The sequence below is a fragment of the Rhinolophus ferrumequinum genome, chromosome 2 (assembly GCF_004115265.2).
Source record: "Rhinolophus ferrumequinum isolate MPI-CBG mRhiFer1 chromosome 2, mRhiFer1_v1.p, whole genome shotgun sequence".
Classification (NCBI taxonomy): Eukaryota; Metazoa; Chordata; class Mammalia; order Chiroptera; family Rhinolophidae; genus Rhinolophus; species Rhinolophus ferrumequinum.
The window spans coordinates 55615119-55903476 of NC_046285.1; the positions used below are offsets into that span (position 1 = coordinate 55615119).

Genomic DNA, 288358 nt, shown 5'->3' on the forward strand with positions numbered 1-288358 from the left:
GGGAGTAGGTTGTGATGGCTAAATCTCACAGTAGTCACCTCCATGCAATATCACTTCTGACATGGCAGGGCACTTGAAACACTGGGTTTTCCAAGGACAAAGCATTTAAAAATTATACTGCATTAATTTGTAGAATAGAAAGGTTAATGCTCAACAGTAACTGAGGATGGCTTGCTCATTATTTCAAAATGGCTTATAAAGTGCCTACCATGTATGAGACTTCGGAGAGTATGGAGAAACTAAGCAACGACAATAATCATTTTGTCAAGGAACGGTTAATGGAGCACTATAAAACATGTAAACACATTACTATATACAGGGAAGGAAGGAAAGAGCCTGGTTCTTATTCTCACACTTCCATCAATATGGGTCAAGAGAGAGCCCCAGAATTGTTTATATTCCTGGAGAGACTTCTGAATCTCTCTAAACCCAGCATTCATAACCTCACCACCTTTTTCTTCCTATAGAATATTGGGACAAATCTCATTATGCTCTCTGACCCTGTTTGCATCAGTTATGACCACAAAATGCCTACGACTCTCTGGTCATCTCAACAAAATTAAACTCTCCTCCTCAGAGGTCTCTTTATATTCCCTCTCCCCAGCTGGATACAATCTCCCAATCATTTCTCTGCTGGAATCCATCAGACTAATTTCATCATAGGTTACACATGAACCCAAGCCTCCCGGAACACCTTCATCTCCTACATTAGAATCCAAACATCGTTTGGTTCCTCCCCATTAATGACCTCACTCCCTTCCCCTCTCCAAGCACTACACCAATTTCACCAAGCACTCTGGAACTCCTGGTCCGTCATCAGCAGAATTTCTGACATTATCTATCTCTTGTATGTCAATCACCTTCTCTTCTTACTCTAATAAAAGCTGGTTTGCCCTGAAGATACTTTTCCTCCTCCAGCATTCCCAAATAGTGACTGTTTTCTTCCCATATCCCATACAAAGCCAGCCTGTGAGTAAAATAATGTTCTCCTTTTTTCTTGTTGCTGCTTCTGGACCATTGTCCTTACTTCCTTTATAAAATCCTCCAGCTTTAAATTTCATGTATATCACCCAGATTGCCTCCTGATGCAATCATATACCAACCTCTGATCTCTCCACCTCATTTAGTGATTTTGGCACCTGGCTTACTGTCATTCCCTCAACAGCACTGCCTTAATTCTTGACTAAAATATGCACATAGAATATATTTCCAATACTTGAGCTACTCAGGTTCATGATGTCCTTCCCTCCAATTGGCCTAACTTCAATCTACCTCACTTCCTCACTGTTATTATCTTACCTTTAATGTTATGAGACTAAATAATTTCAAGTTCTTCATAATCTCAATTTCAAGAAAAAATGCTCAACATCACTAATAATCAGAGAAATGCAAATAAGAACCACAATGAGATACCTCACCCCAGTTAGAATGGCTATCATCAACAAGACAAATAAGAACAGGTGTTGGAGAGACTGGAGAAAAAGGAACCCTCATCCACTGTTGGTGGGAATGCAGACTGGTGCAGCTGCTATGGAAGGCAGTGTAGAGGTTCCTCTAAAAATTAAGAATAGAATTACCATATGACCCAAAAATCCCTCTCCTGGGTATCTACCCCAAAATTTTGAAAACATTTATCCATAAAGATATATGTGCTCTGATGTTCACTGCAGCTTTATTTACAGTGGCCGAAACATGGAAACAACCAAAGTGTCCTTCAATAGATAATTAGATAAAGAAGATGTGGTACATATATACAATGGAATACTATTTGCCATAAGAAAAAATGAAATAGTGCCATTTGGGACATCATGGATGGATCTTGAGATTATTATGCTAAGCAAAATAAGTCAGACAGAAAAAGTCAAGAACCATATGATTTCACTGATATGTGGTATACAAAACTGTAAAAAAGAACGAGATAAACAAATGAAGAAACAAAAACTCATAGACACAGACAATAGTTTAGTGGTTACCAGAGGGTAAGGGCAAAGGGGGTGGTAGACAAGGATAAAAGGGATCAAATATATGATGATGAAAAGAGAACTGACTCTGTGTGGTGAACACACAATGTGATATATAGATGATGTATTACAGAATTGTACACCTGAAACCTATGTAACTTTATTAACAATTGTCACCCCAATAAACTTTATTTTTAAAAAAAAAAAAAGAAAAGAAAAAGAAAGAAAAAAAAGATTTCACTTTCTGTCATCTCCTACCTTTCTAGTCTAGTTGAACTAGTACCCTTATTTCAACCACATTTTGATCTTACAAAGACCTCCAAACTATTGATCTTACAACTTTCACTATTTCTAAAATACCTCATGTCCTCACTTCACTCTATATGTGACTTAAATTCCACAGTCAATCAATATACGCAGTCCTTTGCAGGCATTCTCAATCCCCACCCTAGTTAAACCCATCTTTCCACCTACTTACGATCTGCACATGTGTAGCCAAATGTGGTAGAGACAAACACATAAACATGCTGACTGATTTCACATCAATTTCATGACTGCCATCCTCAAGCAGACTCTTCTTGCTCCCCAGAAATAATACCACTTTTCCCAGGACCATTTACTTTCTTCCTAGATGAGTGTTTCATATCATGCCCTTTTGTCTCAAATATCCAATACCCAACACCTCTTTACCCTTTCTCACTCTAGACTTATTATCTTGATAATATTTTTTCATTTAGAAAGCAATAGAAGAGAACCAGAAAATGTAGTTCTCAAATCCCAGCACTACATCTCACCTATCAGCTTCACTCCCCTACCAGCTTCACTCCTGTTGCTCTGAACTTTGCTCTATTTAAGGAAACCGTTCCACCTGTGCACAGGAATCAATTCGCTCAGGGTCATTCTTCCAGTAATTTTCTTTTCTCTGTCTTGCATCTCTAATTTTTGTTCTCTACCTATCTATCTGTCCACATGCAGCTAAATATGGGTGATGAAAAACACACAAATCTGCTAACTTAAAAATCTAAATCTCTACTTTATCCCCCTGTATCAAAATTGCCACTCCGTTTTATTAGTTTCTTGAGCCAAAACTGTGAATTGATCCTTTACGCCACTCATACTTTTATATCCCTCATCTAATATGTCAGAAAATCCTGTCAGCTCAACTTTTAAAAAAATGTGTGCTCTGTACCCCACTTCTTACCACTCTTTTGCTAACATGCTGATTCACATCTCCATCATCTCTCACTTAGTTTACTGCAGTAGCCTCTCACCTCCATTCTTGTTCCCTCAGAGCTTATCCTTCCCAAAACAGGCAGAGTGCCCAGGTAAAATATAAGGAATATCAAGTCACTCTTTTGCATAGAACCCTCTGATAGATCCCAGATCTAGATATCTCCTGTTAGGTCCCTCTCTGTTTTTATCTACCCTGTTCTATGCCCTAAGAGGCTGGGCTTTTGGGATTGAGTCTACCAGATTCCTTGATCTCTGGTTTCTGGTTGGATTTAGTAATGACAGCATTAGCCAGAGATTGGTGGACAGAAGGAGAAGGAGGTCTAGGTCTTCCTTCTGCATCTATATGGTCAACAAATGTTGGATGTTTACTGAAAGCCACAACTGCTGTCCAGCATCCCAGTCTATACAGATACCCCTGGTTTCTTATTCCCCTGGCCACCTCAGACCTAGGATACGAATGCTGCCCACTGTTACTAGTACTGGATACTATACCATCTCATTTTAGGTTTCTTAAACCTGTGTACATATTTGTGAATAGAAATTTATTAAACTATACTTAAATTTCCTAGTTTATGTATACCATCTGTTTCCTGCTGGTACTATGGATGATAGATTTGCCATTTCACTTGGAATAAATGAAGGTTCTCACAATGGTACAAGGACATACATTATTGTCACTTTGTTTCAGTGCCTCTGACTTCATTTTCTATTCTCCCACATGCTCCCTGTACTCCAACCACAGAAATCCTTGTGTTTTTTTTTTTTTTTTTTTTTTGTATTTTTTTTTTTTTTTTTTTTTTTTACATCTTAGGACTTTTATACTTTGCTATTAAATCTGCTCACCCCTCTACTATCTTGTTTAGATCTTCACTCAAAAGCTATCTTCTCTTTGGAGCTTATTATGAACGCTATTTAAAATTGAAAGTCTCCTCTCAATATTCTTAATCCCATGTCTCTGCTTTATCTAAATGTGTTGAACCTATCACCATATAATATGTTCTATATTTTACTTATTTATTTAATTTATTTTCTGTCTCCTAACTACTAGAATTTAAGCTTGAGGAAAGAAAGGGATTTGGTCTGTTTCCTTCACTGATGTGTTTTGAGTTTTTATAGTGGTGCTGGGTAGAGTAGATGATCAATAGATGGAAAAACAGGAGAAATGTTATGAGAGATTTGATAGGAAAGAAAATATTTTCTGTTGGCAGTATCAGAAAAATGGTATTTAAACTGCATGTTGAGAGTGGACATGTGAGATGAGTAGGAGTGTTTTCCCAGGAAGTAACAACAGGAATGAAGTCACATGGATGGAAAACATTCAAGAAACAATCTTTGAGTTGGATTGGAGTGTTGAGTGCATAGATGGAAGCAGAAGAAAAGTAAGTTGCTGAAGATAGGGTCAGGCCAGAAAATAGGGTGCCCCAAATATAGAGCAAAACAAACCAAAACAAATTTTATGTTGTGAGAAGTGAGATAGATGCCACAGAGTCTCTGAGACTTGAAGTGTCATGGTCAGAGTTGTATCCTAGAAGGATCCTAGTTGTATCCTTGATTTGGTGATGGTGTACACAAGAGTTTGGAGAGGAGAGAATGGAGTCACTGAGGGAAACAAAAGCTATTATAAGAAGTGATAAGTCCTGACCACAGCACTGGTGATACCATGGAGAGGAGGGCTGTAAAATATATAGTCTAGTAAGAGTTTATTGACCCATAGAGAGGGATATATTATATATATATATATATATATATATATATATATATATATATATATATATATATATATATATATATATAATGCAGGGCATTTGGAGGAACTGAACTCTTAATTACCAACTGAGCCTGAATCAACACAGTACTTAATTTTATTTTTCAATATCATCTGGATTTTGAAACAATAACTAGGCTTAATTTTTTTTTTCTGCTTGGCTTCATTAGCCAGAAATACTCTATGATACACTGTAGGTAGAGAGTGTTTATCACAGCTTAGTGTCCTGTCATTTTGAGTCTATTTAATGGCAAGCTAACAAACAAAACATCTGTCGGTGAGCATGCTGCTAATTCCAACATCAGCTGTTACTGCAGATAGAGTGGAGCAGGGATGGGAGTCCTTAATGCGAGGGTGGTGACCAGGACAGGCATGGCACAGCTGGGGCTCTTTCCACTCTTACTTGGTCATGGATCATCTGTTCTCAAGCAATGCCAAGAGCTGAATTTAGTGGTGCTGGGTGTGGTATTGGAAGCCCCAGGATTCAATATTGGAATTCATTTTATATAATGGTGAGCAAACGCCTAAAGTGGTATCTTCTAAAAAAAAAAACACACTGCATCTATAACAGAGGAGAGATGGAAGAAAAAGACAAGGCTCTATTACTTTGTCCATAGTAATAGTGGTCATGATAGTTAATTTATTTAAGGAAACATTAATAAAAAAAAAACTGTTATGTACTAGCCATTGTGATAAATGCTCAACTTAGGGATTCAATATATATTTATCTGACCATGGACGCTTACAGAATATCAGGTATAAGAGATCTATAGAAATGTATAATTCAATAACAAGTATAATATGACAGATACAAGTACAGAGGAAAGAACATCTGACTCTGGGGAAGTTTGATAGGCTTGAAAACATTTGAGCTGAACTTGAAGCATTGAAAGAGCTCTTAGGTGGAGATGGGGAAGAGTGGTCACTCCAAGCAGAACTACCGTAATATCAGCAAAGGCATATAGGGCACAAAAGTACATGGCATGTTCAAAAAACAAAGGTTAGTGTGTATATAGCTTACATTCTTAGAATTCTTGAGAAGAAAAGGAAAGAAGGATTTTGAAAGAATTTTTGGAAGTAGGATCCACAACAGTTGGCAATCAATTGACTCAAGATGAGTGGGAGGAGAGTTCTCAGATTTGTTTTTACTTTGTGCAACTCAACCAGCATTGTATGCACTTATGAAGAATCATAAGCCCCTAGACATCTAACTTTGGATTACTTGGAAGGAATCATGGATTCCTTTATGAAAAACATGGGAAAATCTTGCTTTATTTTTATTACAACAACTCTTAGAATATCAGAACAGCACGTAGTGATTCTTGAATTGTATTGATGGGGAAACTATGGCACAGTTAGTGATTTACTCAAGATGTCATAGTAAAAGAATTGTGGTTTGGATTAGAACTCAGATATCCTAACTGCAGAGATGTTGCTGTTTACACACTATGTAATTTCCAAATCTTTCTCTCTCTCTCTCTCTCTCTCTCTCTCTCCCTCTCTCTCTCTCTCTCTCTCTCTCTCTCTCTCTCTTTTTCTTTCTTCCTTTGGGCGTGATGAAATATGTGGACATGTATCACAATAGGAACCCGCTTGAGGTTTGTATGGGTAAATGACAAGGGCAAAAATCTTTTAAGAAGATAAAAGGTAATTATTTTTTTTCAATCTAGTTTACAAAACAGTGACCTTGAAACTTGAGATTAAAATTGGTTTAGAGAATTTGAAGGCATCAGAGTCGAACAATGAACAGGCTCCATGTAAACTTAATGTATCTCCTCACAGCCACTGGCCCCAGAGAGTGAGAGAAAATAGATATGGGAGAACAGAACTTTGCTGTTAGCTTTATAAGTGAAAAAATGCACGTTACAGGAACTAGGTCTAAACACACAAAACCATTGTTTAGACCTAGTTCTATTGAGTAGAAGCCTTGCATATTTTAAATGTTCTTCCAAATATCACTAGACCATGGGTGCTGGTGTGTATATATGTGAGGAAGAGAGAGGCTTATTTAAGCATTATCGAGCGAGCCAAAGAGGCATAGAATTATAATATCCTACAGAATTTCTAATCAAACTCCATCCATTTGAGGGTCTCAGAAGTTTGAGATACACAGGAGAAACAACTTGATTATTAATATATAACCATTTCAGTTCAAAGCTAAGACGAAAACCTGGGTGACTCCAGGATGAAGCAATTACTTGCTCATCCTTCTTCTTGCAGTGGCTACTTTTTGGAATAAACAGTCATTTCTAATATCTTTAGAGGAGAGCCTAGAATAAAAGTGTTATTTCAACACTAAAACCCCAGACCAAGAATGTGGTTAACCAGCTCCATTTATCTCATCTATCTGCAGCTTTCAGAGTCTACTGCCTTTTTGTCCCGTAGAACAGAATGAAGAGAGGGGGAAAGGAGGGAGTCAAAAGGGAGAGAAACAGACAGAGATACCAGGACAGCAAATGATGTAATTCTTCCCCAACGCTATAATCTTTCACCAAGCAGAAGACATGTTCTAGCTAGAACAAGACAGTGAGCTCTCATTTGAGTTGCAATACCACTACAGTGAGTTAGCTTACCAGGTTAGGGATGAATTTAGGAAGGCTAAGGACAAATCACTTTCCTTTTCTGGACCTCAATTTATTCACCTGAAAAATACAGTCGTCCCTCCATATTCCAGGGGTGTTTGTTCAGGACCCCTGCAGATAACAAAATCTGCAGATGCTCAAGTCCCTTATATAAAAGTGTAGTATTTGCTCATAACCTTTGCACATCTTCCCTTTAAATTAAATTATTTTAATTTAAATTAAATTAAATTATTTTAATTTAAATTAAATTAAATTATTAGTTAGTAAATGCTAACTAAGTAGCTCTTATACTGTATTGTTCAGGGAATAATGACAAGAAGGAAAGGCCTGCATACGTTCAATATAGACAATCATCATATGCCTGACTACGTAGTACACATCAGCAATGCAGTTTTTTTCCCCTGAATATTTTTGACCACAGTTGGTTGCATCCATGGATGAGGAACCTGTAGATATGGATGGCCAACTTTAAATGGTTGACTATGTTACAGTGCTGCCTTTAAAATATGTCCAAAAATTGTTTGATACCCCTCTGTTTGAGAGGTAGAGCTGAATTTCCCTTCTCTTGTGTTTGGGCTGGACTTAGGGACTCATTTCTAACCAATAGAATATTGCAGAAGTAATGCTATGTCACTTTGGAGATTGGGTTATAGAGAGCATTGAGGCTTCCTTCTCTCTCTCTCTCTCTCTCTCTCTCTCTCTCTCACTCTCTCTCTCTCTCTCTCTCTCGGATCTCTTGCTCTGTGGTAAGCCAGCCGATGTGCCATGAGGATACTCAAGCAGCCCTATGGAGAGGTACATATGGCAAGGGACCAAGACTTCCTCCCAACACCCAGGTGCCTGCATGTGGCGGTGGATCCTATAGGCCCAGTCAAACCTTCAGATGACTGTAGCGCTGGCTAACAGTTTGATAACAACCTTATGAGTAACTAAGCAAGAACCACTCAGGTAAGTCTTCCAAATTTCTGACCCACAGAAAATGTGAAATAATAAATATTTGTTGTTTTAAGTTATTATGGGAGTAATTTGTTAATGGTAATACAAAAAAATAGTTATTTTTTTTACTTCTTACTCTTTCAGAGACTATGATTCTGTGTTTTTTTTTAAACTTCAACCTTTAGAACCATTTGAAATTGTATTGTTTATTCTTTAATTTTTAGGTTATGAAAGATTACAGTTAGACCAAATGATCTGGAAAGTACCACAATATTTAGAAGGTTAAGGAATTTCTCTTGGACCTCATCTTTTTCTGCAGCGTTCTTTTATAAAATGATAATAATAATAATACCACTATCAAACATGCAATTTACAGATCTTAGAAGTTCACATTTATTATATAATTTTATCTTTACAACAATCCAATGAGGTAGATATTATATTATTTCCATTTTATATTTGAGGAAATTGAGAACTTGAGAGCAAAAATGTCCGATTAAAAGCCACATAGTAAGTAAAATAACTGGTACTCTAATTCAGGCCTTCTGACTCCAACTTAATATTTTTCCACTATTTTAAGAGCCCTTATAATAGAAATGATCATTTAATTTCATTCCCCAAACCCTGATACCCACTCCACGATTTAGCTGTCCAATCTGATATTTGAGAATTTTTATATATCTTTTTTCTTTTATATTACTGAGGTTTGTAAATGAGTCTCCTTAAAAATCATCTAATTGACTTTGCCTACAAACAAAATGTTATACATTTTACCACATGGATATAATACTAGCGTTCTAGCTTACTTTGGCTAACCAATGAGTAACTACATTGATTATCTCAATAACTTTATTATCTGCATTTTGTTTTTCTCATATATTATGTAATTTCATAATAAGATATGAAAATAAAGCCCTCAAATCCCAGTATTTGGCAATGAGTTATAAGTTTTGCACTTTAAAAAAAATATGTTGATTATAATATCAGGTTTTGTGGGTTTTTTTTTTTTTTTACCTTTTTCCCTCCAAATTTACAATATGTCATCTTTGATTTTTCATTGAAATAGTTGCAAATATTATAAGGATACTTAAAGCAGTTATCATTTACAAGAGTACATATCTGAATTATTTTGGGAGATTTAGTATTCTGGAGTAGGCCTCAAATATGTGCAGTTTTTTAAAAGATGGTGTTCAATATTGGTTAAGAACCACTTGCTCAAAGTGTTTTAAAACATGGTATTAAATTATAAATTAATTGCAAGCATGTGGCACAGTTTTTGACAATAGAAATATAGTACGTTGTTATGTAGGCCTCTGTGTCTGAAATAAAAAAGAAATACATATCAGATTAGATTTTATTTTGTGTTTTTCTTCCAATAAAGCAATGGAGTATTCAAATCCCCATCACTTAGGAGTAGGATAACATAGCTCATGATCTGAGTTCAGAATGTATTTGGAATTTTCCATGAGCCTGTTTCAAAGAGCCATTCTTTCCATTTAAATATTTTAAGAGTTTTGAGTTGTTCAAGAAAAAAATTTTGTAAATTATTCTCTAAAGCATTTTGAATGTATCAATTATCTACTCGCTTCACTAGGAAGTAAAGTTTTTTCTTTATTCAGTATTATAACTTATTAGCATAGATCATGGCTTCTTAAGCATTGATCTTCATCAATACAAAGAGAGTGTTTCCTCATGATTGAATGATACTGCACACGTTAGAAAAGTCATATAAAATTCAAATCTTTAATACAAACAGAGAGTCCAAATCACAGAGAGAGCAGATGCGTAGATAGCAGCAGACTTCATAATACCCACTTTTTGTCAGCTTTTGTCTCTTCCTTCGTCTGAGCTTTAGCACGTTCAGTTTGAATTCCCTATTTAGCTCTTCGGATAAATGAATCAAGTGATGATTTCTAATGACCATGTTACATGCTCTGTTGTGTTCTAAATATCTTCAATTCTTCTGAGGCTCCCTGGATATTAAAAAATGAAATGGCTCATTGGCAGATAGTTTGAGCAAAGCCACTGAATGGAAATTAACCAAATACAAGAACTTTCCAACTTTTAAGAATGCTACCTCTTAAACAGGAACTGTAATTATTATTGTGTATTCCTTCAACAGCTTTTCTTTGGGGAACATTTATATACAAGATCTGGCCAACTCTTTTCTATACATTTTTTTGTTGTTTTGTTTTGTTTGTTTTGTTTGTTTTTGTTTACAGATACTAACTTGACACATCGGCAAGGTGAGGTGAGATGTTGGCCACAAAGTCCTTCTCTTCCTTCATTATCAAATCATTTGACAAATCTGTTTGAATGTCTCTTGCCTCTTCAGATGATCTTAAATCTCATTCTTAGACAAAAGCAGCAGTGTTCATCAAGTTCTATTTCATTTATCTCTTCCTAGGAACACAATAAAAGTGCATTTTCCAGCTGTCTCTATGACTATGGTAGTACTCATTGGTAATTTTGGTCAATAAATTGCAAGTGAGAGCAGGAAGTGTAATATTTAGGCTGAAACAGAACAGCAGGAAGCCACACATTTCAGATGGCAAAGCTACAAAAAAGTAATCCCCTATGCTGGGCATATAGCATAAACAAGAAAAGTGTCTTGTTAATAGGAAGCTACTGAGATATTGGCGTTATTTATTAGCACAGAATAGCTTATCTGATTCTGATTAATACACATGATGATCACAGCAATCCTACCAGATTCCAGATGTCAGTGCTTGATGTTTCATGTATTAGAAATACACTCTACTAACCACTCTTCTATTCAATTGTCTCCTTGTGCCAAGGCAACTCCAGGGGCTAAACATGCCCTACATTTTCATCTATTGCCTGTAAACACCTTGTTAAAAGGATGATTCGTAGTCCTCCTTGGCTGGAGAAAATCAGAGCCTATAAGGGTAAAAGAGGAGTTAAAGAGAGATAAAAATTACTGGTTCTTAAACTTTTTGTGCATCAAAATCACCTGGGATGTTGATTCCTAGTGCAAATCTGCCCCACTCTAGAGAATCTATTTAGTTAGTCTTGCATGGGGTCAATAAATATGCATTTTAATATAAACCCAAAATGGATCTGATGTGGATGCATAATGATCTGAAGCCTTGGACTTAAGAAACCTTGGACCAGACTCTAATAAAACTCTCTCCTTTTATAACTTGAATAATAATATACAAAATATGGGAAGAATTTGAAAGAATTCTCAAAAGTAATAGTTTGACCCATGGGAAACCTTACTGAACTCTCAAGGGTACAGTATTAAAATGCAGACTCCTAGACAATACTCAGTACCTAATAAATCAGCCCCTCTGGGGGAGGAGCTTCTCTGGGATCCTCATTGTAAGATGAACCCCCAAATGATTCTTAGACACACAAAAGTTTGAAACCATTGCCAAAGGGACTCTGTCCTTCTGTGCATACCTTTACGATTAGTTTATTATTTGTGGCTTTTTAAATGAACATTAGTTCAGGAACATTATTTTTATCAACCACTTCAACTCTTCACACTGGAAGTGAATATATTATTAATATTGCTATAGTTTTTACTAGTTATAAGAGGATGTAATAGAAACTCACAATGTAAATCACAGCTGCTGAAATATTAAATTTCTTTTGCAAAGTAAATAGTGAACATATTTTTATTTTTTCTTAAGACAAATACAAATTCTTTATTTCGGGATTAAAAATTATAGCATGATCATAGAATATAGAGGACACAAAAAATGACTCTACTTTTTAAATGCTAAAATGAATTTTATAATATTCAAAATTGAAATCATATAAAATCATAATATGACAAGGCCAAATGATACATCAGACAATTGATATGACATTTAATTAGCTGTGTATGGGTTTGCATTAACTGCCGTTTTTGATTTGAATGCATAATAGTTCAGATGAAATTGTTGCAATTATGTGAGAAGGGAAAGAGAGGGGTAAAAAAAAATAGGTGGCTTTGTAATAGAAATACTTCCTCTTGAATCTTACAGGAATAGTTCTAGAATTGGCACTGGTTAGGTGTAATAAGCCTAGGTTAGAAGCCCAACCCTATTGCTAATTGGCTGAGTGTCATTAGAAAAATCATTTAACCTAGATAATATGTTCCCATTCTATACTGCTTTTGTGCATTTTGTTAGAGTAAAAAAAAAAAGAAAAAAGTGATGAATATGAAATCAATTTGTAGGCCATAAATCATTATGGAAATGTAAGTTTTTGGAACCATGAAAATGATTTTATTATAGGTATACTACTGGCCAATACTTATTGAGCAATTATAATGTGCCAGACACTGTTCTATGCACTTGCATGCATTATATATTTTAATGCCCACAAAACCCAATGAGGTTAATCAAATTATCCCCATTTTAGTTAGCAGGAGATTGAGGTCCAGATATCCCGTGGTCAAACAGTTAGAAGAGAAGCAGGACTCATATTCATCTCTACTTGACTTAAAACTTGTAATCCTGAATAGGCTATATTCCTATGTAAATAATATCCATTTCACCTATAACCATATCATTTCAATTATGAATATTCATGACCCATGAGGAAATTTTCTTTCTTATTATCATTTGTCTTACTGAAATATGGCACTAGATATTACATGCAATTGCAGAATGTTGGGTCATAGCCTAATAACATAACCTCCCAGCCTTTCTCCATATAGGAAAAGTATGGTCTATTATCTTTCTGACCCCTGAATAGCTAATTTAAAAATTCATGACTTTATACTGCTTACACTGAACTTATATTGTAAGTGGAAATTGATACTGACCAAAATTTAGCTTTTGAGAACACCATGATTATCTTGCTACTCATTCATGATAAGAGCTTTTGTTTCATTTTCATTCCTTTGCCAGTAGTCTTTTCATTTATTTTTCTTCACTAAAAAATAATTCATAAATGACAAAAGTAATTTATCAGCTTTTACAAAAATATTTAATTGGGTGGGACACTGCTAATAAGGAACAAGACTGATTATGGGGAAAAAACACTATCTTCCTTCTTAGGATATGGAGTGACTTTTATTACCCACAATTAACAGATTTGAAGAGAGTCTGCTATCTATCTTCCATATGAAGATCCTTGAACATACATCAAGGATCAATTAATCTTTTTCAGAAGTAATGCAACATAGAACATGGGCTGTGCTCAATAATTTTCTGCTGGACATTCAGGTAGGGTGGCCTGTCATTTCCTCATTAGAAGTTCCATGATGAGTTGCATTTACTCTGTGGGGTCCTTATTTTTCATCTTTTTGTTTCAACAGGTAAAAGATCTAATAATTTCTTGTTTCAACAGAGAAGGTATCTTCTGCTTTTCTCTGCAAGCGGAGTAGTGTGATAAAACTTCTGGTTTATTTCTCCACCCCTCATTCACCATAAGTGACTAAGAGAGGCTGGCACTTATTGGGCCATAGTATAGTAGCAGCCCTGACTGATATATTGACTGCCAATGTCTGGTATGGCCTTTTGCTCTTTTTATTCTGCTCCTGTTCAAGGGTAGTAGATTGTGCTTCTATTTTCTTACAGTCAACCCACAGAGTAGATAGAAGGCCCATTATCGTCCATCTTTTTCTCCTCTGATGGAGTATTAGGTCGATCAGCCCTATTCTGAGAATTGAGATATTTTCAGTTCAGGGAGGGAATAAACATCTCCCATTATGTCCTTAGGCTAGCCTGTCTTCTCCAGTCTCAATATTGGTAGGGACACTTGATTACCTCTGTGTACTTATTTTTTGGGATGTGAATATCTTAGTTCTGAAACTGCAAACTAGTGGCCCACAGACTGAATGTGTACTCATGTATTTTGATTGGTTCTTTGATTTTTTTCCTTTTTTCTTTTTCTTTTAAGTTTACACCATCTCATAATTGAGAGATTACATAAAACTCTGAATTTTTTTGATTCTCCTTAAAAACTGAACAATCTGCCAACAGTGAGAGTTAATGCCGGGGCTAAATCAGGGACAACAATCCAGATGGAGCTTAAGTAGAGGTTGCTCCCTTTTGAAGAAATAAATTACTGTTCAATTACCTACAAATCCAGTAATCTCCATTAACTCCCTGATAGGGTGACCAAATGTTGCATACCTCTTATGATTATGTTTAAATATTTAAAGAAGCACGTATCTGAACCTATGTCCCTATACACATGGGTCCTAAATGGAGAACCTTATATCTGGCCCTTTTTTTTAATTTTTCTTTCTTTCTTTTTTTTAACCTCCTAATCCCTGTAGGCACTTGAATTCACTATCCCTTCTCAGAATACTGAATAGGAAGAAGGGATTCATGCACCAAACTCTACACTAAACCCCTAACAATACTAAACTTTTCAGCTGTCAGTTCTAAAAAATATAGATTTTTGCGTAAACTTCTACTTCATTTGAAACATTTTCTCACTCTCTTTTGGTCCTTTCCCTGATCTCTCCTAATATGCATTAGAAAGGAACTGAAGATGCATCTCAGCTTTCCTCGTACCTAAACCCAATCTTGATTTCCTAAAATGGAATACCCTTCAGATATAAATCTGAAAGCCATAAAAGTAGAGAGAGGAGAGAGAGGGGTAAACATTCGTTAGTACAAATGAAATCACATAAAAATATAACTTTATTGATGCTAACGACTTTCGGCAGTTTAGAGAACACTAGTTTACAGTGAGACTGAGAACACCATGTATCCCTGTGTGGGTGTGTTTGGTTCTTCCAGGGAAAATATGCTGTAGGTTTTCTGTTGAGCTTAGTCCTACAGCTTTTCACTAGAACCAACTCCTTTCCATAATGTTCCCTTGAGATATATACATACCCTGGAAGTCTCATAGCCTAACTACACCTGACTAACTCATAACTTGTGGTTTATCAACAAACTCAAAGGAAACACATTTAAATTCTTTGTTCAGTTTTAAACCATTGGGCGAGATAGAGGATCAGACTTTAGGCAACTTTCACATACTGACCTTCTAGGGGCCAAGAAGAGTGTGCTCTTCTGAGGCCATTAGAGGCAATAATTCTGGATGCAGGTCCTTCGGATCTTTTGTCTCCTAGAAATAAATAGTTTTTAAAAATCAATAAAGGAGACACAATATGCTAGTCCATTAGATGATAAAAATGTCAGTTATTCCCATAGGTTCGTGACACAAAGAGGGCTGGTAGAGATAGCAGTCACCACCCACCACACAGCAATTATAGGATATAAAAGTCATTGTTATTGGATAAATCCGTGAAATGGTGAAGAGCAAGGGCTGAGATCTGGGGAGCAGGGGTTTCCAATCTGGTGCCATTTTGTATCCATTGAGTTTCTGACTCTTGGGGAACAAGCTTACAGAGGTGTGTCTCCCACTGGGGCTGTGTATGGATCTCTGCCCGGCTCTTGCTCCTAAGGTGACTCTCTCCTTCACAGTAGGTGACACAACAGCGACAGGCTGCAGAGGGCTTCCCTCTGTGCTTGGAAATCGTGCCTGGACCTGGAGAGGCACCTGCAGCCCTCCCCGAACTCTGGAGTTCTGGGGGCTCTTTCAAGCGACTTCTCCTCCTTTGAACATGGTCCAGACTGATGTCAGACTGGGAAGAACAGCTCTCATTCCAGCCAGAGCTGGCACTCAGACTTCTCAGGGGAAGAGCCAACCGCAAGGCTTTCCAGAATTTAGAGCCAGAATGTTTGGACTTTTCTCCCTTCCAGCTCACAAATGACACAGACTCCTTTAGCTGCAGGATGCCTGGGTGTGGATTCTCAAGGGGACGATACTCAACCACAATGAGCTTGGTAGCAATGGAGTTCTGGCACATGACACCCAGTTTAAATTCCAGCATGCTGATGCTCTTTTCTGTCACATAGTCTGGGCTCAGGACAACAATCATCCTTCGGCTCCTCTGAATGAAGTCAAACACCGCTTCCACTGTATCTACAGGAAAATGGAAAGATAGGACAATGCCTAGTGAAAACTTATATAAGTTCCAGCTTATCATTGTGCTTCCTACAAAGGACAGGCAATGAGTAAACACTTGAGAATATGGGATCTCATTGTCAAATAATCTACCCAGTTAAGGAATCTCTTCTATGCCACTAGTACCAATGGTTGCTAAGTATCTGCTACTATCAAGGATGAGAAATTAACCATCTTTAAAAGCACCTAATTTAGTTCTGCTGGTAAATTATTTCTTGGTTTGAAATATTCTTCCTTACTACTTTTTATAGTGATCCTAGATCTGATATCCTCAAATATTTGAAATATTTTGCAACCATTGTGATCTCACTGTGTTTTTTTTCTCATCCCTAGATTAAATAACTTTTATTCCCCATATGACATAGTATCAAATCTCTTCCCCACTTTTATTATTTTCTTCTGAATAATATTCAGTTTATGTAAGTGTTTCTTAAGAGTAGTATCTTGAACAGGGCTGAACACAATGCACCAGACATAGTCTGATCAGCAAATACCAATATGGAATTACCATCTTCTAAGATCCATATAACTACATGTCTTTGTACTTAAAAAAGTTTTTGGATACATCAGACAATTCATAGTATTGACCAAAATTCCTTTTTGTGTGTGTGTGAATATATGGTCTAAAAATCAATTAAAGGGGCAACAGCATTGACAATGGATAAGAATCAATTAGTTAAGACTTCTGGCAAAGCATTCAATTCTAATAATTAACTGAAGTGGATTTGGACTGATCTGAATGGGAAAGATCTTGAGTTAAATGCAGTGCGTAACTCACTGTTCACTCTAAGAGCTTAATGACCAATGTTATTTTCTGAAGGAAAAGACTTCCAAATATATGAACCACAGCCCTTGATAGCAATGAAAACAGGTGCTGCAGACATATCACGAAATTGAGTACCAATGCTTTGAGGGTCGGGGGTGAAATAATGGCCTAGAGACATTTCAGCCTGTGAAGACAAGCTGAAAGTCTGCAGGGAAATTGATCATTACAAATTTGACAGGGAATGAAGGAGCTGTGGACCAGATTAGTTCTTTCCAATTAGTGAATTTAACATGAATTTGAAGGAAAATTAGACGAGACATGTGCTCAATTTTTAAGAACCTGTGAAGGGTTTTATCAAATGTGCAGAGTGTTTTAGAGAATTGTCTCAATCTTAAAAGGTAAATCTAAATCTTCACTTATTATTAAAGCCTGTGTGTGTGTGCATGCATGTATGTTTTATAAATTGCTGTGTTCTGTCTAGTACTGCCCAAAATCTTATGTAGCTGCCTTTCATAAACCTGAGAATGTGAGAGTAGGAAGCCTACTGCTTTTCCTGTCTCATGATACAGATGATAAACCCTTAAAATAACATGGATAGTTTTTCATCAAAAGGAACTTGTGCACTCAGGTTGTGTGTGTGTGTGTGTATTTTACTTCAAAATAGCCACATTAGGAAAATGCACATCCTGTTCAATGGGGGTACCACTGTTAAAAATAAAGTATTATCCTAGATCATCTAACAAAGAGCCTATGGCTTTTTAAATTTTCACTTACTAGTACCCCATCCAGAAAGTGTGGGATTTGCATTTGAAAGAGGGCAATGCTAAAGAAACAGATATGAATGGTGAAATTCTCTGATGGGGGATGGTCTATTTATACTTAGAGATCTTCACAGAATACTTTGAAAGAAGCTGTGCTCTTTATGGCATATATATTAATATCTTACATATTGTCAAAACTTCATATCTGAGGATGCAAATTGTTGTGATTTTAATGCTAAAGATTATTTGAAGAGGGTCCTTTATTCTGTCTGGCTCAAATGAGGTGTGGCTATATAGTGATGACGCTAGTTTCCTTGTGTGGTACTAACTTTGTTTTGAAGTCACAATTTCTGGTCTAGAACTCCTCAATATTCCAGAATACTCCTGCCTTTGTAAACCATAATTCTCTGAAATTCACCTAGGAAAAACAAAACAAAACAACTAGGGCTTTGATTTTGTTCTTTGGCTAGGTTATTGGCGTGTGAAAGAGCAGCACACCTCTCTCTCTTTCTTAAAACTTGAAGTGTAGTTAAAAAAAAAAAGGGGGTAGGAGGCTGTCATCCCATTTGAAAGATGGATCTGAATTCGTTTATCTGTCTTTTTCTCTTAACATCTTTAAGTATGAGTTCACCTATCTATAAAACACATATGATAGCAAACACGGAGTGTTGTTAGACAAACTAGAGATACCTAAATGTAAATGTCTACCAAAACCAATATTAAAATAAAGTGTGCTGCAAACACACTAATGTTGATTGAATATGAATCAATTCTTGATGATGATTTTAGAGAATCACCTTAATATGTAGATTTATGAGAATCATAAGTTTTAAAAGTTCTGTCTGTTCAGTTTAAAATAGACGTTGATTTTAAAAAAAATACTACTGAAACACTTAATCTCCTAGTCCATTGCTAAAGATACTTCATATTCCTTGATAGAAACAGAGAAACAAGACAGACTAGTTGCTGAATATGTCTCTCCTATCATACTGTGAATTTACTTGTGTGAAAGACCTAGTGACATCAGTAAATGACTGAAGAAAATATCTTGAGAGTTTTAACAAGGTCAGTAATATCCAGTTAGCTGTGATGACCAAACTACTGACACTGAAACTGCTATTATTGAAAGTAAGTAGTCACCACTATTTTCTAGGAGGTCATTTAATATGTTCAGGGTTGGAAGCAACTTTAGACTCATCACCACTCATCCAATGCACTGCACCCATATACAAAATCTCAGTAAAATTCATCAAATCTGTTTGTACATCTCTAGTAAAGGGGGCCTAGTATCTCCAGAAAACAATGAAATACATTATTGCTCAACTCTGCTTTAAAGTAGTTTCCAGATTGAGTAGAAATCTGTTTCCTTCTAATGTCCATCCATAGATCTCAGTTTACCTTTTGGAGATGGCTTTCAAAGAGAAAAAATCTTCAGTAGGAAAATTTTTATTAATCTAACCAGTTCAGTTATGGGGACTCAATAAATATTTTTAGTGTAAGTGAATAGAAAAGAAAAAATTAAGCATAAGGCTTCCTGTCACTGTGAATGTAATATTAAAGTATGGACTAACTCAAAAGAAAATGTATTTCCAAATATTTATCACTGATTTATTTGTGACAGAAATGCATCTTTGATTCATTCATTCATATTACCATCTATTAACTAAAAGCAAGGCATTAATTAATTGATCTCATTCTAAAGCAACTGCATTGGGGTTGCATTAAATCCTGTAAAAGGTAAGAGATTCCCACAAGCTACCCAAGTTCCAAGTTGAACAAAAAGGAACAGTCTGTGTCTTTGTTTTAAAAAAATCTCTCTCTCTCGTTCTCTCTTTCTTCTTCCCTCTTCCTCCCATCTCTGCCTCTCTATTATTATCTCCCTGTCTCTCTGGATTTCTGCAAACACACAAACACACACACACACACACACACACACACACACACACGGTATACTAGAGCAAATCGTTTTACTTAAGTAACTCTTTTACTCACATGTAAAGAAAATGTTCTTGAGATGAAGTTCCCATTTTTCTCAGATTTCTCTCAGAAAGAGAAACTTAACTAGCGTAAGTTATAACATTTTCATATGTATCATTCTTTTTATTCTCATTACTTATGCCCAAACATGAAAATAAAGACATGTAACACATGCACAAAATAAAATTCAAAGCTGAAAATAAGGTTTATTTTTAAAATAAACAAATTTACAAATCAAATGGAAAATGGAAAATACAAAAATTTATGAATAAAATAAAAAAGGTAATCTTAAAATATTAAAACCTATGGAAAGAAAATGGATAATTAACAAGTGGAGTGATGCTTTTATTTCCCAATACAATGGTGTGCTTGTTTATAAGAACACTAGGGACCCATCTAAGTTATAATACAGAAGAGAATTAAATAAATTTCATATGATTGTGTAATTAGACATTCTATATATCATGATTCTTTGTTAACTTGTGTGCAGAAGATCCTTATATATCTTAAACCATTAAGGTTCTTTTTTAAACTTTTGGGGCATTTCTTTCTAACATTAGAGAGCAATTTCTTCCTGATTTCTAAATTATGTTTCCCCATCTCCCTCAAATATTCTATATGTGGCATCTTCCAGGACATAAAACAAAGAAAAAAATCTTGAAACAAAGTTCTCTTAGAATGAGCCATATCATGTAAATTTGAGATGCTTTAGATTTTAGCATTTGGAAGAGAACAGTTCCAAAGACAAGAATATAAATAGGAAAAAAAAATCAGGAAGTTTCTAGGGGCACCCCACTGCATTTGGGATAAATATGGAATCCAAAAGTGCAAAAAGAATGCAGTAGTGGCATAAAAATGGCCCCTTAGTGATGGGACTCTCCCCCAGTTACCTAAAGCTAATGCAAGAATTGATATACAACACTTATTTGGAGTCATGTCTCCTCTGGACTTGTGAGTGAAGGATTATTAGGAGTTATTGTGGTTTGTAACAAGGAACATCATTAACAAGGCCAAAAAAAAAAAAAATAACATCCAAGAATGACTCCCTAGCACAGTTTTATGGTCAAGAATTCACATTTTTCTTCAATTTAAAATAATCAGTAACTCCTTGATAGAGAAATGTTTTATTGTGGTCTTTAATACTGCTGAAGGACTTAAATGTAAGAGATAGTTTTAGAATTGTTTAACAGCATTCACACTACTGGATAAGAGCTTCCTTAAATTATGAATTATGGTGTTTCATATGATACTTAGGCTCATTTAGAGGTATTTTATTTTCCTTTCCTTTATGACTCAACAGTCCAAATAGAGATTAATTCCCCAACAGTTGAGCACTGAGATTAACATAGCTTAATCTTTAAGTGTGTGCTCAAAGTACAGTAGATGATAAATTATGCCAGAGGACTGGCTGGCTACTGCTTAGCAGTGACCTTGGAAGCTTTGTGAACAACATGTTCCACTGCACCCAGATCAACTGTAGCAGTAGTTATTTATACTAATTTAGGGAAGGCAAGTACTAACAACAGCTACTATCTATGATCTGTGAATTCTCAAATAATATTAATGTGTAGAAAACACTGACACAAAAGCATTACAGTAAAAACAAAATTTAAAGACTGGATAAGTGTTCCAGTGGCTTGCGCCAATGACTATTTAACGTCATATGCATATATATATATATATATATGCGTATATGTATACATTATGCAATGTATATATATATATGTGTGTGTGTATGTGTGTGTATGTGTATATATACACACATATACATAAATTAATTATGCATATATGTGTATATACACATATATAATTCATGTGTATCTAATATGTAATATATTACATATTAGATACACATATATATAATTTGTGTGTGTGTGTGTGTGTGTACACACACACACACAAATATATATATATAAGTAAGACAGATATTCATCACTCTGTAAACTCTGGATTTAGTTTTCACTTTTTCAAATCTTAAGAACAGTAACATTTTATTTAAAACACACTAAAACAAATTACATTGACAGTGACATTTCAGATGACTTGTTTGGAGTGAGTTCATTAACTGTACCAGTGAATAAAACAGGGAAAACACTAGGGGTCCAGTTAATTCTCTTCAAATATTAATGCTAAAAGTAGCTCTCATGGTCACTGAATCTAACTTCCACACTTTACAATGGAGGAAACAGAAACAAGCAAGGAGAAATCTCTTTCCTAATATTCACATTAGCAAGGCTGAGATTAAAAGACAAATTGACAAACACCCTGTTCTGTGCTTTTCTCACAAGCCAGAAAATGCCCTAAAAGCACTCTGCTGTTATTTCACTCTCTATTAGCACCATTAGGAGAAGTTTCCTATCAGACTGAATCAAGTGTGGAGCCACCTGTAAACTCTGAATTACTGATACAAACAAGGTACAGTAGATAGAACATGGAGTGATAAATGTGAGTTGACCTATAGATACTCAGAAGTTTACTATAATAAAAACATTATGATACATTTTTCAAGTTGACAAATATGACATCAATTACCTGAGATAAAGGGTAGAAGGGGTATAGTAGGAGAAAACATAGGCAAGTCCTTTAAATCAATTAGAAGAAACACTTTCAGTAATACTGCTCTGTATCATCCTAAGTGGGTGTCCGTCTTGCTGTGATGGTGTGTCATACAGCAGAATGAGTAAAATAACTCATTATCCTCAGCTAATATAAATTTAGACCCTGATTATATTTTTAAGGATGAATAATGATGAAAGAAAAAGAAAACTATACCTGGAAACTCATAATGACCCTGTTAATGTATGACATATCTTTAAGGGGTCTTTCAATCCACAGCAAAGGTCTTCCCCGTAATGTTAAAATTATTAGAGATAAAGAGAGAGAGAGAGAGAGAGAGAGAGAGAGAGGGAGAGAGAGAGAGAGAGAATAGAGACATGTAGGAACAAGGACAGAGGATGAAGGTGGCAAAATTCACGTCAACCAAGTCTTTGCCTGCAAAAAACAGTGACATCAGAGACCGGTGACAAACTGGCGGCACTATCATTCTAAATCTTAGTATTGCCTGAAGAAGCAGAACAGCCAGTCATACAGTCACCCTGAATTTATCTCTATGGCGAGGCTACCATAGAACGTTTTTTCTGCCCATGAAACAATAAATTGGGTATAAAGAAGGGGGAACTCTTCCTTCCTGGAGTACCCCTAGATCTTTTTACCCCTTTCATACATTTTTCAAGGATGAATAGGAGAGACCCTGCTCGTCACTTCTAGACCACCTGGAACTTTTCTTCACTGGCATGGCCACCTGCAGCTGCTTCCAGAACCTGCCCTGCGGATACTTGGATTTCTCCCCTTTCCATTTAATGACCGTGAGCACCGTCTTAGCCCTCTTCAGCTCTTTCACCTTCGTCTGCTTCACAGCTTTGTACTGTACTAAAATGACGTTGATGTTTCCCCGAGAGGCCATGTTTTCTAGGCCAGCCTTGAGCTCCAGGAGGGCTTGGGTTCCCTGGAGCACGTAGTTGGGGCTTAGAACAACCAGGAGGCGTCTGCTTTTCTGAATGAAGCTCAAGGTCTCATCTGTGACAACTGGGAAAGAAAACACCATGGGGATTAGTGTTGGCCAAGAACTCCCCAAAAGTATGGGGCCTGAGGAGCAAGCATAGGGAACTTAGGGGAACAAGCTGAGAATTGAGAGGAAACTTTTTACCAAGAACACTTTGAACAACTTAATCCTTAGACCCGTTCACACTGTTCACTAAACAACAGTCTCCTTAGGAAGAATAGAAACTATATGTATACAGTCCAACCCAAAGAGAATTCCAAACAGGCCAGAGGCCAAAACATACTTCTGTAACCTTGGTCTTCAAAAGCATTAGTTGGGACATCAAGGAATAAATGAGTTGTACTGAAATAAATTTCTTCATACTGGGTCGCATGTTGTGGCCCAGCCAAAGCAACTCCTGAGTCTTTTCTCCCCATACATACCCATGTATCAACTCTCTAGTGTCAGTGAGCATTCAAAAAGATATACATTATAGAGTCAAAATCATAGAAGTTCATTTTTTTGCGATCGTAGGACAAGAAGAACAGGAAACTTCATTTTTGAAAGTCCCTTTCTGTTGCCACACACCTCCCGACTAGAATGGTATGACTATGTCATTGAAATAGGAACTTAAAAACAAAACAAAACAAAAAAACATTTAGCCAACTGAATGGCATTTTGGCTGGCATCACATTCTCAGATCAGCTTTCTATTCTGCTCTCTGCTCTGGAGGCTAGATTAATCCCTGGGTCTTTCTCCTTAAACTCCTATCGTTACAATGAAGTCATGTGTTTTGGCAGCTGCTGGCTGATGTGTCTGCCTTTACTACCAGGCAAATGCTTTCTTCAGATCAGAAAAGAAGAGCAAGTAAAATGGAAATGCACTGTAATTTTATTCTGCTGTCAAGGGCTTTGACTAGTTCCTGTCACTAAATTCTTGGGAATAATCCATCTCCTCAAGGTTTCTTATCAAAGACCATATAATTCTTTCCCAGGGATTCAGAAAGGAGCCAACTCCAGGGAATGCACTACTGTTGTGGAAAGCTATTTCATGGCTTACTATACTTTCCTAAGCAGTCATTTTGCCCCTTAATCTTCATAGGTACAGAGGCAGTGAGTGTGTGCGTGTGTGTGTGCACGCACGTGTGTGTGTGCGTGCGTGTGTGTCTGCAATTAAAATAGTATGTGCAGCCTGGAGAAGAATCCAGGAGAAAGTAATTGTGTACTCCAAGCAGAGTTGCTGGAGGCTGACCATGTGTAAGCATGGCAAGAGACCCAGAGGCAAAGAGGACCCAGTGAAAGCAGCAGGGAAAATGAGAAAGATGACGAGGATCAACCATCAAAGCAGATGTAGTAGGGTATTATGTAGAATTCAAATTCTTCAAAGAACTATCAACCCCTATTGGAGAGTCTTGCATTGTTGTTATACTGTGTATCTTTATATACTTGCCACAAAGTAGATAAATATTTGTTGAATGGCTGTATAAATGAACAAATGACTGAATAAACCATTTCGGATTTTAAGTCTTAAAAGGAGTGGGATTTATTCTTTAACTATAGAATCAAGTCATCATTTCCTGGCAAAATTACACTGAAGGAGATATTCACTGTAGAACACAAGCACGATGGACTTTTGGGTGATGACTGGGGAGATAAAAGAAGGGATCCAGTTACTACAAAATGAGAATAAACATTTTGGTCTATTCTGTATTAGAGTTAAACTGAGATATTTTCCATTATCTCTATAACATATAAAAAACAAAACATGTGAAGTGATTAATATAAACAGGATTTTAAGGAAAGAAAATTAGTTTGTTGTGCTGAAGAGTAGAGACATCACATGCATTTCAACAGTACAAAGATTAACAGTGGGTTTCGGAACGCTATTATGTATTTATAAGACAAACTCTAGTGGGCCATCACTTTATGTATTACTGTGTTGACTGGAACACTAGAGACATACTTTTATTTTAAAACGTTCGACAACTCAAATTTCTCTTTTTAACCTACTAGAATATACTGGACTTTGTAAAATTTTAAACATTATCTCAAACATGTAAGCTGATAGAAATGAAGAAAAAGACCCAAGGGAAAGGAGAATTTGAGCGGTGTTGGTTTGCTAGAAAACAAAAGTGAGGGAAAGGGAATTAGCAAATGCCAAAGTGAAATATTCTAATTATTATCAGTGAGTAATAGAAATAAAAATTCCATGTGCTCTATCCTGTAATTCATTTTTAGTAAAATTGAGTAAACCTCAGTCTTTGTAAAAATGTTTTGTTTAAACTCAGCCTTTGTAAAACAAATTTAAGGCAAATTAATGTAGATTAGCTAAACCTTCTAAAAATCTAAATGTGGTTACACATTTATATCATTTATGCAGTGATCCCCTGACTAGTCTAGTACCCACCTGGCACTATACATAGTTGCTGCAACATTATTGACTATGTTCTCTATGCTGTACTTTACATCCCTGTGACTGTCTGCTGTACACCTGAAACTAATATAAAATAATATTGAATGTCAACTGTAACTGAAAATATAATTAATTTTAAAAAATGTGAGTAAACAGGACATTTAAAGCTATATCATTTAATAGAGCTCTAATCTATGCTGCAACTACACTTTTTTGAAATCGAGTTTTTAAAGCTTACCAGGGAAAATATTTTATACCATAAACTGCATTTGAATAGTCTATACCTTACAAAGTAGTTTTATTCCTAGAGAGTCTCTGCCTCTTACATCAATGAATTGGACATTAAATGCCCAAAGATGCTACCATAGAGTTGTGCCATGAGTCTCATCCATGATCCAAAGCATACAATCCCTTTTGTCTTTCAGAGTAGTATCACTTGTACCCATCTGAAATACCTACTTCCCCCAGGCAGACTGTCGCGGTCAAAGATGCACAGCTTGTATCCGAATTCATTCTCCAAAACTCCACGGAGGGTCAGTAATACAAATTCTTCTTCTTCAGCATTCCTTGCATAGGATACATAAATATCATATTCCTTCCCATCTAGCAAAAGAAACACAGATCCAATATACATTAAGAAAGTTTCTCAATAGTATTGCCTATTTTTCTTAAATCAAACTTCTGCAAATTAAACATTCTCATTGTTTATGTGTATGAAGTATCTGACAGATTTTAGTGTGATTTTCTACTTATGACAGGTTTCCAGGCAAAATGATCATTTTTATGGTGTAATTGCAAATTTTATCTGATGTGTTTTCTATGCTCATCTCACTGAGTTCAATTTCTATGGTGGAGAATAAGTGAAGATTGATTCATTCAACTATGAATTAACAGAATCAGGAAGCAAATAGTTAATCATAGGTGCTGGCAATTAATACTACACAGAAAACTTCTAGTTCCTGTCTTAGTAAGTCACTCACTAATACATTAGAATTATACATTGAGCAAAACTTTTAGAAATGGTTTAATTTATACTTCAAAATAACTATAATTAAAAACATATTTAGATTCAATAAGCCAATCTTTTACAAAGTTGCCTAATTATAAAAACTACCTCTCTTTAAAAATATAGGTTCTGTCTTTCTTCTCAGCTTACTGAATGAACCTCTTTATGGGATGGGTTTAAGAATCTGTACGTTTAATTGTTTCATTCTTGTCACCAGGAAATTACATAATAGAACAACGCTTCTTAAACTTTAATGAGCCCATGAATAACTCAGGAATACTGTAAAAATGTAGATTCTGATTCAGAATAAGGGTTTGGCTTAAGATTCTCCTTTTAATAAGCTCCCATGGGATTCTGATGCTTTTGGTACCTGGATCAGCCCTGAGTACAAAGAATATGGACCTGCACTGTCCAGTACAGCAGCTATAAGTCACAAGTGGCTATTAAGCACTGGAAATGCAGCTGGTCTGAACTGAGATATGCTATAAGTATAGAATACAATACATACTGAGCTTTGAATATTGCTAGTACCAAAAATAAGACTAAAATATCTCTATTAACTTAATATTAATTACAAGCGAAAATGATAGTATTTTGAACATTTTGAGTTAAGTAAGATCTATTACTATTAAAATTATTTTCGCTTCTCCTAATGTGACTACTAGAAAAAATTTAATTACATTGTGGTTTGCATTATATTTCTATTTGGACAGAGCCAATATAGACTAAATGCCATATTGAGCCAAGAAAGGAGAAAGATAAGCATTAGACAGACTTTCAATAGTAAGGGTTGAAACAAAAGATAGTCTTGATTACACATTCCAGTTAATTTAGATTTTATTAAGCCAACATCTTTCTAAAGATGACAGTAGAACAGATTCATATCAAATTTCCATAACTCACCCAAAATGGTTTCATCTGTTCCAAAATGAGCCCGGTAAAATAGGACCATCTCCAGCCAGTAAACATGGTAAATGACAATGAGAATCACCACCAGCAGGACTGTGACCCCAAAACCACATGCCAGTTCCACTGTGTATCTTGGAGCTACCACTGGAGTGAACAAAAAAGAAACAATCGATTTCTACGTGGTGATCAGAGCCACCATCATCCTGCAGACAGCTGGATAAGCCAAGCAACTGAGCTTATCCACCTGCTCTATGTGTGTGAACAAGCAGAGGTAACATGGTAGGAGTCAGGCACTATATTTTAATACTAACGTGTGTAATAGTTAGCTTTTTGTTTCCAGGAACTGGCATAGAAGGCATTTTTAACTATTAGATGATTTGATAGACTTTGATGATATACAAATTAAAACAGAATCTTAGCATCGGGAAGGATTTAGAAGGTCATCTAATTCAATTTACTATCTGATACCTGAATATAATGAAAAATATTTTTGGAAAGTGTATTTCCATCTTCTCTTTGTCCATCTCTTGGGATAGAATCCTTACTACGACCTGGATCGGCCCACAGTATTGTAGAGTTTTCATATTAGAGCAGTTAAATGAAGCAAAAATCTCAATGTGTTTCCTTCCATTACTCTTAATTTCATCCTCTTGTCCAGAACCACATGGAAGAAATTGAATTCCTTTTCCTCTATATTTGGAAATAGGCCTCAAAAATCTTATTTTCATCAAGCAGAAACAGAGGGCATTCACCAAATGCTGAGTGTGCTTGGCTCTGAAAGGATCTTTTAGGTCTACAGTTCTAGGATATACATTCCAAAGACTGACTTGCGATATCCAGGTATGGACAGATTTTATTATATAGTAATATGTCTACAAGCTTGCTTCTCCACTCTCTCACATTTCCCACTAAAAAACATATTTACAGTCTTTTAGGTAGAGACTATGTCATCTGCCTCCATCTTACCCATAGAACACCTAGGATCTAAATGAGCATCTCCAAATATAATATCGTATGCTTCTGGGGTATTAAAATATATATATATATATATATTTTATATATAACTACACTATGTATGAGCAACTTCATATGGCTGCTTTACTAGCTTGTGATAATAAAGCTTAAGAATTTGAAAAATGAACAGAATATTTACCAGACCTAAAGCAGGCCTGGCTTAAATTATGTATTAATTGATTTGACAATTACCTCTCAACATCTACTATTTGCCAGAAGCTGCTGGGGTTACAATGGTCGATAAGACAAAAAGAGTCTCTATCCTCTTAGGGCTACTATTCTAATGCAGGAACATAAATAAAGAAATAAATAAGATTCTAAATAAGATACATACAAATAAAACCACACAAAAGGACATCATAATAATAATTTTCAGAGAATGATCAGTACTATAAAGGAAATAAACCCAGGTAATGTGATGGGAGTGATTGAGGGATGGAGTTGGGGTAGGAGAGGTATTTTAGTAGGATCGTGAGAAAAGGCTTCTTTGAGCACTTGAGCATTGTAGGTGGTTGAGTGTTAGCTGAGACAAGGCACAGGAGACTTGTTCAAAGCTCGGATTATTGAGGCTCCCTGACTCCAAAGTCCAGATCTTTGCACAACACTACCATGAAGTTCAATTATTGATCATAACTGGTGGAAACACCCCTTTTAAAATGGGGATCTATCTTAAGGGGAAAATGGTAAGCAGCCTGGAGCTGAGCTTGAAGGTCTCTAATTAAGGGCAAATCATAGAGTTTCGAGTTCATTATCCTAAACTCAGGATACGAATCCTGTTACAAATATAGCCTGAGACTCACCAGTGCAGAATTATTATCAGGTAGTTTTGAACTCGTTCCATGAGTAATGGTGCTGCAAGAAAACTCCATTGTAAAATGCTATAAGCTATGTCTGCAATTTGTTGAGAATGTACTAAGTTCAGTTTGGGTAGTTAGCATGAAAATTTCTGTTTCTTTGTTTATTTTGAGTACAGTTAACAGTCCACTGGGATAATTCCCACTGTCTTCTTCATTATTTGCTCAGTTATTTTGGCTCCCTCTGGGTAGATTTTGTAATAGGGAGGAAAAAAGAGAGGTCAGTGGACCCACTTACCTGAAATGGATTTTTAAAAATATCAATAGATACCTTGCTTAATGATCAAGACATCAATGACTCTCATAAATTTTCCTCTGTCACGTTCATTTCATTACTGCCTATTTTATTTCTAGTGGGGCTTTTAAATTTTGTTTTGTGTCTCATACAATTACATGTGTTATATTTACAGATTGTATTTTGTGGGGCCATCTTGATGATATCAAGAAGTTCTTAATGTTTTTTAACTAACTGAACAGTTAAGATAAATCATCTACAAGCCTAAATTTCTAAGTGGCTTAAATCACATGCAGGGCATGCTCTAAAAAAGCTTTCATATAAAGCTTTGCTGGCTTACAAGTTATATGTATGTATATATATATATATATATAACTTACCTGCCCCCACATTTTGTTCTTCATTCAGCCCACATTTTCTGTCTGCCCCAGCTGGGATGTCTCATGTTTTGGCAGAAAGATTTTACTCTGATGCAATCTCAGGCCAAAGGGTTTCCAATCAGAAAGGGGTGATGCAATTTGATCAGATTGGACTCCTAAACTGCTTCTCTCTTTGATCTCACTGATAATCGGTTTCAGGATGGAGCCAAATTTAACCATTTGCTCTGCTCCCTGAATCAGAATCCCCTCCATCCCTGTTATGATCCTATAGTGATAAATAGCTCTAAAGCCTATATTTCCAGCTAACTACCCTTGGTGAAACCAGTCCAATACCTTAGCTCTACCTAGGCTTTTTCCCTGTTTCAAGTTATTGGTCTACCCGCATGTTTCTCCTCGGAAACCTAAGTTATTCTCTTCATCTTCATTACTGTAGCTGGGGCCTTGCTATTCGTTGATTCTCTCAACCAAAACACTAGTTGCTTGGACTTCCAAGTATTCCCTGCCTATCCTTTGCTAATTTGCTGGGACTTCTTGATGATTTTTGCAACTGTGGTGATGACCATTTTCCTGAACTGCAAAGAGACTACTTTTTTAAAAATGATAATAACCCAGAAACCTATGACTGAATTGCCCTACAGACCTGATTTGTGTGGCTATCATAGTGGGTTAAACCTTGTGCATTTTTGGACCTCAGCTTCTTGCCCTAGAGGAGAAATGCATACTGGAGTAGCCTTCCCTCCATGATATCTAAAACAACAGTTTTTCAGAGTTGGGCAACTGATAGTGCAGGAGTATGATCTGCACAAAAAAGGTGAGCCCCACTATCACACAGGCTTATTGCCTGAAGGCACCTTGGAGATTGCTACAGAGAAAGGGGAAAACTGTAAGTTCCATAGTCACACTGAGCTAAGGAGACAGTATTCAGAGTTGAGAACTGCAGAACTTACAGGCTTGGGTACTGAAGAAAAGAAAAATGTGTAGAAAAGGATCTCTATAAATATGCAAGTTTGGAAAAATACAAAGCTTTGCATGTTAAGGATGACACTTCACAAGATCAGGCAAAGAATATCTAGCTAGCAGTGGAAAAAACAAATGACCAGGGAGGAAACAACTACAAGAGAGCTGGAAACTGAACAATTCTTGGAGTACATGCAGGGTTGGGAAACACTTGAGTTAAGATCACTCAGAGTGAAGAAATTTAGCTCTTCAAGTATTAAGTAGAAACCCCAGTTGGGCTATGTCTTAAAAATAGGTCCAATCTGGCCTTAGAGGAAAAGCTATTTTAGACCTACTCTAGCAAGGATAAGTAAGATGCTTCAAAACAAAAAAAGCAAGCTATTGTGTAAGTAAATTAACTACCTGCCAGAACAAAACTTAACACGCACAAAATTCAGACACTCAATGATGTAACATCCATGATGTCCAACATAAAATTAAAAATCTAGATAGATGAAAAAGCAAAAAAAAAAAGACCCATAATCAGAAGAAAAGTTAGCCAATAAAAACAGGATTAGAATTAAAGGTTTAAATCTCATTGCAAAATGTGACAGTTATGAATTAACTTTTTTTTATTTTTTATTTTTTTTACTGTTGGTATAAATATTATAGGCTCCATCTAACACAAGGATCCAGGATAATTCTGAATGACTTGACTGCATGTGTGATAAATCATCATTATCTTTCTCCAGATGATTGAAAAACATTCTTGAAGGGATTAGCTGTCTGGGGTTCTGTGCTCAGTGAGAGAACCAAATAGAATTTTAGACACAGTGTGTTTCAGGAGCCACAGCTCACACAAGAAAGCTTTGTAATTTTTATTTATTGTAGAAAAATATAGTAATATCAACATAGAAATCATTGTATATCATTTTAAGTCATAGTTTAAATAATTTTTGTTTCAGCAACTATGGCTAGTAGTATATTATAAACCTGCTTAAATATTGATACACAGTGTTGAACGTGAGCATTTTAAAATTATATTTTTTGAGAATTAATATTTTATATATTACTGTTTGCATACAATTAGATGGTTGCTAATTTATAATGTTTCATTCTTATAGATAATGTTTCTAAGAATATTTATCCATAATTCCCTTTCTGTTAATAATTCTGTACATAATTCTCTTCTGTTAAGTTATTTATTCAGGAAAAATTCTGAAAATATTGTCATATGGTATGAACATTTTTATGACTCTTGAACCCTGCCAACAATGATTACTAAAAGGGTCTTTACAATTCACCAACAATACGTGTGACTCTACCTGTTTTATTATATCTTTGGTAGCTTTAAATATTGTCTCCATTTTTCACGACAGTGTAAATATGAAATTATGCTTCATTATCATAATCACATATTTTTTTAGCCACATTTAGGCACTAAGTTACTAAAACTATTTTGACTATCTTTACATAGATGGAAAGTTTCTCTCCAGATTTTTCATGCAACTTTGATTCATGACTATGTGGTGGATGTGCTAAGTGCGGGAGCTCTTGTCTCAATCTCTCCTTTTGTCCTTAGTCATCACAGCGTTACACTGGCGTTCACAGATTCATCCGCTGAGTGCATCCGTTACCTTTCTGTTTCACCTTGGCTGGCTTCTCAACCTCCCCTTTGGCATTTCTAGCATGACAGACATAGTTGCGCTTGAGATCCTCTGCAGTAACTTTCTTGATGCTCAGAATCTGAATTCTTGTTTCATCTTCTGTTTTAGTCTGTCTGACACTAGAAACAGGGGAAAGAAAATCAGAGCATTAGGGAGACTCAAGGACCATGTGCTATGTGCGAATCGGGAAGCAGACAACCAGAGTGCCCCTAGGTGAGGGCAGAGGCAATGCCCATAGTGTCAATTGCCTTGTGATCCAATGGTTACATAAGGAGAATAGCTGCTAGATTCCAATATTATTCTTTACCATCTATACTATACACAATGACGACACCTAGATCAAATCTCAGTGTTGGCATCATACTATAGATATAGATCTCTCTTCAAAGCAAAATGTCTCCTTCCCTCAAACTTCTGAGGCAGGATGCTCTGTTGGTTTAGAGAAAAGTTTCTGCTACCAGATGCATTTGGGTTTTGATTCAGGCTTTGCCACTTACAGGCTATATATTCTTTGGGCACAGTAACTAACCTTTCCATGTCTTCAGATACTCCTTTGATAAAGAGGAAAGTAGCAATGCCTGCACAGTGCATTACATGTATTAAGTTACTCAAGAATTCTGAAAATAGAGTATGTTAATGCATAAGTATTAGAACAATGCTTAATAAATATTTATACTGGCTATTATAATTATCTCACAGTAATAGTTGATGCATTTCAGGGATTCCCAAAGATTGGATTTTGAACACAGGTATATTATTGTAGTCATAATGCTGAAACCTCACAGTTAAATCCTAAGGTAAAGAAGAAACTTCTCAGAGCAAGTCAACTTTGTGAAAGTAAATATACGTAAATTTCAGCAAGTCAGAGATAAAGTTCTTTGGATCCAAGATCCAGATTTAAAATCCCTTCAAACTATTTTGCTAAAAAGGGGGAAAAAAACATATATCTCCTACAGCAGACTGATCCAGTTTCTCCATGTGATAAGGCTTACTGTCTATCAGTCATGAGAACTTGGTTAAGGGCTGCGATGGGTGTAGCCTAAGCCTAACTGTACTGCTCAACTGTGAACAGTGAGTTGTGTTTCAATAGCTGCAAGGAGAAACACCATGACTTTTCATTATTATCCTTCATTATTACTATGACAATAGGAAGCACAGTCTTCAGAATTCCTGAAATGATCAATAACTTCCTCTGTGTCTCCAGCCATATCGTTCAACAATTTCTTCTGTAAAAAGGCGCCAATTTCAGGAAGCTCCTTCTGTACCTTTAAATATGTTCTGCTTCTCAAATCTCCAGGCCTTTGCACATGATGTTCTTTTACCAGGAACATTCTTTCGATTTTTCCTTTCCTTCCTTTCTCTCTCTCTCTCTCTCTCTCTCTCTCTCTCTCTCTCTCTCTCTCTCTCTCTCTCTCTCTCTCCCTCCCCTCCCCCCCCTCCCCTCCCCTCCCCTCCCCTCCCTCCCCTCCCCTCCCCTCCCCTCCCCTCCCCTCCCCTCCCCTCCTCTTCTTTCTTTCTTTCTTTCTTTCCTTTCTTTCTTTCTTTCTTTCTTTCTTTCTTTCTTTCTTCTTTCTTTCTTTCTTTCTTTTAATTATTAATAGTTTCAGGTGTACAAAACAATGTAATAATTAGATATGTACACGCCTCACAGGGTGATAACCTCCCTCCCCCAATCTACCACCCCCCTGACATTGAATGTAGCTGTTACAATTCCTATGACTCTATTCCCTGTGCTGTACTCCACTTCCTGTGACTATATACATACACACACACACACACACATATATATATGTACATATATATAAATATATATATTTGATTATAGTTGACATTCAGTATTATTCAGCTTCAGCTTCAGGTATACATTGCAGTGATCAGGCATCTATACAGTCCATGCAGTGGTCTCCCTAATAAGACAAGTGTCCATCGGAGGACACCCTACAAAATCTTTACATTATTGATTATATTCCCCAAACTGTCTTTCATATCCCCATGGCAAAATTTTGACTACTAATTTGGATTTTCTAATCTCTTTACATTCTCCCCCCTCCCCGTTCGACTTCCATCTAGCAACCATCAGGTTTTTCTCAATATCTCTGAATCTATTTCTGTTTGATTTCTTCACCTAATCTATTTCTACTCATCTTTCAAAGTTTTATTTGGGTGCTGTATGATCTCAGAAGTATTACCTAATCCCTGGAAACTGACTGGAATCCCCAACGAAATCTTCCCATAACATGTAATACTTCCTAGCCACTGCATTTATCCCATTACAGTATTGAGATTTCTGCTCTATCATTGTTACGCCTATGAAATTCAATCAGGGACTAAGTATCTGGCGCAGTACACTTGAGACAAAACAGATATTTTATAATATCTGCACAAAATCTGAGTTTACTACTGGGAAAGAAATATCTTTTGAATTCTAGAAGTTTTAGTAGCCTAAGCTCTATTTACACTTTGGGGATAAGGCTTAAGGTCTTAAAAATACTTTATCATGCAGTTAGTCACCTGCTAATTTTTATTAATTGTTGCAGTGAACCAATTGCTCCCTTGCATTTGTATGCTTCATTCATTTACAGGAACTCTTTTGTCTTCAAAGACCCGTATTTTCCTCCTTGCCAACCGAACCTCCTTCAAAAAAATTCATGTTTATTTAGAAATAAAATGACCCAGCTTGTTATTTTAAGAGTGAGCTAGATTACCACCCCATCCACTTTAAAAATAAAATTTAAAGAACATGAATGGTCATTATTTAAAAAGTGACTATCAATTCTAAATGTGACACATATGTATGTGAATCAAGAAAGACAAAAACGACAACAGAAAATACATGCTTACTGCAAGACAAGAAACTAACACAATTATCTAAAGCACAAATACTTATAGGCCCAAGCTCCAGACTTGAGAAAGAGAAAAACAGGGCCACACCGACAGGATTTCATCTCTCTATAACCCTATATTGCGGCCTTTTCATTCACGTAAAATACGCATTCCACCTCCTTTCAAGTAGGTGTCATAAATGCATGATCATAAAATGGCCTCTGGGCCTCATATTGCAAGTCTAGCCATCCTACTTTGGGATGCAACCATTAAGAACTTCAAAATCTTGCTGATTTTTTGAATGATAGGAAAAAAAAATAAATTTTTGATTTTTGTAGGTTAGTATCCACCAGAAAGCATTAGATTGAGGGACAAGTGTGAATCATCCCCTTGACTGCAGCAATGATACCTTTCATTAATGGTTATGTCAATAGTGGTGTCCTCCGGCTTTTTTCCATCAATGGTCCACCAAACCTCGTTGCGAGAGTCCTTCAGGAAAGTAAAAAAGACCTCACAGGGAATGAGTAGCTCCTCTCCTAGAAAAATGAGTTAATCCATTAGTCTGTCATCTTCACAGGGCTATGTATATTGGTTTTACTCTGTGACTAATTGGAAGCGATAAATGTTACGTGTACCTAACATCCTATTCGGACTAATTTTCTCGTGGGCTCCATAAGGTAACATACTATTCTGCACTGCAAAACAAACCAACAAAAGAAGCACATGAGCTGTATATAAAATTAGTAGTATGACCATCTTTTAATAAAATCTATACATGTTCTAAAATAACAGCGTTTGTTCAAAAAGCTCTGAAATCATCCTTTTTAGCCCTGAACCTCCATAGACTACTTTTTTTGGTTATTTCCCTCACAAACAAAGAATGACTAAAGAAAGGTTCTCCAAATCTTTGGTCCTTGTGCAGAGAAGATGGGACAATGCCATTGCTGAGAGGACCTGCCGTAGGCCACATCTTGAAATGCTCCAGTTATCAGGGTGCAGTCCATCGGTGTAAAGACAATTTACCAATAGAATTTCTATATTACCCTTTTGAGATACAATAGATTGGGGACTATCTAGGCAGAAAATGCGAGTGATAACAATAGTAACAGCAGCACACTCACTGAGACTTTTGTCTAATTTACTGTGCTGAATATTTATAGTTATCAGTGTTCTAATTTAACTTTAACAAAATAGTATTAGGTTTTCAAATTCAAGTTTTACACATATGAAAACTGAAACTTAAAGATGCTAAATGCCAGTTGTAGATCAAAGTGTTGCTAAGCGGCAGACCAGGATTTGACCTAGACTGCCCTTCTGTTCCAGGTTGCCCAGGACAGTTCTGTTTTATTTACATTTGCCTTCCCATTTAGCTGTTAATATTGACGGCTTTAACTCTCAAAAAGCATCCAGGTTGAGATGGTAAATTATATTGTCCTCCTAATTTGAACTCAGGTTTGCCTCACTTAGCGGTCATACTCCATCCTCTCTTCTAATACATGGTTCTTATGCCTTCACCTCCAGTTTTCTATATCAGTGTGTAGGAACATAAAGTGCATAGCATGCTTTTGTAATAATAACACGATAAGTAGAGGAAACATATCTAGATGACTAGCAGCATTTACCCTGATAGTAGGAAGATTGTTGATATTACTATAGAAAGCCACAACTAATTTGAGGAAATTTGGTTCATTTGAGGTTGGCAAACCCCTTGGTGTGTTCTTGGTATTTTTATAAGGCAGATCACTATTTGAAACCTTATCTGAATTGGGGGGAGGGTATGCTTGTTCTCCATCTATGGTGATCACTGCCTCTATTACCGTTAGTGCATTTTAAACAAATATTCTTTTATCTCTCTCATTGGGATTGCAGTGAATTTATTATAAAAGATACAGTATAGAAAATGTTAACATTTCCTATAGTTTTCAACTTAACTGTGGGAGGCTTAAAGTCAGAAGATTTATAAACAATACATTACCTCGTCAGTTACAAGTGATTTTTGTGTAGAATGAAAAATTATGAAAACTAAAAAGAGACCCAGACAGCCATAGCGGATATTTGACAGTGATCTGAATCAGGGTGTATTGGTTCTATCAGTTGTCACCTGTTACATTCACAGGCCTGACTCTAAGCTCCAACCCTGCCCCTTTATAGTGGAATAGAATCTTAAAGGATGCCTTGTGCTCATGTTGCAGCCTTGGAAATCCAAAGCTCTGTGCAACCTAAAGTTTGCATCCAACAGAAATCACTAATCAGGATAGGAAACCCTCTTGCAGAGGAAGAAGGGAGAAGCTGCTGAGAGAGAAGTAGAGAATCCCTGAGCTCCCCATGAGATCGATGAGCTAGCTAATATCCAGAAATGCCTTGGTTTCTGACATCAGTTTCAATTCATGCGTGTTTTTACAAGAGCCCTCTATTCTCTTGTGTTAGCTTATGTGACATTCTATTCCTTGTAATTAAGAGAATCTAACTGAAATTCAGAGGCACAGCTATAATTACCTGGTTCTTTCTCATAGACCACAAGATCATTGGGTGAATGGATCTGGGGGGGCAATGCATCTTTTGGAGCGCCTGTGAGAGAGCAAACAACAAAGGGGGGATGATGTGAAGTCATGTAGTCTTTATCCCTTGTAACCCATTTCAAAAATCTTCTCTTCTGTGAATTGTTGCCCAACTTCCTGGCATAGTTTGTCAATTGTTCTTGAGAGGGGGCCACAGTCCAATATATAGTCAATTACAACATTTCAGTCATTTGAAACAAGCAAAGAAACAAATGTAACATACTGATTATCCTCCACATTTCAGGATAGAATGTTAAACCAGTGTTTTTGCTTTCTAAAGCTTTTATGAGATAGACTCATACTACATCATAATTGTTCTCATGTCTTGCTCAATTGTTTCTTTTCTACATTTTCCTCCTCAACAAATCCAGAGTATCTAGTATGGGACCTGGTTAAATAAGTAGTATTAAAGGAATAAGTAAATGGAAAATTCAAAATCACAACCGTGAGGCCAGTACATACATCTACCTGATATCTATTTATGAGTTGAAGGTATATTCATAGGAGTGCTGCTCTTTATAACATTCTGTATTCCTAAATTTAAAGAAAAATATCCTGAAGGAGCTTTACATTGTGTTTAAGAGTAAAGTACAGCATAGGGAATATAGTCAATGGTATTGTAATAGCTATATATGGTGTCAGATGGGTAGTAGACTTTTTGGGGTTATCACTTTGTGAGGGGTGTAAATGTCTAATCATTGTGTTGTTTTATATACCTGACTCTAATGAAAACAAACAAAACAATACTGTGATGGAAAAAAAAAAAGAGTAGAGGCTTCAAAGATTTAATGACCAGGGTGTTTTAATCCAAACTTGGTCATATATTAACCATATGACTCTGTTTTTTACTAAATCTTTGAAAAGCTAATTTTGCTCAACTCTAAAATGAAGGTGATTAAACTCATCTCACAGGTTCATTATACAGATTAAATTAAGTAGTGCATATTAAAGCATCCACTACATTTAAATATATATATTAGAAACACCTGCCAAGATGGATGTAAGTCTAGATTATTCACTTGACTTTTAAAGTCCATTCATGTTAGGCTCTAAATGTAGTCTGATTTTTCTTCTGAATTAGTCCCCAACTCACCACTGTGCAGAAAGTAAACAGAGAAACAGGAAAAGTGATTATAAAAGCGCTTGATTTGAATTTTATTTGCATTATGTTAAAGCCCTTTTTAAAGAAATACATATGCTGAATCTGGTGTCAGACTGGTTGAAAAATCCTTGAACAAAAAATCAGAAACCTGGGATTTAGAATCACTTCTACTAACTCATGGAATATTTCTAAATAGGTTACTTTTTGTTGTTTGGACTCAATATTTCCATCTATTAAAAGATGGGGTTCGACAAAATCTCCCTCTTTTTTTCTGTTTGCTTAAAATTAAACTTTTTTATTAGTTTCAGGTGTACAAAACAATGTAATAAATAGACATTTATTATTTATACCCCTTACAAAGTGGTAACCCCCTCCCCCATCCACTACCCCTCTGACATCGCACACAGCCATTCCATTTCCACTGTCTCTGTTCCTTATGCTGTACTCCACTACTTGTGAATATATATATAATTATAGTTGACATTCATTAGTATTCAGCTTCTGCTTCAGGTGTACAGCGCAGTTATCAGGCATCTACACCGTCCCTGAAGTGGTCTCTCTAATAAGACAAGTGTCCACCGGAAAAATCTTAGTCTTGATTCGCTCTCATTTTAAATGCAGGGGACACAGTGGTATTTAGGGCTCTTCTGTGAATACTACCTATCCTGACATTGGTTCTCTTGGTTTTGGGTTTGATAGGAGTCTGTCATCTCTGCCTAGACACTGTCCTTTCCCTATTTTCCTATTTTCTCATCCCCTCTTATCTTAGTGCAAAGCAATGTTTGAACACTAACGGCAAATACCTTCAGCATTAACTACAACAATTCCAGTACATAGAAATAATACAGAGTTTACTTAATTCGAGTAAATCACTTTTTTGATAACATTAACTACCATTCACTGAGTCTCTACCGCTTGCCTGGAACTGCATTAGTGGAATATGTATTTTTCTAATCTAATATTCTCAGCTATCCTGAATGTTAAGTAGTCTAAGTCTCATAGCATAGATAAGGAGACTGAGATTTTGACCAAAATCATATTGCAAATATATGGTAGTGGTTCAAATACAGACTGACCACAGATATGACAGACACTCCTTTTACTGCTCAGACTACTTTGCTTCATTTAGTCACACATCCATTCAATAGACCAATAGTTATTGAATGTCTACTATGTACATGGAATTGCAGAAGGCTCTGCGGATAGTTCAGCAAACAAAAAAGATAAGTCTCTTTTCTTATAGACTTTACACACGTGTTTGTAATAAACCATTAAGAGCCAAAACAAGATTATTACATTTTTGTTGTATGCACTTAATGCAAACCATGCTTACCTACCACCTTTACCGTCAGAGTCCTGGTGAGATGGAATGTACGCCCATTTTCTGGATATGTAACAACACATGTATAATTTCCATTATTTGAAACCAAGGCTATGAAAAAACTCAAGTTCATGCCTTCAGGTATCACATTATTAAAGTTCTGTATTTTGTAACAGCCCTAGAAGTAAAAGATGTTTACTATTTAGATACATGCATAGAAAATATACAAGCACATGCACACATCTAATTTTGCATAGAATATACAAATGTCTATGCTGCCCACACCTTTCACAAAACTATTTTGCTCAAGTATTTGATGATGCTTCTGTAAAGGGTGAACGCAATAAGTTTCATTATCTTTTCTGCAAAAGAAAATTAAAGTTCTGAATTGAGATATAAATTCAAATGTACTAGCTTCTTGTCTCAGGATCCAGTATTTGAATTCTGGGAATCTCATGTGAAGCAAGGTTAAAGTTTTGGAAAAACAACTAAGCCAATTAAAAATAAATAAATAAATAAAATAAAAATTGCTTGCTCTGCTATTTCAAAAAACATACATATTTTTCATTTTTCTACATTTCTTCACTGTTTATATTAATTCAGGAATCCAGTCACTCTTCTTGACAAACTAGGCCTTGATTTAGATGTCTGATTCTGGCATTCTTAATCATGCTGTTGAATCACTATATCATTATATCTTATGTTGATATCTTATGTTGATGATATATGTTGAATCACTATATCTCCAAACTTTTTGTGTTTTTCTTCTAAATATGCTGTTTGTTGAAATTGGATATCATAGACTCCAGAATCTAAAAAATAAAATACATTTTATGAGTCTTACCAAGAGTTGAGTTATTTCTACTCCATATAACTCTGCTGATTTAAAAAGAAAAAATGAGATTGAAATATCTCATTCAATATCATTAGAATCCTGTTTGAATCTCTCAGCCCCACTAACTGGTCATATTGTTTTATTTATTGGTTGATTTATTTGTTTGTTTGTTTTCTTTTAGAGAAAACAACTGATGTAATCATCTGTGTCCAAAACATACATTGAACATGTTCTTTTGGGAAAATTTTGTGTTTGTTTTCCTTTTAAAAATCAATAATTCCTCTATGTCAAAAATATTAGGTATCTCTAAGCTCCTTTAGATCTTTAAAATTCTGGGAGTCTATTACTTGCTTGTATTGTCATATGTAACTTTAATTCTTACATACTTAAAGTTTTCTTACTTCAATTCCTGGAGCATGTTTTGAAATATGACAGTTACACTAAGTGGCACATTTTGTAATTCTTTGTAACAGGAAATGCGTTTTTTAAGAATAACACTAAACATTTGATTCATGGAGATGATCATCATAAGGAAGATGATACATGCTCAGGTAAGCTATCTTCTAAATGCAATTTATCCTGTTTTGAAAAAGTGCTTTTAGGCACCTGTCAAATCAGCAAAAGATTTCAATACTCTTAGGTTATCACAAAATGTAAGACCACAAAGTCTTATACTCTTGCAATGAATTTATGTCAGATTCTGTTTAAATTGAGTTTAGACTATCTATAGAATTCTGTTTGATTTTTGTGACACCTTCCATTTAAACAGTTCAAAGTTATTTCTGTCTTTCATTTGTTAGTGTAGCTGTTCTTAAAGATAAAGAGATATTCGAGATAACACAGAGCAGAGTTAAAACTCAGTTTTCTATACAGCTGAATAAAGGTCTTCTACTAGCTTCTTAACCAAGAACAAACACTTCTCCTCGGCAGTTAGTTGAGGCTGTTTGGAATGCTGTTATGCCCATTTTATAGATGAGAATACAAAGGCCCGGAAAGGTTAAGGAATTGCCATTGTCAAAGAGCTAGGCGGTGAGTGTCAGCAGGAATCTGAACCTATATCTATCTGTTTTGAGACCCTTGTTTTTAATCCCACCTGGCATTGTCTCCTTACCCAATACTGTGGTCCTGCATGAATGTCACACCTGGACCAGCTCCAGTATTAACAGTGTGTTGTGGATCTATCAGTTATCTGAGGCTGACATCTGCAGTTGGTGGTAAACTTCTCATGCTTTTCAGGATGAGAAGTTAGCTATTAGTACTGAACTTGTAAACAGTCCTGATTAAGAATAATTGAAAGAAACTCTTTTTGACTTGCCAAGTATAATTTATGCAAAAAAACCCTATTTAAAACACATCACTTTAGGATTCATAATAGGTGCTACAAATATAAAAAGAAAAATGGTTCTGACACAAAATGTTTTCATTCATTCATTCACTCACTCATTCATTCTCTCATCCTTGAGTATTAATCAATAAACCATATTGCAGGCACTGTTTGAGGTTCTGAGAATACAGCATAGAATAAAACAATGTGTCCTCATGGACATATCATGAATAGAAATAGAATCAGACACATATCAATAGCAGGGAAAATGGTACAAACTAGGTGTGTGCCAACCTCTTGCTAGCCCCCTACTTTCTCTTCATCTTATTCCAAACCCATGAGGATGAATTTGAAATTTGGTCTGGATATGCTTAAGTCTATTCATTGGGCATGCATGTCAGTGGCATGAGTCTGCTTTCTTTGCGGATTTTCTCTTCTTTCCATAAGGTTGGATAAAGATGTAGGCCAGGTACAGGTTTGTCTTGGAGCTCCTTTATTTAGAAAAATATTTCAAATTGAGGAATTGTTCACAAAAGCAAAGGTCAAGTGTGGTGTTTAACCTGCTATTAAGAGAAGGCTGACCATTCAAAATTGTTCAATTATATAGTTTTAAGCAAAAGAAATAAAAAGAAAATAAAAAAATATATTTCAAAGCTACCAGACCTATAACATGCAAGAAAAGGAAATGAAGGAACTGTTTTACATTTGAAGTATGCCTGTGTGTGGTGGACGTGGCTTCAGGGCATCACTGAATTATAAATAACCACTAACTTTGACCTGTAGTGTGTGATGAACCTATGTATCTCTAGACTCTTCAGTACATGTACCTCAGTCACATAGGATTATTTTAAACATAATACACTATTCCTGAAAATAAAGTCTGCACATTTTCAGGTGATTTCAAAATCATTCATTTGGAATCCAGAAAAGAAAAAAAAAAAGATAGAAACAAAAATCTAGATACCCACAGAATTAAAAAAAAACAAAAACTAAAACAAACATGTTTCCAAACACAAGAAATAACAGTAAGTGGATTTCCACTATGAAGCAAACACTTGTATGACTAGAAGACAAATCATCCATTTAGTTGATCCATCAGTTCCTTATTCTGAACTCAAAACAGAGAAGTTAAACAGGAGGGCAACTTTTCAACCACATAATGGCAACCTTCCATAATATATAGGTTAAGAACAAAATGACTGAGATCCTTGAGAGGAAATACATCATGTGGGCGGGCGGATGTCATGACTAAGGGCAAATATTCCCATTCAATACACCATTCAAGAACTATGTGAGGGCACGAGAAAATGGAAAGGACACAATTCCTAACGTATAGGTATGCACAGTCTAGTGGAGGATGGCAACACATACTATAAAAAGCATATCGAGGTGGGGGGAAGAAGACCAAACATAAAGTCTTTAGAAAAACTTCACGGGGAAGGAAGATTTGAGCTGGATCTTAAAGGATAAGTAGAACATTAACAGGTATTAACTAGGAGAGGGCACATGAGGCAGCGACACTCCAGGCATGGGAAAGTGTTGTGAAAAACTCCCCTGAACTGTCATAGTGTTTTCGCCTCCACATTAGTACTTAACTGACTTTATTATAATAATCTCTTTTCATGTTTACATGGCATATGGTAAACGCTCAGCAAAATTGTGTTGCATGATAAAAAATATGAATGAGAGAAGCAAAGGCACAAGAATGGAGTTGAAAGCTCATGTAGTATGATAATAAGAAGATAACTATATAAAATATAAGATGTGGGATGGGTGAGTTGTAGGAAGGGTGGGGAAAGTGGGAGTAAGTACATGAAGAGTTTAACTGTGATATAAGGTTAGAACAACTAGGGATATCTTTTTCATTTTTGCACCAAAGATTAAGTTGGCATAAAAAAAATCATACTTGTTGACAAAGTCTCATAAGAATTCTATACATCACTCACGGTCAGTGAACAAAACTAAAGTCACCCAATGTTTAAGCAACAAACATTCATAAAAATCCCTCCTATGTGGCAGGCACTGTGTTAAGAGCTGGGCATAAAGTAGCCAGTAAAAACAAAAAGGGTCTTTATTCCCATGGAATTCTCCAGTCCAATCTATCTCCTTCAATTATTTAATCATTTTCTACATACAAAGTGTATATTGGCTCAGTTTTGTGCTGTGTGCTTGGTATTCAAGGGAAAGAAAAAGAGAGGTCACCATCTAGTACAGAAGAGAGAAATACAATCACTATAGTAACAAATTATGAGATATAAATTAAGTGCTCTCAAAATAGAGAGAGGTGATTCATTCAGCCTAATTCAGTCTCAAGGCTTCACAGGTATTTGAACTGGGTTTAAGTTTAGAGGTTGAATCTTTGGTCCTCAGAAGCCCTGAAACTATATGTAAAATGCTGTGTACACATGCATAGTTTGGAAAGAAAACATATATATTTCCTTCATACCAAAGATTAAAAATCACTATATAAGGAAACTGGAGGGAAAGAAAAGAGATAAAAGAACAAACCAAACTAAATAGTCAGATCAAACTGAGACAAGCACTTTAAAAATAACGTCTATTAAATAGACTTTCAACTTCTCAACAATACGTGCTATGCCAATAGTAAGAAGGCCAAACTTGGCACTTTTTCAGAAATGTGCTTTCCTGGTGGCACTTTGTTAGAAAAAGCAAAGATTTTCCTATTTTCTGAGAGAGCTGTATAAATAGTATCTGACCAATCCTGATTAATTTCACACTGAAAATTAAAGGTGGAGGTAATACACCAATTTTAATGATTACACTAAGTACAACGACAACCAGTTTTTTGCAAACTGATCTCTGCCAGACACCGATTCTCCTAAACAGTAGTGAACAGCTCTTCCCCAACTGCTATAAATGTAATAACTAAAATAGCTAATAAAGTAGTTCCTGTGATTCTCAGTAAAAAAGGGAAATTTTCCTTTGTTTTTATTATGAGGAAGAGAAATAATCCAGTAATATGAATATTAGGATGGCCTGTCATATTTTAAAGCTCAGGTCTCTGAGTAAATCTAATAATAATTCTAAAAACAACAAGATCCCACTTACCTGTGTCTTTACTGCTATTTATTCATATAGTGCCTATGTGCATAAACAGACAATCTCCAATTTATACACATGTCGTGTTCCAGAAGTTCTTTTATAAGCTGGCTATTTGAAATTCAGTAAATCACTTACAAACCATGGTCTGCTTTCCAGGCTAGTTACAAAACCTGGCTCATTCAACAAACATTTATTGAACATCAATTTAACTCACAGGATTGTTGAATTAGAGCACTATGAATTCTGGGCTCTGAATAAGGAAAACCCTGCCATGCATAAGAGAGGAGGAAAGAACAAAAGACATGCCAAGGAGGAAAATTCAATCCTGCCCCATTTCCCCTGGAATTCTGAAATACAAAATTTTCATTTTCTGCTCCCTCCAATCTCAGTTTTTCTGAGCTGCTTCTGGTTTCTGAGGGCTCTCTCCACAGGTTTCCTTATGTCCCACAATTAGCCTACAACTCAATGCATGTTCAAAGACTACCCCACCCTTCAAAGCACCTTAAGGTCTAAAAGTAAAGATTGGACCACCCTCTCTGATTTCTGGACAGTACAGGTTTTCAACCAAACAGAACTGGCTTGAAATGCCACATTCTCCCCTGACAAGCTAGGTTGTTTTTGAGTAAACAATATACAATAACGGATACAGATTGCATAGGGCTGAATCTTGGCTTCTCTCTCTGTGACCTTGGGCAAATCTCTCAACCACTCTATCCTTTGGTTTTCTTAACTACAAAGAAAAGAAAACAAGATAACCTATCATGCTGAGATAATTAAGTAAAATAATTAAAGCATTTGAAAGAATTCCTGTGCTTAATAAACTTTAGCTTTACTGTTTACCTCTCTGAGTTTCTGCTTCCTAATCTGTAAAAGGATGATATCTACCTTGAAGGATTCTGATGAGTATTACATATAAAGTACCTAGCACAGTGTATTTTACTAGTTAAATGCAAAAATTTTTAGTTTCCCCATTTCATCAGTTTTCATTTTTCTACTAACAGGAAGCAAATTACTGAAACTGATTAATGTCTTTTAACTCTCATAGAGTTATTTGTGTTACTAAAACAGACTATTTTTGCCATGTCAAGGTGGGGAATTCAGTGAATAACAATCGAAAGAGAACTACTCTAGGAAGGTCAGGACATCCAGGTGGACACAGGGAGTCGCGGTAGAGGGTAGAAAATAGAAAGCAATGTTAGCATTGCTAACAGTGACACGGTAGGGGAATGCAGTTACCAAGAACACTGGCTTTGTCCCAAGATGGCAGAACTCTTAGGATAAAAGTTGTCATAAAGACATAAAAGCAGTATATCACATATCAATAGTTACCTTTTATAATCATAGAATAGAAAGGCTGGCTCGTTGTCAGTTTCTATTTAGACAACCTGAACACTGATGACGGTTTGACCAGTATGACTTTTTTTCTCGGTCTTCTTTGCAGGTTTTCTCCTTTCATTCACCCCATAAACATTCTCTCCAGATTTTAACCTTAGCCCTTCTCTCTTCTCACTTTATTTTGTCTTCTTAAGGGCTCCAACTATCATAGAGATGCATCCAATTCTCTGTCTCCACTTTGATTTTTCTTCTGAGCTCCAGACCCATATACACATAGTCACTACTTACCTGGTCACTGCCACCTACATGTTTCACAGACATCTCTCACTCAATGTGACATTTTCTAAATATTTTACTTGCTTCCTAAACCTGATCCTCCTGTGCTATTTCATATCTTGGTTAATAGCACCAACATCATCCAACCAGAAAAAACAGAAATCTAGGAATCATTGGAGATACAGAGATGGGAATAACAACTTTAGTATCAAGAAATAGTCAATCTCATAGAGTACATATATGTAAATTTCTCCCTCCTATTAAAATCAACAATAAGTTCTCTTTGGAACTCAGTGTGGAACTTAGAATTCTGCTTTTTGATGAGAATAGGAATTATTCTTATTTATAAACTTGTCAATTAAATTGTGAAATCCTTTGGAACTATGTAGGGTGGGACATATACATATATCTCATTCATTACTGTATTCCCACAAGACCCTGGTATGGAATACAGTTGATTTTCAACAAATATGTGTTGAACGTATACATGAATGAATGACAATGAAACAATAAAGGAAGTGACAAGTGACATGGAAAGAGGAATACATAAATAGCTATGGGATTATAAGAGGGAAAAATTTTTTTCAGCTGGGAAGAACCGGAAACATTTCATAAGGCAGAATTTGATCTGTCTAAAGGAAAAGGAGGGGGCATTCCAGGGAGAGGGAATACATGAAATAAAAAGGAGAGGAGAGAATGATAGAATATGTAAGAAAATAAAGTTAATTTTTTCAGACTATTGAGTTTTCAAATTATAGAAAAAGTGAATAGAACTAGACACAAGAGACTTTGATAAATAGATGAACACTTTTTTAAAACTAGAAGATATATTACACTTTCTCATATAAAACTGTTAATATTATTCTTTAGATCACTTTTTATGCTTTTTACCATGGAAAATTACAGTCATAGAATATACAAGGATCCCTTGCACCCATACCTGGCCTCAAAAGTACCAATTCAGGCTATGTGTTATTTCATCTGTACCCACTCACTACACCCCAAGATTATTTTGAAGCAAATCACAGATAATATATACTTTCATTTGTAAATATTTTTGTGTATCTTTAAAGGACAAGACCCCTTCTGCAAGCATAACTACAGTACCATTATCACAATTTAAAAAGTAATAATAATTCATTGATATCATTAATATTCTGTGTTCAGAGTTCCCTGATTTTCTCATAACTTGTTTTACAGTTTGTTTGAAAAAAACATGATCCAAGTAAGGTATGTATTTTGCAATTGGTTGTTATATATCTTAAATCTCTCTCTCTCTCTCATTTTCTCTCTTCCCTCTCCTTCCTTCCCTCTTTCCCTTTTTCTTAACCATTTCATTACAAAACATAACATGTAGAATGCAAACGCTCAAAGCATATGCATGAGTTAATGAGTTATACAGCAAACACCTTTGTAACCACCATTTAGATTCAGGAATAGAACGTTGCCACTCACCTTTGAAAGCCATCCACATGCTCTGCGTTAATCCCAGCTCTTCTACTACCCCCTAAAGAAGCCACTGTCTATACTTTCATAGTAAAATCACTTCTTTGTTTTCATTTAAATTTTATCACCTATATGTGCAGCCTTAGACCCTATAGTCACATCCATTTTTAAATTTATTTTTTATGTTTCTTTTAATCTCTACATTCCTACACCATGTCTTTATTTTTCTTACAATTTATCTGTTGAATAACCCAAGACAGCATTTGGTATATAGAGTTTTCCACAGTCTGGATTTTGCTTATTGCAAACTCATGGTGCAAATCAATACATTCCTCTGTTCTCTATATTTCCTGCAAAATAGCAGCAGGATCCAAAGGTCAATCAAACTCAGGTTTATTCCACTTGACACAATTATAAGTAATACAGTGTTCTTTCATCAGAAGGAATATATCTGGCTGATACTCTTGTAATGTTTGCTGTCATTGATGCTTAATGCTTAGACTTATTAAGTCATTGGGGTTGCAAAGTGATTATATACTTTTATAAAAATACACTTCTTTACACTATTTCATAATTCAGTGTACATTTCTGATAAGAAATGCAGAATACTTAAGATAACAAATTCATTCCTATCATCAATTAAATGTGACCGATTAAATATTTTGAAATAGCATTATGAACATATGGGCTTAAATTTAATTAATGAGATTTGACCCATCGCAACTAATTACCTTACTGAAATTCAGATTGTTCCATTTTTGGCAAAAAGAAAACTCTTAAAGTTGGCTCCTAAGTCATTTCATTAATGACATAAACAGAGAAGGAAGCTAAAATTTTCAACTATGCTTATGAAATTGTCTATTTCTTCATTTAATTCTGTCAACTTTTGCTTCATGCATCTTGAAACACTGTTATTAGGCACATATACTTTTACTATTTTTAAACATTCCTGATAAATTAGCATGTTTACTATTCTGAAAAGTCCTCTTTATCTCTAAAAATACTCATTCTCTCAAAATCTACTTTATATGATTTTGGTATATCCATTCTACCCTTCTTATTTTTATTCATCATTTATTCTTGATTTAACTTTTTTCACCCTCCCACTTTCTATTAACCTTAAAGAATTATTTATTGTATTCATTAGCTGTTCTGTTCCTCTTAGTTTAGCTTCATTTCTAAAATGACTTACTTTCCTTTTTCTAAGTTTTTACTGAGTTTTATAATTTCTGGACTTTTCTAATTCTTATTTATTTATATTATTCTGTCTCATCTTGTATCATTTCTTAATATTGTATGGCTCATTTTTGAAATGGACAATATGCTCTTCTAGCATCTTTTTTTTTTCCTTATAGAATCTTATTCTCCTTTTTCTTATAATTTTGAATGGGATTTTATCTTGATTATTTTTGCTGCCCATTTTTATATGAAACTTTTTTTCTTTTTTTCTGAGCTTTACAATCTGGCAAGATTTTCAAATTTCACAAAGATTCCTCTTCAAAACTATGGTCTTGAGATTTCCTAATTCTCTTCCTAGCCTTCTCTGTTCTGCTCTTCTGGTCCTTCTCTTCCTTTCCTCTACATTGTCCTGATCTTGTTTACTTTCGATTCCACTCCCAGACATTTCTCCTCAGTGTACGTGGTTATTTTTCAGAGTTCTGAGGCATTAGAACTATTCCAACCCCTTTAGAATTTCTTAAGATCCATCCATGTTGTCGCAAATGGCAGTATTTTATCTTTTCTTACGGACGAGTAATATTCCATTGTATATATGCGCCACATCTTTTTTATCCAATCATCTATTAAAGGACACTTTAGTTGTTCCCATGTCTTGGCCACCGTGAATAAAGCTGCAATGAACACAGGGGTACATATATCTTTACAGATAAATGTTTTCAGATTTTGGGGGTAGATACCCAGAAGAGGCATTGCTGGGTCGTATGGCAATTCTAGTCTTAATATTTTTGACGAAATTCCATACCATTTTCCACTGTGGCTGTACTAATTTACATTCCTACCAGCAATGTATAAGGGTTCCTGTTTCTCCACAACATCTCCGAACTTGTTATTATTTGTCTTGTTGATAATAGCCATTCTAATGGCCTTGATTTGCATTTCCCTAATAGCAGGTGAAGTTGAGTATCTTCATATATCTCTTGGCTGTCTGTATGTGTTCTACGGAGAAGTGTCTGTTCAGGTCCTCTGCCCATTTTTATTTCACTCATATGTGGGATATAAAATTGAAAGCAACAAATGAACAAGACAAACAGACACACAAAAACTCATAGAAATAGACAACAGTTTACTGGTTATCAGTGAGTAAAGAGGGAGGGGAAGAGGCAGAAGAGGGAAAAGGGGATCAAACGTAGTAACGGAAGGATTTTTGACTTTGGATGGTGAACATACAATTCAATGTACAGATGATGTTTGTAGAATTGCACATTTGAAACCTATATAATTTTATTAACCAATGTCACCCCAATAAATTTAATTAAAAAAAATTATTGGACTCATCCTCTATTAGAGAGCAAAACCCTTCCCGAATTCAGCTGCTATTTTCAAATTGGCCCACCATAATTTCCAGTGAGTACCCATTGGCTATTTTTGGGTTCTGTTTTCAAGTCTGCCAGATACCACACTACTTCTATCTACATACTCCCTTCCCTATTGACACTGATTTTATATGGATTGTGTTTATGGTTTGTCTTAATTGTTTAATTGAAAGTGATTCTTGTGGATAACTTGCAACTGACTTTTATTTTAAATGTTGTGTAGTTTTGGGCTTTGGCTTATGTGAATATTTGAAGATGTTAAAAACAAAACAAAACAAAACAAAACAAAACAAAACAAAACAAAACAAAAAACTATGCTGCTGCCACATGTGTCACACTCCAATACTTTTTTTTTGATTGAACACTTCCCAAATCCCTCAGATGTAGACGATACTACAGATGGATTATGACCACAAATGAGGGTAAACATGAAAACATATATAAGTAATAAAATATAGTACTGAGTAGTCAAGGAGTTAAAATTCACCAGATGAATTAGCAGCTTCTGATTTCACTGAACAGTAAGTAGAAGTGGGCAAAATTTCCGAAAATGTATGTCATGAGAAGTTAATAGAAATAAGGTAGTTCTAGTAGTCCAGTGAATGTAATTTAAGACGTGGTAGGCTGAGGCAAAGAGTTCTCTACCACTTCCTTTAAAATGTTACAAGGTGAGGAAGAAGTAAAAGATTTGTATAAAGACACTAAAGAAGACATTAAAAAATCTGATGAGAAAAATCTCAGATTCTACATTAATTCAACAAATAACTATTGCCATGTGAAGGAGGGTAAAATTCCCTCTAGTTTGCTTACCATATACCAAGTGATGGTTGGTTTGACACTGGAAGGAAAAAATCCATCTACATTTGGACAAGTGATCTTCTGAACACCATATTCGAGATACAGTCTATGCACTGGCAGTTTCATGGGAGAATTGAAGCAGCTATCTTTTTGAACAACTTCCAGAGGAAATGCAACTTTGCTGCAATATGTGGTGTTCCTGAAAAAAAGAAATAAGCAATGAATGGGCAGTCTCATTTGTATTTGTTTTAATGCCATAAACACATTAAAATGAACTAAGTGAAGTAATGCTATGTGTTGAGACTTTATTTATATGCATAGGTCTATGTAAGAATTAAATGTATTATAGAGGTATTTCCTATACCAAATGACATCACCGAATAAAAATAGATGCAATTAACTTCTGTTGATATATGAAAATATTTATATTTTTAGAAATGCTCTTAAACTTGTGTATGTGTTTGTGTGTGTGTGTATACATATATATATATATACATACGTGTGTGTGTATTTGTGTGTGTGTGTGTGTGTACACATACATACACTGGGGGTACCAAAACAATATATACACATGACTTGTATTCATCTTTTGTTATCGGTGTATACTGAATATTATTACAATTTTAATACAATTTTTTCCTTTCTTAAAATGTGTATACATTTTTTTGATACCGTGTGTGTGTGTGTGTGTGTGCGTGTGTGTATGAAACCTTACCCATAAAACATTCTCAATAATACTCAGAATTGGTAAGGGAAAGGTGAAAATAGTAAATTAACTCACAGTTGATAATGGTATAAACAACCTTTGGAAAATAAGTATGTTTCTCAAAACCATTTTTTAAAGAAGCCTTAGGTTTTGCCCTAGTGATCTTATCTCTGGAAATTTTTTCACCCAATAGAATTATAGAAAATTGGGAATAGAGAGAGCATATGATCAAAATGCTCATCCAGGGCTACATCAGCAAGGAAAACGTTGGAATCAATGGGAAAATAGAAAAAGAAAAAGTAGTCTGTGAATAAAATTATGATAAGCTGTTCAATGTTGTTGTATGCTTCTATAAAAACAATCGAGCATGAAAGAAAAAAAAACACTAATAAACACATAAAACTTGTTAGGATGGCTGGAGAATTGTATTTATGTTTTTAATGTTCGTAGAGGTCATTACATCTGCCTAGAAGGCTCTTCTTCCATTATCACACCTTGCACAAGGCAGTCTTCCATGCCATCCCGTATGGATCCCATATCTAAATTAGGTCTCTCATTCTCTGAGCATCTTGGACATTTCCTTGATTAAATTTATCATAGTTCAAACTAAGGCATTACCATGTGTGTTTTCTTTTATTCTTTGCATCTAGTACAGTGTCTAAACTCTCAGTAGGTGATGAATAAATATTTGAAACTTGTTTATACATACAGGAAAACAATAAAGGAAACATAAATAAAAACAATTGATTTTTTAGGGTGATGGATAAATGTGTTCACCTTTTTTATAATTTTATTTAAGGGACCAAACCACATAGATACTCAATGACTCATGAATTAAGTCTAAATACAATGGAAGGTGTGGGGGAATGCATCCCCCTTCCCAAAATGGGAAGACAGGGCTTTAAAAATGACTTATGACAATGGCAATAAGGGGGAAGGGATAGAGGCAGATTTGATCTCTACCAACAAATAACAAAAGGTGAAAGTTAAAGAAGGTAAATTTCAGCTTAATAAGACACCTGATCTGATTTTTTTCAAAAAAGGTGATATACAGTGGTTGGGCTGACTTCTAATACCAAAAGTCAAATCTGTATGTTATCTTAATTGATAGGAGTATTGAAGCAAAAATACAAGCTGGCAAATCATGGAAGATGATTTAGAACTAGATGGACTTAAAGATATCAGGCTTATGATTTCTCGTGGTTCAGTTTAAGGCCATTGTCAGTTTAGGAATCACCTCAGGATCTTGAGAAGCTTCTGGTGCCCCCACCAGACAAGTTCAATTCTATATTTTCTTTAGAGACATAGATGGACAGACAGGTAAATTGAAGCAGCCATCTGGAAATTGATAAATAACATTAAAGATATACTTAGGCCTTAACAGCCATGCAACCCTGCTCTTGTAATGTCAAAGAAGGCTAGAAAAGTAGTGGGTTGCTGAAGAAAAGGAACTAGAGATGCTGAAGTACTAGAATGCATAGTAGAGACCCAGGTCATTCACAAAGCTACTGATGACCCCTTCCCAGATGTTGCTGATGTCCATGTAGAAATATTAATGGATTAATAATTGTCACAGATGAAAAAGAGCTTAAAGAGCATTTAAGCTGACTTTCTCATTGTGCGGATATAGACATGAAAGCTCTCAGACATGGACTGACTTGACAACTGTCACCAGCTAAGTAGTGACAGAGCTGGGATGATAGCCTAGGTTTTCTGTCTTCTCATCCACTGCTCTTTCCACTGTAATTTTTTCTAACTTCTCCTACAAAGCAGTACTAGAATATAAATAAAGGACACATGGATATTTCAGCTTTCTTCGAAACCCACACACCAGTCCAATTTAATAAAATTAAAGAGTCATGTGAAAGCTTCAGAAGGACATTCAGAGGTTACAAGGGACTCCCAAGACCACAGTGATCAAAATGCATTTCTGTGATAGAGAAGAGGTCCTTCTTCACTTAAGCATTACACAGTTTGAATTTATCAAAGCATAGCCATCCTTCTCCATCAGAGAACAGTTAACACCCACAAGTGACATGGGGTATGCTGAAGGTCTGGGATTACCTATCGTTATGTTATGTTAATCTAAACTGTTGCATTGCTGTATTATCCAGCCCTATTGTTGGGGACTGAACTGTATCCTCTCCAAATTCATACGTTAAAGACCTGACCCCCAGCACCTCAGAATGTAACAGTATTTGGAGATAGGCCTTATAGGAGGTAATTAAGGAAAAATAAGGTCGGATGGGTAGGCCCTAATCCAATACTACTGATTTCTTATAAAAAGAGGAGGTTAGGACACAGAAGACATAGAGGGGAGACCATGTGAAGAAATGGAGAGAATACGACCATCTGTAAACCAAGAAGAGATTAATTAAACCAACCCTGCCAACACCTTGATCTTGGAATTCTAGCCTCCAGAATTGTGAGAAAACAACATTTTGTTGTTTAAGCCACCCAGTCTGTGGTATTTTGTTATGGCAGCCCTAGAAAACCAATGCATTTATTAAATAGCAGGGAACTATGTAAAAAACAAACCAACAGAAAAAAAACCACAAAAAAAACCAAGTCTATAATACAGTTGGGAAATTAAAAAACAAAGGAAAGCCTGGAAACTAAAAAGGAACCTTGGGAGAAAAGATAGCAAAAAAAAAAGAAAGAAAGAAAGAAAAAATTCAGAGCAAAAACAACATTAACTGGTAGTAAAAGAAAAATAGATTGTGGAATAAAATGCAAAATCTACACGAACTTTCAAGAAAAAAAGTGGATTTGAAAGAAATTTTGCAGTAATAGGGTGCTTTGAATTATACTCTTAGATCCCTCAGGATATTTTATCTACCGTGTTTCCCCAAAATAAGACCTAGCCTGACCATCAGCTCTAATGCGTCTTTTGGAGCAAAAATTAACATAAGACCAGGCATTATATTATATTAGACCCAGTCTTATATTAAAATAAGACCCAGCATTATATTATATTATATTATATTATATTATATTATATTATAGCCGGTCTTATATTAAAATAAGACTAGGTCTTATATTAGTTTTTGCTCCAAAAGACGCATTAGAGCTGATGGTCGACCTAGGTCTTATTTTTGGGGAAACACGGTATTTGCTTCCTAAGGGAATTTTGGAAAAAAAGTTTGGTAAAAAAGGTTGAAAAGCATTGTTCTACGTACGTTTGATGCCTCCAAATATTCTTTCTCCTATAACAGGCACCTCGCGGTTTTATTCTGTGTCAAGCACTTTCCAATATAAGACTAACAGATAGGAATGGGTTCTACTTCCTGCTCTGCTTATTGTCTTGGGAACGGTATGCCTCCAGGTGGGGCAGAAGTGTAGGTAGGCAGTTTCCTTTGTCAGGGAAAGGGGCCAAACAAACAGGGCTCTACCTTTAGACAACCTTGATGTAGGTCAGGGTTTGAAAAGGAACTACCTATGGAGAATGTTCTTAGGACCGCAATCATTTTCTCCTCACCCATTTTCCAATCAAATTCAGTTAAGCCACCGAGATGAAGTGTATGTAGCTCTTTCTAGAGGCTTCTTTCCCCTCCCCAGTTTCATTGCACATACATCATCTGGATAAAAGCCCAGGGACTAAAGGGAAAAGAGAGAGTTGCCATCAAAAGCCAGGCTACCTTAACATGCAGGTATAGTTGCCAGTGTCATTAAGGAGGGTGGGCCGGAACCAGAGCACATCTTTCTCCTTACTAATGCGGTTCTCAGGGAGGCGGAAGTTAATTGGTTCCTCAAGGTCCCGGTCCTGCCTAGTCCAATACCAGATCAGAGTAAGGCCAGCTGAATGGGCTGTACTGTAGTTATATTTCAAGAAGTGTTCAAAGAGTGGGCACTTGATGCGAGCTGGCTCATCTTCAAACACTTGGATCTGTCTCATGGTATCTAGTCCCCAGTCATCGCAGCGTTCTGGAACAATTAAAAAGGAAAAAAAAAAAAGGTATATGAGTCACCTGATGTTAAAGGCCTCCAGAGAACACACTTTCTCTGCATGACACCAATCTTTCTCAGGACCACCCTTCTCTGGTCATCTTCAATAGCTTTTCTTTAATATTTGCATATAATAGGGACCTGTGGTGTAAAGAAATGACTTCTTATTCTTTACCATTTTCTGACTATCTCTTGAATAACAATGTGATTTGACAGCTTGATCCTGTTGAACCCTACAAGGTGTGGGGGAAGATCTCACCTGAAAAAGATGTCAGATGCTCTTTGAGTCCTCTGGGGACAGAGGAAGTTCTAAGGAGAAAACTGTAACTGCAAAGATAACCCTCCAGAACTCCCAGTTCTCCTCAGAGCTCCTGATTTGGGCACTAGATCTGAGCTGTCTAATAGCAATATGATTTGAGCCATGTATGTAATTTTATATGTCCTAGTCACCACATTAAAAAAAGTATTAAAAAGCAAATAAAATTAATTTGCATATTTAGTTAAACTTGATATATCCAAAAACATCCCAAATATATTAACAAGCTATTTTGCATTACATTCTTTTTTTGTACTAAATCTTCAAAACTCAATGTGTTTTATACTTAGAGCACATCTCAGTTGGGGCTAGTGGTGTGTCTACTAGATATCACATAGACAGTAGAAGAATAACCCTCGAGAAGTCAAGAGGGTTCAGTGATACTCATTGGGGGAACAAAGGTGCTATAGTTTCAATGACTCAGAGTTGAATAAAATTCGTAATGACTTTTATAATTTATTTTTTATAATGAAAAGTAATCACTATCCATATAGGAAAAAAATGATAATAAATATATATATTTTTAAGAATGACATATGATTGGAAGATGCTAGATGTCACCATAGGGAGGTCAGTGGTAATGGAGTACTGTAAGGACAAAAACAATAATCTTAAAATAGTTTTCTTTTTAATTTGTAACCCTAACATACATACATACATACATATGCATATGTTTGTGTGTGTATATTACATATTTTTTTAACTATGTAATAGACCCTACATTTCAGCTTGAAACCAGAGGGCAACTGAGTCTGGGGCTTGTGCTGCCTGCGCAGCTCAGCCAATAGACCAACAGATGAGTTGGGCTATAGGAAAAGCATTTATTGTCAGAGCACCAGTGATCTGAGAAGGCAGCAGGTTAACACCTTCAAAAATTGCCTTAACATTCTCAGACTGGCTTAGAGTACTTAAGGGAAAATCTGGGCATTCCTCTAGCGGCTACGTGACAGTTCTGGGGGGATCTGCATGGAGCCTTCCCTCCAGGAACAATGATGGGAGTAACAGCATGGAAAGAATGCTTGACCATAGAAATTGTGATCAATAAGCCTAAGGGTATTAATCATAAATTTAAGGGTAATTTTCTAAACAGGGAACTGGGACAGGGGACATTCCTAGCTCAAGCCGCAGGGGGATGATCTATTGGTAAGGTACAGGTAGGTCAAGGAAAGGGGAGGCTGGTATCGCTGTGAGGCCTCTCCTACAGGAGTCTCAACCAGGACCTGCTGCAAGCTGGCATTTAAAACTTTTCACCCTCCATAGATCAGTTGGAAAGGATATACTTCATGTCATATTGTAAATAATAACATTTTAAAATAAAATCGTTATACTCATTCAATTATATCCAATGGACTAGTGATTTGCCATACACCAATATCCACCTAAAAATATGTAAACAAGCATTCTTTTAATCATTGATAATTGTATACTGTTCTTTTTTTCTCCTTGAACTTGTATTAATTTCACTATCTCCAGACATAATTTTACTTTAATGAAATATATTTTTGTTTTATAGTTTTTTAAAAATTTTTCATCATTTTATTTTTCTGTGCAATATATAATACTCTAAGTGTTGAAAAATTTTTTCTTCTGAAATGAATTTTATTATGATTATAGTATACACAATTTAAATAACATATATTTTCAACTTTATAATTATTACATATAAAATGTAAAATTATATTGGAAATTATCTCTTGATAATAATCTGGATGAGATATTTTTTATTTATTTATTTATTTAATTTTTTTTTATTAGTTTCCAGTGCACAAAACAATGTAATAGTTAGACATTTATCATTTATATCCCTTACAATGTGTCAACCCCCCTCCCCCCATCCACTATCTGGATGGGATATTTTTGAATGAGAAGGATTGGGCATTAGTTCAAAATTTTTATTTATATGCAAGCACTAGGGAAATTTGTTCACAGCCAAGAAAAACAGGAGTTTAATTCTGTCAAGGTTATTCAATTTTTTAAAATTCCTTTGGAGGTATATGTACCATTTATATTTTTAACATCAAAAATTATTTTAATGACCTCTCACTGACATCTCTGAAAGACAGAGTTTGCAAAACCAGACCTAATTCTCACTCCTCCATTATATCCACATTCTTTGCAATTTGATGCTATGAATCTTCTAATCAAGAAGAAGGGTCTGTTATCCCACGTGTTGGATTTGAGCTGTCCTTGTGACTTACTTTGACCAACAAATTGCAGCGAAAAGTGATTACCTGTCAATTCCAAGCCCAGGACCTACAAGCTTTTGGTTTTTCTCTTATAATTCTGTTAACACCATGAGAACAAGCCCAGTGTAATGGACTGAATGTTTGTGTGTCCCCAAAATTCATATGTTGAAACCCTAATGTGATGGTTTTGGGAGGTCAGGCATTTGGGAAGTAATTAGGTCATAAAGGTGGAGACCCTATGATAGGATTGCAGTCCTTAGATAAAGAGCTCTCTCTCTCTCTCTCTCTCTCTCTCTCTCTCTCTCTCTCTCTCTCTCTCTCTCTCTGTCCTATGTGAGGACACAGCAAGAAGGCAGCCCTCTGCAAACTAGAAAAAGGGCTCTCACCAGATACCTAATCAGCTGACACCTTGATCTTGGACATCTCACTCTCCTCAACTTTTTGTTGTCCAGTCCACCTAATATATGGTATTCTGTCGCAGCAGCCAGAACTGACTAAGATACCCAGGAAAGCTTACTAGTAAATAAGAGACCGCATGGAGTAGAGCTGAGACACCCCAGCTGGCAGCTAGCTCACTTCCACAAGTACTGCTGTCTGAAAGGAAGGAAAGAAGGAAGGAAAAATCCACTATGTAATACTATTCTCAGTGTCAAACTAGAATATTCTCAGTGTCAAACTAGTGGCAAAGCTATTCTCAGTGTCAAACCATCCTAACCATACCTACTTTCTGTTAGAAAACAGTATCCATTTCATTGTAATCCCCAAAATTGTATTCATATACAATGCCATGACAGTCATTCATTTCTGAATTATAAAATCTAGCTTAAACGAGAGAGAGAGAGGGACAAACAATTAGACGGCTGATGGAGTCTGGAACTTCACCATATTAAGTTTGTTGTCTGGATGAAAAAAGATGATACTGCCTTCTGTATTTCATAAAAAAAAAATTCTTTATGCTGTTTCTAAAGGCATCACTCTCAAGAGCGCTAAAGGATTTGTTCAAATTTGGATGATGGTAGAAGCAAGACTATTAAATGAAAATTATCATCCTTCCTGCAACCCTACTCTGCAATATGTCTCAACTCAGATCACCCCAACTTGAGCCAGTAGACCAAAGTTCTAATGTTAAGACTCACTCTGGTAAATAGGAAAGAAAAAGGAAGCCCTTCTGGAAGTTAGTGGTATTTTGATTAAAGGAGACTGTCTGACATTAATATTACAAACTGTCATTTTGTTTGGCCTTGGAGGTCTTTATAGCAGTGGACAATGATTAATAGTAAGATAGATGATAAGTGACAGATATCTATATCTACATCTATATATCTATAGATATCTATATTATATTATAATATATTATATTATATTATATCTATATTATATTATATGTATATAATGACTATCTTACTACTAAAAAACATATGTGTGTGTATATATATATATATATTTTGTGTGTGTGTGTGTGTGTGTGTGTGTGAAGTAGGAAAATGCCGATTGTACAATGGGAGATAGGAAAGGAGTGTTAATATGACATCTGAACCACAAGCCTGTACTCAAATGGACCAATTTAGGAAGAAGTTTGAAATGGAACTTTCATAGGGCAGACTGTAGCAGAGGCTGGCCATACGTTCCCTAATCCTGTTTTCTCTTCCTTGGCCTATATGAAATCTACACTTCCTTAGTAATTGGGTTGAAGCCATGTGATTTGGTTCTGGCCAATGGATGTAGTCAGAAAGGCTGTACAACCTCTAACTCCCAGCAAAATCTTTAGTGCTTTCTTTTTTCCTTACATGGACACCTAGAGGGCCAGACATTTTTGAAAAGGGTACCATCCAAAGATGGAAGGAGCCTGGCTCCCTGCCATAGCTCAGAGCGGAGAGTCTCAGGAATGCCATCTCAGACTCAAGGGGTTGTAAATGAGCGAAAAATAAACCTCTGTTGTGCTAAGCCACTGTGATTTGGGGGATATTTGTTATAGAAACTAGTATTGCCTATCTTGACTAATAAAAGAACACAGAACTTTTTTTTCATAAAATAACTTAATAAATCAAGAGCAGACACTTTAAAAAAAATAGCATTTATTAAAGGCCCTTGCATACTAAAATTTAAGAACAGATCAATAACCAAGATTTTTGGTTGACACCACAGGTTTAATACCTTTTCAACCAAACTAAACAATATAGTTTAAAGGGGAAAATAAATTACTATACTTGCTATGTATCTCCGTTACAGAATGTTTCATGGGACAAATTAATTTATCTGTAAAATGAATCAGAAACCTTTACAATAGGGACTGAAGCACACATATTAGTATTCATAAACATTAGCAAAAATGGTATTATTATTGAGATTTTTCTTCAGGGTGTTTGCCCATTTGAAATTAGGTCTGTGAGTTTTCAAGTTTCCCTAGCTAGCCACTGGACCGTATTTTGTCAGTGCTTTTTAAATTATTCAATGAACAAATAAAAATAAAATCTATGGCAACAGGCTGGAGTGTCATGTAATACCAAATTAATTATATGATTCATTGCAAGCACAGGCCGAAAAAAAGATTGGAGAAAGGCTGTTATGCAAATATATTTGTCTCTAATCACAGCAAAGAGGTAATGAATTATTGGCACAGTGAATTACTTTTTTGTTTAATATGTCCCTTCTTATCCAGTTTACTGCCCTCTCTAAATAAGCCCCTCAACATGGGGGGACCACAAAGTCATCACTCCCTCAGCCAAAGGATTTCTTAAGGCTGAGGCTGGGTGGCACAGAGGACTAATGGAAATGTGCAAAGCCTTGCAAAGCCAAGTCACTGGAAAATCCAACCCACGCTCCTGACAGCAATTAGCATTTATATAACAGGGTATACATTTTAACTAATTAATCTCACAACACCCTCTTGCGCTTTCATGCCCATTCCCACATTACATGCCAGGAAACAGAGACAGAGAGATTAATTGACTTACTTGTGCCTGAGTGGTAGCACAAATAAAAGCTGCCTGAACATAAATCTGGGATGCTTGTCCCACATCTCTGCTCACACATTCAAAGCAAGCTATTTCCCACAGAAAAGCTATTCATATATTTGTATTTATTAAATATTTACCGAGAACCTGCTGTGAGCAGGGCACTGTGCTATGTGCTGGGGCTGAGAGATATGTAGATATAAAAACTCAGGAAGCTCAGGTATAAAAACAAAAAGAAGAAATGGTTTAAATAATGGGGAGACCCAATGTGGAATTAATTTCTATATGTGATTATTTGCCCTGTGCTACTTACTTGCCGTATCATCTTGGACAGAATGCTTTCCACTCTCAGACTCAATTTCTGCATATAAGCCTACGATATAAAGTACCATAGAAACTGTGAAGTTCTATGCATGTATTAGTTACATGCATATCTTATCATATTGTATGAGAATTAAAGGGTCTGGCACATGAAAGGAGCTCAGTATATTTTAGGTGAATCTGCATAACTCTCAATGGGTCCTTGCCCATAAAGAAGTTAACAACCTTGGAAAGACAGAGACAAATTAACTAAATAAAAACTGTCTCATCAGCACATTCTAGTGGTCCTATCTAAGCCTGAGGACAGATACTAAATCTAATGGAAGGGCTTGTGTTACATCCATCCTGGTGGTTTTGATTAATTTTGTTTTTCTAGTGTCACACATGGCTCCTCAGGAAATATTATCATGGGGCTGTGCACATTCTCTCCAGAGAGAATCCAAGATGTGAGCAAACTGGTTAGGCTGGCTAGCAACTTTGAGTGAGTAACATGAAGACAAAGAGTAAATCAACAGGTTAAGGGATAGTTTCTGAGGCAAAATATAGGAGTGCCAGACACTAAAGCATTAGCAGGAGCCCTAAAAGAAGAGCACAGAACATTGGGGTTAGAGATAACAGACATGATTCAAACCGTTGACACCCACTGGCTTTATTAATTCATTTTAAAACTATGTGCTGAGCATCCTGTCGTGTGCCAAGTCCGAAAGTAGGTATTCAGGATGCATTTGTGAACAAAACACAGGCCTCATGGAGCTCACGTTCTAATACAGGGAGACTGACAATAAACAGTCAACAAGCTAAATAAGAAAAGTATAGAGCCTGTTGGAAGATTATTAGTCAATGGGACAAAGAAAAACACAGAACCTGTTAGCAGGGATCAAGAATGAGAGAATGGGGGACAAGGGAGAGTCAGGAGTATGCAATTTTAAAGAAGGTATTTAGGGTGAGTCCCTCAACCATTATAAACCTCAGTTTCCACATTTAAAAAAAATGAAGCTTGTAATAATAGTATAGAGCAGTTATAAAAACTGAATGAGCCTAGGATATAAAGTACCATAGAAACTGTGAAGTTCTATTTACATTATTAGTTACAATTAATCTGTGAACTTCTATTTTCTGTGTGACACTTGAAACACCATTTCCTCTCCCCAGGTCTATGGCAGATACTGCTAGACATGTCCCATTTACCATATCCCCATACCCCCCTCTTATAGAGTACGGGAAGTTTTAGCAGGGCCCATAGCCATTCAGGATAAAGGCTACATTTCCCAGCTTTCCTCTCATTTGTATGTGGTCAGGTGACTAAGTTCTGGCCAACTGAATATGTTTGAAATGGTCATGTGACAGATTCCAGGAACTTTCCAGGAGACACTGGCATGTTCCTATGTTTTCTATGCTCTTGCTACTACCCCATTTCTTCCATCTTGCTACTGAGAACATGGATATGACAGTTGAAGTTACATCATGGACCATAAGAATGAAGACCAAACCCTAAAGATGGTGGAATGTGAAAGTGAAAGGAGGTGGGAGCTTGGATAACATATGGAGCTATGTCACCAGTCCTGCCTTTCCTACCTCTAGATTTTATGAGATAAAACATATTTTATATCTTTTCTAGTCAATGTCTGATCTACGACCCATTATCATCAGCAGCATACTTTGGGCGCTTGTCAGAACTGCAGATTTTCAGGCCTCACCCACACTTCCTGAATCAGAATTTAACAAGATCCCCAGGTGATTCCTATGCACGTTCATATTGGAGAAATACTAGTTTGAACCTCTGCTATTTTGAGTCTTCTTATTCATAGTTGATCACCATCCTATCTAATACATGTCTCATTTCATCTAAGTGGGTTGTTGAATTATTTCTGAGGTTTCTACCCATCCCATGAGTGTATATCTCTTTGATTAATATTTACATTTAAAAACATATTGTTTTTTTTCCTTCAGTTTCTTCTTCTTCTTAAAAGATCTGGATATTTTTCTAGCATTGTCTGATTGATACACCACCAGTTTTCAAAAGCATCTACAAACTACTTTTCCCCGAGTATGATTTAAGTGGGAAAATATTAAAACTTAGATTTTTTTATTTATAAGAAAGCTACTTCAACAAAGGTTTAGAAACTCGTGCTGAAATTTGATAGTTGCCAACTAAGCCATGAAAAGGAGAGAGAGAACTTCAGGTGGGGGAGGAAAGCTGGCGTGGTGGTGAGTGTCCCTCAAACACCCTCATGTTGCCGGTACTGTTCAACAATACTGAGCTCCTAACTGGGCAGATGGGTCTCCTGGACCAGATCATTAGACATACCTTACTCCCACCAAAAAAGGGAGTTTTCTTGATTGAATAATTTGAAGAAAATATAAAATAGCGCTGAGTGCTTGATAGGATTGCCAGATAAGGAAAGAATGCCAGTGTCAGAAAGCCTGTTGGGGGAGGGGTGGAATCCACAAGCTATAGCTTCAGTTTTGCAGGGGTTGTTAGACTTTGTTCCTAGAACAAGTTTCATTCCCAACAGTGTTCTACTCCTCCCCTCAACACTGGGCATATATCTTTATACCACCCGACAGACTGCCATTTTATATCAATTAGAAGTGGTAGGCATGGCGAGTTAACACAAGAAATAAAAACGTGAAAGCAAAGAAAAAGGAAGAGGTGAAAAGGAAAATAAATTCTTATGGATGAAAACAACCAAACCTATGAAGTTTAAATTCAGAACATATCCCATAATAGGTGACATTTAAAGTTACAAACTCCAGTTACGTAAAGGATAAATTGTGTTGGGGTCTTTCAGACTCTAATTATTATTACAGGACCAGCACTCTAGGATCTCTGAACAGTTTGGTTTTCATTCAACACCTGCCATGTGGAGCCTCCTGGCTTAGTTTGTGGACATGAGTGTCTCTTTCTAAAAAGTTTCACTTGTGGCAAAGGATTTGAAGAAAAACCCTGGGTTTTCTAGAGAATTTTAGTTCCCGGGTCTAGAGGGGTTGCTGAAGGACTTCAGCCTCTTTCTTAGGTGCCATCAAGTCATTTCACAACTGGTCTTTGGCGTTCCAACAAAAAGACCCGTAATCATCATGTGTTAATGTCCAAGGAGGGTCCAGCAGTCACCCTTCCTGCTGCTGTGCATAATAAGGAAGAACATGGAATAGCATCATCTAATAGCCACCTATAAAAGGCTCTGATTCTTTCACCATAGTGGCAGCAGGGCTTAGCAGGCTAAAGAATGGATTCTGGGTGTGCTGCCTCTGTACCACGGTTCCATTATTTTTTTTAAAAGAAAATCACTGTAATGAGCATTCTCATGTGGCTGAAGGGAATGATTTTTCTTTGCAGGGCTGTTGTGACAATAAATAAACTGGCTTATGTCAAGTAAGTGGCACAGTATACTGGGAAACTCTAAGCAGTCATTAGCTGGTTTTAGGTTGTTTTTTGTTTTCTTCCCCTAAGCAATCTTTTCTAATCCATGATTAAGATGTAAAGACCCCAATTGCTATTCTCATAATAACCAAGAAGACTTTGCTCTTTTTATTCTCATTATTACATAATATTTATTTAGGTTCCTAAGAGTGCTAGGGGCTATAAACAACATGCAGAAAAAAAAAACCAAAAAAACTGTACTCTGCCTTTGAATTTCCATTGAAACAGATTATCAGCATTGCAAGTAAAGATATTTCGCACATTGTCATACAATCCCAGAACATATGGGTCTTAGATCTGGCTGTAGCCTCCAGTTCCAGTAGGATAGCTGGTAATATCCTTGTTCCACATATGAGGGGAATGAAACTAAGAAAGGATAAAAGGAAGGTCTGAGCGATGGCCAACAATATATGATGGGGATCAGAAGGGGGGGGGTGGACAAAGAAGCAAACCAAGTCTCTTATATCCTGAAATCCCTTTCCTTAATGAGTGTACAATAGCTAGTCTCTGGAGTCTGACAATCCCAGTTCAAACCCTTATTCTGACACTTCTAAACCATGTGAGTATGTGCAAATAAATTAAATATTCTATGTGTCAAAAAAGGCTGGTTTGAGGGTTAATGAGACGATGCTTTTAGTGCTTATCAGAGAGCTGTTTAGTAGTTCTCACTATTATTAATATCACATTCCTTTCTTTCTTTATTCTAAACTAAGTATGGTCAATTTCAAACTAAATATGGTCCAACAAGGGTTGATAACATTTAACCTATGGGTGCTCACCTCAAACAAAGTGTCTGAGGATGCTAGACAACAAGGGAGTTTTTAAAACACTTAGAATAACCCTCTCATTTTACAAATGAGGTAACTAAGCCCAGAGAGCTAACTTAATGAATAACACAGAGCTCACAAGGGGCAAGAATATAAGCACTTCTTTTCAATCCAAATATCATCCCAGTAAAACATATATTCCAAATACATATCTGCACAAACATCCCCACTGGGTATTGGGAATGTAAATACTGCAATAGTATATTCCCCTTTAAAACGGGTTAGAAATAGGCCAAAAAAAACCAAAAAACAAAAACAAACAAACCCAGAGAAGAAGATTAGAACAGACAGCACTGATACATTGATAGCAGAGCACAGAAGACAACTTTGCATGCATTCTATGTGATCAAACCACATAATTATTCTTCTCTTCTCTGTCATTTTACAGGTGAAGAAGCTGATATATGGGTCTTGTCCTTTAGGCTGGCAGCAAGGTGGTAGAAATGCTGCTGATAGATGTGGCATTTGGAAAGAAGGATCCCATACCTTAATTTTCTCATATGTAATAGTACATAAAGCAAAATACACAGCTAATAAAAGTACCTGTATCTCAGAACTATCGACAGGGATAAAAACAATTACACATGAAAATATCACATGCTCAGATCAAGTAAGAACTTAATACATTTTAGCTACAATTATTATGCTGATTTTTAGAGAAGGAACCTAGAAAGAAAGCAGGGAAGGTAAGTTACTGGGTGCATTTGTTTTTGAGTTTTTATTGCATTTTACTAGAGCCAGGGACAGAAAATCCAAAATTAAGATTTGAGTCCTAAAACGTAGAAAGCAGGCTAACCATGCTTTTATTAATCAGCAAAGATAGCTCAAGCAATCACTTTTCCACTCAACAGCATGATGGACATTTAAAGACCTCCAGGTACTCAATGGGTCTCTGTATCCTCCACCCCCACAACTCATGTCCTAATTGGAGGGTGAAGGAGGCTAAATCAGTGAAAGCACATCAGAGGCCTTCAATTTTCAGTTAGGAGCTACATGATTCCCACAGCTCAAAATGTTCAGCCATATTCTATGCACAACAACAAAGTAAAGAAAAGACAGCCTTGCCAGTAACCTCCCCAGTAATTCTCAGGGAATTGCCTGGAGTAAAAGGGGGCTTGAGATCTTCATTACCTGCCAGAGGAAGAGATGCGGGCTACATTCCTGCCACTGCATTTAAGAGAGGCATCACCTGTGAAATGCCAGTGCAGTCTCATTCAGTTTTAATAATGTGTCAAGCATGTAGATTTTTCTTGAAGGCTAGTAGTGACAAGCAGAAAACAAAAAAAAATCTGAGAGAAAATTGGATGAAGCAAGCATCAAAAGCTGAGAGCATGAGGAATGGGCTTTAGGGAGATGTCTGGCAGTGAATGATGACGGGGTGATAGGGAGAATTCATGAGGTAGGGCTTTGGATGGGCGGTGTTTTCAGTGTTCCCTCATTAAGAGAACAGTGTCAGATCCAAGAGGTAGAGCAGGGTCCAAATTTCTGAATATTTCAGGCACCTATAACAACAACTGTGCATGAAAAACACTACATGTTGGAGCTGCAAGGGGCCTTACAAATCATCCAGCTCCATGACACATTATATGGATTAGGCTCTAAGACCAGAGGAGTGAAGGAATGCCTGAGCGAAAGACTGGGACAGTAGCAGAGGCAGGAAGAAGCCTTCCAGATGCTCAGTTATTTGCTCTGTATCACACATGACTGCTGCCTTTAAAACAAACTACAAAAGGAGTTGACACCACACTTACATCAGGCTTTGGTTTTCTCTTCTCCTGGTATGTCAGAGGTTGAGTTTTTATACCTATATTAACATTCAGCTTTTTGACTCACTATAGTCGTCAAGTTGAGGAAAATTGCCTCCTCTATATTAATTGTTGAAGAGAAAGCAGAAACTACAAACCAATTTTTCTGAACTCCAGAGCTCCAAAACAGAAGAAGGAACTTTTCATATATGAAGCAAAAGCAAACACTAAAGAAATCAAATGTAGAATCTCTTATACTCTTATATAATATCGCTATTACTGTTAGCCCTTTTTTTATTGGTACACATAGTCCCTCTCCATTTACACTTGCCATGAGGCTATACACCAATGTTCTGCCACAGAAGAAAAAAAAAAAAGCAAAAACAATTACCACAAAGTAGAAAATAGAAAATAAAAGAAATAGGTGCTAGCTTAGGAAAAGGGTCCGCAGGCATGCCCAGGAAAAGGGGGACTTTTAGGAGTTTTCCGGTACAACTATAACTGTCCAGGTAGATATCTCTTGGTGTGTGTGTGTGTGTGTGTGTGTGTGTGTGTGCCAACCACACTAATCTCTGTCTACTTTCAGCATCCCAATGCTATGGTTCTCTGCCTTGTAGGGAAATTGATAATGAAGGTGGTTGATTAGAAACACAGCTTTTTATGTCTATAGTCTTTGAGGAAAAAATATGTCCCAATTCATCACTTAGGAATCATTGCCTTCTCCCCCTGACCACAAACCACCAAAGATTACAAAACCATAACTGTTAAAATAATCTGCAATAATTTACATTTCACATGGTAGTTTCACACATTATATTCTTGGATCACAGAGGTAGGGGTGTTGCCCCATTTTGGGGTTTGGAAACAGAGGCTCAGCAAGTGACTTGAAAAGCTCACGGTGCTATTAGGCAACAGAGCCTTTGTGATTCCCAAACCAGCCCCCTCTCCACTGATTCTCTCAGGCTCTCTGGTGTCATACTCAGTCTTTTCTGGTTCGGAGACTTTATGTATAATGCAATCCCTTCCCTCAAAGAGTCCACTCACATTGATTCTTTATGTTAACAAACACATCAAACTATGTTCTTTCCTTCTGTTTTATAGCAAACTAGTTACTGAAACTTTCTTGAATATATGAATTCATTTCCAGACAGATACCTTTAAGCTTCCTTGCAACTAAATATAGTTCCTGAGATATGCCTTCTAGTATTCTCTGTGGAGAGTAACAACACAGGGTCGGAAACTCTGATTTCTTGTCCTAACTCTGCCAGTGTGATCACCATTATTATTACTATGACTACCACCACCACCACCACCACCACCACCACCACCACCTAATATTGAATGTTCTCCATATGCCAGGCATTGTTTTACTTTATTGTCTTCTTGAATTCTCAGAACAACTCTTTCAGGTGGTTTTATCATTGTCCTCATTTAACAAATGAGGAGCATGAGCCATAGGTAAGTTAAAGAGTATCTGCACGGTTAAAGAGCATTAAATTAATTGAACAAGGAGGCCATTAGCCTGAGGTGCACCTAATAATTAAGCAACCTACCTAAGCATACAAAAACCTAAGCCCCTAATGCTTCAAGGTCAAGAAATGGAAACCTAATGAAATCATCACAAACAGCCACCTAGTCTTTCTCAACTAATGCAACCATTTAAGCTGTCTATCTCCAATCAAATAATTTCCTTGCTTTGCTTCCCTCTTTTCTCTACAAAAGTCTTGCCCTTAACTCCTATTGGTGGAGCACTCCAAACCACATGCAGTTTGGTGCTACCCAATTCAAATAGATTTTTGCTAAAATAAACTCTAAAAAAAAGTAACATGCCTCAGTTTATCTTTTAACAACAACAAATGACAGAGAAGCCTTCTAATACAGATCTGTCTCATTCCAGAGTCTAAAATTTAACACTGACTGTGGCCAAGTAACTTCCCTTTTCTTGGGACCAGTTTTCTCATGTATAATATAAAAAGATAAAACCAGATGATCTCTAACCCTTTCCGTCTCTATAATATATGGGTTTAGAATCAGTGCTAACTTCAAGAGCATTTGTTTTTCTCAGCTTGAATCTTAAAATGTAAATGCAAGCCAGTTTTTCAGGAAAAACAGTGGGCGGTGGTTTGGGTGGGCACTAGTTAATAGAAAATAGAACAAACTGAGTGAGTCTCTTTAATGAGGATCCGTGATTAGAAGTTCCCAGCATCAGAAGGCACATGTCACAGCTAAGAGTCAGTGTGGCAGAACACATCTGTCTGAATTAGGGAGTGTCATTATGTAGACCTGTTTCCAGTGGAGACTCCAAAGCTATCTTCATGCTCAACTTTCCCCATAACACCCACTTTTAAAAAGCAGAGGAGTCAGAAATGTCAGCTTGTCCTCAAAGGCAGATCCCTCGGGCTTTAGCTGCCTCTGTCTTATTAAGTATAGTCAGGCATGACTCAGCTCCTCCATCAACTGTCTGGGAAGGAGAATATTTCAGGCTGGTAGAAAAGCACCTTAAGAAGAACAGTGGAAGGAATTTAAGGTAGACAATTAAAGCTGGGTTGCTTACTCAAAATCAAATCACCCTTTCCTTGTCCTAGACAGAAGAGAATAATATCCCAGTCAATAGGGAAACGAGACCGCATACGCTTAGAACACATCAGATCACCCTGTCACCACCAGCTACAACTATCAGCCGCTCAGACACCTCTTCTGTCTGGGTCACAAAGAAAGGTGAACTGTGGGTTATGGCATGTCCTTCAATCAATAAGCTTCCAGCGAGAACTACTACATGCAACAGTTTATAACAGGCTCCAGTGCGGGGATAAAGATACAAGGAAGGCATCGTCTCAGCTCTCAAACACCTCACTATCTAGAGAGGGTAGACAGACAGGAAGACAATCACAATGCGAAGCAAAGTAAGTGCTAAAAAGTAAAAGCCTGTAAAAAAGAGCAGAGGAGCTCTTAATTCTGCGAGGGGTATGTATGTCTGTGTGTGGGGGAGGATGTTCAATGAAGCCTTCACAGAAGAGATGGTATCTGATTTAAGACTGAAAAATGAATAGAGTGTGTACTGACAGATAAAAGGGAAGGAATCCAGGCTGATGGAACACTGGAACTAAAGGCAAAGAGACGAGGGAAACATGACCAGTCCATCAATCAGTTGAGGCTGGATTACTGGGTGCGGGATGACAGTAGAGCATGAGAATGGGAGACTAGGTTTATACAGGCAAAGAAATTCATACTTTATCTTGGTAGCAACTGAGAGTCACTGATGGTACTTGAAGAATGAAATGATGCACCGCAGTGACAACTGTGGCAGAGATAAAGACCCAACTGGGAAATGTGATTGTGCTCCGAGGCTGTCTGAGCGGTCTCACACACACACCTCCAACTTCACGCTGTCAAGAATGCCTTTGTGTGTTTTTTTTTTAAATCCATTTGTCAACTCTGCTTTTACTTATATAAACCCCAATTACAGCAACCTGAGACGGGGCTGGGGGGAGAAGCCATGAAGCTTATGGCTTCTGAGGTGGCCCTTTTGCTCTAGTTGGAGTGCAGGACTGTGGTTTATCAAGATGAGAAAGACACTGCCCAGTGCCTGTGCTTTCTCCATCCCTCAACCCCCATCACCATGCCTGATAATACACAGGGTCGTAGACGGGGAAGCCACTTTATCCCAGTTTCTGGAACCTAATTATCTGGACCTTTATTGATTCTCTCTTGTGAAGGCTGCCCTCAAAATATTTTAATAACCAGAAACCTCAATGAATAAGAAAAATTTGGGGTAATGGAATTTTTTAGCATTTTAACTGTAGTGATCGTTACATGGCCTGCAGTTGCCAACAGTCATAGACTTCATATAAAAAAATGAATTTCACTACATGTAAATAAAAGAGTGGATAAAACACTAAATTTTAAAAGGTCAATGGTTGTATAGAGTAAAATTCAATCCGAATAATTCTAGCCTCTTAATTAGCGATTTGGCTCTACTTCTAACAGCTGGCAGGGAGCAAGCATTCAGTTGTGGACCCAGTCTGCAATGCCTTTCCCTACCCATCTCCAAGCGGTCAACTCACATGAATCCTCTCAGACCGACCTTGCACTAGCCCTTTAGATACAGCTGGCTGCTCTCAGTTTACAACAATTTCCTTCACTTCTAAACCACAATAGCAGTTTCTCTGGACCTCCCTCGTGACACTAACCACTTTCCTTGCATAATTGTTATTTGAGGTTATAACTGATCCTCTGCTAGATTCTGAGCTTAGAGACAGGGCTTGCGTCCTGGTCACCATGCACAGTGCCCAGCACAGTTCGGTGAATATTAGTTTCTATGGGGTAGAATGAGGAAGCTCACTGTAAAAACAGAGATCAATAACTACATGGAGATCAAAGCTGTTGCTTCCTCAGAAGCCCCTGACATGCTCGCTACGCTCTTTCATACAGAATAACCTCATAGTGTATGGAAAGAATGACATTTTAATCATGTATCATATCCATTCATTCAATCACTGAATATTCACTGAGCACCTAGTAAGTACAACACCTTTTGCTAGACATCAAAGATACAGAGGAGTGCCTGTCCCATGGAGCTTTCATTCCAGAAAAAAATTACAGATACTAAATAGCTAATTAACTAGGTAATTAAATAAGTAATTACACAATTAATAACTAAGTTGCTATTGGAAGGGGTACCATGAAAAAGAAGTACAGGATAATATGAATATATAACATATGAATATATGAGTTTATAGCAGGGAGCATATTGAGCCTGAGTTCCTGCAGGGATGGGGACGACATTCCCTGAAGAACTGACTTTTGAGCTGAGTACTATAGAATGAAGGTGTGAGGGGCAAAGTTGCGAGGAGAGTGTGTGAAGGCCTTAGAGTACAGTGGGAACACTCTATATGCATGTCTGAAAGATCTCGGGGAGCTTCATTGCCACAGCGAAGAAAGAGGAATACAGAGAGGTTGAGTCAATAGGTAGAAACCTGAACATGTAAGGCTATATAGGCCACTGAAAGGAATTGGAATTTTATTCTAAGAAGAATGAGATATACTTCCAAGATTTTCATCAAAGAAGGTACACGATTTAACTTACCCTTTTTAAATAGGTTGCCATGTGAAGAATGGATCAGAGAGAGTAAGAGTGGGGGAGGAACAGCCAGTTATTAAGCTACTGCAGAAGAGTCCAAGAGTGAGATGGTGTGGCTTGGAAGGGTGATCGTCAGTATGGAAAGAAGTTGACAGAGCCACATGAAAAAAGACCTAAGATGGACTAGCGAAAAGTGCAAAGACAAAGAAAAGCAACTTGTTTCAGAGGCTCTTAAATCTGAAGTTAATGACTTCAATTATGGAATCCTAGAGGGCTGGAATCAGAAGGAACTAAAAACAATTTTACAGGTAAGGAAACACAGATTCAGAAAGGTTAAGTAACTTGCCCAAGGTCGCCCAGCAAATTAGCAACCCATAGTGTCAAGATCTTTTATGTTCCTTGTGTTATTTTTCATTTATACTTTTGAGAGCCTAAATTCGACCTCTACTTTATTCTTCATTTTTAAAGCAAACTCAGTAATGGTTCCATCCATAGGTCATGGTGAGTAACAGGGACCCCAAGATATTTAGACAATAAGCACAAAAGATTGTAAGTAGCATAAAGAAAGAGGACCTATTTTGTTCACCACTATATCCTAAAGCCTGGCTCATCGAAATACCTCAAAGAATTACTGTTCAATGAATGAATAAATTTTATTTTCCAATTATATTGAAAAATAATATAAATCTCAACTTGCTTAGAGTCATCAAAGCCAAAGGAGGTAGCAGAGAATCATGAGACTATAGACTGATTTTCAATCGACTGGTTTTGAAGAATATGTGATATTGGCCTTTGAATTCATAGAAAATTGATCAGTAAGTAAACATCTGGAGAAAATGAAAACCCTTCTGCACAAGGGTTAAATTACATCTGGAAATGTGGATTCTTGTCGACTAACACACACCCTCAAATGAAAAAATCTCAATCCTAATCTCTTAATACAGAGAACCAGTTAGTGTTTACCCATATGCCAAGTGTGTGGTGTCCATTTTCGGCTCCTTTGACAGAGCTTGTGTTTCCTTACTTGCCTTTGCTGGTTACAGAAAACTTTGATATATATTATCTCATTAGATCTCCATAACAACTGTGTGAGGTATGTAGGGCCGATGTTATCATCTTCATTTTATAGATAAGGACAGAGTCACATGGAGCCAAGTTTTGACTTGAGTCCTGGATTTTTTTTTCCCTCAACATTATATACTGTGAATTATTGAGGGCATTTTCTGACCCAGGACCTTTTCTGAGCTCCCATACCACTGAGATTTAAATTTGTTACACTAACGAAAAGGAAATGTTCAAATGCTCCTCTCCTGGGCCAGAGAGTAAGGGGCTAAGTACTGGGAAGACCTCTGAATTTACCATGATCTCTTGTTTGACGCAATGTGTTTTGCCTTAAGGAACCATTTGGGGAAAGTGGCTGTGTTATCGCACCTAACCTCACACTCATCTGCTATTCAGTACTCAGAAAGACATTTACAATGGTTCCGTCACTTCAAAAGAAAGATAGTTTGGCAGTTCATCCAAATGTTAAACATATACCATATGACTCAGAAATTCCACTTCTAGGTATTTACCTAAGAGAAAGGAAAACATATGTCTACACAAAAGCTTGTACACAAGTGTTCACAGCGCCATTATTAAAGGTAGACAAAAAGTGAAAACCATCTAAATGCCCATCAATGATGAATGGATGAACAATGGAATATTATTCAGCAATAAAAGGTAATGAAGTATGGATACAGGCTATGACATGGATGTACCTTAAAAAACATTATGTGAAAACATGCTAAGCCAGTTACAAAATCAATGATGAATGGATGAACAATGGAATATTATTCAGCAATAAAAGGTAATGAAGTATGGATACAGGCTACGACATGGATGTACCTTAAAAAACATTATGTGAAAACATGCTAAGCCAGTTACAAAAAGTCATACATATTATAATTCCATTTCAATGAAATGATCAGAATAGGTAAATATAGAGACAACAAGTAGATTGTGGTTGCCGAGGGCTGAGGAAAGTTGCGGGGGGAATGGATGTGTATTGGCAGATAATGAACACAGAGTTTTTTTCTTTTTCTTTCTTTTCTTTTTTTTTCAGGTGATGAATATGTTCTCAACTTAGATCGTAGTAATGGCTACAAGGCTAACATGACTGGTTTCTATTATTTTCAACACACAGTCTTTAGAAAAAATATAAAATGAATGATACTTTTAGTAGTAAAAGGGTTGGGAATCCCCTGGGTCTGCCAAAAAGAAGAATAATGGTCTTGGGACTAGACGATAAGGGTTTGAGTCCTAGTTCTTCTGTTTATTACATTTTACGTAATACATTTATGATTATGGATGAGTCACCTAACCTCCAAGTCTCTACTTCCTGATCTGTGAAATGAGAATAATGATATACTTTGCTGTTATACTATACTATACTTTACTGAATAATGACATACTGTACTTTACTGTTATTCTAATGATCAAATAATGTGAGCATTTTTAAATTAAAAGGAAACACAGGTACTTTTGGGGCTGAGTATCCAATATTGGCAAACTTTGAAGCAGAGAAGTAGGGACTCACTGGTTTCAACTTTCAAAAATATTGGTGGCTAATGTTTATTTTCTTAACATTGCATATCTAACAAATATGTAAGTATCAGCCACAGTTATAATTCAGGAAGTTCAACAGTTACATCTCTTCTCTCACAAATCTCCAAATTTATTAAGTCTATTAAGGTCGTTCATGAAAACTGAAATTATTCCTGTATTATGGGAGTTATTAACATCTCAGTTTAAGAGATGTTAGATAGAAACAAGGAGCGGGCTTAAACAACAGCATATTTCACCATTGCCCCTTACCTTACCATCTCAAGCACTCCAACTGTACAGGTCTTCATTCTTTCTTATTTCCAAAACTTAATTTGCTGTTTATGTCTAATGGTAAATATAATCAGACTGTAATATACTCAAATGATACATAAAATTATTTTAAATGGGGATAGGTACATTCAAACATAATTCCGCTTTCTAAAGATAATCACTGTTAAGATTTGGGCATATTCGACCAAAGGTTTTCTACATATACTATGCACACAGTGCTGTGTGATAAACCAGCCAGCTTCTGGAGGTAAGAAACTGACTTGTAGTATGTGTTTATCAATTTCCTTGGGGTAAATGCTCTTATGGTCTGTTTCAAACTACCAATGATTTAACAACTGGCTTGCAAAATTCCTGAAAATTAAACAACTAGCTTTCATAAGCCAATGTGATTTACCTTCAGCAAATGCTGCCACAATTTTTAAAGGTTTCAGACTATTCCGGCTATGCAGTACTTGAGTTTAAACAGAAATATCTATCATATACTCATTTCCATATCAACAAATATAAATGTATATTATACTTTTAATGGCTCAGTAGGATTTCATTTTATTGATATAACAAATTATTTAAGCATCCTCTATAAAGAGATATTTATATTGTTTCTATTTTAAAGCAGTTATAAGAAAAATATAGTTGTGAACACATTTCGATCCATTTCTCTTAGGACCTATGTGTGGAAGTTTCATTACGAGGTCAAAGGAAAGCATTTGGTGTCTTTAAAACCAATAGCCAAGGTGCCCTCCACAAAGTCTATTCCAGGTACACTCTCACCCACAAGGTGTGAGAATACCACACCTGGTCATTACATCAGTGAGTCCTGACCAATGGTAGGCAGGATTGTTCTCTTAAATTGTTGCTAATCTAATGGGATGAGAGATGCCACTTCATTGTTGGCTTAATTTGCATTTATCTTCTTACCCATAAATTTGAGATTCTTTTTAGTATGATCAATCAATTTTTTACATTTTTTGAACTGCCTTATCTGCTCATTTTTCCACAGAATACTTTATATTGAAAGGATTTATTTTGTGTGCAAGAGCTCCTTGCGTTCTAATGACATCAACCTTATGCCATATACCGATATTTTTTCCTATTTTTATTTGTCTATTAACATATAATATTTTGATGTTATGCTAATTTTGTCAGTCTTTATAATAGTCACCTATATCAATGATATCTACCTTTGATGATATATCTAGAAAGGCCTTCTCAATCCGCATATTATGTAAATGCCTATATTTTCTTCCAGTACTTTCAGAGTTTAATTTATTTTTTACATTTAAATATTAAATTCAACAGAGATTTGTTTGATATAAGGCATAAGGTAAGAATGTAATTTTATTTGTAAAGAAATTATCCAAATATCCTGCACTGAAGTACATCTTTTCCCACTAACTCTAGAGGCTAACTTGGGTAGCCGCCAGTTGCAGAGCTTGCAGAACTGGCTTCCGTTCTTTTCTGGATCCCTGTTTTCACTTCAGTCTTGTTCTCTAAGGGTTTCTTACCAATTCAGCAATTCATTTTAAAAGACACTTATTTTTAAATGTATCACTTCTAGCTGTTTTACAGCAAAAGGGTCATTTAGGGGACCTTGTCCAACATACTGACAGAAACTAAAATCTTCTCCATCTATTTCCCACATGGCAGCTAGTAGGAACATTTAATAAAGAGATAATGTCAGGGACCTGCTCAAATCCTTTCAAAGACTTTTTGTTGCAATGCAGGTAAATATCACAATACTCTTCGTATGCACTAGTCCCTGCATACCTCTTCCTCCTTATCTCACACGCTCTTACCCCAAGTACTTGCAGGTCCCGCAGCCTTGGCAGCATGGTCCTCATAGCTCAGGGCCTTCACATACGTTTTCCCACTGCCTTCTGTCTACTTTGCATAGAGGTGGCTGTTTTGCATCCTTCAATTGCATGTATCGTCCAGTTACTTTCCATCAATAGAATGCCCTATAGATTGCCTTCACAAAATTTTTTTAATGTGATTATTTACCTATTTAATGCTGTCCTAAAACGTTCCTAAGACTATAAGCTCCATAAGGGTGGAGATCGTTTCTGTCTTGTTGACCAATAAATATGGGCAAGCACAGTGCCTAGCACACAACCTTATGTGCTAGGCACACACACATACCCTTATGTGCTAGGCACTGTGCTTGCTCATATTTATACACTACAAATGAATGAATGCAAAGTGGCTCCCTGTGGTACAAAGCTGTGCATATAGCAGGTGCCCAGAAAACATCTACTCAGCTGGGTTTCACGTCTAATCAAAAAGAAACAGCCTCCCTAAATGTGGAGGTTATACAGGTCTTTGACCTGTTTCTTCTCAATCACAAAGTGCATTCTGAAAATAAAGGGGAAATACTTGTCATCCTCGTGCGATAAAAGTACCACATGCTTTAAAATGGATAACTAGCCTATGAAAACACAGATTTCCTTGGGACTAAAAAGGTCTTGTGCATTAATCCTGAACACATTTTCAGGTTTTCAATCTGGGAGAGTCCACAATGAGTGAAATTATATACCTATGCATGGAGTGGTGATAATGCCCCCGGTCTCGTCTTTTGTGCACTTGCTGAATTCAGGTGACATTTATTTTAGCTGTTTTGTTGCCACACGCATACACAACAATGACAGCTTCTGAGAAAGATAAAACATTCCAGCTCCATCCGGAATAAAATGGAACTTGGAGTGAAACCACCATCAAATTTCAAAATGCACACCAATCACTGCCAAAGTCTAGCAGCGAGAGAGAGAAAAAAAAAAACAAACTGGTATTTTCAGATTGAAAATAATTTTCTAGAGCTATACACTACTGGATACCAAAAAAAAATCTCTGAGCCGCATGTAAACATCATTTACTAAGTGCCTTAACACCTAAGGGGAGGGACAGAGCCTACTGTAGCTGGACAGAGCCTACAGCAAGTTACAGTTAGTATCTAAGATAGCCACATGGGAAACCAAATGAATAATGCCAACGCAACCCTGCCTCCTACTAAAGTTACCAGCTTTGCAAGCCTCTCCAACACACGGCATCTGTACTGAACCCCCTTTCCTTCAGCCATCTCTCACCTTGTTTAGAACTGATTTCCTCTGGGAAATTTTCTATAACCTTGGAAAAATGTATATAACCTGACTAGATGCAAATGGAATGCACTGTATATGTTTCAGGAAGCTTGGAGCAAATCAACTTGGCATAGTGTCGGCAACATAAAAAATCACATTTCATGTTCTACTTTTTAAATTAGTTGAATGTTTCTTTGGAAATGTGTATTCAATTTCATCAACTATTGACAGACAGCATTGGTTGACATTTAGAAAGTGAACTTTTAATTATAAAGAATTCAGTGGCAACATGATATAGTGTAAACAGCACACATTTTAAAGTCAAACAGGTATGTAAGTTTCACTACTTAATAGCTATAGTAAGTTATTAGGTTAATTTAACTTTTCATTCACTTTTCTGAATCTGGAATTCCTCACTGGTAAAGACAGATTATAACACCTATTTCTACCTTATGGGGCTGTTCAGAAATGTATGTCACATTTATATAGATAGATATAGATATAGATATAGATAGATATGATGTATCTATATATCGATATATCTATATTGAGATATAGATACATCGATATAGATATGATATCTATATCCATATCTCCTGGTTCAATTAATATCATTTCCCTCACATTCCTTCTTTTCTATCATACACACACACACTCCACTATATAGTTGTTACCAATTTACAGAGAATTAGAGTAAAAGAGATTTAAAGCCATGCTTAGCTTAGCATGATCTTCCTTTAGTAATTTAAATAAATTCAATATTGCATAATGCTTCATGGCTATTATTGCAGTCATCGATTATCACTGCATTGTAAATGAGAGGAAGGACTTTTTTAATAACAGGATATTTAGAGCAATAAAGGTGAGATAGCTAAGAGTTTGCTTTACCAAAGCAACCAGGAACAAAGACCTTCTTCCTGAAACCCCCCTTTTGTGTCTCACTAAGAATATTGCATGCAATGGGAGGGAGCCTCTAACTCTTCCATTTACTAATTGTTCTATTCATAATCTCCATGATTTCAATTTTTCTCCAGACAAAGCTACACCCTCCTCCTAAGTCTGAATACAAGCTGGGTTTCTACTGAGCCTCAAGCAATACATTGCTACTACAAAGATATTTTACAGCTCAGTGTCAAGTGCAAACAACAGCCAATTGCTTCTGCCTCAGACCTTTTGCATTGCATGACTGTAAGGCGCAAAGGCCACACACAACCTCTACCATCTCTGCCTTACTTCAGAATGCAAGTATCCTGGTTGACAAAGCAGATCCCAGGAGATGCTGATGGTTCTCACGGCTGGAAGTGCACTAGATGTAAAGAAACCTCTATAATAGTTAAGGCTTCAATTTGCTCTCATCATTTTAATACACTAGGGAGGAAGGAAACAGTCAAAATGTCAAAAAAAAAAAAAAAAAACAACTAGAATACAGTGAATTGTTCAAAAAGGATACCATCCAATGCAAAGCTCAGGAAAAAGGGCAGGGGGAGTATTTAAGTGTGGTACTAAAAAATGTTCTTTTATAATCTGAAACAGAATATACCTGGGTTTGCATCAAATTCAGCAAGTCCCTCTGTGAAAAGCCTCTATGTCTTTTTTCTTTTTGTATCTCTATCTCTATTTCTATCTCCATCTCTTTTCTCTTCCTCTCTCCCTTTCCTGTCCTCTTCTCTCCTCCTCTGCTCCTTCTCTTCATTTTCCTTTACCGTAAATGGACAGTAAAAAAGGATGAAGAGGCACTTAGAATCAAGCCGTGGATGTTAAAATGTCTTGCATAAGGGACAGGCAATATTCCCTAGGGTACCAGATAGATCAAAAGGTCTAAAGCAAATTAGAAAAGATGAGGATAAAATTAACACTTTCTCCCTGAAAAGCAAAACTTAGTTCATTAAGCAACCTGTGGGGCAGTCTGAACTCCCAAAGGATCTAAAGAGAAACGGAGTTATCTCAGGTGCATCATTTAAGCTCTTAGGTGTAATGTGTTTAAACAACAAACAAGTCATGGTGAACAATTAAAGGTTTGTCCCCAAAGGGAAAAAAAAAAAAGTCAAACAAAGCTATAGTAAATAATGGTTAATAATGGTTGAGATCCACCTGGGAACAACAATTTGTATATCTGCGTTTACTTTAACAATAATTGAGTTCTGTATTTTAACCATAGTACTAGTGCAGGTTTATGTGATAATTAGAAATCAAATAAAATGCACAATATTATATTAATAAAGAGCTATGTTTATGTAGAAAAACTACTACTGACTAATGGATGTGCTCTCTTTCTGTTTTGTCCCTCTTCAGTATCTATACTTAGGGATTAGGTCCCAGAGGTCCCACTGAGGAAGCACTAGTTGGCAACTACTCTTCACTTGGTCCCTCCCACTGGTATGGCAAGCCCCAGATTTAAAGGGAACACAATGTTCTGTTATACAAGTTAAAGTAAAAATGAAACATCAGTACCTCAGCATACACATAAAAATGCAATCTCCTGCGTACTTCAAGAAGCACTTCAGAAAATACAAAAGTATACCGGAAGGAGAAAAAAACCCAACAACAATGGGCTGATAGGCAAAGAGCCTTAAACTATTATTACAGACCCAACAAAGACGGTATGAAAGTGATATCTATTTCCCAATAATGTACAGCTACACCAAGAGTTTTGATTCTGGTGGCAGAAGGAAAAATGAAATTCATGAAAACAACAGAACTCAGCCAAGTCTAGATTACTGAGGGTATGAGTATTTTATCTTTTTCTCTCATTTTCTCAGCCATCCTGCATTTTCATTGTTTCTAATGCCTCTAAAACAGGAAAAGACAAAAGAAGGCAATTCTGTATATCAGATTTTATAGGGATGGATGGCAGGTACTTGAAGTTATTGGTTCAGGTCCCCAGATTATTTTTAAAATGTATCCATTTTCTCTTTGTCCCTCAAAAATAAATAAGCAGCAACACCCAGTGGATTTTAAAATAAAACAATCACTGCATTGTTATGTTGAGAGTGGATATATATTTTATTTTCCAAAGAAGCCAATCCCTAAATAGAAAAAAATAAATAAAAACAGCGGAATAAAAATGGTTGACAACTGGCTTGAAGTCAGTCACTGACAATCAAGGTAGGGTTCTGGTTCCATAAAACTCCTCTCAATAAGGCAAAAACAAATGTTTCGGGGAAAAACTAAGGAGGCAAAAGTGATTTAAAGGGCAGAATAAATTCCGATAAGCCAGATATTGTCACCTATAACTATATACATTCATGTATTCCCTGTAAAAATATTGGGTTCTCTTAACTAACACAGCCATGTGAAGAATGAATCAGGTCATTTTTCTAAACATAGAATTATCACTGTGATAACAAGAAGCTGTTCTGGAGAATTTACGTTTACAAAGTCAGCATCAGGCCAATAAACTGCGGTGCTCCGATCTCTTTTCAATCAGGCTACAGAATACCCATCCTTCGGAAGTATAAGTAACTTAACAGTAAACATCAATGTGTTTCAAAATATAAACGCAGCTCAAAAAAAGAAAACAAAAAATAGTGAAGATATTTGTTCCCGGGAGACAGCATTTAAAGGATAACAGGGTGCAATGTCACAATTTCAATGACATTTAGGTCTAAGGGTAAACTGAAACTGTATTATTCAGACATTCTCCAAATGTTTGGACTAAATTGCATAGAAACGAAGGGTATTCAAGATGACCTGCCATGAGCAACAGACACAAGGCTGAATGTTATAAGTACATCCAAGTATGGAGTTTTCCAAAAAGCACATTCAAGTCACCTGAGGCCACTGGGACTGGCAACAAACTGAATCCCATGAAAAGCTGAAAGTACCATTAATAGCATTAAATATATTACATGTCCTTACAAGAGTAAGACAAAACTTAAAAAGAAGAAGTAGCCAACTATATCTAAAATTTATCAAACACAAATATTTTCTTTCTCTTCTACAGTCTGTTCCCAACCTCCCTTTCCAGCTTGGTTTCTAAATTGCCGTCACATTATCCCTTCAATTGCACCACACTATTCTGTTCCCAAATTAAAGACATATTTTCTCCTCCAAAGAGCTGGTACCATCTCCAAAGAGATGGTACTTTGATTGAGAAGTCGTCCCCAATACCTCCCTACAGGAGAAAACTTCTCGGCTCTCAGGGCATTCTGTTTGATATTTATTTTCTCTTCTTTCTCCCAGACTTTACCATATAATAAGAACCTTCCCTTATTTGCCCTGGACTCTATAATATAAAACGGTCAAGCATATGATCTTTAGAATGAAGTGAAATCACTGTATGATAAACACTTGTCATTAGAAATCACTTAAGTACTAGGAAGAGCATATGCTCTGTATGCCTATGAAGTATAATAATATCCACAATCCTCTTTAATAAAAAAAGCAACAAGGCAGAATTGGTTGGGGCTTTGCTGCTGTCGGTTGGTTGTTTGGTTTGGTTTATAGGTAAGGACACGGTGACAGAATGATTAGCCATCTTCTTTAACATCATTCAACAACTCACAAAGTGACAGTCATAACTTAAACCAATGTCTCTTGATTCCTGGTAAACCACTATGTTTTTACTTATTTATTTTGCAAAGTGTAATTCATTCTCAATTATCCAAAAGAATAATTCCACCCTCTGCAAATGTCTTATAAAGAATGGAAAAGAAATCGGGATTTTTACCTTCATTAGCAGAATAAAGTCTTGCAGGAAGGCAATGTGGTATAAAGGAAAGAGCTCTGCTTTTGGAGCCAAGGCAGCCTTGGAATCCCAGCTCTGTCAGGCATGCCAACACGAGCACTGTTAACTCAGCGCATCTCCCTGGCTCTTTATTTCCTACCACAAAACAGGTGTAAGAATCTAAGAATCTCTAGCTTCCTCCCCTCCCCCTCCACACAGTGTTTTCTGTGAAGTAAATGATAACATGTGAAACCTAGCCCTACACCTGGCAGACAGTCAACTGTTTGTTGACTTTTAAATAAAAAACTATATTCAAAGACCTGTATGTATGTGCACACTTGGAGAAGAAAATGCATTGCTATCATTTTTATGTGGTCTGTGTACTAAATAATTTTGATATGGCAATATTTTTTAAATTCACCATATAATATGTGGTACCATTCTCACTCTCTCTCCAACTTAGAATCACAAGTTCCTAATATTTATTTCTACTCTAAAGGCAGCTTTAATGGTTTGACTTTCTAACATGCTGCCAACGAAACACCACAAGAGAAGTATGTCAGTTTGCTTTTGGAATTCTTGCAAAGGAGAACTTCTTCGGGTTTAGTATGGGAAATGTTTCATACTATAACAAGCAAAAGTAGAAACACTGAGTTTTGACCTTACATTACAGAGATTTTACTCTTTAAAAAGGAATATCTTAAGGGGGGCTGAGGGGTGAAAATACTCCTTATCTGAAAAGCACAGAAACCTATTACTGAGTTGTTCTTTAACAGTTAGCAAAAACTATTATCCCTCTGCACCTTAATCTTCTTTCTGAATTGTTTATACACTAGTAGACTCCAAGGGGGAGTCTATTTAGTAAAAATAGCATGCAACTTGGGAACTGAGGAAATAGTCGAAGTCACAGTTATGCTAAATATTAGCTGTGGGACTTTGGCTAATTCATTTAACTGCTTTGATCTTTTTTTTTTTTTTTAATCTTATTCAAAAAAGGGGGTTATGATAGCCTGATTACTCCAGGGTCTGGATGTGAGAGTCAAATGACATAGAAGGCGTAAAATGCAAAGTGTTTTCTTAGCAAAGGGAGCTTTATTATTACCACTATAACTATCACATTATAATTATATTATCACTATTATAATTATCCAAGCTTTAGTTCCTTAAAAGAAAGTAAATGCTTGCTTTTAATTATTTGCCTTTATCACCACCTGAGATGAAAATGATGCTCCCATGTTCCCGAGCAAATAAGGAAATCATAGTGCCGCTACCAGAAAGGCTGTATTTGGAAGTCAGAGTTGCGTGGTTTGAAGTCCAATTCACTGCACTTGAAACACACTGCATGGAACTAAAGTTCTTATGTTGTTATGGTTCCTTTCTTAAATTTGGGGTTTCCCTTAAGAGGAAGTGCCACACCCAAGGGCCCAGAACAAGACGAAGCTCTTACTATTATCATGTACATTTACAGTGCTCTAGGGTTTTCAGGCTATTTCTCCTTTATTCTTCACATTAATCTTGTGATTCCATTAAAATGGGTACCTGAAGCACAGGAAGAGCTTCATGAAAGACCAAGAGTCTGCTGGCATCAACATCACTGTAAGAGGCAATACCTTGATCCAGGAGAGGCTGGTTGATCCCCTAGCACATGCAATGATCCCTTTTTTCCTAGTAGCCCAGAGCCAGTAGTCCCTTTTATTTTTGTCAGGAACACTTCCTTTTTTGTTCCTCTCCCTCCAACTAGGAAGTACATCACTGACACAGACACAATACACCTTTTCATAAGGAAGCAAATGAATATGTGCCAGATGGGCTGGGGGGATTACAGCATGTTTCCTGCTCCCATGGTGACTCAATGGGGCTGGTATGAGAACTTATCTTATTCATGAAGTCAGCTTCCCCAGCAGAATTATGAGTCACAGTTTCCGGGTAGAAAGATCACTTTCCAACAGAATTTGGAATGGGGGGCTGTTCCTTGGATGGATTACAGTAAAGGTCATTAAGATAAGCAACACTGCTGGGACTTCTGGGGAGGCACCAGCACCCACTAACTTCTAAGACTTCACTGTTCCTTCAAAGAGTAATACGATCACTTCCTTTTCCAGGATGAGGCAGCACATAAAACTACACTGACAAATTACTGGTATAAATCCAAACAAGTTCCATTACAATATTGGCCAATTTGGCCAAAATGGATGTGAAGGGTGAGATATATCTATATCATCTATATCTATATCTATATCCATATCTATATCTATATATCTATATTATCTATATCTATCTAGATATCAACATCTATACATAGATATTGTATAGCCATAGATAGATGAGAGAGAGAGAGAGAGAGAGAGAGAGAGAGAGAGAGAGAGAGAGAGAGAGGAGAGAGAAAATAAGGAGAAGGAAGGAAGGAAAGAAGAAAGGAAGAAAGGAAGGAAGGAAGGAAGGAAAGAAGAGAAGAGGAAGTCAGAGGGTTGGGGGAAGAAAAAAGAGAAGAAAAAAGGAGAAGCAGGGGGAAGGGGAGACAGAAAGAGTTAATATCAAGAAACAATAAGTGTTAAAAAAGAAATTATAAGTGTTATGAAGAAAACTAAAGCAGGATAGAGGGATAAACACTGATTGGCAGAGCAATTTTAATTAAGATGGTTAAGGATGGTTATCTCTAAGCAGATAACATTCAGGCATAGAATTAAATAAGAACAAATTATAATCAGGGGTTATATTCAGCATATTTAAAAATCAGGACATCATGGCACTGACCAGTCAAATGGGACACTCAGTGGAGGAGGACAGATGCTTGTCTAAACAGGCAGTAGAGCTATAGACTACTGCATCCCAGCTGAATATCAGCCTTGGTTATAATATATGTTTTCCTCTGTGAAGACCCCAGGAGCCAACAAGATTGGAAGTTATCTCTACTTCTCTCAGCTTTGAGCTCCACTCTGCCCTAGTTATACCTCGCCTTTAGTACTATGTTTGGTTTCCAATAAAATGCTTTAAGTGACATAGCAAAACTAAAGCAAACCCACCCAGAAAAGATAATCAGGATGACACAAATCCATGCCATGTGACGGACAGATGAAGGCATATATTAGAGAACGTGGTCATGGTTATACAATCATTGTTTTCACATTTCTGAAGGCTTCTCAAATAGAAGAAGAAATAAAATAATGAGAATCAAAGTATGGCCCATGGTCTTCAGGGGAATTATACATGGAAAGCTTTTTAAAATTAGAATACCTAGGTTCCTTGTATTAAAATTAGAAAACCACTGGATTACGTATTTTCTATTTAAATCAAGCAGTCGAACCAAAGAGATGTAGGGAAATGACAAAAAGCCAAATTTCAGTTATATGTACTAAAATCTTTCAAAGAATTTGATCAGTCCAAAGACAAAATGGGCTGCAGTTAGATAATTACTAGTTAGAGGTACTATAAAATGGTTCTGAACAGTAATTCTGGAGATGAGAGGAGACCTGAATAGATGGAATTTTAAGTTCCTTGTAACTGTGATTTCATATAATCCAGGTCCATGATGATTAAGTTTGGCTATTCAAATTCCATAAAGGCTTTGGCTGGCTCCCCTTATGAAGCAACACCCAAAGAAAGAACAAACTTAATGGCAGGTCTTTTCTTTCCTACATACGCAGTGTGACAGAAACCCATCATTTGTTTGTTTTTATAAGGTCTCAAATCACCAAGGCCTCTCCACCACTGGCTCAAGTTTAGAAAACAGAGTGTGTTACCATCACTATCTTTTTCTTTTCCCATAGGACCTGAGGTAGGGAAAAGAAGTAGTATTCTAGTTGGCTTGGCTGTGAAGGTGATGGAAAATTCCTATATTTAATTATACACCACAACACTGCTCTAAGTGCACTGTGTCCCATGAAGACTAGAGATGTCAGTGGTTCCTGCCATTATCAGAATTCTATGATTCTGTCAAATCAATGATTCTGTGCTACCACAGAAGACAATGGAAATAAATATTATGTTCTCTTAGCTCATTTTCAGAAAACAACTTGAGACATTACCCTATGCATGATTTGTATTTCACTAGATTGTCCAAAGCCATTCACTTACCTGAGGCATCACTTTGTAGGATCCCATAGAAGTAGAGACTCATTACACACCATAGAAGTCCCATCTTGTCAACCTAAATACAAAGGTAAGGGAGAGTACTTATTACTTTCAAGAACTTAAATGATATTTATTGCATATGCACGCTGACTACTGACTAGGAACTTTTCTAAGAAATTTACAATATTAACAAATTTAACTATCAGAACCAACCAATAAGGTAGGCTTTTTGTTAAATAAATAAATAAATATATATATATACACATATATGTATACATATATGTGTATATATATGTATTATTTAAAAATACATATGTGTGTGTATATATATGTGTGTATATATATATACATATATATACACACATATATACATGTATGTACAGATAAGGAAATTGAGACAAGTTTAAATAACATAACCAAGATCCTTTGGGTAGAAAGTGGTAGAGTAATGATCAAACTCCAGCAGCCTGGTTTTAGAATTGTTCCTTAATCACTGGACTATAACTGCCTACTTAAAAAATACTCTCCGGGGGGAAAAAAATACTCTCCGGATTTTTTTCATGACAGTCACATTTCTGGCAGATAAGTTCAATCTTCTTAACATTCTTCACATTCCATTGGTTTATTCCCAATTGAAAATATTTTATAATCCAGGCACTTTTCCTACTTCATGATGAATAGAAAGTCTAGAAATCCTGAATTCAAATGTGGTTGGCAACCTATCACATTCTGAATCTATAGTAAAGGGAAATATATAAACGTCGCGCCCTGCTGTGCCCACTCTCCTCTTCTCACTGGAAAAGACAAATGATGAGGCTGGAATCCAATTTCTGTGATCTTTGGCCTTTCTGCTGATAACCAGCTGAAAGAGCCCATGAGAAAGAACCATGGCTTTACATTTGGTTGTGTGATCTTTAATGCAGAAGGCCTGGCGATTTAACAACTCTGTGAAATATTTCTTTCCCTGCTACTCTAGACATATCTGGCCCCTGATAAAACCTCTCTAGGGTTATAAACACTGAAACCTGGACATTATTGAGAAATTCTATACTCAAGATCTCTGCTGCCTGTTTTGAATGCAACAGCCATCTATAAAGATGCTTACAGAGGTCTTGGAAACTTATCCAGACCATATTTCTAGTAAATGACAGAGATAGAATTTATATCCACATATGCCTAACTACAAGTCTATTACCCTAAACATTAGTCTGTGCCACGAATTTCACAACCAGAGGGGCCTACCAGTCTAAAATGGTCAAAGAGCTATTTCTTAAATAGGGTGACTATATAACAGAATTTAACATGGGGCACTTTTAAGAGTGTCACGCTGAAACAAAAGGTATAACCTGGGACTGTCCAAACAAACCAGAGCATGTGGTCACTTTAAAGAACAACACAAGTAAGTTTCCAACACCTGTTACCTCTCTCGACTACACATCATCAAAAATCTCTGGTTCATATTGATCTTCCTTCTTTAGCACTACTGTGCTAAAAGAAGTTGATTACACAAATCATGGGTGAATTTATTCTACCTTAAATAACTGATTTATCTCAGCGGTTAAATGTCTCTTTCTTATCACTACCATTTCTTTCCAATTCTTATACCATTACCTTGGGGACCTCTTCTCCCCATCAGTCATTCATGTATTCAGTAAAACACGTACTGAACAATTTCTGTTTATTAGTCACTATGATATGTTGCAGGGGACTCTGGTAAGTTACGTATAGGGCCTCCTCTGAAGGTACTTCTCCCTCATAGAGGAGTTAAACCACATGCAAACCACTTCAGCATCATCAACGATGAACAATACGCATGCAGAGACACTATCGGATATGCAAAGATTTATCAGACAGAAGTTCTAGCACTAGGCAGAGTCTAGCAGAAATTTAAAATGTGTACAAAAAGATAACTGAAATACAAAGTAACAATGATAAAAGAGTCAGAGAGAAACAGATAAGTGTTGAAGATTAGCAAAAGAAAAAGATGACTCCAGCTAACACGGTGACTAATCAGAAGAGGTATTTTTTGAACTGAGCAAGAACTGGTTTGGCAATTTAGAAGTGAGGCGGAAGGAAATTGTGTGGGGAAGGAAGCTCAGTGGAGAATAATGCTCAAAAATAGGGAAAACATGGACCATAAGTAGGAAATAGTCTATAAATAATTCAGTTTGGCTCAAGTACAGGGTATTAGGAAAAGAACTATAGAAGATTTTGTTGGAAAGCAGAGAGTGTTAGGATCACAATATAACAAGGCCGTGAATAGCAGGCTAGGAAGAACTTGGGATTTAATTTAAACAGCAAATAGGGAATCACTAAGGTTCTGATTAGAGGAGGGATATGATCATCAACTTCTGCCTGATGGAGATCATTCTTCCAGGCACAAATTGGATGGATCGTCAGCAAATTCTGTCTTGAAATCATTTTTTGCTCCTGAGTCTATCAACACAATAATTGTTATCCTCCTAGCTTCGTGTCATCCATAACCTTGCTCAGTATGCCACTTATGTCCTCATCCACATCATTAATAAAAGCAATTAATAATTCTGCATTAAACCTTGTCGGTAGAGAACAACTAGATATTTCATTGCTAATTCAGGGCACAGTACTTTTAGGCCCAATACTATTCCTAAAGCAACACTTAGAAGACATTCTAATTAGTGTGATTGAGGACCATAATTGATATTCTCATGAGTAACTGGATTATGCCAGAGGCAGCAAAGAGTCAGGTCACCAAGGTAAAGCTAATCTAAAGATAACCTGTGTGCAAACACAAATCCTGCCCTGTGATGAATGAGAAATAAGCATGAAAAAAAAATTTGTATGTGTAGACTGGTTTACACAGACTAACCAAGGTTAGTGGGAGGCAGCTGGCTAGCCTGTGACCTCTCCAAGAAGGCAGGTTCATTTAACATCGACTTGCATTCTGCCTCGGAATTTTATTCTTGGGACTAGTAATACACTTCCGTTCTTGTTTCTTGAGGGGAGGGAGCATTGAGTACTTTCAGAGATGGAGAAACTGTCAGAAAGCAAAGGAACCTACCTGCTTAATAACGCATGGCTTCTCATAGTCTGAATTACAACCTAGCTTTTAGATTACTGTGATGGGGTTTAACAGACTCCGCCCTTGCTTCAGAGGATTGGAACCTACATATAATAAATTTCCAGTCAGCCTTCCCTGCATTATCCATTTTATTTACTATATGATCATTTTCGTACTTTCCCTCTGAGGTATTGATAGTTCTCCCATACTTCATACATTGTTTCCTGGTATATCAACTTGGATGCTTATATCACCTGGCAAGAACTTTCAAATCTGTACTTAGTTCTATGTAATCGACAACAATGTTAATGATGATTGTTAACATGTGCTCAGCACTTTAATATTGAACCCTGCATATGAATCTTTCTTTTGTCTGCGTTCTCTAGGCTTAATAAATGTCAGGATCTCCTTATGCCTGAGTTAGCCCTGACCATGGAGTCTCTCACTGGGCTAGCGGGTAATAAGGTAGAACTACATTTGTAGCCCTACATACTGTCATTTTTCTGATTTACCATTTGTTTAGCCTTCCTTCCACCCAGCAGCATTTCACCAGGCCACAGGACTAGATTTCTTCCTCAGTTTCCTGATTTCACATATAGCTCCATACTCAGATCACAGCTACTCTTTGAAGCCCATTAGCCTGGTTGGGTCTCGGGCTTTCAACCTGGTGTTTGTCAGCACTCTTTCCCAGGAGACTGCATCTTGTACCCTGTAAGTCTTGCTCCAGGCTGGATAAGCCTCCTGTAACCATGAAGCTGCTATCACCTGCTTCATTCTTGGTCAACAGATGTCCTTTGCTGTGACCTGCCCACTGAAAACGCGGTCATTAACACCAAGACACCACATGGTCATCCCCAGGTGAGGTCGGCCCTGCAGCCACATCACATCCTTGAGTACTGATCCCATCCACAGCCTTCTTTTTCCCTTCTCTAACTTACTGATGAAGTTTGAGCAGGTCTTGTACACCTACGACAAACAAGCCTTTGAATGACATACGACCAATTACTAATTATCCCATTAGAAAAGGAAATAGTATTTACTAAGATATTAATTTCATCACCAATTCTTATCTAGTTTTTTGAACCAAAAATAGTATCCTTGTGCAGAATATTTCAGAATCCAATATTTATCCGTAAACAAAAGTTTTGGCAAAGTGACATGACAGGATCTGATTCTGGGTAAAATGAAGTAAACATCCTGTCTTTCTCAAAAAAATGCAGCTATAAAACTGGGCAGAATGTATGGCACAACTATTTGAGGATTCTAAAAAGCATATAATTGCACATTATTTTCAAGTGCACATAGAACATTCACCAAGATAAGCAATATCATGCACCATACATGACACCTCAACACATTTAAAAGAATTAAAAGTGTATTCTCTAACTATAGAATTAAACTAGAAATCAATAAAGGAAAAATAACAGGAAAATCTCCAAACATTTAGAAATTAAGCAATATACTACTAAATAATCCATGGGTCAAAAAGAAAGTGTCAAGGGAAATTAGAAAATATTTTGAACTAAACAATAATGAAAACACACCATACTAAAATATTTGGGATACACAAGATAATTTGTAGCATTAAAGACTTATGCTAGAAAAGGAGACCTTAAGTCTATAATCTAATCTTCATCCTTAAGAATTTAGAAAAAGACAAAGAAACAAGCAAACCAAGCAAAATGAAGAAAATAATGAAGGGTAGAAATAAAAAATTTTAAAACAGACAAAATCTAAAGGAAAAAAAAAATGAAAAGTTGGTACTTTGGAAAGGAACGATAAAATTGCTAAACCTCTAGCCAGGTGAACGAAGAAGGAAAAAAAATGCACATATCAATAATATCATGAATGAAAGAGGGTACATCACCTCTGATCACACAGGTATTAAAATGGTAATAAGGCAATACTAAAAATTTTAGGCACATAAATTCCACAATTTAGGTGAAATGAACCAACATTTTAAAAACTAGAAGCTACCAAAGCTCAACCAAAATAAGATGGACAATTTGATTGGTCTTATTATTCTTGAAAAAAAAATTAAATTTGCAGTTAGAAACTTCCCAAAAAAGAAATTCCCAAGCTCCAGATAGTTCCACTGGTGAATTCTATCAAACATTTTAAAAATAAAAACATCAATTCTACATACTCTCTTCCAGAAAATAGAAGAGGACAAAACAATTACCAATTCATTTTATGAGACAACATTACTCTGATTCTAAAAACTGCCATAGACAGCACACACACACACACACACACACACACACACACACACACACACACACACAAGCTAGAGACATCCCAAGCAGAGGTTATCCCAGAAAGCAAGGCTGATTTCACTATTTGAAAACTTTAAGGAAGAGAAACCATATGATCATATCAATTGACCCAGGAAGAGCATTTGACAAAATTCAACATCCATTCATAATAAAAACTCTCAGCAAACTAAAAATAGAAGGGAATTTCCTCAAACCAATAAAGAGCATCTACAAAAAACCTAACAGCTAACATCGTATCATACGATGAAAGGCTGAATGCTTTTCCACTAAGGTCAGTAGCAAGGCAAGGGTATTCATTCTTAGTACTATTCAACAGCATACTGGAAGCCTTAATCAGGGCAATAAAGCTATTCATAGATCACATAATTTTGAACATAAAAAATTCTAAGGAAGCTATTAAAAATAGGACTAAATAAGTAAGGTCATCAAATATGTAGTCAACACACAAAAAAATTAAACATATTGTTGTACACTAGCAATGAAAAATGGGAAACTTTTTTTTTTAAGATTGGTTACAATAACTAAAAGAAAAAATGAAATGCTTTTAGCTAAAAATCTAACCAAACATGTATAAGATTTGTATGCTGAAATTTGTAAAATGTTGATGAAAGAAATCAAAGAAGACCTAAATAAATGGAAGTATGTGGTTGGCTGAGTGGCCCTATGCCCTAAATCCCTGGAACCTGTTATGTTACCTTACTTAGCAAAAGGAACTTGACAAATATAATTCAAGTTATGAACCTTAAAAAAGGGAGATTATACTAGATTACTCAGGCGAGCCCAATCTGTCACGTGAGCCCTTAAAAGCAGATAACTTTCTCTGGTTAAAGTCAGAGAGATGCAGCATAAGAATAAATCAGAAATGCAGGGCAAGAACTCAACAGGCCTTTGACATTTAAAGACAAATGTAGCAGTATGTCAATGAATGTAGGTGGCTTTGGAGAGCTGAGAGAGACTTCCGTCCGACAGCCAGTGAGGAAATGGGAACCTCAGGCCTAGCCAAAGGAAATGAAATTCTGCCAATAACTTTGAGGTGTATTCTTCTCCAGCGCTTCCAAAAGGAACACAGCCTTACTGACACTTTAATTTTAGCCTGTAAGACCCAAAGCAGAGAACCAGATATGCCACACTGTATCTGGTCTTCTGACTCACAGAAACTGTGACATAATAAATATTGTTTTAAGCTACTAAGTGTCTGGTAATTTATTACAGTAATAATAAAAAATAATACAAAAGACATACCATATTCATGGACTGAAAGACTCCATGTAGAAAAGATGTCAATTCTCTTCCAAATTAACTGACAGATTTAATGAAATTCCAATCGAAAATCCTACCAAGATTTGTTTATAAATTTAGACAAACTGATCATAAAATTTATATGGAAAGAAAATGCCTTAAATATTGAAAACCATTTTGAAAAAGAACAATGAATTTGTAGGAATCACACGACAAACAACCCAATTTTAAAATGTCAAAAATCTTAGAGATACTTTACCAAATAGGATACAGTAGTTCCCCCTCACCTGTGGTTTTACTTCCATGGTTTTAGTCACCCGAAGTCAAGAGTGGTTCAAAAATATTAAATGGGAAATTCCAGAAATAAACAATTCATAAGTTTTAAATTGTATACCATTCTGAGTAGCATAATGAAATCTCTCACAGTCCCACTCCATCCGGCCTGTGACGTGAATCGTCCCTTTGTCCAGAGTATCCACACTGTATATGCTACCTGCCCATCTGTCACTGAGTAGCCATCTTGGTTATCAGATCGACTGTCATGGTATCTCAGTGCTTGTGTTCAGATAACCCTTGTTTTATTTACTAATGGCCTCAAAGCACAAGAGTAGTGATGCTGGCAATTCAGATATGCCAAAGAGAAGCCTAAAGTGCTTCTTTTAAATGAAAATGTATGTACATATAGGAAAAAAAATATATGTAGGGTTCAGTACTATCCATGATTTTGGGTATCTTCTGGGGGTCTTGGAACATATCCTCTTGCAGATAAGGGGGCACTGACTGTATTCAGAAAGTAAATTAACACATGAAATGATGTTCAACATTATTAGCCATAGGGAAACAAAGATTAAAACCACAAAATTAGATACTACTACACACCTTTCAGGATAACTAAAGTAAGAAACATTGACAATACCACGTGCTAAAGAGAATACAGAACAACTGCTGGGACTACAAAATGGTACACGGCCTCTTTGGAAAACAACTTAGCAGTTTCTTATCAAGTTAAACATATTCTTCTTTTAGGATCTAGCAATCCCACTCCTAGGTATTTACCCAAAAGAAGTGGAAACTTATGTTCACACAAAAACCTATGTATAAATGTTTACAGCAGCTGTGTTATTAATTGCCCCAAACTGGAAACAACTCAAATGCTCTTCAACAGGCAAATGGATAAACAAACTCTGGGACATCCAAAAAATAGACTACTTTTCAGCAATACAAAGCAATGAGCTGTTGATAACAACTTGGATGAATCTCAAAAGCATTATGCTAAGTGAAAAAAGCCCATCTCAGTAGGTTAATAACTGTCCAGTTCCATTTAAATGACATTCCCAAAAGACAAAATTAGAGTGACAGAGAATAGATCAGGGGCTAGAGATATTAGGTTGGTGCAAATGTGATTGTGGGTTTTGCATTGTTGAAATTTGCCTTTGACATTGGAACACATTCTTAAATAAATGTGGTTATGTTATACATCATTTTAATGCACATTTCTCATTTTCTGTCTTTTTGCTAAAGACTTATTACTTGCTGTTAATTTTATATGTATTTTAGACTATGGAAATTATGTTAGACAAAAAGCAAATTTGAGCTCTTTTCTTATTTGAGCTCAGAATGGGTAATAAAGCAGTGGAGACAACTCGCAACATCAACAACGCATTTGGCCCAGGAACTGCTAAGGAACGTATAGAGCAGTGGTAGTTCAAGAGGTTTTGCAAAGGAGATGAGAGCCTTGAAGATGAGAAGCATAGTGTCCGGCCATCAGAAGTTGACAATGACCAATTGAGGGCAATTATCAAAGCTGATCCTCTTACAACTACAGGTGGAGTTGCCGAAAAACTCAATGTCGACCATTCTATGGTTGTTCAGCATTTGAAGCAAATTCGAAAAGTGAAAAAGCTCGATAAGTGGGTGTCTCATGAGCTGAGTGAAACTCAAAAAAAATCATCGTTTTGAAGTCTCGTCTTCTCTTATTCTACTCAACAGCAACGAACCATTTCTTGTTCGGTTTGTGATGTGCGATAAAAAGTGGATTTTATAGGACAACCGGCGATGACCAGCTCAGTGGTTGGACCGAGAAGAAGCTCCAAAGCACTTCTCAAAGCCAAATTTGCACCAAAAAAAAGGGTCATGGTCACTGTTTGGTGGTCTGCTGCCAGTCTGATCCACTACAGCTTTCTGAATCCTGGCAAAACCATTACATCTGAGAAGTATGTTTAGCAAATCGATAAGATGCACCAAAAACTGCAACACCTACAGCCAGCTTTGGACAACAGAAAGGGCCCAATTCTTCTGCACGACAACACCTGACTGTACATCGCACAACCAATGCTTCAAAAGTTAAACGAATTGTGCTACAAAGTTTTGCTTCATCCACCATATTCACCTGACTTCTCTCCAACTGACTATCATTTCTTCAAGCATCTCAACAACTTTTTGCAGGGAAAACACTTCCACAACCAGCAGGATGCAGAATATACTTTTCAAGAGCTCATCGAATCCTGAAGCACAGATTTTTATGCTACAGGAATAAACTTATTTCTCATTGGCAAAGATGTGTTGATTGTAATGGTTCATATTTTGATTAATAAAGATGTGTTTGAGCCTCGTTATAATGATTAAAAATTCACGGTCCAAAAACCACATTTACTTCTGCACCAACCTAATAGTAGGAGGGTATACTCTAAAGATATAACACTAGGGAGTCATTTGGGGGACAGGACAGTTCTGTATCTTAATTGGGGCAGTGACTAAATGAGTCTATATAAGAGTTACTACTCATAAAGCTGGATTTCAAAAATAAAGCCCATTTTATTGTATGTTAATTAAAAATATTTTTAAAGTGGTATAATTTTTCTTTTTTAAAAAGCTCCACAAATGATTTGTGAGCCCTTTTACACAGTCTAAATAAATGAAAGCTGTTTTAACCAAAATAGGGTTTCTATTTTCAACATTTACTTTGAAAATAACATAGCCCTGTTGTTAAGTACTGAATGTTCCAGAAAAGTCTAGCAGTACAGACACATAGAGAGATCAATGAACTGTCCCAACTTTCAGCCTATCAAGCCAGTGTTGCTAATCTTGATAAAACAGCAGAGTCAAAGTTCATACCAAAAAACATTAGCACACTCCTCTTAGATACCTCTTCCCCTTTCTTACTAAATAGCTTCAAAGTGTTTGGAACTCTGAGAAGACATATATAACATAATATACCACCTGCCCTCTTTAGGAGCTTGGAATAGGATGTGAGCAGATTGATTTACTTTCATCCCTTAATATCCTGAATAGGAACATGCTCTGTGAGGTGAGGGAAGAAATAACATTAAGCCTCCTCTTTCACAAGAGAGAACTAGAACTAGGTATTCAGTGGGATGAAGGCGAAAGAAAACTGAACTTGGAGTTTTAAGCTTGACTGTTTGATCTCAGACAGCCTCAGAGATGAGGAGAAGAATATTCACAGCAACCAGTTAGCTCAAGTTATAACCTGGTCAATATGTTAATGCCTAATTTAAGATTAACATGCTAGGCATTCATGGACACTTCTCAGTGAGAACAAGAGTGTCTCACTGTACCCTTTCCTTAGTGGGTGGACAATTTGATGATTAAGTATTCTGTACTTAGGGACTTCAAGGGAGGGGTTTTTCATGGGGTTGATAGGAACTAATACCCACTTCATCAGTTATTTGGGAGGACTGTCCTTGATAGTTCCTATAGACTGATTAGCACTACTGTCCAGGAACATAAGCATCCCTCAATAAATACTTGTTATCATTAGCTCTTATTAAATGAGATAATATATGTGAATCACCTGAGAAACTGTGGAGCAGCAGACAAATGTGAGCTACAATGAATTTATTGACAAAAAAGAGCCCAAGTTATTTGGTTCAAGTTGACCACTGACCATTGGGCAAAACTTGCCATGTCCTACACTTTGCACATACTAGTTCCAACTTTATTGCTCTGCTCCCCAAATATTTCAGAGAAGACGGTCACAGTTGCACGTCTTGCCTCTGTAATGTACAAAAAAGACAAGATTGTTATGATGTGCTCTACAGTGAAAATTTTTAAAAATTTATTTTTCAATTACAGTTGATATACAATATTATATCAGTTTCAGGTGTACAACATAGTGATTAGACATTTATATACGTTATGAAGTCCTCACCCTGATAAGTCTAGTACCCATTTGAGACAATGAAATTTGAACTTAGAAAAATTATGGTCCAGAAGGTTTTCCTTCCAGAATTCTCAAATACCTCAGCTTTTAGTGGAAGTAAAAACCTCTGTCCTAACTATCCCATCGGGTGGTTGTCGGATATCAAATGATGTGACACATAGAAGGAAACTTTGTAATTATAAAGTGTTATACTAATATAAAGTGTTATCACATTGGTTTCATTATGGAATAAGGGGGGTTTTTGTTTGTTTGTTTAAATTTGAAAGAATCTGAAGGGGTGCTTGATTTACAACTTAATTTAATTTCTGGCTTACCTTTGGCAATACTGACAGCGAGGCGCAAGAGTGAGGCTTCTAAGTTCTATTTCTTAGTCAGATGACGATTACATCATGATGTATTTACAAAAATCAATCAATCTGTACAGTTACCATTGATGTACTTTACTGTTAATATGTTATGCTTGTGTAAAAAAAATATGGAAAAACTTTTGCTTAATTGAAGTTAAAGGGTAGTTTAAAACAACAGGGAAGGGTTAGAAAAAGGCACAGGATAACATTATGTACAACCTTTTAAATCAAAAAAGCAGCTTCAAATCCAACACGAATGTGACAAGGTGTCATGTCAGGGAACTTCAAGGCTGAGGAGAGGGGTAACAATATTTGTGATGAATACTCGTATACTTCGCATTTCTTCTCATTCACACAACACATATGTATCAAGCTCTGGACAACATCGAAGAGAAAAGGAGGGAAGGAAAGTGTCCATGTCCTCATGGAGCCGGCAGTCCAGATGCAAGAGCAGTGCTGCCGCAGAGGTGTGTGAGAGTATAGAAGAGGGAGAAGTAGCTCACTGGGGAAATGGGATGTCATACGAGGTTCAGGTAGGAAATTGGGTGGTATTATAACCAGCAAAGACAGAAAACAGTCCTATCACCTTGTAGACTAAGATGTAGTCACCTCCAGGTTAGGAAATTCATTACTTTCCCCAGCATAGAAAAGCTTCTTAGCCATCCGAGGTTTTCTCCTCTTAAATTTCATATAATGACATTGACACTAATAACCTCTCTAATTCAAAGGGATGGTCTGAAGATCACGATCCTGGCTGTGAGGCTCCCAAGAGAAAGACACTATCAGCACACTGTTAGAGAGGCCACAGGCAACAAAACTGCGGCCAAGTTTTCATAGATTTCTCCGTAAGGACGGTAGACTCTCACTCCTGCATCTACAGAATTGAATTTTGTTCAAATCAAGTATTTATTGAGCCCCTCTTTCATATACTTTAATAGAAACTGCAGTGTAGAGAAATAAACACAACGTTTCTTATAATCATAGATCACACAGTTTGGGAGCATAATCAGACTTACAAACACAAAAGAAAAAAATTTTTTAAAAAAGTAGTGAAGAGAACAAATAAATGATCAAGTACAACACAATCACGCCAAAGTACGTGATGAAAACTATCATATTGCATAGTAAGCACTCTGTCAAAGGACTAAGTGGCCAAATTGATTTTGAAAAATAACATGTCCCATATCTTTCTTGGAGAGTCACAGTACACATTAGCATTATAAAAGCTCCGGTAATCTACCAAGTAAATGTTGTGGTTCGTTTGTTTTAACACCACATTAACCATAGTTATTTGACCACGAACTCCTTTTTTTATGCATTAAACCTCTTAGGGTTTCAATGGAAATACTGATATTGATAGTGAAAGCTCTAATTAGAGGAGAAGGAACCCAAACCCTAATTCCCAGATCAATCCTCAATCCAGAAGATACAGATGCTTTTCAAAATCACCCGATTCCACTTAAGACTAAACTGGCTTTCCTGCAGTGTCAACACCCCTCTGCAGCCTTTCCTGGTTCTCTCTTACCCTGCTGCTGGCTGGAAGTAAAACATGCCTTTTCTAAAAACTCTGGGCAGCTATCTTCATCTCCCTTAAAGTGCTAAGAAATGTCTGTCCTGATCTGTGTTATTTAGGTTTTCCTCTTTTCATCTCGCTTTTTGGACGAGGACTCCAAGTTTGTGTCTACAGTACATAGCCCAATGCGTTTATACAATAAGCACAAATACTTATAGGGCAAGTGCTGGGTGGCAGAAAGAACATCCTCCGAGGACACAGTCCACTTCTGTTTAGTTTGCTGTTGGTCACTCTTTAACTGTGTGCCCTTAGATAATTTACTCAACCCCTGTGGATCCTGGTATCCTCACCAATAAAATAGGATAACAAATATCAACTTCATGAACTGCTTTAAAGATCAAATTGGATAATATTTATGAAAAAGCCTTCATAAATGGTGAAGAGTGATGCAAATATAAGATGCCGACACTTTATTTTACACAGGTTTTCGCACGTACACTAGATTCTTCAGCAGGGCTACAGTCCACCCAAAGGATGCAGTGGCCTCCAGGGATGGGTTTGAACAGATGTCACGGTGAGCTCTGTGCCTTCTCAAGATGCCTAAAAAGCGAACCTGTCTTCAGAAATTAGACTGGAATGGATCTAAGGCACCCCTGGTCTCACAACACAGTCAGCTATCTTTTCACAAGATCACATCCCAATGTCAGCCCCCCCGACTTCTGTCAGGTAAAATGATTGGCTTGCTAGGGAACATCCATCAGACTAGATTTCACCTGCCCTCCTGTTCAGGGACTTGGAAGCTTCAGTAGCTTCAGCTACTCAGACCGTGCAGCACCCAGAGGTTCCTCTTTCTCAATTACACAGAGAAACGGGGCTGAGTCGGGGTCCTATACTGACTCTCGCCTTAACTGGCTGTGTGACTTTGCCCAAGCACTTCATTGCCTTGGTGCCTCTGTTTGCACAACTAGCTTTATTTATTTAAGAAGAGTTAAAGTTGAACTTTCACAGAAGTCTTACCATGTACCGGACTGACACGGTGCCAATTATGAGAAAGCGCAGGGGCTTCAGGACAGCCTCCAACTTCAGTCATTTTGTCTGCTGGAGAACATGGCCCATGAGGCTTCCTCCTCATCCCCATCCGCAACCCCAATCTTGTCCCCAAAATGCAAAGATAATCTTCTAAGTCTTCCTGGGAACCACGTAAGCCCAAACTAGAGAGCTTTAAAGGAAATATCATCTCTCTGTATCTAAAGTGTTAAAGAAAATCCCCTTATGAACTAACACTGAGGAGGTCTGTGTGGGTCTGTGTTCCTGTTGAGAAAATTCTATGGCTTCTTTCACTGATTTTTGGACACCATGATCATCCTGACAGATGGCAGTGTGCACCCACCAGTCCCATAGTCTGGGATGTGACCTCAGTCCGCCAGATCATTCTGGATGGAGGGAGAGGGTGGGGGTTTCTGGCCACAGCTCTTTACATATGCATTTGACTTTTGGTGACTTTACTGCAAATAAAGTAAAAGCATGCAATCAATCGGCTTTTCACCAGAATGAGAATAAGCTGGAATTCTATAGTGCTATTATCTAGTGATCCATAAACTAAAGACTGAAGTGACCCTCTTTCAGCAAGTGTGTTTTAGCTTCACCATACAACTACTTAGATAATAAGAGTACCCTCACAGAGAGGTTCTCAAGCTGTGCTTAATAATGAGGTTTTAAAATGCTTTGAAAAATTAAGCAGGGGGGCAAAACATATACTAAATATTTATATATACACCGGAGGTGCCAAAGAAAGGTATACACATGACTTGTATTCATCTTTTGTTATCGGTCTATATTGAGTATTACAATTTTAATACAGTTTTTTTTCCTTTCTTAAAATGTGTATACAGGGGCTGGCCCAGTGGCTCAGACAGTTAAAGCTCCATGCTCCTAACTCCAAAAGGCTGCCAGTTTGATTCCCACATGGGCCAGTGGGCTCTCAACCACAAGGTTGCCGGTTCAACTCCTCAAGTCCCGCAAGGGATGGTGGGCTCCGCCCCCTGCATCTAAGATTGAACACAGCACTTTCAGCTGAGCTGCCTCCCGATTGGCTCAGTTGGTTGGGGCGTGGGCTCTCAACCACAAGGTTGCCAGTTCGATTCCTCGAGTCCCGCAAGGGATGGTGGGTAGCGCCCCCTGCAACTAAGATTGAACACGGCACCTTGAGCTGAGCTGCCGCTGAGCTCCCAGATGGCTCAGTTGGTTGGAGCGCGTCCTCTCAACCACAAGGTTGCCAGTTCGACTCCCACAAGGGATGGTGGGCTGTGCCCCCTGCAACTAGAAAACGGCAACTGGACCTGGAGCTGAGCTGCGCCCTCCACAATTAAGATTGAAAGGACAACAACTTGAAGCTGAACGGCACCCTCCACAACTAAGATTGAAAGGACAACTTGACTTGGAAAAAAGTCCTGGAAGTACACACTATTCCCCAATAAAGTCCTGTTCCCCTTCCCCAATTAAAAAAAAACATGTGTATACATTTTTTTTGTCACTGTGTGTGTGTAGTTAAAAGCTTCTTCTTTTATTGGGGTGACAATTGTTAGTAAAGTTACATAGGTTTCAGGTGTGCAATTCTGTAATACATCATCTATATATCACATTGTGTGTTCACCACCCAGAGTCAGTTCTCTTTCCATCACCATATATTTGATCCCTTTTACTCTCATCTACCACTCCCCTCCCCCCTTACCCTCTGGTAACTACTAAACTATATCTTAAAAAAAAAATCAAAAAAAAAAAAAAGCCCCTTCTTTTAGTTCAATGTTCCTGTCCCTGACTCTGCCACTTAGTATTTGTGGAACATTGGGCACACATAATCTGTCTGCAGTTTAGTTTCCTCAACTGTAAAATGGGGAGACTAATAGTACCTACTTCGTAGGTTTGTTGACAGAATTATGAGTTAACATATATAAAATGCCTAAAGGAATATTTGCTACTGTTATTTCTCTAACTGTACAAGTCAGTTTAGCTGGGCTTGCTCCTGCTATTAAGTAAACAAATTAGTCAAAGCGACATGCCCTGAGGAATGAAATACTTGCATTTTATTGGGGGGGGGTTGGGGCCAGGTTGGCATCACTGCTGGACTCGTGAAGACAGGTAACACAATGAAATGCAGCCGTGCATAAGGAAAAAAGACATTTAGGGCAAGACTAAAATAAAACAAGTCTTACTTTTCACCACTGAACTGAAACTTGTTAGAAAATACTAATTAGATGAATATCATCTTAGTTATGAAGTCCCTAAAACCATGGACTAGGAACAGCAATTAGAAATAGGAATTGTATTCTGCACATCATTTTAAGGGCATACACTCCTTGAAACCGTTAATCATGTCAATGCCTGGTGACCACATTCTGCCCTAGGTAGCAGTACTAGTGATTACTGGAGTCAATAGGACATTACCCAAGCAATTCAGCCACAGAAAGCATGTTTGATTATGCTGACACTGCTAGTTCAAGAATGGAAGGCTTTCTCATTAGCAAAAAATATCCATATTTAAAACACTTTGCCATTCATAAAGTTATTTTTTTTTCACACCCATATTCATTGAAACCTATAAAGACTGTCAGGAGTTTGGTATTTAATATCAATCATATTTTACGGAAAGAGGAATGATTTCTTCAAAGTGGCACAGATAATAAATAATACAAGCGTTCAAACTCAGATTATCTTGACACCACATCTCATGATATTTCTACTATAGTGCCCTTTCTATTCTTGTTGTCCTTACTTTATAGGTTTGTATTGGAGACACGGGGCCACAGAAACACTATTTTCTGCTGGAGTCTGAATGTCTATCTCCTGCTTAGCAAACAATTTCAATATCCATTCTGTCCTAAAGAAAATCTCATGTTGCTTCAAAGCATTGATCTGTAACTGTCCCCAACAACAGGACCGGAATGCCTCCCGTGGCCCTGGGAATTTTAAATAAGAAGTCAATGAGAGATGCTGGTAAGTGGTTCTATAATTGTCTAGGGGCGGCTAAAACCTCGGTGGAATAATAATTATATCAATATGCCGGCTACATGAATGATCCCGCACTGAAGTACAACAGGGCACTTCAACTCCAAAGCCTTAGGTGGCACATCTGCATAATTAATCTCACTCTGCAATAACCCTGCAGGGTCAGCAAGATCGGCATTCTGTAGCCGAAATTAATGTCTATTTATTTCAGTCCCCTTTGGTGTTTCTTCAGCTTCAGGAAAATAATAGAAGACATAGCAGCTCTGTTGATATAGACAGGGTTTTAAAAGATCACCAAGTTACAAAAATATCCTCACATAAATCTTGGTAGATAGACAGGTGATGAATTGAATACATAGTTCTAACACAACCTACTAAATGCAAGGCTCCTGATATACCTGTATTTTTAATTTTATTCTTGGATTAAATTAGACACTCTGAAGGCCACATAGTGATCAACATTGTCCAGGTTGGGCTTCTACAGAACAATTTTAAAAAACATATATATTTTGGTATTGTGCCTTCATTTTAGAGAAACATTAGGTTATTAATATTAGGTGAAAATTAGGTTAAAGTTATCTTTTGCTACAGGATTGCTCAGGGTCTTTAGAATGCTTATGTCCACTGCAAGACTAACTTACTTAGGAATCATTTACAGTGCTCGTCAAACTTAATTGACTTTATGAATTCTTGTTTAAAATATCTCTAAGCACTAGGATTCTTGGCAGAGTTTAGAAATGCTGACTGAAGTTCTTTCAGAAAAATAAGGTGTGGGGGGGGAAGGTTTCTTCTGTATAAGGTACCGACAATAGACCAAGCTGTAAGAAATTCCTGTAAATTCTCTCATGGGGAATATTAGAAAAAACTCTTGGTGAGGTAAGGGTCATGAATTCTTAATTGGGGAAAAAAGTGGGAAATTCAAATCAATTTTCTAATTTACTAAGCCATCCTTGTGGCAAGCTGTTGGAGAAACAATAGCATAATAACTAGCTAAAATGAGACATAAGACATGCTGCTGGATGTAAGTATGGTAATGCTATGCTTGGTCAGTATAGCTAATTGGAGTTGATTATGATTTCACTTCTAGTGTTTTGGATGCTTAAAGACCGCTTCCACATCAGTACATTGGACGCCATAGAGAAAGAGTAGGAAAACAGAGGGGAGCTATTATTTCTCTGATTATAAAAGCAGTCAGCACAGATGAGGAGATCAGCAAAGAACCCGTTCACCTCTGCGACCTTCATATATGCTAGAAAAAAATAAAAATGCTATTATTTTTAATTGGTATGCCCTTCTCTGTAAAAGAGGAAGATGTAGAAAAGGCTGACCTAAAAACCTCATGTTTTTTTGCATGTAAATATTCTTTCTATCCATTGATGCTTGAAAAGCAGACCAAAATCTTGTTCTCAAAAGCCAAAAATAAAATAAAATAAAATAAAATGTTTACCACATCACAAACAAAAAGGTTGTAAAAGCCTTAGAAATGTTTTGGGGGCCATAAGGCACCTGTAAAGGCTGACTGATAACAAGGACCAAATCAATTTTCCCACACAGCACATCATAATTGTATTTCCCTGATGTCCTTCATACGACATTCTGGATCCTCCAGGATTTGGCGGCAAAACTCCTCTATCCAACCCTTTCCTGCACCACTCCTCATATAACCTGGACTCCAGCCACAGGCACACATACAGATGGTGCCATAAATCACTTCCGTGTCTCCTTTCCCTTTTAATTATCCCTCTGCCCGGAATGCCCTGTGTGCCCGTCTTTACATGTACAAACACTGCCCATCCTTCAAGATCAGTTTCCAAAACCATTTCCTTCATGAAACCTCCCTGATTCTCTTGGCCAGATGTAATGTATCCCTTCTTCCTGCAGCTTTCTCTATGTTCTCAGTAATGTACTTCTTTACTCTATACTACAATTAACTGTGTGTGTCTTCTTGAGACCCTTGAGAACAGGGTCTACCTTGGATGAATGTTTGTCTCGCAGGTCCCAGCATGAAGCCTGGCACACTGAAAGTGCTTAGTACTGTGGACTGAATGAATGACTGTGGTCTTCTGAAGAGTCAGCCGGTCATCTGCCCTGATTCTACAGGCTGTTCCTCAGTCTAGAAAAATACCATCACTCTTTCAATTGTTTTCCACACCTCTGTTCTCTCAACACTCGTTTCTTATTCCAGATCATCTCCAGGGAGGGGTTTTCTCAGTAAAATCTGTCAGACAATTTACAAGTAAACCCTGAGATTATCATCTACTTTATCAGTGTAAGACTTGATCATGCCTTATTCTCCATACATTTGCATTTATCCTGTGCATGGTGACACTGAAGAAGACCCCCCAGTGAGCTCTTGCCCAAGTGTCCACAACAGAAATGCCTGGGAATAGCCCCGGATTATTGTTTAATTTGGATTCACAGTGTCTGATTCAACATTATTGCAACTCATTATTTTTTTGGTCAGGGCGAAATCTTCTGTGCATGCTGCTGCTGGGGAAAAAAAAAATTCTCTTCTTAATGTATATGTTCCAGTGGATGACTATATTTCTAACTGCCAACTCTAGAAGCTCTGGGGAAGCATCTAGACTTAGAAAGGAAGAGCCAGTGAAAGGATGTAACAGACATTCCTTTGGCCCATTCCTAACCCTCCCCAAACTCTGAACTCTAGAGTTTTTAAACTGGAAGCATGATTTGGGTCAGGAGAGAGGGATGTGATCAGAAACTAGAGGAAAGTAGAGAGTGGAGAGGTCGTAAACCAGGCCAGGAGTACGTGTGGTGAAGACAGAATCTTCCCAAATGTAAGTTTCAGAAAAATATCTGTTCGTTTATTCAACAAATATTTTCCAAATCCCTACTATATGCTACCGTGTTTCCCCAAAAATAAGACCTAGCCGAAACATCAGCTCTAAAGCGTTTCAGGGAAACAGGGCAGGTACCTTCTTCAACTGAAATAATTCATGCTTTGCATGAAATAATTCTTTGCATGTTTTAGTTTATTTGATATTCACAACACTTGTTCAGAAAGGAATATAATTTTCCCGTTTTACAAGATGAAGAAATTAGGTGCAAAAAAGGTGAAGTATCTTACTCAAGCTATCACAGCAATCAAACAGGAGAGCTTGGTTTTAAATAATGTTCTCTGATTGCAGCAGATCACCGGCCCCAATTCTTTTACATCATTCTCCCCAGCGCCTGTAGCAGGCTATATGCAAAACATATGAAGGGAGTGGTCGATACTTAGTTTGCTGTTTTTCACAAAATAACCCAAAAGCTCAATTAAAAAAGATAAAGATTCAGTGGAGCAAAGGTCATAGAAAATGTCAACCTAAGCAAGTAAAATTTTTGAATTATAAGCAAAAAATATTTCACTCAAAAAACAGTTCTTATTACTCGGAAAGTAATGTGGTGGCACCAATGAGATGTGTCTGGGAACTGCACAAACTTAGGTTTTTTGTAATTAGGGTACCATTACTTGAATAAGTGGGGGCACCACATTCAAAGGTTTTGAAGTTGTTTTTCCCAGTCAGTTTCCCAAGAAAACACCCTTATGTTTCAAATCCTAGTCAAACAGAACTCTATTTACTGCTATAGGTAGGATATTGAAATTTCACGGGCAGTTTTTGATAGGTAGGTTATGAAGTTAATGACGGCAGTTGCCAGGGGCTGGAGGGAATAGAGAGATAGTGCTTAAAGGGTACAATTACTGTAGAAACCTGGGAATATGAAAAAGTTCTGCAGACAAATGGCAGTGACAATTGAACAACAATGTGAATGCACTTAATGCCACATATCTGTACACTTAAAAATGACTAAAATGCTAAATTTCATGTATATTTTAGTACAATAAACTTTTTAATGCTAATGAATTTTCAAATCAGATTCCAACATGAAGGTATATAATTTGCTACACGTGGCCATCCTCAGCTGAATCTCAACTCAGTGAAAACTAAGACTTTAATTCTGACCTACATTAGTTAAACATACTAAAATATGTCCTAGCCTCTGTATAAACAAATACAAATTAAAAATAAGAGGCTTACTTCTCCTTGTTGAAACTGAAAGGAAGAAATTTCCTTCTCCTCCTTTTTGTTAGAGCACTGATTTTAGAAAAATAGTAATTGTTAGGTATTTTCTCATCTCTTTATATAAACCCGTTTGAAGCCTAGGTAGGTCTCGTCAGCTTTGTGACCTGGGAACGTCTTTCTCTAAGCATCTTTCTGAAATGTAAACATCGAGATAGGGATGGTAGGTATCTCCCAGTTTCTGTGGGATGGCAAGAGCCCAACTTCAGTGGGGCACCTTCCTCTGAGTTGCAAAATTACTTCCTGTCAGATCCTGCAATTCCACTACTGGGTATGCATCTGGAAGACATATCTTTACTCCATATTCATTGAAGCACTATTCACAAGAGCCAAGATGTAGAGAAAACCTAAATGTCTACCACTCGTAAATGGATAAAGCAAATGTTGTATATACATACAATGTAATATTATACAGCCATAGAAATAAAGGAAATTCTGCAATATGTGACAACATGGACAAACTTTGAGGACATTGTATTAAGTGGAATAACCCAGTCACAGAAAGACAAATATTGCATGCTTCCACTTATATGAGTTATATAAAATAGTCAAATTCATTGAATCAAAGAGTTGAATGGTGGTTGCCCAGGGCTGGGGCGAAGAGAAGTGAAGTTAGGAACCAATGGGCATAAAGTTTCAGTTAAGAAAGATAAATAAGCTCTACAGATCTGTCTTATAACATTGTACCTATAGTCAACTGCAATGTATTATAGACTTAAAAATCTGTTGAGTGTAGACCTGTCATGCAGGGACTCTGGTCCTGCTCCCCGCACAAGAATGCAGGATATGGTGAGGCCAAAAAGGAACAACAACAGAGCCATAGATAGGGGAGTCATACCACTATATTCTCGCTGGTGGCTGGTCGAGACACAAAAGCAAACATCAGCCAGTACCCCAGTGAGGGGTCTTCCTGCACCCCTGTCTCGCTGGCAGCCAGGCGAGACACAGGAAGTAGGATCCACATAATCTGCAATCTGCCATCAGCTTCTCCGCCAACCAACCAACCAACCAACCAACCAACCAACCAACCAACTCCCTAGCGTAGCCATGGCAGTTATATTAGTGGCTAATAGCTAACTGGTTACAGCTGACGGCCTCCCAGCCATAGTGGATGGCCATCTAATTACAGGTGATGGCCATCTAATAACCAAGCCGACACCTTTTCACGTGAGGCTGAGAGCCTGGAAACTGCTCTCTGGGACTCTGTCCCTGCAAGACCTTATTGTTAAGTATTCTTACCACAATAAAATACAATTAAAACAAAGATATGAGATGTTTTCCCTTTGGATAAAGCCAATTAACTAAACCAGAGAGTTATCCTTATTACCATGTAATGTCAGGATGAACTAGGTGTGACAAATAATGCTACAAATTCCTCTTACTTGAGGACAAGCTATTGTTATCTTGAAAACCTATGCAATGGGCCGCATGGCTGTATAAAAGGGTGGGCTTTCTCTGTTTTTGCAATCTCAGTGGACTGCTTGTGATGCACATCACATTCTGGTTTAATGCTTATTGAGTAATAAAAGTGTTTCCTTTCTTACCTTTGTGGAGAGGATTTCTCTGAGTTGAGCGATTTTGTTTGTAATTATATTTCCCCAACACCTCCTAAACCTATAACAACTATAATTTTCACTATAATAAATTTTAGGGAAAAGTAACCTAAAATCCAGACACACACAAGAGAGAAAAGACTAATTCTCATTATTATAAATTAGCAGGAAAACCAAAAGAAAGGGGCAAATGAACTTCTAGAAGAAAAGGAGGAACAAATTTTAAAATAGTGAGTATTGGTATCTATGAAAACAAATAAATGGTTAATTGTACATCCAAGACAGGAAGAAACTTCCCTACAGACAAGCTCATGAAAAGGCTTTGTAAAATGACTTCCTAACAGAGAATTTTGTGCTTTTTGAGGCTTTCAGCTTCAGAATGAACATCATACAAACATTAGTCCATCAAAGACAAAAACTGGATGGATAAAAAGGTAGACAGATAAAAAGAGACCTTGGGAAGGAGGAAGGAAGGGAGTGAGAGAGGGAGGGAGAGAGAAAAAGGGAAGGAGAGAGAGAGAAGGAGAGGGGGGAGAGGGAGGAAGAGGGAGAGAGAGAGAGAGAGAGAGAGAGAGAGAGAGAGAGAGAGAGAGAATATGAATGTGAATAACAGTAACCAGAATCCATAGAAACTAGTCCCTCAATGCTCTAATACACTTCCTGCCATTTCTGCATATCCAATACCTCCTGGATTTCTCTAAACAAAACCTATGACAATTCTGTTACATGATTGTTAGTATTTATCACCTTCTATCTTCTATTCTGGTGACTCCTGTCCATCTCATCTGTTCTATTTTATTGTGAGCACCTTCAAGTCTTGAAGGCCAAACAAGTTGTGTTTTGTTGTTTTATAATTCATTTTGTATCCATTACAATGTCACAAGGAGAGAGCACAGAACTAGCAAATATCTTCTAAATAAATTAATGAATATAAGTAGAAATAAGTATACAATTTCATAATCTTAATAATCTAAGAGAAATGATGAAATACGTATTACATCTACCAAATTTGTTTTTAATAACAGTAAAAACATAGCAAGTGTCCACTAGGCTTGTTGTTATACAGGTAGAATTATCATTTATGTGGTTATTTATTTTATTTATAATTATATTATTTATATTTATTTTATTTTACTTATTTTATTATTATGCTATTTATTATTATTTTATGTACTTATTTTATTTTACACATTTATTTCTATATTTATTTTATATATTATATGTATTTAATTTTACTAATTACACTCAGCATTTTTGTGAAGAAGCAAGGACATCACCAGGGTTGTACAACATGAAAGTATTAATTATGGGATTAATCAGTGGAATAAGTAAGAAAACTACAAAACGAAGTTGTAGAGACTAGAAGAGAAGACGGAAGTGACAGACAATAAGAAAAACAATAATCCAGGGAAAGTGGCAAAGATAGAGATGCTGGGGGAAAGAATCTGAAGAGAATCTATAAGGGGAGATGGAAAAATCCCTTTGGAAATTATGAAGCTTCTCTAAAACAATGTTTATTTCCTGAGATCAGATATACCCAAATCTGATTCTTACTCTGACTTTGTGATTAATTAGGCTTCCAATTCTTGAAACAAATACACAATGATGCCAGTTGTCCAGCTGGAACCTTATTAATAAAATGTCAACACAACATTTCCCTGTGCCTTAAATTGAATCCCCTGGACAGCGAATTCACATGAGCTTCTGAAAGCTCAAATACCCCATATCATTGTGGCACTTCTCAAAGAAGTGAGAGGAAGAAACAGATTTGATAATGGGGTGAGCCCTTTTGTACGAAGGTCTGTAAAACCCAATCACAGCAATGACAGAAATGAGACAATCTGAAAGCTATCTTGCTGACAGGACTCATGAACATATCCTGCATACATATATTTCCCTCACTTACCCACCTCATTGAAAGCACAGGCTTTCATTCAAAAACACACACTGAAGGTCCTCTACTGTGTGCCAAGCCATCCACTGTGCCCTGCCGATGAAAGATGAGGAAGACACCATTCCTGATCCACTGACACAAAGCAGTCAAGAGAGAGGTAAAGTTGGAAGCCTGTTCTAAGACAGCATTTCTCAAATAGCAATGTAAATCAGGATGATCTTGAGGTCTTGGTAAAATCGAGGTTGTGACTCAGTAAGACTAGGACGGGACACAAGAGCCTGCATTTCCAGTCAGCCTCCAGAGGCTGCATTTGCTGCTGCTCCGCAGACCATAGATTGAGAAGCAACCCTCTAAGTGATATAGTAAATGGAAATGCTAAGTAAGGAGTGATTCCTTCCAGCTGATAGGTTTACATAGAGAAGACCCTGCATTGAAACAGGTAGAGATGTGTGTGCCTCTGAGGGTAGGTGGGGACCAGAGAGACCACAGAGGACAGTGGGGGAATGAAAAAGAAAGGAGGGAAGGAAAGAGGAGGAAGAATTGCAAAAAGAGAAAATACTTTGAACAAAGTTCTGAAAGCAGAAAAGTACAACAGGTATTTAGAGGAAAGCAAGATATCCGGTAAGACTGGAGTATAATCTGCTGGGGAATAGACAAGGAATTATGGGAACTAGACCTAGAGTGCTAAACCAGGGGGGGAATGATGGAGATCTTATATAGATTTGACCCTTTTGGTGGGCAAGGAGGGACATCTGATCACCAAAAAGGGAGGCAAATTCCAGCTGTTAAAATAAATTATGCAGAATACGGCATCCTAGCATTTAGGTCAGGCCTAATGTTATTCATAGTCCATATTTTCATATTTATAACTAAGTACCCAAAACCGTTATTGATCTTCAATATAATTGCCTCTCTGCAAATCATAGAACATCCTCAACTGACTAGCTTTTCTTCAAAGGAGACTATGTAGGCCCAAAACAAAATATGGTCTGTGCCATGCTCCTTAAAGTATCTGACATTCAGAACCCTAAAATCAGGTAGAGGCTCAGTAGAATCACAAATCATTTCTATTTATTCTCAAAACCTGATAATTTCCAGAAACATTTCATAATGCAGTATCCTAGAAAAGGAAACTAACTGAGGTTCTAAGAGTATACAGGGTTTACAAAAGTGCCTACATAGAAAAGCATAGTACAGTATCAGTGTATGGTGGCAGGGGGCAGGGGACCCACAGGATGCCTAGGAAATTCAAGGACAAGTTCATTGCTGTCTGCCAACATTATTAATAGTAAAAAAGAAAAGTTATCTATGGTACCTAAGGTAAAGTATTTGTCTCTATCAGTATTTGTTTCTGTGTCTGAAAATTAGTAAAATCTGTAAATATGGTGTTATGGCCCTTTGGGATAGGCTAGGAGTCTCATTTAGCAAGAGGCTGAAGGCCAATTCCTTTAATAAGTCTGAAAATACTGGGGAAAAAATGCAAATAGCACACATAGACACATAAATGGATATGTGATAAAGCAAGTCTTTTATAATGCTAATCATAGAAGCTAGGTGGTGATACATTGGTATTCATTGTAACATGTTTTCAAATTTGCTGTATGTTCTTAAATTTTTATAATAAAATGATAGGGGGAAATACCTATAATCCTACTAGCCCTCATTTTAAAAAAATTATATTAGGAAGGAAAAACATTGGGACGGCTGGTTAGCTCAATTGGTTAGAGTGCGGTGCTCTTAACAACAAGGTTGCCGGTTCGATCCCCACGTGGGCCACTGTGATTTGCATCCTCCACAACTAGATTGAAATTAACTACTTGACTTGGAACTGATGGGTCCTGGAAAAACACACTTAAAATAAATAAAAGTTAAAAAACAAACAAAACATTATTTCCCCTTCTCTCTTTTCAGCATTCATCAATTTCACTCCTAACATAATCATACATTGACTACTAGATTCAGATTTTTCCATCTTTTCATATACTCGTATAACATTTTCTTTTTTTTTTTTTACAAAAGTCTAATAATATGTGGGTCTACAAGTTTCTTCTGTTATTTAACAATATATCATTCATGTTTTTCCAGATCTGTTCATGTAAGTACACACCATTCTTTTTAATGGCTAAATATAATTCCATTATCCATAGTATATTGAACCATTTCCCTATTGATGATATTTTGATTTTTTTTTTTTTTTTTAGTTTGCTGTTTTCATACTTACAGATTTTGGTGATTTTCCTTTAGCATTAATAAAAATCCATAGAATTCCTAGCATCTACCCAGAAGACCACAGTAATAACCTAAAATGATTCTACTGTCTAAGAAGCTTAACAGTGAAAGGAAGTGGAAAGTGCAACCCATAGAATAAAAGTCATATAGTTCTACCTCAGCAGTTAGTGACTCAATTACTAGACAACGTATCAATTTTCAAGCAAATACCCAGTAGCCAACAATGAGGCAAACTAGTGCTCTAAATAAAACCAGGATTTCTGCCTTAAAATCCAAAAAAAAAAAAAAAAAAAATATAAAAGAAATAATCAACTTCACTTATAGTACAGATCCTCAGATCTTCATTCTAACAACTTGGCTATCTGAGCCCTATGCCAAAGCAAGAAAGAGCAGCCAATTTGGATGGAAGGCAAAAGGTTTTTATAAGAAGGTCTGTTGATGGCAGTGAGAAAGTTGAGCTACTACAAAAGTGAAAAAGAAAACAAAATAAAACAAAACGACTGTAATCTCAGAATCTGGGGCCATTTAGTGTTAGAGTCTCACATATTTCATTATATCCTGGGGACATCAATCATTGCCATGAATTACTAATTAAAAGTATAATTTCTCAGGATACCTCAGGACACTCGTATAAAACAGCTGTGTAGTATGGAATACACTTCAGAAACACATGCGATTTTAAAACAGTTACAACAAGATCCTTGGTTATAGAAACCTCAAGAAGCTCTTGGGCCAACCACCTCACTTAACAGACAGAAAAATAAAAGCACAGAGATAGCATGATATCCAAGGTCAGTTAGTTGTTTGGAATAAATTATAATCCAGGATAAATTAATCTTATACTATTGTATTTGTGGCTACCCCATGATTATAAAATTAGTAATTAGGAACTGAAATCAACTTTTCATAATGCTCTGTGACCTAAAATGCACCTATCATTGAGTATTTTCACAGAGCCAAGGTTTTACATTTAGGGAAGACTGTGATCAGAAATGTGAAGGTTAGTGTTCCTAGTGGGGACTCAAGAGTGAGTTATAAGGCACAGTTTTTCTCGGAGAAGGTAGACATTCTAAAACCTACAAGAAAGAATGGCACTATTGGCCAGGAACAGAGCTGCACAAAAGGGAACTCATGTCTAATACATATACCATGGGGAAAATAAATCATATATATATTATACATGACAAATCTCCTTGCTAGTATGTTTTTCTGGTCACCAAATTCTATTTTTGAATATCCAGCCTGATTCTTTTCGCTAAAGACTCACCATTGCTAAATAAATCGAACAGGCAATATATTTAAAAGCCAATCACACAAGAACTCAGGAGACTTAAGTTCAAGGGTCTTAAGTCTCTTAAGATTCCCTGTGTAATTGGCAGCATATGTTTTTGAGACACTTTCTGATATGCTGCCAACTACGGAGGGAATCTTTTTCAGGGAATGTAACTCTGGAGAAGGGCCTTGGGGTGGTTATGTGGAAAATTAGCAAATTGTACCTGATGATCTCTAAGCTTCCTCATGGATATGATTCATCTTAACAAATAGAAGTGAGACAAATAGGGGAACTCCAAATATTACCCTGTAATACAGACAGTTTCATATATTTGTCACAGAGTCTTATTGCAACAAGGCTTTTTAAGTCCTATTTAAAATAGAGGACACATTTTCCCTAAGCAATATCCTCTACTTAGCTGTTTTTTAATTCTCTTCCCCTTTATCTAGCTGCTTATCAAGATGACCTCTAGTAAACCAGAAAGGGCCTCAGAAGTCAAATCATGTTATTTGGGACACTATTTGGGAAACAGGAGCCAAGGAAGAAGAGGTTACTTTCATGAGGCCAACGGTGTTTTGATTCCCATTTCAAGCCTTTCTCTGAAGAAGCCATGCTGCCTCCCATCTCTGAGAAACTACTAAAAATTATAACTGTCCCCTAAAAAGAACACACCATTTATATCCCTGCTAAGAGTCATGTCTAAACAGGCAATGGTCCTGTGTCAAAAGAAGACAGCTACTTGGGCCCAGGAGCAATGAGCAGGCTGCTAGAGAAGCTGAAGTTTCTGTTCTTTTCCCACGACTTTGTGAAGATTTATGGCGTACATGGGAAATCTTGGCCAAACTACCTCCAGACAATGTTAGACAGATCCCTATGGATTCCTTGCAGCTATGAAGTTTTATCACGTTTATTTCCTGGGGACAGTGGGGCTGACCTGACTTCAGATAGCTGTGAGTTCCTGAAGCTTCCCTGTAAACGATAAGACTTCATAGATTTGAGCAAAGCATACTTAGCTATAATATTTCATTATATACACAGACACACACACACACACAGACACACACAAGGCGCCAAAAAAAAAAAATGTATACACATTTTAAGAAAGGCAAAAACTGTGTTAAAATTATAATAATATATACTGATAACAAAAGATGAATACAAGTCATGTGTATACATGATTGTATATATTTAACTGGGTTGGATATTGGTAAAGTCTTCGTAAATCCTAAAGGGAAAGATCACTGTGTTTAATTGAAAAGCATTGTCCGTTCTTAATTGCAGCACTGGTTGGCATGACTGGTTGCCAGTTTGGGTATCTCTCCTTTTATTCTTTCAAATCAAAGCTGTTAATCAACTACCGGATATTTTCTATTAGTGTAATACTCCTTCCTTCAAGAACTGAGAAATTGTCTCAGTTCTGACATTAAATCAAAGGATTATCATTTTTGAACAGCACAGCTTTCAGATTAGTAGTAAGCCAATTTAATAAAGAAAATAGGGAGAGAAAAAAAAGCAGCCTTGCATTCCTGACATCCTGGCCAGCAAGCAGCTCTCTTTTGAAATGGCGCGGCGAAACTGCTCTCAAAGACACTTTCTCATATGCTGCCAACTACGGAGGGAATCTTTTTCAGGAGATGCTTGTCTGGTCTGACTCGGACTTGTTTCAGGGTGTGTCTTCATTCCTACAAGACGTCTGCCCTGGGCAAGACTGCATTCATTAGTAATTAAAACAAAACAAAACGAAAATCCCGAGCTAGCAGCCAGTGGGAGGTTTTCCTACACGGATGTGCACCTCCCACGTGCTCTGGTCACAGACACGACTGGGCTGGTAAAATGGCCTGACGGATCTGTGCCAGGCCCAGCACAAGTCTTCCATTCTGACACGGAGTGCTGCCAAGGGGGAAGGAACCACATCCTTCCTCATCCTAAGTCCCCTTCTTAAATCGAGTAGTTGTTCAGATGGGGGAAGCACGGGGGGAGGGAGGGGGCGACATCACTCGTTGGTGTTAATTATAACAAGGGGAAACCTTTATTCCCAATATGAACTTTCTAAGTGAATTCAAGACCGAATCTCAAGGCCGGAAAGGCCCTCAAATGTCATTTTGACGCAAACTTATTTTTCCAATGTTCACATCTCGCTGTAACATCCTTGCCAAGTGGATGTCGAGGCCCTCTTTACATATCTCTAGTGATGGTGAATGCATGACCAATTTAGTTTTCATATGGCCCGTACTGTAATAAATGTCTCTTTAAGTTGAGCTGGATGCTGATTCCCTGGAATTTCTACCTACTTGTCCTGGTTGAGGACTCTGGTGCCATGTCAGAAAAGTGCCTCTCTCTTTTACACATCTTTGGGCATTTAACCCATTGGTCCTGGTATTTGAAGGAAACACTTCCATATCTCCATAGACCTCATTTCAAAAATAGGACAGTAGGGCTTCTGGAAATCATTTGTTCCCCTACTCACCTAGCCAAACCTCAAAGTCAGAAAAGCATATACTAAGGAAATAAAAATGCCATTAAAAGAGGGAGAACAGGCATTGGTTCCTTACTGCCTGGGCTTAAAAAGAAATTGAACAAAGGAGAAAAGGAGGTAATAAGAGGCCAGAAACTCCAATGACCAGTCGGCTAGCTCACCCAAGCTGGATTTCTAGGGAATTGCTGAACAGATCAGTGCAGTAACCAAACATCTGTTACGAGGTGCTCATGTATGAGTATGTGTCAGCTAACTGGACAGGGCCAAAAGAAGACACGCCTCACCAAAGCCAAGGTTTTAGCCTGGCTTTGGAATCACACACAATTGGACTCAGCTCCTCTGTAGCTGTGCAAGCTTCTTAACTATGAGGGTGCTAAGTCTTAGTTTCCTTTTTGGTGGAGACGTCAGCAACGTACCTCATGGAACTGGGTATGAGGATTACATGAGATAATCTTATAAAGCACATAGTAAGCACTCAAATTTGTTAGCAATTCTGTTTTTGTTTGTTTGTTTTTCTTGCTTGTTACTAGAAGACTAGCCTTTGCTTCACCCAAACTTTTCTCTATGTACAAATATAAGGAAGCAGAAAACCTATATATCTGGTAAGGAAAAATGAGGCCCGTTCTCAGATGGGAGAACCAAGGCAGGACAGGCAGCACACTACAGTAGAAAGTTCACTGTCCCAGAACTCAGGAGGCCAGTTATAGACAGGTTGGCTGGCTCTAAACAAGGCACATCCCTCTCTGATCTCTTTGCGGTCAGGGGGTTAGCCTTTTGACCTTAATGATCTAGTAGTCTCAGAGAACCATTAAAGTACTGTTTAGTGGCAGCTGGAGAAGCGTGATTTCTATAAGCCTCCTGCTCCCCTTAGCCATCTCTCTACGTGAATAACTGCAATAATCCCAGATGCCCCAAAGCACAGAACCTGGGGTTGTCACCCCAATTTCAAATGCCATAGGCATCCCTCTAGGAAGACAGAGAACTGCAGGGGTACATTGAATGGAGGTTATAGCTTTTGTATTCTCTTGTCATTGGCCGCTGAACTCTCAGGTAATATAGCACAGGGTGTAAGTGTGTGTTTTAAATAAGTCAAGACAAATGAATGAGTTCTGCTGTGTTTTGACAGGTAGGAAGCCAGAGATATGTTTTTTAAACATTTAGGAGTATGTGCTTGAAAGCGCTGACAGGAAAGACTTATGGAATGACCTAATTTTAGGATGTGTGGATCTCCTGGGAATGTTAAGGTACCCGCTCAGGTCTGCTTTTGTAAAGGCTCTCCTCCTTACCCTGTGTTTGGTGTTCTGTACTTTAAAGCAAGGCAGTAAAAAATCCTGCAAGGAAATGAGGAATTGAACAATAACACGTGGATTGTGAGGAGTTTGCTCTCTGGGTGGAAAGAGACATTAAATGTAATGAAATCCAAAACGTAGGGACAGATTTAGAACAGGACACCGCATAACCAGATATGTGTTCCAAGAATATTATCAGTAGGTACAGAGTGAAATGGAGGGACAAGTGAGAGAAAGGTGTCCATTGAATCTATGGAGCTGTAGTGAGCACTCTTGACTCATCAAAGGCTAAGTGGCCACTTGATGGTTATCACAACCCCTGAGCTTCAGTTTTCTCACTTACATTAATTCAAGTTCAGACCAAACTGACCTTGCAGAGTCAATGTCAAATCAAACGAGATAACGGACATGTAAATAATTTGCAAATTGACAGTCACTTGGACAAACATAAGGGAATACTACTGTTACCATTCAATAAAGATAAAAGCCATTAGTATTTTACTAAGTGAAATAAGTAATATTTATTTTTCCCTCAAAATGATATTGACATGGTTGCATAAGCCAATTTCATTTCAGTTGACGTTCCAAGTGATCATACACTTTCTCTTCTCTTCACATACTGGAGGCATAATCATCAGGGGATTTTAAAGAACAGATATCTAGATATGCCACAATAACATTATCGTTGACAATAATAACCATAGGTCAAATCACCGTGGCTGGCAATGTACACTAATTTAATTCCCAGGATAATCCTGAACAACCTCTTAGGAAGACTCGGAGTCACCTCCTTTGGTGAGAACAGAACAGAGCTCTGGGGATGCAAATTTTCTTGCCTGGATGATTATAACAAGATCATCACTAATTGTTCCACCTATTTTCTTTCTAAGTTCCAATGTTTTGACTCCCAATGCAAGATCTGTCTAATACACATATCCGATAATGTCCCTTCCTTGCTCAAGAATATGCAGTGCTTCTCCTTGCGTTAAAGGATTAAGTGCAAATTCCTCAGCAGGGTATCTAAGGTCCTCTATAACAGAACCTCACTCATCTTTTTAAAGTCTGATCTTCAATGACTCTGTTGCTCACATACCATCTCCCTGACAAACGGGGCTCTTACCGAGCAAGGCACAGACCTCCCTCCTTCACTTTATGTTTTCATCCTCTTCCCTTTATTTGGGATATCATCTGCGGTTTTTAACTATATCAACTTCCAATGGAATTATGTTTTCCAGAATTCCCTTTCCTATATGGGTCCTAGTTAGCACTGCCTACAGGAAAATCTGCATGAGTTGAACGCAATAAGTGAAGCAGTGGCCATAGCTTTGGGAAGGTCCTTTTGGTCATCTGTGGACTACTGCAGCTCACACCCATTATTGCTGAGCTGGAGGCTCAGCTCCTAGAGCGGGGCAGCAGTCACACCCATAGTGCTTCAGCTCCATTCAACTTCTCCAAGTCTGAAGCCCGGCATGGGTGATACTGCACGGCTAAGTGCACCAGCTCCTTCTGCAGGCCACCCTCATAGTAGGGGGTAGATACAGGGAGAGACAGTAAGGGTTGAGGTTTGCCCTCATGAGTTCCACATTACTTTCTTCCACTTCACATCCAGCTTTTCTTCCTGACTGACTGCCTGCCTGCCCACCATAGGGAGAGGAAACAGTCTTCCACAGATTTCTTCACCGGCTCCCCGTCAGGATCCTTGGTTAGTGACTTTTATCTGCTCTCCCAACTGTCCCCTTTTGGGGCTTTAATTGTCCCCTAAAAGCTCCCACAATTATACATCTATTCCCTATGATATGTCCCATTCCATATCATTGATCCATATAATTTCTACTCTTCTGGTCAGACCCTAACTCATATACCACTGCTCCTCACCAATTTCTCTCTGTGTAAAACCAGTCCATCATTCAGGCTTACTTCATATACCACTCCCTCATAAACCCCCTCCGGAGTGACACAAGCAGTCTTCTCCTTGGAAAAACCAAAATATTTTACTGTATATCTTTTTAAAGTTATGCCATACACTCTTACACTATTCCAAATATTATCCAGACTGTAATATCTTTCATTATAATTTATAAATCTTTATTCTTCAAGGACTGTGTTTATGGGATTATGTTTTAATCTCCATATCTCACCACTGTCTCGCCTACAGGAAATCCTCAGAAACGGCTTGTTGTCCAAACGAGTAAACGAATTCGCCATACCACTACTTCCTTTTTAACAACACAGGTAACTGAAACCCAATGCCACTGTGTAAGTATGCGTGGTATAGTCTCACTCATAAGAGACTATTTCCATAGTCACTTTAATTTTCCATTCCCTTCTCTCAAAAAAAAAAAAAAAAGCCTCTTTAGTCCAAATTCAACACCGTTTATTCTTATCATATACATAGTTCTAACACAACTCGTTACCTGGCTCCCTAGTCAGTACTAAAGCAGAAACACCTAATTGAATGGGGAATGGAGAGAATGCTGCTAGCACAAGACAGATTGAAAGCAGGAAGAAATAGCAGACGATAAGACAGAGAGAAGACTGAAAATAAACAAAAATCAGACTATACAAATTTAAAAGTATATGGTCTGGGACCATTTAGTATATGAGGTAAATGATCTCACCTCAATAAATTCGGAAGGAATTACAGTCCACTCCAATAAACTGTCCTGCATCACCAAGATTAAGTAATGCCACATATTTCAGAATAATCTCTTCATGTTATTTTAAAATAAAATTCAGTTACATATGAAATTTTACCATTTAAAAAAAATCTCACAGCAGCTCTTATTCTCAGAAAGAGGAGATTAAAAAAGAATTTGTCATGCATTCTTTCAACAAATATAGTGTCACCTATAACTCACACGCTGCTCTCGTGTGTGTGTGTGTGTGTGTGTGTGTGTGTGTGAGTGTGTTGTGTAGATCTTTCCTCAAAGCAAATCATCGAACTTGGGAGATGCAGGAGGATAGAACTGAAACCTTTTAAATACCCTAAAGGAAAAAAAAGGTCATTGCAAATCAGCACCATATTAGTTTATTACAAAGAAGCAAATGCATGCAACCAACAAATTGGACTATTTCATTGTTATAGCTTCTTCTAGGGTAAAAACAAAACAAAACAAACAAACAAACAAAAACCTGTTAACTAGAATGAAGCTTCTTGCCTTCCCTATACAACCTTTACCTTATTTCTCTGCCAAACATCTCTTCACTGCAGGGAAATTCCCTGGAGATTCCAAAGGTGTTGCAACCCTGCAAACTTGGTTTGGAAGAAAAATGTGGCAAAACACTGGTGAGGAATATTTGATTTTATCATCATAATCCCTCAGTATACAGAGGGAGGCAACTGTGGCACTTTTTGATTTTGTTTACTACTAAAATTTAAAATTCATACAGGGTTGCAATAAGGATTGAATGAGATCATGAGAATAAAACACTCAACACAACTCCTGACACACGTGAAGAACTGGATCAATATTAGTAATTATGATTAGCAAGAGGTCCTAAACTTCAGGCAGGCTCTGTAAATTAGCCTCATTAAGCATTATCCAGGGCAAAATTTGGGTGTTCTGCTGTGTTTCCCTTGTCATCCAGAATGCTCTGAGGTTATCATTGGAATGTAAAATAACTTGCCAGCAATCTAAGCCCTGCTGGGGAAAAGGATGCGCAGTTTGAAGTATTGACATACCAGATGTTAGATGTTTGGAAGAGAGAGACAGGGCTGTCCTACAGCACCTTTGCTCCCACGTAGTTCCAAAAGATTGGCCCTTCAACCTACAGGAGTGCCCTGCTGAGGGCAAGGTACCAGAATGGCTCCTGGAACAAAATGAACATCACTGCTGATGTGATTCGATCTTTGGTTTTGATTTTTGAAGTTAATAAAACAAGCACAACTGAGAAACTGCCTGAGTATATAAGTGTAAGCATATTTGAGGAGATTATTTTAGTTCAAAAAATAATAATAATTTTTTAAAAAGCTCAAATGTACTGAGCACTAATTATGTTGTAGGCACTTTATGTACATAATTAATCCTAACGACAGTTCTATCCTTGTGCCAACAACACAGATGAGGAAACAGGCCTAAAGATGTTGAGTACTTTTACCACATCCCAGAGGTTATAAGCCCCATTACCCTACCCAGGTTGTCTCAGTCTAAAACCCAGGATTTTATTACTCTATGCTCCTGAAACGATACAATCTGAAAGAATAGGCCGTGCATTCACTCACTGATTCCATACATTTATTGAACTATTCCTTCATATGAGGCACCGTGAAATGGGAGAAATAGACATGAATAAAATATTAGTGTCACTTCTTACAATCAAAGGGTAGAATGGTACAGTGGTTCAAATTGCCCAAGTTCAAATATTGACTCTACCACTGACTAACTCTGTGACCTTGGGCCTCAGTTTTCTCTTCTGTAACACAATGATTATAATAGTACCTGCCTCATAATGTCATTCTGAGATTTCAATAAGCTAATATCTGTAAATGCCTAGCACATATTATGAAGCTACTTTTAGCTCATATTAAGAGCTACGTACGAGACTATATATGCATGTGTCAGTGAAGACTTCTAGGAGTTCTACTTCTTGAAGAGTTAGGCACCAGTTAGATTTGTACAGCCAGAAAGAAGAAATTGATTTGATGCGAAATTAAATTTGCCTTTCACATGCTCACTCTTCAGTACAGCAGATTTCAGACACTGGGACCTAAAATCTTATAAGGAAATAGCTCTAGGTCTAATGTTTTGAGGCACTGATTACAGAAAACACCTACACAAGAGCTGTAAAGTTTCCAGCTGAACTGAATTGAGCCACAGTGAATGCATACAGTTCCATCCATTACTTAGTGCATTTGGAAATAAGAATGATATCATTTGGGAAAAGGCGAAAAGGTTTTAGCTATTTTACCTGTATTTTTTTTTTTTGAGACATTCTAACGGGAAAGAAAATTATGAATAACATCATAAAAATGACTTTACATGTGTATGTGCATGATGCTTCCTGTTTTTTTCTACTTATAAGAGTAATGCTGCCCTGTATTACCAACTATCAGCGGCCAGCTGAGCCCAGGCGTCAGCTGTTCCAGGTATGTTCCTGTCACCTACATCTGGTTCCTGTAGGCACTTGAATTTTGCAACCTGTTTTAAACAGTAAGTTTTCTTAGGACATCTACCATTTCATTTTCAGAAGTTGTATCTACATGTAATTTACCAGAAAAGGAAAACATAAGGCAGGCAAGTCTTGTTAAATAATCAAATGTGTAATATGAGATCAGAGTAGTTCATTGCATCATCTGATAAATAAATTCTTCTATTTTTTACCTTCACTCTTTATTCAAGGCTCCAAACATGTCAAACGTGATCCCCATCCTACTTCGGTCCTTGCAGTGACTTTCTGCTGCTTTTTCCATAAAGTTTGCTCTCCCTACTATGGCCTGCAAGGCCAGTCTAATCTAGCCCCCATTTACCTTAGGACCTTATTTCCAGCCCTTTTCTCCCTCTCACCTGGCTCCTGCCACCTCAACCATGACCTCAGACGTATCCTGGCACCTTTTCAGGCAAAAGTCACCTTTCCAGAGGTGCCATCCCTGAGCACCCTATTTAAAATTGTCAGTCTCCACATCCTTCCTACCTTGCTGTTGTTATTGTTATACTTGCAGCCCCTTATTTCTCATCCTGAAATCACTTGTAGTTCTTCGGTTTACTTGTCTGTTGTCTGTTTACTCATATTTTCCTTTTAGTCTGTCTCTCAAAATATCCTTACAGCAATGCTAACAGTAAGGAATCACTTCAACACCTTTGCTTCCCAAGGCAATTTCAGATAATTTATAAATACACACACACATTTTTATTTCAATATTCTAAATGTATATTAAATATTCTAAATATAGATACACACATATATGTATATCTGTATAAGTGTGTATGTGTGTGTATGTGTAAGACACATTTGTATTTCAATATTATATATATAATTTGTTTCTTTGTCCAGTTCCATCTACTTCATTCTACTCCTAGGAAGCAAATAATACTAACAGCCATCTATACATCTATGTATGCATCATTTACTCATGATTAGGCAGCTGCAATTGTCAAGGCACTATGCTAGGCACCTGGCACAGCGGGATGAACAAAACCAAGATCCCTGCCCTTGTGGATTGTACATTCTAATGGGATGAACCAAACAGTAAACAATAAACAATAGATGGGCTAAATAAGTTAATTACGTAGTATGTGGAAGATAATAAGGTGACAGCTGCTATGGAGAAAAGACAAAGTAAGGCAGGGGAAGTGAGATCAGGAATGGCGGGAGTGGAGATAGGAAGCAGGATGTGAGGCAGTTTTATATGAAGCAATCAAAATAGCCCTCAGTGGAAGACACTGAGCAAAGCCTTCAAGGAGATGAAGGGGTTAGCCATGTACTTATCAGGGAATTGGGACACAAGAAACAGAATGCATCATAAAAGGCCTTCAAAAGTACTTTAAAGATTGACGTATGCACGGAGTGAAATAAAGTGTGCTTACCTGTACCAGTCATATGTATTATCTTATTTCGTTCTCACAACAGCATCCAACAACCAATGAGTTACGCATCCTGTTTATCTCATTTTACACAGAGAAGTTAAATAACTTGCCTAGGATTACACAGATGGAGCCAGAATTTGAACCTTTGTAAAAAGACTCTAGACCCCCTACTATAGACTACCTTTCAGTATAGAACATTCTAATCCAGTGCTTCTCAAACTGCAGTGCAGATACCTGCTTCTTTAACAAAATATCCAGGTGATTCCGATGCAGATGGTCCATTCACCACAATTCATCACTGGTCTAATTCCTCTCCACATGAAAGCTTTCTAGATATTTTAAGATAAATATCACATTCATTCACTCCCTATCCGTTGACATGCACATTGTTTGTCAAACTGGAGAAGATATTTTTAGACCAGCCAAGGCATCTAATTCATATACTCCCCCTCTCCATCTGAGTTGCATCAAATGGGTGAGGCTTTGGCGTAAACAGCAATGCTGAATGAATGCATACTTATGGTGTGCCTTTTAGGAGCCAGGTATTAAGTGCTAGGTACTTAATATATTTTATCTTACTTTAACCTCTCTAAGATAAATATAGATAGACAGATAGTGGTATAGGTATAAGTACAGATATATATATATATATATATATATATATATATATATATGAAGATATAGATGACTATTTATCCAGAGCATGCTTATTACGATTTCACAGAAGAGGCGACTAAGTCTGGACCGGCTAAGCAAGCCATATCTATTATAGTATTGAAAACCAACTCTGACCCCAAAGCCAGCCAACTTTGCACTACCCATACTATCTATTCAATCCCCAAATCCCCACCATTATCTCACTCTGTAATTGAAAAATTGAAGTCTAATATTCCAGAAAAGTTCTATTTAGTGTGTGTTACCACTCTCAAGTGTTCATCATTTCTATAAGTTGAAAAAACTCCTATATTTATTCCAATAAGAGCCAAACTTCTTCTATGGGCACTAAATTAGCTCTAAAGAAGAAAACAGAAAATATGCACCCATAATGCTAAAATTGAAATAAAAGCCAAAGGAGTTCCAGTCAAGATGGAAGAGTAGGTCAATGCTGTGCTTACTTTCTCTCATGACCACATAAAAATTACAACTTAACTACGTAACAACCATCATTGAGAATTGCCTGAAATCTTGCTAAACCGAAGCGCTACAAGTAAAGACAAACAGAAGAAGCCACCTCGAGACAGGTAGGAGGGGCAAAGATGCGGAACAGGCTAGTCCCACAGCCGCACATGAACATTAAAAATTGGGAGGGATGTCTCAGGGGCAGATACTCCACACAAAGTGCATGGGGTCCCAGTGACAGACCAGGCTACCCAGCCCAGGGTTCCAGTGCCAGAGAGAGAAGTCCCCGTAATTTCTAGCTGTGAAAACCAGTAGAGATTGTGGCTGAATGAGATGAAGGGCTGCTGGAGTCCCAGGTACTCCTCTTAAAGAAACAACACATGAATATGCCGATGGAACTGCTGGCTCTGAGCTCCAGCACTGGGGCAGTAGCTGGAGAGGCGACAGGAACATATGGTGGTGGCGTTGGGGGGGTGAGGGGGGTTCAGGGAACTGAGTTGTCTGGCTTCAAGACAAGGGCTGGAGGGCCAGCTTTCTCCCAGACAGAGGGGCTGGCAGAAACCACTGCTTCTGTGTTCAGGCTTCCCCTATCCCAGCATGCAGACACATGTGGCCACCCTATCTGTGTCCATGTCAAGCTGACTGACACCATTCATTTGCCCTGCCTGGTGATTCTGAGTCTCTGCCCACCCAAGCTGTTTCCAGTGGGTTTTTCATAAAAACCTGCCTTGGCTCATGCTGCAGGCTTTCCTAGAGTCTCTCAAAGGTTTTCAGAACCCAGACAAGCAATATCTGGCGTAACTGTGTCCTGTACCTCTGGCTGAGCAGCCTTAAGCCTAGCACTAGTAGCAGCTGGCCTTGGTTTGCAGCTTGGCCTCTCCAGGCGCTTACAAGCATGGCACGGGAGGCAGCTATCTGTGGCTTGCTTTGTAGATCTTGCAGGGTAGCCCTGGGTGGGGCACAAGCTATGGCTGAACTTGACCTGTAGTGGGTCCCCTCCCAGTTGGCCCTTGGGCTGGTGCCCCCAGTGACCAGCTTTGAAAAGAGCTGGAATATCATCCAGCCACCTCCAAGAACAAGACACCCAGAGGACAGATTGGGCAGGCACCAGAGAACTGCTGAGGCAGATCCTGCTCTGTAGGGTCAGCCCCTGCACCAAAATTCCTCCACTGTAGTCAAGACAGTTCTCACAATGAGTTTGAGGGTCAATCTTTCTTATTGATGTACAAACAGCAACCAAGGCTCAACTAAAACAGGAGGGCACACACAACTCAAATAAGGGACCCACCTCGAGTCCATTGCTCAGGTGACCAGGAAGACTACACCACTGAGTCCCACAGCACACTTTCTACATAAGGCCACTCTACTAAGACTGGAAGACACAGCAACCTTATTATACACAGAGGCAAACACTGGGAGGCACCCAACATGTGGACACAAAGAAACATGTCCCACATAAAAGGACAGAACAAAGCTCTAGAAAGAGAACTAAACAAAATAGAAAAGTTCCAAACACTGGTTATAAGGATGCTTAATGATTTCAGTGAAAACTTCAACAAAGAGATAGGAAACATAAAAATGGAGATAGAAAACATAAAAAAGAACCATTCAGAAATAAAGAATACAATAATGGAAATGAAGAATACAGTACAGGGAATTACCCGTAGATTAGATGAAGCAGAGCATAGAACCAGTAATTTTGAAGATAACGTAGTGGAAAATACCCAATCAGAGCAGCAAAAAGAAAACAGAATCCAAAAAAATTAGGAGAGTTTAAGGGGCTTCTGGGACAACATCAAGCATACCAACATTCACATCATAGGGGTACAAGAAAGAAAAGAGAGAGAGCAAGGATTGAAAAACTATTTGAAGAAATGACAGAAAATTTCCCTCACTTTGTATACAAGCCCAGGAAGCTCAGTGAGTCCCAAACAAGATGAATCCAAAGAGGGCAACACCAAGACACATCATAATTAAAATGCCAAAGGTTAAATACAACAAGAGAATCTTAAAAACAGCAAGAGAAAAGCCATTAGTTACCCACAAGGGAGCTCTCATAAGACTGTCGGCTGACTTCTCAACAGAAACTTTGCAGGCCAGAAGGGACTGGCACAAAATACTGAACGTGATGAAAAGTCAGGACCTTTACCGAGGAGGCTATCCCCAGCAAAACTATATCTTATAATTGAAGGACAGGTGAAGAGCTTCCCAGACAAGAAAAAGCTAAAGAATTTATCACCACCAAACCAGTATTACAAGGAATCTCAGAGGGACTTCTTTCAGATGGAAAAAAAAAAAAATCAAAACTATGAATAATAAAATGGCAATAACTACATATCTATCAACAATTACTTTCAAAGTAAATGGATTAAATGTTCCAATCAAAAGATAGGGGGTGCTGAATTGATAAGACAACAAGACCCTTGTATATGCTGCCTACCAGAGACTCACTTCAGATCAAAAGAACGCAGGCTGAAAGTAAAGAAATGGAAGTTATTTCATGAAAATGGGAAGAAAAAAAAAATGCTGGGTAGCAATACTTATACCAAACAAAATAGACTTTAAAACAAAGACTATAGTGAGAGACAAAGAAGGACCTAATAATCCCACGTCTGGGTATTTATTCAACGTAACACAAAATGCTACTTTGAGGGGATGTGCTGATCCATATGTTCATTGCAGCATTATTTCCAACAGCCAAGATATTAAGGCAACCTGGGTGTCCCTGAATGGATGAATGGATAAGGAAGAGGGATACATATAGATATAGATATATAGATATATATAGATATAGATATAAATATAGATAAAGGAACATTTATATATATATATAAAGGAATATTACTCAGCCATAAAAAAGAATGAAGTCTTGCTATCTGTGACAACATGGATGGACCTAGAGAGTATTGTGCTGAGTGTACCGTGTTTCCCTGAAAATAAGACCTAACCGGAAAATAAGCCCTAGCATGATTTTTCAGCATGACATCCCCTGAACATAGGCCCTAGTGCATCTTTTGGAGCAAAAAATAATATAAGACCTGGTCTTATTTTCGGGGAAACACAGTAGTAAGTAAGACAGCAAAAGACAAGTGTCATATGATTTCACTTATAAATGGAATCTGAAGAACAAAATAAACAAACAAATGAAATAGAAACAAACTCATAGATAAAGAGAACATTTTGATGGTTACTAGATGGGAGAGGAGTTGGGGGTAAGTGAAAAGGGGGAAGGGATTAAAAAGTACAAATTAGTTGTTACAAAATAGTCACAGGGACGTAAAGTACAGCATAGGGCATATAGTCAATAATATTGTAATAACTAAGTATAGCGTCTGATGGGTACTAGATGTCTCAGGGTAATAGATTGGAGAGGGGTTAGGGGCAGAGTGAAAAAGGTGAAGGAATTAAGAAATACAACTTGGTAGTTATAAAGCAGTCACGGGGATGTAAAGCATAGGGAATATAATCAATAATATGATAATGACTATGTACAGTGCCAGGTGGGTACTAGTCAGGGGTATCACTTTGTAAAGTACATAAATGTCTAAGCACTACGCTGTACACCTAAAATTAATATAAAATAATATTGAATGTCAACTGTAATTGAAAAATTAAAAGGGGGGAAGATAAAGAGGTATAAGACAAATTTCCAGGTATAAAACAAATAAGTTCTGGGGATGTAATGTACAGCATGAGGAATATAGTCAATAATATTGTGATAGCGTGGGACGGTGTCAGATGGTTGCCAGACTTAACATAGTGGTCACTTTTTTTAGCATAGGCAATATAATCAATAATATGGCAATAACTATGTATAGTGCCAGGTGAGTACAGTTGAATAATTATTATGTATATCTAAAACTAATATATTGTATGCTAGTTATATTTGCACTTAAAAACATAAATCACTCAATCAATCAAATACATTTCAAGATGGCAAAAAAAAATTAAAGAAATAAAAGCCAAATATTTTATCCCTTTATTTCTTTATAGAAGATTATGGTGATTAACGGTGATACAGAGCTTGCTTCATAGTAAAAGACTCTTTTCACTTTCCAAACAATAAATGTCAATGTGCCTCATGCCGCCGTCTGTTTTCTCTCCCCACCCCCAAACCTGGATCCTAATGGGGCACATAGCTTGTAGGTGATAGAAATGTGACAGAATCACATCCTTAAGGACACAAGAGGTGTCTGTATGCATCTGACTCCTACTGCCATCTGTTGTGATTCCCCCTGAGGCCAACGAGGCTGCCGGGTAGGGGCCTTACAATGCTCCCCAGGCCACGCCAGGTGGATGCCTCTGTGGAAAGAAGAGCGTAGTTCTGCTCTTCGCTTTTCATGTCATCTCCTAAGTCGTTACTCTACAAGCACAGATTCATAGCACACTGTACTTCAGAGAGCGCCTTGTCCAAATTCCTCATTTCAGAGGTGACAGAGTAGTCTTGTAGAGAAGGAAAGGAACCAGTACTAGGGCTGATGGACTGAATGACTACAGGGAAAAAAACATAATCTTGGAGTTAGAAAGCTAGGGTCCAAGTCTCAGCTCTACTCTTTACTGGCTGTGTGGCCATAGCAAATATTTAGCCTCTCAGATTCAGAATATAAAATGTTGTTGGCAGCATTTATCTTACCTCATATATATATATATATATATATATATATATATATATATATATATATATATATATATATATCTTACCATATATATATATATATATATATGGCTCTGAGGTAAGATAAATTTGGACAATTGGTCTATTTCTGGTTTATTTTATATATATATTCCTATGTGTGTTCATAATAACAAGTATGTTGAGGATTTAAAGTTCTATATAAACAAAAACTGTTATTGTTTTAACCTAGGTCTTCTACTTTCTAAGCCAATGTTGTTTTGGGCACACAGCTGAATATCATTGCAGTTGTGAACCATAATCAACTTTAAAATCCCCATGCCCCAGGCATATGATCAACACCTACCAAAATGTTATGATATATGATTGACATCTACCAAAAGCATGATAAAATGTGTTTTATTATCTACTTTTCACAGAGAGTAAAAATAAACCAGAGATAGACCAATTGTCCAAATCAAACAAGGCAGGTTTAGTCTGATGCCAAAGCCCACGATTGGTACACAGCCACAATTTTAAGTCACCATACCATCTAACCATTACTGGCTTAAGAAACTGTTACCTATGCAAATAACGTTTTCAGGTATCAGAGATGACGTGTATAACATGACTGATCCTCTTTTCCGTTGCCTTTAGTATTGATTAGGAAAGAAGGAAGCCGGTGTAATCATAAGGACTTATGTACCAGACAGGTAGAAACCACAGGCATCTCCTGGATCTAAACTAGACATAAAAGGTCACCTGTCCCTATGTCCAATTATGTCAAATAATAGCCAGATTGATGTGAATTCTTTACTGCTTTTAGAATTATTGAAATTGGAGCTCATTGTAACTTCCTACTTCCCTGAAAAGTTCCTTCTTTCTTTCAGGTGATTTATTTATGACACTGGCCTTGCTGTCAATATATGCAAGTATGCACTTCAGTGTCATCCCTCACTGTGTTTGCTGCAAATCTCCCTTTATAATTGGGATAGAAATGTCTTTTTCCACCACTGAGCCAGGGATGTCCAACCTTGTTCGAGTCTGTGATTCATTATCATTTGTCTGATTTTGTGACCACAAAATTAAAGGAAATTGAAGTTACATTATTAGTCTGTAGAGATAGCCTGTGAGATGATTAATGATATGAGAAAACATGAGAAAACTGGGAAGCCAGTGCTGGGCCTACCTAACATAGTATGAGTCCATCATCCATTCCACCTTGTACCTTTTAGGTACGGGGCACTGTGTTAGGCACAGGGAAATTAAATGAAATGACAGAAGTACATGCACGAACGAATGCTGATTTCCCTTGCCCTCCTCTTTTTGATGGGAAAAATGATTTCTTGGCATAAAATGATAAAGATAATTTCTTTTTATTCCTCTTCTCCCCTTTTAGCCTTGACTTATATAAAGAGATATGGTGATAGAATTTCAGAGTTGAAAAGAATCTGAAAGAAAAATAACAATGTATTATAGCAGAAGACCCTTATAGATCTTCTAGTGTAGCTGCCTCACATCTTAGACCCAAAGGTAAAGAGACTTCATAGTCTCAGGCAAGGTGATACCAGGATCACAATGGCAGGATGAAGATGGGGTAGGTTGTCAGTCCTCATCCAGGTCCTCAGTTCTACGTCAGAGGCTGCACCATTTCAGGTCTTTCCTAATTCTAAAATGAAATGCATGGGTGAGTCTCAGCATTGGTATTTGTTTTGTGCTGTGTGACACAGGGTCCCGATACCTAACTGCACTGACCCTCAGTTGTCTGAAAAAATTCACAAGATTATTGCAAGGAATGAATAAGATGATATATGTAAAACAGTTCAAACCATGATGGAGTTCTTTAAAGTGTAGCTATTAAACTTTGATTTTCACAATTTGACAGACTAATAAATTGAAAGAGTTGATAACAGAAGAAAGAAGCCATGTTTATTAAACACTTCCTATGAATTAGGTGCTGATAGGACTCTAGATTCTAAGCAAGCATCAGTGTTCCAGTTTCCTAGCTGAGGAGACTAAGGCTCATCTCAACATAATAACTTGCCTCAGGAACATTCTAGACTCTAAAACTCCACACTGCCACAGCTGCTAGAGCTAGTCAGAATAAAGTCAGGCTAGAACAAGGTCTCTTAACAACCCCTTCAGGGTAAACCATGCATTCTCATTTCAAAAAAGAAAAAGAAAAAAAAAAGAACTTAGCAACAGTAGCTAACCTGAATTAATCCCCCAAAATATCAGATACCAAATGTTCTGTAACCTTCCTGTTTGTTGGGGTTTTTATTTCTCCTACAGAACAATTTCCAAAATGGGCAAAGAGCACAGTAGGTGGCTCTCTAATATTTCACTGGCAAGGCGACAGTGACTCACCAGAACCTACATCTGCGTCACCAGCAAGACTCAGAAAGTTGAGCAACAAATGAAACTGTGTGTTATGTTGGAGATAACCTTTTTTATTATTATTATTATTATTATTATTATTATTATTTCTGCCTTCTCCTCTGACTTCCTCCAGCCACATTCTGCTGTTCTAACTGTGCCAGGTAAGATGACGCTAACTGCCTACCTTTTAGCAAAAGCAAACATATGTTCCCAAATGCCAAAAGCAAGGAGCAAAATGTTTCTCCCAGAACAGGATTTGCAAGCCTGTCTGTTTCCTGCAAAGCAGAAAAACTTGATGGCCTATAGGGAGTCTCGATGGATAAATGGCCCCACTTCCTGGGCTGGAAACAGATCTGTTCATTTGCTACATAAGCCTGCAGCCATCAATTTCCACAGGGAGGACGGGAACTCCTGACCAGTGATCGGTGCCACCAGCAAGCACTGGACTTTTCTGCTAATGCTGCCTCTGCATGCTGCTGTCTATATTCTAACTTTTACCCACAGAATTGGCGAAAGAAATGAAAAATGCTATGGTCACTCATGACATTTGTTCCTCAATCTTTTTACCACCTTGTGAATTAGCACAAGGATAGTAGAGGGAAGAAATTACTCAAAACAGGAAGAAAAACGTGACATAATTCTGAACTTTATGTCTTCATAGTACCCTATCTACTAGGAATTGAAGGTGCATTACATCAAACACAGGAGAGTGGGAAGGCTGCCTTAGAGATCATGGCTTTGAAACTTCCTCTCCTGAGAGTTGGCTCTGCTAAACTTAACAGGGTATGTTCAAGGATTGTTCCCTTAGCAAGGAAATATCCTCTTTGGGACAAAAACGATATTCTGCAATGGCTAGCCAAATAAGGTCAACCTAACAATAAATTGCTAAAATCTCACTGGAGAGGCTACAGGATGTGACAGTAAAAGCCTTAAACTAGAAATCAAAATGTGTGAACTGTATTCCCAGGGCTGAAGTTTAATAACCACATTACTCTTGGCAACATCTCATTTTTCTGTATCTCATTCAGTTTCCTTCTCAACAAACTGAGATTCGCTAAGAAGGGATATCATTTAATGAGCATCTACTCACTACATGCACTTTATATGTATTATTTCATTTAATTTAATCCTCACACAAACCCATGGAGGTGAGTTGTTTTTCTTTCCATTTTTGAATTTATTCCACTCTAAATGGTGGAATAAACTGCTCAGTATTACCTACCTACAAAGGAAGGACTAAAGTTTGAATTTGACCACAAAACCAGGGCTCCGACCACTATTGATATGCCTGCCATATCCTTCCCTCTCTCAGGGCTATTGTAAGTAAGAAGGAAGGTAATATATATGGAACACATTTTGGAAATGTTAAAATGTATGTATGACTTTGGTAAAGAATAATCTGGATAAGGAAGACAGGTATAACTGGGAATCCTTTCTTTAAAGAACCAGAACCAAAAGGAGTTAGCTTTCAATCTCCCTTCCATCCCCTTGCTGACCTTACTTTGAACATTTTCCTTTTCCCCCAAAGTCCCCAGTCTTTCAGGAACACATTCAGATGTATCCTGGCCAGCTCATCACAATGCATGCACACGGACAGGCTGACAGAAGCAAGTGATCCCATCCTCTACAAATGCATGCAGCGGTAGGTATCTGTACAGGGGCACCACCAAGCTCTTCCCATCCCTCAATATGTATCTCACTCCCTCCCATGTACTCATCAATGCCACATACAAAGGCAAGGGATTGTGAAGCAGGCAGCCAGCTTGCTGGACACTCAATTCAGGGACTTATCATATAGCCAAGAAATAGAAGTAAATAATTGTATGAAGTCGGTCAGAATGAAATCAATTGTCATGAACAGGGTGGAGACACTATTTCACTTTAAAATATCATAAAGAAAGACGAGTGTGGGCAAGTGTAGGTATTTGCATTTAAATAAGTAAGTTTGTGTCCAGAAGGGACTGAATTTAGCAGAATCACTAAGTGATCCAAAAGATATTCATGGGAATTTTGTTGTTGTTTTCCTATACCAATAAAAAATAAAGTTGCTTGTTTCACTTAAGACAGAAGGAATACAAAGCTTACAACAGTCTGTCACATGGATGAAACTTTCAATGTCTCCTCTTGTCTTCCTAACTCTCATCAAATTCAAGACTCCTTTGCCAATAAAGGATGCCTCAGATCAGAGCTTCACCGATCTGAGGCTTGGCCTAAAAATGAGTAGGGATTGGCATAACTGAGAAAAATTCTATATTCCAATTCAAGCATTCACGATCAGAGTCACAGGCGGACAGCATTCAGAAAGCATGTATTACTGTTCAAACTCCAAAGAAGAAACCACAGCATTTGAGATTAAAAAAAAAAAGTCACTATAACGTAGTAAGAAATCACCTTTATGAAAACCCACTGTCTCCAAGGTTACTATACAACAATATTTACAATAGTGTCCATCAATCTCAACCTGACCAGGTGCCAGGCCAGGCACTGTGCCAAACATGTTATTTGAATGATCCCATTTCATCCTCCCAGTTACCCTAAGAGCTCACAGTCAGCATTATGATCTCCATTTTGCATCTGGAAAAAACCTGAGTATCGGAAAGATTGAATAACTTGCCCAACTTCACCCAGTTAACAGCGGCAGAGCTGGAGCCAAAACCAGGTACATTCTCCTCACCGGTAGCTTACCGGAAGATCTGTGGAGCAGAGCAGCAAAATGCTTTGAGAGGCGATGTGGTTCACAATTTCACAACCAGGGGGTGGAGGGAAGACAGGCTGGAGGCTGGCTCTTAAAGGAAACAGCAGAAGTTTGCTTTTATGTTTGTGATGTTTTTCTCTTTAACTCGCTTCCTTGTTCTGTCCCAGTATTCAGAAGTGAGAGGAGCTATGGCTCCATGAAGTCAGCTGTTCCTAAATGAGGGGCACCCTATGCCCCACAGGACCACCAGCTCTGCTTCCTCCCCCCAGGGCTGGAGAGAGAACTGTAAGAACCATAGTAAGTCACCAGAGCCGGGGCATCCCTCACCTCTCCACCTATTCCACGAAGAACCTCACAGGCACCCTTGGAAGGGACATTTCTCTGAGAAAGCAGGTCAGGGGAGGAGGCAGCAAAGCTGCAAGCAGCCTGTACCCAGGCTGTAACAGCTCCAGGCTGGGAGCGACGTGGTACATACAGGCTGGGACCCACTGCCCTCTTCTATCCTCACCGCTCACAGCAGAGCTCTGGAGAAACCAAGGCGAAGTATATATACCGTGTTTCCCCGAAAATAAGACCTAGCCGGACAATCAGCTCTAATGCGTCTTTTGGAGCAAAAATTAACATAAGACCCGGTATATTACATTATATTATACCCAGTCTTATATAAGACCGGGTCTTGTAGTAAAATAAGACCCGGTCTTAAATTAATTTTTGCTCCAAAAGACGCATTAGAGCTGATTGTCCGGCTAGGTCTTATTTTCGGGGAAACACGGTACCAGGGAAGATCCCTTAAAGGGCTGGAAGAGGGGTGCGGCAACGCGCAGCGGTCCTGCAACTGCATTACTTAAATCCCTACAAAGCAAAGATGGGGCTCTGGACAGTTGAGTTCGAGTCCTGGCCACAGCTGTGTGATCTATCCCAGCCATTGCCTCTCTCTGTGCCTCAGTTTGCCCTCCTGGAAACAAAAGAGGGTTGGCCGAGAGGATTTGTACAAATCCTTCTACCCTGAGATTCTGTGGATCTGTGCTTCTTTCGAGCCCTTATCGACAGAGCGAGACTCACCTTTCTGGCAAAGGCAGAGCCCAGTGCAGCGAAAGCGGCGAGGAAGGAAGCAGGATTTCCCAGCACTGCTTCTTTGCGTGCGTCTGGCCAAAGCGGAGCCCTGGGGACCCTGATCCGGCCAGTCTTCCCCCAATGAGCCTCTTACTTTCCGCCGCACTTTCTTTTTTCCCCCTTTGGGGCTCCTCCCCCGCCGTGGCGCGATTGGCTGCCACTGCGCGGCTTTGGCTCCACCCTCTGCCTGGGCTCACCAGCCACCGGCTCTCTGGACTTCCCGGAGCTGCAGCCGGGGCGTCACCCAGGGCCGCCCCTCCAGCGGTGAGGAGGAGTAGCACGGGGCGGGACTGCGGGGGGACGCGAGGCTGCACTCCGTCTAGTCCCTTTGGTGCCCAGCTACTGCCTCTGCTGGCTTGAGCGGGCAAGGAAAAAGGAGGGTTGGTCCTGCAGCTTGGAACGCTTCCAGGCACTCTGGGCAGGTACGCCTTCCACTATACCCATAGACGCACACATGCGCTTGTTGCAAGCTTCTGGTCTCACGGGCGAGATAGATGCCACCCTGCCTTTTCTTTCCGGCTCTGTGTATTTAGTTATCATGCTGCATTAAGGCTGTGTATCAATCCAGGCTACAGAATTTGCGCGCTCACCATGTGCAAAGCACAGAACCAGGCAGGAAGTAACAGACTTTCATCTCAGTGGTACAGTGCTCTTACTCTGCTATAAGTGACAGTCGTGGGAACAAACAACTGGTCATAACAGCAAAATTGAATCTGTATTCTCCACTAGTGTATACCCAGGGCCTGGCACAGAATAGACACTCAGTACATATTGGTTGATTGAATGAATTAATGAATTAATGAACGAACGAACAAAATAATAATTGTAGAAGGAAATAATCTCAAAAGAATTATTTCCCTTTTTTTCATTCCCATTGCTCCAAGTTTCTGCAAGAGCCCTCAGATGCCCTCTCCCACTCTAGATGGTAGTCTGTATAATCATCCTGAAAAGGTTTACCCTGGTTTTGAAAGTCAGCTCCTTCCTTTAAGGACCTTCTGTTGTTTCCTGTTGGTAGCCCATCACAATGTCTTTCTGACTGACAAGGCCCTTTATCACCTGTCCCCATGTCTGAAAGTCCCTAACAAAGGCAATCTACCAAATTGACTTGTCTCTTTACACATGCCGTGCCCAAAACCACCTCCTTGATTTTTTTTTCTGCTCTTAGAGTTACCTAATCGAACCTTATTAATTTATTAGGCCAAGAAATGGAGATCCACAGAAAGCAATGAAGAAGGATAAAACAGGCATGAAAGAAGAAAAGGGCCTGGGTGAATTAGCAGGTGGAAAGAGCAGGTAGCAGTCTCGGCGCACTTGCTGACAATGGACAGCAGGGCAAAAGTCAGACACTGCCCCTGCCCTCAAGCAGTTTAACTTCCCAAGGGAAAATAACAATAAAATCAAAGTTATAGAAATGTTCATTTTATACCATTTATCGATATGTATCACTTATGAAAATTAATTTTGAGAAATTATCATATGTCTCTGGATACCTGGCATGTAACACGTGCTTACGATATTGTTACTGAACCCAGTCCCATGCAGCCTTGGAAGAAGAGAGGCAAGAAGGGGAACTCTTGGATCCCATCCAGAACTCTCTTTGCATAGGGGTAGAGGTGAACCCCATGAATGAGAGTTTCTCCCACATAGAGGAATAAAAGATATATACAGTCGGACATAAGTTAAAATTCATTAACGTGGTGAAAACAGATTGTATTCAGTAACTACTGACAGTAGGTGAAAGAGCTGAGCTCTATTCCAATCTGTGTGGAGGAGATTTGGATGTTTTAAAGGGAGAATAAGAGAGGGGGTGGTAGGGGCTTAGTGGCATCATGAAGTGAAAAACAGAAATGGGCTGGTCAATGTAAATATAATTAGGCCAGCTGTAGACACAGCTGATCGACAGTTACTGAAGTTAGGACTATCCTCCCACAGAAGCTGGGAGACTAGGCCCTACCCTTTCTAACAATTACATCTCAAGGGAATCACTCTGAGGTCCTTGAGAAAGATACTTCTGAATTGTAAGGGATACATGTTCACAACTGGAACCATTTTTTAGTAAATGCTCTAAGAAAGGGAGGTCAGAGGTCTGCCATGAGGTGTTGGCTAGAACAAACTGTACATTTTCCTGGTAGCCTTGGGCTTTTTCAGGCAAGCATTTTAATGGGGGGGGGAGGGTTGAGGTCCTCACAGGCAGCCTCTGCTGCTAGACGCCATGCTAGAGTTTGGACAAGTCTCTTAGAGCAGGAGTTTAGACAGCGTTGTTATGTCTTGAGAGTTCTACAGTTCTCAGAGGTCTGCAGATTCTCCCACAGGATACCCATAGTGGGAGAATCAGCACCCCAGTCACCCTGTTGCTTCTTCTTTATAACCGGCTTCTCTTCCCTTGGAATGCTTGTCAGCATGGTGATGTCCTCTAGCACCACTGTAGGAGCTCATGCACGGGTGTGACTGGGCTGATGGGCCAAGAAGACATGTTTTCCAAAAGACAGAGTCTTCTTGGCCTATGGCCTAGAGCTTCTGGAGACTGTTAGAAAAAAGACCTGATTTTCTTTCCTTGCCATTCTCCTTCCAAACAGAAGCTTTGAAGCAAAGGTCAGGATTTTAATAAAGTCTTGGAGGATGATTATTATGCAATATTGACACTTCACTACAGCAGGAAATTTAAAGACAAGAACTTGGCATGCAAAAAGGGGAAACTTACCTTTGTGGTTCTAACTTGGCCTTGCAAGCAGTTAACAACACACCAGCTTCCAGCCTCCAAAATCTAAGTTGAAGGCATGCCCTTCATATAGATACCATCACCTGTATTATCCCATAAGCCAAAACACTGCAATAGATCAGGGCAGACTCAATCTAAATTGCTCACCATCTGGTGAATGACAACCAGTCAGTGACAGTTAAAATCATGCTAACATTTGCTTGTTCATCCAGCGATATGAGAGGGCTGTGCCATTCAGCTTTTGTTGCTTTTCTTTTCTTTTTTTTTAATGGGCAGCAACAGGAAGGCCAAATGACCCCGTAGCAGACAGGCACTTGTGATATTATTTCTCTCCAGGGAAGGATTTTCAAATAGTCATCTGGGGTTCAGAGACCTTGTATAGATTCTTTCTCTTCCACCAGCAATGAAAACTTTGTTTTACTCATTCATTTATTCAACTAGATGTTGAAAATTTGCTCTACACAGGCTCTGTGAAATATGCTGAAATAGGATAGACGTGGCTTTTTCATTACTGAAGAAGATGCAATGTCTACATAGATTATAAAACATAAGGTTGAAATAATATCTCCTCTTCAGTGAGCAACTATTATGTGACATGCCCTTTAAAAACACATTATTTCTTAACCTTACAATAGCTTTAAAAGGTAGACATAGCTTTCTCTACATTTAGTGGTGAGGAAATAGAGTCGGAAAGGCTTATTTGGCTAAGGCTACACAGCTACTTAATGTTGAACCCAACAGCAAACCCCAGATTTAACAGATTCTAAAGGCCACACTTTCTCATGTTACACTGAGGTCTATAAAAAAATTTCAAATAAAGTACTCTTGGAATATTGAAGAAGGAAAATTGCTTCAGTTTGGAGGAGAGCAAGGGAAGAAACAGAGAGGGTGTCACTAGCAGGGACTAGAAGGAGAGACAGAATTAAGATTTATGGTGACAGAGGCAAGGAATGAGACACCACAAGATAAGGGGAGAGCATCCATCCATCCATCCATCCATCCATCCATCCATCCAAACATTATTCGATATATAGACAAAATAACTGCAACATTATGTAGTAAGTACTTTTGGAAAGACAGCAGGGTACTCCACGTAAGCCCAGAGGATGGTGTTTGCACATGACACTGAGAGGTAGGAAAGGGGAACACAGTGAATTTAAATTCTCTGACTAGAGAGGAACATGTAGGAGGTAGTAGGAGAAAAGGCTGGAAACTATATTTAATCACATATTTGGAGAAAAGGGGGGGAAATATTGTTGCAATTACACATTAGAGAGCAAGAACTATAACTTATTGGCTTTTACGTCCCAGAACAGTGCTTGAGATGAAAAATGTTTGAACAAATGAATGAGTTACTGACACCTACTGAGGGCCAGGTGCTCTCTAAGCCTGGTACGTTTAACAAATATTACATTATATTACCATCACAGCATGTCTATGAGTTAGGCATTTATTTTTCCTATTTAAGAGATAGGGAAAATTCTGAAACTCAAAGAGGTAATATGGCTTGCCTAACATCACAGAGCTCAGAAGATATAAAGCTGAGTTTTAAAGTTTGACTCTAGAATTTGTAATTTTTTCCTCCCTCTCTGCCCTGCTCTAAATGCCAGACTAGGGCAGTGCTGTTTTGTTAGTATTTTTGTTAACAGTTTAAATAAACATTTTAGGGGCGCATAACAGGAATACATGAAATCGCACTAATCATGTGTGTACAGCATGATAAATTTCAATAAACACAACGATATAACTAGCATCCAGAAAATCATATTATTACAGGTGACAGTGTTTGACATCATATGATAGTCAATATCTTTATTTCTGTCAGGGCAAAATATTCCACCTATGGTTTGTATTCATGCATACACTGTTCATAGGAACGCATGAGCTACTGAGTCATAACCTGCCTGGAAAATGAGTTAATTGACAAATGACAGCTTCCCTTTGGGGAGCTTTGCGTCCTCTCAAGTCAGAGGTTATCTCTATTAAGCAACAGCACTACAAGTATACCTTGGGATTATTGGACCTGGGCAAATCTGGCTACCTCTGAATCCCAAGCAGCGAAAAGAAAAGCAGCAGTGAGACTTTTGCATCTAATTTTAAAAATTATCTATACATAATAGGCTGGTTTGTTATATTTCTACAGTTGCAACCTGCAAAAGTTAAAGCACTCAGAGAGTTAACCCAGATGTAAAAAAAACCCTGAAAAAGATAAGCAAGAGTGGAGTTATCAGAGAGTAAAGAGGCAGAATGATGTACTTAACTGATATAGGTGACCTGGGGTCCATTCTAGTTTAGCTGTTCATTCTCTGTGTCATCTGGACACAGCCACTTCTGCTTTCTGAGCTTCTGGTTCCTTACTTTGAATGTGGTCATCAACTTGCAGTATTGAACAGTGACCCTATATAGCCCTTACTAAGCATCTAAATCACCTGTGGCTTTTTAATTTTGTTTTATTGTTTTTTGCGGTTTTTTGTTTGTTTGTTTGTGTTTGTTTGTCTTTTTTTTTTTTTGCATGGTTTATTTTGTATTTAATAATTAGAGATGCCCAGTCCTATGCTAACTTGTGGGTTGTGGGATTTGTGTGAGATTAATCATCTCACTCCAGAAGTGATTCTAAAATTGGAATTTTATATACAGAACAACTAGACTTGCCAATTCCTTAGTTATATTCAAGGTCTACATTCCTGAGATCTTATATTAGTTCAAACATACATTTGTATAAGTTCACAAATGATAACTTAACCTGACTCCAAAAGAAACTGCATAAAAATCTATATATTTAAAATGGATTTATCTGAGAGAATGACTCCATAATTTCTATCACAAGAGACAATTCAATTTAAAATACATTTGGTAAAGTTTGCATACTTTTAGTGGTTGAATATCACATAAAGTCCACAGGAAGGAAGAACAATTAAGGGATTATTTGACGGTGTGTATGCTAATTAACCTCAAATGATCTGTAATATAATTTGTTTGTTTCACATCTGTTTTGTTATTTAGAAACATTATCACCTGAAAATAAAGAATAAAACAATTCAGAGATTTAAATAATTAGTAAATGTAAAATCTGGAATTGTGTTCCATGGAAAATGTGCAGTAAATTTAAAAAGATAAATTTCTAGTATAAAAGCTATGACAACCATACACATTCACATCCACACTATGGAATACATGATGACTTCCAGCTGGGAAATCAGTGAAGGTTTTATGGAGATGGTTTTTGAGATCAATCTTGAAAGATGGATAGGATTTGTCAAGACGAGAGGGCACCAGGAGACACTTAGGCAGTAGAAACAGCAGGGACAGAGGCGTAGCAGCAAGAAGTTGCATAGCAAGAAGACAGGAAATGGACTGTAATATCTATCCCTGAGAGTAGGTAGAGATAAGGTGGGAAAGGCTAGTTAGAGACTAGTCTTGATAGGCCTGGCTGTGTGCTCAGGCATCATTTTCTGAAATCATGGGAAGCCCTTGAACGCTAATGAGTAAGGGAGTGAATTGCTTAAGGTCACGCAGGCAATAAGAGTTAGAGGAGTTGGACTGGAATTCAGATTGTCTGATTAGATCTTTTCTACTGTCCCCAACTACAGAAATGGGGGTCAGTAGGGTTATGGGAGAATACCCCTGCCAAATACAGACTTTTCTATCACAGCCTAAGTGTTTGGAAGTAGGATTCTTTAGAAATGAAAGACAGGGATGACATTTACAATGACTTTTGCCCTGGTGGCTTCAAGGTCTTCTCCAGGGTGGAGGGCATCAGTTACTTACCAATGCAGCACAGCAGCTTGTGGTATGTTAGCCTTCGGAAGCACAGAAGGGCATTGCATTAGAAACTGCAGCAGGAATTTAAAATGGACTGAATGCAATTACCCAACTTGGAACTTGGCCAAGGTCTCAAGACTTAATATCACCACTCATCCTAGGTCTTTGTCAAGACCCCCTGTGGTCAGAAACCTTAATTTTATTGTTCCTGTGAAATTCATGGGACAGCAGTTCTCAACCTTCCCCCCCATAAGGACTCTATTTTCTTGGCCATGATGCTTCCAATGTGGCTTTGATTGCTGTTGCTGAAACCAAGACACTCATTGCCCCTGAAGGCTGTTTTATTTATTGGTGCTGTTTCCAAAAGATGCATTTCTTTCCACTAATATGTTTAGCTGGCCACGTAATAGCATAGGCTGACATTTTGGTCACTATTTGGGAGAATAGCAGATTAAGTAAATTCTACAGCTTTACATGTTCATTGTGAGGTACCTTGAAAAAAATTGTACAGGTTGATCTTGCTTTAAAAAAATAATAGAAAATATGCAATCATAGGAAATATAGTAGGTAATTGAATTTAATATCACATTTCAAAAGTCAAAATGATTTAACTAACTATTCTGCATGCACACACATAACTTTCTACAATGAAAACTGAAGCATAAATAAAAGAAAAATATGTATAGAGACAATATTGCAGAATAATTGAAAAGTCATGAGACAAATATCTAAATTCCAATAGTTAAGTAGGCAAATATGTGAACAAACTATTAATAAATGAGGGACTGCTATTATGCCAAAAACATGTATTCAAATTCACTAGTAATCAAAGAAATTCAAAGACAGAAAATAATAAAAATTTTTACATTTATTATTGAAAAAATCTTGAAACTAATTTTTTTAAATGAAATTTGGAGATGACTGGTTCACTGCTACATTTCCATGATGCTAGAGCAAATAGACATAACTCTTTGAGGAAACAATTTGGAAATTAAAGTCAAGATTGTAAAAATGTTATATTCAATAAGCCAAAAATTTCAACACTGGAAATTTATCTAAAGAAATAATTCAAACAAAAAGGAAACTGTATCCTCTTAGATACTTGCAAAATACAATGGTAACCTGAGGTTAATATTTAGAATATATAAAGAGCTCCTACAATTCAACAACAAAAAACAAATAATCTGACTAAAAAGTGGGTGAAGAACTTGAATATACATTTCTCCAAAGAAGGTATACAAATGGCCAATAAGCACATGAAAAGATGTTCCACATTGCTAATCATTAGAGAAATGCAAATTAAAACTACAATAACATACCACCTCACACCCATTACAATGGCTACTATAAAAACAAAACAAACAAACAAAAACCCAGAAATTGACAGATGTTGGTTGACAAGGATGCGGAGAAAGTAGAACCCTTGTGCACTGTTGGTAGAGTACAAAATGGTGCAGCCTCTATTGTAAAACAGATTTTTGGTTCCTAAGAAAAGGTAAAAAAATAAAAATAGAATTACGATATGATCGAGTAATTACACTTTTGGGTATATATACACAAAAGAATTGAAAGCAGTGTCTTGAAGAGAAATTTCTATATCCATGTTCATAGCAGCATTATTCACCATAGTCAAAAGATGAAAGAGAACCAAATAGTCATTGATTAACAAAATGTGGTATATACATAAGTGGAATATTATTTATTATTTAGCCTTAAAAAGGAAAGACGTTCTGACACATGCTACATTGTGGATTAATACTGAAAACACTTTGCTAAATGACATAAGCCTGTCACAAAAAGAAAAATACTGTGTGATTCCACTTACATGAGGCATCTAGACTAGCCAAATTCATAGAGACAGAAAGCAGATGGTGGTTACCAGGAGCCGGGGGGACAGGAAATGGGGAGTTATTGTTTAATTGGTATAGAATTTAAGTTTTGCAAGAGAGAGAAGAGTTCTGGAGATTGGTTGCATAAGAACATGAATATACTTAACACAACCAAACTGTACACTTAATAATGGTTAAGATGGTAAATTTTATGCTATGCATATTTTACCACAATTTTTTAAAAAATGGCAAACATTTTCTTAGAAAGTAGAAAAATAATTTAATCAATTTTGAAAAGTCATGCGCTAGAGTATGACAGCGATTAGATATTATAATTATACATAGTATAAAATTTCTTATATTTAAAAATTTGTAAACAGAATTAAAAACTCATTTATAGACATACAGTCAAAAATAAAAATGAAAATAAATGAAATATTAAGATGGTAGGACTACATGTATATAAAATTTGTATTATTTAATTTATATGAGTCTATAAGGTTATTTGTAAAAGAAATAAAATTGGTACTACACCTCCAAAAAGAAGGTTTCAATATTTCTTATCTGTGGGAAAAGATTGACAATAAGTGTTCTTCCTTGCCACAGAAAAGTGAATAAGAAATTTGTACATAGAGAAGTCACTTTAGAAAGGGAAAACCAAAATACGATATTTAATTTGGGATAAAAACAACAAAATAAATTGGAATTTAAACCATAAACTATAGAAAATCACAAAGATATAAAGAAACAGAGTATTACTTAACATTTTATGTTTTCGCATATCTAATTTGTGGTTCATTTTTTGATAATAATATTGTTTTACAGATTTTTTTTTCTTTTAGATGTATGGATTTATGTGGTTAGTAATCTTTCTTTGTATTTGTTCATACCTAATTCTTCAAAACAATTTTCTATGGGAATATATCTCCAATTTTTTAATGGACATCAACAGAAAAATACGATTTGGTACGTATTCTTTGTATAAGTGGTTTTTAGAAGATACCAATGCTAGCTTTAACTGTTTATTCAATAAATGTACATTTGTTTTTTCTTCTCTAAGTAATTTATGATAACTGATATAAAATTTACAAACCTGTCAGATGTTCCTGAGATGTTATTTAACATGCCACAATTTGTCTAACTGCAAATATGAGGTTAATAACCCTTATCCCCTTTGTGATAATCAAATATTCTGTGAGGATAAATAAAATCATATAAAATAACCATATATGAAATTAGGTTTAAAAGAAGAGTTCATTGTGAAGTAGGCTACTGGTGAGAGAGAAAGAGAGAGAGAGAGAGAGAGAGAGAGACAGGGGGGTGGGGAGGGAGTGAGGGAGGGAAACAATAGATAGATGATAGATAGATGATTGATAGATAGATAGATAGATAGATAGATAGATAGATAGATAGATAGATAAAGAGAGAGAGCAGATTGTGTTTCCCCAAAATGTTGCTCTGTGTACACATGAAAATGGAACCACAGCCAGCAAGATAGGAAGGGACCCTCCCGTCAATCCCCACCATTCTTGAACAGCTTTTCCCATTATTTGCCCAAGACCTAGCTTGGGTTAGATTTCCAAATTCCTGACTGATTGGTAGTGAATTCTTGAATAACTTATTTGACTTTTCTACACATCTGTGATTACACATGATAAACGGAGATTTTAAAAAGCCTCCATCTCAAGAGGTAAGTTACTGTGTGCATTAAATAGGATAATGCATTTAAATTGCCTACCTTGGTGTGTGGTGCATTATATGTGAACAGAAAATGGAAATTCCTGCCCTTACTCCTGACTTAAAAATGTATTTCTAATTTGTATCCTGCCACCAAGGAACCTTAACGGAACCATAGCTGATATTAATGCTTATTCTCTGCAAAGACTAACACAATTCCTCACATATGACAAGTACTTGATAGATATTTATTGATTAACACAAGCATTCAATAAACACTTCTTGCTTGATCAACATTGTAGCAGGAGATACCGTGTTTCCCCCAAAATAAGACCTAACTGGAAAATAAGCCCTAGCATGATTTTTCAGGATGACATCCCCTGAACATAAGCCCTAATGCGTCTTTTGGAGGAAAAATTAATATAAGACCCGGTCTTATTTTCGGGAAAACACGGTATACGGTTTTAAAATGCTTTCCTCATTTATTGTGAGACATCTGAGATACCAAATGGAGAGTGGCTGAGGAGTCAGCTCTTACGTTACTATTTACGAAAAGGAAAACGGTCCTTCCTGGAATCCTTGTAATAATTATAATTCATTATGTTTTGCACTTTGATGTATCTTGCAAAGAATTATCACCTATAACTTGATCCTCAAAATAATTATGTAAGAAAGCTAAGAATCAGGAATTATTCCCATTTTAACTTGAGGCTCAAATTGGGTGATGTGACTTTCAAATATATAGTAAATGCCAGTCAAGGGACCTGAATCCAGGGCGGCCACACCATATTCTCTTTATGATGCTGCTTTAGGGTAAGTTGTTCTGCCACAAGCCCTCACACAGCCTTATAGTCCTGGCTTTATTATTTGCCTCAATCCATGAAACACAGAGCTAGTCAGTTTCTTCACCACTAGGCTTCAGAGTGTTTAGCTCTGAGTCTCCACCTAACATTGCATTCAATTGAAGTTACATGACTTAACTTGACTTCCCCTAAAGAAAAGCACAAAGAGACAATTTTATTAAAATTACTGTAATAATCATTATTTCATATGGCCTACTCTACTAATGCTTTTCATACTCTATTCACTTTAAATAATCATGACTTTCTGAAGTTCCTTATCTTTAAACACCCACAACTCAGAGCTGAGGTTTTGAAAAGAACTTCCGTGTAAAACGAGTGAGTGAAATTTGTCTAGTCTGCAAACTAATTAAATGAAGTTGGCATCTCCAGAGGGAGATTTCCAGCATCTTTCCCAGGCATCGCTGACAGCAGCAGTCTGACATGAGAGCAAATACCATGTGACTTGGTTTCACCAAGCTAGCCCTGCTGATATAACACCTAAGAAGCCCTGCTGTATTAGGCAATATTAAATCACATGGCTGCCTTTCTTATCCCATTGAAACATCTGACACTACGGTATAGGGAGCAAAAATGGTTCTCTGAAACTGACTGAAAACACAATGCAGGGATATAGAAACCACACACTATAATCCACATGCCCTTAATATTAGCCCTGTAGCCCTTCTCATGCCTGCAGACAATGAATCAGTTTACTATGCATCTGCTATGTACAAAGTACTGTGCAAGGAATTATGGAGAAGGCTGTTCCGAATCAGACCTAGCTTCTTCTCTCAACAAATTTTGGAAGCTCAGAGGAGGTAAGAGTACACAAATAGGTATCACAAAAGATGATGGGATGAGAGCTATAGACAGTTAGTTATAGAGTACAAAGGAGGTCAGCGAAGTTAAAAAAAAAAAAATCACTCCAGTTGGTTCCATCTGGCAAACTGTCTCCTCCATGTATATTTGTTGGTTTTAAACAATTCTGTTAAAACCTAACACCCCACACTCTCACTTAGTATCCTATGTTAGTTCTTCCTGAATTAATTACCATCAAAAAATAAAGTTCTCTTTTTGCCTCTCCTGTTCCTACTCTTTCTTGGATTTAGAAAGAAAAGGGTTAGTTCTGCTCCTTAAATGGTTTTCAATATTATCTTTTATTTTCTGCTAATGAAAATGTTGGCATCCATATAGTCAAATTTTCAAAGGAGACAGAAAAAGGGGGATTTGTCCAGTTGTCTGAACTCCAGCTCATGTCTTCTGATTTAGTACCATCTCTTACAAAGGGCAATGGAGGAGACAACATCTGACAGCAAAACATGCATCCCATTACTGAGAGTTTTAAAGGTTAGACAGCTAGTGACCTGCTCTTATATGTGAATTTCACAATGACTAAGAACAAATGTTCCGAAGAGATTCGCTGGATCAAATGACTATTATAAACTCACCATTTATGTATGTCAGGACAAATGGAGCAGCATAAAAGCATTTCTTCTTAATTTCTTTGAGGTATGACAGAGAAAATTAATTTGAGACTAGAGAATAGGAAGGGAGAGTTATAAATTTGGAATTTGACAAATAAGGCATGCTTATACAATGTGCCAAGTGTGAAATAAAAAATGAACTTATTAGAAAATTTCCAGTCCTCGTGAAGAAGTCTCTTTTGGCCAGGCAGGAGTTTTCTATTTTTTGCTGTTTTGTTGTTATTATCATGTTTACTATGTTTCTATTATCATCACCACTATCATCATCACAGAAAAAATACATAAGAAGTGGGTGTAAATTTTTTCTGAGTTATGTGCAAGTTAGCACATAAACACTTTAAATTTCACTTTAAGCTTTAAGACCTGGCAGAAAATATAAAGAGCCTACTAAAATTAAACAATAGCATTAATATACATCTATTTACATATATATGATATGTATATAGGGCAAGCATAAATTTATGGTGCTGATTTTTCATATGCACATATACATGAATACACACATACACACACATCCTACACACACCAGACAATACTCTTACTATATATGTGCATGTGTAGACACAAATGCACATGTAGAACACTTTATATAACATTCTGCCCATCTGTTTAAGAAGTTTACATATATTCCCTTCAATTAGAGTTAAATATGAACATGTGTTTCCTATCTAGGATCCAGTGAATCCATCTCTTTATTTCTGCCCTGAATATGGTATATTGTGCCAAAACACAGTAGGCACTTAGTAAATATTGTTTGAACTAAATAGGGTTGAGTGGTGAACACTATAAAAATGAATTAAATCAATATACCACTGATATGCTATATAACATAGGCTCAGCAATACTTGGTCTAAATCTATAATCAGAATAGTTCACGTCCTGGAGTTTGGAAGTATTATGGTGTAGTAAAAAGGGCATATCCAGACATGGAAGTCACACAACCTGGGTGTGAATTTCAGCTCTGCTACTAAATATCTGTGTGACTGAGGGTGATTTGTTTAACATCTCACAAAAGTACTTTGTTGTCTGTACATGCTATTTAGTTTGAAGTACGAAACATCAAACTAAATAGCATGTACAGGCAACATCTACATGGTAAGTACTTGATATATGTTGTTTTCTTTCTCCTTTTCTGTTCTGACCAAATTTTAGCTGTTTAATATTTGGAAATAATAGCTTTGCTTTTTGCGGATTTTAAATCCTTCTCCTACTTACAAGAATATTAAATGCTTACAAATATTAGACCTTTGAATTCTTTCAGTTATACTATCCATTATTTTATTCAGCAAACGTGTGTTTTCCAGTGTAATAGGTAACTGTGAGGTATCCACTTATATACCAGGGTAGTAATATTGATGGAGACCTTCTGGTAGAACAATTAGGCTGGCATGTCAGTTAGGAGACTGAGGTCTAGTCTTCTGGCTCCTGTGACCATAGAAAAATCATTTCTCCAGTCTCTGGACCACATTCCTCTCTCTTTAAAATGGAGTTACAGCATATCTAAGAGTTATCTTAAGAGTTTTGTGATTCTGCAGGAAGAAAAATATTCTAGTTTACTAGAATTTATGGGTCTAACCAGAGATGGGAGGGGGGAAAAAACAATTATTTAGCCTAGCCAAAGCATGAATTCATTCTTTCGTCTGTCCCATAAGTATGTAAAATTGAAGTGCATCCTGTTTCAGACAATTGTCCCACAGCTAAATAGTATAGATCTTTGATAATCCTTGCCTTGGAATTTGAATTATCATTGCCTCAAACAAGGACAGTTCATCTTAGTCTCATATTGTCTCTTTGTGTAGTCCATCCACTTTCACCACTTGCTGAGAGTTTCCTGTGTGCCAGCTGCCTGGGTCTGTGGGCATTGCACAAAATAAGACATTGTCTCTGTTGTCAAGCCTAGTGAGAGACAGAAAGAGGGACAAGACAACTTATGAAGAAAAAAAGAAATTTGATAATTAGGGCATGAGGAGGTAGGGGAGAATGATTAATTCTGACTGAAGGAGGCAATGCTTAGTAATCTAAAATAAATGAAATGTAAATTTTCCATACACCTTTCTCAAGACGACCGTTTTCTTAAAAAATAATAACATTCGAGAATGAAGCAAATTTAGGTCCTGCAGGACTGCCCACAGAAGGTTTTATAACAAAATGCTGGATCCCACTTGCCTTAACGAGCGGAGAGTCAGATACCAGGAGAGGATTCTGACACAAACTGCCCTATTTCTCAATCTTGCTTCCAATTCATTCACTCATTCATTCAACAAATATTTATGGAGCAACTCCTCTGTGCCACGTACTGTTCTAGGTGCTAGAGATACAGAAATAATTGAACTGACAAAGATTTACCTCTGTTCCTTGGAAAAGTGGCTTAATTTAGGAGTAGGGCAGGAAATATACAAAATAAGCCTGGAGCACCCTGTAATATCAGAAAGTAAGAAAGTACTAACAAAAAGAATTGATGGAAATATGTCAAATGGGTACAGGATCAACTGAAAGGGCTCCCAATGACCAAAGCTGAAACAATTTGAGCAACAGAATAAAGGAGCATTGGAATATAACCCAAAGTATAAAATAAAATGTCCTTGAGTTTACAGTTATAAAAGTGATTGAATAAATTAATAAATGGGTGAAAAGAGACAAATACCCTATGTAAAAGAATTTCAAATAATTTGTATAGATACTATGCCCTCAAGAAGTTGGAGCATAACTCCCCCCTGCTTAAGTACCGACTATGTGTACTGACTTCCTTCTAAAGATTACAATATGGATTGGGGAAAAGTAACAGTAGAGTGGAGAAATGTGTCAAACACCATATCAGGTAGGTGATCAAGGTCAAAATCATCAGTCTAATAATTCATGTTGATAGTATGCATTCAGTATGATGTGTTGAAAAGGACATTTTACCTCTGTGGTCTTCTTCTCCAAAAACCCATAACCTCAGTCTAATCATGAGAGTATCATCAGAAAATTTCCAATAGAGGGACATCCTATAAAATACCAGACCAGTACTCTTCAAAACTGTCAAGATCGTCAAAAACAAGGTAAGTCTGAGAAACTGTCCATTTGGCTAAAATGGAGCCTAAAGAGACACGACAAGTTATTATAATATAGTATCCTGGATGGGATCCTGAATTAGAAAAAGAACATTACCGAAATCAAAGGCAATCTGAACAAACTAAGGTCTTTAGTTAATAATAATAATGTTTTAATATCAGTTCATTAATTATGACAAATGTAGCATACTAAAGTAAGATGTCAATAATAAGAGAAACTGGGTACCAGGTATAAGGGAACTCTCTGTACTATCTTCTCAATTTTTCTGAAACTATAAAGCTATTTAAAAAATTAAAGTCTATTTTGAAAATGTCACCACTTTGTAGGGCTTAATAACAGAAATAAAATAAATTGTAATATACATAGCATGTCAGATAAATTAATTCTATGGAAAAGAATAAAGCAAAACAAGAGTAGGGAGTAGTCTAATTCTATCTAGAGCCATCAGAGAAGGTATACCTGAGAAGGTACATTTGAACAAAGGCTTAAAAAGTGAGGCAGTGAATCACAGATAACAGGAGAAAGAGATTCCAAGAAAATGGAATAGCAAGTGGAAAGGCTCGGAGGTAGGAATAAACTTGTCATGCTTGAGAAATAGCTCGGCACCAGTGTGGCTGTAATACAGAAGAAGATGAAGGAAGACGTATAATAGTTGGTCAAGCTAGGTAGGGCCTTTAAACCATTGTAAGGTATTTATCTCTTACTCAACATCAGATTCAAAGCTGTGATGGACTTGGGTCAGCAGATTAGCATGATCTAATCTGTTTCGAACAGGATCTTTCTGAATGTTGTGCACAGACTGCAGGAGGAAAGGCCCAAGCAGGCAAGGCTTTTGTAATAATCAAGGTGAGAGATTATGGTGGCTTGCGCTAGGGATTTAGTAGAACTGATGAAAAGTGGCTGATTCTGGATACATTCTGAAAGCAGAGCTGAAAGATTGCTGAGTGTTCAAAGGAAAGGTGTGAGGGAAAGACTCCAGGGAATAACAAGCATGGAGTGGCCATTAAATAAATCTGGGAAAGTTGTGAAAAAAAAAGCAGGTTTGTGAGAGAAGACCAGATGTTCACCACCAGGTTTCTTTTCTTCTACCTCCTTAATATATATTTCAGATTTGCATTTTTGTTTTTTCCACTGCCATCCCTCTCATCAAATATCTACCATTCTTTCTCCTGGACATTTATATTCTTTTCCTCCTACTACCAGTTCCTCTCCTGAAAATAAATGTGATTTTTTTAAATGTGAGTGAATTAAATCATTTACTGAATAAAGCCCTCTCAAGGATTCCATTCACTCACTGTAACTAAAATCAAAATCGCTGTCTGCAACTGCAACATCATCTCCTTACTCACTCACCTCCCACCACATTGGTCTTTTCTCAGTTCCTCTCCATCTCTCCACTTCTTTTCCCACCTCCCACCCTGACTCTGACACTCCCACCAGGGCATTTTCACAAGCTGCGCCTTCTGCTTGAGATACTGTTTACATGGTTGGTTGCCTTCTTGGTCTTTGTACCTTGGTCTCAGAGAGCCCTTCCTCTTTATTCTCTATTTAAAACAAACTGCTTCTCTCCTTATTATTTTGTTTCTGCAACATTTTATTTCTTAATACATTTTGTCATTTAGGTGTTTTTATTTGTCTCTTTCCCCATCTAATCTATAAACTATATGAAATTGGGGCCAAATCCATTTAGCTCAATAATATATTCCAAATGCCTGATACAGAGCCATAAACCATATTAGGAGCTCAATAAATACTTGATGAATTAATATATTTATGAGTTTTTCCTATTATTATTCTTTCAATACATTTCTTGAGTAAGTCCCTGGCCTCAGTTTGACACCCTCGTCCCGAACGCTAAACTGTGGAGTCCTTAGTGTTCACGGAGAAACACCAATAAATGCTTAACCTGCAAAGGCTGCTTGGTAACTAGCCTCAGTGATAAAATCTTCTCGAGTGGGCCTCTATTCAGCTCAAGTGGAGTAAAAATAGGCACTGCTTAGCAACCAGCATTGTGTACTGAGCTCCTCCTCTGAGAAAGGCAGAGCAATGTTAGGGCTAAAACAGTGAGGGGATTTAGGAACTGGTAAGTATATTAAACAATCAAGGAAAAGTGCCTTTCAGAAAAGGCTCCAAACAGTTGCTCCAGAGAAAGCGTGAACATGACATGTTAATAATGAAATGACCCCTTTTTACAGGAAACCTTTGCATCTCCTAAATTAGGGAATATACTCAGGTCAGATTACAGAAAATTCCTCACAGAAACCAAAATAAACTCATTGCACACAAATCTTCCCTATCCTTTCTTTTTAACTTGATTCATTCCTTTTATTGTCATACTCACCAAACATAGGAATAAAGTTTAAACCAGATTAAAAACTGGGTTTTGTTTGTTACTTTGGGGCTTTGGTTTTGGTTTTGATTTTCCTTGTTAATTCTATTACCTGCCAGTTGGCATATATAAGTCTCAATTTTATTTTTGCCATTCCATGTTTGTACAAATTTGGGCACGTTACTGTGAGACCCATTTTCTTCAATGGTCAAGGGAGGTGATTTGGGGGTGAACTCCGAAGCCTCTTTTACACCTAAAACTAAATGATGGAATTATTTTATTTTTGTCAACAATCTAGGTTCCAGAAGCATTAGCATCCAATTTATTAAAAAAGAAATGCAATGATTTCAAAAGATATAGACTACATGTTTCAGTACCAGGCACTCTCACTTACATATCTCATTTAGTCCTCCCAAAAATCTTCTGAGGAAGGCCATATGCATATTTTACAGAACTAAAGCTCAGCAAAGCAAAGTGTATAGCCCCAAATCACATAGATGTAAGCAACAAATATTAGTTAAATAACACAGTATTTTAATCCTGATTGTCTAATTAAGTATAGAGAACTTATCCCCATATCACAAGTGAGTTTCAATAAATTTATAAAAGAAAGTTAGCAATTTATTGTTTTTCTGCTGCAAATGCATCCTTCAATACATGCTCTGTGATCATTAACAGAATTTCTGTAATTTCATTTTAAACGTGAGCACCAAGCTTCTTCAGTAGAGGGCGCTGGAGGGACACTGGAGAAGGAAGAGGCTTCCTCTGAGGACAGATGGTCCGCAATATGGATTGCAGAACATCTGGTGGAGCCTGCTCCAGCCATGGTCCCAGAACGCAGTCTCAAGGATCTTGCATCCTCTGCCTTGTGACAAACTTTCCGCCAGCTGTCCAGGCCCTCTGGGTAAGCCCTAACTGACCCATGGCCCAGAGGGTAACACACCCATCCGCGGTTTCATCTGAGGCATCTCCTACCCCCCAGGATGGCCTGCCTCACTCTGAAGCCCTCTGCTCTTTCAGGGCCAAGACTCCCACTGCACTCCTACACCACAGATTGCTGACTCCCTGCAGTTCACTTGCAATCAGAGGATTACCTACTGTTTGTTCTAAAACTCCAGACCATTTCCACTATCTCTGCTGTCCTGTGGCTAAACCACACCTCTTCAATGAGGTCAGAACCCCTTCTAAGTTTGTACTTTCTTGAGCACTCCATCAGCCTCAGGGTACCATATAGATTATTCTTATATTTTACAGTTACTCTATTATCATCATTAATGATTATTTATATTCTTCTTCCAAAGTTTAATCTAAGTGGTTTCTATTTATCTCTTGTTTACGCCCAGACAGCTTGTGGGGACAGAGCCAGGAGTGCAGTTTCCAGACTCTTGGCCTCACTTGGCAAGGTGCTGGCTCAGGTAGTAAATGGCCATCAATTGTGATTGGATGGCCATCAGCTGTGGCTAGTTGGCCGTCAGCTATAACCAGTGAGCCACTGGCCACTAATATAACTGCCGCAGCTACATTGGGGAGTGGAGTCGAGGAGAGTCGGTCAGTTGGCAGAAAAGCAGACAGCAGGTCGCACGTCATGTGAATCCAGCCTCCAGTGAGACTATAGTGGTATGACTCCCCTACCTATGGCTCTGTGGGTGTTCCTTTTTGGCCTCACCATATCATGCGTTTTTATGTGGGGAGCGGGAGCAGAGACCCCGCAGGCCGCCCTGCATGGCACTGCTACATCAATGGGATTAAATTTATGATACATTTCAACAGAGTATTATGTTTATTAGAGGGAGGGTAAAGCTCTTAATCATTAAAAAAATATCTTAGGGAATATCATATTTTGGAGAAGATAATTCGATTTCAGTATCATCCTAATTGACTTCATGAAGCGAGGAGGGAAGACTGTCAATGGCAGGTCCAGCAACCAACCCTCAGGAAGGACTGAGGCACAATTTGGGTCATTGAAAAATGCATATTCAATTAAAAAAATGCATATTCAGTTTTGCTTTCTCCCCATATTTTTAAAATTGTGAAATCATTTTGGAATTAAAAGAGAACGGTAGGAAATATCAATACACCTGAGAGTGAAACGACGTCTCAGGATCCTTCGGAAGTTTTTGACTGGACAGTTCTATCTGTTAGGAACATGTAGAGTATCCACCTCTGGTTGAAAGGAAGATTTTAGTGGAGTGACAGGAACCCACCTTGTGTCTAATTTGGTTCTATGCTTATGCTACTGGACAAAAGCAAGGGGAGAGATTCACTGAACTTTCTATTCACTGAATAGAAACTTTCTATTCACATCTATTCACTGAATAGATGTGGAGGAATAACAAATGTATAGGTATAGAATAAAGGACCACAAAAATCCATATAGACTTGAAGCTAAAAGCTCTATAATTTAACAAGCTAAATGAAAGCTGAGTCTTCAGCAGATTTATATTTTAAGACAAGTTCCTGAATTTTACAACACTCCCCAAAAGAGAAAATGTTTACTATTTTCTCAGTAAGAAATTATGTGCATTGCCTGTCTCTGCTGATTTCTCTTGATGAAAGTGGAGCCCTTGATGAATTTTCAGAAAGATTCATCAATATATAAAGAATTCACTCTCTTCATCTTGTTTTTTCTTAATAGTGCCTAAGGATCAGACATGGATTGTGCCTACACAAAACCGTAAATCTGATCAATTTACTTTGAAAAGAAAAGCAAGTCCAATGAGTGAGAAACAATTCAAGGAAATGTCAGCTACAAAACAAATCCTTGCATGATTCTGTTTTTCAGTTTCCATGACCACATGAGTTTCTCATGCAGTATACATAGCCACAGACATTTAGAGGTGAGCTTATGGAAGCTATAAGTGGACATTATCATGCCATAACTGAAAAGGAGCTACCTACCGCATATATGTGCCTTAGGTAAAGCCACTTTACTGAATTTATAATGATCAAGAATAATATAATAATAAAAATATTTCTTATAATTATTGAGAGTATCCTATTTTCCAGGAACTATGGCAAGCACTTTACTGGTCTCAGACATTCACTAACTTGCTAAATTTGTACAGCTGGAAAATTAAACATGTTGGGTTTGAATTCTGCTGTGTCTGACTACCAGGCCACTTTTTTGCACTGCCAGAGTTGAAAGGAACCTGGAGATCATTTAGCCCACACTGTGTTTTGTGAGAGAAAGAGGCTGGAGAGGAGAAATTATATGTGTAATATGGACTTTACAGACTCAGAACTCAAACCTAAGTCTTCTGATCCCTTGTCTGTTATGTTTCCATCATATATCGTGTTTCCCCGAAAATAAGATTTAAGAAGAAAATAATCCCTAGCATGATTTTTTCAGAAGGACATTCCCTGAACATAAGGCCTAATGCATCTTTTGGAGCAAAACTTAATATAAGACCTGGTTTTATTTTCGGGGAAACACAGTAAAGCTCATAAGGGATATTTGGTTCTCCTTGGTACTGCAGAATGTGTATTTCTGAATCTGTCATATAAAGAGAGGGTAAGGTATGGCAAAGCAGGCGAAGGAAAAGAGACAATATTTAAATGAATTCAACTCAGTATGTGGAGTTTGAAATTGTCAGATATGTATCGTAAATTAAATACATATTTTTTGATGCTTGCTATGGGACAGTTACTGTGCCAGGTACTATAGGAGAACAATAAATTAATCAGATATGATTCTTCCATTCAAAAGACTGATAGTAGAGCAAAAATATAAGTCTGTAAACTAATTGAATACAAGGCAGCCCTGCTTAAGTCCAAAAGAATTTTTTTTTTAGAAAAGTATTGGCTTGGGTAAATTAGGTGATATCTTCACTATATTGTTTAGTTCCATGGTATAATGTTTAAGAGCTCAGTTTTGGATTATGCTACCTCCTGAGTTTGAATCCCCTATATTAAACTAGTCAGAGGAAGGCAGGCAGGAAGAAAGAAGGGAGAGAGGGAGAGAATGAGGAAGAGGGCTGGGGAAAGAGGAAGGAGAAGAAAGAGGGAGGCAAAATGTTACCAGGTACAGAGGAGAAACCCATTGATTTCATTTGGCAAAGCAATCCTTGTTGTCTCCAGGAAAGTCATGGAAGGTATCTGAGCTAAGCTTCGAAGACTTTATAGAGTTTCAAAATACGGAGTAGGATAATATCTTTAACTTCAAATACGTCTTATTCTCAGAGTTGTAACAAATGTATACACATAAAAAGCCAATTTATTTATTTTTCTTTTTTCTCTATTCTAGGTGGATAGGTAAGACTTTGTACCCTAAAGTCTAGGACAAAAATCACCAAGTTGCAGCCTGCGGGCCAAATTTGGCCACAAATTTCTTTTGACAGGTCCATGGATGTTTTTTAGACATTTAAAATTTGCTAACCTCTAAAAATCAAAACATAAATTAATAAAAATGGCATTTTCCTGCTTCCTTAGCCCTGGTAGAAACAGCCATGAATGACAAAGGTACAGAAACGATTTTCAAAGTTTTCTGGATTCCATAAGCCTTCCAGGTTCTTATAGGATCCTGAGGAAGGGAAGAGAACTCTCTGGTCCTCTAAGAACAATGACTGAGATAAATTTTCCTGCCAATCCTATTGGGTAGAGATAAATCCAGATATATTTGATTTAGGATAATAAAGAAATAGGAGTATGGGGGCATACAAACAAAAAATTCTTTTCATAAGCATAGACAGAAGTAGAAAGGAACATTCTATGTTGAGAGAAAAGGCAACAACTCAAAGTGTGTTCAGGGAAAGTATTAGGTTGGTGAAAAGGTAATTGCGGTTTTTGCAATTATTTTTAACCTTATAAATTGCAATTACCTTTGCACCAACCTAATAAAAAAGTGGAAGAATAAATCTGTGGGGTGGATGAGGTGGTGGTGAAAGGAGGAACAAAGTCAGAAATGTGGAAAAGTGGGTATGTTACGATTACATCATAGAAGTTCTTCAATGCCAAACTAAGGAGTGTCTATTAAACACTTTTCCCATTTTTATTCTTTCTTGAGGAAAAGTTTCAAAAGTTTATTGAACACAAAGAGCAATCTAAACAAAAATTAAAAGTAAAAATATTCGATAATATTAAGAGGATGGCTTCATTTTTCCCCATTTTCCCCTTGAGTTTTTATCCATTATCGTAATCACCCATTGCCATCCATTATATTATATGATTTAAATGATCACAAATATTTTATAAAATATGTCTGTAATAGGGATTCAGTGTGAAAAGTAATTTGATCCCATATTCACCTCTCAGGAAAATAGTGTTTTAGTGCTTAGCTTTACTAAGTGTTTCCATACACATTATTATTCAAATCCCACAACAACCCAGATATAGGTGAAATTACATTTACTATTAGATGAAGCAAAATCCCATGTTTTGTGCCTTCAGGCCCATGCTCTTCACAATATTCCCCAATCAGCACCGTGGTCCTTTTATTCTTTATGCCCTGGGTCCTGTGGGTACAGAAGGTTATACCCTATAATGCAGGGCTCATTAGGACAGGCTGACCTAGAACCAGGTGTGTTAACCAAGATGAAGCACGTGTTGAGCAGGGTAGTGTGTGGCCAGCCTGCAAGTGCAAGCCCTGTATTCTAGGAGTGGAAAATGGAACATGAGTGAGAGACGCTCAGAGTGCCAGCAAGCAGATGAGAGAAACAACTCTGTGGTGGGTACCAGGTTACTGAGCAGAACTATAGTCTACGTAGGAAGACTCTGCAAAGAGTAAGGAAAGGTCTATATCCACAGGCCCTGAACACATTAGGAACCCAGGGATTTAGGAATTGAAATGAAGATTCCAGGAAACTGCTATAGTCATAGTAGTATAAATGACAATACTTCTCAAACTTTCAAGTGCATTTAAATCACCTGGGGATTTTTTCAAGTGCAGATTCTGATTGAGTAGGTCTCGGGTAGCACCTGGGGTTCTGCATCTCTAACAAGCTTTGAGGTGTTGCAGATGCTGATGGTCCTTTACTGAGTAGCAAAGCTCTAAAGAGATACAGAAAGTCAGGACAGATTAGCTGCCAGGGGTCCTAGAGCTACCTTAGATGAGGACATATCCTCACCTGAATTAGCCAGTGTGGATCACTCAACCTCTGTTATGTTAAATGGAAGGCTGAAAGACCTCAACACCAAGGCTAAGCTTGACACACATCCCCAGGCCCTGTTTGACGGTGGTTGTGATGGATGAGACTTCTAATTCAGCAAGCAAGAACTCCTCCAAAACCTATAAGCCATGCAAGGTCATTCTGAAGTAATAATTTGATGTATGAAAACTTTTTAAACTGGCTTTCCAATCCTTGCAGAAAAATTGGAGTCAAACATTTTAGACACTGCCCTCGGTCAGTAGGAAATAATAAGTACTAGATGCTTATTTATTTATTTTTTTAACTGACAATAAATTTGGGAGCATGGCTTCTGTAGCTCACCCAAGAGGGCTGAAAATAGGACTCACTGGCTGTGGATATCATCTGGTGTGTTTGAGATTAAAACAAAACCCAGATGGGCCCCCAGGACAGAAGAAGAGGTGGGACAGACGGGAAATGCCCACCATCGGCTACATAAAATGCAGGATGAGAAACTTGCTTGCATTTCACCCTTTTGAATGGAAAGGATATTAGGGAAGTATTCACCTTGAAATGAGGAGGGCAGCTGTCTAATGTCAAAGATAAAGCTGGATCCTAGTTAAAGTGGGGAGGACAGATTTTAATCAGCAATATACTATTGCAGTAGGGAAAATAGTACAGCATGAATTGAATTCAACTTTGATTTGTACAGAGGTGACTGGTCATTTAAAGGGAGAATGAGGGAATAAGGAAGAGAATGAGCAAGGGCTTAGCAGAGTCAGGGAAGTGAACAATTACAAAAAGCAGCAAAGGGGAAGAGTTGGTCCGTGTGAAATTCATCTGAGTTTGTTAACTGACACTTATGGTAATTACGTTCCTGGTCTCCCACAGTGGTTAGGAGACAGGCACCCCATCTTCAGCTGTGGGCTGGAACAAACAGTAAATTCTTTTGGAAGCCTTGAGATTCTCAGGCAAGTTCTGACAAGGGGCTAAGAGCATCCTAGGGATGCAGCCTTAAGCTGTTAGAAACTATGCTAGTGTTTTGTTCAAGCCTTTATGGGACAAGGATAAGGCCTAGGCGAGAAGAGGGCTCAGCGGAGAAAATCTTTGTCACTAAGTAGTGTGATATTGAGGATGCTGGAAAGTTCTTAGATGGCTCCACCTTTAGGAAATTCTGGAGGCTGGCAAATATGCCCAGAGATTCAGCCCTTTGATAAGATGGAACCACGGCACTAAGGACATCATTTTTAAAATCATCAGCTATATTTAATAATCAGCAAAGCAAATCCATAAAAAATTAGTGTGAAAAGGATGTAAAGAGTTCATGCAGACAGCCCCATCCTCACCATCCTCAGCTCTGATCCATTTCACAAATATGGACAAAGTGATTCACGAAAAGATGTCTTTCCCACGATCATGCTTAGATAGAGAGAGAGTCAGACATGTTTTAGGCAAGCAAAAAAAAAAGAAGAAGAAGAAAAAAGAAAGAAAGAATTACTGAAGCAATGTGGGAGGAACTGGATTTCATAGATATTGGGTCTTCCCTCCTAAATGGAGTTTGCAATGCTTTCCCAACTCTCCCCACACCCACATCCATGCCCTTCCTCCAGCAGCAGCCACAGCTTCAGGTGTAGTGGGAGGCAGTGAGCCCTGATGCCATCTGTGCTGCTATTATGCCCTGGTATTTCCACCCTCCGCCCCCTCCATCTCATCTCCACTCTTACATTTTTTTTCTGTAGAAAAATCTGCACTAGCAGCAGAGAACTGTTTGATCGCATCACTCCTTCCTCAACACACATAAATACACATTTCTCCCTTGAGTCAGTTTCTCAAATCTTTTGTTATTTTCCCTTCAGCGTCACAAATAAGTCTGGTCTTGCCAACATTACCCACATTGAACTATTATTTCAATAGAAGCAATTGCTTCCTGCATCTGTGATTCTAACCTAGGGGGAAGAACTAGAGCACTGCCTGGTCTTTCAAATATTTCCTTTCTGCTTAAGTCATTCATGTTTCAACATTTGGTGCAGGTTTTCTTCCATGGCTTTTAGCCACAAAACGAATATTACATTAAATGATAAATGATGCTATAAAATGAGGGACCCCAGCTGAGGGATTAATGTGAGGTGGCCTTTAAAAAGGATTTAGATTGCCTATGTTGAATATGTTTGTTATGAGATTCCTTGAGAAGTTTAGTAATACACCAGCTTTAAACCCTTACACTCTGATGTTGTCTGTTTGAACAATGTCAGAGCAATTCTCTCTTCATAGACACCAAAGAGAAATCTTCTCATTAAATAAATCCCTTTTGGTTCTATCCAGATAGAAGCCCATGGCAGGCAAATGATGGAGAGACTCCTCTGAACTATCATTCATTTGGCCCGTTGTCTTCCTCTTCCTAAATTCTTCCTTTCCCCTTCCCTCCACAAAAGCCACCCAGCTTTTGCACACCAAATGGGTGTAGCCCTGCTCTGTATCCTCCCATGCACAGATGGTTTGGCAAAGGATAAAATTTTCATTGCTAAGAACTCTGCAATTCAGTCTTCTCCCTAATAAAGAGATGTTTTATGTTTTCAGTCAGTTCTTCCAGGCCACTTAGGGGTTAGTCAATGAAAAGTTCAAACATTTTCCCGCTTTTATCATAGGGAGAGTTATTTAATTTTAGTTTTTACATTTGTGAGAAACTTTTATAATATAACTCTCTCGACCAGTCTCCTAAGTACCAGCTCTTAAAGTCATTGCAATATAAGACACATGTGCTAATATTTGCTATGAAGATAATTAAATTCCCATTAACCAGAATACTGACACTAAATTATTCCTTAATGTCACCTTTAGTGAGTAGATCTTTGTTCCCTGTGTCTTTAATCTTATGTCACTATCCTATCTTCTTTTACTATTACTCAAAAACACCTATGATAATGGATGACATAGGTATAAGAGGCATCATAGCAACCAGAAGAAACTGTAATTATTCTTCAGTGCTCTCAATTTGGCTTTGCAGGATGTTATGGTCGAGAGAGAGAGAGAGAGAGAGAGAGAGAGAGAGAGAGAGAGAGAGAGAGAGAGAGAGACAGAGAGAGAGCTTCCTTTTCAACTTAAGGGAATTAGAAGTCTGTGCAGATTGACTATTACATGGAATCTTCAAAAGCACATTTGAGGGAGATCCAAGATGGCCAAGTAGATAAACACTGCACCTGCTTTCTTCCATGAGCACATTAAAATTACAACTAAATTATAGAACAATTAACCTGGAAAATCACCTGAAGTCTAGCTGAACGGAAGTTTTATAATTAAGGATATAAACAAGAAGCCATGAGAGACTGGTAGGAGGGCAGAGATACGAACCGGGCTGGCCCCAAACCTCTGTGTGGTGGTTGAGAACCATGAGGGATATCTCAGACCCGTAGGTTCCCCCAGAAGAACTGAGGGACCTCAGCTGCAAACCAGTCTCCCCAATCTGGAGTACTGGTGACAGGAAGAGGAGTCCCCACAACATCTAACTGTGAAAAACAGTAGGGATTCTGACTATTCAGGTGGGGAAACCCAGGTGTCCTCTAAAACGGCCTGCACAGAGACTCTCTCACTCGCAGGCACTCACCTTGAGCTCCCGCGGAGGGACGGTAACTTGGGGGATGTCAGAAACACACAAGGGTAGACTGAGGTGTGTGGCTTTGTAGAGCGGTCTCAAAGACAGTTACCATTTTCCTTGTCTAGGGTCCTTCATCCATGCAGCCGGCAGGCAGATGCCATCTTTCCTGTATTGAGCCCTCCCTCACAAGTCAAATCTGTATCTGATTGACCTGATGAGCTCTGCTCGCTTCACCCTACTGACTCAGCTGGGACCCTGCCCCACCCAATTTGCTCAACACCAGAGACACTTTCTCCACAAGCAGCCAATCCCTCCAACATTGCACTCTTTTTTGGAAAACTATCGAAGAGCATGGGTCCCACGCAGGGGGTGATTGGCCTTGGTATGTTCTGACACTTTTGCTGGGGAAGGGGGAGGTCCAGGCTCAGTACTTCCACTAAACCAGCATCTATATTTACATGTGGCCTGCACTCTTCCCACTCTAGCGACTCCCTGAGATCCCCATCTCACCCAACTTACACAGTACATGAGGGTGTATCAGTGGCTGAACCTTAAGGGAACCAGCAGGTGGTAGTAGTCCTCGGGGTGTCCTGGCATTTTGCAGAGCTACCCCAGGCCTGGTACTGGAGGCAGATGTCCTATAGGAGAAAACTCCAGAAAAAGAACTAAATGAAATGGAGGCAAGCAACCTATCGTAGACAGAGTTCAAAACAATGGTTATAAGGATGCTCAAGGAACTCAGTGACAACTTCAACAGATAGATGGCAAGCATAAAAGGACATAGAAACCATAAAAAAAAAAGCAATCAGAAATGAAGAATACTATACTGAAATGAAGAATACACTAGAAGGAATCACCAGCAGACTGGATGAAGCAGAGGATTGAATCAGTGATTTGGAAAACAAGGTAACAGGAAACACCCAATCGGAACAGCAAAGAGAAAAAAGAATCCAAAAAATGAGGATAGTTTAAGAGACCTCTGGGACAACATGAAGCGTAAGCACATTCGCATCATAGAAGTACCAGAAGCAGAAGAGAGAAAGCAAGGGACTGAAAACCTATTTGAAGAAATAATTTCCGAAAATTTTCCTAACTTGGTAGACATACAAGTCCAGGAAGTGCAGAGTCCCAAACAAGATGAACCCAAACAGGCTCACACCAAGAAATATTATAATTAGAATGGCACAGGTTAAAGACAGAGAGTTCTAAAAGTGGCAAGAGAAAGGAAACTAATAACTTATAAGGAAGGGAGCTCCCATAACATTGTCTGCTAATTTCTCAAAAGAAACTTTGCAGGTCAGAAGGGATTGGCACAAAATATTGAACATGATGAAAAATAAGGGCCTACAATCAAGATCACTCTACCCAGCAAAGCTATCATTTAGAATCAAAGGACAAATAAAGAGCTTCCCAGATAACAAAAAGCTAAAAGACTTCATCGCCACCAAACCAGTATTACAAGGAATGCTAGAGGGACTTCTTTAAGATGGAAAAAATAAAATAAAAATTATGAATAATAAAATGACAATAGCTACATCTCTATCAAGAATTACTTTCAATGTAAATGGATTAAATGCTCCACTCAAAAGACATAGGAGGGCTGAGTGGATAAGAAAACAAAACCCCTTACATATGCTGCCTATAAAAGACTCACTTCAGATTGAAAGACACACACAGGTGGAAAGTAAAGGGATGGGAAAAAGGTATTTCATGAAAAAAAAAAAAAAGCTGGAGTAACAATACTTATACCAGACAAAATACTTTAAAACAGGGCTATATCAAGCGACAAAGAAAGACCCAGTGATCTCACTTCAGGTTATTTATCTGAAGAAACCCAAACACTACTTCTAGGGGACATGTGCATCCATATGTTCATTGCATCATTGATTACAATGGCCAAGATGTGGAGGCAGCCTTGGTGTCTGTTAATAGAAGAATGGATAAAGAGGAGGTGGTACATATATTTAATACAATGAAATATTGCTCAGTTGTGGAAGAGAATGAGTTCTTGCCATCTGCAGCAGCATGGCTGGAGCTGGAGGGTACTGTGCTGAGTGAAGTGTAAGGCAGAAAAAGAGATATAATGTGATTTTGCTTATATGTGGAATCTAAAGAACAAACAAACAAAAAAAACAAACAAACCAGAAACAAACTGTTAGATACAGAGAACATATTAATGGTTGCCAGACGGAAGGGGGGTTGGGGGTAAGTGAAAAAGGAAAAGGGATTAAGAAGTACAAATTTGTTGTTACCCAGTAATAACAGGGGTGTAGGAGATAGCATAAGGAATATAGTCAACAGTATTATAATAACTATGTGTGGTGTCAGATGGGTATTAGATTTATTGGGGTGATGGATGATGTTGGGGGCAGGGTGAAAAAGGTGAAGGGATTGAGAAGTACAAACTGATAGTTACAAAATAGTCATGGGGCTGTAAAGTACAGGGAACATAGTCAATATGGTAATAACTATGTATAATGCCAGGTGGGTACTAGACTAGTCAGGGGGATGGTTTCTTAAATTATACAAATGTCTAGCCACTATGCTATACACTTGAAACTAATATAAAATAATGCTGAATGTCAACTGTAATTGAAAAATTTAAAGATGGCGAAAAGGTGAAGGGGAATAAGAGGCCCAAATTTCCAGGTATAAAACAAATAATCATGGGGATGTAATGCACAACATAGGGAATATAGTTAATAATATTGTGATAGCGTGGTACAGAGGGTTGCTGGATTTATCATGGTGATCACTTCTTTAGGTATACAAATGTTGAAAAAGTATGGTATACACCTCAAAATAATGTAATGTTGTATGCTAGCGATATTTTAATAAAAATCTTTTTTTTAAAGTAAGTATAATATAAAGAAAAAAACTAATCGAAAAGTAGAGGGGGGATTTTTATCACAAACCTTCTAATTGTACATTAAAAGTTTAACATAAAACATAAAAATAATTTAAAAAGCACACCTGAGCCCAGTTACTCAGTTTCTTATTTGCAACACAGATAATGTAGGCTGGTAGAAAGAAAAGTGTTAAACTCAGGGAATTATAGAGCTAATTCAAGCCAAAAATGCTTTGGGGGGTTTACTCTGTCTTTTATTTTATCATCAAAGTCCTAATTGAAGAACTAAAAGTCTTCTCAAACTTATCAAGTCTTATTTCTCTAATCCCCTTCCTTCCCTTTTGCATTAAAATTGATTTACAACTTGATAGATGTTTTGTCTTTGGCCCAGTCAGAGACACGGGGGAAATGTTTGGGTTCTTAAAAATCAAAGCCGAAAATCACATCACAGTGATCATTCAAAGATCACTTCCTGTGGATGACTAGTTAGTAAAATCAGTCCCGTGTATTAAAAACCCAAACTTGAGAACCCATTTAAAAAGTAGGAATACAACAGAAATTAGTCTGAGCTTGGATCTATATGGATGACCATTTTCAATTCCCCATTACTCATCAACTATCAATATGTTTTTGTTTATTACTATCTAAAACCAAAAAGTTCTCTAAGTAAAGCTTTATTACACAATTACATGTGCCTCGTTTTTACCTTTTGTATTTTTAAAAATATTTTTTATAAGTATCTCCATTTCCGTCTCCTTTCCATTCCCTATCTTAAAAATGATGATTTCTCAGCATGAAGATACAGCACTTTATATTATCAGATCTTCTTTATACGGACTGAACCTATTTATTGTCTTTTAGGAATTTTTTTTTAGCAATCTGCTAAGATATTAGCAGATCATTAGATCACTGGATCCAGAGGTCAGCTGTACTAACTCTCACATCCATTTATAGAGCTATGCTCAATTCCCCTGGAACAGATTAAGAGATAGAAAATAATGGAGGGGAGGTAAAGGGAACATAGATGAAAAACTTAAATGGTATATGTATTCTAAATTATAATAAGGGAATCTTATAAAAGATTACTTGTTCTATCATACCCAACTTTTTTCTCACCATTAGTTATCTCTTATCTAGAATAGTCTAATAGCTTACTTCCTGATCTCATTCCTCCTTTGCATATGTCTCACAACATAAAATAAAATATTATTATGGTAATTCCCTACTTAAAAAATCTATGTCAAAGTTTTTAAAGGTGTGGTCCACAAACACTTTTATTTTGAATCCTTAGGGAAACCTACAAAAAGGGTAGATTACTAGGCTCCTCCCCAATCCAGTGAATCAGAACCTCTGTGCTCTTTTAACAAGACCCCTTGGTAATATTTAAGCCATCAGCTATTAATCTATACAGTGCAGTCTAAAATACACAGCTTACCACAAAGGGTACTCTAAAATGTGGATTAATTACTCATTAGCTTTCTCAGTCTCTGGATTAGCCAGGTTCTTTTGGTTTGAGAACCAGAGACTACCTCTAGATTGGTCAGGACGGTTTACAAGACACAAGGACTGAGGGAACTCTGGGGACAAACCAGGTAACTCTCTGACTCTTATAAGAACACCATAGTTGCTCTACATGGAGTTTTTTTCCCCTTAAGATTTCATTTTGCCATGTCTTGGATTCTATTTTACAGCTTCTTTCTTTCTCTTTATCTTCTCTTCCAGCTGTATCTTCCACTGAAACTTTTGTGTTTCTAAATCTAAACAATCAAGAGAGGGTATGTTGTTGGACTCATTCATCTTTTTGGCCAAGCCAATGCATGTGTTGTTGTTGTTGTTGTTGTTTTTACTGAGCCTGTGGAGTAGGTGACCTCTAAACCAATAGCATTTAGAGAGAAGGTCACATGGGAATGTCATGGCTCCCTAAGACAGAGTCCTGAGTGGTGTCTGGATACATGGATGGCCGCAGAGTAGAGGCTGAGTATGGGTAAGCATTGTAATCAATAAGCCAATTGCAATCTCTCTTCCCACCCTAAATACACAGAACCAGTATACTGTACTTGTTTTCCCTGAAACATAGTCCAGACTTTCCCACCTCTCTGCCATTGTTTGTATATTCCTTTCAATCTAAACTGACCTACTTTCCCAATCTATGTCCACTGAAATCTTAGTATTCCTTCAAGGTCCTTTCTCAGTTTAATTTCATAAAGTTTTCCCAAACTGTCCAAACAGAATTAAACTCTCCATAACCTAGTCTCTCAATGCTCCTTTAAGATGCCTTTTTTTATTTCCCTGTAATTGATCTCAGTTGGATAATTAAACCACAGGAGTTCAGGAAGCATATTGAATTCACTTAGGGTTCCTCTGCAGAGTTAAACACAGTGCCTATAAGCATTAAGCCTCAAAACAGGGTTTTTGAATTTTATTTAATATAGTGGCTAATCCAAAATTATAAAGTTCAAATCGTTATTTGGGGCTTTGGTTGTGACGTGGTGTGGTATCACATCCACTGTTGTGTATCAATTATATAATACTAAAATATTTAAATATTGTTATGCAAAAAAGAAAGAGTAACAAAACAATACCTATAATATGTGTTCTTTTAAAAAATCATGGAGATTCCAAGAGGCATTATGTGTTTTATAGTTTGTGTGATAAATAAATTAAGAACATTATGAACATCAAGTCTTATTACCTTAACTACTCTGAGCCTTTTTTCCCCATTTATAAAATAAAGGGATTGGTCTGGATGGTCTGGATAGTCCCTAAAATCTTTTCCAGTTCTGATATCCTGTAATCTTAGGGGCTTATGAATCACTATCAGTATCACTCACACTCCCCTTCATTTCTCTTCTCCTTTTATTTCTGCATCCATTAAGAGGTTTTTGTTTGTTTGTTTTCACACTATTTATTTTTTCTCATCTCTTAAGATATAATTTAAGTCTTCTAATTCATTACCTGTGTATTAGTCAGACTCGACTCGCTCTCCGCCTTTCTTATTTATAACGGGACTTTCACATTGACCCTATTACCTTCCATTTCAAGCTACCTTGAAAGAAGTGCTCTACACCTCAGATCTGTTTTAGTTTAATTTTCTTCAATCTAATTTAATTAAGATGTTTAGAATTTTTGAGTAAGTACATAGTCTAATTGTTATGACAAAATGCACAGGGACTTCCAGAAAGTTTGCTGGAGCACTGGGGATTCTCTCCCGCCTGCCTCTCCTCAGGGAGCCCCAGCTGGTGAGTCACGGCTGTGCTGGCAGAAACCTTGAAAGATTCTGGAAAATAAAATTCTTGAGAAGGGCAGATTATTCTTCTCTGTGAAAAATACAAGGTTGTAAAAACAGAGGTTGGATGACTGAATTTACAGCAGTAATTATCTCAGAATGATAATTAACTATTTTCTTCAAGTTTTCAGAGATTGAAATGCCTCCTCCTTTGCTGTACCTGTATCTGTTTTGATATGAGTATGCTTGGATATTCAGTTTGGATTCCTGAGAATGACTGAAAACTTGTTTTTCTTTTCCTTACCAGGATTTTTGCAATCATTCCCCGCTTGGTCTCATAGTCTATGATGGAATTACTTTTGTGTAACTAGATTTTTTTTGTTTGTTTGATTGTTTAATTTAAATGACCATGAGTGAATGTGTCCAGTTTTAGACCTTACCATTAACATAATTTTTTAACAAACTGTGACAATTAAGAACTCAAGGTTTGGGGCATCAGATGGATTTGAGTCTACAGTGTTTCCCCGAAAATATGACCTAGCCAGACAATCAGCTTTAATGTGTCTTTTGGAGCAAAAATTAATATAAGATCAGGTATTATGTTATATTATGTTATATTATGTTATATTATATTATATTATATTATATTATATTATATTATATTATATTATATTATATTATATTAATATGCCCGTCTTATATTATAGTAAAATAAGACCGGGTCTTATATTAATTTTTGCTCCAAAAGACGCATTAGAGCTGATTTTCCAGCTAGGTCTTATTTTCAGGGAAATACGGTAGTTTGGTCTCTGCTGCACGGAGGTGTGCAAATGGTGGGGTGGCAAGAGTGGTCTACCCCAGGTGCAGGCAATAATAGGGTGTATTGTTGGTAGAGAATTTATAAACAATAACAAAACTCACTAAAAGTCAGTCTGATTTTTATTATCAACATGTCAGTCACATCTAAGAAATGTCAGTAATAAAATACTCCTTGAGAATGTTCCTTTTTTGGTCCTAGATCTAAAGCAATGTTTCTCAAAGTATGCTTTGTCCCCAAAACCGCTGGGGGGTACTAGAGATGCTTTCTGGGGGGACTGTGAGGTAACAACTAATTTTTGTAATAATATTAAAATGTCATTTGCCTTTTCCTCTCATATTCTCTCAAATGTACATTGAAGTTTTCAGAAACTATAATGTGATATAATAGTACAACATGTTGAATGATGAAGCAAATAGGAGTGTTTTACATTAGCTAAAATGTAAAGCAATGTAATTTCATGTTAATTTTAATGTATTTTTATTCAAATATGTCAACATGTAATGTATTTATTATTATTTTAAATGAGTTATAAAGACACATTTCAATTTTTTCCATTCTAATTTCTAGTATGGTAAATATATAACCCACAAAAATAAAAGATGTTTGATTTTTAATAATTTAAGGGATGCTGTGACCAAAAAGTTTGAAAATCACTGTTGTAAACAATTGCTGAATTTAATTTTCTTTTTGATAGCTGCAGAGTATTCCTCTAATAGTACAAACTATATATTTAATATGTAATATAAGTATGCAATTTATGGACATACTTTCTAATCTTTACTATTATGAACAGATCCACAATTAATATGCTTATGTATAATTACTTTTACCCTCACCTATAAAGTGCCTGTATAATCATCCAACAAGGACATCGTTGAGACTAAGAGAGCAGGGGTATTAGTAATTATGCTGGGATAGGGCAGGTGCAAACCAGGGCTATATCCTAGGCAAACTGAGACGAATGATCATTCTACTTACATAGCGCCTATTATGTTTCAAGCATTTTACATATATGACCATATTCAATAATCATGGCAACTCTATGAGGCACGTACTATTATTATTGCCACTTTATCAATTAGGAAACTCTGACTTGGTATATATTCAATAATTTGCCCAAGGCTACACAATTAGAAAATTCAAAACCAGGATTGAAATCCAAATAGTATGGCTCCAGCATCTATTCTGTTGACCCTCACATTATACTATCTCTCTTTGAGATATGAGGGAGATTACTACAGGATACATTTCTGGAATTATAATTGAGAGTAAAAGAGTATGTGAATTTTTATGTTGATAAATAGTTTTTCTTAAGGTTGAACTAATACTCTCTAACAAAGAATGCACAAGATCATCTATTTCCTCATATTTTCATCAATGTTATATATTATTAATCTTTATATAAAAAAATTGCCATTCTGATAAATGAAAAATTGTATTTCAGTATATTTGCATTGCTCCTTTTCTAATGGTAGTTGAGCTTATTTTCATGTATTTAGAGTCATATGTTGTGATGGTTTATTTTATGTGTCAACTTGACTGAGCTAAGGGATTCCCGGAAATTAGTAAAACACTATTATTGGGTGTGTCCGTAAGAGTGTCTCTGGAAGAGATTAGCATTTGAGTCAATAGACTGAGTAACAAAGCTTGCCCTCACCAATGCGATTGGCATTATCCAATCCACTGAATAGAACAAAAAGTGGAAGAAAGGTGAATTTGTTTTCGATTTGAGCTAAGACATTTATCTTCTGCCCTCAGAATACTCCTGGTTCTTAGACTTTCAGACTGGGAATTAGACCAGTGGCCCACCAATTCTCAGGGCTTCAGGCTCAGACTAAATTATACCATCTGCTTTTCTGGTTCTCCAGCTGGCAGGCAGCAAACGATACAACTTTTTGGCCTCCATAAAACTATGTAGGTAAATTCCTATAATAAATATCCTCTTATCTATATCTGTCTTATTCATTCTGTTTCTCTGCCAGAACCCTGACTAATGCATATGTACTTCCATTTCTGTTTATAATTATTGCACTTTTTAAGTTACTGTTCACCTTTTGCTTGCTGATTTGTGGGAGCACTGCAGATTTAAAAAAATTATGTAATTAAATTCAACAATCTTTTCTTTCATGGCTTTTAAATTTTCTTTCACACTCAGACAGGACAGCCTCACTCCATTTTGTGGTGTGTGTGTGTGTATTTGTACACATGTGCATGTATAACACTCAGGCTTTCTTTTAGGTTCTTTTATGGCTTAATTTTCACGTTTCCATCTGTGAATTATTTTTCATTTATTCTAGTGTAGAAAGTGAGGTAGGTAACTACCTTTGTTTTTATTTTCTAATATACATTTTAGATCATTATGTTGTGATAATTCACTTCATATGTGGTAGTGTTAGTCACCTCTCATTTCTCTACTTTACAAAAATATCCTGAATATTTTACTTGTCCTGAAAATATTTAATGTTTCATATGAACATTAGAAACAGCTAATAAAATTATAAAACTAAAATTCCATTCTACTGTTAATTAATTTCTATATTATATTAATTTATATAGACTTAAAGTTTGTAATAGTTCCCTTGGAGAAACTCACGTTCTTTTTCACTTTCAAGCTTGTTTGCGTTGCTCAATAGGTCTAAACTTGTATTTCCATAGATTTTTTTTTTTAATATAGGAGGAATATTTATTTTTATATAATACTTTTGTAAGAACCTCACTGAATTCTAATGTTGCAGTCTTAAATATGAATACACAAATAAAGATCAAACATAAAATAAATCATTTGACAGAAAGAGTAGAGCAAAAATAATAAGCAGAGAAAATAGATAACAGAATTAACAGAGATAAGTAAAAAAAAATGTGAAAAAAATCTTCATGTGAAATCAACATTCTAATCAGAGGCCTCAAGAGATTAGAGAAACATATTACATAAATAAAACAAACCAGAATGCCATGGAAAAGGTACAAATGAGTACAAGGAAGAGTTCGTAGAATCTAAAACAATTGCACAGATAAACAATTCAAGAGAACTACGGAAAAATGAATTCAAGGAAATCACCCACTTTTATGCAAATCTAATAAAAATTCCCTATTTTGGAAGGAGATGATTTTGTTAGTGTTATATCTCTTTATCTTGCATTTTATTTTTTAATTCTAGTTTACCTGGTCAAAATAGTCAAAGCAACTTTCCAGTGTAATTGTAGATGAGATAGGTTCTGGTTTATTTTGATTTTGGAAGGAAATACTTTTATTAGTGTTATATCTCTATATCTTGCATTTTATTTTTTAATTTTAATTTATCTAGTCAAAATGGTCAAAGCAACTTTCCAGTGTGATTGTAGATGAGATAGGTTCTGGTTTATTTTTATTTATTATATAAAATCTTTTTTAGTTCTTCCAAACCAAATAAAACTTGGTCCTCCAAAGCACTTTGTGCAGAAAAAGGGCATTGGTTTGTTGTTTGTTAATCACTGTAATGGTTAATTTTATATATTAACTGGACCACAGGATGTCCTGACATTTGGTAAAACATTCTGGGTGAGTCTGTGAGAATAGAAGGTTCTGGATGAAATTAACCTCTGCATCCATAGACTGAGTAAAGCAGATTGCCCTCCAAAATGAAAGAAGGCCTCATCGATCAATTGAAGACTTGAATAGAACAAAAAGGCTGAGTAAAAGAGAATTCCTCTACAAGGCTGCATGAGCTGGGACATCACTTCTTTGGTTCTTTTCCTGCCTTCAGACTCAAAATGACACATCTGCTCTTTCTGGGTATCGAGACTGCCAACTTTAGGACTGAAAATATACTATCAGCTCTTCTGGGTCTCCTACTTGCCAACTGCAGATCTTGGATATTGTCAGCTTCCATAATTGTGTGAGTGGATTTCTGTGTGTGTGTGTGTGTGTGTGTGTGTGTGCATGTGTGTGTGTTCTGTGTGTAAAACAGGACCTTCTTAGTCCTGCATCTCTGTAGAACCCTGACTAATACATTGACTGAATTACAAAGAGTGCAAAATAGCCGTACCATGTCTCCATAATTTGTTGAAAATATGCTGCTCCTTGAACATTAGGTGAAGTAGGGCAATGGGTAATAATAGAAAAACTGAGTAGACAGAAATAAGAAGACCTGGGTTTTAGGTCAGTCTCTGCCAGGACCTCTCTGGGACACTGTCAATCATTTCACCTATGTAAACAAAAAGATAAACAACCCAATTAAAAATGGGCAGAAGACATGAACAGAAACTTCTCCAAAGAAGATATACAAATGGCCAACAAATATGTGAAAAAATGCTCAACTTCACTAGCTATTAGGAAAATGCAAATCAAAAACACAATGAGATATCACCTCACACCTGTTAGAATGGCTATCATCAACAAGAAAAATAATAACAAGTGTTGGCAGGGCTGTGGAGAAAAAGGAACGCTCATACACTGTTGGTGCGAATGTAAATTGGTACAGCCGCTATGGAAAACAGGATGGAGGTTCTTAAAAAAATTAAGAATAGACCATATTCTATTAAGAATTAAGAATTCTTAATCTTAAAAAAAATTAAGAATTAAGAAATTAAAAATTAAAATTAAAAATTAAGAAAAATTAAGAATTACCATATGACCCAGCAATCCCTCTCCTGGGTATATACCCAAAAAATATGAAAACATTTATCCATAAAGATATATGTGCTCCGATGTTCATTGCAGCTTTATTTACAGTGGAAGACATGGAAACAACCAAAGTGTCCTTCAATAGATGATTGGATTAAGAAGATATGGTATATATACACAATGGAATACTACTCTGCCATAAGAAAAGATGAAATACTGCCATTTGCAACAACATGGATGGATCTTGATTGAGATCATTATGCTAAGTGAGATAAATCAGACAGAAAAAGTTGAGAACTGTATGACTTCATGCATATGTGGGATATAAAACTGAAGGCAACAAAGGAAGAAGACAAGCAAATAAAGAAACAAAAACTCAGATACAGACAATAGTTTAGTGGTTACCAGAAGGTAAGGGGAATGGAGGATGGTAGAAGAGGGTAAAGGGGGTCAAATATATGGTGATGGAAGGAGAACTGACTCTGGGTGGTGAACACATAATGCAATATGTAGATGATGTATTATAGAATTGTGCACTTGAAACCTATGTAGTTTTGTTGACCACTGTCATTCCAATAAACTAAAAACAACAAAACAGAAAAACAGAACAAAAAACAAAACAAAACAAAACAAAAACCTCAGTTGCCAATATCTATAAAATATGGGGTTTGAGTAGATGAACTCTAAGATCATTTCCTGATTTGCAATTCTGTGTTTTTATAAACAATTACTTAAATCACGGCTTTTATTGGATTTGTTGTCAAAGTGCTAGAATAGAATCATGTATTCATTTATGTGTCACAATTTGTATCATTATGCAATTCATTCTTTTAATTCTATAATTCACTCTTAACTTCTTACTAACTTTCTGTAAACCATTTTTATCATTTTAACAGGTTTTCTTCTCTGAGATTTTCTTGTGATCCTGGACTGTGGAATGTCTCTTTAGACGACTGATTTGATATTTACCTATGTTAAGCACACATTGCTTTCGAACATGTATTTATCTTAATTATTGAGATGGAGGTTTCGTTTGCAATTTAGACTCTAATGTTAAAAAAATCTTGGGTCCAGGTTTACAAATCATTTTTTGTTTGTTTGTTTTTCCCATCCAGAGTCAAGGCAGAGAGAAGCTTCATTAATCCTTGTGTGCTTCCTAAGTCAGTATATAGGTTTATTCCAGCTTACCGTTTCACTGAGGTTTCAGTTCTCTTAGGGCTCCAGCTATATGTATCAATCTCTTTTCCAGTTTCTTACTAAAGTAAAATTATTAAGATCCAAGGACTGAACATATTGAGTCTGATATTCAATACTTCTATTTACTATGCCTTATTGTTTCCAGAGATTGAGCCCATGAATTTACCACTTTTAACTTCCTTCACCTGGGGATTCTCATCAGTTCTCATTAGTTCAGCCACACATTTTATATATTGTACTACATATAACAACTCTAGTTGTTCATAGTAGGAGGGATATTATATCATTTTAGTCGACCATTTTACTAGAGTCAGGTGGGCTAACACTGTGTATAAATATCAATACTTTGTATCTGGAAAGCTCACCATATAAAAGACATCAGAGGAGACTAAGACAACACTTTTCAAAAAACTTTAAATTCAAACTTCTGTTATGGTAATGACAATAGAATTTCTCCATTTACAAGTGGTAGGGAACCAGAGTGTTACTTGGTTTGTTGACAACCATTTAGCAAAACTTAGAATAGACACACATCAGAAGAATAGAACATTTTTCTGGCTTCACATCTAAGATCTTCCTATGTATTATACAAGTTCAAAGAGCAGAAATTAATATTCAAGTCATAAAAATACAACAAACCATGCATTGTGGTTCTAGAGATGTTACAAAAAATTATGAGTAAAAAATAAAGATGATACAATTATATAATAAAGTGAGAATTATGGACAAGTTCTTTGAAAATTGAAATAAAGAAGAAGATAAGTTATTCACAGCCATTACAATTCAGAGGTTCTCAACAACGATTTTTGGTATTTACCTTGCTGCCTTCATGTATACTCAAATGTGAAATTTCAAATTCAGTGTGCATGAACTAGGTGAGAAAATACCTTAATGTAGAACATATTTCAGTAGTCATTACTAAAGGAATGAAGCATTATCAAGGAAATTGGTTTGATAATGCTTTATGAAAAGTATCAGCTATTACCATGTAATTTCAAAGTCCAGTCTAAAACTATACCAGAATTTCAAAAATGGAATGAAAAAAATGTAACTTTTAAATTTTTAAGTCATTTGCTCCCTTTCTGTTCTTTCCTTCCCAGGATTAAGTGAAACTGAAGGCTGAAAATCCCAAATAAATTATTTTTGTCATAGTCTTTTTTTTTTAACCTATGTGCTAGTTATAAGTCATCTGGATACAAATTTTTATGAACAACTGGGTAAGTTGTGAGGAGACAGAAATAAAATTAACTGCATGAAGGATCAAATACAACTTTAAAATTACTTCTCATTCATTTACTGAAGAGCAAAAATCTTATGAAAATCAAAAAATTATAGTCACAGTATTTTCAGTCTGAAATCTATTAATTTCAGATATTTTTTTTGCATGTTATTTTCCTAAGTGATAAGAACCATAAAGAACTTTCAGACAGCCTCTCTTACTGTAGGCTCATAATCATCATCATCATCATCATCATCATCATCATATTATTATTATTATTAATTATTATTATTATTATTATTATTATTATTATTATTATCATCATCATCATCTTAAGGAGGGCAGAGCTCAAGTGGCCCGTGCGGGGATGGAACAGGCAACCTTGGTGTCATTAGCACCATTGGTGTTATTAGCACCATGCTGTAACCAACTCAGCTAACCGGCCACCCCAGGTCATCATATTTTCAGTTGCTTTCTCTAAAAAATGAAACTAGGGGTGGCCTATAAACTCTGTTGGTTAGAGCATGGTGCTGGTAGCACCAAGGTTGCTGGTTTGATTCCTGTTTCATGGGCCATTATGAGCAGCGCCCTCCTTAAAGAAATAAATCAATAAAAAAATACATAAATAACAAAAATAAAAAATGAAACTAACCTATAAGTTAATAAGCAGATAGGGTAATTTCTAATTTAGATCCCTAATTCTAGGCAAAGAAAACTATGCTTAGGGGCATATGATATGATGGATCAGCAAACAATGATTGCCTCAGCCTCAACTAAGGGAGTGGCAACAATGTAGCTAAATTACAAATCAAAACCCAATCTCTGTATGCCGAAGTTTCTCTTTTACTTTGGCAAAATGGGTGTGTTAACGTTAAAATGCTTCTTAACGACCAAACATACTAAACAAAATTATCTACCTAAGATAGCTGTGTCAGGATGCTGAGTACAACCCCTTATTTTGAAATTTCACATTTGAGTATAGAAATATTGAGTGTAGAAATATGGAGCTTATAAAAAATGTCTACAAAGAGGTCTGGTAATGTGTCCCTAAGTAAATTGATGCTCTGAAAAGCAAAGTGACTTTCTTAAGCACAAACAACTAATTAATTCCAAACAGGAATAAAACTCAGACTTTCTTTCCTCTGTAGCCTGAGCCTCATCATACACTGGAGGTGTAGGATAAACAATGAAATAACCCCTCTTAAGTCACAGCCCTCTTTCCTTCACTATAATCTAAATATAATTTCTTCTGGAATGTATGACCAAAAAAATGACAGAACAATTTACAAAGAAAGCACTATGAGTTCCAATTCTACTATGGTTATGTGAGCCCCCAATAACCCAACCCTTCTGCTGATAACAACTATAAACTCTAAATAAAATACAAGAAAAGACAGCTACCTTTTGTTTACTAGGTATCTAAATAGATTATGAAAAGTATAGAGAAGCAACAATATGGGTGGAATTTTCAAGTTGTATTTTTTCTTCTTTGGCAGTATTTGAACACGAAGCACAGCTTCAGAGTGACACAGTTTGAGCAACTAAATTCCAACAACTCCACCTCTTCTCTGGCCATAGAGGGCAAGGAAAGGAATGTGGGTGAGCTGGAGGTGAGGACAGATGGCAGAGAGCTAGGGAAAGAACCTTTAATTGTGGGAATGAAATCACACAAATCTCAACCTAAATGCATGTACAGGACTCACGCAAACAATGGAGTGATGTTTTAAGAAATTAAACTGAGACTTGAGCCACCATTCTCAGATGGTAAGATAGAACTTATAATTTAAATATAACAGGACTGATTGACTGCTAAAAGAAAAAGAAAAATGTTTTCCACAGAATTATAGCAGAATCTACAGTTAAGGATTAAAACATTCACAATACCATGGCATGATCCAAAATTAACTGACATATGACACACAATTAAAAACAGTGAGCCATTTTAAAGGAAAAGAAAATCAACAGATGCCAACCCAAGGTGGTGTAGATGTTGAAATGATCAGACAAGACTTTTAAGCAGTTATTATAATATACTCCATAGTGTAAAATGAAATACATTAGAAAAACACAGGAAATCTCAGCGAAGAAACAGAGAACAACAAGGAAATCTTAGAACTAAAAAATACAATACCTGAAATTTAAAAATGCACTAATGGACTCAGTAGCAGAATGGAGACGATAAAGAAAAATGTCAGTGAACCTGAATATAGATCAATACAAATCACCAATCTGAAGAACAGCAAAACATAATAAGGTTAAAAAAATGAATAGAGCCTTAGAGAGCTTTGGAGCAACATGAAAATATTTAACATATGTGTAATTGTTGCCCTAGAAGAAAGAAAGAGAGGTAAGGACAGAAAAAAAAAAAAAAAAGAAGAAAGAAAGAAGGAAGGAAGGAAGGAAGGAAGGAAGGAAGTAAGGAAGGAAGGAAGGAAGGAAGGAAGGAAGAAAGAAAGAAAGGATGCTTAAATATTTAAATAAAGGTATACATTTACAGATTTAAATAGGTCACCAACTCAAGGAGAATAAATCCAGAGAAATTTATGTTTATACAAATGGTAATCAGACTATTGAAAATCAAAGATAAAGAGAATATCTTTGAAACCAAGAGAAATGACACTTTAGAGAAAAGAGAACAATTTAAAAGTCTACAGATTTCTTGGTACCATACACAAATTAGCTCAAAATGGATTGAAGACCAAACTATAAGAGATTAAAACTATAAAATTGTTAGAAAAAAATACATAAGTGTAACTCTTCAGATACTTGGATTCGGCTATGCTTTTTTAGGGATGACAACTAAAACATAACCAAAAGGAAAATATAAATTAGACTTCATCATAGTAAAAAATTATTGTGCTTTAAAAGAGACTATCAAGAAACTGAAAAAACAACTATCACAATGGGAGGATATGCTAGCAAATCATATATATCCCAAGAGGCTAGTATCTAGAATATATAAAGGACTCTTATAACTCAATGGTAAAGATATTGCCAAATTTTTAAAATAGGCAAAGGATTTGAATGGACATTTTTCCCAAGAAGATATACAAATGGACAAGCATAAGAAAAGATGCTAAACATCATTAGTCATTAGGAAAATGTTCATCAAAACCAAAATGTGATACCACTTCACATCCACTAGGATGGCTAGAATCAAAAAGTGAGATAATAACACAAGTTAGCAAGTATATGGAGAAGTCAGAACCTTCATACACTGCTGGTGGGTATATAAAATTGTACAGCCACTTTGGAGAGCAATCTGGCAGTTCCTCAAAAAGTTAAATATAGAGTTACCATTTGACCCAGAAATTGATATATATACATATATACATATATACATACATATGTATATATGTATATATATATCCAACAGAAATTAAAACATGACCACCCAATTATTTGTACACAAATTTTCATTACAGTATTATTCATAATAACCAAAATGTAGAAATAACTCAAATGTCTAATAAATTATACTTTAAATGGTGACATGTGATATATGAGTTATATCTCAATAAAGCTGCTATGAAAAACAGGATAATATGGAATGTGTCCGCACTTTTCATAGAAACTTTATTTGTAATTGATAAAACCTGTAAACAATCAAGTGTCCATCAATAAGTTAATCAATAAACAAATTGCAGCAAATGGAAATTATTTAACAATATAATAAAATGGATTATTGGAACATCAACAACATGAATGAATTTGAATGAAAGAAGCCAGATATAAAAGAGATCCTACCATATGATTTCATTTATATAAAATTCTAAAGACAACTAATAACATAGCATCAGAAATCAGAAAATGATTGCTTAGGGACTGGTTGAAAAAAGGGATGGATTGAAAAGAGGTTTAAGAAAAATTTGGTGTTGGTGGAATTGTTCAGCATCTTCATTATGATAATGGTTTCATGGGTAGTTCAAAGTCCTTGAACTATACATTTTAAATAATTCGTAGTTTAATTCACACTTTTTATACTGCAATAAATTTGTAAAATAAAACAAAAATAAGAGTGAAATGAGGTAAATTGTTCACTAAAGAACAAGTTCTTTCCAATTATCTCATTTAATGTTTCAGACAACTTTTTATAACTGTTATATCTGGTGATACTATAGTCTTAGTGAATTTTGACACAAGTTACTCATAGTCTTTTACGTATGATAGGAAAATGTGAACCATATAGTTAGATGGATTCATTAGATAGTTAAAAGGTAGGGAATATATGACTTGCCAAATTTTATAATAACATGATGGACTAGAAACTGAAACAAACAATTAACAGGAGGGGAAATCTCACTCCCTTGATCTAATAGATCTAATACTTTCTCCCCATGCCTTTCCTCACTCCCAGGCAAAATCGAAATTTATTCAGATCGGTCAGACTTCAAGGCAATCTGAACAATATAGGAAGGAGATTACTGGTCATGTAAAGATCACTGGACAGGTTAAGAGTAAAACAGTCATTTATCTCTGTCTCTAGAATGTTGTCTAAGTATTCAGAAAGGTGAATTGACACAGGCTGCTCCTTCCATGTAGACCCAGTTCTGTTGAGCTTTCTCTTCTACCTCCTAATCTCAAGTAGTTCAGGAAGTAAGTTCCCATGGCTATCATCTTCACTTTAGCCCATCTTTCCTTCTCTCCCCTTCCCCTTTTGCTCCCCCTTCCACCCTTTCCTCCTTTTTCTTTCTTCTCTCTCTCTCTCTCTCTCTCTCTCTCTCTCTCTCTCTCTCTCTCTCTCTCTCTCTCTCTCTCTCCCCCTCTTGTCCTCTCTCCTTCCCTTACTCTTTCCTTCTATTATTAATACACTCTCTCCTCATCCATACTGAAGAAGATAAATGGACACATCAGGAAGTTGAACTACTTGATCTCCCTCCTACTATTTCTCTCCTTTTTTGTGCTAGATTAGGGAACTTGAATTTTATCCTGAAATCTGTTAGAAACCAATGCATATATGTTTTTAAGAAGCAGAATTACTTGATTAAATTTTATAACTTTAAAAAATCAGTCTACCTGGGAGGTTATATTGGGACAGGAAGAGAGAGGTGAGAGGGATATAAGAATATTAAAACCAAAAACAAAAGACAAAAAAGAAAAAGTACTACAGAGATCCAGTCATGAACCAGTACAAATAGGAAGGGATGGTTTTGGGAGTCATTAAGGAGATAAAATTTGCACTTATTAGTGATTAATTACTTTTGTGTGTCCGCGAGAGAGTGGGGTGCAGGCAGAGAATGAGAATGATGGTATCAAAAGATATCTATGTTTCTGTTTTGAGTGATGGGGTAATAAGACAGAGAGAATACAGAATAAATGATAGCTAACGATGATACATTGTGGATACATGAGCTGTGCATGTTTAGCTGGAGGTATAAATGGAACTTCTAAGTAGAGATATCTATAAGGCAGTTAAATATATAGGTCTGCAGTTCAGAGAATTTTCATCTAGAGTTGGAAACATTTAGCACGTAGATGATAGTTGAAGCCAAAGATGGGATGAAGTCATCAAGGGTCCCATTAGTGAGCAAGCAAAGTGCTAAGGATGAGCCACCGAGAACACTGACATTGAAGGGGTTAGTATAAGAAAATGAAGGAGAATCTGAGAGGTAGGAAGAAAGCCAGAGGAGAGAGATATTACCGCACCTCAGAGAGGAAAAATATTGGGACGATACACTGCCCAACATTTTTAAATTCCAATTTAGGATTACCACATTTTGGGTGAGGCAACTAAAGTATCTAACCCAGAGAAGGTAAAACCACAGAATAAGAGCAGAAATAAGTGCAGAGTAGGTATTCTCATATCTGAAGACTAATTATGTATAACAGAGTATATTTGTTTTGTTTTGTTGTGAACTCAAAAACCAGAGCTAGAACCATTGCGAAGAAGGTCCAGAAAGAAAGAGTTCAGCTCAAGTTAAGGAAGAAAAATTCTACATTTTGGTCAGAATTATCTACAGATTAAACGGGCTGCCCCAATGGAAGTTTTTAGTACTAGCCTGATGGGTCACATGTCAGGATCAGGGATCCATGAATAAAGATACTATATATCTATCATGATCATCTAAAAGTACTTAATAAGTAGTAGGTTGAATAATACGTAATTGCCAATATTTAGCCATGTTTTTTTACCAATAAAAATGACAATTTAATATGGTTCAATAATATTTACTGAATAAAAAAATCTAATGAATTAATAAATAGTGAATGAATGAATGAATATTGGACGAAAAAGTCCCCTTAATTTTCAGTGAATAAAAATATAGTTACTTTTTAAAAATCAGTTCTAAAAGCACTAAGGGAAACAACAACACAAATTGACTACAGAGTTTGCTGGAAGAAAAAAATGTTTCCTTCTACCTTCAAGTAGAAATTTTTGAAGGGGTCCAAAGTAATATCTTAGTTAAATATTATGTATATATATTTACTTGAGTAAATTTACTCAGAGATGTTGCATTGAAAAATCCATTGCAATATTTATAAACTGAAAAGCAAAATTATTATTTTATTTATTATTATTATCATTTATGACACCAAAAAAAGTTACCTCATAAATATACCTCTGACTAAACAAATACAGTAGCAAAATACATTTTTTAATTTAAAAGGAAATGATCTATTTATCAATTCAGCTTATTATGATTTAATTTCTGTTGGCTTTTGTCATTCATTTATAAGAAACTTATACTACTCAGAAGGAAAGAAATTGCTAGTTGCTGATTTTTATTTAATGATTCTGAGTTACTATGAGTCTGATTTCCTCACATTATTGCTGGGAATCATAAATGTCACCACAAATGCAATTTTTTGTTCTTATTTTGATTTCTATTGACTAAGCCTTTCCCTTTTCAGCCACTTAGTGTCACTCTATTACAACACAAATTACAGTCTAAATTACAAAGACAAAGTGCTCCTTTCCTCAGCCACAGTGCAACGTGGGCTCCATGGAGCATAAATTGTTCCTTTAGGGCACGCGGTTGTCATTCTTTTCTTTTTTTATTTTTTCCTTTTTTTTTTTTCACCTTCCTCATTCAAGAGAATTTCTGGCAAAATTATGTAATGGGGAAAAGAATATTTTGCTTCTTTGACATTTTGGTACAGTTATAGTCTAAATTATTTTCATCATTCTGTTAGCAATCCAATTAATTATTAGTATGTCTAACATCTGAATAAAAACTAAGAAAGCTCGTGATTAATTTTAATAATATGGTGAAATACATGTAGCCATTTTCTGGATCTAGATATTAACAACTTCAAACACTTCACTTGACATTTTCTCCAGCCAAAGTCATCTCTAGATGAGACCTGATCATAATGTCATCTTCTTCAAAAACCTTCTAAGCAATTCTATTTCCTGAAGGGAAAGACTTGTCTAATCCCTTTATGCTGGTATGTATTTAAGGCCTCCATCATCTACTCCTACTTCCCTGCTTCAGCCACATTGGACTTCCTAGTTGCCATTCTCCAACTGCATCTTACATAATGTTGACTCTGTACCTTTGTTCACTCTGTTATTTCCACCTCAGATGTCCTTGAACTTCAGTTTACTTCTCTGCATCCTTAACGGTCCAGCTCCAAAATTGCCTCCTTCGTGAAACCTGCTATGAAATAAACATAACATTTTAAACACAAAGCATCCAAAATCAGAAATGTTTTATCATTCTCTGGTTATTATTTCTTAAGTATGGAGAAATGTTTCTATAATCCATGTCCCCTACAGCATATTTCCTCTCATGTCTCCTTGCCTATAACTAGGTCACTGGTCCATATGAGAAGGAGATTACTGGAAAGATTAATAGTAAAAATATTATATCATGGGTCACATATTATGGCTAAACTAATTATTAACAAGGTGAATAAATGGACACCATAAATTGTTGAGCCATGCATGGGGATGCGAAAAGAATAAATAGTCCAATAAAATCAGTGTTAAAACAAGGGGGGTGGTTAGCTTTGAGATAGATAATCATCCTTGTTTTTAGCTTTTTCCAATGCAAAATGGTTTGCTCTCTATTTAAATTCCAATTATATTTTCTTTTCATGGTTATCAAAGAAAACCTATTCTAATCAGTCTGTGTTAGCAATGAGGAATAGACTTGAGAGTTCGTCTCTGTATCCCCAGCATCTGGCACACACTGGCTACCAACAAAGATCTGTGTAACAAAACTCATTGAGTGACCATCACTGATGTGCTTCAATAACAGAATGACGATGCTAGCTCATGTCTAGAAGGCAGTAAGTGGAAGTTAAAGGCAGAAGAGCATTTGTGTATGCATACTGCTTCCGATCTCCGTCATCTGTTTCTAATTCCAACCCTGTTACTTCCTAGCTAGTATGTGAACTTCGGCGAGTTACATAAATTCCATAGCTTTACTTTTCCCATCTGTAAAATGGGATGCCTTTACATGAAATTAAAATATGGTAAGGCTTAAGCGAATCAATATTTGTAAATTGCTTAGCCTAGTGACATACTTAGTAATTAGCAGCGACAGTTAGTCAGTCTCCTTGCATCAGAAAGGTGTGGCTATTTTGTCAGTGTAGGATACAAAAATAAAATCAGCTTTCTGGAGCACATATTCTTTCCGCGAACCAAAAAGAGCCAATTATCATACTGATATACGGGTCTGGCAAGATGTTTTTGCCTTTTACTGTCATGGTAACAAAATTAGCAAAATTGGTAATCTCTGAATTCTCCCATTACCCCTCCTGGATTTAAAACAACAAAACAGTTAAAACGGATTTTTTGACTATTAGTTTTAAAGAAACATTAAATCTAATCTTTATGTGAAAAGGATGAAAATGAGGTACCCCAAAATGAAAGTAGGGCAGGAAGTAATGTGAGCTATGAAAGGAAAACTAAGAATACTTATCCCTCATGCATTCACAAAGGTTTGAGTAATGTTTCATAAAACCAAATTTGGAAGTTAGAATCCTAAAATTTTAATATTTGACAAGAAAATAAATTCCACTGCAATTTGTGAAAGCACCTAAGAAGTAGATTTTAATATCTGTCACATTATATTTAACAGAGCAAGACACTCAGCCGTTTAGCAACTGCAGTGTTTATCCAGTGGCTTTTAAAACACAACCAGAATTTGCAATTTTCAGGAATTCAATAATGTTACCAGTTAATAAAAAAACTACTCTCAGTCACATCTAACCTAAGCATGGTTTGTCAATTATTACCATAAGCTGTGGCACTTATAGCAAATGTTTAACTCTGAGTTATGTCAAAGCACTCTTCAGAGTGATATAATTTGTGTTAAATCTGCAAAGGACTACATTTAATGGTCCATTTCAGACATGGCCTCTTAGTTGCTGGTACAATCTAGTAATGAATGTAGTACAAACCAATGTCAAGTTTTTCCATTCAGAAAGCCATAGAGACACTATCTCCCCAAGCTGATGTTAAATTTGTGTGACTACTGTGCCTTTGTAGCAACTCTGATCCCCTTTTTCCCTCTGAATTTTTTTTTTCTGGTTGACACTTTCTTATATTCATAACAATAACTTGGTTAGCAAAACTCCAGCAAAAATAACCTAAAACGTGGGCTTATTGATGTCCCCTTTCTCACGATCTGGAAGATGCCTTCTCTGTAGAAAAATGTCTGATCCCCAGCCCACAAGCAGCTTGCTCTCTAGTCAGCCAGCTGTCTGTGGTGCTCTTTAACCAGTCTCCCAGCCAGCAACTTCACTCATTATTTAATTAATCAATTAGTTCATCTAGTCAACAAATGTTACTGATTAGTATGTGAAAGGCACTGTTTTTGGAACTGGAGTTACACAGTGAACAAAAGAGGTACATTTTCCTTTCCTCATTACATTTTCATTCCAGACAAAGGACAACAACAATAAACCAAGGTCGTAAATGTAATGTGGCAAATAATCATTTCCCTAAATTCTTGGGGAAACATAAATTACAGAAAGAGGGTAGGGAGTGTTGGCTGGGGAGAAGGTTGTCATATCAAACATGGTCAGGGAGAGCCTCACTGAGAACGTGGCATTGGAGCAAAGAACTTAAGCTAAGGGAGTCAGCCATGTGAACAGATGAGGAAGGTGCCTGGCAGACAAAGGAAAGAGGAAATGGAAAGGCCCTGAGGTAGGAGAATGCCTGGGAATTTTAGGAAAAGCAAGGGGGGCAGTGTGCCTGGAACAGAGCGAGTCAAGAGGAAACCAGTAGAATATAAGGCCAGACAGGAAAGAGAGAACAGACCCTGTGAGGCTTCATAAGCCATTACACAGACTTCCTTTTTTCACTCTGAGGGAAATGAGAAACCACGTGAGTTTTGTGCAGAGGAGTGACGGGATCGAACTTATAGAGAGGAGCATCACTGTGGTTACCAGGTGAGAGGTAGACTCAGTGCGGCCAAGTGTAGAAACAGAAGGAAGCTATTGCAATCATTCAGGTGACAGAGGATAGTGGTTGGTGAATAATTCAGGTGAAAAGTTGCTGATGTAGGGGTTCAAAAATCCCACCCCAATATGTGCCTCAGGGGTATGCAAATTGCTTTGAGCTAAAGGCAACTTTAAATGCAGGTTCAAGAGAAACTTCTGCTCCTCCCTTTAACTGCCTAGAAGAACTTGAATTAGGGGTCTTGCCTTTAATAAGCTATTGTCAAAGACAACTTCTTTTACCTATCTATAGAACAGGACAAACTTCTGTTTGCTAAATGTCTATTCTTTTTATCATCCTTCAATGACCCTTTGAAATCCTCAAGGTACATTACCTCATCCCTAGCTCAAGGATGTCTGATATACCTCAATTACTTTTTCTGTCTCTGAACCTTTTGTGCATGTGGGATCTCTGACTCTCTCATGTGATGTGGGCTTCCCATACATATATAAATTTGGTCCTTTTCTGCTGCTAATTTGTCTCATGTCTATTTGATTATTAGACCAGCCAGAGGAAACTTGAGGGTAGAGGAAAGTCTGTTCCTCCCACATAGTGGTGAAGGTAATACAAAGTAGTAGGCAGGGTTGTATATATCTTGAAAGTAGAGACTACAGGATTTGCTGATTGATTGCAGATAGTATATAAAAGAGAGAACTCAAAAATATTTACAAGTCTTTTGGCCTGAAAAACGAAAAGGAAAGCATAATAATTTACTGATATATGGAAGCTCTGTGGGAATAAATGAGTAGAGGGGAGGTGGGAAAATCAGAAACCAAATTCGGGTCAAGTTTATTTGCAAAAGCCTCCAAGACAACCAAATGGTGGTATGGAGTTGGCAGTTGGTTATACAAGTTCAGGGAAGAGATACATATTTTGGAGTAGTCAGTTCATAGATGCTAATCTATGAGACTAAATGAGATTCCCCAAAGTGTGAATGTAAATACAAAAGAAAGAGGTCTGAAGCTCAGCCTTCGGGCACCCCCAACATGTCAAGTTTAGGAAGATGAGGGGAAATGAGAAAGAAGAAGTCAATAAAGTGCGGGGGAATTCAGGAAATATATTGTTCTGCAAGCCAGGTGAAGAAGGTGTTCAAAGGAGAAAGATGTGAGTAACTCATGTCAAATGCTGCCAAGTAGGTCAAGTAAGATGAAGACTGAACATTGACCATTGGTTAGCAATGTGATCAGTATTTCTTCTCACTGGAGAGAAGAAGCAAATGATGGAACCAGACACCCAGACATGCTGCCTTATCTAAAGTACTCTTTACATAATCCTAGCTTCCATAGTTTCATGACGTAAACTAATTTTGCAGTTCTTTATTTTGTTTTATTATGCTTCAGTACTCAAATCCTTATGTCTGTGCCTTGTCTATTCCATGTTGGTATTTTTAAGTGTTTTTGTTTTTTTTTCCTTTAATTATGTGAGGGAGATAAGTCAATGTTATTATTGTTTTGTAGAAAATAGTTTTTAGAGAAGATAAATGTTTCATTGGCACACTTTCAGTTAGTGGCAAAGTGGTGACTTCAGCACAGGCCTTCTGACTTCCAGAACCAAATCCTGCTCCTTTAACTTCCATGAGAAGAGTGGCTGATGCCTCCTTTCTTATCCTTTGGACTTTTCTTGATGCATTGCCAACTTTTATTCATACCTTCTGTTTATTCTTACTTAATCCCTTAAATGTTGATCCTTAGGATTTTTGGAAAAGCTGCGTGCCATGACCTTTGAGGACAAATATCAATCAGACTTTAGAGCTTCAGGGAATTTGGACTTCTGCCAGGCTCTGAATCCAGACAATAGTTTTCATATCCCCTCGTCTCCATCCTTTCCTACAGGATGTACTTCCTCCTAGCATAGAAGAAATGGTGGGTCAATGACCAACACTGTACCATTAAACATATATCTACCATTCCCTCGTTACAAAGACGAGGATTATAGGGTCCAACATCCAAGTACTCAGTAAATCTTGGGAATGTAATCTCATATATCATCACAATATATGTCCTCTTCCTTCTTGATTCCTTCCACGAGTTTTGCTTCCTTCCACCCTTATATTCAAAAGTATATAGACTCTTAGTTATGTGAGAGATTATATTGTTATGAATAGCCATCTTCCATCTTCAGGCTGACATCCCAATGATAGTAATTTACTACTGTAAGTCCATACACATAAGCATGAACTGGACAAAATTATTGGATGAATCACAAATTTTAAATAATAAAACATAAATCGCAAAAATCATGTAGGTAGTGGATTGCATTACTGTCAAATTCCTGGTGATAATATTGTACATTAGTGAGGCAAGATGTTACCATTGGGGAAAACTGGGTGAAGAATATATGAGACCTCTGCATTATTTCTTAAAATTGCATGTGAATCTAAAATTACCTTTAAATAAAAAGCTTAAAAATACGCAGGTAAGAGGATATGCATGGACAGACTTCTTTTTTCAGGACCATCATTGTCATGATGCTGGGAAGGGAATGCACCTGGGAAAACAAATGTTTCAGGTGGAATCTACCATGCTGGCCGTTGGGGGTGGAATGAGAAAGTCACAGAAGTAAACAGATAACTAGCAATCTGGGAAGAGAATTGTGGCGATGAATGTACATTTTTATTTTAGCACCGAGTATAGTAGTGATATTCGCAGTGTTACAGTGACTTTGAACTCCACTTTCATTCAGCTGCTATACTCCCAGTCACGTGCTATAGGATCATCTTTTTATAAGAATTATTTAATCTATGTATCTGTTTGGTCATAGTTCCAATATTTAAACCTAAACCAAACATGCTGCCCTTATTTCTGTTTTCTAGTCATCTGACCTTCCCTTCCCTTCATAGGAATTCTTAAGATCCTTGACTCCACGGGCAGAAATCAGGCTTCTGACCACCTAATAAATAAGTCACCAGTGAAAAGCTTATCTTTTTATTCTGTTTAATTGCAGGCTCTAGAGACACTCAAAATGGTGGATGTCTTAAGGACAAATAACACTGTAGGCTTGGTTTATTTATCTCCTATTGGCATTGGCACCAAGCCCTTTCTCTGCCTTGAAATTCATGGCCACGTCTGTGGCTGCATGCTAAACGGACTGAGGCCACCACACAGCCTGCTTAAGCATCCGGATGCAGCTCAGGTAATCCATATGCCTCATGGCCTATTCAGAACGGTAGTTTAGATAACTAACACGGCTGGTTTATTTCTAGTACAATCTATGTATCACATCATAAATGAATTCATATAGTATCACTTGAATTGGATTTGGGGAACTATACTGGGGCTTGAACTATCACATGCCTGTTGTGAATTCTAGATGGTTGGCTTCAGAATTGGCCCTTAGAAATGAATGTATAAAATGAGAAGATGACAGACAGGGAATATTTTTTTTAAATCAAATATATAAAAAACTAACAGTGGAAAGTAAATTTCCCTCCTACTCTTGTCTCCTCAGACTTTCATTTCCCTTTTACAGAAACAATTACTTTTGATAGTTTCAAGCAGAGACATTCTATGTACATATAATTTTATATATATATATATATATATATATATATATATATATATAAGTTTTATAGAGAGAAAAAAAACATTGTAGCTATACTTCCCTGTATATTACATAAATGTAGCATGATGTACACCGTGGTCTACAGTTTATTTCTTTTAATTAATAACTCATGGAAGGCTTTTACTAACAATATCTGTAATCTGCCCTCACCTTTTTAAACAGCTGCCCGGTATTCTGTTGAGTGGATAAAATCATTCATATTTAACCAGTCACATTTTGATGGATATTTGCTGTTTCCAATATTTTGTCATTACCAACAATACTTCAGTGAACATTATTGCTTGTAATTATTTGTGCCACGTGTAGTAATATCTGTAAGATACACTCCTGGAATGAGAAATCTTGGCCAAAGTATATATCCAGTTTTTAGATTAATAGATATTGCCTAGTTGCCTTCCAGAGAAGGTGCACATTTTCCCCAACCATATATGAGAAAATTTATCTCCCCATCTATCTCTCCTCACTATATATTATCAATTTTTTGAAACTGCCAATGTGATTATAAGTTATTTTTATCTAATTATGAATTTGGTAAAGTACCTTAAAAATCAGTTCTTACTTTCTTTCCACCTAACTACTGAGTTCTTCATCATTCCTTAAATAATATCTATTCCTTACTGTTTTGAAATGGAAGCTAAAATAAACCTTTATGTTAATTTTAATCTATTTCTAAACTCCATTCTGTTATACTCATCTTATTGTTTACATGTGTCAGTACCAAGTTTTGTAAATTTCTCTACTTTCACAGCATTTAATATACAGTAATTTAGTGCCTCTGTATTTTTTTTTCGGAATTTCTTCAGATATCTTTGCACTTTTTTGTTGGTGATTGTGTTAAAGTTGTTTCATTAAAATAAACAGTGAAATATATCCTGTTTAGAAGTAGGGTGCAATCAATATAACAGAAGGAAAGCTTTATGCCCAAGGCTGGGTTAGACCTGGGACTGAAAATGATGTGTAAGAGCCAAGAGACCAACAAAAGGAAGAAAACTAAATGAGTGTTCCAAGTACAGGATTCTATATAAAACTCAGAAATACTCTGGAATAAAACAGCACTTGAATGTCATAAGTTATTTAAGCAGCCAGCTAGTTTTGCAGGTCAGCGAGTATAACCCCAGCTTTTAAGGGCCTGACAAACAGTACCAAGCGCCTGACTTTAACCTGAAATTCTTTGAACTCTGGGTACCTGTGAGCATGCACCTTACATTCCTGGCCCCAGCATACAATTTACCAGTCACAAGTAACCATCGTTAATGAGTGCTCTGCTAAGAAGCATAATTTATAGGGAAGCTAACAAGTTCTAAGAAAGAGGAAAATAAACACAGACATCTTTGAGCAGCTTGTCCTTTAAGTATGTCAAGATCCAGACCGTTTAGTTTCACTTCGGTGATCTCCAAAACAGGAACCTTGTGTTTGCCACTATTCCAGGTAATTATCTCTCTTTCTGGGAAAAGATTTGATTTGCTATAGATAACTCCTATATTTAAAAGAATTCCTTTAAGAACTTGTTACCAGAATCTTATGACTACTTCTACTTATTGATCAAAAATAACAGAGATCAAATGGTCTGTGACATTAGTCTTATTTCTCCTTTATTTGGTACTACTGCTATTTAAATAATATAACACCATTAATTTTGTTTGTTTGTTTAACTTTGCTATGTTGTGTTTTTTTTTTAATCAAAGTTGCCATTGACATAGCAAAATGCTATGGCAGGATTAATTAAAGACGTTTTTGTTTACTGTTTCTCACAACCACACTTGAGGCTTGTCAGTTTTCCAATGCTGAACAATGTAGACAGAATCATGTTAGAGTTTATTTTGGTTTCTCTGCTCTAGAATTTCACTTAGACTAATACTTATATCTCTGTTATCTGCGTTACTTGAATGTATCTGAAAGATTTAGGTCTGAAATATATTAACACTTCACTCCCCATTTTGTGAAAACCAAGTCTGACAGCTAATGCATTGGCAGAGAGTGGTAATAACGTAACGTTGTATACTCCTTGTGACGGTACAACACACCGGAAGATCTGGAAGTGACTTGAAAGTGAAATGCTGGCTTTATTTGTTTATCTGTTAAACTGGATCACAAATGATTTCATCTACTCATAAATAACCTTTTTTTTTTATGGACATAATTTGAATGTTCATTTTCCTCTCAGTAAGTATGCAAATTTATTTGCAGTATTCTAGCAAAAGAGAGTGCAGCTCATATTCTGTGCTTATAAATTGTTCATTACCATGCTCTCTGATGGCCAATTCATGGCTCCATCTGCAACTCCACAAATCTCCTTGCCCAGATAAACATGGTGGAGTAAATATAAGGTGCTGATAAAGATGTGTTTGAGATTAAGGGGAAAAAAAGACATATCTCACACAAAATTCCCATGTGTGGCATTTTAAATTTTGTAATTATTCACTTGGCTTTATATTTCTGTGTTATACACCAAGAACATAAATACTTCATTAAACTCATCAACCCAATATTTAGGACTGTACATAAATGACATTTAAAGATTTTCTCATTGTACATGGAAGGATCTCAGTTCAAGGGAAAAACAAACAAAACCTTTAGAAAGGAGTGCTTTCTTTCCTCCGTGATGTGAGTTACTATAACCTGTAAGGCTAAACACAGAGAACTGAGATAATTGTGGTGGATTGCTTATGGTTTGGGTCTTTTAAAACAAAGCCATCAAGATGATTACTTTCCCCCTCTTCTTTGATAAGAAGAGAAATGTGGATCTCAATAGGAATGTCATATGATCTTAAATCAACCAAGACCTTAGACTTAGAGCAGGTTAAAGTCACTCGTTCATGCATATATTTAACATCCATAATTGCTAATTGCATAGACTTCTGTTTTCATGTAGAGAACTTGATTCCTTTGTGCGAAAATAATACAAAAAATTAACCTCCTTCCTCTAGCTAAAATATGAAAACAAAGAAAAAATCCAAGGTGCACAAAACCTCTTTAGAGAAAACAAAATCTGCCTATAGAAAACAAAAAAGAGTTTTCACATCCATCTATAGTGGTGTGTAGGATAGGAATTTGGCTTACAATATATATCTCTGGTCACTGCTAAGCTGTAAAATCTACCCAGAATTTTTTTTTTCAATTAAAATTCTGTGCAACAATAAACGCTGCTATGAAGCTCTTAATTACATAGATATATATATATATATATATATATATATATATATATATATATATATATCTCCACATTGTCTGTCTGTGCTGTTGGTATTAAAGGATTAGACTGATGAGATGTTTGGATTTCATTGTTCTAAACATGTGTTTCAGTTGGTGCTCTCCGACTCACCATGTGAAGAAAATGAAATGTAAGTAAATAGCAAGAGGCTACATGTTTTTCTTTAGCATTTTCAAAATAAAGAATATAAAAGACTGCAGTCTTTGGAGAAGCCCCAGATGAGTTTCAAATGATCATCATAACCATTCTAGAAAAATAAAAGTAAAGTGTTTTAAATGCAAATGGATCAATTGTTCTAAAGGCAGAAAAGATGCACTTTTATTATGATCAGCTTTGTTAAATAACTAAGAGGCTTAGTTGATTTGTAAGGATTTTTGCTCACTACATTCTCCACTCTTGAAATTTCAAGGGTTAAGTTTATGCAAGAATCACGACGTCATCTATGGTTGCATCCACACCTATAAGTCATATCAAGGATGAGAGGCAACTTTCTGGATAATTCAGTTTCAAATATAAGAAAACTAACAAAATTTCTAAACTGTATTATGTGTAGATTTCAAAGTGTTTTTGATATACAGTCATGCGCTGTTTAAGGACTAAGATATATTCTGAAAAATGCGTCACAGGGTGATTCATCGTTATGGGAACATCATAGAGTGCACTTACATAAACCTAGATGTTGTACTCTATTGCTCCTAGATTACAAGCTTGCACAGCATGTTACTGTACAAAACAACACAAGATTTAATCAAGTATAAGAAAAAAATGATACAATCAAGTGCCTCAGTAAACACAAGATACATGAGGCTGCTCCCAGCGTGATATGGCATAGTTTTACAGCAAACTTCTTTTTACATAAGTAGAGAGAGTACACTCTAAAATAACAATAAAAAGTATAGTATAGTAAGTACCTAAACCAGTAACATAACATACGACACATTTTCCAGAATGTATCCTGGTCCTTAAATAGCGCATGACAGTATATCAAAAGCACTTTGAGATTTACACATAATACAGTTTAGAAATTTTGTTTGTGTGCTTACATAATATAGTAAGTACCTAAACCAGTAACATAGTTAACAGTCATTATCAACTATCATGTACTGTACATAATTGTATTGTTATACTTTTATACGACAGGCAGCATATTCTGTTTATTTCCACCAGCGTCACCACAAATACATGAATAATGCCTTGTGCTACAATGTTATAAAGGCTACAAGGTCACTAAGTGATAGGAATTTATCAGCTCCATTTTAATCTTATGGGACCACCGTAGTACACGCAGTCCATCGTTGACTGAAAAGTCATTATGCGGAGCAAGACTATAAAATGTGAGAATAATTGACTCAATTTTGTTACTTTTCCTGCTGTAGCTCTCAGAATTCTGTTTGGGAGATGAGAAGAAGGTGCCATTAATAATGCTGCTGATGATTAATGACACTGTAATGTACTGTGACTTAGTGCAAGTGTCAGAAAATCACTTCTGCCAAGCCGCGTCTTTTCCTGGGTGCCGTTCTCACTGCCAGTTAGCCATTTGCAATATCATTGCCCATTACCCTCAAGACCAGGGTCTCTGGGCAGTGCCTCCAGACTAAGAGGCCAGGGTAGGTGGGGTGCTTTCCCTGGCCCTGGAATCATTCACCTGTTTTTGGCAGATCATCTCATTATTGATAAGTGACTTGTGAAGTCGGGGCCACTCTTTCAGCTTTTGCATGGCTCTCCATTGCTGTTTCTTGGCATTCATTCTGGACTTGCTTTTTCACAACCAAGTACCCTGTTGTGCATACGAGTATATGTACATGAGTACTTTGCAAAACATAACTATGACCATATATATGTACGAGATTCTGTAAATTAATTGTTTTAATAGATTCCTAAGGAGAGACCACCATCTTACCTGGCTTACAGAAGTTAAGTATTTTTGCTCAAGACTAAGCAAGTAAAAGGCAAAACTTGGATTTGGAATTAGGACTGACTCCTGAGCCCAAAATTTCACTACAAAGTCTTCTGCTGTTGGTGCTATAATAGACTTTGTGATTGGTGTGCTTACCTAACTCTGGACCTCATGGCTACCTCATCTTGCCTCATCACTTCTGCTTTTGACCCAGAATAATAGAATAAAGAAATTTGTAATGGAAAGCATTGTAAAATGTTGAACGTATCTCTTCCATCAACATGACAGTAAAATAAGCTATTGAGGAACTTTATAAGCTGACTTTAGAGTCACTGAGACTACCTGTCTCCTTTTCAGGTGAAGAAATTGAGACCCAGAGAGGGATAGTATCAAATGAATTGCAGGACTTCAGATAATACTTAGGCCTAACTTTTTTTGGCAACATCATTTTGTATGTAAGTTTCTGTTATATTTGTCATTATGTAATACCACTGTTTTTGAGTGAAAACAAGAAACCATATCAAACAAAATGCAAATTAGCATAAAATAAATACAAGGAAGGCAAAAAAAAGTGGCAAAAGAGATTTTGTAGGGAGGTGGTATAAAGTAAGTAACTACTGAAGACAGACACAGTATCTCAACTCTCTTGCCACAGCAAAAAGGTGTCTGTGGGACCTATTATTAGTTCTATTTAAATTTGTTTTCGAACACCAAATGCTTTTCTGATCTAACCCACTCCACTTATTTTTACAATAGCATTTTTAGTGAAAATGAAAATATGATAATGAAAAATGTATTGTTGTGCTTTTTTATGTAAGAGTTAAATACTGTAAGAACTTTTGTGTATAAACTAAAACATGACAGAGCCCCCTCCATAATTACACCTCTAATCCTTTCCTCTTCCCAGACATAACCAAGTACACTGTTGTGCATACGAGTATATGTACATGAGTACTTTGCAAAACATAACTATGACCATATATATGTACGAGATTCTGTAAATTAATTGTTTTAATAGATTCCTAAGGAGAGACCACCATCTTACCTGGCTTACAGAAGTTAAGTATTTTTGCTCAAGACTAAGCAAGTAAAAGGCAAAACTTGGATTTGGAATTAGGACTGACTCCTGAGCCCAAAATTTCACTACAAAGTCATATTGTATATCTAATATTTAAATCAAATTATACACTGGGTGAAATACCCAAAGGATGTACAATCCATCCATTCTTCTAGACACTATGCAATTTACCTCTGAGTAATTAGGCCACCAGTCTCTGGATGATATAATTTGGCACCCATCCTTCCCCCGAATTATTATAGCTGAACTGCACTCTGGCCTATGTTAAGGATGATTAAAAAGAAAAGAAAAGAAAAGAAAAAAAGACCCATGAAATTTATTATTGTATTTATTCTAAGAGTTCTATGAAACCCCATAGTTTGAATTTTTCTCTGGTTTCTCTACCAGGAATAGTTGTGCCTCTGGTCAGTAAGCCTGCCTTGTTTTATTAACTTCAGAGCACACTATCTGACTTCTAATTCTCTCTCTCATCCTATTAACTGCTAGAAAGCTTAAGGTAGATCTAGAGTTCAGTTCTAATTTTACATATGGGATCTACTACATTCAGTTTACAAGCTGATCTCACTCTTGGCTTATTCTCTTTGATACTCTCAATGTTCTCATTTCTAACTTTTGTTTGCATTTTTAATATTTCCTTTCTGGAACACAGGATATTGAATGCATTTAGGCGGTACTCCATACAATAATATGGGGCTGGAGCTGCCTTTTACTGTTCCCAGTTGCAGCGCTGTATGGTGGTAGAAGATGCCCAGTCCCTTGGATTGAAAGTCTGCCTCTGCCACTTCCAGCTGTGTGATCTGGGGCAAGTGACGTAACCTCACATGACCGAATTTTCTCAATTGTAAAATGTGGGTGATCATAGTGTGACCCAACCTTATAGCACTGTAATTTTGAAAGTGAGTTAAGTCACGTGAAGTTGTACAACTGGTTTACAGAAAGCCTGGCACCGGAAATTCTGGGTGATTCTAGAGGAGGAGCCAATGGAACAACTCTGCAGTTTGCTTCTTAAATTTGTCAAAGTAATGAAATCGTAATTAATCTTAGGTCCACAGATTCTCAGCAGTGAGAAAAATAATAAAGACCTACTAGTCTAACCATCCCTATGAAGCAGAAATCATCTTCACAACATACAAGTAATATAGGACATTAGTCGTTCTGGTAAAGACAGAAATTTCTCTCCTTCAACAAATGGTTCTAGAGAACTCTGATTATTGGAAATGTCTTCCTGAAACATATGGTCAGTTCTCACTTCTCCCAAATGCTTTTTTCTTTTTGGCATCATTATCTCAATTTGACCAAGTATATACAAATCTCTGACTAACTTCATCTTAAAAAATTTAACTTTTCTTTGGGGTGGCCAGATGGCTCAGTTGGTTAGAGCGTGAGTTCTCAACAGCAAGTTTGCTGGTTCAGTTCCCCCATGGGATGGATTGAAAATGGCTACTGGACTTGAAGCTAAGCTGCACCCTAAAAATTAACTGTTTCCTACAGTGAAGATCTTACATCTAAAATTTGAGTGATTAGAATACTGTTACAGTGCAGGTACTGTTTTTTTTTGTTGTTGTTTTTGTTTTTTTTTTAATAATGCAAATGATTTCTGTTTAAAAAAAAAGAGAACTTGACAAAGATGTGGAAATAATAGTGGGGAGTGAAGCACACAGGGTCAGACAACCCATATTCTAGTTTAAATTCTTTGGGCAGCCAGGGACCCCCCCCGCCCACACTCATTCCCACTATGGATCTCAGTTGTAGACTGTGTAAAATCTTACAGGGGAAATAAATGATGCTAAAGGTGCTCGCAATTCCTAAATTACATGATCACTTTACATTTCTCTAGCTAACTGCTTCCTGACCATTTTGTTGCATATCAGAAACTTGACCAGTGAGTACATAGGGTCACAAGGAGAAAATGAAATGAGTCAGTTTGCATAATTGCCAGCACTGGATGAAATATTGACTGGCTCAAAAACTAAAACTAGGAAACAAAATGAGGTAGTTAATATTTAGAATTGAATTATAATAAGTACATGGCCTATTTTTTAAACGTATAGAAGAGAAGCAGAGATTTATACATAGAAGGAAATAAAGCAATCCACTCCTGGTCATGAGTTTAGATTTCAAGATTCAAAAACAAAAACATTCTAGTCCTTTATTAGGCTAAGTCACCAAGAAAAGTTGTGTACATTCATCTCTAAAGTGGGATACTACATTTTAAAGATTTTTATCTTTGTAATATAATATTTAAAAATGTTATGACTACAAAAGTGATGCATGTACATTATAAAAATCCGAACATAGAAAGATGAAAACTAAAGTGCTTCACAACATTGTCTTCAAGAGAAACAAGCATTATTAACAATTTGATGTATATGTGTATATAACTACAATACTCATTTCATGAAATCGCTGTATTCGTGTAAAAGAAAATATACACAAATAGAATTGGGCCCTCTATATTATTTTACCTAACAAATCTTTTAATTGTAAATAGAAATCTACATTTTTTGATGAATGGATAATATCCCTTTAAAAGGACATGACATTAATTATTTTTAAAATCCCTTATGGAGGATCACTTATTTAGGATGCTTTTTAAAGTCACACTCTGGCAGCCATTTTTTCCTATACTTCTAGATGCACACACCCCCACCCCAACCCCACCCCTCAAAAAAAAAAATCTTACTGTGTGGGTGATTCACTTACTTTAAATATTTGGAGTAAGATCTTTAAGTTAACACTTCACATATGTTACAAAGTTCTGAAGATATGATGATAAATAGGACACACTCCCTCCTTAGAGACGTGGAGAGCAATAAATTAGCTGATATTTATGAATGCTTTCAAGCTGAAATGCATTGAGTGTTATTTTAACAATGGTTGAAGAAGACATAATTAAGTATAGCTCCATCTTAGAAATTTATTGGGCTGTGATGTCTCATACCAGAATATATTAACAGTGGCCCATATACTGAGGTACACAAAAAGTCCATCAGCAAACATACATTCAATGATGCACTGTGTCTGGCATAATGAGGGACTCTGGAGTAAAAATCACACAGTGAAATTTGTTTTTGTGTGATCTTTTAAAACCTGGAATGGTTGAGTTGTGCATAAAGTGGTCATCTTCTGACTCCTTAGTAAATGATAGGTGTCGCCACATTCGTTCATTTTCCTTTTATCCTACCTTCTTTCTCCAGTCAAGACTGCAAGCCATCTATTCCCTACTAAGATATTAAGGGTTCATAGAGACCAAAGCTTCCCTGGAGAATTTGCATTTTAAAGAACTCTAGGCCTCTGAATAAACAGAATAGTGGAATGGTTATCTGTCTAATACTTAATATCTATAACATGTTAGTCCTGAAAAGTTAGTCACTATCTTCTCAATGCACAATAGTATTTGTAACTCTAGTATCAAACTTAGTACTGCGAAATACTTATCTGTTTAAGTATCTGACAATTTCACATTAAATGTATTCTCGGTGCCTTGAATGTAGTAGGCATATAGTAAACCTTTGCTAAATTGTGTTGAAGTGTTGCAGCGAGTAGGTGATTGCTGGGGAAAGAGGTGTGGTCAGAACATATACTATGGTCCAAAAGAACAGGGTTTAGCCATCTAGAGGTCCAACACTAACTGCTCTTTCTTTATCACCAGGTGCATAAACTATAAAGATCAATATCCAGATGACTGGTATATCTGGTAAGGACATCCTCACTTTGTTTTATAAAACCTTTGGTGGTGTATGCATACTCCTTTTCCTAAATAATTGAAATGGCACATGAAATCATACAGCTTAAGAAAATTTTAGGGTTCATGAATCAATATATGTGAAAACATCGTTTTCAGGTTGTTGTCTAGTATTTACTTAAACACTCTCTGTAATAGGGAACTTACTATTTTTGAGAATAATAGTGTATTCCTGACTTGAAAATCTTTAAAGGTAAAATAATTGTTCTTTCTCTTGATATCTCCTGAAATGCTTCCTCTACTGATTGTAGTTCTGGCCTTAAAAGCCATTCAACAGCTGGTCAAGATGGAGGAGTAGGTAAACGCTGTGATTACCTTCTCTCACGACCACATCAAAATCACGACTAAACTACAAAACAGTCATCATTGAGAATCGCCTGAAATCTTGCTGAACTGAAGCCCTACAACTAAGGACACACAGAAGACGACATCTGAAGACTGCTAGGAGGGGCAGAGACGTGGGACGGACTAGTCCCACACCCGCATGTGACCATTAAAAATCGGAAGGGAAATCCTGGCTGCAGAGGTCCCCCTCAGAGGAGCAAGGGGTCCCAGTGATACACCAGACCCCCCAGTGTAGGGTTCCAGTGCAAGGGAGAGAAATCCCCATAATTTCTGATTGTAAAAACCAGAGGAGATTGTGGCTGAGTGAGATGAAGGGCTGCTGGAGTCCCAGGCGCTCCTCCTAAAGTGACCCGCATGGATTGACTCACCGACAGAATCACTGGCTCTGAGCTTCTGTGCTCGGGCAGCAGCTGGAGAGATGACAGGGACATATGGGGAGAAGTGAAGTCTGGTGTCAGGAGGAGGGCTGGAGGGCAGCTTTCTCTCCCAAATGGAGGAACTGGAGGCAGCCATTATTTCTTTGTTGAGCCCTCCCTCTTCCCAGCGTGCAGACTCAGGTGGCCATTATATCTGAGTCTTCATTAAGCTGACTGATACCATCCGTTCACCATGCCCTGGTGATTCTGAGACCCCGCCCACCCAACTTTCGGTCACACCCAAGGCGATTCCAGTGGGTTTTTCATATAAACCTCCTGCCTTGGCTCATGCTGCACAGTTTCCCAGAGTCTCTCAAAGGTCTGCAGAACCCTGACAAGCAGCAGCTGGCTTGAGTGTGTCCTTTATTTCTGGCTGAGCAGCCCTAAGCCCGACACTAGCAGCCTTGGTTCATAGCTTGGCCTCTCAAGGCACCTCCATGCATGGTGTGAGTGTCAGTCATCCGTGGATTGATTTGTGGCTCTTGCCAGGTGGTTTCAGGTGGGGCACAGGCTGTGGCTGAACTTGATGTTCAGTGGGTCCCCTCCCAGGTAATCCTGCAGCCGGAGCATCACCCAGCTATCTCCAAAGACGACACATTCAAGGGGTGGGTTGGACAGGTAGCAGAGCCCAACTGAGACAGATCATTTCTGTAGGGTCAGTCCTTATACCAGAACTCCTCCACTGTAGTCACGGCCAGTCCTCACAACCAATTAGCCTGAGGGTCAATCCCTGCCACTGATGTACAAACAGCAACAAAGGCTCAAGTACAATGGAAAGACATACAACCCACACAAGAGACACACCTGGAGTACACTGCTCAGGTGACCAGGAAGACTGTGCTATTGAGTCCCACAGCACACCTACTCTACTAAGACTGAAAAACATAGCAGCCTTACCTAATACATAAAAAAAACACAGGAAAGCAGCCAAAATTAGGAGACAGAGAGACATGTCCCAAATAAAAGAACAGAACAAAACTCCACGAAAAATTTAAAAAATGGAGACAAGCAATCTGCCAGATGTAGAGTTCCAAACACTGGCTATAAGATGCTAAGTGATCTCAGGGAGAACTTCAATAAAGAGATAGGAAACATAAAAATGGAAATAGAACACATAGAAAAGAACCAGTCAGAAATAAAGAATATAACAACAGAAATGAAGAGTACATTACAGGGTATCAACAATAGATTAGATGAAGCAGAGAATCAAATTAGCTATTTATAAGATAAGGTAGAGAAAACACCTAGTCAGAACAGCAAAAAAAGAATCCAAAAAAATGAGAGTTTAAGGGGCCTCTGGGACAACATCAAGCATGCCAACATTCACATGTTTTACCAGGAGAAGAGAGAGAACAAGGAATTGAAAACTCATTTGAAGAAATAATGACAGAAAACATCCCTAACCTGGTGAAGGAAATAGATATACAAGCCCAGGAAGTGCAGATAGTTCTAAACAAGATTGACTTAAAGAGGCCCATACAAAAACACATCATAATGAAAATCCCAAAAGTTAAAGACAAAGAGAGACCCTTAAAAACAGCAAGAGGAAAGCAGTTACCTACAAGGGAGCTCCCATAGGACTGTCAGCTGATTTCTCAACAGAGACTTTGCAGGCCAGAAGGGAGTGGCTAGAAATATTCAAAGTGATGAAAAGCAAGGACCTACAGTCGAGATGACTCTACCCAGCAAAGATATCACTTGAAATTGAAGGACCGATAAAGAGCTTCCCAGACAAGAAAAAGCTAAAAGAGTTCATTACCACCAAGCCAGTATTCCAAGGAATCTTAGAGGGACCTCTTTAAGATGAAAAATAAAATAAAATAAAAAATATGAATAACAAAATGGCAATAACTACATATCTATCAACAATTACTTTAAATGTAAATGCTGCAATTAAAAGATAGGGTGGCTGAAAGGCTAAGAAAACAAGACCCTTGCAAATGCTGCCTGAAAGAGACTCCTGCGGATCGAAAGACACACACAAACTGAAAGTAAAGAGATGGAAAAAGATATTTCACGAAAATGGAAACAAACAAATAAACAAACAAACAAAAAAAACCCAGAACGCTGGGGTAGCAATATTTTTAATAGACAAAACACTTCTAAACAAAGACAGTAACAGAGACAAATAAGGACCTAGTAATTCCACTTCTGGGTATTTATCGGACGTAACCCAAAACACTACTTCGAGGGGACGTGCTCATCCATATGTTCATTGTAGCATTATTTACAATAGCCAAGATATGAAGGCAACCTGGGTGTCCCTGAGTGAATGAATGGATAAAGAAGAGGTGATACATGTATATAATGGAATATTATTCAGCTGTAATAAAGAATGAAATCTTGCCATCTGCAACAACATGAATGGATCTAGAGAGTATTGTACTGAGTGTAGTAAGTCAGACAGTGCAAGGCAAGCATCATATGATTTCACTTATAAATGGAATCTAAAGAAAAACAACAGGAAAAAAGAAACACACAAAAAAACCAGAAACAAACTCATAGATACAAAGAACATTTTGATGGTTGCCAGATGGGAGGGGGTTGAGAATGGGTAAAAAGGGGAAGGGATTAAGAAGTACAAATTGGTTGTTACAAAATAGTCATGAAGATGTAAACTACAAGGTAGGGAATATAGTCAATAATATGGTAATAAGTAGGTATAGTGCCAGGTGGGTACTAGTCGGGGAGGGGGGCGGTCACTTTGTAAATTATATACATGTCTAACCACTATGCTGTACACCTGAAATTAATATAAAATAATACTGAATATCAACTGTAATTAAACAATCTGAAAAAGGGAATAAGAGGTTCAAAATTCCAGGTATAAAACAAATAAGTATTGAGGATGTAATATACAGCACCAGAAATATAGTCAATATCATTGTGACAGCGTGGTACGGTATCGGATGGTTGCTGGACTTATCATGGTGATCACTTCTTTAGCATAGGGAATATAATCAATAATATGTTCTTAACTATGTATATGCCAGGTGAGTAGTGTTGAATAACTATGATGTACACCTGAAACTAATATAATATTATATGTTAGCTATATTTTAATAAAAATCTTTTAAAAATGGAAAAAAAAAACAACTCCTACCTGCCTCCCCCAAAAATAGCCATTCAAAATAAAACTGCTACCTCTTTTACCAGCTAGTCTTTTAAAAAATTGAGAGTTTTTATAACCTCCTAAATGTTGACTTTTCTATTTTCCAAACTAAACAGCCCCAATTTTCTCAATTAGATAGCTCCCCCAAGACAGAGATTATGTCTTATCTTGTCAACCTTTGAATCCCCAACCCGAACATTTAAAATCTGCTCAGTTGCTTAAATACTAGTTGAATGAATGGATTGATGGCTGGATGAAAGATATTAACACATAACGATTTAAAAACCATGACACTGCTCCTTAGAGCAACCTTCCAATTGCCAAAGAGGAAACAACTATGATCACCAGGCAACACAGACCCACTCTGAGCTCAGCAAACATTCCTCAGCAAACAAGGTTCAGTGAAAATGTGTAAGTGGTGGTGGGGCATTGCTTAAGGAATTCAGCCTTCCAGATTGCTTACAGTCAATCTTGCTGAGTTCTTGCCCCCTTTCCAGGAAGTGACAGGAGCTCTTAATTTTCCTGCCTGCTCCCCCTCACTCCTCCTCTACTTCTTCTGGAATCAGGTTCCTGCTGTTGATTTTCCTGGTGGTTCTGCTCTGTGGAACAGTGCTCTGCTGCCTCCAGTGCTGGCTGAGGAGACCCCGAATTGGTTGCCCAAGACACACGCTGGCTGTTTTTGCTGTTGGAGACTTGGACCCTGTTTATGGTAAGATCTCTGCACACTTCTGGACTTCCTCTTTGAAACCTTATGGTTTTGTGGTGTATTGAAAAAGTAACCTCTGAAAAGCAGATTTGTGACCTTACAAGATGTTGTTTATTGAAGGCTCACATTAGAGAGAGGGTCTCAGTGAGAAAACTTCAGAAGAAAGAACTCACAAGGAAAAAAAAAAGATGTGTCTTGGGGAAAAGACTTACAGTTGAACATGGTGATAGAATCTAAACATTTTGCTCAGTCAAATAAGAGAAGAGATACACAAGTGAGTGGTAAGGGTTAAGGTGTAGAAAACTGTCTCTGACATTTTGATATCAGTCGATCTACCCTGTGTTCAGTCTCCTTTATTAATCTCTCTATGCCCCTCTTATCTGCAGTAACACTGAACAACACTTTCCAGATTGTCCACTGCCAATTCTCAGTCTGAAAACCTTGGAATTGGGCAAGGGAGTATCAATATTCATATTTTTTTCTCCCCAGACACTTTAGTAGAATCCTGCACTTCCTATTATTTTCCAGTCTGCATTAGGAAGTAAAGAATGGAGAAAATTGAGGTCTTAGAGTTATTTGTAACTGCCAAGCGTTGTCCTCATCCAGATGGCCTGTTGTGAGACTTTCCCTCTAAGGTACTGCATTCTATATCACAGTTGCCTCAAGAGTGCTTCTTAGAGATTAATAGCTGTCCTTCAGAAATTTGGGCCAGATAAGATTTTCAATAGGATGGAGCAGGGCATGTTCTGGAAAAACTAACAGCTAAATAAAAAGTGGGATAAAAATAAGTTAAAATGTTATAATACTAAAACTCATTATTCTATGATCTAGTGATTATATTCACTATTGACATTTTTAAGTCATTATATAACAAGAGAAACATATTGTCAGTTTGAGAAATGGTTATTTAGGGAAAGATAATTAAAATCTCCAGTGAAAATAATTCTTCCTCCTAAAATAAAAAATATTTTTCAATGAGCACAGAGGGAGATAGGGTCACTGACCTTCTGACAAAATACACTAGTCAAAGGGGTTAACACGATTGCCTTGGTCTATTTTTCTTTATTTAACTAGAGGTATTTAATAAACAAATGCAATTATTTGCCCTTCAACTTGACTTGAATTTCTAAAGAGGAGAATCCACTCTGGTCCTCTTAGCCTTCCTCTTACTCTAAGTAAGATTTTCTAGACTTCCTAGTAATCTTTAAAAAAATATGTCTGTTTTTAAATTTAAGAAAGTTACCCTGTTACACTGTTAAAATTTTAAGGCAATTTATGTACCATAGTTGTATCCCCCTCTATCTAATGCTTTCATATTTTTTGGATGGTGGTTTACATACATGCTTTTGAATTTGCCTGAACAGGTATGAGTGTGACAGAAGGGGTCAAGGTTGATCAGGGATTTCGATAATCTGCAATAGCACTGAGAGCAGAGCATTAGAACCATATTCTGTGTATTACCCGGAAGTCATTATTGACAGGAAAAGAAAATTCTTGGGAGGAAATTGTTTTTTTGTTGTTGTTTTTTTTCCAATAATATAGCCACAATTTATGTCACATCTACCAAGTGCCAGGCATTAGGTCAACGGCTTTTCAAATATTATCTCTCATTCCTAAATACTGAGACTTGGAAAGTGGCTATTACTTCTCTTAGAGGATATTGTATACTTTTCTCACTCTGCTGGATAAACATACCACACAAACCTTTGCTGCAAGTCCACTAGTAGACTTCAAATTGTCCAGAATTGAGTGTAGGGAGCCCGAGAAAATTTGGGCAGGGCATTCACGGCTTAGCCACCTAATCATCCCTTGACACTTGTACGGCCCTATACCCTCAACCTTCAGACATTTCCGTATTGTGATTCCTTAATGGTAGAGAGTGCTCTCCAGAATCTTCATTTCCTTTTTTATTCTAGCCATTGCCCCTCAATTCCAATGGTATAGTTCTGGATCTTATTTGGGCAAGGGACATTTAAACGCTCCCCCAGCTTAAGTTGTATTACAAAGTTCACTTTTCTTGATTTCCGTCTTAGAGGCCACAGTTGCAGTTGCCCCTTCCTGTTTAGTTTTTCCTTCACCCCCCCTGGCTTGGGTGTTATGTTATCCCGTCTATTGCCTGTCTCCCAGCCTGTCCCAGGGATGCTTAGGATGGCTGTACAGGCAGTGAACAGCCACTCACATGGTCTTCGATGTGGATGTGGCTCCCAGAGTTGTGCTCCCTCGGATTTTTCTTTCTCCTCTCTAAAACAAAATATTAAAGGCTCATTTAGGAAGTGGTATTCTCTGTGATCTCTAGTCATGCCTTCCTAAGTAGTAATTACTTCTGGAAATAAATTCCAAGGAGTCAATATTTTAAGGCAGTCTGAAACCCAGACCCACATGAATTTCCTTTCCCCACTGGATCCTCATTATGCTTTCACTTCTCCAGACAAACGATTCTTCCTACCTAATATTTCCATAAAAGGAGCTGCTCTCAAAAAGGGAAGTGAGGGAACCACTACAGGATCTTTTTATGACTACAGAGCGAGGGATGTGGCAAAACCTCAGGCTCTACCTCCACAGACCCCACAAAGCATGTGCTCACAACTTGGCGTTGAGTCCAGTTACTGCTGACTTCTTAGGCCCACTCTGCAGGTTACGGGTTTGCACTTCTGAGTCTCCTCCCAGTCATTGTTCAGAAAGAGGAAAGACAAATGAGAACTCACTTGAAGACACTGGTGCCACATTAGAATATGAAACAGGGTTTCAGACTCCCTGCCACTCCTTGCACACAAAAGGGACAATAGGTTTTTCTCTCCTGAATACAGAATGTAGGAATTGAGTTTATTTAAAACATTTTAATGGAGAGACAAGGCTTGCTATATGAACCTTGGGTTCTTCCTAGACCTTTATTTTATTTTCTCAGAATTTATTTCCTGTTATCACCACAATTTGCTAAATACACTAGTTGAAGCAACTCTGTTCTTCTGACCTGTGGGTTAGAGGTTTGACTCTCAGGACCTCACAGAAGCTGTCTCAGCTGAGAAGAGGAGAATTTTGACTGACTATCAGGCTGGAGTGGACTGAACTTTACTGATGTTAAAATACATAAAATAGGAAATTTCTTTTACTAGGAATTTCTGACAATATTACATCATTCAGGTTGCTAATTATTTTAGAAATGTTAAAGAAAGAAAGGAAAACATTTGTCTTGGGAACCTCATCAAAGGTGTTTGAGGAAGCCCTTGCCAGCCCAGACCATCTGATTGTCTGAGGAGATTTCTCTCTGAAAAAGGTCCTTGGAAATCTCAGCCAGACACCCGGCCCCCAGGAGCTTCTCCTGGGCCAATAATCATAGTTCTCTGTTGGTCAGCTCTCAGGTTTCTCAGTTCTTCTGCTCTCAGAGGATCTGTTTCCATGTCCATAATATGTTATTAATGAAGCTCTTTATACACCAAAAAAGGGAGAAATAATCCCTCTGATACCCCATCGAGGATAAGCAGGAAAAGGAGGTATTATTAGAAAAAGTCAAAGAAAGACCAGAGGGAAGTCAAGAAGGTGAAAGAGAAGAGGAAAGATGAAGTGCACGAGGAGAAGAAGACTACAGTTTAAAGTTGAATATATATTAAGGACTGCTAGTTAAAACTCATTTATTTTATACAAACCCTAAAATTATGTTGTTTTGTTCTGCTCAGGCTCACCACCTCCTCCTAGACCCAGCCACAGGGTCTCCTAGACAATCTCTTCTTCCCTTGTTATCCTGCCTCCATCCTCGGATCATCTTGATCCAATTTCCCCTCACCATCTCCACTCTAACTTCAGAAAGGACCCATTCACTGCCCTGTGTCTTCTTGGATAAGACCATCTATAAAGTGGTCTCTGAGTCCTTCTTGCTCTCCTCTCTCAACCATCAGGGACTAACAATTTTAATATAATTCAAGCGTGTTTTGTTTGTTTGTTTTAGCATCTGTATAAGGAATAAAAATAGTGTAGTGTTGCAATGGTTTTTATCTCATTGTATTACCTATGTTAATGATGCTTTTGGAATCCCTCCTTTCTGATAATTCAACAGAAAACGTGGGAGATTTGCAACCATTTTTTCCCCCTCAAAGGTGTAAATGGAGATTGAGAACACATACCGTGTTTCCCCAAAAATAAGACTGGGTCTTATATTTAAGGTTTTCTCCAAAAGACGTATTAGGGTTTATGTTCAGGGGCTGTCATCCTGAAAAATCATGCTAGGGCTTATTTTCCAGTTAGATCTTATTTTCGGGGAAACATGGTACTAGGACACAGAAAGCACATTTTTAGAGGAATGCATGCAAATTTTTAACAAACGTGGGGAAAAAAGAAGAAAACATCATTAAAATTCTAGCACAACCATTTGTATCCCAAACCTTTATCATTTGTGATCAACTTTATAAGACCAAGGACTGACTAGGTACAAAACACAAGTGATTTAAAATAGAAAAAAAGAGAAAAAAGTTTGGGATTTGTTAGGCTAGTTGTTTTATTTATGTTTTCTCAATTTGTATTTGAAAAATATAAGTAATGACAAATGAATCATTAAATGGGGTTTCAAAGTTTATTATAAACATGTTTCTATAATTCAATGAAAATAAGGATGATAATGTTTCCTTTGAAAATAAGGTTGTGAAGCTGAATAAATGCCTTTATTGATAAAGAGATAAAACATCTAAGAATAATAAAGGGAAAGAAATTTCGGGTTTGGGAGTGAGAGAAAGATGAAGGGCTTGAGGCAGAAAACAATCTATTGTTCATTAGGAAAGAGATGATCTGAGAGCCTAAGAGTGGGATCCCTGCCATTATCTCTTCATATTTTTTAACAACAGAAAAAATAAGTAGCCATAAAACCGACATTGAATCCTTTCTTTCTATTTCATGTGGCTAGAGCTGGGTCCTCTCAGCCCTAACAAGGCAGCAAGCAGGTCCCATGCCTTTCCTGAGAAGACCTGGAAGTGAGAGTCTGCCGAGACACCCCTTCTGAGAGCACTCATTTTGGGTTAGCTTCTCCTCAGGGCTGATCTCTGTGATAATGCTGCCTTTCCACTATCCAATCTCCCTGACCCCATTTCTTCTGCAATTTCAAAGATAACCTTCCTTTTTCTTATTCCAGGGCAACAGAAATACGAGTCTTCCAGCAGTGATTAAATGTGAATACTGCCAGTTGCGGAGGGGAAGGAGAACTGGAGAGAGACAGATAAGAGGAGGCCCCTACATTCTCTGCTTCCTTCTCCTCTCACCTCTCCCAGCATCCTGTCTTACTAGGATCCTTTTTGAGATGTCATTTCCCTATAGCTTATGCTCTACGGGTAGATATTCTATGACTCATAGAAGGAAAGAGGGTATTTTATTCAGACACTTTCGAGGACGGGCATGATAATTGTAATTACTCACCTTCATTGAGCATTTACCATGTGTGTGCTCTATGTCAACACTTGACATTTCAAAGCTCATTTGTTTTTCCCTACACCTCTATGAGGGGTTCACTTTCATTCTGAACACTCTAAAGATGATGAAACAAAGGCACTTAGAGATTAAGCAACACAGTTAGTGGATGGTAGAACTGCGACTCAAAATCAGGCATTTTTAGCCACCCCCTTATAAGAGAAAAGGATGAGATATAGAAGGGGGAAACTAAAAAAGAGGTTGAAAGGACATGTTAAAATAAGCAAAGTCCCTCGGAGTGATTCTTAACGATGTGGTAAATCCGAAACCTGGCTATAAAAACTCAGCAGTGAGAGTATTGGTTTTACACAATTAAACCACACATTCTAATACATTCACCAACAATTCTGTCAAAACCATAGCACTTTTGCAGGCATTTTTAGTAGAGTTCTCTCAGGTTCTTAATTTGTCAAAAGATTAAAAAAATAAAATGCTCGCTCCCCTCCCAGTCACGTGATATTATATGCAAACATGCTTTGGAAAAATTGAAAACTGACGTATGTTCAATTTTACAAAAGCTCTCTGAGCACACTGGCTTTGTTCTGTTTATCAAATGAATGCCTTGTGGTTTCCATAACAAGTTTAGGAGCAATGGCCAAATTTGTAGTAAGGCGATAACAAAACTTTCCTACCACAGAGAGCAGTTGTCAATAACCTCTTGCCTGGAGCACAGTATTTATGAGGGCAGTAGTGGAAATACATTTGAGCTAATAATTGTGTCCAGTCAATCTGATCGAAGACTCTAGGCAGAATGATAGCTAAGTTACCATTGAGTTTGTATTGAAAAACTAGGAGCAGTTCACCTGGAAAATGGGCGGTGCTCAGTACAAGTATCCACAATGGAGAGAAGTACTGAGGCAAGTACACTTTACCCATGTTAACTCTGTTTTATCAAGTTCCTCAGACTTAGCTTACATCATCCTAAACTTCCTAATTGCAAAAGACCCTAACTCCACAAAATTTTTCACTCAATAATCTCTGTTATAACATTAATAATGATAATGATTAAAATACTATTTGACCATTAAAATAGGATAGTTTGGGAAATAATATTGTAAATAAAAGAAAATATGCATATTTCTAGCATAGTACCATTCTTGATATATAGTAATAATATAATATTTATACTAATAATAATGATAATTAACCATTAATAAGTAATTACTGTGTGCTGGGCTTTGTTTGAAGAACTTTACATTCATTTAGCCTTGCTTTTATAGATGTAGATACTGTCATTATCCTTTTATTGAGCAAAAGAAAACTGAGGTACAGAAAGACTTTGTAACAGCCTAGTAATAGATTTTTCATTTAAATAAATAACTCCTTAAGAAAAGTCCTGATCCAAAAGGTGTGACATATTCTAAATATAGCTCTACCCTTCACATATTATATTAGTATTTGAAGTATTATGCTTTGCTCTGCAAACCAGTGAGATATGAGATAAGACAAATGTAAATATGTGGAACTCCATGATTCTCAATAAACATTATCCACTCCAAAGTAATAATTCTGAGTAATTTACAAATAGATTCCAGCAATGCAGCTATTGCCTAATATGTAAATATTGAATTATTTTGATAATTGTGGCATGGTCTTTGGAATTTCCTCGATAGTTTCCAATCTTAATCCTTTAAGGAAGTGGTCAGCAAACTTTTTCTATTAAGAGCCAGATAGGAAATATGTTTGGCATAGCGGGCCATATAGTTTCTGTGGGACTACTCACCTCTGCCACACTGATGCCAAAAAAAAGAAAAAAAAAAGCCAGAGTCAATGTGTAAATGAATGAACATGGCTATGTTATAGTTAAATTTAATATATTAAAACAGTTAAAGGATTGACTGTTTAGTTTAAGGGCCTAGTTTCTTCTTTAAAGGTGAATTTATGGTTTTTACTATTGTTTTGGGAAGAAGCTATCAAATCATTCCTGGTAAAGACCCAGGTGAAAAAAATGAAAAAATATAAAGTGAGAAATGGTTATAAGATATTACTATTGATTTCCCATGGCTCAAAAACAGTCTTTCAAGGAAATACTAATGGAAAATTTCCAAAAGAGCTATTGGAATAAGTGCATGGTCTCTCAAGGTGATCAGTTTGAGGAATAAAATGATTATTTTTGATACTGAATGGCTTGTAGTATGTATAAACTACAAGTCAAGAACTTGGATTTCAAAATTTAAAATTGAAGAATTCGTTTTCTTTAATCTGTGTGTATACTTTAATTGCAAACGTTCCACAACCTAACATTTTTACTATTCATAATAGAGAATTGGTTCAAGTAATTAACTGCATTATTTGCAGTTTCAGAGAATACATATAAAATAATGAAGTACAAATGTAATATTTTGTTTCTAGTGAGACTTGCATTTCCCACGATGAGAACATTAGTGTTTGTAGGAATCTTATCTTCTGATTTACCAAAAACAGTATTCCTTCTAGTTTCAGCTGCTAAATGGTAAATGCTTCCTGATGGGTTAGTCAATGATGATGTACAGTAGTCCCCCCATATCCATAAGGGATACGTTTTAAGACAACCCCCCCGCCCCGCCCAACCCCAGGAAATGTCTGAAACTGCAGATAGTGCCAAACACTATATATATATTTTTTCCTATACAAACATACCTCTGATAAAGTATAATTTATTAAATTAGACACAGTAAGGGATTAACAACAGTAATAATAAAATAGAACAGTTATAGCAATGCACTTAATAAAAGTTATGTGAATGGCTTTGGGGCCATTATTAAATAAAACAAAGGTTAATTGAACACAAGCACTGCAGTACCTTGAGAGTCAATCGAATAACCAAGATGGCTGGCTACTAAGTGACTAATGGGCAGGTAGCACATACAGTGTGAATATGCTGGAAAAAGGGCTGATTTACATCCAGGGTGGGATGAAGGGGATGGCGTGAGATTTCATCACACAGAACAGCAGACAATTTAAAACTTATATATTATTTATTTCTACAATTTTTCACTTTACATTTTTGCTCCTTGTTGACCTCGGGTAATTGAAATTGCGGAAAGCGAAACAACAAATAAGGGGGCACCACTGTAATGAGCTCTTGAAAGCAAATTTTCTTGCCATAGTGACTAAGACAAATTTTTTCCCTAAGTGTACAAATAATTTTCTGTTGCTCCAGTGATCCAAGAAATGTCGCATTTCACAAGGAACTTCATGTACTTCTGTTTCATGCTGAGTGAAAAGATTACAAATCCCTATCTTCTCTTTCCAGGGACAGAAGCAGCTGTGAATCCAACTGTTGGAATTCACCTTCAAACTCAAAACCCTGAACTGTATCCTGTTCCATGTTTCAGCAATTTCGGTCCCCCACCTCCATATGAAGAAATTCTGAAATCGAGCCGATTTTAGATCTGGATCATCAATTGAAAATATTTGAAATATGTTTAAGTTCAAAACTTCAAATTTAGCAACAATTTTTTCATTTGGTGGGAATTCCCAAGGATCAATTAATGTAGTCTAAACAAGGACAAGTAGACAAAAGAATAAACATAGGGAAAGGATTTGGGTGAGGAAGCTGTTTCAGTAGTAAATTAGTGGTATGGCGTCGCACTGTTATACTTTTGTGCTATACAGCGAAGTTAACGCTTCTCCACTAGTATTCATATAAACGGTAATTAATGGGCAGAGTGGTCTCAATTAAGTTTATGATTCTACTCCAACACACATCACAGCTTTCTCTGCCTCAATATCTCCATTTTAATCTGACCTCTCTCCTAATATGGAGTCAATAAAAACTATCATAATTTAACAATCCAAATAGAGATTCAGACATGAACGGAACTAGAACCAGAAAGAGAAAAAGAAAAAGTTGAATTAATTCCTCAAAAATGGTTAAGCCTTGATTAATGTAAATAATGAATATTGAATTTTAAAATGGGTATTATTCATTTGACAAGCTAAGCAGAGGGGGAAGTGTGTGTGAAGGAAAGTGGCAAGATATAATCAGAAAGCTAAATCTTAATCTCAGATTGTAGGAAGTCAATGAATAATATCTAAAATTAGAAGAAAAATTAAGAGATAATGGTAAAGTACATCATCTGGAAATTAGGTCACAAAAATCTGACGCAAAACACTAAAGAGTTGAAAATGATTGCCTCAAGAAATAAGACTTAGAGATAATTCTATGTGGGATTAGGTAAAGCAGAAAAATTCTTATTTTTATCAGACGTCTGTAATGCTATTTGACTTTTAAAACTAAATGCATGCATTACTTTAATAAAAAAATATAAAGTTAAGCATAAATGTTTGGCAATGTTATAGCTTGCAATTGCGAACAAACAAAGGAAATTATGCTAAAAGAAAAATAAAATGTTAAGCACAAATATGTTTAAGTGGTGGGGCTACAGGTGATTTTTTTATTCATGTTTCTGAAGTTTTGTTTATATCTTATAAGTTATATACATATATATATATATATATATATATATATATATATATACACATAAATCCATTCCACTTACAGAACAAGCAGTGGTTATAATTTAAACCTAGAAAAATGTAAGCACATCTGGAAATGGGGCTAATGATTCAGCAGTTGGGGTTGGCAGAAGTTAGTGAAAGTCCCGGTTGAAGTGATCGGAATTTATTTTTAAGTGAGTTGCATTCATGTGTCAGGGCAAGTCTAAGCAAATTACACGCTTGACATGTGATTGCCTGGTTTATTTATATGGGTGGAGGAGGGAGCATGGGGATAGGGTTCAGGCCGGTGTGGAGGACTGGTAGAAAAAGTTGTTTTTCATAGAAATTTTTCTGACAAAGATCTCTTATCAAATATTATACCACATTTGCATTTTCATTTATTGCCTAAGGAATACTTACTAAATGACTATTATATATTAATTATTGTACAAGGTCTGGATATATTTCTCCAACAAACTTAGTGTTATTTTTAATGATACTAGAGTTTCCAACACTTTGCTCTGACCTCCAGGCAGAGACTTGGAAGTTCTGTAGCAAATGTTCTTTAAGGTCCACGGAAAACTACTACAAACAATAAAATAATAAAACCAACTTAGATTACATGATTCTCATGACATTTAACAGATGAATTTAAAAAGATAAACCTGTGTTCCTTTTCTGTCATCTGATCTGTTAATCTTTGCCTGCATCTTAGTTCATCAATAAATTGTTAAAATTCTATTTACTATGGTGTCTCGGATTTTAATTCTGATAGTACTAGATTTTTTTTTCCTTCCCATGTTAAAGGATACCCATTTTAAAAACGAGGTTTACTTAGTGCTAAAGGGTGTAGCTTTTTCTTTGAACATCCACCAGAGGGCATGAAAGCCTATCTGTGAGTCTAGCCCATAAGCTAGATGTGATCTAGTGGCTACATGAAACCATGAAGCTGGGTTACCATTGATACCAGAATTTTAACAGACCCTAAAAGATAGTAGGTAATAAATAATAAGGTTCAAATTTGCAAAGAAGAATCTAGTACTTTAGCACATATTTCTCATGATGAAGCTGAGCATCAGAATAGATGCCTGCCATCAGAGAGTCTAAAAAATTTGAAATATTCTCCACTTCTTAGGATGAGATTTATGAATCTGAGGTGCCTGCAAAAGGCAGGGTAATTTTATACACAATGCTGATGTGGTATGTCACCTCTACAGCAGTGACTCTCTAGGTCTAGCCTATTTCTTTTTTAGCTGATCACGATTTCCCATTTAATTTTCAGTTTTGTAGTTCCTTTTTTTTTCCTTTGTGTTAGGAGCACACCTTTTATAAAAGACAACTTTAAAATTCAATATCTTTCACCGAAATGAAATGGAACTGGCATAAGACTGAATAGCACTCACGTGGACAGTGAAATGAAACTCAACCAGAATATTATACTTAAGACAATATGTGAAATGCTTCAGGATTGTATAAGAGAAAATGAGACAATGTACATGTATTGGCTATGAAACCCTACTTTCGATAGAGAATGATTTAAAATCAGAATAAAGAAAAGAAATATTCATTCCAAATGAATCTTTTACTTTTAAATTCATTTTGCTTTGTAATTTTATACAAAATATATCTAAACAGGTTTTTTTTTTTTTTTTTGTATTTAATACTGGATCCTGGAAAATAGTATTGTTTGTTATTTTATTAAATGTAGTTCTGGGGAAATGGAATAAAAATAATATCTGTTTACAAAATAGAATAGTTTAGTGATAAACAAAATTTATTTATATTTGTGCATTTAGAAAATAGTTATCTTTTCTTCTATAATTATGTCAGTCTATACCTACTCTCTGACTCATGAAGTAAATAATGTATAGCAATCAAGGTGTCAGATTTTTATTGAATAAGATGAAAAATGGTATTGCTCAGAAGCACTGAAATTATCAATGAATCCAGGTTTCTTAGTTTATTATCTTGCTTGTGGGAGGGGGTTTTTCTTTGGAAAATCGGTAAAAGGGATGCAGTAAGCAAAACTAAGAAAATTTCCCTTCCTCTAGTAATTAATATAATTACATCTCTCTATATTTAATAGCCATATTTATTTTTTCCATCGGATATGAAAACTAAAGTCATGTGCAATTCAGATTATGCTCTCTTTTACATATCTAGATCTGGATACATTTATAATGTTTAAGAGTCTTGGGTACCACTGACTAATTGCCTTCTAGATTTAGAAGCACTGTAGCTATTACTATTTATTTTTTAAAGAATTTGAGAGACACAAAATGAGAAAGCCTAGGGGTTTATTTTAAATAATCAGTGGAAGACTGCGTGCTTACCCGATAGGTGGAATGCTTAGCACCTGTGACATGGCCAACAAACTAAATCAGTGCATGAGGAGAATTGGATGAAGGGATGGGATGCCAGTCTCTTACGGATGCCGAGACATTACTGGGGTGCTAAGGATTCTGTAGATGTAAGGATTTTATTTTAAAGAAGCGTATGTGGTTGAAAGGAATGCTTTGATAAGCTGGTAAACACTGGGGCAACCGCCCCGAGAACACAATAACAATAGATGGTCACTGAAAACGGTGATTCTGTGTGACTGCAGGCTCTTGTTTTGCTGTTTGAAGTATAGAAGTTTGGGACCAGAGCTAAACTGTGCAAGGCTTTAGAGGAGAGTTGTTTATCATATATATATGTACATTTTGTTTTACTATAAATTTATTAGCACAAGGAGAAGAATCCATTGAGAAGGCAGTAAGAATTGGCATGAGCTCAGGACAGCCATTACTGGAATAGTGACTTTAGGTGTTTAAGCTTTCAGTGTGTTTTGAGCTCCCTGATTGTTTCTCCAATAATGTGTTCTTTTCCTCAATTTTTCTTCCTTTTTATTTTGTCTGGTTTTGACAGGTTTTGCTGACTGCTTCCATTTCTGCTGTATTAACCAAGTTAGCTTGTTTTGTTTTTGTTTACTAAACTTGAAGCTTTTCCCTTCTCCAATAAAATGGAATCCCTCTGTGATTTCCTCCTCTAATCAATACCTCCCATTCAATAGCTTTAGAAAACAAAAGCATTGCATAATGTTGGTTTTAATTTAGTAAAAGGAAAACTATGATTTGCAACTAGAGCACCTCTCAACACCTTCCCCCAATTCTCTGGGCTACAATTTGCATCTAAAAACTTAATTTAAAAACATAACAGAAAAGTCTGATGATTTCAACCACCCTCTTCAGTTTTCCACCTATATCCAGCCCCCTCCTCCAGCATACTCAGTACGTCAGATAAAGGGCCAGGTCTTCTGGGCTTCATCTCCCTTTACCTGTACCTGTACGAAGGCTATTTCACAAAATTTCCCCTTTCCTTCTTTAAAAATTCCATTTTCCTTTTCAACTCCAGCTTTTCTCACTACCCCCACCCACCCCAAGTATTATCAACAAACACTTAACCTGTTACTTTTGTGGAAGGAGTCAAGTTTTTGCAAAAAAACCTTACAGTGTTTTGCATTTTTCAAAAGTCTCCTAAACCCTGATTCAAATAGAGATTATAGAAATTGAAATTACAGTACTTTATTTAAGAGTTTATCAACAGCCAACTGTAGATAATTTTGGATCCAATTGAAAAGGATATTTTTCAGACAATTGAAATAAAATAAACATTGGAAAAATTGTTAATGTTGCTAACTGTGATAATACCTGTGGTTATATTGTTTAACAGTCCTTATCTGTTGTATGAGGTCTGACAATTAAGTTTGCGAATTTGTTGCGATGCTGTTGCTGACCCTTTTTGATATCAGAGGGATTATTCATTAAGAATTTGTACCAACTGGACAAACAGTTAACCAAGTTTACTATTTGGAAATGCTGAAAAGGCTGCATGAAAAAGTTAGAAGACCTGAACTTTTCACCAATAATTCATGGCTCTTGCATCAGGACAATCAATGCACCAGCTCACAGAGCACTGTCTGTGAGGGAGTTTTTAGCCAGTAAACAAATAACTGGTATGCTACATCTTCCCTTTAAAAATAAAATTAACAATTAAATATATTTATTGGCATTTTTCCATGTCACCTCATTCTTTTTAATGGTTATATAATTCATTGTTCATATATACCATTATTTATCTAGTGTGTTCCCTTAAATGTCTCCATTGTTCTTATTTGCTACTATAAACAATATTTACATTTCTGTACTGTTACTTTTTGAAAAATCTATGCATGTGTAATTTTTTTTTCTATATTAACAGAGATTCTCTGGGTGCAGGGATAATTGGTGTTTTTTTGTTTGTTTTCTACCTTATCCTTTTCTGTTTTAGGCAAATAAAGATTATTTCAATAAAAATTGTAAATGACAAATTACCAGCTTTTTCAAATGGAAACATAAGGTGATCAATATTGGATTGCGCATTATATTGTTTTCCAGTTAATTACTGCATATCAGGGGCCAACATTATGCACTTGAGAACAATTATTTCTGAGCTCAAAAGCTGCGGAAACTGCTCCAAGAATGATTTTCTTTTCTTCATCTAATTTATCTAGTTTATCCCCTTAAACTGAGATTGGAACTGTTTTCTCCAGTATGAGAATGTTGACATAAAGAGAAACAAAACCAAAAAGGTGAAATAATCATTTTGAAAGAAGACTAAAGTGTAAAGGAGAGGACATGGCAGGAAGCTTAATTGGGGAATCGGAATGATACCTGTGATGGTGAAAGTGGGCTCGCTAAGACTTGACAACATAGATGATGCTTCAAAGAGGCATCTGTAGGAGGAAAACCAGGATGACTATCTGGTTAAAACCAGCACCATGTGAACTTGGACTGTATTTCTAATGATGGCATTGAGGGCTTTTCAGCAAACATCTTCCCCTCAGTTTTTCTACGTTTGAAAAAGGGAAAATGCTGTCTTCTCCTGGTTTTTCATTTTATAGTAATTTGTGAATATCAAAACCTCCTTCTTCCAGTCATGCTATATGGACATGGGACTGTTTATAATGTTTAGCACATTAGTTGCCCTCTCTTGATTCTATTTCATTGTGCATGTTGTTTTCTTCCCATAACTTGTTTTCTTTCCCCTAACTTGTTTTCTTTGAAAATGCCTATCATCTTTCTTTACTCAACTGAAGAAGCCCCCTGCTCTATGAAGCCTTCCCTGACTCCACCGCAGATGTAGACTGCTTTTCCTGTGCCATTTCCTATACCCACATGATGACAATTATTTTATTGACCATGAAGTTTTGTTTTTTATGTCTCTGTTCCCTCTAGGCCTTAGGCTTCTTGAAAACAGAGATGGCCTTTCAACAAAATGGCACACATATATGAATAAATAATGGAAGGAATAGTCCAGTGAACAAATAAAGTGCAGGCAATGGATGCTTAGCTTTTTCAGGCCAGTGTCTTATCGTGATTCATTCACTCACGTTTTCAAAACTATCTGTTGAAGGTTGGCTATGTATCAGGCACAGTGCCAGGTACTTGAAATAGAGCAGTACACAAGGGTAAAATGTTTTGCCGTCTTAGAGCTGGTAATCTTTACAGGAAATTGAGATATGGAACAAGAAACCACACTCATAAGTGAAGCACCATGCGGGCAATAAGAGGAGAGCTTGGGATGTTAGAGACATGCCGACATCTAACCTAGTCTGGTGGAAATCAGGGAGGCCTCCCTGAAGAAGCGATGTGTTATTGGAGATAGGAAGGATGTTAGAAGTAAGAATTGGAAAAGGGAGATGGTGTCTCAGGGCGAGAGGCAAGAAAAGCATAGGGCGTTTGAGGCAGGGAAAGAAATGCAGTCTGGTTGGAGGGTGAAATGCAAGGAAGAGAGTGCTAAAAGGAGAGATCAGAGCAGTACCCAGGGACCACGTCACATCCAACATGAAAAATCATGTTAAAATGTGTGTTGCTTTATCTTAGAAACAATAGGAAGACATTCAAGCAAAGGGATAACATGATCGGATATTTATTTTTAAAAACTTCATCCGGCTGTAGTGCGAAGCATGGACCAGAGGAAGAAAAAGAGGAAACTGTTACAAGCTTCCAGGAGAGAGAGAATGGTTTGGGCTAAAATGAGGGAATGACTTGGATTCAGACAATGACTCGAGGGCTAGTGAGGAGTTAGAATCCATAGCATTTACTGTTTCGCTGGCTGTGGAAATGAAGGTGATGAGAGTCAAAGACAACTTCCTCGTTTCTCTTTTAAGCATGAAACACCTGGTATCGAGCCCACAGAACAACATGGTTTTAAATTAGTCAACAACAGATTCTTACAGATTTAGACACAGTGTTATGTAGAATGAATAAGATGTTTGTTTATTGATACCTACCAGATACTACACACCTACACCTACCAGAAAGGCTAAAAGGACAAAAGACAATACAAAATGTTAACAAAGATGTGGAGAATCATATGGCTGTGGGAGCATACATTGGTACAAGCACTTTGCAATTGCAGAGTGACAATATCCACTCTGTCTAAACATATGCACATCTATGACAGAGCAATTCCATTCCTAGGTATCAAAGAAGGGAGTGCAGGTGTCTCCCAAAATCACATACAAGAATGTCCATAGCAGCACTATTTATAATAGCTAAAATTTGCAAACAAACCAAATATCCATCACTGGTAAAATGGATTAAGTGGCTGTGGCATATTAAGTATTTGTGGCATATGAAATACTATACAGCAATGAAAACAAACATACTAAACTACACACGACAATATAGATGAATCTGGAGTCTTGTGTTGAGTGAAAAAACTTAGACACAAACAAATATACAGTAGTTCAAACACAGACAAATCTAATCTATGGTGTTACCCATAGGGTACCCATAGGATAGTAAGGATAATAACTGAAAGGCAGAGCAAGGAGTAACTTCTGGGGGAAAATTATCTTCTATTTCTTGACATAGACACTGATTTATTATGCAGGTATATTCACTTTGTGAAAAATTCATCTAGCTATAAACACACTTTTCTGCATGTACTTCATTAAGATTACTGAAAAATAAATTTTTGAAGGACTGTGTCCAGAAAACACAGCAGCCAAATTAAAGAAGCTCCTATTGACCAAAGGTTAACAATGCAAGTATCAAAATAATAATTATAGTAAATTAAAACACATTGAATCAATGAAAATTTATATAACTCTATGGTACCCTGAAATGAAAAATATTGAAAAATTGTCACATTTGAGCTAGCAGAGTAATTTGAGCTACCTCCCTCGAGGGATAAAGATTGTGGAGTAGGTAAATGCTGTGATTTCACGACCACATCAAAATTACGACTAAACTACAAAAAAAACCATCATTGAGAATCGCCTGAAGTCTTGCTGACCAAAGCAATATAGAGGAAGCCACCTGGAGACTAGTATGAGGGGCAGAGATACGAAATATGCTGGTCTCACATCCACATGTGACCATTAAAAATTGGAATATTTCGGCTGCGAAGGTCCCCCATCCCCAAGGAGCAAAGCGACAGACCAGGCTCCCCAGCCCAGGGTACCAGTGCCAAGGAAAGATGTCCTCACAATTTCTGGTTGTGAAAACTAGCAGAGATTGTGATTGAGTGAGACAAAGGCAGCTACATTCCGAGGTACTCCTCTTGGAGGACAAATGCACAAACTTACTCACTGATGGACTCACTCGCTCTGAGCTCCAGCGCTGGGGCAGCAGTTTGAGGGGCACGAGGGACAAACTGTCATGCAGGGACTCATGCGGGGTGTCAGGCGGGGTGTCAGGCGGGATCTCTGGTCCTGCTCCCCACATAAGATCGCAGGACATGGTGAGGTCAAAAAGGAACACCCATGGAGCCATAGATAGGGGAGTCACACCACTATATTCTCGCTGGTGGCTGGGTTGGAGACACAGGAAACAGGAGCCACACAATCCACAACCCTCACTCCACCACTTGCTAGCTGCAATTTTCGCTTGCTAGCTCAGCCACCATCTTCTTGCTAGCCCCCATTCTTTGTTAGCGTAGCCACAGCAGTTACATTAGTGGCCAGTGGCTCACTGGTTACAGCGGATGACCAACTAGCCACAGCTGATGGCCATCCAATCACAGTTGATGGCCATTTACTACCTGAGCCAGCACCTTTCCATGTGAGGCTGAGAGCCTGGAAAATGCTCTCTAGGGCTCCGTCTCCACACATGCGGTGGGGAACTGAGTTGTCTGGCTGTAGTGTGAGAGCTCGAGGGGCAGCTTTCTTCCAGATGTAGGAGCTGGCAGCAGCCATTCTTTCTTTTTTGAGCCCTCCCCCTTTCCAGCATGCAGACACAGGTGGCAGCCACATCTGAATCTCCATCAGCCTGGCTAATACCATTCATTCACCCCACCCTGGTGTTCTGAGACCACACCCCCACCCAACTTTCGAGCACTCCCAAACAGCTTGCAGTGGCTTTTTCGTATAAACTGCCTGCCTTGAGTCATGCTGCAGATTTTCCTAAAGTCTCTCAAAGGTTCACAAAACCCAAGCAAGCAGCATCTGGCTTCTGCATGTCTGATATCTCTGGCTGAGCAGCCCTAAGCCCAGCACTAATGGCAGCCAGCCCCAGTTCCCGGCTTGGCCTCTCAAGGCACCTCCAAGCACAGCGTGAGTGGCAGACATGTATGGATTGCTTTGTGACTCATGCCAGGTGGCCTCAGGCAGAGCACAAGCTGTGTCTGAATTTGGCCTTTGGTGGTCCCCTCCCAGGTAGCCCTGGAGCAGGCATGCCCACTGGCCAGGTTCAAACTGAGCTGGAGCATCACCTGGCTGCCTCCAAGGACGAAAAACTCAAAGTACACACTGGGCAGGCACCAGAGCTCTGCTAAAGTGAATCCTGATCCATAGGGTCAGTTCCTGCACAACAGTTCCTTCACTGTAGTCATGGCCTTTCCTCACAAGCAATCAACCTGGGAAAGAATTCCCCCATCAATGTGTAAACAGCAACCAAGGCTCAACAACAACAGGAGGAAACACGTAACCCACATAAGAGCATACCTGAAACACCCGGCTCTAGTGACCAGGAAGACTGTACCACTGGGTCCCACAGAACACCTACTACATAAGGACACTCTACTAAGTCCAAGAGACATAGCAGCCCTACCTAATGTATGTCTATGTGTGAGTGTCTGTGTGTATGTGCATAAACACAGAACATATGGAAGGATGTGCAGACATTCAATAAGGTTTTAGGAGTAGTAATGTTCTAGGTAGAGAGAATATGGTGCCATGCTATTTACATAAGATACATTTGAGTTTTCCTACTGTCTACAATGCACATATACAACTTTTGTAATAATAAAATGTGATATTAAAAAGCAATAGCTAATAAAGTGGAAGATAAATAAAATTGTCTAATTTGTAAATTTTTTTATTGCAATTAATAGGACACGACTACATTATAAATAGTACCCAGACTTTAGTGAACTTTAATATTTCAACCTAATCCTTTGGGCTTATATTATTTTTTTTCTTTTCAGCATGCTGAGCTACCACCCCATTAATGATTACTTCTTAACTATTTAATATTTGTTTTGTCATTCACTAGTTGCTATACAAAATATATTTTTATGCTTTATTTGGAGATGCTTTATTAAATTATCATGGATTAGAAGGAAACATCCCCTAGGCAATTAAAAAAATACTAATATTCTTTCCGGGAATACTAGTATTAAAAGACATAGTATTTTTGTATTTGTAAAAGTACTAATGCAAAATGTTCTTATTGAGAAAAAGATTCAAAATAGTCATAGATGTTAATTATCATCATAATCCTTTGAAATATTTCCTCATACAAATAAAATATTTGAGAAGGGAAAAGTTTGTATCTCTAAAATCTAGTGAATTATTTAATTAATTTTAAGCCTGCCTTTCCCCAGAATTTCAAGAGACTGTTAGAGTACACAAAACATGACAGACAATACGTCATAATATAAAAGTGAACATAAAAATTTTAAAAACCAAAGTTGAGAAAAAAATAACAACACAAATAAGTTTTTAAATGCATAGAATAATACCCATATAACTAAGAATCATGATCTACAAATAATATTTTTTCAAAGTCAATTACACAGTTAGTAATACCTATGAAATAGAAGTGAATCAATTGCCCATAATTCTGATTAGATTAGAACTTCTCCTGAGAATACTGGTAAAATCATGACCACCATTCTCAACAACATCAATATGTGTACTAGGCTTTCATCATCTCATTTTCACATTATTTTTAGCTTTTTAAACTTAAAACACTTCTTTTGGGGTCCTCAGAAATTCACAACTATATTTCCATTTTCCTAAGCACTAATTTCTAGTTTAGACAATAATCCATTAGGTACTGCAAGGGTATTAATGCTATTCATATGGATTACTAGGAATCAGAAAACCTGAGATTAAATTTTATAACCTTTTTAAAAACTCTACCATTTAAAAGATTAAAGATGATTACATTATGAATATGAATAAAATCCCGTTAGCAATCATTCACTGATTTTCTTCTTAAGTGTCTATATAATTCTATTTTTTCGAAAAAGCACCAATTTATGAGGGTAATTGATTTTGAAAGACAGTGGTGAGACTTTATTTAACTCAATCAACAAATATTTGTTAAATTTTATATGTCAGATATTTTGCTAGGCGCTGAGAATCTAGTCGTGAAAGGACAACTGAATCAGTGAATTCTAATATGGTGCATTCATAAAACATATTTGGATGTCCATTTAATAAATGAGTGAACTCCCTGTCTTAGCTATGAGGTGTGATAAAAAAAAATGTGAGTGTTTAAATTAAAACAATTATTATAGTAAAAGACACATTGCCATTAATACTCCTCAGATTACTACCCCTCACTTTGAGCATAAGTATCCCACTGTTCTTGCCACTTTCTGAAGCAGTTCTGGAAGTCTTCTTTCATGAGTATCTTTAGTTGCACTGTCCTGGCTGCCTTGATGTCCTGAATCGATTCAAAATGTTTTCCTTTCATGGTTATTTTGACTTTGGGGAAGAGCCAGAACTTGTACGGTGCCAGATCTGGTGAATAAGGTGGATGAGGACACAATGTAATGTTTTTATTTGACAGAAATTGCTGTCCAGAAGCGATGTGTGACATGGAGTGTTGTCATGATGGAGGATGAAGCAAAGAAACTCGTGAAAAAGGACTCCCAGAACTGCTTCAGAAAGTGGCAAGAAGCGTGGGATAATTGTGTTTGAAGCGAAGGGGAGTATTTTGAGAGGGATTAATAGCAATGTGTCTTTTCTGTTAAAAATTTATTCTTTTTAATTTAAATATTCACTGTATTTTTTGATCACACCTCATGTTACTGCCATAGTCTAATCATTGGGGAATGTAATGGCAAACTGAGAGTAGTGATAACATAATACACATATCTCTTATGTTGTTAATGAAACAAAGTCACCACTGACTCGGTATTAATTTAATATTTGCCTTTGACGTTTGGAGCATGGAGGGGGAATTTCTTATCTTTAACTTCCACCAATGGCTGACACATAAAGCTATTTTCTTTTTCTATTTTAACAGAATGAGAGCAGTAGCAGGCTCTGATATACTAACTCAAATTTGAAAGAACCATCTTCTTCAGAGTTATCAAATAACTCACTCAGCTGAGAATACAAAAAGTGAACCGAAAACCAGGGAAAGAACGAACAGCTTGTCAATCGTTTCAAAGATGAGAATCTCTGGCCTCTTTTGAGGGTTGCATTCTATTCTTAAAGTGTCATTTTATTTTAGTATCACAATGTCACAGTCTCTAACAGCAATATAGAAATCACAAACATTTTTATATCCTAGCAAGCTTGTCTTGAAATATAAGGAAAGTGTTTGTATGTGCATGTATGAGAGAGGGAGGGTACACAGAATGAGGAAGAACCTGAGAATAATGGAAGTGACAAACTTTTTGATTAAGGCGAGCAATTATTTTAGTTGAACATGAAGTTTAAATAACTGTATCTGGGTTAACCCACTATTTTATTAACCTGAACTTTGCAACTGATTGGTTAAATAACATAAACACAGACTGATATGCAGCACTTTAAACCCTTGTGTCGACAGCATACATTTTGGCAGTCTCCGTCCGAGGAGCTACATATGACTTGGCTATGGAAATAGCTGCATTTGAATAGTCCTTCCTCATAGAATAAGGATAGTTTCTTTCAGGTCCAACATCTGTTTGAGAGAGAGAATTGTGGAGATATAAAAAATAATTATGGCTGAGAAAACTTTGAGAAATAAAACAATGTCATTTTATATATTCTTCCCCAAAAGAAGCAAAGATATACATATTCTAAGAAGGAAATCATCTAAGAAGAACTCTGGATGAAAATCTAAAATTTTCATCCTGAAAGTTATTTTTGGATTTAAAATTCAGCCAAGTATCCTCGTTTTATTTTTCCTGATCAAGAGAGGAATTCCCTTAGCTTTTCAAGTGATAGCTTTATAATAGAAACCATGTTACACTCTTTCACAACAACTATTTGGCTTGCCTCTCAGACTACTTCTCTGTTTAATTCCAGATATAAATTTAATAGATTGAGTGAAGTAAGACATATAAGATTATGACACATCAAAATAATCATTATATATTTGGGTATTAGGCACACTTATAGATTTTATTTTCATCGACTGTAACACTAACTGGGTAATGAGGCTCAAGTATTGCAAATCAGTTGTCCTTGAACAACTGAAATTTTTAATGGTAGGGATCAAGTAAACAACATTACTTTGGACTGGTGAGATGTGTTGCCTTTGGGTTGGGAAGAATGATACTGGAGGTGAGGAAGGAGGCTATTTTACTTTGTTCTTACCTTTAAACAGGTATAAGCAGCATGTGAGGACAGCCCCAGCCAAAAAGCAACCCAGAGACCCAGCCATTCCAAGCCAACAGGACCAACCAAACTTATATTGGATGCCAAGAAATATATTGTGCAAAACCAGAGAAGAACGTTCCACATAAACATCAACGGCATACCACACAGAGCCAGTGATTCCTGGGGCACCTGAAAGAAAAGAAAGATATTTAAAAAAAAAAAAAAAAAATGATGCAGGCCTTTTACAAATTAACATACAAGGAGATCTGCCTGATACCCAAAATTGATGGCATTATTTAGAAGGATAATAACAACACTATGAATTCATGGACAACACAAATTTTGGTCACCTCTTTTATGTCTTCCTTTCGCCCTCTATCTTGTATTTCTCCCAAATTATATCTCAGTTTAAACATACATAGAAATGCAAAAATAAAATAGTGCAGTGCTCATTTGCTTGTGGAAACCTAAAATGGTCACTGTGGTTTTCTTTAATTTTCCTATCTTTCCAACGTTATTTTAGTGTTATAGAAAAACAAAATATATTAAAAACAAAAGAAAAAAGAGAAAGAACACAAAATCAAAGACAAACAATGCAAAGCATATGTTCATTCTATGTTGATTTTTTAAATTGACAGTATAAGTCTTTAAGAACCTTTTGTCACTCCCCTATACCACTCAGACCCACCAAGGAAGCTATGTCAGCTACATAATCAGTACCCATATGGAAACTAAGTTTTTACAGTCACTTATTAGTGTTTTAGGATTAAAAACAAATAACTGACGTAAAAATTGTCATTATTTTAAAATAAACTCTTATCTATCACCTCCACATCACATAAGAATGAAATAAGAAACTTTAATACTTTTAAATAAAACTCACTACTCATACAATAGTTTCTCCGACAATTGGCTTAAAATGATGCCACTAGGTCTCTCTTGTTTTAAAGGTATAAATTGCATGTCAGGGCCTCGATGCAAGAAAAGAAGATAGGGAGTTGAGAAATAAAAGGCCATGTGAAAAGGGCATTTCTGAAATTTGTAGTGTCTAAAAAAAGTTTTACATTTTTTTCTAGAAAGTTTGTGATTTCTATTTAAGCCACCATTTCATTGCATTCTTCTCCCAGTTGTTCAATGCAAGAAGTTTAAGAAGAACCAGATCACAAACATATAATCTTTAGATAACTGGGTATAAACTATCACCCTTTTCTATAATACTGTAACCCACAGGTTTAGAATGGAAATCCCTTTTTTTGAAATTTAGAAGCAGATTTCATATACCTATATCTATATCTATACCTATATCTATCTACATATATCATATTAATTTCAAATGATGGTTCCAAGACTTTGGCCATGTCTGACAATTTAATTTAGTCATTTATTCAAACATCCCTGCAAGAATTTTCTTTATTGACTTAGTTTTCTTTAAATTTAGCTCATTTTGTTGTTTTATGAATATGGACTATCTAGTGATATCTCAAAAAGTATTCTGGAACAAATTGTATAGCATTAAATGATGTTTAAATTTGTCAAGTAAAACACAATGTAACCTACAAAAGCTTTATTTTATCACTAAACTGGATATGAAAATGAATGCCTTAAAAAGAAAAAAAAATACTAAATTCTTGTGACTTATTATAACACAAACTGAGGATCATCAGGGCCTGGACTCGATGCATGTGTGTGGAAAAATCAGGGAAGCCTAGTTTTGAGGGTATGATGGGTTAGGCTCCCAATTATGAACTTGCTCTGTTCCCACTGGATCTTCATAATAGCAATTCAAAATAGATGTTGTTGCTGGACATTCAGCCTATTTTACAGACCAGGAAACAGAGATCGGTTAAGTAACTGACCTAGGTCACATAGTATCACACGTATATATCTCCAGGTAGAGTTAGCTCCAAAATCCTTATTCATTCACTAGCCTACCCTGCCTGGTCAGGTTTCCACTTAACATTTGCTTTGCTAACTTTTTGCTGCTACCATAAATGAAGATGATTCTCTCTGGCGGCCATTCCTAACAGTTTTCAGTCTTCCTGCCCTTTGATTTCTTCCACAGATGCTTCCTTCCAACTTGCATTAAGATGCAAAGAAGACATCATGTTGTAATAGAGGAATTCTACATTTTGAAGTTGATGACAGACCTGAGTAAAATACCAATTTTGCTGTTTCACTAATAAACAACATGTAAAGTGCTTTTCAACTTGTGGTTCATTAGTCATGCTTGATTTATTAGTCTTCAGAACTCCATTTATTCAGGCTACTTAAGAGGAGATAATAACATGATCTGTTTATTGTGTCATTTTTGATCAAATGGGTGGGCACATGAGAAAAGTCTAACATAGACCTTGGCACAATTTAGTTCATTGCTAAAAAGAATTGGCGGGAGTGGGTACAGGTAAGGAGGTGGTGGCTCAGGGCTTAACTGAGGATTTAACTTCAGGAATAATCTCAAAAGAAATTACATTTTTAAATTAAAGCATTATACAGCTGCTTTAGATGGTTAAAAATTAGTTTGAGGACGGCAGCACATCTTGATCTGCTTGTTAACAAAAAGAGATTATCTGATTCCAAAACAAAGGAATGTAGGACTGATGCATGTGTGCTTTATTCCTTCAGTCCAGAAAAGCAAGTCGCGTATGATCCTGAAATGAACTGCTTCAGAACAGCACTCTTCTCCTTCACCTCAAATCTCTACCTCTATCACCAAGTCCAGACCAATACCTGCGATTAGTAATGTGGTTCCGGCAACAAAACAGAGGCGGACTTTGATGTACGGCTCATCTGGGAGGAATTTCACGCAGTCAAGACCAAGGAGCAGGGTGATAAATCCAAACCCAGCTAGAATATCTGCAGTAATCATCAACGCTCGGGTTACCACCAGCTTCACTGGAAGATCAGGACATGTGGTTACAGCATAGTCAGATGACGAAAATAGGTTAATTCACAGAAGTACATAAAAAAATATAAATAAAAATAAAATCGCTCACAGTAACACAGGCAATTGAAAGAATCATGCATTTAACTTTGCATGAACTTGAAAATGAGTACACTTAAATTTTTCATAAAACACAAAAATATTATGAGACTCTTGACATTAGTTGCTTAAGCATTGATTATTACTTAGTCTTACTGGCTTCCTAGCAAAATGCATGGCATATAGTGATGACTAAATAAATATTTCTCTTTTGCATTTTGTTCTGGAATGAGGACCGTTCACAAGTATTACAGCTGAACAGTGAATTGAAGTACATAGAGTATCTCTTCTAAGGAAGTTACCCAATAAATATTCAATAAATAATCATTGTATTTGTTTGACGTTTTATTGAAAAAATATTTTAAATAATTTGTTAAAATTTGGTATAGAGGAACAAAGTAAAATACTTTAGGATGTCTCTTGCCAATTTAGGCTGGTGGGAGCCATCAGTAGAACTTCAAGAGGAGAAGCTTCTGTCATTAAGCAGAAGACTATTTCTGGAAGGCAGATCATATTTTCTTTCACCCCTTCAAGCCATGACCAAAGGAGGCTTAATTAATTCTGAAGTCAGAACTACTAGTATTTTAGCTAACAGAGAGGAGTAATAAAATATATTCCTTTAAAGATACAGGAATTATGTTTTATATTCATAGTGATTTGGGTTTCCTTGCATTGTAAGTAATTTTCCTCAATGGTAAAGTAACTTTAGGGACTATTAAGTAATAGGTTGCTTGCAAAAATGTGGCCAATTATTCTTATTTAAAATAAAAAAAATATTTTTTGATCCATGTAAGAGAATATCAAGGCATAAAATCAGCTTTATGTTATTACCAGGTAAGTATACTATATATAATCATTGTCATTAATATATGAGCATCCATTTGTTTCTAGAATCGAATTTTTCAGTTCTCCAAATTTAGCATTCTTTAAAATAATTTATGCTCAAGTTTCAAATTTAGGCCGAGCCTAAGGCTGATTTTTCTCAAAACTGAGGAAAGAAAAAATGTGTAACTTATTAGGTAATTGTCAGTTTTTATATTTCAACAGATACTCTTGATTCTCAAATGGTATATATGAGTGGGCCTCCTGCTCAGCATCCCTAGCCAAGGGGTCCCACGTTTTGGAGTGCCCCCCTGAAATTTAAGTCCCTTTTCGGAACCTGGGACCACCAAGGGACAAGAATGCCATCTAAATGAGGTGTCCTGAAATCCTTGAGGGTCCTTGAATTCCCCTTTTCAACCCTCGAGGCCACACAGTGTTATTCAGATGCCACGCAGAACTGCAGCGCTCACACCGAGGGGTCGGACAGGGGCCCGTGGCTAGCCCACTTCCAAGAGGGCAGCTCTACAACAGGTGGCTAATGCTGGCTAGCCAGAAATTTCTTTTTGAGTATTGGGTGAGATTTGGCTGCCAGAGTAACATTAAATACTCTAATGTGGGGAAAGGAGGCTCAAATTAACTATATACCAATAGGAGCCCTGAAAAAAGGTATTTATCTGGGTCTGTATATCCTAGGTTTAAAGAGCAATGGGAAAGATTATGAAATTTTGAATGTGAAAAGATATCAAAGACTAAAATAAAATTCTACTTTCTTATAGGTAACATTGTAATTTAGAAGTTAGAGTTATAGCGTTATATTATTTTCTTTGAATACATTTTAATCTCTGTTGTGCTTAAGTATATGATAGAATTTTTAAAAGATCTTTTAGGTATTATTTGAAACTAACAGGTAAGAATATATCAAAATAAAAATATGAGATAGTATAAGCAAAAGACAAAAAAGGAACATTAAAATATAAACAACAGTTTTCTCTGTACAGTAGGCTTATGAGTGATTTTATTTTCTTGCATAAATGTACACAACCATATTGAAAAGGTTGAAAGATTTCATCTTTCTTTTTTCTTCTCAGCTCTAACCATCTGATGGCATTTCTGTAATAGCCTAGAGTCCACACAAATTTCCATTCTTATTGACCAAATCATGCTTCTTTGTAGGTAAAACTAGGTTAGCACAAGGAAGAAAAAAAGACAAAGAATTAAGAGGTCTTTTTAAACAAATAAACTAAAGGCCTTATGAATTATGTTAAAAATGTTTCAGGCACTCAAATCCTAAATGACAGAGGAAGATATTTTATAGCACTTCTCCTTTTAAGTGCTTTTCCCTGGATGAAACAACTGTGCAGGGGAAAAGTCACATTCCAAGGTTTATTCCTCATTTATATTAAGTAAAGAAATTGCCATGTGGTACCATCACCTGTCAATCACTTTGAAAGAGACTAAAACCAATTTGCTTTAATAACCGGACCAGTATTTCTTGGCATTCAATACTCTAAAGTAAATAATTGGTAAGGAGAAGAATTCAAAGAATCAACAATAACATGTTTTAATCTATTAAATCTCTTTATTCCTAGAAACTTGGACCTTGGTAACACTTAATTATAATTTAAAGCTAAGGATACGGAAGGCGAAGGAGCTGGTTTAACTATTCCCACTAATAATGTGTCACATATATGGATTTTTTCATTCCCTGATCCCAGAGTCGGTGTATCTCTCTTTGCCTACCTATCAACTCCCTATCTGTTTTTCTGCCTCTTTCTGTCTCTGTCCCTTTATCTCCACCTCTCTCTTTCTTAGCAAAGCTTCCATTGAAATACTGTAAACTTCCTATTTGAACTAAGTCATTGCTAAAAGATATCTCTGAAATGTTTTTCATCTAACTTGTCAATTCTAATCATCAAAATCACAACATCCTGAAGAACTTATTTCAATTTTAAAAGTGTTTAGTATAAGCCTAGTGTGTATCGGGCACTATGCCAGGTCTTTGGAGAAAAGCAGAGATGAATAAGATAAGCATTTTTACACTAAAGAATTTATAAATACATGGGAAAAGATAAAATACGCTAAAATGTTTCATTTCACATTTCAGAAATAAACAAAATTTCTAATCAAAACATTTAAAACTGGACAGACCCTTAATATAGTACTGTAGAAAACAAAACCATACAATGGAAACCTGAGTTCAATTTCCTTTGGTATTCCCTCCCTGCAAGGGGATGTCGAAGGCATACGTACAAGGGTGTTCAGCAAGTATAGAATCGTACTCGTCACAGGTGCGAATTCCATCAAAAGCATTTGTGACACACTCCCACCAGAGGCCCCGGCATTTTGTGCTCACCTAGATGTTGGAGAAGACACTGTGTGAAATGACTCACGCAGACACACTTCAGTTCCCCATGATCAAAGGAAGAACGTGGCTCTTGAGAGTTTGATAGCAAAGTACAGTGGTTACAAGCGTGATCAGAATTTCATTTACAGCAAACACAATGCATTTTAGAGTATTTTCCCTTAAGCATTAATAATTAAAGGCTTTCCCCACCGGGAAATGAACTCACTTCCGGAATGGAGGTGAGGCGGGGGAAAAGTCATGCCTAAGATGGATAAAATCAGAATTCTATACATGCAAATGCCTACAACTGGTTCCATCATGGCGTCATGGTTTAACATTCTCTTCACTTCTCTGTGCTGACATTTACTCATCTCCCCCAAATCAATATAATAATAGGTGATAACAGTTGACATCTTTAGTCTATTGAGAATGTACATTAATTTTTCTTCACTGTTGAAGAACACTGGGTTCTATGAAGAAAAGTGTCATTATATATGAGGTTCATGAACTTAAACAATTGCCACAGAAAGCTATACATAAAACACGAATAAGTGAAATATAAAGACCGCATGGCTTCTTCCTCCCTGCTCTTCTGACAGACTACAAATGCTTAAGCTATGATATGGATGTAAACAAACTGAGTATTAGTTTCATACGCTCTGACAGCTATAAACCACTTTTACTTAGAAACGTTGTACAGATGATTCTGTGTCCACTTAGAGCTAAAAGCTAACCGTGCCCTGAGCCTTCCCATACTTTATCTATAAACTGTAAGTCACAAGAGATTTCTTAGAATTGTAAACATGCCAACATTACATAGTTTCCAGTATTCTTAACAGTGCTCATGCATATGAAAACAGCTAATATGATTGTTTCTTCTGGCTCAATTACAGATTCACATTACCTTGGAAACCTGGAAATAGCTTAGTAAGATCTAATCAAGAACTATCTTGGAAAATGAAAACTTAAATTGTTTCTTAAAGACAGAGTAAACAACAGAGCAGAGTGGGAAGAGAAATGCAAAGGCATGGGGATTATAACTGATGTAGAGAAGAAAGGAAGGAATATAAAACACTTCGGTTTGTAAAAGAAAATCCTATCAGGGACTATTTGCTCTGAGATCCTCTCTGCCCCACATTCTGCTTGGAGGTGTGTTGTGTGACAAATAAAGCCCTACTGCTCACTACTCCATCACAACTTTGAATGTAGTAGTTCTATTATCACTATCTATGTAAAATACTTATAACTGGTAGCAATGAATAATTCTATATTGAGTCTATACTATGAAGCAGTTACCGCTTAAGGTATTATTTCATTTATTCATTCAAGGACCCTGTGAGATATTATTATCATTGTCTATTTCACAAATAAGGAAAATGAGATACAGGAAAGTTATTAACCCCAAGAAAGCATTGTTAATAAATGAAGGAGATAGGACTCAAACACAGCAGTCTTTGTCTATGCCCTTAAGCATTGCAACATACTTCACACCCATTTTTAAAAATTTTAAGTCCATTTTGGGCTAAAGTACTCTAGCAGTAGAAATTAAAACATAGCTTTGGATGAAGTCAAAAGTCCTAATTTTATTCTTATCCTACAGCCATAATTCTACAAAACCTCACTTTGGCTTGCTCTTCCTAAGTTTAAATCTGGAAGTGATGTTCTGAAATTTATCAAGTATTTATCTCAGGAAACTGAGGAATCAGAGACCAAAAAAGTAATGAAGAAAATCCACCTTGTGAAATTTCTAAAGAATATGAATATGTAAAGTTATGTAGGGATAAAACATAAGCTATAGTTGAAAACATATAGACTTGAAATATGAATTAACACTGTTATTACTGTATTGTATCGTGGGCAAGATCTTACCTTTTTTGAGCTTCAGTCTTTTTATCTGTATAAAGGAGATAATGCTAGAGTGGTTATCAATTAAAAATTATAAACATACACAATATAAATGATATGCTCAACAAACGATAGTGTAACTACTTAAACATCATAATACCCTGGGTAGTGACTGTGTTCAGCTTTACTAACCATAACGACAGTGGAGAAAGGTAGATGTAATAGGCTGAATAGTGGTCCTCAAAAAGATATGTCCATGTCCTAATCCCCAGAACCTGTGAATGAGACCTTATTTGGAAAAAAGGATTTACATATATAATTAAGTTAAGGATCTTGCGATACCAAGATCATCTCTGATTACCAGGGTGGGCTCTAAATCTAATGACAAGCGTCCTTATAGGAGACAGAGGAGAGACACAGACAGAAGAGAAGACGGCAATATGAGCATGGAGGCAGAGATTGGAGTGATATGGCCACAAGTCAAGTAATGCCCACAGCCGCCAGCAGACAGAAGAGGTGAGGAACAGATTCTCAGCTAGAGCCCTCAAAGGTAGTACAATCCTGCCAACACCTTGATTTCAAACTTCTGGACTCCAGAACTGCGAGATAATAAATTTTCCTAGTGTTAATGTGAGTGAAAAAGGAGCTCTATAATAACTCTGACAAGTCCGGTGACAAAAACTAACCTCACAGGGTGAAGTGATCATAAATTCCTAACTGGAAAGGTCATGGTAGGTAGTCACGCCCCAGGTATAACTTCTTTAGTGAAAGGTTTATCTTTGCCTTAAGCAAGTCCTGTCCATTGTTTCTGTGCCTCTACATTAACATACACCTTTGAAATGCCTCTTTTTCAGACCCCTCAGAAGCCAGAAGTGTAACCACCCTCAAGAGATCATATAATCTTGTTAGGTATCCTGTAATCTAATCCCTGCCTTGCTTTCTCTCACCTATGTAATCTTCCTCACATTCCCTCCTTAATTGCAAATGTCCAAAAGAAATTGCAAAATTGTCATTCTCCAGAACACTTGAGATCTTGCTTCTCAACAAAGTTGTCAGTTTGGCTCAAATAAGCTCCTATAAAAATTCTCTGGGGAAAAAAAATTCTCTGCAGGTTTGGACATTCTTACATTGACATTAAGCCACCAAATTTATGGTAATTTGTTATGGCAGCCCTAGGAAAAGAATATAGTAAAGGCAATTTGTACAGAACCATTATACTATAACAGAAATATGGTATAAATAAACATAACAAAAAAGAGACTTTCTCATAGCCAATTGCCAGTCTCTCACTTATAAGAAACACACTGGATCCAGTTTATTCCAACTTGAGCTAGGTACGTGGATTTGAAGTTACTGCTCCATAATCAAACAGTGACTATCCATAATTTTCTTCTAATGCAGCCACGAAAACAAACCAACAAACCCAATATGGCCATTCTTGTTATATATGAGATTATTTAGGAAGTAGCCTGAGATATATGAGAATACTTATTTGACATAAAGAGCATTTCTTTCTTGCCATCATAATCCAGTAGTGGTGTCATTTTCCAGGCTATTGATCATTTACCTGCAATGACCATATTTAGAAAAGCAATGAGCTCATTAGAGGAAACAAGGAATCCAATTTCATTAGATATTAATGCTCAGGGGCACACTGTTAGATTGCTTGGTATTCACACTCAGTTAAGGTATGTGAGAATAGTGGCTGTAATTAACTAAACTTCTGTGTTAATGTAGCACTTACTGGAGACACCCTTAAAGGTGCCTTTGTGCACAAAAGACAAGGTTAAAAGATTTTATGTTGTCATATTTAAGAAAGCCCTCCTTATTTATAATAGATAGTCTTCACGTAATTATCTCGGTGTTGTACAATGGTTTATTAAGAACTTTTTAAAAAGCAAGCAGATCGAAGTTCTTATAAGTTTAAGACAGATTCTTAAAAAGCAGACCGATGGTTAAAATATTATGGTTAACCTTTCTTAAAGGGCAAAAATGCAAAATGTTCACTTATAATTTTTAATTCACAGGGTTGTCTACAATAGATTATTCCAAAATTAAACTTTCATCTTTTAACATGTGATTTACATATTAATAAATAATATAGAACACCATACTAGAGGAAATTTCATATTATTTCAATGAATATCTGTGGATCCTGGAGTGAGGAGGTGATAGTCTCCTAAATGGAGAGAAGTCAGTATGACAATAAAAGTACAAGTTACAAATATGAGGCCAACAGAAATCTCTTAATATCAATTAGTTGCCAACAGTAAAACATAGAGATTTTACAGAACAGTCCATATTTTTGGCTTCCCTTGGAAACTTGATCAGTCTGGCCACCTGGACTTCCTGGCCCCACTTAGCAACAATTACCAAGAGCTGAGTAGTTACTCCCATTAGGTGGGATTTGTGTTTACATGTTCCTCACTATTCCTGTGCAGTCTGCCTTTCTCATGCGTGTTGACTTCCTGGTTCCACAGGCATTTGAGTTTTCCCATCCTGGTATATAATAATGAGAATAAGTCACTATTGCTTTCAACTTGTCAAATTTCTACCTATTATTCAAATCCCACTTCCAGTATATTCCTTCATTCATGAGATTCACCCAGTCTCTCACTAACTGTTTATATTTCTGTAGCATTTACAATATTGAATTATCTTTTTATATGTGCATTTATGTACATCTGTCTTCTAAGCTTGTCTGTTGTCATCTTTCATACCATATTCATTGAATGGCTATCATGCATCAGTCAACAGACTAACTAAATGCTGGGGATACAGCAATGATGAAAACAAGTATGGCACCTTGCTTCAAGGAGCTTACAGACCCTCCTTCTTGGTACACAATAATGCTCAATAGATGTTTACTGAGAGGAAAAAAATCTGTCAATTTATTTAATCCATACACATTAAGCCCCATTTGAACTTTGACATAGATAATGGTTACTGACACACGGTATGCACTGATGCGTAATATGTGTTTTCAACTTGACTGAATAGACTAGAACAGCTGAATTTAAGAGTCAAATAACTATTATTTAAACTAGAGAATTTGTAACCGATTTGGTGTGAGCCTAGACCCTGTCTATTCAACTGGCTCTGGAAAGTATTTACTACAGTGCTCAGGATGAGCAGGGTACCACTCAGAAAAAGCTTTAAGAAAACATATTGAGGATGACTCTTCCCAGTTAAGTTTATAAATTATTTCTTCAATCCTGATATTTATTATTCTGACCTCTTTATCACTTTCCCATTAAGGCTTCTCTATGCTAGTCTTTGCCAATTTCTCTTTTCTTACTTTGGAAATACTTGCAAGCAGCAACATACAATTTTGCTTGCCTTGTCTGGTTTACTGTAGTTTTAGGTGTGTTTGTCTTGCTTCTGCATATTTCATATATATGTTTTGAGAATTAGAGAAACTTAAAAACACTTTAATTGGCATTTATTTCTCCTTCAGTTACACAGGAGAGAAATACACACACACACACACACACACACACACACACACACACACACACAAGGCCAGACAATTAAGTTTGCAAACTCATCCTAGAAAAAGTGCTACATCCCTCATTGCTGAATATCACTATGGTCACCTTCGAAGTTCTCCCCTTGGGAAGCTATACACAGATGCCAGCATTTCAAAGCAATTTTGGAACTCTTGTTTTTCCTGGAATGGCCATCAGAACTGTCGTCGTATTACCCTGGATGTCCTGAATGTCATTAAAATGCCTTCCTTTCAGTATTTCCTTTATTTTTGGGTAAACAAAGAAGTCATTGCGGGCCAGATCAGGTGAGTAGGGAAGGTGTTCCAATACAGTTATTTGTTTACTGGCTAAAATCTCCTTCACAAATAGTGCTGTGGGAGCTGGTGCATTGTCATGATGCAAGAGCCATGAATTGTTGGTGAAAAGCTCAGTTTGTGTAACTTTTTCCCACAGCCTTTTCAGCCCTTGCAAATAATAAACTTGGTTACCTGTTTGTCCAGTTGGTACAAATTCATAATACATTATCCCTCTGATATCAGAAAAAGGGTAGCAACTAGTTCACAAACTTAATTGTCACATCTTATAAATTATACCCAGTAGGCTCAGTAAATATTTATTGTTGGTTAACTACTATCAAACATATTTTTTCAATATGCATTAGGTTATAAATGCATATGCACTTTAATTTGTGTGTGAATATAATATGCATAGGTAGGAGAATGCATAAACCAAAAGAAAAATTAAATGTCATGTAGATATATTTTAAAAACCACCTTGCAAACCCAAATTATAGGAAATTATGGTTTTCATACCACTTTACCATTCTTGTGCTAATAATATACTTTAACACTAAAGATTCATCTTCCCTGTTTCCAGTATTTACTTATATTTATTAAAATGAAAAAGTTTAATAATACTAAATAATACATTTTACTATACTATACTAAAACTTGAAACATTTTCAATTTTAACATGAAATACATTTGATTTTTTTTAATACTAGGATTCAGAACTTCTGATTTTAATATTTTATTTAAGCTTTTTTTTCCTATCCCAGCATCTAAATGAACTCAAGACAGGCATTTTTTAAGGATGAGGAAGAAAGATTAAAATAAACAGATGCCACCTTTCCTTTGTACTCCATTTAGGTACCATGAGTTAATTTACTAAAATATATTTGGTTTAGCTCTGCCTCCTTATTTATGGAGCACTGGATAAAAGTATAAATGGCAAAAATATGATAATACAAACTTAGTATGTAAAATATAATTTTTGTGTTCTTCACAGTTATATTACCTAATTTATTAGGTTGGTGTAAAAGCAATTGCTGTTTTTGCAATTATTTTTAACCTTTTAAACCACAATTATTTTTGCACCATTCTAATACATATATGACCTATCTAAATATTTGTTTTAACACTTATTGTTTAATTCATTTAAGTCACACATTTAATCATTTTAGAATGCTTATGAAAGGATCGTATCACAACTTTGCAATGATTACTTCCCAGTGACAGATCACAATTTATGTTGAGTGAATAATAATAAAATATTAATTTTCTTTTTTCTCTCTTCTTCATTTCTTTCTCTCTGAAACACTGGGCAGAAAAGCTATATCCTCAAGACCAGAATTCACACTTCACCAACTTTGTTATACATCCCGGGGATTAGATCTTTATTCCTATCTTATTAAAAAGAGAAACTAAATCTATATCTTGAGAGAATTGAAATTGTAGCAAAATAAAAGATCTTGCCTAAAAAATAATGATGGTCTCTCTATAGAGATACTCCTAATTTAGGGATCAACGTGAGATTTCTGAAGATCACTTCACATTACATTTCATTCACAATCATTTTATTCATCCTTTTAATAAATATAGCAAGTATCTTAATAGGCACCCAATCAATTTGTGTTAAAAACACATTATGAGTTCCTGTTATTTGGAAGTTCATGCTAGGTTCTGTACAAGATTATGAAATGAATAAGAGAAGTTTTGTAGCCTCAGATGTTCACTGAAGGAGTTTGAAATCAGTTGGAAAGTAAAACTAGTATATAAAAAATCAGAGTACATGCTAGATAAAATTATTTTAATATTTACTTTATGTCTGAGAGAATTGTAGTATAATTAATGCACATAGAAATCCCAAGGGAGAATCTGGTTATGGGGATCAAATTAATCCAAATGTGGGAAGTTTTCATTTGAGGTAATAAAAATTTAATCATAACAGTACTTGGTGTATTGCAGGTTCTGAGTCAATAATTAACAAAAGATTAACTGAAAACGGAATAATCTTGTGAAAACATTTATTTCCTTGTGATAATTGAGAGACCAGTAATTTTGTGAAGAAACTAATTTTTTATTTCAGTGCGGATAATGATTACACATCTTATAAAATAGGTAATGTACTAATAATGTTATTAATTCATAAATTTTCTTTTAAAAATGTATTTAATAGGTAACTTATGCTATTTTGTCTCTATTGTCTGCCTTATTTCCCTGGTTAGACGAAAAGGAAACAGTCACAAATACAAAAATGGGCAAACCACAGCTCGGAGCAGTAAACAAAATTTCTCCAAGAGAATCAATAGCAGAAATAGAAATAGAACTTAAATCTCATATCTCTTCCTTCAGTGAACATTACGCAAAATGTCATTTCCTCTTCCAGAACAAAAACAAAACAATAAACTGCAAATAGACAATAATATATCTAACATTTATTGACTGATTTGTATTTGCTTGGTACTGTGCTAAATGCTTTAGATACACAAGTTCATTTAATCCTCACAAGACACTTATAATGTGCATATTTTATGTACAGAAGAAGAAATGTGGTTTACAGCAGTTTGGACACCTGTCTAAATGTTCACAGCTACTACCTGGCAAGGTGGGATTTACTCTCAAGTCCTTCTAACATCAAGTGCAACCTGTAAGTCCCTCCATTATAAATCATTGTATTACTGACCCCCTTGAGGTGCGGCATAAAAATCTAAGTGAGAAAAAATAATGAGATGGTTCAGGGACATTGATGCTTGATGACTTCTGTATAGAGACTAATTTTCCTCCACTTACCCTCTAGGTGAGTCACTCCACCAGTCCTCCAATTGCCCCAAAACAGTAAAGGATTTTAATCTTGACTTCTCTCTCTTCATCAGCCTTCTTTTCCTACATGCAATCAATTACCAGTCCTATCAATTTGAATCCTTAGAGTTTCCCATATTTTCACATATCTCCTTATGCTTGCTACCACCCCAGCACAGACCACCATTATTTCCCTCCTGTTCTATGGCAAAAGTCTCCTCACTGGTCTCCCGATACTTCATTTCACCCCTTCTAAACACTTTCCACAAATAACCAGAATGACTGATCTTTCTAAAACACATGTATATGTTTGTTTACAATGAAACATGCTTGTCTATGGTGTACCATCTGTATTTTACATGATACACAAAGTCCTTGAGACCCAGTCTTATATTCTCTTCCCTACACTGAAAACTCTTACTATGTTGAAATATACACAAAGCCACAAATGTAAAGTGCTCTTATACTTGGATCTCTGCCTATAACATTTCCTGTGCTTGTGATACTCTCTTCTTCTCCTTCCTCACCCATCTGTCCTTCAAGTCCTTCATTTAGATATTTCTTCTTCTAGGTAGACTTCACTTAGTATCCAAGATTGAGTGAGCTGGACACTCAGAGTTATTTGTTATCATAGCACGTGCATATCACACTGTAACTACCAGTTTACCTTCTTCCACGATATGTTGAGAGCAACATAAGGAAAATTTAGGTCTCATCCTCCTTCATAATCCTGTACCCACCATAATACCACGTAGGCAGCAAGTGCCAAAGAATATTTGTGAAATGAAGAGAGAGAGAGAGAGAGAGAGAGAGAGAGAGAGAGAGAGAGAGAGAGAGAGAAAGCAATGAAGGAGAAAGTGAGGGAGAAAAAGGAGAATAAAGGACGAACATAAGTGACAGAAAAGGGAGGATAGGAGAGAGGAGGAAGAAGAAAGGGGGAAGAAGAAGAAAAAGGAGGGATGGAGAGAAACAGGGAGGGAGAGGAAGGAAGGCGGAAAGGAGAAAAAAATAAGAAAGGAGAGTGAGTGGGAGAAAGGAAAAAAGAGCTTGTGAAATTGCAGAAAAAATGGAGAACATTCACTCAAGATTCCAGTGGAAATTTTTTGGGAGGCTCTAGATGCCATCAGTCCTTCAGTGACTGGCTATTTCTCTGGGATTGCAGACGTCATCATAGTCAAAGAGTCCTGATGTTAAAAAATGTAAAAACTAAAAAGGACCTTAAAACAACTGAGTTCAACTTCATCTTCTAATTGAGTCAAGGACAACAGATGTGGCTTGCTCAATAGTAGACAATTAAGAGGCAAACACCGACTGGAATAATTTCACAATCCAAGTTGTCTTCACCACATCTGTCTTCCCAGAGACACAAATGAATCAATAATGACAGGAGCAGGGTATTAGCTTCAGGCTCTTGGTGTCTGATTTAGGGCTCTGCACACTGCAATTCTGTGTACTATTTCTTTTTCCTAATGCTTTTACTTAATGCAAAGAACTTCACACTTCAAGGCAGGTATAAGTAAGGCAAAATAATATTTTGTAGGATTTGAGTATTCACTAGTAAGACAAGAGTATTTGAGCTCTTTCTGCCTAATACCCCTTGTTAACTCACCTTAATCTCTAACAAGCCATGAGCTTTTCCTCATGCTCCACTTCATCATGTGTCGCCTTGTCTAGAAGGCCCCTGCCGCCATTTTTATCTTTTGAAATCCTTTACATCTTTTCGAGGCTTTGCTCTAATGTCTTTTTCTCTCTGAGACTTGCTTCATTGTCCCTTGCAAGAAATAATCGTTCTATCTTCTCCGCTCCAATGGAAATTTCTTCACTTATTTCTCAGATATGAATTGGCCTATGCCTTTTATTAGTTTCATGTGCATATTTTTTTTCCTCATTAAATGTAACTCCTGGAAGGCTGGACTCATTCTTGCTTTATCTTTATCTCACCTAGTGGGAACTAGCATAGTACCTTTAATATGACATATGTTTCATGTTTGTTATGTTGACCTGAACTATAGAATGCATTTTCCAACTCTGATGCCTGCATCATCCTAAAAAAGGCTAGAAATTCATAATATTCCTCTTTTTTTTTTTTAATTTTCCATGGGTATGCTGTGTTCAACAGGTGTTTAAAGTGAGCTATTAGTATGGACCAAAGGTAATACATAAATGAGGAAGGAAGCAGGGAGAGAAAAAAGTATAAGTGAGCCAGTGAGTATCAAAATCTTCAAATTTATGGATAGTAGCATGATTCATATGCTGGACAATTGAAGGAGCAATTATTAAGAGAAATTTATGTCCCTTTAAAAATATTGCCAAATAAAGTGATTGTTGTAAGAGAAGGGGCCTCATTTGTTACAGGGTTCTTTTAATGCGGAGGCATCTTGGAGAATATTTGTAGCAATATATTTCAAGTATGGAAAACAAAGAAGAAGCTAAGAAACCCTAACTTTTGCCCAAGGTTAGTAAGGATTTACTCGAGGTGAATAACCTGGCCTGCTCATTCCATTCATTTTAACTAGAAGTGTTCTTGTACAGGGCAGGTGGCAAATTGGTTGGATGTAGAGAAATGAAGCAAGAGGTACTTTAAATGCCAGGACTCCCAATCTCTCTCAGCAAGGTTTGACCTTTTCTGAACCTCCATTTCTCATCAAGTGAAGTTAGCAGTTCCATTAGCTTAAGCAGAAAGATTTTCAAATTATTTTAGAAAATATTTTAGCAGTGCTTTTTAGATGAAATTTTTTATTTTTTTAAAAACATAATTTTAAGTCTGCTCAAGTCTAACATTTTTCTGTATTAATCACCTACTACTGACAGCCCAGATTCTAGCAAGCTAATGGCCGTAGACATTTTTATCTGCCCTTTTCCCTGAGCATTGTTCAAAGGGCATTTTTTTCATCCACCACTTATATGCATGGCCAGATAAAATGCATCACTGGACTCACATATAGCAAACATCCTTTACAGTAGTTCAATTCTATCACAATTTTCAGAAACATAATTTCCGAGCACTAAAGAAGTATTTATAACTCCAATGATTTTGAAATGTCATGTCAAGAAGTCAGAGGAAAATTAAAAGCAAGAAAAATAATGGCAGAATTAATACATAGCAAAAAAGAAAGATTATTACTTTCCATTTCTAACTCCAACTTGAGAGTTGATAAGTAAAATTATGAGAAAAAATACATAAACTTGCTCTTGGGTATCTTTTTTAAACTTCATAGAGTTGACATTATAGCATTTGTTAGAGTAAATTGTTCCCTTCAGAATGTACATAAGAGAGCATATTGGGTTGTTATATACTCTTTATTTGAGTTCCTGATATATTGCTTCTTTTTCTTACCTATGCTTTCTGAAACCTTACTGATGAATAATAGCTGATTTTGATTTTTACTCAGTTCCATCTCTCTCAGATTCGTATAACCACAGGCAATGCTTTAAGCTCCAGAATTACTTCTTTCTGAGCTTCTCCAGTATGAAAAATAAAATCCTCAAATGTGAACCACTCACTCATTCATGCATAACAGTTGGTTCCCAAGAGTAATTCATTTTTAAGAGAGGGTTTCTTAAATCCATATCTGTTCCCTGCACTTTGGGACTCACTGGAAAGTCTTATTTTCCCTCAGACATGTTTGTCTTGCTTGGAAACTCCTCAAAACAACATTTTCCTATTGCATGCTAATTCAGTAGGTATATGCAGTGATGGAAGAGGTGAATTTCCGGAGGCCTCAGTGACAGGGATTATGTCATTACCCTTGTGGGAATTTATCATTATGAAAAAAAGGGAATATGCAGTTATCTCATCTGTAAAATGGCATAACAATACCTCCCTCAGAGATTAGCTGGGAGGATGACACGAGCTAATAATGTGAAGACTCGGTAAGCAGTAAGGAAAGACTAGGCCAGTCCACATGGGTTAATATTATCATCGGCCCCGGGAACACAGTGAGGCAGTGGGGCTCAGGGAAAATTTGGAAGGGCTTGGTTGAGGAAAAGAAGTTGCTGGCGTCTTACCTCCAGGGAATCATCAGCATTCACCATCCAACAGTCTGTCCAGGTGGCCACAACCAAGAACCCAGTAGAGAAAAAGGCAAAGAAGCAAGCGATGTACTGAAGAAGCTCCCTCATCTTGGCGAGCAGCCCGTCTGGAAGGGATGCATGGGCAGCTGCAGCCCTGGGCCGCTCAGGGAGCTGGACGTTGTAGTCTCCTGTGCCTCTGAGACCTGAGGATGTGAAAATACCGGCCTTTTCCTTCTCCTCACACCCCACTGCAGGCGTCTTGAGTTACGGTAAGAGTAATACAAACAGGCTGGAACCCACAGAAGGAGAGGGGTCCTGGAGGTCATTATCCAAAGCAACCAGCCTCCAATCAGAAGCCGGGTCAGCGAAAGGACTGGGTATGTTTTGGGTGGGGAAGAAAAGGAGCCCTGGTTACGTGTTCTGCCCAGACTGTGGGCTAATGTGAGATGATGGTCCCCGAGGCACGTGCCAGCATCAAGATGGAGAGAAGGAAGAAGGGTCATACCCCATGCTGACGCCTGTAAACTGATCTTTCTCAGGCCCTCCAGGGAAAGTGAGCTATTCTCCCCCCCCTCCGTAAGGAGGCTACACGGTTGACTGCTATTTTATTATTAGGACTATTTTAATATTCGCTGACTACCTTAGACAGACAGGCCACTGGGGAAACTATGCTAAACAAGTGCTTGCTCAAGGGAGTTTGCATTCCAAAGTGTTAGGCAGAACAGCCCCATGAAGGATTTTGAGTACCTGGGCCCCAGGTGAGCTGCGGCTCCTAACCAGTTGGCATCATAGAGTGGGTAGAAATCCTTGCTCTGAAGCTTATAGACTGAGGGCACTTGGGCTGCAGTTTCTGTAAAATGGGGGTGTCAGGACCTTCTTCATAGATGTTTGGGAAAATTCAATGATATTGAGCCTGTAAATCATTTAGAATGGTTTCTGACACAAAAACAAAAACAAAACAAAACAAACAAACAAAAAAATTGAGCAAGAATTCTCCAGATATGATTATTTTTCTACCAGGGACCAATGTTTTAAAATGTGTCTGGAAAAAAAAAAAAAAAACTGTTTTAAGTTAAGAAAAAAAATATTTTTTAAGTTTTTTGTTTGCTTGTTTTGATATCGCAGGGGCAACTGTAGTGTTACCTATATTTGAATGGGTAGCCTTATTGGGTATAAATAGTCCATAACCAGCAGTCTTTTAAAAATAGTTAATACATATCCCCATTTTATCATCATCAGATAGACCTTTCTATAGTAACATACAAATTTTAAGCGATGATAATAAAATAAAATAAAACATTTTGCATAGTTCTTAATGCAAGAGAGAATGAGAAAGATGGGAGAGAGAGAGAAAGAGAGAGAGAGAGCAGGAAAAAGGATTAGAAATAGGTCATTACTCTGGGAAGACTCAGCTACTAAGTTATTTTAGTAACAACTCATGAAGAGATTACTTTTTTCTATTTAATAATGATTTGGTCATAGTATTTAGGGCAAAAGGCTAAAACCAGTAATGATACAACATCCTTCAAGCATATATTATAACAATAACTTTTGTGACTAAACCTTATGTTCTCATTTTAATTTATTTGCATTAAATATATATATATATATATAAAGTAAGTTAAATGTGCAACTAAATGTAAAAGTTGGATGTGCAACTATTTTTAGAATATAAACCCAGTTAAATCATCAATAAGGATGTACACAGTAATAGTAGATATTATTATTATTAGTTTGTGAGATGCTTAATGATGCTTTTAATTTTGCCTATTTTATTTTACTTATTTTACTTAACAATTGGGAAAAATAAACTTATTTTTTAAAGCGCTCGTTCCAATGATGGAATTACCTATGGTGTGAGGCAGCCACGCTGCACGCATGCTGCTTTGGTGACTCACAAGTGAATCTTTTCCTGGGCCCTAAACTCTGAAATGCTTATGCTCGATTGGCCTGGGAGAGGAAACTAATTCCAAAGCACAAGCGCATTACAGGAAAAGTCCTGGACTGAGCTGCTAGCTTTCCACCCAGGAGCCTTTCGCAATGTACTTTTCCTGCTAACAGTGCACCTCAGGGCAATGGTTCTTAAACTTGAGTGCACATTGGAATCTCCAGGGCCATTTGTTGTAAACCCATTTGTTATAAACACAGGTCCCAGGTGGGAGCTCAACCTCAGAGGTTTGGATTCAGGAAATTGGGAGTGGAAGCCGCAAGTTCACATTTATCTATGCCTTGTGTGTAATTCGGATTTTGTAAGTAATCATCTGAGGCAGATGAACATGCTTTGAGAAACTAAGAAGAAAAAAATCTGCATTAAAAGCAGCATGCTACTTTTCAGTCATGTACCACAGGTCATGGACAAAGCTGTGGGAAGGGAGATATCAGAATTACATTTTGGTAGCAACTCTTCCCTAACTAGTACCGATAGCAGTTCCCAAATCCAAATTTCAGAATGTAGTGGAGAAGATTAATGAAGGAAAATACATCGAGCACATCCATGCGTCCTACATGCAAACATACACATATATCTCTGGGAATCAGAGATTCTTTCGCCAAAAAATATGTAGACTTTAACTGAATTATTTCATTTTCAAAACTACTGGGAATTGTATGTAGTTGAGGAGGACTATTCATAGGACTATAGAATCGTTTCTGAATCACAGTTTACTACTTTTAGAGAACAATATAAGATAATCATGCTTAAATGTTCATTTCTGTAGGTGAGGCCATAATATGATAGGAGATCCAAGAAAGGAGAGCCATGCAGACTAACAGAGTAGGCAGGACTTCATGGGTGGGACACGAGGGCGCTTCTAAGGAAGAGATAACTGCGCAGGGAGCTGTAAGGATGGAGGGTGCAGGTACAGAATAAATCATTCACAAATCTATAAAGACAAACCACTTACACTTTCTGCCCATACTCTAGACTCCAATATTTTGCTTCATCAACTCAATCCTAGTTTAGTTCCATTCCATGCAGCACACATTTATGGACAGCCTATTCTGACTCCAGTACTATGCTATGTCCTGATGACCCAGAGAAAATAGAAGATGGAAGACCTGGTCCCTGTCCTTATGAAGTACCAATAAGTGGACAAGAGGTAGACTCACGGTGTAAAGTGAGGAGTTCCTTTCAGGTAACTCTAAATACAGCCTTAAGCTAGAGTACCACTCTCAATAGTAGTGCACAGGCACATTAGATAGAAACATGCAGCATTTCCCAAAGTAGCATAAACAAAAAGGAAATTGTCACTTTGCCTGTGGCTCAGTAGGGTTCACAAAATATTGTCCAATGCATTATCTCATCTAAGCCCCACGAAGACAAGACAGCTTTCTTTGTTCACCTATGCATCCCAAGTGCTTAAATTTTGCCTGGTATACAGCAGGCTCTCGACAAATCTATGTTGCATTTAATTTAACCCTCAGAGTCCCCCCATTTTACAGACAAGGAAGTAATGTTGAACTTGCTCTTTCAGAACCATCCAGGACGCCCCAGGTTAAATACCAGGCTGGCAGAAGTGGTGATGTCATCTTTGCTGTTTCAGAGCTCTTTATTCTGACACTCCCTGAGACATTTTGGTCATTTCACATGCACCGTGTTTCCACTTGCCAGTGTTTACACGACTCCTGGTTGAAGCTATAGAGCCACCTGGTGATGAGAGGAATGATGCCCTCAGCCTAGCACTGTGGATGTGGGTCTACGATAGGAAGTGTACAACTAGAAACAGGGCAATTGTCCCTTTGGCCTGCAGGTGGAAGCAGCTCTGCATTTTCCATTGAGAAAAACAGCAAGCTGTGTTAACTCTGTTGTTTCTGGTAGTTTCTCAAACTGTTCCTTCTATATTCATTATAATGAGTCCTTAGAAAGAATACGCTGATTTATATGACATCTTATGAATAATCTTCTCACTCCTTTTTAATCGCCCAGTGCTCACTGGGGAAACCTACACACTAGTCAGTTGCTGCTGTCAAAGGCCATGCTGACTATAACCAACAGCAAAATAAATGGATGGTTAAAGGTTTGGACCTCAGAGTCAGGCAGACCAGAGTTCAGGCTAAGACACTTAATACATGTGAGCTCTTGGGGAAGCTACTTAATAGCTTGTTCAATAAAATAAGAATTATGAATTCTGTCTAAGATGGCTGTGAAAAAAATAGCATTTGTAAAAGTCTTAATACAGTGCCTGGAAAATAAAAAAAAATCAATAAATTATAGCTGTTATGATTTTTATGTTACAACCTTGCTTCTACATATGTGCTATAAGTGTGTGTGTGTGTATGTATGTGTATTTATGTGTGTGTATATTGATGTATATATGTGTGTACTCATATATAATATATATATATATAAAACAACTTAGTACATTGAACACAGAAGAAACAAAAGGTGTAATCATAAATCAATTTTATTTTTGTCTCCTATGGTCCTTTCAAATCCATTTGGTTTGGGCCAATTCTTTCCCTGCCTTTTGGATAAAATCTAGGGTAAGTCTCATGATATTTCCATTATTCTTAGATAATATAAATTATTCCGGTCATTTCATGGCACAAAAAAAAAACAGCCTCATTCCAGTGGTATAAATATCTCTATTCCTCTATATAGGCCAAGGCCTGTTATACAGGATTATGAAGGCTTCAGAACAATGCACCTGCCACAGTCTCTGCCCTTTAGATTTCTTAGACCTGAGACATATAGTAGTCCATTATGTCTCTCCAGATCCAGGGAACAAATACTAGGCTTTCAGAATAAATGGGGTGAAACTCCTTTCCCTAGGCTTAAAGTGAGGTATAAGAATTCTCACCCTCCTCCACTGTGACAGGGAAGTAGGACTCAATATATACCAATAGCTGTCTCCAAAAATATTTCCTAACATTTATCTCATTTCTTGGAGTCAATCTTGGATTTTTGGGGGGATCAAGTGGGGGATGGGCCACAGGGCAGATATAACTGATCCATTACGAGTTGGAAAACTGGTTCTAAGGCACCTCTTTTGCAACCCCTGCCTGGGGTTTCTCATCTCATTTTGGAATGTGGTATCTATTGTCTAGTGACCTCAGTTGAAACTGAGACTAAAATGATTTCCATCGAAAAGCCTATTACACGGGGTTATTTGATGTTAGACTGGAACGCTAGTGTTCACCCTCGCCACACCACACCTGGGTTTGTTGTGTTTACTCTGGAGTGCCGCTATTTAAGAACCTGGATCCCATCTAGAGGAGAAAGTTCCAATTAATGCAGTTAGTGAAGAGATTGGTGTGGGGACAGAGCTAGAAGTGCAGTTTCCAGGCTCTCGGCCTCACGTGGAAAGGTCCTGGCTCAGGTAGTAAATAGCCATCAACTGTGATTAGATGGCCATCAGCTGTGGCTAGTTGGCTGTAAGCTGTAATCAGTGAGCCATTGGCCACTAATATAACTGCTGTAGCTATGCTAGCAAAAAATGAGGGCTAGCAAGAAGATGGTGGCTGGCAAGCGCAGACTGCAGTTAGCACAGCGGAGTGCAGGTTGCACAGAAGTGGATGGCAGGTTACAGATAGTGTGGCTCCTGCTTCCTGTGTCTCCAACCCAGCTGCCAGTGAGACTATAGTGGTATGACTCCCCTATCTATGGCTCCGTGGGTGTTCCATTGTGGCTTCACCGTATCCTGCGTTCTTATGTGGGGGCAGGACCGGAGACCCCACGTAACTCCCTGCCTGACAGTTGGCAACCGTCTCCTATTAGATATGACTGAAGGAAGCTGGGATGAAGAGGGTATTTTAAGTCTAAATGAAGGAGACAATAAATTTAACCATGGGTTTTAAATAGGATTGCCATATAGGAAAGGAATGATCTTTCTAGGAGGCTTCAGAAAATATTGTAAAAGTACAACAAAGCAGAATTATGGTCCATTAAAGAACTTGCCAACAATCAGAAATGACAGAAAGAGAAATGGTCTGATCTCGTGGGTGTCTTGACATTGGACATGTTCAAATAGAGGAAGAATTTGGAGAATTCTTGGGAGAGCATGGGGCTCTGGAAAATCTATCCTCTTACTTTAAATCTTACCTTACATAGCATTTGAGTCTTATTATGCCAAACTTCAGAGACGACTTGCTGACTTACTCATCAAAAATCATACCTCCAATTCAGCAGCAACGCATATATCATTCCTCATTCTGTAATTTATTTCACCTGGGAAAACAAGATGTTCTTCATGGTACAGTACAATTAAGCCATCAAGAGTGCTGTGGGTGAACCATGATGGAATAAACCTGGTGTCAAAGGTTACCATTTTAGGCCCTTTGAGTTAGATAACCCGTGAGGCCATCTTGAGCAAAGGTAAAGGAGTGTGAATGTGTATCACCTTATTGAAGAATAACTTTGTGACAAGCATCCCATAAACAACTCGAGAGCAGGGTTTCTGTTATTTATTTATTTATTTATTTTTGCTTGTGATTTAAATGGTCAACAGTGCTAAGTACAGTGATAACTGCATTAATTGCAGAAGCTCACAGGCTGGGATTTGTTTAAGGTATTAGGCCCCATGGATATAGGCATTGTGTGCCTATGTTATCGAATGCTGGGTTTCCATAAATATATTTTGAGTGAATGAATGAATGAATTCTATGTGCCAATCATTTGCTCAGCCCTAGAAATTCATCAAAGCATAAAATATTCTAGTGGGGGAAGGATATCCAAGATTTTTAGGTTCTTAATAGATATTTGCTGTCTCTCTGTCAGATATATAAATTTACTATGAGCAGTCCAAAGGGGTCCTCCTAAGGTAACCCAGTAATAGAATAGTTTATTTGAAATATATTTTACATTCAAGAAGCAGGGCATTTTAATAGAAAATACTGGGCTGGAATTCTATAGATTTGGCTTCAGTCCCAGATACACTTCAGATTTTTTTATTATGTATTATGTGATAATAATCCAGTAATGATAATGGCCCAGTAAATTTGATCACTGTAGATAGCATCCAATAGAAACTACGAAAGCCAACATAGATGAGTCAGGGAAATAGAAGTCCTTCTGAGGAAAGTGAGGTCTCCTCAAACCTGGCAAATGTTCAGGGACAGGGTTCGACTCCACTGATTACCTATCCAAAATCCTGACTCCTGAAGATCCCAAAGCAGGACTGCGATGTAAGATCCTCACCTGAATAGGATGGTATCAGGGCCTGGCACCCATGATATTTGGATTATCATCCCGGTACGAGGAAAGCTCTCTGCTGAAACTATGAAGCCAGTCACTTCACTGGTTTGAGTTTATCAGTGAGATAGTTTCAACCAGTCTGCCCTCAGGGAGGCAATGGAATTGAGTAACATCACTCATGAAAGATACTGTACTTTGTATCTTATGTTATACATATGAGGAAATGCTGTGCAGTTCCACCCGCCTTCGGAAAGACTGCTCCTCCCAATCCTGCCTCTTTTCTCTCTTGTCGCCTAAGCACACCTGCTGAGATCCTCTTCCACCTTTAAGGAACTTGACACATGTTATCTTCTTATGAATGCGGTGTGAGCCCCCCCACTTGTATGTAAGCTCTCCTTTGAATTATTATTAACTCTTTTCTTGTAATAATAATAGTAAATATTTAGGGTCTTATTAAATATTTATTGTTATTAACATTTTTCAGGGCTTATTACATGCCACGAACTGAGCTAATTGCTTTTTTTTTAATTAAATTTTGTTGGGGTGACAATTGTTAGTAAAGTTACATAGATTTCAGGTGTACAATTCTGTATTACATCATCTATAAATCCCATTGTGTGTTCATCACCCAGTCAGTTCTTCTTCCATCACCATATATTTGATACCCTTTACCCTCATGTACCACCCCCTCCCCAAAATGGAAACAACCAAAATGTCCTTCGATAGATGAATGGGTAAAGAAGTTGTGGTATATATACACAATGGAATACTATTCGGCGGTAAGAAAAGATGAAATAGGACCATTTGTGACAACGTGGATGGATCTTGAGATTATAATGCTGAGCAAAATAAGTCAGACAGAAAAAGTCAAGAACCATATGATTTCACTGATATGTGGTATATAAACCAAAAACAACAAAAGAACAAGACAAACAAATGCGAAACAAAAACTCATAGACACAGACAATAATTTAATGGTTACCAGAGGCTAATTGCTTTTCAAATATTACCTCTTTTCATTCTCCCAACAATCATAAGAAGCGATTACTATTATAAACACCCATTTTATGTATGATTAGGGTGATATTTTAACTTATGCCAGATTTCACAACTAGTAAAAACGCAGCCAAGGTACCAGGTCTGATTGAGTCCAGAGAAGGTGGTGCCAATGCACTTCACAATATAGGCTGCTTCCGGGCATTAGCACCACACCTCTTCCTGCTAGATTACGAGAAGCCCTGGCTAACACTGGAAGGCTGCTTCGGAGATAATCTTGCTCAGCAATCTCATTTTACAGATGAAGAAACTAAGGCTCCAGGAAAGTAGCACAACTGTGGAAGAGACAGATATAATCGAAACCACCTCCATGTTCTGTGTTCCACGCTGCCTGTAAGAGTCGTACAGGCAGGGAAGGCAGCTTCTCATCCTCTCATCATCCACAGCATGGCACACATGCAATATTTGTAGTAAGTGCTTACAAATTAAATGTCATTGGATTTTACTTTGTGATCGGAGATCACTAACGAGAACACACAGAGATAATAAAGGGTATGACTATTAATGACACACAGAATACAAACTAGTACCTATAATTTACTTGTATATCTAAGGAGACGTTAAACAGAGGCTCAAAACATTGTTTTTTGTTTGTTTGTTTTGTTTTGTTTTGTTTTTAACCAAGGGACCACTAAGCTAGGTTGCACTAAGTTCCACTAAGTTAAACTGATTTACAGAGATCCAACTAACAGAAATAGATCAAGTCTAAAATGGAGTCTAAGAGAAAAAACTCTTATGATAAAAAAAGGCTAATTACGTGACCCCTACATTTTAGTGAACTGTTTCAACCACAAAATGTAAACATCAGTAAGAAAAATTCTTTGCGGATCCAGTGCATTAGCAGTGACTCCTTGGTGCCTCCTTTAGCACATTGCCCTCCATTACCTCCATTAGAGATGCCCATATCTATCAGGATGAAATACAACGTACTTAGCATAGCATGCAAGACCTTTCCTGGCCTGACCCTTTCTGGGCATCTACGCTCACCTGTTATGACTTCTAACATGCATGCAGTCCCTTTGAACCAACAATACTCTGGCATCTGGAAAAAACTCTTCCCTCTGCCTGGAAGATCCCTGGTCTTCGCCTCTCCTCACCTCTTAACTAACTCCTCTGCCTCCTTCTATACTCAGGCATCATTACTTCATAGCTGATTGATTCCAAAACCTATTTCATCATCAGAATCATCTAGGGAGTTGTTATGAAAACACAGATACAAAGATGGTGATTTCCGGGCAATATAATTTAGTTAAAGATCTTCAGGAGATTCCGAGAAATCACTGCTTTAGATAAACCCTCTGAGCCTACCTTCCTCAGTTACCTCAGTTATCAAATTGTAGTTGTGTCTATCTTCCCTCCTGGGTTGGAGACTCCTTATAGGCAGAGACACGCAACTTCCATTTGTCTAAGACCAGCCAGCATTAGATCAGTGATGAGGGTTGGATGAATAAATAAAGAAATGAAATTGGCAGATTATAAACTTCTTTGCTCAAATTGTTTCCTCTGCCTGCAATATGAGCATACATATTTACTCCTTTACTTTCTGATAACCTTCAGATTCTCTGGGTTATAGTAACCTCTCCTTGCTATGAATTATTATGACATATATTTTTGTTCATTTTTCTCTTGTAACACTTTATAGCCTGACATATATTTATGTATTTGTACAGCTCTCCCACTGAGTTCTGAGGTCCTGAAGTCAGAGACTGTCTTTTTCAATTTTGTGATTCTTTCAGTTATCATCAACTTAACTCCTCCAGACTTTTTAAATTAAACCTAAATTTTGTATTTCTTCAACTTTCTAATCTTTTATATCATTGAGGTTCCCAGAATAAAATCCTTATGACTTCACAATACATAACATTCCACAGAAATATATCCAATAATCTTGAGTTAATCTCATATGTAAAGGCTTTTGATTTAGCAAAAATTTCTCCAACAGGAAGAGAAATGAAGTTTCAGAACATTGGAGTAGGATATGTTCCATACAAGGGGACACGATTCTTAGTACTAAATAAATCTGTAATTGATGTTTTCAGCAAAATTTATTCTGAAGGCAGTGATGTAGATTAGTTTGCAAATTGTATCTCAACCATCCAACTGTAATGTTCCTTCAGTTCTAAGTTGTGCCCATAGGACCTATCAGTAAAAGCAGCACATGGGAATGATTGTGATGCTTGGCAAAACGAAGGTGATGGTTACTGGAATTATTGTACAAGATGTGAAGATCTGAAATGAAGATACGGGGACAACAGAGATATCAATTTAGAGCTAGGTAACTAATCAGGGATATATATTTGTGTGTGTGTGTGGGGGTATATATATATATATATATACGTATATATATGTATATGCATATATATACGTATATATATACGTATTTGCATATATATATATACGTATATATATACACACATATATATATCCCTGATTAGTATATATCTGTATATATATGTATCATATATATATACACATATATATACGTATATATATATGTGTGTGTGTATATATATATATATGATTAAGAACAAAAAAAGCATAAAATAAAACAAAACAAAAAAACAGCTAGGTCAAACAAGGGTGAAGAAATAGACAAGGATTAGAGAAAGAAGGTGACCAGAGGAAGGTGAAAATTGAGTTGTAAAAGCTAAATCTTCTAAAACTGAAAAACCTATAGAGCACTCATTTTGGATGCATCCATAAATACCTGGTTGGGTAGACGGAAGACTCTTGAGGGGAATAAACTGGAATCAACATTAAATGTTGAATAAATAGATAAATGATGAATGGGTAAATGCATGAAAGACTGTCTGGTTCAATTTATTAGGTTGGTGCAAAAGTAATTGTGGTTTTGCAATTATTTTTAACCTTTAAACCACAATTACTTTTGCACCAACCTTATATGTCTATAATTACAAGTAGTATCATCACATTCCATTCTTTAAACCCTCTGCTATCCTCTTTGGGCATAAAGGTCTAAATGTCTCAACTGTAACAGGGTTCAAGCATAAAACGAACTGGTTTCTTCCTTCATGAGTCATGTTTCCTCTTACTTTCACCATGTGGGTCTCCTTTCACGTGAGTTCCTACAATGACCAATGGCTTTCTCTGGTGTAACCCAACTCAGATCTATGATAAGGTTTCACTCATAACCCTGAAATTCCAAAGAGCCCAGGGATTGAAGCAAAATTAAATGCCAAGTCTGCAAAACAAAGTAAAACAGCCTAAATCTCTTTGGTCAGTTAACATTTGCAAAAATGCTGTCAGTAAGTTATTAAGCAAACACTATTTATTTGACTTTCAGAAATTACATGTGAAACGAAAAGATAGGGCTGCTTATCATTTATCCTAAAGTGCATCTCACTAACTGGAGTTTAAATAACTCTTCTGAATAAATAAAAATGGCATGGATTAGGTGTAGGAAGGAGAGAGATAGAAAGATAATATTTCACAATAATACACAAGTATCTTTAAAAGTTTTATAAGCACATGCTCCTTTTCATAAAGAGATATAGTATAGATATAAGTCCAAAGACCTGTAAATCTAATGCTATTTAAACTTATTTAACTGTTCCCTACTCTGCTACATTTAATTTGAAGATATCGAATATAGTGATAGACCTAATCACTCTTTGATTAAAACTCAGCTTACAGTATATGTAAATATTTTTTAAACTTCTTGTAGGAATTGTAAACTTCACTCTGTATTTTAATAACAACATAAAATATTCTTTTCTGTTTAACAACTGGTGTTGTCATCTTTTTAAAATAAATGAGCATCAACTAAAAAATTGTCTTATAAATAATGTGCCTGGATCTAGCTAGGTAAGCTGGTGTCTGGTTGTGGGAGAAAACTCACGAATCGTACCTGCTGAAGTCCACCTGTTACAAGTATCAGGGTCAACCACAAGAGGATGGTTTTCCAAGCAGATGGTTACAAGCAAGTCCAGTCCTGCAGAGTAATAAGGAATGGAGTGTTTCAGGGTGTTAGAAAGGGCAGGAGGAGAGGGAAGTAAATAGTCAGTTTGCCACTCCTTTAGATGGCATTCTTCATATGCTGTGAACTTTTTCTGAGCTTAAAGCAATTCATGGAACTTGTTGGTAACTTAGACTTTTGGTCCTGTACACAATAAGGACGTCTGACTCTGCCTCAGAGGAAACTACTGTAGGAAAAATTAAAAAGCTATTTTCAGTATTGGAAGGAAAGAAAGAACCCCCTTTGTTGCCTCCAGCAGTTGATAGCCGACCTCTCACAAGGTAGACCAGTCTAGATTATTGGTACCTAGAGTTTTTACTGGCTTCTTTGAGCTCTCTAGAACATTTCTACGTCTGAGTTCTATGATTATATGAGCTATCACCTAACAAGCTCAAATTCTGCTGCCTAAAATCCTGTTCTTGCTTTCATCACTCATAAGGGAATATAAGCATCTGAGACAGCCTCTGAGAAGTTTCTTCTTAACAAAATAGGAAAGAAAAGCAGGGGAGTCGTGAGTTTCCTAATGAGTAAAGTGAGTTTTTTTTTTAATTGCAGGGGAAATGTGTCTCAGATTCCTTATCAAACTATCAAAGCAATACTATGTCTGTCTCATAGTTTTTAAAGTATGGATACATTCTGGATCATCCTATATTTTCTTTGTCACTGACTGGTTCTTCAGAACTCGTCATATATTTTCTATGTCAGAGACTGGTTCTGAAAAATTTATTCATGAAGAAAAATGTTGCCTGAGCACTGTATTAGATATTGGATAATCAAAGATGACTAAGAGTTTGTTCTCTAGGAGCTCACAATCTATCCTGAGCACAATAACATTATTTAGGGCTATGTAAATTAGTCAAATACCATGTATTACAGCTGTATTTCAGGCATATCCACTCTTCACACTTAAGAAATTCAGAAAGCGAGAATCCTTAGAATTTTTATGTTAAAAAACATAATTAAGTAAATATTTCTCTACTTAAGCTGTCAAGCAGATTGGGAATCAGGGAACATTTCTGATTCATAAAGGAGTCATTCCTAAAAATATAACATGCTTTTAGCCTGTGTGCACCATGAAATTATTTATAAAATGTTTCTATTGTCATAGGTGTGAGGTAAGAATTTGCTAGCAAGGAGGCTCAGTGACCTACTGGAGATAGAGGTAGAGTGTGGATGAAGAACAAGAAGTAAAGTGAATGAATCGATGCACTGAGGCTCTGGAAGACCCAGTTTTCAGCCCCAACTCAGGTGTATATTCATTATTTTAGGAAAAATATTTCACTGCTTTGAGTCTGATTTTCAAAGCACTGGGAGGAAGGGAAAGGAGTTCTCAACTTCTTGAAAGTCTTATTTTAAACTGGATTTCCTAAAGGCTGCATGCATCAAGCAAAGGATAATGAAAGACAGCGAGAGAGTTGGGTTGGTTATGTCAAGAATTGAAAAGCAGAACAAACAAACAATTTGTTTTGCACCCCCTGAATCAAGGCTTTGTTCTAGCCTGAGGTTACATCAGTGCATAAAGCAGACAAGATTGCCTACTGTCATTGAATTTACTTTCCATTGGAAGATGGAAACCATCAAGTAATTCAAGGAACAAGGCAAGAACATAATTTCAAGAGCAGATAGCAGTGGCACACTGAGAACATCAGAGAGTCTGAGTCAATTCTCTCTGCCTATGACTAAAAAGTTGATTAATAATAACTTGGTAGTGGTGATAACCAAGATATATGACACTAAAATGATTCACTACAATTAGTTTGCAAAATATTAAGTTAAATTAACCCATTTAAATTAACTGGTATGTTCATAAGTAGATAGTTATAGATACAGCATAAATTGAGGAAATTTCATATTAATAGTTCTCCAGTCTTTTTTCTAGACAAAGGAGGAATGTTCAAATTAAAAAAGAAAAAAAAAAAGGAAAAAAAAGCTGAAGAAGAAAGACGTATGACTGACTCTCCATGTGTTTAAAACAAAAATACATCTTTCAATCTAATCTTAAAGGCTCGTAAAATAGCAGAGTTTGAATACCTCTAAGAAATTTCTGAAAGGGAAAAAGACCCTCTGAAGGCTATGTAAGTGCAGTGACATTCCTAGAATAGGAACCCAGGTTTCCTGCAGGCCGATTTAGTGTTCTGCCCACCAATACCACATTGTCATGCCCTTCATAAAGAATAACAGCAGGTCTTTAGGGTAAAAGAAAATGTCCTCTGTATGCCTCACATTTTCTCAAGATATAAAATTTGCCTTGAAACTTTGTGCTAATTCTAACTCAGTTCACAGAATCCTCACAGTTTTCATCTACCCACACCTACTTTTATTTGAGCAAGGGAAAATAACATTAAGTTCTTCCCTGTAACAAACAAGTCTCAACAAAGCCAAAGCTGGTTTAGTCATTTTTTTCAGCCATTCTTTCGTAAGATTTTGTTTATCATAATGAACCTGAGTCACTGTTTTCCCTAAAGATAGACAGGAAGAAATAAATGATAGAATGCTTATTCTAACATAGAACTCAATAAAAAATTAACATATTTATATTTGTCAACATGGAAAGATGTTCACAATAAATTTTAAAGCGATAAATATCTGCTTAAAAATAATAACAGCTCATTTTTTGTAAAGCACATAGCTTTTGTTACAAAAAGGGTTAGGATAATATACACAAAACTTTAAACAGTCAAGAGTTCCCTCTGATGGATATATTTGATATTATTTTAATCAAGATAGTCGTTTACTTATCTAGATTTTCTAATGTTTCTATCATGAATATGCATTGTATCATAAAAGTGATAGAATGATCAAATTATGCCAAATTTTCAGTGCATGTTCCTTTATGAAATTTAAATCTCAAGTTAAAGAGCACTGTTATGCATCTAACATACATTTATTGAGCAACTACTATAAATGAGACTTATACACAATTTTATTTGAACCCCCTAATAGCTTTATGAGTGAGTCAGTTAAAAGATATGCTGGAACTGGGACCTCGATTGTAATCATCAGAGCAAAAGGAAAAGATATGGTCAGGTAAAGTGACCTGACTTCAGGACTGGCTTCACAAGGGCCGTTAGATACTATCTGGAGGTAGGGTCCAGATTAGACAATGGCATACAAATATAGCAGCAGAATTTGCTACTCAGTAGAAACAGCCTAAATGAGGTGAACAACAGGGTACCATTGCAGGGAATTCATCTATCAAAAAGCAAGACTCAAGACAGTATAATCCAGAGAAAGGGAAAGGAGAGTAATCAGATTGTCAAGATCCATGACCAGGTGTTTGAGATCTAGGGAATCAGGATGTTTTACAAGCTACTCTTTGTGCTCTAATAATATAACATACGCTAAGATGCTTGTTAAGATTTAAAGGCATGATTTCTGCCTATGTGTAACACTGAGATATTTCTTGGTACAAAGTGACAGAAAACCCAAATCAAACTAGTTTAAACAACAAAAGGATTTGGTCGGCTTGCAAAGTGAAAAAATATAGAGGAAAAATGGAATTTCAAGCATTTTTTTTTTTTTTAATCAGGGTTCAGGCTCTGTCTCCACAATTCTTTATGCTTCACCCTGTTTAGAATGGCAGCTTTGTCCTCCAGCTGGCTTTCCTCATTGTGATAGAATGGCTCCAACATTCACATATAAACATTTCACCATCTAGGAGACAGGAGACTGTCCATGTACTGGAATGACTACTAAAAGTCCTTCAAGTCACCCTGAATGGACCAACTTGAGTCAGATGTCCACTTCTGTAGGAAGAGAAGGAATGTGCTCAGAGGAATGAAAGGCACTGATTGGCTCAGTTTACATTATTGCATTAGGTATCTATGGCTGTGTGACAAATTATCTAAAATTTAGCATCTTAAAATAACAAATATTTCTTTCCACGGGTCAGGCTTAGTTGGGTGGTTGTGATACAGGCTCTCTTCGGAGGTCAAACTGTTGGCCTCATCTGAAGGGACAACTTGGGGAGGGTCTGCTTCCGCTCCATTGTCGGTGACAGTCCTAGTTCTTCCTAGTTATTGGCTAATCACTGCAGAGCTTCGTCATATGGACCTCTCCATTGGCTGCCTGAGTGTTCTCATGGCATGGCAGCTGACTTCCCACAAAGTAGGCAGTCAGAGAGAGACAAAGAGAGAATGTGCTCCCAAGAAGGAAGCCACGCCCTATAACTCAATCTCAGAAGTACCATAACAACAATTCTGCCAAATGCTATCGGCCACAAAGACCAACAGCAGTAAAATGTGGAAGGAGTGTGAATGCTAGGAGAAAGAGACTATTGGGGGCTGTTCTGGAAGCTGGCTACCACAGCCACATACAATGACTCTGCAGCCAGGAGCAGTGTCAGCTTCCCTAATACCACACAGGAACCCAACGTAAATTGGATGACACTGGAACACTAATCTAATTTTAGTGTTCCCATGGAATGCTAAAAATCTCATGAATATAAGACATTCCACAATAAAGTAGGCACTACGGCCAGAAAAAAAAATCAGGCAACAAAACAAAACTAACAGATTTATTTTTAGGTAAGAAATCCTTTTCAAAACAGAGCATTTTGCAGGCCCCGTTTTCTGTGGAAAATTCTTTGGCAAATAATTAACTGGACATTTGGAGAAATGTTCCACCTTGATCCTCTTGTAATTCTAATATGCAGAGGGTGCCAAAAAATGTATACACATTTTAAAAAAGGAAAAAAAAACTATTAAAATTGTAATAATATATACCAATAACAAAAGATACATACAAGTCACGTTTGACTTCTGCAATTACAAGAGGTGATCAAAGTGGTTACCATCAGCGTCCAGCCACTTCTGATTATGGCGAACTACTACTTGAGCAACGTTGACCAAAGTGTCCAATTCTATACATTTTTTGGCACCCCGGTTATTATATACTCCTTGCTTAGTCCACAAGCATATATTGAATGTACCCACTGCATAAATTCATACTAGAGTAGTAGTTCTGAGTCTCTAGCTCACAGCCAAATTTCACTATTCTATAGGTTTCCTCTGGTGTATGAGTAAATTGCTGAAGGAAGATAATTTACGCCGATAATTTCAAGTCTTAAGCATCATCAATTTTTCCAACAGGTCACAGGATAGGAAGATTGTTTCCTGGAAGTACTAACGACATATATTATCTTGTTTGCTATCACACTACAGTTTCACTTTTATATCCATCATCAAATACAAACCTTTGTAGCTATCAGGACAGGAAGTATTATCCTATCATAAAGTAAAGAAGTAAAAGACATTTTCTTTCAGAATGACAAATGAATCTGCTAAGGATCCCAAGAAGAAAATTATCTAATGTGAACCCCAGGAATTTATTTGTTGAAATGGACTCAGGCTCCCTATGGTTAACTGACCTAAATTCAAAATCAGAGTCTAGCGGCAGGTCACTGAAAGGGACCTCTTACATACTCTGCTAGGAAGAAGCAAAAGCTGAACTCTCATCTCGGTTTCCCGTACTAAGCCCTGCTGGCTGACACTGTCTGAATCAATGGCAGCAGGGAAATTCCTGTTCCCTTTTTGCCATGATATCACCCAACCAACTGACTGTGACCTGCTCCAGCCAATCAGGACTGTACAAAATGTACCTTATTTGCATTCATTCCACCAATCCAAACTGTACAATTTGGAAACCTCCTTTACAAGAAATTAACTGATATGAGAACTATGGGTAGAAAGTTTTCTATAAAAAAACAAACAAAAACAAAACAAAACAAACAAACAAACAAAAAACCCAGCCCTCCTTTGTTTCAGCAGAGAGCACTTTTGGTTTCTGCCTGAGTCTGTCTCCTCAGCGTGCAAAAGATTGTTTTGACTAAAGTCTCCTTTTCTGCTCCAGTGCCTTTTGTTGGATTTTGTTTACACTCCCTACTTAAAAGGAAGCAAGATATGAAAGCTAGTCTTCACAAAAGATAAAAAGGATTTTTAAATAACCCATCCTTTAAAATTTTGTGTTCAAAGGATAATATTGAGTATTTATATTGATCTTATTCCTTGAACACTCCTACATCCTGCCCTAGAGCATTATAAGGTCTTTGCTATCCTCGGATTTCTTATTTTTGGAGGACTCAGCTCCCATCACATCAAATATAATGGAAGCTGTGGTACATTGCCCAAACCCCCTTAAGACATAAGGTACCAAGCTTTCTGGGAGTGTTGGATGCTGGTGGATCATAGTTGAGACACTCTTCCAGGTATTGCTCTAAGTTATAGGGAGCTTCTCACCCAAGCATACACTCCTTCCTAAGAAGCAGTCCATATGCCAGGATGTGTAGGAACAAATTCATGGCTCCCTTCCCCAATCTGGGACAACTCTGAAGGGTCATCCAAAATCGAGGGCTCCCTATGGAATTGGCCAAATTCTTGTTGCAACTGCATCATAGTTCAGCTTCACCCTCTGGCTAATCTTGTCCCCCCACCCTCTTACAGATGTGTTCCAATGAGCAGTTAGTAAATCTGCTTCCAAGCCTCCATCTCTTTTAGAGAGTTTTGCAGACCCGTTTCCTTGAACTAGATTGCTGACTTTCTGCTCTAGTTTTTTGGGCATATGTACTTGGTTTGCAAGGTTTCTTTGTTTCTTGTCTACTCCACCTTAAATATTTCAGTCATCAGTTTCTTCTTTGCTCTAGAATTTGGAGGTCAAGAGCCAGCCACACCTCAATCACAGCTCATCCAATCCCAACACAGGCCAGCCCAGCCCAGTTCAGAATCCCAGCTTTCGTCAGAGTATCATGGGCTTGGCCAGCAGGAACGTTCAAATACTTTACCGTGTCAAAACATGAGCATGCAGTGTTCTCTTGGTTTCTGGACCCAATTCCAATGTGTGTGTGGAGGCTTTCCCACAGCAATAAGTAATTCTACGACACCGGCAGGGTATCCAAGAATTCAACTCAATTCAACTCAATTCTGACACTATCTACATGGAGATAGAACCAGGTTCCACAGATAAAGGGCTCAGTCCCACAAGACCACCCTACACTTCAGACACCAATCGAAAGGCCAGGTTGTTACCTGTGATTCTGACTGACAGGCTACAAATTGAAGGTTCCAACGACACCCTCCAACTCAGGGTGCCGATTGGAAGTCCAGGTTGTTACCTGTACTTTTGACCGACTGGCTATAAATCTTAGGTTCCCCATGACTTCCTCTTGGGTTCAACTCACTTGCTAGAATGGCTCAAAGAACTCAGGAAACCCATTTACTCACGAGATTACTAATTTATTGCAAAGGATTTAAAGGATATAAATCAACAGCCAGATGAAGAGATACATAGGAGAAGGTGCTGAGCAAAGGAGCTTCTGTTCTTGGGGAGCTTGGGGACTAGCATGGTGGCATGTAAAAGCATTTTTGTTCCCCAGCATAGAAGCTCTCGGAACCTCTCCTTTTGGGTTTTTATGAAGGCTTCAACACATAGGCATGAGTGATTAATTCATTGGCCATTGGTGATTGACTGGCCATTGGCGATGGACTCAACCTCTATTCCCTCTCCTCTCTCTGCAAATCAGGGGATGGATCTGGAAGTTCCAACACTGTCTTCATCATTGGTTCCCCTGACAACCAGCCCTCATCCTTCCTTCATCCTTAGGTGCTTTCCAAAATTCACCTTCGTTAATATAAACCTAGTTGTTGTGCAAAGGGCCTTTTTATGAATAACAAGACACCTTTTTCATCTTTATGGCTCTGAAGTGTTTTCAGGAACTGAGGACAAGAGACCAAGTATTGTAAAAAACTAAAAATAAAAAAGAATGCTTCCATTGCTCTCATTGCTCAGGAAATTCCAAGGATTTTATCCAGGAACTGTGTATGAAGACCAAATATATATATTGGAAATATAGTTTGGTTATCTGAATGATGAAATATATACATTTCTTATAAATCACAATATCGTAAGTTTCTTTCCTATCAAGCTCCACAGCTCTTTCTTAAGTCATAGGTCACAGCTACACCAAAATTTCAGAAATTTCTGGACATGCCTTTATCTGTAATTTGTCTGCATGTTTATGCCGTTTTTTCTTTCTGAAATACCCTAACCATTTTCTCGGTTTGGAGAACTCTAACTCATCCTCTAAGACCTGTCTCAAGTCTCATACACACTGAGAAATGTTTCCCAAGCAGAGTTAGTCTGCCTTCTTTTCCTCAATGCCCTCATGCTACTTTGAACCAGCACAGATCACATAAAATTATAAGTAGTATCTGCCTGCTCCAGCCATTAAACTGGGAGGAACAAGATTTTATCATTATATCCACTTTGCCCTTAGTATTAATATTGATGTTTGAAAAGATTTTCACTAAGTTGACTGAACATATAGTTTGTTCCAAGCGAGAACAAGAAACCTGTCAAAATAAGAATGGAGAGATTAACTGGTTAGACTCAACTTTACATTGTGAATAAGTTGAACTGGAGTCATTCATTTAATTCAACTAGAACTTATTGAGAACTTACATAGAGTTAGAGCTCAAGAGTGTGTGGAAGGAACTTACGGTTAATAAAACGAACAGAGAGAGAGAGAGAGAGAGAGAGAGAGAGTCAAATTTAGAAGTCCTTAATGCAGGGTATGTGAAGTCTGACCTTAATTTATATGTTGGGGTTGTTTATTCAGGAGTAAAATTAATGATAATCTTTATTCAGCAAAATTTTTGCAGAGATAAGGCAAATTATAGTACAAACAAAATTGAAGGAAGTGCATAAAGAGCTTCAATGACCAAATTCTATCATTTTAAGTACTCAATTTTATACAGAAAATTGATATCTCGATTACAACTCATCCTATGCTATAAGAAAAGTTCCAAAGACTGTTATTCAACAATGGTTTATTAATTACTTGGAATAAATATATGCATCTATACAACAGAATATTAGAATGCTAACCTAGAATGAGACAAATTGCAATTTTACAAATTGTATTCTTTAAGAATACTAATAACAAATTAGATTTCATTAATGTCCTAGATCATAAATATTTTTTAAAGAAAGGGCCATAAGGTCTCTTATTTAGGCAATGTTTTTCTACTAAATGGAACTGTAAATTTCAACAACTACTAAAGTCCTTTCAAGAAAGACAATTGGAAGAGAGGAACATGATCTGTAGCAGAGTTGGATTTAATTAAAAGACTATGTCCATTTCTTTTCAATTTAGGCCATTTTAGGTTAGATTACCATCTGGTTTCTAATACAATCTTGGCTTGTGGAAGTCTTGAGCAATGGACTTATGTTTGAGTTTTCTGCGAAAAATTCACTACAAAGACTAATTACATCCCAGGAATAAGCAGCTCGCTTTCATCTCAAAACCCCACACAATTCACAATTATCTGACAAGTGCTGCTGTCCTTGGAAATGTTCTCACTTTCTAGCCCACCTTTCATGTGTAGGACAGAATTTATAGTTTCTGTACTGACTGATCCATTTGTTTGTACTCAGGAGGGATTCGCCAGATTTTTATTCTACTTTACATATTCAGTCTTATGTGGCATTTCTACTCTGAAAGTTGTTGAATTGGAGAAATGAGTGATTAACGGTTAGATCTTCTTCTTACGTTGTAAGAGAAAACATGCTTCATAATCATACTTTATTTTCATTTATCTTTATAGCACCTCTCACTGGCCCTTATAATATAAAATCCACAGAGCCATACTCTGAACTTATGAAACAGGAATTTCAGGCAAGAGGAAAACAATTTTCCCCATATTACAAAGACAATTATATTCAGTCTCATTTGTGGAAGAAATGAGAAGAGGACAGAACTTAAGGAACAGGGCTCAACATCTCACATTCATACTACTTTATAATACTTCCTATTCTTCAATTTGTAGAAGTCTCATGTTTAGAATCTCAGTCCACAACTATGGACTGAACATTTACCATTTACAGTCCTCTGAACATTTACTACTTTCAGTCAAAGTCCCTGTGACCTGGAGAGGATGCAAATATAAAAGTAAAATAAACAATCCCTCAAGGAATTTCAAAATTGTGGTGGGAAGATAAGCTAATGCTAATATGAATTAAAGTGTAATAAGGGCCATGCCATGAGTATAAAGAGCTGTGGGATCATGAGCAAGAAGATGTAAGTGACAGGGAGGCTCAAAGATGGCTTTAGACAGCCTGAGATGTTTGAACTGGATTTTAAAGAAAGGAAAGGATTTATAAATGTCAAGAAAGAGGGAGACCTGCAATCTGAGAGAATGGAAAAGCATGAGTAAAGCACCATAGTGGAAAAATGAAAAATGCAGTCCACATATGGAGAGGGCAGAGTGTGGAGTAACAAAAAGGTGAGTTCAGATCACATTTGTAAAGGACTTTCAGTGTCATGCCAAAAAATTGGACTTTATAGTCTTTGGGAAATCAAAGCCCTTAAAGATCATGTTTGGAGTTTAGAAAGATCTCACTAGAAGAGAGTAAAGTGTAGAATGAGGAAAATAAGTAGAATGAGGAAAGGATAATAAAAGAAGTCAAAGAAAACACTTAGAGCTTATTGTTTTAGTCCAGGCAAAGATAAAGACTACTTGCATAGTACTGGAAGTTCTAGCCAAAGAAATTAGGGGGGGAGAAAAAAGAAGAAGAAAGAAAGAAAGGCAACCAAACTGGAAAGGAAAAAGTAAAATTATCTCTGTTTGCAGATGATATGATCTAATTATTACGGACACACACACACACACACACACACACACAAACTCTTAGAACTAATAAATGATCAAAGCAAAGTAGGAGGGCACAAAGTCAACACACAAAAATCAGTTGCTTTTCTATACGATATTAATCAACAATCTGAAAAGTAATTAGAAAAACAATTCCATTTACATCAAAATGAATAAGACACTTAGAAACTAATTTAATCAAGGAGGTGAAAGACTTGTACCATGAAAACTACAAAACATTGCTAAAAGAAATTAAAGAACACATAAATAAATGGAAACACATTTCATGCTCATGGACTGGAAGATTTAATATTGTTAAAATGTGAATACTACCCAAGGTAAGCTACAGATTCATTGCAATCCCTATCAAAATCCCAATGACATTTGTTTGCAAATATAGAAAAACCCACCTGAGAATTCATTTGGAATCTCAAGGGACCCTAAACAGCAAAATCAATCTTACAAAAGAAGAACAAAACTGGAGGACTCACTTCTAATTTCAAAACTTACTATAAAGCTACCGTAATTAAACAGTGTGGTATTGGCATAAAGACAGACACTTAAGTCAATAGAATAAAACAGAGCCCAGAAATAAATCTTCACTTACATGTACAGTCAAATGGTTTTTGACAATAGTGCAAGACCACTTAATGGGGAAAAGGCAGCCTTTTCAACAAGTAGTGCTGAGAAAACTGGATCTACACATTCAAAAGAATCAAGTTGGACCCTTACCTAACACCATATATAAAAATTAACTCAAATTAGATCAAAGTTCTAAATTTAAGAACGAAAACAATAAAACTCTTAGAAGAAAACAAGACAAAAGCTTCACGACATTGGTTTTGGAAATGACTTCTTGGATATGAAATGAAAGGCATAGATAAGAAAAACATAGAAAAGATGGGCTTCATGAATATTTAAAAATTTGTGCATCAAAAATAATATCAAAAGGCAACCCACAAAATGGGAAAAAATATTTGCAAGTCACATAGCTGATAAGGGATTAACATCCAGAATATATCTATAACTCCTAAAATTTAGCAGCAACAAACAAGACCAACAACCTAATTCAAAAATGGGCAAAGGACTTAAATAGACAGTACTCACAAAAAGATATACCAATGGTCAATAAGCCTATGAAAAGATGCTCAATGTCACTAATCATTAGGGAAATGCACATCGAAACTACAATGAGATACAACCTCACACCCATTAGGATGGCTACTATCAAAAAAACAGAAAGCAAGTGCTGGCAAGGATGTAGAGAAACTGAAACCCTGCTACATTGTTGGTGGGAATGTAAAATGATACAGCCACTATGAAAAACAGTATGGCAGTTCCTCAAATAATTAAAAAAGGAATTACCATGTGATCTAGCAATTCCACTTCTGAGTATATACCCAAAAGAATTGAAAGCCGGGTCTCAAAGAGTATTTGTATACCCATGTTCATAGCATTGTTATATACAATAGTTAAAACATGGAAACAATCCAAGTGTCCATCAAGGGATGAATGGGCAAGCAAAATGGAGTACATGCATACAAGGAATATTATTCAGCCTTAAAAGGGAAGGAAATTCTAACACATGCTACAACATGGGTGAACCTTGAGGACATTATGCTAAATGAGACAAGACAGTCACAAAAAGACAAGCACCATCTGTGAGAAAAATAGGGAAAATACATGAATATATATAAAATATATATATTTATTTATATATGTATATATATTATATATATATTCATATATTTGTATATATATCTATATCTATATCTATCTATCTACCCCCAGTTCCTGACACAGAGCTTCTAAAACCCTTATAATTTCCTACGTCTTAAGAACACTAGAAGCATCTTTTGTTCTAATGTTTGTCTTTGACCCCATTCCTGGCTCAGGGTTCCCAAACCCCTTGTAAATTCTTAAGTGATAGGAGCACAAGGAGCATCTTTTGTTCTAATGAGACAATGCTGGGTGGGCTCCTGGAAAAGGGTTGGTCAACGGCAAAACCAAGCTATGATGAGGATCTTGGAATTTTCTGCCCCTTCCCCCTTCTCCAGAGTGTAGAGAGGCTGGAAATGGAGTTAAAAATTGATCATGCCTATGTGACAAAGCCTTCCATAAAATCACAATAGTGTGGGGTTCAAGGATGTCCCAGGTGCGTGATCACATCCACACCAGGAGGGTGAGGAAGCCCAACTCCAGAGATAGAAACTCCTTTGCTTGGGACACTCCTTGACCTTACCCTCAGGTATCTCTTCATCTGGATGTTAATCTGTATTCTTTACCATATCCTCTACTAGACGTAAACATAGGTGATCTATGAGCTGCTCTAACAATTTAATCGAACCCAAGGATGGGGTTATCAGAACCTCTGATCTATAGCCAGTTGGTCAGAAGCACCTGGGCTTGCAACTGGAATCTGAAGTGTGTGTGTGTGTGTGTGTGTGTGTGTGTGTGTGTTGTTGTTGTTGCTGTTGTTGTTTTTGGGTGATGGGGCAGTCTTGTAAAGCTGAGTCTTTAACCTGTGGGATCTGACACTATCTCCAGGTAGACAGTGTCACAATTGAGTTAATTAGTCGGACATCCAGATTGTATCACAGAGAATTGCTTGATGGAGACATGGGGGAAAGCCCCACACACATTGTAATTGGGTCTTAGAACCTTTACACGTATGATTCCACTTCTATGAGGTACTTAGAGTAATCAAAATCATAAAGAAAGTAGAATGGTGGCTGCCAAGGGCTGGGGGAAGGGATAATGAAAAGTTATTGTTTAATGGGTACAGAGTTATACGATGAAAAGAGTTATGAAGATGGGTGATGATATTTACACACATTATGAATGTATTTAGAACCACTGCACTGTACATTTAAAAATGGTTAAGATAGCAAATTTTACTACACTGTTTTTTTTAAAAAAGATAAAGAACACTTGAACCAAAGTGTTGGCTATAAGGATAAAAAGGAGGCAATGAATGTAAGAAATTTTTTCAGAGACAAAATTTAAAGTTCTCAGAGAAGAGTGTGACTTAATGATTAAGTAGAATCAAGGTTATCTTGGTTCAAATCCCAGCTGTGGTCCAAATACATAGTCTTGGAGAAGTTTCATGTCTTAGAAGCAAGTCTCCAGAATTCTGCCAAAATTGGTATTAGAACATACTCCACGGGAGAATAGTCACTCCATATCAATATCTTCTACAAAAATGGAGGCAACTTCTTTGTAAATTAAAAAAAAAAAAATGAAGATTATGATTACATTAAATCCTTTTAAAGGGGATATATTGGAAAGGACTTCACATGTATTAGATAATAATCAGTAAGCATTTCCATAATATGAAACATTAATTTTTATCTTTTCAGAATGTAAAATGCAAGACTGTATAATTTACCCAACAGAGAATTATATACCAACTATACTAATATTCTTGTATATTAATTTGTGCAGGATAAATTCTCAATCTGGATGCAATATTGTATAACATGTTTAGTAATTTAATGATAAAATATTTTCAGCCAAAATTATGAATGTTATTTGCAATCATTAAAATTCAAAATTGTATAAGTGAGTCATGGTTGTAATGACTATCCTTGCTTTATTTTATAGCATTGAATATTTCAGCAAGACTATAGTGTAAGAGAAAGATAACTATTTTCTTCAAAATAGAGAGCTATCTCAATACCAATTATTTAAAATAATATCCCTACTGCTTTTAAATGCCATCTTATTACAAAGTAAATAATTTTATATGTTTGAGTATGAATAACATTGTAGTTGAAGTGAGACTGAGAATAAACATGCCTTTGGTTTACCACAGATCTGTAATTAACTATAGTGTTATTTGTGCCCGGCACTTCAAAACATTTCCATCAACAGGTGCATCAGTCTGCAAATCTACAGATTAGTCCAGACATGATGAATCTATGCTATGTGTATACAAAAATATTTTGTTCCAAGAAAGAATCACCTAAATTTGAAAATTATTGTAGCTTTAAGATCGTATTATACTTAACGATAGCAGTATTTTATTAGCAATTAAAGCAGAACAATCTGAAAAAAAGATATATTCAAGTTTGTTTGTTAATCTCATAAAATTCAGTTATAAAAATAATCTAAAAAATCAATTGTTAATATATTGTTGGCACCTGTTTGATATAAGGACCTGTAAAGAAAAAAGATTTCACAGGCTCAGCCCACTAAGATAACAGTCTTTCCTATTTTTCACAAAAATCATATTGCTTTTCCCCCTGATTTCTTTTAGGCTCAGGTCAATTTTTAATAACTCTGAAGATCTTTATGTGAAAGATCCTAAAAGGTAAAAAATGAGGACTGCAGATGTCCCTCAAATATTTTTTTTAAAAACCCCAAAATTAGAAATCTATCTATGCACCTGGATATTGCTCCATTTTTTGTGTGTTTGCATGCATAAGCTACAGCAATTAGTTACACGGCAATTTCCCTTTTCTATGGGTGATCTGCTGGCACTGACTATGGGCAGGCCACCGGGATCTGAGTGACTATGAACACTCCATTAAAACGCCCTATGCTGGTTCTCACTGGGTGTGAGGAAATTTTTCTTTTAAAAAAATTATAACAACATAAGTGTGTATTATTAGAATTACTAGAGGATAATTTGTAAAACCCATCAATTACACATTTTTCTAATAATCTGAGATCTGATGTTTTCTTTTAAATTCTTATTATTTTTTAATGGGAAGAGGACATGAATAGACATTTCCCCAAAGAGGACATAAAAGTCAATAGACATATGCAAATATGCTCAACATCATTAATCATCAGAGAAATGCAAATTAAAACTACAATGAGATATCACCTCACTCCTAAGAGAATGGCTATCATCAGTAAGTCAACAAACAACAAGTATTGGCGAGGATGTGGAGAAAAGGGAACCCTCGTGCATTGTTTGTGGGATTGTAAATTGGTGCAACCACTATGGAAAAGAGTATAGAGGTTCCTCAAAAAATTAAAAATAGGACTGCCATATTTCCCAACAATGCCACTTCTGAATATTTATCCAAAGAAATCCAAAACACTAATTTGAAAAGATATATGCACCCCTATGTTCATTGCAGCATTATTTACATTAGCTAAGATATGGAAGCAACCTAAATGCCCATCAATGGACGACTGGATAAAGAAGAGGTGGTACATATATAGAAAGGAATGTTAGCCATGAAAAAAGATGCAGTCTTGCCACCTGCTACAACATGGATGGACCTACAAGGCGTTATGCTGAGTGGAGTAAGTCAGACAGAGACAGACAAATACCATGTGATTTCACTTATATGCGGAATCTAAAAAAACAAAATAAGTGAACAAACAAAACAGAAACATACTTGTGGATACAAAGAAAACAAAATGATGGGAGGGAGGTTTGGGGGGCAGGGTGGAGAAGGTGAAGAGATTAAGAAGTACAAATTGGCAGTTACAGAACAGTCATGTGGAAGTAATGTGCAATACTATTATAACAATAATATTATAGTCAATAATATTATAATAATTACGTATGCTGTTAGATTGATACTAGACGTATTGGGGTGATCACTTCATAAGTTATATAAATGTCTAATCACTACGTTGTACACCTGAAACTAATATAATATTATATGTTAACTGTTACAGAAAAAAAAAAAATACGTTTTTAAGTTGTCCAAGAGAAAGGTGGCCTCTCTACAAAATTATTTCTCACATATTTTATTATTAGAAAGTTTTCAAAACACAATATAGAAACAGAAGCATACAGCCCTTATTTTCCTAAATCAAAAGTTTAAAGAGAAAGGATTAAGACTTAGGGATTTTCTACAAGTCAGTAATTGTTTAAGTGTTTGGCTAAAGTGGGGTAAGGAAAAATCACAGAAAATCAATATGTTGGTAGAAATGAAAATATAAAAACAGCAAAGACAAAGGTGTCAACAAGTCAAAAGCAAATGAGTCTAAGTCTAGCCATGGCAATCCCTATTTATCATAGACATTTAATTACCTCTGATAGTGTGTAATGATGGTGTGAGAGAGGCCAGATTACTAGGAGGGTTTGTTGTGTGTAAGAGTAAGTCTACACAAGGGATTTCTCAAAATAACTTTGTAATGTTTTGTATGTGTTTTAGACTCTAGTTTCTTTTCTTCAGGTAGGTATAATAGTGTTTCCCTCCCCGCCCCCCCACAAAAAGAGAAAGATCTTTAGAACAATGTTTACTTATTGAACAACTACTGTGAACACTTTCTGTGAGCCAGTCCACTTGTTAGGTACTGTAGGTGTGTTCAGCAGAACTCTGTAAAGTGTATAGAAACCCAATTACCCCAAGCAAAAGAGAAGATTTTCTGAACTCACATGAGTTATCAGAAGGGGTAGGAATAGATCTAGTCTCAGGGACATTCATATCCAGGATATTAAACCGTTTAAGATTTCCCATCTCTTCTCTCTGCTTCTCCTTATCTACTGTCTTCATTCTGTAATGACAGAAATGCCACAGGCCTGACCCACAGTGTCAAGCAGTCCTATGATTACGTTCTCCACATTTTCACTAAGAGGATGAAATTCTTCCCTCATAGCATCATTTTTGGATAATAGAAAGGGCTCTTATTGGCCTAATTTTGGTCACGTGCCATTCCCAACTGCATGTGGCCCAGGAATCAGAGTACAATGATTGGGTCATCTGTCTTGCCATCATGGGGATAAGAAGACTGTGATGGTCAACCCAAAACACATGGAGAAGAAATAGTTTCCCAAAGAAAAGGGTGTGTAATTATCAGAACAGAAGATGCCCACCACAACGAGGAAATGAAGCTTTAATAAAATGGAGTTCTTGGCCTGAATATTAAAGCAGTCACCATGATTAGAAAAACCTTTAAACTAGTGTTTATTTAATCTTGATACAACTTTTTCAAGGTTTATTTTTCAGTGTTTATAATATAAGTAGTCTGTAAGTAGTATAACAACTTAGTGACCCATGGATATAATAAATAAATAATTAAATATTCATATTTCTGGGGTACATGCCTCCACTGCTTTTTGTTTTTGTTTATTTTTTTATTGTTAGGAGTTTGAAAGCCATACATATAAAAAAAATGGAAAACTATTTGAGACACAGCGTCATGGGATTGTAATGATATAATTTATATTTTAGAAAAAATAGCTTTGGTAATGGTATAGAAAGTAGGGTTTGAAGAGAAGAGACCAAAAGCAGGAAGATCAGTTAAGAGGTTCTTGGAGTAGGTTACTCACACTAGGTCACTCAGACTGTATTATGGATGAAGGTAGCACAATCTTATAGTTAATATAGTTAATAATATTATTAACTATAATAATGAGCAACATACAGTATTGCCAAGAATGTGGCAGTAGCTAGAACTCTGTATTAATCCTCATAATAATTCTTTGGGATAGATCCTATGTTGATTCCATTTTACAACATCATTTAGTGAACAAATATTATTGTGCATTTATGATGGGTATAGTCCTTTATTAGGGATTGAGGAGGAACTTAAAATTAAGTTTGGGTCAACGCCCTTTCCAAGGTCACATCATTTCTTTATGTAGAGCTGGTACCACATTCAGGTCTGACACCTATTTCTGAAGGACAGAATGAAGGGCAGAAGAAAGAGGAGAGCAAAACATGAAATAACTCAGCACTATCATAATTGTTTAAAACCAGTGATCTACCTATTATCTGGAGGCAATTGATAGGAGAAAAACAACAGAACCCTGATAAATTTTAAGGGGGTCCCAAACTATTTTGAAAGAAACAGCAGCATTTCACGATCCTTAAGATATCCTGGAATTGTAGTTTTGGCTTCTATTAATTAGATACTGAGAAAAAGAAAGCCATCGCATTCAAATATAATAGTTTTCCCTGCAACATATCTCAACCATAGCTAAATTGATTTCTAATTACATGATTAGAAGTTAACCTGTTAGCTCTATCTGGGATAAGTAATTCAAACAGTACTTTGTTACACAAAGTAGAATTTACTGTTGGATTAAACATTCCAGAACAGTGTCATGAATATTCCTAAAATTGGAAATGGCAAGGAATGTTCATTGTGTTCATCCTTCTGCTATAGATCTATCTGTAGGTCAGACTTATATAAAGATGATTCCAATCCTGTATCCTAGTTCTGAAATATTCCAATATAATTAACTACAACATATTTATTGAGAATTTATGTACTAGGCACAATCGCTAGAAAAAAAAAACTAAATTAGCTTGGTAATCCTTCCTTATTTAAAAAAAATAAATAACTGTTTGACATCAGAAAGAAACAATACTGAACTCCCTTCCTCTTTTATTAAGTTTTATAAAGTTATTGTCCTTTTATTTTTCTTAAACAAACCCACTCTCTCAGGTGCCCTTCAGTTTCGTTTTCAGACAAATAATGTTGAGTAAAGATGATCCAAATTGTAATCACTGTCAAATTAAGACCATTAATTACTGGTGCGCCCTCAACCTAAGCAAAATGCAGAATGTATGTAATTACTGGGATAATTCAAGTCAGGAAAAAACGTTTGGCTGCACTTGCTAGACCTCTCCCTGACATTCTGATTTATATTTGGGAGACAATAGCCCAGTTTTACCTGAATGCACTTGAATTTTTCCATAAAGAGAACTTACTCCCCATGTCTCCCTAACACCAAGGCCAGGTTACTTCATCTGGGGTCAAATATCACCTTTTACTTTAGATGACTAATAAGTAAAATAACCTTAGGTCGTGACTTTTTTCTTGACTACTTATATTTGCATAAATTGTGTATATAGTATGTTTCTTGACTATTACTTCACTTTCCATTTATTTTTACACCTATTTCTCCCTAGCAACAGTCCTCAGCCCAAGATTGCTAAAGTAGTGCATGTTTTGACAAAAAAAGAAAAAAATCTTAAGAATAATAACAACAATAATGAAAGTTTCCATTAATTAATTCAACCATTATAAATTCCAGTCTGTACAATTTTGCTTTAAATTCATTGGTTCATTTATACCTTAATACAATTCTATGGAATAAGTTCCATTTTACAGAAAAGGAAACTGAGACTCAGAGAGGCTAGTGTGTTTAGTCTGAGTCCTCAAGAAGCAGCTTCCAAGATGGGACTGAATGTGCAAAAATTTTATTAGAGGAAATATTTGTGTGGAATAAAATATGGAGGGGGCTGGAGGAAGAGGGGAGAGAAACCAGACACAATACAGGTCTGACCAGGATAACAGAAGGAGACAGAGAAGGTTGGGTGAAAGCATCTTAGACCTTCTGCAGTCTAAGAAACTTTCGGCAAAATTGTTGGAAGTCCATGAGCCAAAGTCACTGACAAAAGAGAATGGGTCAGACTAGTATCTCTGCCACTCAGCCATTGGTAAGAGAAACCCGTGGAAGGCATGGCCTCAACCCAAACACAGTAACAGATTTCAAAGCCAGCAAGGGAAGCAGTCAATCAGTTATGCTCCTTGTAGTTCTGGGAGGTGCATTCTCATGGCTGCCACCGCTAGTGAAGTGGTAAAGCCGAAATTCAACCTGCATATCCTTACCTCAAGATGCCATCCCCCTTACTGCTAAGCTTATTATATTTTTCATACACTTTGCTTGCATGTTCTGTTAATTTTGGTAATACTCTTTTCCACGTTTAAAAATCAGAATGAGTAATTTTAGTTGCTTTTAAAAATAAGCTTTGACATTTTTCTTAACATTAAGTTAATCATTTTCAATATCTTTAAGATGGTAAATAATTTAATAATGCAATCCAACATCTATAATGAAGCTTATATGTCATCATAAATTATGATTCTTCAATCCCAAGCACTGCTGTCATGTAGAAAAAAATTATCATTTTACCCCGGACTTTGAGCCAATTGAGCAGGCTTTATACTGGGAATAAAATAAATCATGTCTCAAAAATGTGTTCATTTCTAAACCAAATCTGCAGATTTCTCTACTGGAGAGATATCTACAAGTATCTTTAGTAGTCTACAGGACTCCTAGAACCTTCAGGAAATACTGGGATGTAGCTAGAGGTGGGAGATGACCAACTACTTTTTTTCCACACTCTTCCCGTACTCACCCATCAAAACCTCACTATCCTACAGCTTGTTCAACTAGGTCAACCCCTTTAAAAGACTGCTGAATCAGTTAGCAGCACCAAACTACCCCAAATCTCAGTGGTTTTAAAAGACAAACCTTCAGTTTCCTAAATTCTATGCTCCTGAGTTGACAGGGCTGGTTTAGGGTAATTTAAGCTGGACTCACACTTACACACCTGCAGCTTAGCAATATTCCTTAACTTCACAGTGCCTTGGTTTCCTCACCTTTCAAATTGGGTTAACCTTTTAAGGTTATTGTAGTAGGTGAAATAGTGTCCCCTGAAAATTCATGTCTATCCAGGACCTCGGAATAGGATCACTTGGAAATAGGGTCTTTGCAGATGTAGTCGAGTTAAGATGAGGTCATACTGGATTTGGGTGGCCCCTAATCCAATGAGTGGGGTCCTTATAAGAAGACGGCAATTTGGACATAGAGACACAGACAGAGGAGAGAAGATGTGAGGCAAGGAGAGAAGGCCATGTAAAGACGAAGACAGAGATTTGGAGTGATGAATCTACAAGACATAGAAACCAAGGATTGACACCAACCACGAAAAGCAACAAGAAGCAAGGACAAATTCTCCCCTCGAGACTTCAAGAGAGAGCCTGACCTTGAAGACACCTTGATTATAGACTTCTAGCCTCCAGAACTGTGAAAGACAGATTTCTGTTATTCTAAAGTCACTCGGTTTGTGGCAATTTGTTGCAACAGCCCTTGGAAATTAATACAGTGTTTTGTGAGGATTTACATAAGTTGAGCAACTTACGTAAAAACTTATAGCTGTGCCTAGAGTAAGTATGAAATGAAAGTTATTATTCTATTTTTATTATCATTATAAATCCAGATTGAAACTCTTAAAATGTAAATATGATCAGGGCACATTCCTACATAAAACTTTTCAGAGACATTTTTTCCCCCACATGTTGGAGTCCAAAACCTTGAGATAGCTCAGAATGTCGTGAACAAAATCTGACCACACATGCATCTCTATATATTATACTTCTTCCTCCTCCCTCCTCTCTTCTCCAGCTATACCGACCTTCTTTCAAATCCTTGCTCTCTCCCATCTCCAGACATTCTAATATGCTATTTCCTCTGTCTTGAGCATTCTTCCTTCTTTTTTCCCAGGACACTTTCTCAGTCTTTAGGTTTCTATGTAAACTCCTTTAAGGGAGGCTTTCCTGATTACAAGAAATCCCTCTGTCTTATATCCTTTAGTGCCCTCTACTTCTGTCTTCTGCTATGTTCAGCATATTTGTGAATGTTCATTTGTACTCCTAGTTACACTGCAGACTCTGAAAGGACTGGCTACAGTTGTCCTGTTCTTTGTGCTTAGCAGTACCTGGCATATAGTCAGCACTAGCTCAGTGCATATCTATTACATAAATAAATGAATAAGATTATCATATGCAATGTAATAAATACAATAATAAATATATAATTATGACTTCATAGGAAAACAGATGGGTAAGCTCACAGGTCATCTAGGACAAACTAGAGTCATAAAATTTTATGGATAGGAAACTCACTAAACTGCAAATTTTTTTAGCTCCTTCCCATATTTTGTTTTAGTCAGAATGAGTAACCAGAAGCCCATGGGCTAAAGCATTGGCCCAAAGCTAAATGGCCATCAATGGACAAACTTGAACCAGAATTCCCAAGAGTTCTTTCATAGCATTATGCTGCTTACACTAAAGAGAAATAGAGCCAGGACTTTAAAATAAATAAATAAGAGTTAACACAACTGAAGGAAAGGACCCAGGGAAAACACCAGATTTGTTTACAATAGCGATGAGATGAGAATATGTTTAAATGACTCCAGGATTGCCAAATAGGGTGTTTCAAAACTGATAGGAAGTAACTCAAATTCCTTAAGTGTACTGAGAGAAAATGTAACTAAGGAGGAGAAATTAAATTCCTGAATTGCAGCAAGTGTGTGATCTGGGAGGAGGGTAAAGGAAATTCCCTACATTGAGATATCCTCCAGAAGAAACAAAGAAATTACGAAAGACTAGTAGTAGTAGTACTTATCTAGTAGTACCCATCCAAGCCAAAATCCTGCCTGCCTACTTGCCCTCAAAGCAGTGGCCAGCTGCTCATCTTCCTGGTTGCCATCAGAGTTGGTGAGACAAGAACCAGGAACGAACAATGCAGTTTAACACAGATAACACAGCAGCGGTGTGTGTGTCAGGGTGTCTCCAGTCAGATTGCTTTACCCCCTAAATCCACAAATTCCAGGGTCAATACTAGTATTAGGTCAACTCTTCCACTGTCCCAGAATTCTGCCTATTTTTCCTACACATTTTTTTTTTTTTCTGAGTAAAAGCCTAGGCTTCCTACTTCCTCTACTTATATTTCTGAGTACAGGCATACCTCACTTTAGTGTCTTCTCTTTATTGAGCTTCACAGATGTTGTTTTTTGTACTAACTAAAGGCAAAACCCTCCACCAGCTAAAAGATTACAAATTGCCTTATTGTGATACTTCATTATGGTCACCTGGAAAGGAACCTGCAAAATCTCTGATGTGTATCTGTGAATAGGATTATATCCACTCAATCAACCAATCTGGAAAGCTCAGTGACCTGACCCTCCTCTATTAATATCTGATCAGTCCCCAAATCCCAACCAAATTCCTAGCATGATCAAACAGGCCTTTCGTAGCTTGGCCTCAGCCAACCTTAACAACCTTCTCTCTAGACATTTATTCTTTTATATCCTATACTTCAGCCACACTGTTCTCTGAAATCTTTACATACTTTTTTACATTTTCATATTTTTGCTTATTATTCATTGCTGGAGGAACAAGGGATAACTTTGTCATTTAGTTTGAATGTTTTACCAGAAGAAAAATTTGGTTAAAAGTATGTATTCATATACAATTTTTTTATATTATATAATTTTAATATATGGTCATATACAGAGAATATTAACATATAATAAAGTATGCAGCATATATAATTATGAAGGCCATATACATAACAGACACACTATTATTCCATTATATTTATATGAAAATTTAGAGTTAGCAATTTGTATGTATATTAACCCCATCAAATGCTAACAACTGTTTAATTAATATTTAATAGTGATTTATTTGTAACTCTTTTAATAGCATTAGTGAATATAATTAAGATAATTAAACATAGTCCCTGGAAGATGAATGCTAAAAAATCCATTCATGGCTTTTTTTTTGACTATTAAGTAGTTACTCAGAGATGTTTGGTTAATATAGCAATTCCTTTGGAGACATATGTTTAGTTATAAAAATTAGCCAATTCTGTACTTTATAACCTTAGAATCATGGCTATTCCTTATTATGTGCTTTCACTGTCTTCTGCTTGTAACTCGAGTATAGCATTTACTTTCTTTTGCCTTTTAAAATGACTATCCAAATGATTCTCCATTTTGACCACAAGCGTCTAGAGAGTAAGCGTATATTTATTTATTTATTTATTTATTTATTTATTTATTCTATTTTTATTTTGTTTTTTTAAATTGAAGTTTATTGGGATGACAATTGTTAGTAAAGTTACATAGATTTCAGGTGTACGATTCTGTAATAATCATCTGTATATCACATTGTATGTTCACTACCTAGAGTCAGTTCTCCTTCCATTACCATATATTTGTAAATTTGTTTGATCTGTGTGAATACAATCATTGTTTAATGAATTCACAAGACAACAAGTGTGGCTTTATCAGGAAGTTAGGACATTTTAACCCTTAAACCAATTTTACTGCCTACCTAGCTCTCAAATTTATCCCCAACAGGCTATCTCCATGGATACTGAAGTTTAAACTTTTTCCATTATTTTCTGGGTTATTACAGTAACCTATTAAATGACCTCTTTGTAGCTGGACTTGCCTTTCCTGTGATCTCTCCTCTACAGATTGATCTTTATAATAAAAATCTGATCTGAGCACTTCCTGCTTGTCCCTACTTTATTAGTCAGGATTGGGAGAGGAAATCTGTGTCACACAAAAATGGGAGAATTGAGAAGAGTTAAATGAAGGGACTGTTTTTTCAAAGTCATGAGCAAGATTCAAAAAATGGAAAGACCCCAGCACTCTCAACAGGAGAAAGCCACTACCAAAAGGCATCCTAAAGGGACAGGGGAGAGAGCCTTTAGAAAACTATCGCTACAGAAAATGACAGTCATGGGACTATGGTCCTCAGCAGGCAATGCAGCCATTGCCACATCCAATTGACTTAGATCTGGTAACCAGGAAGCAGAGCATAAGACAGGTAATTGTGTGCAAGTGATTTATGAAGGAGTACTCAACTAAATCTGTAAGGGAGTAAGGAGCGTGAGAAAAGACAAAGGACAGAGTTAGGCAAAAATGTGATTTCAGGAGAGGATTAGGCTCAATCTAATCCCATAAGATGCTCTAGAACGTAAATTGTAAGAGGTTTTCCTGCCCAGGGAAAGGAGGGCCGTGGTGTTATATCTGTCCATTGGTCAGTCACTGGCTTTCCACTGGCTCCTGGAGGAGGGGACAGTTTAACTTCTCAGAAATCTCTGGGAATGGCAGCTTCAATCAGCATAGGACAATCTTCCAGAGAATTATAGCAGTTTGAGCAGTTATCAGCCAAGACCTGTAGCCACCAGGGGAGGAGTGCACCCGCCCAGCCAATTGGGAGAGGTCCCCATAGCTACTGCCACGATCTACCACTTGAATTTCTCAGATCCATTTGCTTCTCACAATAAGCAACTCCCATCTGTTCTCAGCTTCTTCAGAATTTGGGTTGGTCTCAATTTCTGAGAAAACGTGTAAGAGGAGCATTAGCAGGGTAAATTATAGCCTTCTTTGCTACAACCGGTTTCAAATTTGTAAGTGATATTCATCATCTCCTTCTCCTACCCTTCTAAATTCCTTTTATTCTTACCTAGAACGTCAGATGGCCTCAGTCACTTATTTGGTGAGATGACTCAGACTCTCACTCCTAAGAAACTTGATACCCCCTTACAATATTCCAGGCAATGGTCACTGTACTTGTTCATTTAGAATTAAAGTCAGGCATGAAAGTACCAAGAGATACTCTGAAGTTCACTAGAGTACCAAACATATTCCTCCATGCCCCTCTTAAGCTATCTTACTTCCTTAGGATAATCAGGTTAAAATACCCCAGTGTATACAGTTGTGCTACTATGCGAATTCCTTTCTTTGCTTGATGAAGAACTCTAAGTGTTCAGGTATCAGCAATGGCTTAACTTTAGTGGGACTCTTGCTGTGTCTCCGAGTGGAGGTACCCCTCCTCTGGGAAATAGGGTCTCTAGAAACATAGGATCTAAAGTTGAGGAGACAGGGAACACTAATTCTCCCAGTGGTGAACTAGGACCACTACTTCCTCCATCTGTTGATTTCTGAACTCATGTCTTCTACCTGTTTGGGACATAGCACCATAAAATAGCCATTGGTTTAGGATAAACGGACTACCTTCTGAAGGCTACCGTCCCCATCTCCAAGCTGGTACTACAGCTGGGCCCTAAAACAGGTATTTTCAGGCTCCATCTGGTCAGAAGCTTCCAAATGATTCAATATATGGTAGGACCAGAGGGATCTGTTGCTATGTTCGTACCACCATGCCTCTTTTGCCATAAAGGGGTTATCTTGATTTGGGATAATATTATGTTCCCATCCAATAGGTCACTCTGTGATAATATTATGTTCCCATCCAATAGGTCACTCTGTGAGTCCTTGCAGGTGATGCTGATTGATACTGCTGCAAAACATACTTGGAAAACATACATGAAATATGTGTCATTACTGCTCAGGACAAATCATTGCCCTTGTCAGGAGGGGAGGAGTCCAGTGTTATCAACTTACCTCCAAGTGTCTGATTGGTTTACTTAAAGGATGGTGTCACATACAGGGCTCAGCATTAACATTTGTTTGTGGAGAGGTTGGACATTTAGCTGTGGCATTAGCTAGATCAGTTTTGGTGAGAGGGAGCCTATGCTATTGTGTCCATAGATAGTCTCCATCCTTGTCACCATGGCTAGCCCATTCATGAGTCCACGGAGCAAGTGCAGAGGTTGGCTGATTACCTATTGGACCAGTCTCTTCCACACCTGGTTATTTTATGTTTCTTTGACAGTGAATATTCTCTGACGGGTGCCAACATTTGACGGTAAATTCTTCTTATTTTGTGTCCATTCCCACATG

The 288358-nt window shown here is 36.9% G+C and overlaps 3 protein-coding genes across 11 annotated transcripts; 1 reads left to right on the forward strand and 2 right to left on the reverse strand.

Moving 5' to 3' along the window:
- Positions 1-10214: 10214 nt before the first annotated feature.
- Positions 10215-138444, reverse strand: IL1RAP (interleukin 1 receptor accessory protein). Of its 9 annotated transcripts, XM_033130919.1 has the most exons (14): positions 138289-138306; positions 137217-137316; positions 88505-88577; positions 56657-56942; positions 52325-52511; positions 40696-40861; positions 38199-38270; positions 36112-36238; positions 32850-32998; positions 27788-27937; positions 26338-26481; positions 15756-16379; positions 15435-15518; positions 10215-11378 (listed from the first exon to the last, which is right to left on the reverse strand). In XM_033130919.1, the coding sequence occupies exons 3-14, from the start codon at positions 88566-88568 to the stop codon at positions 11308-11310; spliced, it is 2124 nt and encodes a 707-aa protein (XP_032986810.1). In that variant the 5' UTR covers positions 88569-88577; positions 137217-137316; positions 138289-138306; the 3' UTR covers positions 10215-11307. The 9 variants fall into 9 exon arrangements, with proteins under 9 accessions (XP_032986810.1, XP_032986793.1, XP_032986768.1 ...); XM_033130893.1 differs by lacking the exon at positions 10215-11378 and having other exon boundaries at positions 15468-15518; positions 15801-16379; XM_033130902.1 differs by lacking the exon at positions 10215-11378 and having other exon boundaries at positions 13414-16379; positions 138289-138444.
- A 56407-nt stretch (positions 138445-194851) lies between these two features.
- TMEM207 (transmembrane protein 207) lies at positions 194852-218636 on the forward strand. The gene is made up of 5 exons (XM_033134510.1): positions 194852-194983; positions 196859-196896; positions 203394-203438; positions 207926-208068; positions 216749-218636. Exons 1-5 carry the CDS (start codon positions 194909-194911, stop codon positions 216883-216885), a joined length of 438 nt encoding a protein of 145 aa, XP_032990401.1. The 5' UTR covers positions 194852-194908; the 3' UTR covers positions 216886-218636.
- Positions 218637-229888: 11252 nt separating this feature from the next.
- Positions 229889-249627, reverse strand: CLDN16 (claudin 16). Its single transcript, XM_033089785.1, is given in 6 exon segments — positions 229889-230087; positions 230726-230917; positions 233456-233620; positions 236781-236883; positions 249296-249459; positions 249462-249627. Coding segments are annotated over 6 exon segments (924 nt in total). The 3' UTR covers positions 229889-229953.
- Positions 249628-288358: the final 38731 nt, after the last annotated feature.

Excerpts from the sequence above, each read along its gene's own strand:
- IL1RAP (XM_033130919.1), bottom strand. The coding sequence starts at position 88,568 with ATGGGACTTCTATGGTGTGTAATGAGTCTCTACTTCTATGGGATCCTA. Across the intron at positions 52,512-56,656 it reads AACTATACCTGCATGTTAAG|GAACACCACATATTGCAGCA; the intron begins GTAGCCTGGCTT and ends TCTTTTTTTCAG. Across the intron at positions 38,271-40,695 it reads TCTGACGGTAAAGGTGGTAG|GCGCTCCAAAAGATGCATTG; the intron begins GTAAGCATGGTT and ends GCTCTCTCACAG.
- TMEM207 (XM_033134510.1), top strand. The coding sequence starts at position 194,909 with ATGTCAAGATCCAGACCGTTTAGTTTCACTTCGGTGATCTCCAAAACA. Across the intron at positions 194,984-196,858 it reads TGTGTTTGCCACTATTCCAG|TTGGTGCTCTCCGACTCACC; the intron begins GTAATTATCTCT and ends CATGTGTTTCAG. Across the intron at positions 196,897-203,393 it reads CCATGTGAAGAAAATGAAAT|GTGCATAAACTATAAAGATC; the intron begins GTAAGTAAATAG and ends CTTTATCACCAG.